Here is a 288,358-nt window from a genome sequence, read left to right as displayed (position 1 = left end):
TATTCACTGTAAGCACCTGAATCAGAAAAAGTAATAAAACTGAAATATTCAACAATAAGGGGTCAACCATACTTATCATATTATCTAGCTGTGGTATAAAGTACAAGTATGCAGCTAGGAAACACATAAACATGGGAAAATGACCAATGTGAAGCCAATAAATAGATGACAGCATGTACATGACTCAATTTTATAAAATGTATATGTATTATAAATATTTCTATCTGTCCCATGGTCACTGGAAGACTCTTTTTTTCCCATTACTAATCTGTCTCTAAGATCTTAAGCCCAGAAATGTTCTGGTACTTGACTTTTTCTTCTTTTTGTTTTTTTGCAGTTCAGGGGATTGAATCCAGAGGCAGTCTACCACTGCATCCCAGTCTTTTTTTAGATGGGGTCTAAGTTGGTAAGGTTTGTCTCTAATTTGCGATCCTCCTGCTTCAGCCTCCCAAATTGCTTGGATTACAGGCATGTACTACCACACCCAGCAAGACTAGGTTTTAAAAATAATCTATACCCATTGCTTCTAAAACAAAATTGTAGTATACAAAGTGCTTTCAACATAGGTATTAACTCATTTGATTCTCAAAACTTAAAAATTTTAATGAATTCTCTTTTGAGGTGAGAAAAAGATCAGAGGTTAATTTTTCCAAGGTTTCATTAATTGGTGACTCTAGGAGCCAAAGCTCAGTTAAGATGCTTTGCTATCTACCAGGGTATCCCTATTTTACTACTTAGCAACTATGCTCCCAAAGAGCCCAAAGCCTTTGTATGTAGTAAGAACCCAATAAATAAATTGAATTTCAGTGTTGCTAAACTAAAAATTCTAACCCAAGAAAACAATCCTAAACCACTGAGCATACTAAGTTTTTAGTAATATCAAATAAGCTGACAAGAAAAACAAAAGTTAACTGATGAGTTCTGGTGATATTTTATTTGGAAAATGATAAGCATCACTGATTTTTAAGATTTTTTTCTTTTAAATGGTACACTAATTAGACAAAAGGTAGTCCTAGATAAAAGTATTTACATACTCAATACAAAATAAATACACAACAACTGAAAAACAAATCTTTATCCATTGATTCATTTTGCATTCCCACTGTTCACCTTCTGGTTCATTTTTCTTTGCCTTTTGTAAATCCTTTTTTTTCTTGCTTTCAAATCGACTTTTGGCTCTGGTTTTACCCACTGTATTTCTATTGGTTTTTTCTCAGCTGGTGTAACAAAAACATCTTCAGTGGGATCATGTGGAAGAATAGTCTTTGGCTCTTTCTTTCGCAGTTTCTGCACATCTTTCACTTGCTGTTTCTCTTTGTATTTTGCAGCTGTGATAGATCTTATGATACGCCGATGCTAGAAACAACAAAGATTAGGTGGTTTTGTAATAAACATTTTATATAAGGCAGACATTCACTTAGGAACTCTGTTCCTTCACCAGTGTCATGAGAAAAGGTAGTAATTCACAGGTATATACATAACAAAAACCAAAACTGGTTTCACAGTTTTAATAATTACTTTAAGAAATTATTTTGGTCACAGAGTTCTGGTACACTGAAGACCACTAAACAACAACAAAAAAGCTTACCATGTTTGGTGACTGGTAGTGAGGATTTTCATATAAAGTTGGTCCTCCAAAACTTCCTTGAAAAATCTTTATAAGATTCAAGACAAAACGAGGTCCTATTTCTACAAGAGCAGCATCTTCTTCTATGATCTTTAACAGAAGGGAAAGATTCGTTTTGGTTTGGATATACAACTCAAAACTGGATATACCCTCATTACAAATGTGCTAAACAACTGATATTCAGTAAAATTAAGGTAGAGACATGGAGAAAACTCGGCAAGTGCCAAATCATCAATATTTTCTGAATCTATTACTAGTTACAGGAGGTTGTTCTGGAAAAATACATATGTTTTCTCAATATGATCTTTAAAAATTGACTAATCTGCTGGAAGCAGTGACATGCCTATAATCTCATCGGCCCAGGAGGCTGAGGCAGAAGGATCACAAGTTCAAAGCCAGCCCAATGCAACTTACCAAGACCCTGTCTCAAAAACAAAACAATGATAAAAAAAAAAAAAAACAACACCTGGGGATAGGGCTCAGTGGTTAAGCACCTCTGGGTTTAAACATAATACCAAAAAAAGAAAAAAAAAAAAAATTGACTAATCTGAATTTGTTTCACATCTTGCTTCTCACAAACATTAACACTGTATGTTGGTTCAGGTATGTCTGCCCTCAGAGGTTAAGAATGGAATATACTTAATTCATATTGCAAGGAGTCTTATATAAAACACACAGGTAAGAGTCCATATGCTGTTTCAAATTTTGTACTTGCTGCTGTCATTCACTTCTCCATCTTTCTGCAGACTTATTCTACCAAATTTCTGCTTCAAGATTTCAAGAATCACCTCTTCTGAATGAGTCACAGTGTGACTCATCTAATAGTTCTCATTGAATGCTTTCTACAGAAGTCATGTTTGTCTGTCTTATCTCCTCCTTGCCCCTGGATAGATAGTAACCTTTGGAAGAAAAACATATTTTCTTGTATTCTTTACATAAATTCTTTAGCAAAAATTTGGAACCCTAATTACACCAGAGATTTTCCTTTTTTTTAATGCAGTACTGGGTATTGAACTCAGGTGCACTCGGCCACTGAGCCACCTCCCCAGCCTTATTTTGTATTTTATTTAGAGACAGGGTCTCACTGAGTTGCTTAGCGCCTCACTTTTTTGCTGAGGCTGACTTTGAACTTGTGATCCTCCTGTCTCGGCCTCCCAAGCCACTGGGATTATAGGTGTGTGCCACTGCACCCAGCAAGATTTTCCTTTTTATAAAAATGAAACATACCATGGCTTGTGAACAAACCTGCACTCCATATTAACTCATGACCATGAAAAGACGAAGACAGAGATCACTTAAAATATGAGTAATAGACAATTATTTATTTGCAGTAAACCTCTGAGAAGGAAATAAGACTATTTAAAACAAAAGGATTTACAGGTTGCATTTTCTATGTCTACAAATAATCCCACATACCTTACTTAAATCTATAATTTAAAAGCAAAGTAAAGCTAACCTGAAAGTTCCGAAACCATATTCTGTTATCCAAAATGGTGAAAGTAAACACATGGTCCACAAATGGTTGGCTTTTGGGATGATATCTGGGTGTACTAAAAATCTAGTTAAAAAAAAACCACATTAATTACTTATCACAAGGCGTTTATGAATTTTTTTTGAGGGAGAATTTTTTAATATTTATTCTTTAGTTTTCAGTGAACACAACATCTTTATTTGTATGTGGTGCCGAGGATCGAACCCAGCGCCGCTCGCATGTCAAGCGAGCGCACTACCGCTTGAGCCACATCCCCAGCCCTTTATAAATGTTTTTGATAAGTAAGTTAATAAAAAGTCTAAAGGAAGACCTTAACTCAGAAGGCTGAGAATCAAAAGTTCATCACCAACCTGGGCAACTTATAAAAAGACTAGGCATCTTGGTAGTAGAGCTGCCCTGGATTCAATCCCTAGTATCAGACACTCATACAAAAAAGTCCCAAGGAAGACAGTCACTTCTTACTAAAAATGCTTTCTAGGAAAGATATTTACCTGAATTAAGAGTTCTTTTAACAATGAATAGTGTGACAATTCATCGAAAGCCTACAAAAATGAAAAGAACATATTATTTGACAGTAGTAGAATGCATAACTTAAAATTGTTCTTTATATTAACTAAACCTAATTATATACACAACTATATCTACTAAAAAACAGCTATGCAAATAAGAAAATCAGACACTGTATGAGAAACTTACAGGGTCAAAAGACAAAAGGGGCCGAGAACCTTTCAAACAATTTCCTGTCAGCTTTAATTCAGCCAGGGTATGAACTTGAAAAATTAAAACAAAAACAAAAATAGTTGTAACTTTGACTCAATTATTCCAAATGATTATTAATTTTTTCTTTAAAAAATAAAACTGAGTTAACTTACTGTTTTGAACAAGGAATTTGGCAGATGGCCCATGAGGTGAATTTGAAAGCCTGGAATATATGAGGAAAACTTTTAGAATTTAGAATATAGTATATGCTTACCACCTATTCATGAAGATACCATAATATGCTTATTGAAATATTAAATTTTCTTTAAAGGCTTCAAATTTTGTGAAATTAAATGAGTTTGCTTCATTCTCCCCTCTTTTACATAAAAAACTGAAAGGATTCTATTACATACGAGGTACAAAGAGAAGCCCATTTAAGTTCAATGCAAATCTTAATAATCCTCTTACCACATATAGAGATCCTGTTTTTTCTTAGCTTCAAAATAGATGCATTTATTGCAGTTTTTCATTTCACAGACCTAAATGAAGCAAAGTACAGAAAAATGTATATGATACAAGTGAGAATGTAATTAGTGCAATTCAAACAAATTTCTCCAAAAACATTTAAGCAAATTAATAGGCCCTAAGGTCTACACCTAGGTGAATTTATTCTTTCCAGAAATATTTAAAGTTCCTCTTGGGTAGGATATTTCAAGAGTTTTCTGAGCAACTCTTTGGTAGACGTATCTATCCTACTCTGTTTGGCCTAGCATTTTAAAGCAACTGGTCTCACTTTTGATTATTGGTACTTCTTCCAACCATAGTCCTATTTCCAAATACAAAGACTGAAAATAAATGCCCTAAAGATAAGGCACACCACAATTAAACGCATCAATCTTATGAATATACCATCCTTACAGAATCAATGCTTTTATAGTGGTTATTTTATCCTCAACTTCTTAGGTTTTTTATTTTAAATTCATAAAATTCAAGTTTTTCCTCCTCATTTATACTTATCACATTTCTTGATGATCTTGTTCTATAAAATCATTATAGGATTGGTGAAAAGCAAAACCATGTAAAACCTACTCCAAGTTGAACTGTACTTCAACATCTTGAAGGTTTACAAAGTAACCCTTAAGGAAATACACAAAACACAAGAGCAAACTCTTGTATTATGTTGATACACATAAACTCAAGCTATCCCATATGATATTCATAAATTACTTGAGACTTTAAACCTAGCAACTTTAAAAAAATATTAGGCCCAATGCTTTTGTATCATAAAATTACTGGTCTCCAAATAAATAACATTAAGTTTGTGCCACTTCTAGGCCTCTGGACTTGTTTTTTTTTTTTCCTACATAGCATGTTCTTCCACAAATATTTCTACTTAAGACTCTACCAAATATTAAGTTGAACAGCATTCCTTCAGAAAGGCCTTTCCAGTTTAGCTAAGTTGCCAAAAACCCATATGTTGCTTTACTTCTATCTCCTTGAAAATTATAAATTTTCTCTTCCCTCTTTGAAATTATAAATTTTGTTTATGGCCCACCTTGTTAGAATGTAAGCTCCACAACAGCAGGGGTAGTATTTTGGTAAACAATGATTCCGTAGTACACAGAATAATATTAGAGCAGAGATTTAAAAATTTGTGCTAAATGAGTAAATAAAAGAAGCTTTCTAGTAAAAGAACTATCTTAAAACAATTATTTTGAAAACTATTCTTTCAAATACAGGTTTAATATCTTCAATAATATTTTAACCTACTACTAGTTTATACTATTTAAGAACAAATCTCACATATATCACTTTTTTGGCACGATTATTTTTATAATGTGGATTTTCTATAAATATTCAGTGACTTTTATTTTATACAGATTGGTTGATAATTTTTATGAATATCTACTATGAATTTTGTACAATACAGACATTATGAAAGAAAGCAAATGAGGTATCTTTGTCTTCAGGAAATTTCAATATGCTTGTTGAGACACAATAAACACAGAATTCAGAAATAATATATACCGAAGCACTAAAATGTGAGGTATAGGAAGTACTATAAAAACATAACAGGTTACTGAAGTGTAAAAATTTGAATATTCTCATAAAACAAGTTTAAAGTCATCAAATAATTGACTTATATTTTAATAAGGCATCGTTAAACTTTCTAAAATATTTTGCTATAGTTTCTAAACTTACCTCGTTAATCACAAATAACTTATCTTTACGATCCATTTTAGTATCTATAAAAAGAAAAAAAAAATAAGTAAATGAAAGATTTCAAAGCTATTTCAATAAATTCACATATTACCTAGGAAACAATTTCTGGTGTTTTTGTACTGTTTGGTAAAGAGATTTTCACAATTAATTTTCAAAATAATCAGACCCGAGAATAAACAACCTTTGATTGATTCCTTTTAAGTGTGAAGAAAACAAGTAATTAAAAACTAGACCTCAAGAATCATTAACAGTGTTTTAAGCAGTTTCTCAGGCTCTAGGTACAGTCATCCTCTGTATCCAAGTAGGACTGGTCTATATCCAAGGACGATTGATTACAGGACCCAGTGCACATACTAAAATCTATAGATGCTCAAGTTCCTTATATAAAACCATGTAGCCAACTGTATAAAACCTAGGCACATCCTCTTGTATACCTGAAATCATCTCCAGATTACCTATAATACCTAATGCAATGTAAAAGCTATATTAATAGTTGTCATCCTATATTGTTTAGGAAATAGTGACATAAAAAAAGTCTGAGTATATTCAGTAGTTTTTTCCCTGAATATTTTCATTCTGTAGTTAGTTGAATCTACAAATGGAGAAGCCAGGGGTCCAGATGGTTATATTCTATGAACCCTTTTCAAAAATGGGAAAATTCCCAAACTGAAGATTATATCCAAGGAGCCATTCAAGAAAACATTCACTTAAGAGAGCAAAAATATTAACCAATGACAATATCTTTTAATATCAAGTCACAGTTGTCAAAGAAAACTTTTAAAAAATGATTTTGGATTATCATAGAAAAATTATACAAATTAAAATTTCTCTTATTAGTTTCAGAGATATGAAGACATTAAAGCCTACCCCAGTTTAAGTAGCACTGGTATAAAGGACCAAGCTATTAGCTAGAATTAAAACCAAAAGCATCTCCCAACACAGACACAAAGCATTGTAATGAAGACATTCCTAGACTGTTTTGAAAAATGTTTCAATGTTAGGGTACCTATGTAAGAAAGTGAACATCTATTGATTTCTATAAAGATTCTTATGAAATATTCATTTAATAAATTGTGTTACTTGAGGATACACTTTTGAGGTACTCTCATTCTCTGTTTAACCAGATGAACAAATGAAGAGAAAATACATAAATAACTGTAAATATATAAATATGCAAGTTTATAAATACAGTTTCTTAAAATACTTGCTATAAAGGCACCTGCTTTAGAATGAGGCATCAACATTCTCAAGTCCTGCATTAAATGTCTTGTTCTGAAATTTATTCCTCTAGAAGAAAAAATGAGAATCCGTTCCTTATTCTTCCATTTGCCCTAAAGAAAAACAAAATGTTAAAAGATCTTAAATCTTGTACTGAACCTATATATATTTTTTTGGGGAGGGGGGGGGGTACCAGAGATTGTGCCTAAGGTTGCTTAATCACTGAACCACATTTCCAGCTCTTTTCCGTTTTATTTATTTTTGTTTGTTTGTTTTATGTTTAAATTTGAGTTAGGGTCTCACTAAATCCTTAGAACCTCACTAAGTTTCTGAGGCTGATCTCTAACCTGTGATCTTCCTGCCTCAGCCTGTGGAATCTTGCCGGGATTACAGGCACAGAGCCACTGCCCCCAGCATCTTGTTTTTTAAAGATAGTTTTAAAAGCTTCCAGTGCTGGGTATGATGGTGCATGCCTGTAGCTTCAGCTACTGAGGAGGCCAGGGCAGAAGATCACTTGAGTCCAACAGTTAGTGATCAGCCTGGGCAACAAAGTGAAACTCCGTTTCAAAAACAAAAAACAAATTAAAAATAGTAAGCCAAACATTCGCAACTCTTTTTTTCAATCTCTTAATAACATTTACTGAGCACATCTGCTACCCAGAAATGCCCTCCTTCTTTCTTTACTTTTCTGTTCTTCATTTTCATTCTTTTCAATTCCTCCTCCCAAAATTCTAAAGTTTTTGTTTTTCTCAGTCTCCTTTTTTGTTAAATTGTTTTTCTCTCCATTGGAGAACTTATTCTTATATTCTCTACAGAAAGGAACTCTCTTTTGCCCTAATAACCCAAGTATTTGACTAAAGCCTGAAACTCAACTCGCAATACTATAATATTATCTTATCCCTTAAATCTAGTAAACTTGGTTGCCATTTCTTTTTTTGATGTTATCATCATTTCAGTCCCCCAGACTCTGAACCTTCCATTTGCACTTATTTTCTTATATTATCAGCATTGCTGAATGCTGTTAATTTCTCTTTGCAACAGATCTTAATTCTTTTCTCATTTACAGTGTCCTTACTTAGATCCTTTTAACCTTGTATGAAGGGCAAATCTCCTAAATGGCTAACCTTCCCAGAAACAAGTTCCTCCAATAGATATGGCAGACTAGCCAGTTCAAAACACTGTTGGAATCACAATCTCATCTCCCAGAGTTTTCCAAATTGAAAATGACATAGCTTTAAAGTTGTATTTTAAAATAAACTTTCACTTTTTACAACCAGTATCAATCCTACACTTCAATCTGGTTCTGCTTTTAGATTTTCAGTATTTCCCACTTCAACACCTTTGGCTAGTTCTTTTTTCTTTCCCTTGGACTGTTCCCTTTCATTTTGAACATCAAAATCCTACACTTTAAGATGGGCACAGTTGTGCAAGTCAGTAATCTCAGCAGCTTGGGAGGCTGAGGCAGGAGGAGTTCAAAGCCAGCCTCAGCAAAAGCAAGGTGCTAAGCAACTCATAGTGAGACCCTGTCTTAGGGCTGGGGATGTGGCTCAGTGGTCAAGTGCCGCTGAGTTCAATCCCTGGTATCCCCCCAAAATCAAAGAAACAAAACAAAAAACGTTACCCTTTAAGATCCAATTCAACATTAAGTCTCATAATTTCTATCTTATTATCCTAGGATAAAAATAAGCTCTAGCTCCAGTGTTTCACACAATGCATAACTCAAGGCCATAGATTCTTTCATATTTCTTTCCAGCTCCTTAAAGGAAGAGTGAGAGCACTAACATTTACTGAAAATCTACCAGATTTTTCTCTGGCTTATTTTTCCCAAAAAGTCTTTTCATCCTCTGAAACGGGCAGATAACAGCACAGGATGTCACTGTCTACTAATAGGGAGGGGTTATTAATTCACACTCCTCTTTCATTCCTTACAGTCACTCTTTTCCCAGAGCTTGCCATCATACCACACAGGGTCAGGGCTTGAGTACTCTGCTAGGTGCAGAAAACACTGAAACTAATAAAGACAATCCTTGTCTCCACAATATTCCACCTGGCTCAAGGAGCTTTCAGTTGAATGAAAGTTAACTCCAACTAGAACTTGTGCTCATTTTCCTTTAAATAAAATCTATCAATTTCTATGAATTCTTAATTTCCTTTTAAATTCCAAAATTTCAGGAAAAGGTCACGTTCTAGTCATCTTTGCAATATCAAATGCCAGGGGAAGCCTACCTCGTACACTACAAGGCACATTAAAAGTTTGTGAAAGGCCAGCGGGTGGCGCCTGTCTGTAATCTCAGCGGCTCCGGAGGCTGAGTTGAAACCCAGCCTAGGTAACTCCGCGAGACCAAAAACGGGCGGTGATGGCTGGGGACATACTGATCAATGGCTCAGCACCCCTGGGTTCCATCCCTGGTACCAAAATAAAAAGTTTGTTGAACACAGACAAAACTCATGCTATCTATCCTAATTTTCATTCCTGAATTAAACACCTGTTCAAATAAGTCCGAGTCAATCCCCAGAAAAACATCCCAGTTTAGATAACACGCTTCAGGATCCCTGAATAACACTGGCTGACTATTGCGGATATGAAAATACCAACCACAGGAAAATATATTCCCTATAGCAAGAAATAAATAAGGAAAAGCATTTTGCTAGAAAAAGCCTGAGTAACTGGAAAACAGAATGCTAAAACTGAGCACCCCGTTGAGTTGGGTAAGAAATCTACAGACTGCCGCCTCCGGGAAGACGGCCACGTGCGCCAGGATTAGAAGTAAACAATGCCCAGTTCAGCCCAGCGGACCATTGAGACCGCTCCGGGGTAAAACTCGGGATACTCCGGAAACAGCAGAACTGTAGTTAGCCCCAAAGAAGGCGCATGGAGCCGCCCTCGCAGGTGTAACCCCGGAGCAGCTCTTCTACCTTGCAAACGGGACCTGGGATACGGTCTTTCTCTTCTTCCTCCACCTCTTCTGCCTTGACGGGCGACTTAGATAAAGGTTTGGCATCTTTTTCGTTTCTTTTTGGCTTCTTCGCCTGAACCGCCAAATCCCCACGCCGTTTCCTCTTGGTTGCCACCATCTTGCCTCACCGCCGTAGCTCTACTTCCGGGCCGGCCGCTCGCTCCTTTTTCCGGTCTCTATGTTACCATGCGCTGGGCTCTGCAGTCCTATTCCACTCTATGGTGCCTCTTTCCGGTCTCGGCTTTCTAGGCCTCCTTCAGCTCTGTGGTGACGGTGGCCGGGGTGTCAAGCGGATCTGAAGAGTGGCGGGATTCCATTTTCTTCCTTCGTGGTTTCCTGGCTGGGAAGAGCTCTCAGGCGCCTGACCTACAGCAAAGGTAGGATTTCGGTGCCGTGGGCTTTCTCCACTAGTGAGGGGCGGGTGTTCTGTGGGTTGGTGAATGGGGTGACGGGTTTTTGGAGAGTCTTCGGAGGCTGACGCTCGGCGGCTGGCTCTAAACAAGCTCTGTGGGTATATCCGGGTTTGACTGTGGAACCGACCCCAAATGCAGTTACTGTATCCGTTGTTTATTTCATGGTTTGCAACTTTTCAAATATCTCTGGCCCCATACCGAAGACGAGGAGACCGTAGCTCTGAGAGATTAGTAATTCCCCCCGCCCCGCCACCCAGGTAAGGGACGGTTTAGTGGCGGAGGCGGGGCTCAGCCTGATCCGTCGAGTTGAGCTCCGGGGGCCCTTCCAGCCCGCACCAGCGTGGCTAGGGATCGCCGGGCCTTGCCTGCGCTGACGCGGCTTACTGTTGACTCTCTCAGGTGTTTCCTGATCCTCGGGTGCAGTGTCGGCCCCAGCATCAAGAGCTTACCCTCGGGGCCGAATGAGCAGTGGACCATGCCCCTCCTAACCCAACAGATCCAAGATGAGAATGAGAACAGCTTAGTGGCCAGCCTTGACAACGTCAGGAATCTCTCTACTATCTTGAAAGCTATTCATTTCAAAGACTTTGCCACATGTTTCGCTACTAAAAATGGAATCAAGGTTACAGTGGAAAATGCAAAGTGTGTGCAAGCAAATGCTTTTATTCAGGTATGGGAAAAAGGCACCTGTGAAGCCTGTGACATACTCTTCACCCAGTTTAATGAATTCAGAAAGTCTCACTAGACAAAATTCAAGTAGAGAACAAAATGTCATTATTTTATTTTATTTTTTTAAATCTTCTGGTAACAAATTCTTTTCCTATCTTGTCTTTCAGAGATAATGGTTAATAGTGACTGGTTTATTAATCTAAACTATAGGACACTCTCTTCTAAGTATTTAACTCCTTTAATCCTCACAATACACCTATATAAGGTAGGCTTTGTTATTATTCCCATTTTAAATACATGGAAACTGAGGCACAATAAAAGCAGTTTACCAGAGTCTTATAGCTGGTAAGTAGCTGATTTGGGATGAAAATGTTTTTTGTTCTTTACTATTACATTATTATTACCTCCCTATTATTAAAAGATGTTTTTTACTTTTATTGGTGATAACACAATCTGTCCTTAAAAAGTAATAATTATATGGATCAGATTCAGTTCAGCATGTTTCTGAACACTGAAGTGCACAGTATGGCCTCAGAGATGGAGAAATAAATAAGATATGGTTCCCCCAAAAGATACTGAAAACTAATGCATATGTTATAAAATTATCTATTTTCCAAGTGATCTTACCCATGCTGATAAACAGGAAAAGAAGACAAAGGAACAGGAGATAGGTTTTGATCCAGGAATGGAAATGAAGGACCCATCACAAGGCTTTGCCATGGGATCTGTATCACTGTTACACCTTTGATATTAAGCTATCCAGTAGTGGTCTAATAGGTATAACTGAGAAAACTAAGATGTTCTCCTTAGTAATCAGAAATCCTCATGGCATTAGCACAATATTGTAATTTTTAAAACATTTAAAGTGAAAACTAGAATCTACCTCATATTTCATTCTTTAATATAACTCCATTTTCATGTTTATTCTTTGTAGGCTGAAATATTTCAAGAGTTTGTGGTTCAGGAAGAGTCTATTACTTTTCGAATTAATTTAACAGTCCTTTTGGACTGCTTATCTATTTTTGGATCAAGTCCTATGCCAGGTGAACCATTTCATTTGTCCTTATAAAAACGTAAAATATTATACAGAATGATCAGAAAAATATAAGTTCTTTAGAATATACATAATCATTGTTTTTTTAGAAAATTAGTTGGCAATACATTTTTCAATGGTCACAATCATCCATTAAGACTTATTCCAATATTAAGTGACTTTTCATTCAGTAAGGAGAAAAAGCTAAACTGTCTTATCATATTTCTCCTTTAATGGTTTTGAATACCAAAATTCATACCATCATTAGTCACGCTCTTTTCTCCCAATTTCCTCTTAAAATTTGAAGAAATGTAAAGACTATCTCCCAGTAGTAGTTGGAAGAATTCTTAAGAGTGAATACACTGACATTATAAGTACAGACATTAAAGTAATGCACTGTTGCTGAAATTGAACCTTCAAGAAATAGCATAGCCTATACTGCAACACAAATTGTGTTACTTGTCAAGTTAGTCCATGGATAGATTCTCTGTCCTGAAATGGGTGTGTGTGTTTGTGCATATGATCAGTGAGCTATTTCTGAGGTATTTTGGGCAAGCTAATTCAGAAAGTTAATTTTGCTCTGGTTCCCAATCTTGCAATTTTTCAGATTATAATTTCTTTTAAGGAGATACGCATATGATAGAAATTTGGCAGAATAAATCAGAAAATATTCTTAAGGAATTTAGTCTGTCATTTGGAGGAGAAGCTGAACACAGAGCCATAAAGACAAACCAAGTATGATTTCTTTCTGTTGCAGGGACTTTAACTGCACTTCGAATGTGTTACCAAGGCTATGGTCACCCTTTGATGTTATTTCTGGAAGAGGGAGGAGTGGTAACGGTCTGCAAAATCAATACTCAGGAGCCCGAGGAGACTCTTGATTTTGATTTCTGTAGCACCAATGTTATTAATAAAATTATTCTGCAGTCAGAAGGGCTCCGTGAAGCATTTTCTGAATTGGATATGACAAGTGAGGTCCTCCAAATCACCATGTCTCCTGATAAGCCATATTTCAGGTACTTGAGAGAAGTTATGGTTCATGTGGTCTGTATTTCCTTTCTCCATTTACACATTGCTGAGGTTGCAGAATTTTTATTACCCAAGTTCCTAGAACTTCCAGAACTTTAGGGAACTATTGTTCTTCCCTCATAATTTTAGACCTTTAGAAACTTAAGACCTAAGAAGTTAGGATTTCATATTTGGTTGTGTTGGTTTATAGATGAAAAGCTGACTCTCTTAATCCATAATCTAGTGGCCTTTTCATTAGGTTACTATTTACTGTTGTAGATTAGACCACAACATGAGGGAAACTGGGTCTAAATATTTGGAAAATGTATTTGTATTATATGGTATTTTTTCTCTTTTTAGTGCAGGATGCAAAAGAAAATAGATATTTCTGATATATGGTTTATTTACTCAGTATCTGTTGAGTACTTAACATATACATATCTCTTTTAAGATTATGGGAGTAACGGCTTAAAATTAAGGTAAAGAGAAAATATGTCAAACAACAGAGAAAGAACAAAACTGCAGACCACTGAGTACCAAAATAATATTAAAAAATGCTTGAGTAAATAGCACATGAATATACCACTCAGAGAGCAATGGCCAAGGTAATTTCCAGCAGGAATACAATGTTAAAATGATAAAGCTGCCCCAAAATATTTATTCTCTTTTAAAACATTTCAGAATATTGAAGAGTAAAAGAACTAAATCCAAATGGAATAAAAGGTATACGCTCTTTTTGTGTCAAGTTTCAAAGAATCACAGGTCCTTTTAGTGGCATTAGGCAGATAAAAATTTGGCTTAAGCTATGTTAAAATGGTAACCAAAATGTTAATCATTGAAAGCCAGTTAACCAGTATGACAGAGGCTCCCCTTCTAAATAGCCTCTGTCTGCATGGGTAACTAGATGAATCATGGCATCTTTCATTGCCAGCGTGGGAAACAGTTTGTTAGTGGGGAGGTGGGTGTTAAAATTTTTGTTCTGGATATGTTAGAATTTGAGGTGCCTGTGACACTGCTGTACCAGCAGTACAGCACTCAGGAAATCAGTCTACACTGCAATTTAGATTTGAAAATCGTCGTCATTGCTGGAATGATGCCTAAGCACAAGACATTCAGAGAAAGGTTTTGTTAGAAAAAGATAGAAAAGATGGATCCTGGGAAAAGCAATATCGACAAGATGTGGAGTGGAGATGGAGCTTGGGGAAAACTTACATCGAGGTCTGATCACTGTGCTCATGTTGTACTTATCAATGTGCTGACCCATAGGAAATGCTGAACAAGTTTTACAAATTAAATCAACATATAAACATTTTAAATTGCCTAAATATAGCTGCAATGTTACCAAGGAAGGAAAGCCATAAAACTCTCAACAGCAGTCCAAGATGCAGAAAAACATTGTGACAATAAAGATTGGGAAATGGTACCCAAACATTGCAATTGATTTAGATCAAGGTCTTCCATCATACTCCATTTCTCATTTCTGTTATGTATTTCTAGGTTTACGGATAAGGAAAAGTCAGTGTCAGAGTAGGATGTATAGACTGATGTGACTGTCTTCAAATTAGTTATTAGTTGCAATTACCTGTACTCCCACAGCATCCTGTGGGAACCTTTATTATGATGCTTCTTAAAGTATGATATAAATATTTGTTATATATGTCTCTTTCACCGTAAGTATGAGCTGCTAGAGGAAATGATTTCTTTATTTGGATCTGAATGTTGCTTATTGTTGGACCAGTGAGTAAATGCTCATTTTCTACTATAGGTTATCTACTTTTGGAAATGCAGGAAGCTCCCACCTTGATTATCCCAAAGATTCTGATTTGATGGAAGCATTTCATTGTAATCAGACCCAGGTTAACAGGTCAGTTCCTAATATAGAGGTTGTTATTAGTGATAAAGATGAAATACTTGTTTATTTATTTATTTGTAGGGGGGGTGGGGGTTTGAACCAGAGGCACTTTACCACTGAGGTATACTCCCAGCCCTTTTAATTTTTTTAGTTTGAGATAGGGTCTTGCTAAGTTGTTGAAGGGCTCATTTGGTTACTGAGGCGGACCTTGAACTTGCAATCCTCCTGCCTGAGCCTTTCAAATTGCTGGTTTTATAAGCTTGTGCCACTGTGCCCAGCTTAAATACCAAATTTATATCAACAAAAAATACCTGACTTAGACACTGTTAATAAAATTGCATAGTATTTAAAAAAAACGAGTGAGAGGGGGTTGAATTTACTTGGAGGTTTGGAAGATGTCGCGACCCCTTGCCCGCAAGGAAGACGCAACTCAAGAATCTTCTTTCAGCAGTTTATTCAGGTCCTTGATATTTCTTCTTCTCTCTCCCGGATGCCCCTCCCAGCCTTAATAAAGCATCTCAAGCCCCAATGCAAAGCTGCCACGTGGAGCTTTCTCATAGGGTGATAAGGGATTACGTGCCAACTCTCCAAAAAAGGAGTTGTTTATCACAGGCCACAGTGGAAGCCGGCGCCATCTTCTAATGGCGGCCACGGTCTATAGGAACGGCTCACCACAGGAAGAATAAGTGTGGGTGAATAAAAATAACAAAATATTAGCAAACTGGATAAGTATTTGATTGAGGGGGTGGGTACCAGGGATTGAAGTCGGGGGCACTTGACCACTAAGCCACATCTCCAGCTCTATTTTATTTAGAGACAAGGTCTCACTGAGTGGCTTAATGCCTCATTTTTTTTTTTTTTTTTTCCTGAGGCTGGCTTTGAACTCACCATCCTCTTGCCTCAGCCTCCTGAGCTTTTGGGATTACATATCTGTGCCATCATGCCTAACTAATGTTTAATTTTATTTTATATTTGTTACTTAGTAGTAGTTCTTGTTTAAATTTGTTCATTACTTAGAGTTAATGAAAACTATGTTAAGTGTATCCAAATAATAGCTTTTTATTTACTCTTTACAGATACAAGATTTCTTTACTGAAACCCTCTACCAAGGCATTAGTTTTATCTTGTAAGGTATCTATTCGGACAGATAACCGGGGATTCCTCTCATTACAGTACATGATTAGAAATGAAGATGGACAAATATGTTTTGTAGAATATTACTGTTGCCCTGATGAAGAAGTTCCTGAATCTTGAATATAAAAATTCAGTAGGTTTATGTGTATATTTAAGAAAGATTATGTTCTCATTTTGAGTACAATACTCATGATTTCTTGTTGGATTTTCTATAGGTCTCTGTAGGCTAACAATTGTTATGTATTTCATAAATAAATGTTTTCATGTAGACATAGACTATCCAGCTTTTTGGACTATCCTGTGGTTCTATCTTTTGAACTCATGGGAATAATTGTGAGTCAAGGTGAATAAGTTATGATCTGTTCTGTTTAAGTAGAATGCTTAATAGACTTAAGGTTTTATTTTAATGAAGTTACATTAACAAGGTTCCCCCAGGAAATCCTGATGAGTGCCAAAATTTGAAAACCACTGTTTTGAAGGATTCTTAAAAAAAAAAAAAAGGTGATACTTAAAAAAAAGTATTTATTTTTTAATTATAAGTGGACACAATAGCTTTATTTTATTTTAATGTGGGGCTGAGGAACCCAGTGCCTCACATGGGCTAGGCAAGCACTCTACCACTGAGCCACAACCCTAGCCCCCTAGAGGTGATACTTTTATATGTGATTTCTTCACAAAATTCTGAGGTTGAAGCACTGTCAAACCAGTATGAATAGTTCTTCAAATGGTTTCAAGTATGTCTCTTGAAGAGCAGGGTATAAAACAGTCTTCAGAATTATAGATTTTCTTCTCAGAACTGTTTGGAGCAGGAAGTACTATTATAAGTGTTTAATAGGAACCTTCCACTTGCCTGTAATAGCTTCTTGACCAAACCAAAATATATAAAACCAATTATTAAGTTATTTTGTACTTTCCTGGGTAGTTTTTAACTGAAATATTTTATATGATTTTGTATTTAAAATAAAATATAATGCTAAAATTATCTGTTCTTTAAGAGATAAAATACATGACTAAAATAAAGTGTCTGTTTTTGTTAATAAACCAGGTAACAACATTTTAATGTCTCTCAGTCATGGACTAGCACCACTGAACCTTTGGATGTAAGAGTTCTTCATGGGGAGGGGAACTGTCCTCCCACTGCAGGATTCATTTAGCCTCCCTGGCATTTACGCATTAATGCCAGTCATCATGACTACCTCCTCCCTCAAGTAAAAGTGCTCCAAACTTTTGAAAGCAGATAATGATAGTAACCCATAAGGGCATCTGTGGAATGCTCTACCTTAAAACAGACCCCAGAGTATTAGAAGAAGTCCAAGAGTATTGCAACAGGCTCCTTCAGAACCGCTGCAGACACCTCTTCCTAGTCACATACACAGTTCTTGATGTAACCCAGGGTCAGTACTTGACTTACCTAACTGGCAAGTCTCCCAGGCAATCTTGGAATGCTCTGCTGCTACACAAGAAGTTAAAATTTTGTAAAGTGTAGTTAGTATGTGTTCAAGAAGGAAATGAATGACTCTACTAAATGTTAGAATATTTTTTGTTTGTTTAAACACCAAGAACAGAAAATCTAAAACATAATTATGAAATTAATTAGTTAACATTTCAGGGTCTGTAATTTTCCCTTATATTTAAAATAAGGTTGTATTATAGCAGTTTTAGAATTTGTCTAAGAGGTTTTCAGTTTTTACTAGACCCACCCTTAAAAACAAATTAAAATTAGGGTAGTTATTTGGGGGTTGGTTCACTGATTTGTTCTATACTTGAACAGTGACTAGGATAATAATAAGCATTCAATAAATGTTTGATGAAAGAAACTCCACTTTCAGATTATCTTTAGCATTTTACTGATTACTGTTTAATTCTGCTTACTTAACTCTAAATTTATTTCAATCTAACATTTATGAAAACACTGCCCATATGTATAAATGGATTTAATAAGGAAGGATGGATAATTTTTATACATTGAAAGCTATCATTTTTATCTATGTGTTTTTAGCTATTTTAGAATCATTTCAGTTATTTAGAATTAAATCATCAACATCAAGGTGCCAATTTAATAAAAAATTGTCTTTCTATGTGTGTTTTATTTGACCTAGGGATTTCCGTATTTCACTCCATAATGGTTGCCACTGCATTAACACATATTCATGAGTATTCTTCTGTGCATTCTAAACTTGTACCAGACAGTTTAGTAATAAATGAATAAGTAATACAGGCACAATTTTTTAAAACTTCACATAATGGTCACACTCCACCTTTTTGCAAAAAAAAAAAAAAAAAAAAATCTGCCACAATTATTTGGTGAAATAAAGTTTTCACTTTGTTTTAGCTCTAGTATAAGATTTCTAGGGAGAGGGTTTCCTCAGGCAGAGCTAGTGACGCTGGTGACTACAAATTTATGTGTAGCATATGGAAGAATATAATCTTATTTTTAATAATTTTATTTTTGCTTTTTTGAAGTTTATCTCATTTTTAGTAAAATTGTACTTAGCATGAATGGGTAAGCAATCTTTTAAAAATTTTATTCACTATTTGATGTGCTTCCACCTAGAATTGATGAAATGCCTCAAAATAATAAAATCTGTTAAATTTTATTTTTCTCATAAAAATCAGACGACAATCATTTTTATTGTAAGCCATAGAATTTCTGTGGTGCTAAAAGAAGTTCTAATAAAAAATAGTTACAGTTGCTGAAAGCGTAGCATGTGGAATTTTCAACAGCTTCCCTTCTTCCCCTTCCCTGTCTCTCATCACTGGAAATAAAATTTATTGGATCCTGAGGAACTGGAGAAGTGTGGTGTTTTTTTTTTTTTTTTCTTTTTTCTTTTCCTTGATTATATTTGTAATTTGCTTTGGTTCAGAATACAGAAATACCTGTAGCAGTTGCCTATGGCATTTCTGATTAGGACTCCAGCTGTTCCTCCCTGGATGGAGTGGGAAATCCTTTAGAGCTGCATGACTGCCAGGGGGGTGCTTGTAACCTGACATACAAAAACAACACTGCCTATTGTGTTATAAGTGCTTCTGGTATTCATATCTCAGTCATGGCCTAAGTTTTTGATAATCAGAGTAAAGCAGGTTTTCTTTTTGAAATGAATAGTTTGTTGATCAATATATACTAGTAGTGGCTCTCAATTTGTAAAGCTGGGAATATTCAGGATATGTGAACTGTTTCATCTATTTGATCTGGGCTTGAATTTCTTTTTTCCTTCTAATTTGGTACAGAGGCTTAGGAAAATATTTGATCTTCCTCTCAAAAATGTCAAGGTACATTAGCTCAGGTAATTAGAATAAATGTAAAATTTTCGGGTTGTTTATCCAGATTGCTCATTTTCACTAAATTTAGAAAGTAGCTTGGTTCTTATCTATAGTTTCCCTGTGAGAATTCAATTTTATATGAGATTGTATTGTGTTCAACATTTCTAGTGTATTTTCTTAAGACTTCGAAATTTCACAAAACCGTAAAATTTTTAAATTCTTCAGTGGAGCCCAGAGGATTTAGTGAAAATGCTCTGGATGATACTGTAATGGTGGATACAAGTCCATATATATAAATTCATAGAATGTACAACAAGAGTGAACCGAAATGAAAACCATGAACTTAATGGTTATATTTAGTGACTTTAACAAATGTACCACTCTGGTTGGGGGAATGTTGATACTGAAGAAGCCAATGCATGTGTGGGGACAGGAGGCATACGGGAAATCTCTACTTCATGCTCTATTTTGCCATTCACCTAAAATTGCTTTTTAAAAATAAAGTCTTTCGGAGCTGGGGTTATGGCTCAAGTGGTAGAGTGCTCGCTTAGCACCTGTGAGGCACTGGGTTCAATCCTCAGCACCACATAAAAAATAAAATAAAGATATTGTATCCACCTAAAACTAAAAAATAAAAAATAAAGTCTTTGGAAAAATATTGGGGAGAGCAAACATAGGTACCAACTTACTTTCTCAAGGTTATAAAATTTTACCATTCACCATCAAACACTTTATCATAAAACATTAAAATTAAAATCTCAAAATAGCAACTTTACATTAACTATGAAGAAAAAAGAAATAATAAATAATTTAAAACCTCAAATGTAAGAATAGATGCACCATGAAATTTTATTTTATAGTGTTACCCTTTTTTGTTATTTTATTGAAGTCGGTTTGTCAGTTTGGAGATCTTTAGGCTTTCGGGTCTCACAAAATAGTAAAAACTTTTAAATTTGGTACCACCAAATGGAGTCTGACTGGTTGCATCTTTCTAGTTCTTTGTTTTTATCTCACTGAAAATCCACTTTCAGCTTGGTGTGTGAATGGAAGTGATTCTTACAAAGCTACTTGAGTCAATTCAGAATATTAACAATATAAGTCCTATTTCCGGGTAGGCCTAAAATTAGCATTGACAGGCCAAGCTACCAGTTTATAAGTGCTGCAGAGAAGGATAATGGAATACAGGTGCCTTTAGCCAGGATTGCTACTGGGAACCTTGATCCCAAGTGCCAAATCTAAAGCATTCTGGGAGTTAGCCAGCATCTGCTATCAGAAAGCCTACCAGTCCATACACAAGACCTTAATTTGTAGATAAGTGCTTCTGCCACAGCAGAAACACTACTCACTACTATAGCTGGACAAATAATTTCTTGAACGAAGAACCAAAATATACTTCTATAAGTACTCAGTGATGTAGTTGTTGCTAGTGAGACTCTGATCACTAAGACATGGTCTTTGAGCTCCTAATATTAGTTCAGGTAAATGGATGAGATGGGGAAAATTTAAAAATCTTATAATGCATGCTCAAGTAAGATTTCTCCTTGAATTTCTTCTTGAATATGAAAGGAACAAAGTAAGGAGCAATTGATTGCCAGTTTCTTTTCCCAAATATACACTTGTTCAGGGGCTAAGGACTTTTTTCCCAACAATCTCAGCATTCCTTTTCTAAAACAAAATTTTCTAATCCATTACTGTGGAGGCAGCACAGTGGAATAGAAAGAATGATCATCTGCAGTTCAGGAAGTCTACCTTATAATTACCACCAGGCTGGCCTTTCAAGTCCCTTAATTTCTCTTGTTTCTAGTTGTTTCATAAGATAAGATCCAGGCAAATGTCTCAGAAGGATCAAACATCCTTGCAAAGCAGTTTTAGCAACCTCAAAAAGGTGAGTAAAAACACTTCCAAATAATATCTTAAGATGTTCACCAATAAACTGCTTAGGTATTGCAGAATTTTTTTAAAAGATCAGAACTGAAAGGAATGAAATCAAAGTTAAAAAAGGCAAATGGAAGGTAATGACATCTCTGTGGCATAAGAAACTATAGCTTAAAGTATGTGCCTAAAAGACTTCCCTCCTATAGGTCAGGATCCTGGTTTCCATGACTCTTAGATATTTTACCTGTAATGTGCTACTAAGTGGACCTTTTCACCCCAGTGTCATTAGTAAAAACTTCTGCTTTTGCTCTATCTCTGCTATCTATGCCAGTAAAAATATTTTGTGTTCCAAAATTTTTATTATCAACAAGGTTGCTTTTTATTGTTGACTCTTGTATAGAGGTTTTCTCTTTACTGATAACAGAAGACCTAAAAGAAAGGAGAAAACCATTTGTGCTTTTTTTTTTTTTTTTTTTGGTTCTTCCATTCTTCCATAACTACCCGTGCCTCTCCCTGCACCAAATCATTGCCTTATCTGAGCAAGAAGTTCTGTGCTCAGCTTGAGGCAACGGTCACCATCATTTCCCCACATTACCATACTTCTAAAAGTGCTGACTCTCGTAATGGGTCTCCAGAGTGGGACCAGAGTCATGAGTTTTCTCCTAAAAGAAGAGTGAGCTCTTCCCTTGATTTAATTAGCAAATAATGGATATCTGAGTTATCTGTATTACTTTTAACCACAGCTGAAAAACCTATCTAACTTAGGGTCTTATATAACTCATGATTTTCAAGTGATCTTCGTGAGCACAGAAAATTAAAGCCTAGAAACTCTATGCATGCTGAAAAGCGGATTTGGCTTCCCTTTTCCAGTCATGATGACTTCCATTCTCTGATTTCCTAATACTGGAGGAGTCAAACTGGAGTTTGAAGGAACATGGTCCAAAAAAAAAAAAAAAAAAAAAAAAAATCCAGAAACAGTTTCTATTAAGTGATCTTCAGTCACCTTCTATATAGTCTCAAGCCTATAAAAATTGTGGATTTCATAACTCTCAGATAGAAATAAACTGCTTGCCCTATAAAAATAAGACATAGAAAATTTTACAAGTATCTTGAGGTCTTTTAATATGCAATCCCACTAAAGCTGGTTCATTCTCTTCTACTGGGACTGCATAAAATACAGAAGCTCTCTGGACACCCTCACTTTCTCCTCAATAAACCCAAAGAGAATGTGATTCTAAGTTAGCAGAGGAAATAGACACAAATTAAGTCAGTTGCCCAGGAATCTCATAAATTCAGAGGTGGGCCAAGATCTGAGAGGGCTGGAATTCTACTAGGGATGATAGCAATCAACCTCCCATCGACTACTCCTACCACAAGGTGGCAGAATTCCCCTTCCCCAAAATCTTCAGTTCACTAAAAGGACAACTAATCTCCATAGTGTGGAATAGCTTCTTTGGGCTTCAGTGACTGTGCCAGACTGTCTTGTCTATGGTATTCTATGTTTCCAGGGGCTGATAAGCTCTAGGTCACATCTGATATGTCAAGCAAGAAAATGTTCTCCACATCAGCTTAGAGGTAGCTTTTCAATTTATGGTGCTCATCCACATATAACAGATGAAGAAACCAAGATTACACATAGCCAGGAAGTAGTAGTTCTGGGGTTTGAATCCAGGTTTCTCTGTCTCCAGAATTACATCTCTTAATCACCAAAGAATCATAAAGAAAAATAATTTCATAGGGATGTGTTGAAGACATGTTACTATGATCAGATAAAATAGTTTGTTAGTGGGATAGTCATTATTCATAAGATTTTATTATGACTTGAAGTAGGACCCAAATTCTTTACTAACCTATAAAAGTAACCTTGAATCCTTAGTTCAGGCATGTCCTACACCCTTTACTCTAAACAAAACCAAGTTCTCTACTTTGGTTCTAAAGACAATATAAGGTCTTTAGACCAAAATTTAAATCACTGACCATTTTCAAAAAGAATTCAGGTATATAAAAATACAATGTTTTCTAAAACAAAAAAAAAATGATCATTCAAAACATGCCTAGAGAGAAGCTGAATTTAAAGTCTGAGGAGTCCTTCAGGAAAGTTACCCATGTCACTTTGTTCAACCCAGTTTTCTCCTTAAACTGATTTATGTTCATATTTATGTTATGAACCTTCTATCAGTCCATTTCTGTGGATACAGCAGAGTAGTTCTTGCCTGTACAGTTTCCCTGCTCTGCTGAAAATGAGGTGCCCTGAGCTGGCTCCTAGTGGCTTAGCAGCCCCTGGCCCCTATTAGGGAGACCCTAAGACATGGAACTAAAGGCTCTTGAGTTTTTGTTCCTACATATGTGCTGGTGTCTCACCTAGTCCTAGAACTCTGTTCTGGAAAAGTTGTTATTCTTGAGCACTTGGATGCTGAAGCAGATTGTGTTCCTCAAACATTCACACCGAAGTTTAGTCAACTATTTTTTCTTTTAATTAGGTTGATGCCATGATAGAATATTTACTAAGAAGTGGTAGGAAAAAAATATAAACACAGCAGCCTGGAAACCATCCAGCCTGTGGAGAATAAATTTTACCACCAAGGACTTGCCCAAGACTGGATGGCTGATATAAAATTTACTGAAAATAACCTATTTTGTTTTTCCTTGATGCATCTCTCTCTGGAGATAATTACTCTAAATCCCTATTTCCACCATATGTTCCTTTGGCTTTCCTCTCCTAGCCCTTCAGCCAAGAAGAGACCGTACAACATTCTCACCTGACCAAGAAGACAGTAGATCATAGTAGACTAATGGCCATGAGCACCTTCCTTTTTTTCCTTTATTGTGAAAAGGATGGTTTTCCTGATCCTTCTGTTGGCTTCTATAGCTTAAGACCCATCAGAAATTCCATCAAAGTAACTTTTATTAAAGGTATACAAATAGAAAAAGAAGTCAAATTATCTGTTTGCTGATGACATGATCCTCTGTCTAGACCCCAAAAAACTCTACCAGAAGACTTCCAGAGCTGATAAACAAATTTAGCAGAATACAAAATCAACATTCATAAATCAGAAGCTTTCCTATACTCCAATGTTGAATATGCTAAGAAACAAATCAGGAAAACTCCCATTCACAATAACCTAAAATAAATACATGGGAATAAATCTAACTAAAAAGGTAAAAACTTTTACAATGAAAACTACAGAACACTGAAGAAAGAAATGGAAGAAGAAAGAGATTAGAAGATAAAAGACCTCCCATGTTCTTGGATAGGAAGAATTGATATTGTTAAAATGACCATATTACCAAAAACACTATACAGATTCAATGTATCAAAATGCCAAAGACATTCTTCACAGAACTAGAAAAACAGTCCTTGAATACATATGGAAGTGTAAAAGACACAGAATAGCCAAACAATCCTGAGCAAGAAGAGTGATGCTAGAGGCATCATGGTAACTGTTCTCAGCTTGTATGACAGAGGTATAATATAAAAACAGCAAGGTACGGGCATTAAAATAGACATGAAGACCAATGGAATAAAGTAGAAGACAGAGACAAATACAAACATTTACAGCCATCTGATACTTGACAACAATGCCAAAAATATATCTTGGGGAAAAGAGTTTTTAAACATATGGTGCTGAGAAAACTGAATATGCATATGTAGAAGAATGAAACTTGATTCCTATCTCTCACCTTGCACAAAAGTCAAATCAAAGTGAATCAAAGACTTAGGAATTAGACTGGAAAATTTGTAACTGCTGCAAGAAAACGTAAGGTCATCATAGTGGTGCAGGCATCAACTTCCTTAAAAAGACTACCGAAACTCAGGAAATAAAACCAAGAATCAATAAATGGGATGGTATCAAATTAAAAAGCTTCTGCACAGTAAAAAAAAAGTGATATAAGAGTGTGAACAGAGCCGATTGAGTGGGAGAAGATCTTTGTCAGCTACTCTTCTGACAGAAGATTAATATCCAGAATATAAAAAGAACTCAAAAAGTGTAACAACAACAATAACAACAACAACAAAAAACAAATAACTCAATAAATAAGTGGACAAAAGGACTAAACAGACGTTTCTCATACAATGGCCAAGAAACATATGAAAAAAATGTACAACATCCCTAATAATTAGAGAAATGCAAACCAAAACTACATTAACATTCCATCTCACTCCAGCTGGAACGGCAATCATAAAAAATACAAGTATAATAAATACTTGTATTTATTATTTTCTCTCCACATCTGCAATCATCAGCATCATCTCTAATTAGCACATATGTGTGCCAGGAATATTTTGAATATTTGGTGGGGATTTGGGAAAAAAAGGTACACTCATACATTGTTGGTAGAACTACAAATTATTACAGCCACTTTGGAAAGCAGTATAGAGATTCCTCAAATCTAACCAGCATTGGCACCACCACATTATCCCAAAGAACTAAATCCCAAAGAACTAAAATCAGCAGAATAGAGTCATCTCAATGTTTATAGCAGCACAATTCAAAATACCAAATTATGGAATCAGCCTAGATTCCCATCAGTAGATGAATGGATTAAAAAATTTGGTGTAAATACACAATGGAATTTTATTCATCCATAAAGAAAAATGAAATTATGGCATTTGCTGGTAAATGGATGGAAGAGGAGAACATCACACTAAATGTAATAAGCCAGACTCAGAAAATCAAGGGTTGAATGTTTTCTCTCATATGCTGAAGCTAGAACAAAGAAAGAAAAAATAAAGTGTGGGGAGGAGTCAGGTCTTATAAAGACAGAGGGAAGTTCAGTGGAGTAGAAGAAGGGGATTAAAGGGGAGGGAGGAGGGACAGGAAAGTGGAGGAAATAAGGAATGGATTTGACAAAATTATAGTATGTATGTGTATAAATACACCACAGGGAATTTCACATTTATGTATCTACAAAGCACCAATTAAATAAGTAAATAGAAGGAGGACCAATAGAAAGAGGAAGGGAAATTAGGGGAAAGAAGGAGAGGGAAAGAGGAGGCACTGGGGACTAAAATGGAGCAAATTAAATTCCATGCATGTATGATTGTGCCAAAATGTACCCAACTATTGCATATAACTGTAAGGCACTAAAAAAATTATTAAGAAAAAAGGCAAAATAAAAACACAACCTTTTCATTATGCAGCTGCCCCAATGATACTAAGTAGGAACAAAAATGAAGTAGATGCTCCAAGCTTTCATGCTTACAATAAGTCTGGGTTAAAAAAAATAGATTTGTAAAATAGCTAATATTTATTGAGCACTTTCTGTATACCAGTAAGTGCTTTAAGTAATTTACTCCACATTATGTTTTCATATTATAGATGCTATTTGAATCCTCATTAGAGAAAATTGAGACAGGAAAATGTTCTCAAAAGCACATAAAAAGTGGTGAAGCCTGGATTCAAACATAAATATAACTCTAAATTTAGTCTATGACCTTAATTTCTGTATTCTTCTAATAATTAGACTGTCCTGTCATGGATTATGAAGCATTTAATCAGGTACTAGACAAACATAAATCTCAAACATCCATTACCAATACAGTGCACACTAATGTCAGTGATGATTTCTATTTGCCAATACAATAGCTTCTTATTTGTCATTTTTCTCTCCACATCTGCAATCATCAGCATCATCTCCAATTAGCACATACTGTGTGCCAGGAATATTTTGACCAGTTTTACTTATATTAACTCAGTTACAACAATCTTATGAAGTAGGTATTACTATTCCCATTTTATGGATGAAGAAACTGAGAGGTAAAGTGATTTGTCCAAGGTCACACAGCTAATAAATAACAGAGCTGTGGTTATAACCCAGTCCATTAGTCCCTAATCCATTCTTTTACCACTACATTGCACTATATTTGACACATATACTGCATTCTTTAAAAATTTATCCCTTTTATTATCACAAGTACAACACATATTTGTTATAAAAACTAAAGAGAAATATATAACATAGAAGTTGAAAGTTCTTTATATTCAAAATATACTGGAGATAAAACTTTACTAAATACATATTTATATATGTTTATGAGTTCTTCTATATATTACTCACTAATGCTTTCCCTGTTTTCATACCTATTAATATATCTGGAATATTTTTCCATGACTCTTCAAAGCTCTACTTTATGCTTTGAAAGATCATGTTTCCTCTGATGGACATTTGAAATTTTTTCCATCCTTTTTCTATTATAAACAAATATACAAGGAAGACAGGCATACACATACAAAAACACACATGCATGCACACACATACATATATGCAAGTATTTCAACAAAGCAGATTCTGAGCAGTATTTCAGAGTCACAGGACATGTGCATTTAAACATTCTATTCATTTTCCTGAATGTCCATCAAAAAGGTATCAATAACCTTGACAGAGAGGGCTGATCTCATACTTTGGACAAGTGCGTTTGTGACACCTATATATTTCAGTATCACAAATATAAATAGATCAAAATGGTATTTCATGTTTTACATTTGTTAATTCTGTATGAGATTAAAAATCTTTTCTTGTGCTTACTGGACAGTTCCTCTTCTTTGAATTTCCTTAATTTCTTTTGTGCTAATTACATTAGTTACTCCTTCCTTAAAACTTTTTTAAAATTTCCTTTCTATTCTTTCCTAACTCTATTTCATTTATCTATTTTAATGTTTTTATTAGTGCATGATAGTCATATGTGACATTAGGGTTCATTTTGACATAATCATACATGCATGGAATTGAATTTGCTACATTTCAGTCCCCAGTACTACCTCTTTAACCCCCCTCATCCTTCCTCCTGTTCCCCTTACTCTCTTCCACTGGTCTTCCTTTTATTTATTTAGTGTTTTGTTAATTGGTACTTTATAAATATTCGTAAAAGTGGAATTCACTGTGATATATTCATATACTTACATTTCTGAGAATCTTTACTTTCCCCTTTTTTAAACTCCAGCAAAATTAAAGCTTTTGCCCTTCAAAAGGCATGACTTTTCCCCTTTTATTAATTAATTTATTTTTCCTTCTATATTCTAAGGTCTCTTTCTGAGTTTCTATTTCAGTTCTTCTTTCCATGTGACTAACAGACAATATAACTATAATTATTACAAAATCAACATTTCTCAGAAGTTATGTTCCTGAGCATACATTAAGCACTTACAGTAGAGAACTTTTGTTTATATTTTTATAGATGAAGAAATAAGACTTAGGAAGTCTCACTATTAATGATAAAGCTCAATTTGAGTCCAATGCTTTGTTAAGAAATCATTACATTACATTCTCTTTAAAATAAGTTCTTCAGAGTTTTCCCTAAGCCTTCTTGGTTCCCAGACACATACTCCATGGATTATCTTATCTATCCCACTGTCATCAGAACCTATCTCCTTGAGCTCCTGGTATATACAGGAGCTGTTGAAAACAGGGATGAAAACAGCTGTTGGTATATAGCCAACAGCTTATTAGACATTGGCAAGTGGATGTAGTGTGAGCACATCAAACACACAGATCCAACGTGGAAATTGTTCTCTTCCTTGAGAGCTTGTTTGGAGGTACTAGCAGGGGAGCCCAGCTACTTGTATACCCTTGACCGAAGAAAGGTCGTCCTCTTCGATGGAGTGCACAACTTCAGGAGGAACGCACATGGAGCAGTGAGGGAGGAAGGGGATCCCCAGCTAGCCAGCCAGGTCAGCCAAATCAACCCTGGCAATCAATGAGGTGACAGATGTCACAGTCAGACTGCCCTCACATCTGAAATCATTCCCTTCTTAAGTCCTCCTAGACATCCTCCAGGATGATCTTCTCTTGCCAATGCCATATCATTTAATAGTGTTGCCATTCACCCAGTTGCCAAACTAGAAACTTCAAAGCCACCTTCGATTCCTGCTTCCATTACACTTCACCCCTTATCGGTTCTAGGGTCTATCGACTTAGTCTCTAAATTGTTTCTCAATACATCCTCTACACATTCCTTTACTATGGTGTTAGATAATTAAGGGTCTCAATATCTCTTTCTTGAACTATTGAATCTGCCTTCTAATGGGTCTCCCTACTTCTCCCTAGGTGCCATTTATCCTTCCCATTAACAATTGATAACGCCACATTCTGTTCAAATGCTTTGAAACATACCTTCTAGGTAGAATAAATTCTAAATAAATTCTAAACTCCTTAACACAGCATACAGAAGTTCCATAATTGGCCCCAGTCTTGCTTTCCAAGTTCATCTGCAAATGTTCTGAGTCATGTGCTTAAAACTATAATCACACAAGGCTACTTTCATGTCTCAGAAATATCAAGTAGCTCTATGCCACCATGTTTTGTTTTGGTTTTTGTCATGCTACTTGGAATGTTCACCTACAGCTTCTTTTCCACCTGTTATACTATAGCCTGCATTTCTTTGAAGTCCTGCACTCTGCCTGCAACCAATATACAGTTTATATCTATATGTCTAACTTTGCAATTTATTCCTTGGCTTTTAAACAATTTTTTTCAGTTGTTCATAGACCTTTATTTTATTTATTTATATGTGGTGCTGAGGATTGAACCCAGTGCCTCACACATGCCAGGCAAGCACCTTACTACTTGTGTCCCAGCCCCAATTCCTTGGCTTTTTTGTTTAAATTTTTATTAAAGACTTAGTACCCAGTAAATTGTAATCTGGTCAGGTGTGTCTATTTTCTCAGAAAGAACTATGTCTTAAACATATTAGCATTTCTAGTTCTTAGAAGAAGCTCAATACATTAATGATTAAAACTGAAGTCCATTTAGGGAAAATTTAGAATAAATGACCTTAGAGTTTACTTCCAAATCTGAGATTTTCTATGCCTTTTCTACACATGAAAATCATTTTTGAGGCCCTTGAAACTGTCTTCTAACCTTGGAATTAACCCCCATTTCATGAAGCCAGTTTCTGCTTTAAATTCTTTGTAGAGCTTCAAAAGCCAAAAATTGGGGCTCCTGGCAATGAAAGTCCAGTGAGTGTTATAACTGAGTTTCTGGAGAAGGTGGGGTAAACAGCACACGAGAGAGCATTGGAAAACTAGCCGCGTTCCAAGACATCTGGGATTGATTATTCCAGTGAGATGCTGAAGCAAAGAGAACAATCTAGTACTGCCTTTTGACATCTGGGCTTTGGCAACTGCTCCTATGGCTTTGCTCAACAGTTCTTGAAGAATGAGATATAGGCTTGTTTCAGGGAAAGAAGAACGCTTATTGACTCTACTTCTGCTACAGAAAAGTCCTTCAAAAGATTCTCTTTTTTCCCCTTATCTGGGCTTTCTTAATAAGTCAAGGTGTCATTATCATTTAACAGAGATAAGAATTAGTCTCCAGCCACCTCATATACTACCCGGGGTCTGAATTAGCGTCTACCAATGTCTCCCCATTTCTTCTCCTATGACTCTTGTCAAATCATTTGACAAGGATGGGAAGGAAAAGTAACCTCAGGCTATTGGAAAAACAGATTCACTCCAGCTATCCTGCAGTTCGTCTTTTTAAACACAAGCTAAGTAGAACTTTTGCTCTATTTTTGAGGAAACATCATGCATTTCTTCTCTGAAATTACCGTTTTGTTCTCTCAGTTTCATTATCATTGCCTTCAAAGCACAAAATATACTTTAGACATACTCAGAGACACAAATTCTCAAACACATAACATATGGTCAGGGCTAACAGTTATCCCTGATTCTAATATTTTGACCTATTGCCGTGAAAGCAAAAGGCAGTGTTCTATGAGGAAGGGGCAGGAAGAGTGTTTGCTAAAATTTATTGAGCACATACTCTAGTGGCACTTTAATGTGCATGCCAAAGACATGATTTTATGTAAAACTCACAAAAACCACATATGGCTTGCTGATATCTGCATTTTAGTGATGAAGAAACAAGGCTCAAGGAGGTGAAGTGATTTGCCCAAGGTCACATAGTTCCTATGTGGCAGAGGCAGGTCAAGATCACAGGTCTGGCATACCCAAGATGTACAGGCAGGGCCAGGTCATCACTACTAATGGGGTGCAGAGCCCAGTCAGGCCCAGGAAAGCCCTGTCAACCCAGCGCAGAGTCCAGGCAGGCCCAGGACAACCCCACCAACACCCTCGGAGCCCGCACTGGGTCTCAGCTGCATCTTTGAACATATCGCCCAACACTACTGCCCACCCCCAACCCCCAACTTGACACTCCATCACTGAAAGCAGCTGCCTCCATCTTGGAACACTGTCATCACCATCTTTAGTTGTGGCAACTCCCAGCTTGGAACACCAGCTGGGCAGGTATTCCATAGTCCCCAGTTCCCACTGTACCCAGCAGCTGCTAACCTGGCACAGTGACTGCCCAATATAAAACAGCTCTCCAAGACAGGTGTGCAGCCCAAAGAACGCAAACCATAAGGCGTCCCAAGAGAAAGGTCCCCGATTAGGAAGTAGAAAGGGAGAGGGTGAGTGAGATACAGTTTAGGGACTAAATTAGAGACCAGGAACTGTGAGGTCTATAGACGATATAAGGAGATAAGACCAGGCATCCACATCACATGAGCAGGCCCCAAAGGAGATCCTTGGGGTGTAGTCTTTTATCAGGGACCAGTTGGTGCCATACCCCACTTCCAGGTGCTCTGCACCAAGACCAACCCTCCCACCCTGATAACCTTCAACATCCTGAGGGCGGAGATACCATCTAACAACAGACCACCCCACCTACTGGATGAGAAGGGAAGCAGGAAAGATACTGATCTCCAACCAAAGCAATCCTTGTTTCTTCCTTCAAGACTTTTTTCATCCCTCTCTATTCTTCCACTATCACATCCCGAACATTTGTGAAACAAAGTACTTTGCATGAATTAGGGTACTGAGGACTTGGATGCCCGAACAGTATATTACAGTTGTGTCGTGTATTCTTTCATTTCCTATTTTTACACTTTTTATTTTTCTTAATATTTCTGTGTGTTTGTTTTATATACTCTTGTCTTCCCACTTACTTGTCTCCCCAAAATGATTTCCTCTCACTTCTCCTGTTACCATCTTCTTTAGATTCCCTTTTCATACTTCCTAAGATCTAATAACTCTATATCCTCACCTCCTACCCCCTTCAATATCTCATCTTACACCTCACCCCCAGTTCTTTGTCCACCATCAAACTGTAAACCCTTCTTCAAACCTACTATTTATATTGTAGAAATTAATTAAACTCACCATTTCTGTATATTGTGACAAAATTGTAAATGCCGTATTAGCAACCATTTGGTTTACGGTTGTACACTGCTTGTATTGGGATCTGCTAACATTGCTGTTCCCCTCAAAGGAGAGGTATTAGAACCCTGGAGGGGCACTATAAGCCTAAAGAGTAAAAAATTATAATGCTGTAGCTCCTCAGTGCTAGAAGGAAAGCACATGAAGAATATGAAAAAAATACAAGGGAAAAAAGTGCCCCAAACAAATCAAGGTATTACATTATTAGGATTCATGGCTAGCACAACAGAAAAAATGACAGAGAAGGATTTCAGGATGTACATAATTAAAATGTTCTGTGAATTAAAGGATGATATAAGAGAACAAATACAGGCAACAAAAGATCATTTCGATAAAAAGCTACATAAGCAAATACAGGAAGCAAAAGATTACTTCAATAAGGAGATGGAGGTTTAGGAAAGAAATCCTTGAAATGAAAGAAACAATAAACCAAATTAAAAGCTCAATAGAAAGCATCAACAACAGATTAGACCATTTGGAAGTCAGGACCTCACACAATGAAGACAAAATATTTAATCTCAAAAACAATATATATCACACAGTGAAGATGGTAAGAAACCATGAGAAAAATATTCAAGAAATATGGGATAATATAAAAAGACCAAATTTAAGAGTTATTGGGATAGAGGAAGGCATAGAGTTTCAAACAAAAGAAATGAGCAATCTATTCAATGAAATAATATCAAAAATTTCCAATCATGAAGAATAAATTGGAAAACCAAATACAAGAGGATTACAGGATGCCAAATGTACAAAATCACAACAGCTCCACACCAAGGCACATTATAATCAAAATGTCCAACCTACAGAATAAGGAGAGAATCTTAAAAGTCACAAGAGAAAGGAATCAGATTACATATAGGGGGAAAACAATTAGGATATCTGCTGATTTTTCAAGTCAGACCCTGAAAGCTAGAAGATCCTGGAACAACATATATCAAGCTCTGAAAGAAAATGGATGACAATCAAGAATCTTATATCCAGCAAAATTAAACTTTAGATTTGATGATGAAATAAAAACCTTCCATGATAAACAAAAGTTAAAAGAATTTACAGCTAGAAAGTCAGCACTACAGAACATCCTCAGCAAAAATATTCGACAAGGAGAAAATGAAAAACAATAATGAAAATCAGCAGAGGGAGGTATTATACTAAAGGAAAAACTAATCAAAGGAGAAACTAAGTCATTTAAATCCCCAAAATAAATAGGAATGGCTGGAAATACAAATCATGTCTCAATAATTGTCACAAGCCAGCCATGGGTTTTGTGTGTGAGCTATGCACATTTGAGCGTATGAGGGAACTGGACTGACGTTGCTGCCTGATTGGGCTGTGTGACGTATGTGTGCCTTTTTGCTGACTCTGCCTATGATCCCATACAGTACCTAAGATGGGTGTGGCTTTCCAAGTTGTCAGTTAATCTGCTAACCACAAGACATCACCAAGCAACCCCCTGAAACCCAATCCTTTGCCTTATTTGGGTGGAATTTTCTTGAATGTCTTTCCCTGCAATAAATAGAAGGTTTCAGGTGTGCCTTCTCTCTTGTTCCTTCCAGCACTGGAGCTGACTCTTGGGGTCATGAGCTGAGCTGTCCTGCCTTACAAACTTATGTTTATGTGCTGTGTGTTTTCTTCACCATTTTATTAGTTATTGATACAGCCAGGCCCTTTGAACCCAGCTCATGTTGCCAGCCTGGCCAGATAGTGATAAATAATAATCCTGAATGTTAATGGCCTAAACTCACCAATCAAAAGACATAGACTGGCAGACTGGATTTAAAAAAAAAAAAAAAAGACCCAACAATATGCTGCCTCCAAGAGACTCATCTCATAGGAAAAGACATCTACAGACTGAAGGTGAAGGGTTGGGTAAAATCATACCACTCACATGAACTGTGGAAGCAAGCAGGGGTTTCTATCCTCATATCAAATAAAGTAGACTTCAAGCCAAAGTAAATCAAAAGGGATAAAGAAGGAGATTTCATACTGCTCAAGGGAACCCCACATCAATAAGACATAAATATATATGCCCCAAATAATCATCAAACAAACTCTTGTCAAGTTCAAGAGTCAAATAGTTCACAACACAATAATTCTAAGTGACTTAACACACCTCTTTCACCACTGGATAGAACTTCCAAACAAAAGTTGAACAAGAAACTACAGAACTCAATAAAAATCAATAACTTAGACCTAACCTACATATATAGAATATTTCATCCATCAGTGAGTAAATACACTTTCTTCTGAACAGCACATGGATCCTTCTCTAAAATAGACCATTTATTATGCCACAAAGAAACTCTTAGCAAATACAAAAAATTAGAGATTACCCTGCATTCTATCAGATCATAATGGAATGAAATTAGAAATCAATGATAAAATAAAATCTACTCCAACACCTAGAGACTAAACAATACACTATTGAGAATAATGGGTTGCAAAAGACATTGAAGAAGAGATTGAAAAATTCTTAGAGGTAATTGAGAACACCGATACAATATATCAAAATCTCTGGGACACTATGAAGGCAGTACTAAGAGGACAGTTCATTGCATGAAGTTCATTCCTTAAAAGAAGAAAAAGTCAATAAATAAATGATTTAGCATTACATCTCAAAGCCCTAGAAAAAGAAGAACAAATCAACACCAAAAGCAGTAGAAAACAGGAAATAATTAAAATCAGAGCTGTAATCAATGAAATTGAAACAAAAAAAAAATTGAAAAAAATTGACAAAACAATAAGTTGATTCTTTGAAAAAATAAATAAAATTGATAAACCTTTAGCCATGCTAATGAAGAGAAGGAGAGAGAAAACTCAAATTACTAACTTCCATGATAAAAAAGGAAATATCATAACAGACACTACAGAAATATACAATATAATTAGAAATTATTTTGAAAACTTGTACTCCAGTGAAACAGAAAATACCAAAGACATCAACAAATTTCTAGCCACATGATTTCTGAACCAGGACAATACACATGGTTTAAACATATAAATTTCAAACAATGAAATAGAAGATGCCATCTGAAGCCTACCAACCAAGAAAAGCCCAGGACTGGATGGATACACAGTCAAGTTCTACAAGACCTTTAAAGAAGAATTAATACCAATACTCCTCAAATTATTTCATGAAATAAAAAAAAAGAAACACTTCCAAACTCATTCTATGAGGCCAATATCACCCTGATTCCAAAACCAGGCAAAGACACATCAAAGAAAAAAAAATTCAGACCAGTATCTCTAATGAACATAGATGCGAAAATTCTCAATAAAATTCTGGCAAATTGAATATAAAAACATATCCAAAAGATAGTGCACCACGATCAAGTGGCATTCATCCCAGGGCATGCAAGTTTGGTTCAACATATGGAAATCAATAAATGTAATTCATCACATCAATAGACTTAAAGATAAGAATCATATGATCATCTCAATAGACACAGAAAATGTGTTTGACAAAATATAGCACCCCTTCATGTTCAAAACACTAGAAAAACTAGGGATAACAGGTACTTAACTCAACATTGTAAAAGCTATCTATGCTAAGCCTCAGGCCAATATCATTCTAAATGGAAAAAAAATGAAAGTATTCCCTCTAAAAATGGAAACAAGACAGGTTGCCCTCTTTCACCACTTCTATTTAACATAGTTCTTGAAACACTAGCCAAAGCAATTAGACAGACAAAAGAAATTAAAGGGATATAGACAGGAAAAAAAGAACTCAAATTATTACTATTTGCCAACTATATGATTCTACACATAGAAAAAACAAAAAATTCCACCAGAAAACTTCTAGAACTAGTGAATGAATTCGGCAAGGTAGCAGGATACAAAATCAGCACCTATAAATCAAAAACATTTCTGTACATCAGTGAAAAATCCTATGAAAAGGAAACAGGAAAACTACCCCATTTACAATAGCCTCAAAAAATGGGAGAAATCAATTTAATAAAAGAAGTGAAAGACCTGTGCAGTGAAAACTATAGGACTCTAAAGAAAGAAAGAAGACCTTAGAAGATGGAAAGATCTTCCTTGTTCTTGGATAGGCAAAATTAGTATTATCAAAATGACCATACTATCAAAAGCACTATACAGATTTAATGCAATTCCAATCAAAATACCAATGACATTCCTCATAGAAATAGAAAAGGCAGTCACAAAATTCATCTGGAAAAATAAGAGGCCTAGAATAGCTAAAGTAATTCTTAGCAAGAAGAGTGAAGCAGGTAGCATCACTATACCAGACCTTAAACTATGCTACAGAGCTATAGTAACAAAAATGGTATGATATTGGCACCAAAATAGACTGGTAGACCAATAGTACAGAACAGAGGAAACAGAGCAAATCCATCAGCCGGGGGGGTGAGTGGCGACTAATCCCCATAGAAGTGCAATGGTATTAGACTGGAAGGATCCTGAAGGATGTGAAGGAACTATACAGCCATATGTATTGGATCATCTTCCCGTAAATTTATGGGGACGAGATGTCCTAGATCAATTAGGTTTGACATTAACAAATAACATCAACCAAAATGCACCCACTATTATGACTAGACAAGGTTTTAGGAAAGGAAAAAGATTAGAAAAACAAGAACAAGGTATAGCAGCACCAATACAAATAGATCAAGGAACAGACAGACATGGGTTGGATTTTCAGAAAGGGCCACTGAGACAATAAAAATTACTTGGAAATCAGAAAGACCAGTATGGGTTCCTCAGTGGCCCCTGACTAAAGAAAAGATACAAGCAGCCCATGACCTGGTCAAACAACAATTAGCAGAAGGACATATACAACCTTCTGTATCTCCCCATAATACTCCCATTTTTATCATCAAAAAGAAATCTGGTAAATGGAGATTATTGCAAGATTTAAGAGCCATTAATAATGAGATGGTTATTATGGGACCTGCTCAATCAGGGATTCCTCAATTGTCTGCTTTGCCAAAAACCTGGTATGTTTTACTTATAGATATTAAAGATTGTTTTTTTTCAATTCCAATTCATCCTGAGGATAGTCCACGTTTTGCATTTACTATCCCTGCACTGAATCATGAAGGTCCTGATCAGAGATATGAATGGAAAGTACTCCCTCAAGGGATGGCTAACAGCCCAACTATGTGTCAAATTTATGTTAACAAAGTAATCCAGCCACTTAGAAATCAAAATCCTGAACTACAAATATTTCACTATATGGATGATGTATTATTAGCACACAAAGATAAAAACACATTGCTAGAATGTTATGCCACACTTACAAACTTATTAAAAAATTATAATATAGAGATAGCAATAGATAAAGTACAATTAAATTTTCCAATTAATTATTTAGGAGTTCTATTATCCTCAACCATGGTCTGTCTACCAAAAATTCAAATACGAGTAGATCAACTCAAATCACTTAATGACTTTCAAAAGTTATTAGGAGACATAAATTGGATAAGGCCTTATTTAGGTATACCAACAGGAGAGTTGGGACCTTTATTTGATATCCTAAAAGGTCCATCAGATCCAAATTCACCCCGAATGTTAACGCCTGAAGCAAGAAAGGCATTAAAAATCATTGAAACATATATGGAAAATATGCATTTGGATAGAATTGATATAAGTTTGCCTTTATTATTTATTGTACTACCAACAAAAAATATTCCTACAGGAGTATTTTGGCAAGAAGGTCCATTATTATGGATACATTTATCTTATTCTCCTAACACTATTCTTACTAGGTATCCTGAGGCTGTAGGACAATTAATACTCAAAGGAATAAAAGCAGCAAACGGAGTGTTTGGAATTTCTCCCAATAAAATTATTACTCCATATACTATGAATCAAATTGATGAGTTAGCTAATGAGTTAAATACTTGGGCAATAATCATGTGCAAATCTAATGTTTCATTTGATAACCACTTACCATCTAATCCTTTATTGTCTTTTTGGTCATTGCATCCTGTAATTTTTTGCAAAAATGACAAGAAAAACACCTATCATGAATGCTCCAAATATATTCACTGATGGGTCAAATAATGGTACAGCAGCAATAGTTACACCTGATCAAACTTTTACATTTTTAGTACCCAAACAATCAGCTCAAAAGGTAGAGCTTAATGCAGTTTTACAAGCTTTTGTGATGTTTAAAGATTCTGTATTTAATTTATTTTCTGATAGTCAGTATGTAGTTAATGCTATAGTATCTCTTGAAGATGCTGGTAGGATTTCCCCTTCTTCTACTGTTTTCTCTTTGCTTTCCACTATACAAAGTCTAATCTGGGACAGAAAAGATCCATTCTTTATAGGACATATCAGGGCACATACAGGATTGCCTGGAGCCCTTAGTTTGGGCAATGATTTAGCAGATAAAACTACACATGACATACATATTTTCTCTACACTAGAAGAAGCTATAAATTTTCATAAAAAGTTCCATGTCAATGCTAATACTTTACAAAAGCATTTTAAAATAACTAAGGAACAAGCTAGACAAATAATAAAACAATGTCAAAATTGTGTGACCTTTTTACCACAAGTTAATCTTGGAGTCAATCCTAGAGGATTGATACCTAACCATATTTGGCAGATGGACGTCACACACTTGCCAGAATTTGGAAAATTAAAATATTTGCATGTTACAGTTGATACTTCTTCTGGATTTTTGATGGGCTCCCTTCATGCCGGAGAAAAAACTAAAGATGTTATAGCTCATTGCTTACAAAATTTTGCCACTGTGGGTGTTCCAAAACAGTTAAAAACAGATAATGCCCCTGGTTATACTTCTACCTCTTTTAAACAATTTTGCTCAACATTTGGCATTACTCATATAACAGGAATCCCATACAATCTACAGGGACAAGGCATAGTTGAAAGAGCTCATCAAACTATTAAAATGTACTTATTAAAGCAAAAAGACGGAATTGGGAAGGGGTATATATTCCCCAAAGATAAACTTAAAATAACCCTTTTTACTCTAAACTTTTTAAATTTGGATTCATCAGGACTTAGTGCTGCGGAAAGGCATATGTGTCCAAAAAATGTGCATAAGCCCAAGGTACTTTGGAAGGATATTCTAACAGGAATTGTCTGGAGTCGGGGGTCTGTTTGTGTGTTTCCACAGGGAGAACAGCAGCCGATTTGGATTCCAGAAAGATTAACTAAAGCGATTTCTACAGACCAAAAAGAAGATGATTTGGCTCAAATCCATAACAACTGATATCCAAAACTCCAGTTTGGCTATTCTTACATCTGCAACAGAACCAGGATGCTTTTTTCAATATCTATTTTATTATTGCCCTTTGCCATATCATGAAGTTCTATTTTGTTTTTTGAGCTCATACAGACCTAGGTTAATGTTTTGCTGATCAGTTCTATTTTTTGACTATAGAGTTTTTAAACATTGCAATGGAGATTTCACCTGTAAAAGGTTATAAGGCCTTTACTATAATGTTATGTGTTGTATGTATTATATTATGTGTGCACACTTGTGTTTTGTGTTATATGTTTGAATGTACGTATGTCCATATATCATATATGATGAGCGCTCATGTTAAAATGGATCCAAATATTTTTTTTTCACGTGATTTATATGGTTTAATTTAAATTGGGTAAACAACTGTTGAGGATTGTTTTAATATGTAAACAAAAAAGAAGGTTAACAGATCTGTTTGTTTACTTTCACCTTTCCTTTTCATTATATTTAATAATTCTCTTAAAGATAATGTAAATTGTTAAGAAAATTGTTTTCTTTTAGTGCCTTCTGTAATGTTACATAATTTTTTCTTTAGCCATTATTGCCAGAATTCCTATCTTCATCCCAGTGCCGGTGAAGACAATGTAAATTGTTAAGAAAATTGTTTTCTTTTAGTGCCTTCTGGAATGTTACATAATTTTTTCTTTAGCCATTATTGCCAGAATTCCTATCTTCATTCCAGTGCTGGTGAAGTCAAAGATAAAACCAATCTACAGCTTCTACAATAGCCATCACTGAACTGCTTGCAGAACTTGCCTGGACACATTGTGAACTCACCTGTATGCATTGTGAACTACCTGTTGGTGCAGTGACTTGTGGTAGTGTTGGGGTATTTTTGCTGATGATATCATTGGTGGTACAATTTTTCCAAAAGGAGCCGTCAATTGGCTTGGTGTATCTTCCTCCCTTCTGCTTGTCATGATCGTCCAGCTAAAATTTGGGGGCCAACAGAGGTGAGGCAAAGAACCTCACCCCCAAGCTGGTACAAAGACTTCTCCACAGGTGTGGCTGTATACTGGACCGGTAGTCAGTGACGGGTAAGATCCAATTGCAATGGTACCAACCTAAGGACCATATGTACTATTGGACAACCTAAGGCAGGCACGGTCCCTAAGCCACATGCTTGTTGTTTAAACAGAGAGGGGGAGATGTTGAGAGCCACAGCCGAAGGGGCCCCAACAAACTTCCAGCTGCCAGCAAACTTCCAGCTGCCGGCTGATGATTGGCTCACAGCGGCCCCAGCAACATCTAGCTGATTGGCTCCTCTGCGGTGATGCTCATTGGGCTGTTTCCCTTTCAGACCACGGAGCTGCTCATTGGGGGACTTTTTTGGCTCCGCCCATGTGACCCAGCCAATCGGCCTCAAGAGCAGGAGGATTGGGGGAGGTGGAGAGAAGCTTGTGGGGGAGAGAGAGGCTTGTGGAAAGCTGGTGGTGGCAGTTGAGGCTCTGAGGGTTTTTCCTGAGAGGCTGTTTTGTTTGGAGTGTGTGGTTCTAAAAATAAAGTTAGTTTCTTTTGACAAGTGGCTCCTGATTGTGCCCAGCCAGACTGCAGCACAAATCCATATAAATACAGTTATCTTATAATTAGACAAAGGCACCAAAAACATATATTGGAGAAAAGATAGCCTCTTCAACAAATGGTGCTGGGAAAACTGGAAATCCAAATGCAAAAAAAAACTCTCTCCCCATGTGTAAAACTCAATTCAAAGTGGATCAAAGACCTATGAATTAAACCAGAGACCTTGCAACTAATAGAAGAAAAAGTAGGCCCAAATCTCCATCATGTCAGATTAGGCCCTGACTTCTTAATAAGATTCCTATAAAATATGAATTAAAATCAAGAGTCAATAAATGGGTTAGATTCAAACTCAAAAACTTCTTCCCAGCAAAAGAAGCAATCTGTTCTTGCGACTAAAAGGCTCAGGGTTTACTCCAATTGAATTGGGCTTGGGCTGCAGGAAATAACCACACAAGAGACACAAATACCTTTTTCTTTGGGGTTGCTGTGACAGCTCCTCTGACCTTAAGGGTCCGCAAGAAGAGAGAGGGTGAGAGCACAAGCTGACCCCTTTTATTGAGGAGAAGCTATTCAAATGAGGCAAGGGGTCAGGTTTCAGGGGGCTGAGTCTATCTTCTTGATGTCCACTGTCAGCAGGTTGACTGACACCTGGGTAGGCCAAACCCAAGGGCACAGTAAGAGAAGGGGACACACACAAGGCACTTCCACGAAAGATTCTATCCTAAATAGGGCAAGGGATTATATTACAAAGCAACAGGTGAGCATAGCTTTACCCACGGGGCTGTAGCAAGACACACCCATGCACGAGACACCCCTCGAACCCAAGAAGGGTGGGGAAAGATCTGCCACATTTCTGTGACTGAGTACCTCAGCACCCAGCTGGGGAGTGTGACTCAGTCACATACAAGGTTGGTCTCCCACAAGTGAGGTGAATAGAGAGGCTACAGAATGGGAGCAAATTTTTACCACATGCACATCAGATAGAGCACTAATCTCTAGGATATATAAAGAACTCAAAAATCTTAACATCAAAAAACAAATAATATACAATCAATAAATGGGCCAAGGAACTGAACAGACACTTCTCAGAAGATGATATACAATCAATCAACAAACACATGAAAAAATGTTCAACATCTCTAGCAATTAGAGAAATGCAAATCAAAACTACTATTAAGATTTCACCTCACTCCAGTCAGAATGGAAGCTATTAAGAATACAAACAACAATAAGTGTTGGCGAGGATGTGGGGAAAAGGGCACACTCTTACATTGCTGGTAGGACTGCGAATTGGTGCAAACAATCTGGAAAGAAGTATGGAGATTCCTTGGAAAACTGGGAATGGAACCAACATTTGACCCAACTATCTCACTCCTTGGTTTATACCCAAAGGACTTAAAAACAGCATAGTACAGGCACACAGCCAGATCAATGTTTATTGCAGCACAATTCACAATAACTAAATTGTGGATCCAACCTAGATTCCCTTCAGTAGATGAATGGATAAAGAAAATGTGTTATATATACACAATAGAATATTACTCAGCATTAAAAGAGAATAAAATCATGGCATTTGCAGTTAAATGGATGGAGTTGAAGAATATAATGCTAAGTGAAGTAAAACAATTCCAAAAAACTAAATGTGGAATGTTTTCTCTGATATACAGATGCTGATTCATAATGGAGATGGGGGGGGGCATGGAAGGAACAAACTTTAGATAGGGCAAAGGGGAGGGAGGAGAGGGAAGGAGACACAGGGGTAGAAAGACGATGGAATGAGATGGACATCATTACCCTAAGTTAATGTATGAAAACACGAATGGTATGACTCTACTTTGTATTCAACCAGAGACATGAAAAATTGTGCTCTATTTGTGTAATATGAATTGAATCACATTCTGCTATCATATATAACTAATTAGAATAAATAAAATTTTTAAATTTAAAATAAATAAATAAATAGATATTCATATGCCAATCTTTATTTTATTTTATTTTTTTATTGGTTGTTCAAAACATTACAAAGCTCTTGACATATCATATTTCATACATTTGATTCAAGTGGGTTATGAACTCCCATTTTTACCCCATATACAGATTGCAGAATAACATCAGTTACACATCCACGTTTTTACATATTGCCATACTAGTGACTGTTGTATTCTGCTATCTTTCCTATCCTCTACTATCCCCCCTCCCCTTCCCTTCCATCTTCTATCTCTACCCCATCTACTGTAATTCATTTCTCTCCCTTGATTTTTTTTCCTTTCCCCTCATATCCTCTTATATGTAATTTTGTATAACAATGAGGGTCACCTTCCATTCTCATGCAATTTCCTCATATGCCAATCTTTTGGGGAAAAAATAAAATAATAAAAAAAAGATCACAGGTCTGACTCTAGTTATTTATATTTCTTACCAATACTCTTAATATAAAATAATAATAGGGTGATTCTCAGAAGCCTCTTATTTAAACATTCTGACCTATTTATTATCTCTAGCACCTCAGAAAGACAATTACTGTTATTATTGTTATTTCATTATTATGATGTCAACATTCATTGAGCATTTAAAACCTGCCAGGCCCTGATCTAAGCACTGTAATATATGATCTCATTATTTCTGAAAACCCACTTGCTGAGGAAGGTACTATTATTTTACCAATGCATAACTAGAAGCTGAAGGAGATTAAGTAACTTCTCTGAGGTCAGAGGACTGAGAGTTAGAGCCTGAGTTTTGAATCCAGGAAGTCTACCTTCAGAGTGCAAGCTACATCACCTGCAGAGAATGTATCCTAGAGTAAGAGATCTGTATTAAAATTCCAGTTCTGCCTCTTCCTGGGCAAATTAACTCAAGTAAGTCAGTTCTCATTTCTTCATATGTAAAATGGGTTCTGGAGTCTTACTTGATGAACAGGTAATGTGCATATGTGTACCCATCATCAAAATCTGAATACATATTATATAGTAAAATAAGGGCAGTTTTGAAATCTAATCAACTTGGATTCAAATCTTACCACACTTTGTCTACGGCCATACCACCCTGAACGCGCCCGATCTCGTCAAATCTTACCACACTTACCAAAATGGAGATTTCTGACAAGATATACAAATATTCTGAGCCTCTGTTTCATCATGGGAGACAAAAAATACCTAACAAGCAGTGTGGTTTATCAATCAGAAATAACACATATTAATATAGTACAATGTCAGGGAAATGAAGGACTTTGATATGATAATTGTTCATATTTTATGGTTACTTATTAAGCAAATATGCTTTCAATTCACTGACAGGCAAGGAACAAAGTTCTCTGTGTTGCCGTTTGGCTGTACCTCTCTATACTCCTAACTTTGGCATCACAGAGGGAAGCTGGAGAACCTCATCTTCTGGTTAAGGATTTTTTTAAAAGGAGCTAGCCTTCTGTGGGTCCTGCCTTACATGTGGCTCTGACTGAGGTTGGTGCAGAGAGGATGGGCTGAAAGTATTCTTCCTTCTCATTTTGTCTCCCTGGTGAGCCCACTGAGAAGAGATGGATTGTGAGTCCCATGTGGTAAATGCAATCAGGGTCCTAACTCTCACCCAATAAGGATGACCCTCTTTGTTTGAGGCTCTCAGAAAAAAGCACATCGTCTAAAGGGTAGCACTTCCTTGAATGTCCAAGACAGAGGCTTTAGGCAAATTCCTTTACAGAACATCAGGCTCCCTTCTATCAAATGAGAGCTTTCAAATTGGGTATTTGTAAGGCTTGCTTAAATAAAATACTTTATGAATAGGATCTATCTCCACTAGAGAGATAGGCAGTTAGTAAATATTCAACTAATTTTAATTCTCCTCTTTCTCAGAGAACATTTCAGTGTCAACATCATGTAGAGGTAAATAATATCAGTAATATACCACGGCTAAAGAATGAGGCAAGTCTGCATATATTCTCTTCAGCTTATATCTAAACATTCAAGAACAGAATACAAACAAGTTCTCTCATCACTAACGTTGAAAATAAGTAAATTCCCAATGAATGTACCATACATTTAGGAACATGGACTTTGTACCTTCATCAAGAAAAATAACTGACACATATGGGAAGCAATTTGTTATGTCAAATCCCAGAAGCTTAGCTTGGATCTAACTCTAGATAAAATGTTGCTATTATAGTGGTAGAAAGTAAAAGCAATTATGTTTTTATGTCACATAAAATAAAGCTCCTAAAAATGAATAAATAAAGCTCCTTCTTTTGACAAAAAAAAGAAAAATAATTGAATTTGTATAAATCCATATCATATCTATCACACTGCATTAACTTGCAGAATTTAGCTATAATGTTTGGCATTGAAAAAGATATTATAAAGAACATTATTACTGTAGCAGAAACCTATAAACTGTGTGTGTTTACTTTTAGTACTAGGGATCAAACCCAGGGGCACTTTACCATAGAGCTAAATCCCCAGCCCTTTTTATATTTTTGTCTCAAGACAGGGTTCTTGCTAAGTTTCTGAGGCTGGCCTCAAACTTGTGATCCGCCTGCCTCAGCCTCCTATGTCACTGGGATTACAGGTGGGTACCACTGTGCCTAGCTACAATACTGTGTTCTAAGAGAATACAAGAAATAAGTTGGTTACCCTCAGCACAGGATTTAGCTAAATCTATAGCAGAGGCATAATTTTGTCTTACTAGTAACAATGACAGAAGTAAATCATCACCATCTGGTTGTATGGTTTCAATATTAGGTGTTTCCCAAAAGCTCATGTGTGAGATAATGCAAGAAAACTTAGAGGTGAAACGATTCAGTTATCAAAACCTTAACCTAATCAGTGCATTAATCCTGCGATAACTGTAGTGAGTGGTAACTGTAGGCAGGTAGAGTGTAACTGGAGAAGCTGGGTCATCGGGGTGTACCTGTAGATACATATGTTGTCTGTGGTGAGGAGAGTCTCTCTTGACTTGTTGGTGGCCATGTCCTGATCTGCCTTCCTCCACCACACTCTTGTGTCATGATGTTTTGCCTCACCTCCAGCCCCAAGGTATGGAACTGGTGATCTAGGGACTGAGACCTCAGAAATTATAAGCCCCCAATAAACTTTTCCACCTTAAAATTGTTCTTGTCAGGTCTTTTAGACACAGCAGAGAAGAAGCTGACTTTAAACACTGGTTTAATCAGTGAGAGGCCTTTGCTAGATGTATATTCACACTGATGATCTGGTTGATGCCCAGGAACAGAACTTACCTCTGCAGTTTGGTAAGGAGGCCTTTTGTCTCTTTGCTTTTACTATGCTCACTTCCATATACAAGAATTTGAATCATCAGACACTGTATGTGAAGTGAGAAACATAATAGGTTAAAGAGAATCCTATAGCAAGTACCTTAAATGCAAATTAACTCAGAAAAGGACCAGTGGAACTGGAATATCATAACTTTAAATTTGGAATGCCTATATTACATGTCATTGGTTCCCTACCAATTAGGAAAAGAACTGTCACTGAAGCCTCTTTAGTTACCTTCTATAACACTCATGCTGCATGCATACTCCAGTTTGCTTCACCTTCCTCTACCAAACATGGCTGCTGATAACTAAAGTAACAGCCCCAAACTGATAGCATCCCTGCTTAAAACATGACTACAGTAGTGGATTCCATTAGTATTTTCCACATAGCTATAACTAATGGATAGAAATTAAATAAAATGAGATTTAGGCATATATCCCAAAGCTGCCTTGTTTTCTCATGCTGCATAATTTTACTTTAGGTAGGTTTCCATTTTGAATTTTATTGCTGAACTTTGTTTCTAGCCAACATGGAATGGTAGGGACCAGATTTTCTCTATACCTGAATCAACAAAAAAATGAAAAAAGTAGACAAAAGTGCATTAATTTTTAAAACTTTTTAATTTTTAAGATACCATACATCAGACAATAAAAGACCATGATCCCTAAGAAAAGGATAACAAGTGAGGTTAACCCTATGATTATCCCAGATTATTGTTTTGACTGTTTCTGGGCATTATAAAGGAAAGGGGACCAAAGCTCACCAGACTCTCCAAGAGAGCTGAAAGCCCCAGAAGATGTTTAGCAGACACTTCATGAAAAAGAACCATGGATATTTACGGTGGTTCTCTTCAAGTAAGGTACCTTTTTCCTGTTATTTGTGATTTTTTTTTTTGTTTACATTAAGCTAACCTAAAATGAGACAAAAATTTGTCCAAACTTGATGTTTATCAATGCAATATGTGGATTGCCTGTCACTCAACCCTCTGCTCACTTGAGTGTTAGTTGATCTTTATAGACTTCTTCTCTGACTTTGAGCGAAACTAGGTGTTAGGTAGAGGCATTCCTATCTATCTTACTAAGTCTCTAGCCTTTGTTCTGTCAGCATTTTAATGGTTTGTACACCCTGGAAGGGAAGTAAAGGGAAGAGATATACATACATATATACAAACATCACTCTTCAATTCTGCTGATAAGCCCAGGATAAAATGTAACAAACCAGCCAGAATTCACCTTCGTTGGCTCACCTTCCTTAGCAGCTGAATTGCCTTTCTGAGCTCTCCTTTGGCAAAGCAGATCCTGCCCAAGTTATAAAAAGTTTCAGCCACCTTTTTGCTACAGTCACCATAGCTGATGATCTGGGACTTCAGTGAAGCCTTTAGCAGTTTGTAAGCCTCCTAGGGGATGAATTAAAAAAAAAATCAACCTGGCAGTTCTGAAAGAGCCTGCGGTTTCTATGGCACGAGCTCTGTGAAGGAGGCATTCTATCCTACAATGACTTGGCCCCACCAGGACAGTTAGTTATGATGTGTCACCTAAACAATTTGTTTCTCCTGAGTTAAAGTTCCAAGCTTATAACTAAAAGTAGTTAATTCACATGTACAATATTATTTAATTTTCATGACTATCCAATGTGACAGAAACTATTGTTATACTCATTTTACAGATGAAGGAATGAGGATTTATAAAAGCTAAGGATCTTGCCAAAGATCACATAACCTATAGCTGACCATCTCAGGATTCAAACACCACACAGTCTGAATTCTGAATTCCATAGCCCTCATTCTTTCTTTTAAAAAATTTCAGACTTTTTTGTTAGCTGAAAAGTAATAGGATGGATACTCATAAAATGTTCACCTAGATTCACAAATGATTACCATTTCTCCACATTTGCTTTAGTGTGCTCTTTTTCTCCCAAGTGCGTGCGTGCACACACACACACAAGGGTGAATATATATATACCCATAAGTTGTAGTCATCAAGATACTTTCCCCATAAATACTTAAGCAATGTCTTCTTAGAACATTTTCCTCTTTAACTACAATAACATTATCAATCAATAAATTTTAATTGGTACAATACCATTAGCTTCATATATATTCCAGTGCAAATTTTCTAATTGTCCCAATAAAATCTACTAAGAATATTATATTGCATTTAGTTTTCATAATTCCATAGTCTTTTGCAATTTTTATATTTCATAATATTAATATATCTTAAAAAGTTCAGACCAGCTGTCTTTCAGTCTAGTACTCACTCTCCCACTGGAGAAGGCTGTGACATTTTTAAAAAACTTATTTGTTCTTTTGGCATTAAAAGAAAATAAAATTATGGCATTTGCAGGTAAATGGATGGAGCTGGAGAATATCATGCTAAGCAAAGTACGCCAATCCGCAAAACCCAAAGGCCAAATGTTCTCTCTGATAAGTGGATGCTGATCCATAATTGGGGGCAGGGGCATGGGAAAATGGAGAAACTTTGATTGGGCAAAGGGGAGGGAGGGGAAGGGAGGGGCCATGGGGGTAGGGAATATAGTGGAATGAGATGGACATCATTGCCTTAGGTACGCATATGAATGCACATATGATGCAATGCCACATTGTATAACCAGAGAAATGAAAAGTTGTGCTGCAATTGTGTACAATGAATCAAAATGCATTCTGCTGTCATATATACCTAATTAGAATAAATAAATTTTAAAATATATAAAAAATAAATAAAAATATAAAAAATTATTTGTTCTTTCAAGATGTACACAATATACATTTTGACATATTGTACAGAAATAGAATAATTTGTTCCATTTAGGATCCCATTGTTGTGGTTGTATATGGAATTACATTGGTCATGTATTCATATGTAAGGATAGAAAAGATACCTTAAATTCATTTTACTGGCTTTCTTATTCCCATCCCACCTCCCTTCTCTTCATTCCCCTTTGTCTAGTCCAATGAACTTCTAATCTTCCCTCCCTTGTTGTGAATTAGCATCCATATATCAGAGAGAATATTCTGCCTTTGTTTTGGGGGGACTGGCTTATTTCACATAACATGATATTCTCCAGTTCCATCCATTTACCAGCAAATGCCATATTTTCATTGTTCTTTATGACTGAGTAATATTCTATTGTGTATATATAGCACATTTGCTTTATGCATTCATCTGTGGTAAGATACCTTGGTTGGTTCCATAGCTTGGCTATTGTGAACTGAGCTGCTATAAACATTGAAGTAGCTGTATCTCTGTAGTGTACTGATTTTAAGTCCTTCATGTTTATGCCAAGGAGTGGAATAACTGGGCCAAATGGTGGTTCCATTCCAAGTTTTCTAAAGAATCTCCATACTGCTTTCCAAAGTGGTTGCACCAATTTGCAGCCCCACCAGCAATGTAAAAGTGAACCTTTTTCCCACAACCTTACCAACATTTATTGTTGCTTGTATTCTTGATAATTGCCATTCTCAATAGGGTAAGATGGAATCTCAGTGTAGTTTTGATTTGCATTTCTCTAATTGCTAGAGAATGTTGAAAAATTTTTCATATATATATTTTTTTGCCCATTTGTATTTCTTCTTCTGTGAAGTGCCTATTCAGTTCCTTAGCCTGCTTATTTACTGGAGTATTTGTTTTTTTGCTTGTTTGTTTGTTTTTGTTTTGGTGTTAAGTTTTTTGAGTTATTTATATAACCTGGAGATTAATACACTATCTGAGGTGCTGGTAGTAAAGATTTTCTCCCATTCTGTAGGCAATCTGTTCATATTCTTGATTGTTTCCTTTGCTGTGAAGAAGCTTTTTAGTTTGATACCATCCCATTTTCTGATTCATGATTTTATTTCTTGTATTTTAGAAGTCTTTTTGAGGAATTCTGGCCTATATTTTTTTCTACTAGGCATAGGGTCTCTGGTCTAATGCCTGTGTTCTTGATCCATTTTGAGTTGATTTTTTTGCAGGGTGAGAGAAGGGTTTAACTTTCATTCTACTACATATGGATTTCCAGTTTTCCTAGCACCATTTGTTGAAGAGGTTACCTTTTCTCCAACGTATGTTTATGGCACCTTTGTCTAGGATGAGATAACTGTATTTAGTGGGGTTGTCTCTGTGACTTCTATTCTGTTTCATTGGTCTTAATGACTGTTTCTGTGCCAATACCAGGCCATTTTGGTTTCTATAGCTCTGTAGTACAATTTAAGGTCAAGTATCGTGATGCCTCCTGCTTCACATTTCTCGATAAGGATTGCTTTAGCTACTCTGGGCCTCTTACTTTTCCAAATGAATTTCATGACTGATTTTTCTATTTATATGAAGAACATCATTGGAATATTAATAAGAATTGCATTAAATCTGTATAGTGCTTTTGGCAGTAAGGCCATTTTGAAATTATTAATTCTGCCTATCCAAGATTTGAGATCTTTCCATCTTCTAAGGTTTTCTTCAATTTCTTTCTTTAGTGTTCTGTAGTTTTCATTGTAGAGGAGTTTCACGTCTTTTTTTAGATTGATTCCCAATTTTTTTTTTGAGGCTATTGTGAAGGGGAAGTTTTCCTGATTTTTAGCTGATTTATCATTGGTGTATAGGAACACAACTGACATATGAGTGTTAATTTTATATACTGCTACTTTTTGCTGATTTTATTTATGAGTTCTAGAAGATTCCTAGTGAAGTTTTTGGGTCTTCTAAATATACAATTATGTCATCAGCAAATAGGGATAATTTGCACTCTTCTTTTCCTATTCATATCCCTTTCTTTCTTTTGTCTAATAGCTAGTATCGTCCTGATACCCAAACCAGACAAAGGCAAATCAAAGAAGAAAACTTCAGATCTATGCCCCTGATGAACATAGATGCACAAATTCTTAATAAAATCCTGGCAAACAGCATAAAAAAACATATTAAAAAGATAGTGTACCATGATCAAGTGAGGTTCATCTCAGGGATGCAAGGCTGATTCAACATATGGAAATCAATAAATTTAATTCATCTCATCAATATACTTAAAGACAAGAATCACAAGATTATCTCAATAGATGCCAAAAAAGCATTTGATAAAATTCAACATTCATTATGTTCAAAACACTAGAAAAACTATGGATAGTAGGAACATGCCTCAACATTATAATAGCTATATATGTTAAATCCAAGGCCAACATCATTGCAGTGGAGAAAAATTGAAAACATTCCCTCTAAAAACAGTAACACGACAGGGATGACCTCTTTCTCCATTCCTATTCAACATACTCCTTCAAATGCTAGCCAAAGCAATTAGTGCTCACTCTTTACTACTTACAATATAGCAAAAAAAATCAGTATATATTGAAAAATATTTATCATATTGCTTTATGTATTTGCCTTCCAATGTGTTTTCTTTAGAGAGGATAATGAGGTTTAGTTATCATTGTACCTTCAAGATAACTGAATCCCATATAATTGAAATAATTGAACTACCTATTATTTCTATTTTGACATGTATAAATAGAACATTTCTTCAGAACTAAGTTGAAAGTGTAACCATTATCTTTTATATGCCATATTAAACAACTGATTTTAAAAAGCTTCAATTGCTGCTTTCCAGGATATTCTGTCAATAATCTAAGAATCGTGGGGCTGGGTTTGTAGCTCAGTGGTAGAACACTTGCCTAGCATGTGTGAGGCACTGGATTTGATCCTTAGCACCTCATAAAAATACATAAAATAAAGATATTGTGCCCATCTACAACTAAAAAATATATATTAAAAAAATCTAGGAATCTCAGAGCTCTATAATATCTTTGCATTTTTAAAGTAGGAAAACATGCATTATAATCTCATTATTTTTTAAGTATACAAGTATTTCACCTTCTTGGTTAAGTTTATTAAATTCTAAGTATTTCATTCTTTTGGATGCTATGGTAAATGAGATAGTTTTCTTACTTCCTTTTCAGATTGTTCATTATTAGTGTACAAAGATACAACTGATTTCTATATGTTTGTCTCAGGCAATTTTATTGAACTTATCAGTTTTGGTTTTTTTTTTTACACATTATCTTTATTTTTATTTATTTATTTTTATATTGTGCTAAGGATCAAACTCAGGGCCTCACGTGTGCAAGGCAAGTGCTTTACCACTGAGCTAAAACCCCAGCCCTGAACTTATCAGTTCTATCATGTGTGTGTGTGTGGGGGGGTATAATCTTTAAGGTTTTTTTATATAACACATATAATTCTGTAAACAAAATTTCTATTTTTTCCTTTTCAATTTGAATGCTTTTTGTTTCTTTTTTCTTGCCTAATGATTTGGCTAGTACTTTTAGTACAACATTGAAAAGAAGTGAAGAAAGATGGTATCCTTATTTTGTTCCAAATTTTAGAGAAAAAGTTTTTAAATTTTTACTACTGAATATGATATTAACTGTAGGCTTTTCATATATGATCTTTATTGAGGATAATTTCCATTTATTCATAGGTTGTTGGCTGATTTTTTAATTATTTTATTTATTATTGAATTTTGTCAAGTTTATTTCTATATTTTTGTGATGATCATATAATTTTTATTCTTTAAGTTGGTATATTACACTGACTGATTTCTGCATGTTAATGTTTATTTATTTATTTTTAAAGAGAGAGAGAGGAGAGAGAGAGAGAGAGAGAGAGAGAGAGAGAGAGAATTTTTTTAATATTTGCTTTTCAGTTTTTGGTGGACACAACATCTTTGTTTGTATGTGGTGCTGAGGATCGAACCCGGGCCACATGCATGCCAGGCGAGCGCGCTACCACTTGAGCCACATCCCCAGCCCACATGTTAATATTTATAATATCATCTGTTTTGCATGTAAGTGGCCAAAGAAAAAAAACTATACGTTCTCTTTTGTTGTTTTGCTTTGTTGTAGTAGTAAGGATTGAACTTAGGGCATTATGAAAGTGAGGCAAGCGCACTACTACCAAGATATACCCTTGGTCCTTTTTACTTTATTTTGAGACAGGGTCTCTCTCTAAGTTGCTTGAACTGGCCTTGAATCCATGATCCTTCTGTCTCAGCTTCCCAAGTCACTGGGATTACAGGCATGTGCCACTATGCCCAGTCAGGAAAACTCAATGTTTTTTAAAAGCCCAGAAAACATATAGTAAGTACCTCTTCTTTCTTTTATCTTTGCCTTTGTCATTTGATGATCTGCTGGAAGATGGTGGTTCTAGCCAAATGGACACTTTTTTTTTAAATCAGTGACAAATTAAAATTTTATTTACCAAGTAAAAATTATATTCCAGAGGAATACAACTCCCAAACTATCTGACATTCTGTTTTGTTCCTTGAGAATAGGTTAGAGACTCATATCAGGCTTGGAGGTGAGAAAATAGCTACTTTTAAAAATAAAAAATGTGGAAAAATGGAGAAGATGGCAGCTGCGCACGGGGGTTGCTGAAGTGCTGAGCGTGGTGCTCAGAACAGCGGCTTTAATCGAGATTTCGCGCAACTTGTAAGAGCTCCTTTCACCGTTAATCTATAGCGGACCACTTTGCCAAGCAGCCAGAAGAACAAAGAGATCGAAAAAGAGACGCTTGGCTCCCGGATGCTTTGCCGCTCAGAGCCGCAGGCGCTTTGCTCCCATCTGCTTCCTCTTTCGCTTCGCTCCGGGCAGAGAAGCTGAATGTGTAATCAGCAGTGGATTGTAAGTACCCGAGGCAAAGAAAGCTCAGTGCGCCCCACCTTCCTTTTTTTTTTTTTTTTTTTAATATTTTTTATACAGGGAGAGTTTGTGGATTGGGATTGTTGGCTGGGCTGCGGTTTCTGTGCCGAAAATCCACTCCGCGGGAGCCGCCATTTGCTCTCTGCTTGCTGTCTTGATGGCTCTGTCTACATTGTCCAGCAGCCGCATCTAGAGGTTGGAGCTGGGCTGCGTGCCGAGCCCTGTCCTCCGAAGGCTGGACCGCGGCCTTGAGCGCCTGGGTCGCCTGTTCACCGCTGCACCTTCGGGCAGAGCCTGCTCTGGGGTCGTTCTGCATCCCCCTGTGAGGCGACCCGTGCTCCAGAGGAGGGGGTCTGAGAGCCGCGGCGGCAGCCGCTTGGGCCCCGGGGGCCGGGCACCGGGCGGCGGTGCAGCTAAGGTCTCCGACGAGCGCGGCGCCCCTGAGCGTGGCCCCGGGGAAGAGGCGACGGCTGCAGGGTTTAATTTCTAGAAATCTGGACTGGAAACAGAAGCAGCAGTTTGTATAATCCCAAGAACTTGCTTATGCCAGGAAGCTGTAAGGGTAACATGAATATCATTGAGGAGATCTAACATGGCAGCGGGCGGGGAGAGATCAAGTCTCTGACCTCTTCAACTGCGCGGGCATAGGGAGCTGTAAATTGTATAAATGCTGTTTGCTCAGGATCAATAGGCAATGCTGAGCTGACGTGGATCTGGGGCGTACAGTCTGGGCCCCTTAGAACACACACACCGAGCCCGGATCGGCTGCATTCAAGCTCCAGTTCGCCTGCTTCTCGTGACTCAGCACTAACCATCCCGCTGAAATAACTGGTCGGCCCTTATGAACTTTCAGAGGTAAAAACCAACCGAGCCTTCATAGGCAGTAGCCACAGGATTGAATCGGGGATTGGGAGAGACAGTCAGGACCCACCCGTTGCATTGGTCACCCGGCAAAGGGAATGAACGGTCACCATTTGCATGGGATACCACCTTGGCAGAGAACTGACGTCACGGGCGGAGGATATAACTGCATTGAAACCAGGGCGACAGGGCTCCCAGGAGCAGCAGACCTGGCATGTGGCCAGTATTGAGGTGAGCGTCACAGGTGAGCGCGGCCTGGCTTGAGGAAACACAAGAGAAGGCCCTAGGCACTCAGGATTGGAGACCCGCCCAGTCTGTGAGGAAGAGCTGCTGCACAGTGAATGGTTCCCACCTATTGAGAGGAGAAGCTTGGCCCAGTGGGCACAGCTCCACCTACTGGAAGAGAAATTAATCGAACTCTAGGACTGCATTTATTATTATTATCATTTTTTTTCTTTTTCTTTTTTTTTTCTTTAATTTTCAATTTTTTTTGTTGTTCTTTAACTTTTTTTAATGTTTTTAATTTTTTTATTTTATTATTTTTAATTTTAATTTTCATTATTTTTATTATCATTATTATTTTTGTAAAAATTTTTTTTTCTTTTCTTTCTTTCTTTATTTTCTAACTTTTTTGTGTGTGTCTTGTTTTTATTTTTTTGTCTTTTCATTTCTTTTCAATTTTCTTATTCCCCCTTCCTTGAATTCTACCTGCCTACTCTCATTCTCTTTAGTGACTTCTTCCCTTCCCTTCTAATATCTTTCCTCCCAAGCATCAAATAAATTTATAAGAGTAAACAGTAACTCAGCAGTTAAGCAGAACAAGAAGCAACATGAGCAGCATAAAAAAGCAAGGAAGAAAAGGAGTACAAACAATGAAGGACAGCCTAAATATTCAGGAGGACCTAGAGTCAGCAGAAAAATGGTCATATAAAGAACTCAAGGAATACCTTAGATAGATGGAATGGAACCTTAAAGAGGATATGAGACAGCAAATCCAAACAGTGAAAGAACACTTTGAAAATGAATTACATAAACAGATAAAAGAAGAAGTTAAGCATCTTTATCAGGAGATAGAGATTATTAAAAAAATCAAACAATAATTCTAGAAATGAAGGAAACGATAAACCAAATTAAAAACTCAATTGAGAGTATCACTAACAGAGTGGAGCAAGTAGAAGCCAGAACGTCAGATAATGAAGACAAAATATATCATCTTGAAAAGAGCCTAGCCAACTCAGAAAGGCTGGTTAAAAATCACGAGAGAAACATCCAAGAGATATGGGATAACATAAAAAAAACAAACCTACGAGTCATTGGGATAGAAGAAGGTACAGAGATTCAAACCAAGGGAATGAGTAGCCTGCTGAATGAAATAATTACAGAAAACTTTCCAGAAATAAAAAAGGAAACGGATATACAAATTGTAGACGCATACAGGACACCGAGCACACAAAATCACAGTAGACCAACGGCAAGACACATTGTTATGAAGATATCCAATATACAGAACAAAGAGAAAATATTAAAAGCTACAAGAGAAAGGAGGCAGATTACATTCAGGGGTAAACCAATAAGGTTAACAACGGATTTTTCATCACAGACACTGAAAGCGAGAAGATCCTGGAACAACGTATTTCAAACACTGAAAGACAATGGATGCCAACCAAGAATTCTGTATCCAGCAAAATTAAGCTTCAGGTACGACAACGAAATAAAAATCTTTCATGATAAACAAAAGCTAAAAGAATTTGCAGCCAGAAAACCAGCATTGCCAAGCATCTTGAGCAAAACACTACACGAGGAAGAAATGAAAAACAATAACCAAAACCATCAGTGGGAAGTGCCTCTATAAAAACAGAGGGCAGGGGGAAAGCTAACCATGGAGAAACAAACTAAATTAAATAAAAAAAAAAAGAAGATAAATAATCAAACATGGCTGGAAGTACAAACCATATATCAATAGTAACTCTAAACGTTAATGGCTTAAACTCTCCAATAAAGCGACATAGGCTGGTAACATGGATTAAAAAAACAAATCCAACAATATGCTGCCTCCAGGAGACACATCTGATTGCAAAAGACATACACAGGCTGAAGGTGAAAGGTTGGGAAAAAATATACCACACACACGGTCCTCGTAAGCAAGCAGGGGTGGCCATCCTCATATCGAATAAAATCGACTTCAAGACTAAGTTAATCAAAAGGGATAAGGAAGGACATTATATACTGTTAAAAGGAACCATTCACCAACAAGACATAACAATTATCAATATTTATGCACCAAATAATGGTGCTGCGACGTTCATAAAACAAATTCTCCTCAAGTTCAAGAATCAAATAGACCACAACACAATAATTATGGGTGACTTCAACACACCTCTCTCACCATTGGACAGATCCTCCAAACAAAAGTTGAATAAAGAAACTATAGAACTCAATATCACAATCAACAACCTAGACTTAACTGACATATATAGAATATATCAACCATCATCAAGTGGATATACTTTTTTCTCAGCAGCACATGGATCCTTCTCAAAAATAGACCATATATTATGCCATAGGGCAACCCTCAGTAAATATACAGGGGTGGAGATAATCCCATGCATTTTATCTGATCATAATGGAATGAAACTGGAAATCAATGATAAAAGAAGGAAGGAAAAATCCTACATCACATGGAAAATGAACAATATGTTACTGAATGATCAATGGGTTACAGAAGACATAAAGGAGGAAATAAAAAAATTCTTAGAGATAAATGAAAATACAGACACAACATATCGGAATCTATGGGACACAATGAAAGCAGTTTTAAGAGGGAAATTCATAGCCTGGAGGTCATTCCTCAAAAAAAGGAAAAACCAACAAATAAATGAGCTCACACTTCATCTCAAAGCCCTAGAAAAGGAAGAGCAAAACAACAGCAAATGTAGCAGAAGGCAAGAAATAATTAAAATCAGAGCGGAAATCAACGAAATTGAAACAAAAGAAACTATTGAAAAAATTAACAAAACTAAAAGTTGGTTCTTTGAAAAAATAAATAAGATCGACAGACTATCTATGCTAACGAAGAGAAGAAGAGAGAGAACTCAAATTACTAACATACGGGATGAAAAAGGCAATATCACAACAGACGCTACAGAAATACAGAAGACAATTAGAAATTATTTTGAAAACCTATATTCCAATAAAATAGAAGATAGTGAAGACATCGATAAATTCCTTAAGTCATATGATTTGCCCAGACTGAGTCAGAAGGATACTCACAACTTAAACAGACCAATATCAATAGATGAAATAGAAGAAGCAATCAAAAGACTTCCAACCAAGAAAAGCCCAGGACCGGATGGGTATACAGTGGAGTTTTACAAAACCTTTAAGGAAGAATTAATACCAATACTTTTCAAGCTATTTCAGGAAATAGAAAAAGAGGGAGCTCTGCCAAATTCATTCTATGAGGCCAACATCACCCTGATTCCGAAACCAGACAAAGACACCTCAGAGAAAGAAAACTACAGACCAATATCTCTGATGAATCTAGATGCAAAAATCCTCAATAAAATTCTGGCGAATCGGATACAAAGGCACATCAAAAAAATTGTGCACCATGATCAAGTAGGATTCATCCCTGGGATGCAAGGATGGTTCAATATACGGAAATCAATAAATGTTATTCACCACATCAATAGACTTAAAGATAAGAACCATATGATCATCTCAATAGACGCAGAAAAAGCATTCGACAAAGTACAGCATCCCTTTATGTTCAAAACATTAGAAAAACTAGGGATAACAGGAACTTACCTCGACATTGTAAAAGCTATCTATGCTAAGCCTCAGGCTAGCATCATTCTGAATGGAGAAAAATTGAAGGCATTCCCCCTAAAATCTGGAACAAGACAGGGATGCCCTCTATCACCACTTCTATTCAATATAGTTCTCGAAACACTGGCCAGAGCAATTAGACAGATGAAAGAAATTAAAGGCATAAAAATAGGAAAGGAAGAACTTAAATTATCACTATTTGCGGATGACATGATTCTATACCTAGAAGACCCAAAAGGGTCTACAAAAAAACTACTAGAACGAATAAATGAATTCAGCAAAGTGGCAGGATATAAAATCAACATGCATAAATCAAAGGCATTTCTGTATATCAGCGACAAAACTTCTGAAACGGAAATGAGGAAAAACACTCCATTCACAATATCCTCAAAAAAAATAAAATACTTGGGAATCAACCTAACAAAAGAGGTGAAGGATTTATACAATGAAAACTACAAAACCCTAAAAAGAGAAGTAGAAGAAGATATTAGAAGATGGAAAAATATACCCTGTTCATGGATAGGCAGAACTAACATCATCAAAATGGCGATATTACCAAAAGTTCTCTATAGGTTTAATGTAATGCCAATCAAAATCCCAATGGCATTTCTTGTAGAAATAGATAAAGCAATCATGAAATTCATATGGAAAAATAAAAGACCCAGAATAGCAAAAGCAGTTCTAAGCAGGAAGTGTGAATCAGGTGGTATAGCAATACCAGATTTAAAACTATATTACAGAGCAATAGTAACAAAAACAGCATGGTACTGGTACCAAAACAGGCGGGTGGACCAATGGTACAGAATAGAGGACACAGAGACTAATCCACAAAGCTACAACTATCTTATATTTGATAAAGGAGCTAAAAGCATGCAATGGAGGAAGGATAGCATCTTCAACAAATGGTGTTGGGAAAACCGGAAATCCATATGCAACAAAATGAAACTGAATCCCCTCCTCTCACCATGCACAAAAGTTAACTCAAAGTGGATCAAGGAGCTAGATATCAAATTAGAGACTCTGTGTCTGATAGAAGAAAAAGTTGGCTCTGATCTACATATTGTGGGGTCGGGCTCCAAATTCCTTAATAGGACACCCATAGCACAAAGGTTAATAACAAGAATCAACAAATGGGACTTACTTAAACTGAAAAGTTTTTTCTCAGCAAGAGAAACAATAAGAGAGGTAAATAGGGAGCCTACATCATGGGAACAAATTTTTACTCCTCACACTTCAGATAGAGCCCTAATATCCAGAGTATACAAAGAACTCAAAAAATTAAACAATAAGAAAACAAATAACCCAATCAACAAATGGGCCAAAGACCTGAACAGGCACTTCTTAGAGGAGGACATACAATCAATCAACAAGTACATGAAAAAATGCTCACCATCTCTAGCTGTCAGAGAAATGCAAATCAAAACCACCCTAAGATACCATCTCACTCCAGTAAGATTGGCAGCCATTATGAAGTCAAACAACAAGTGCTGGCGAGGATGTGGGGAAAAGAGTACTCTTGTACATTGCTGGTGGGACTGCAAACTGGTGCGGCCAATTTGGAAAGCAGTATGGAGATTCCTGGGAAAGCTGGGAATGGAACCACCATTTGACCCAGCTATTGCCCTTCTCGGACTATTCCCTGAAGACCTTAAAAGAGCGTACTACAGGGATACTGCTACATCAATGTTCATAGCAGCACAATTCACAATTGCTAGACTGTGGAACCAACCCAGATGCCCTTCAATAGATGAATGGATACAAAAAATGTGGCATTTATACACAATGGAGTATTATACAGCACTAAAAAATGACAAAATCATGGAATTTGCAGGGAAATGGATGGCACTAGAGCAGATTATGCTTAGTGAAGCTAGCCAATCCCTAAAAAACAAATAGCAAATGTCTTCTTTGATATAATGAGAGCAACTAAGAACAAAGCAGGGAGGAAGAGCAGGAAGAGAAGATTAACGTTAAACAGATACATGAGGTGGGAGGGAAAGGGAGAGAAAAGGGAAATTGCATGGTAATGGAGGGAGACCCGCATGGTTATACAAAATTACATATAAGAGGTTGTGAGGGGAATGGGAAAATAAACAAGGAGAGAAATGAATTATAGTAGATGGGGTAGAGATAGAAGATGGGAGGGGAGGGGAGGGGAGATAGTAGAGGATAGGAAAGGTTGCAGAATACAACAGTCACTAATAGGGCATTAGGTAAAAATGTGGATGTGTAACCGATGTGATTCTGCAATCTGTATTTGGGGTAAAATTGGGAGTTCAAAACCCACTTGAATCAAATGTATGAAATATGATATGTCAAGAGCTTTGTAATGTTTTGAACAACCAATAAAAAAAAATAAAATAAATTATGTGCTATAAATATTGACAATTTAATTCCATTATTATTGAGCACCTTCCATGTTCCAACTACATTTCAGCCAATAGATACACTGTATTGACTAAAAGACAAAATTTCCTGTCCTCTTGAAATTTGCTTTCCAGTGGTTAAGATGATTGTTTATAATCCTAAACATGGTTTATATTCAGAGCCACCTTTTATGTCTTTGTTTAGGAGCTTGGAATACTAGGAAGCACTTGTTTAGAAGCAGAAGGCCATCAGGAACTGATTTGTGTTTTATCATAAACAAGTCAAGACGTTCATCTCACGAGAACATAATAAAGATAGACTCTAAAATTCTGACAAGGTATTTTTACATATTTGAAAGTAAAAGTAAACATGAGATCAATCTGTGGCATTGATCATGTGGTAATCGTCTGAATCAACAGAAAATATCATGAGTGCAAAAAAAATATCACAAATTACTGTAGGATTTTTGCTTGAACAAGCAGCAGTTAAAATTAAAAAATAATAATTAAATGTCATCATTTATTTAAAAATATTACAATGTGATATAAAGAAGTTTTCTTCCTTCCTAGAAATAAATTCTTACTTTTCATAAACTTATAACCCTACTTTTAAGTGTGACCATATCAAATCTGTCCATGTTTTTCACTTACCCAAGGAAGTATAAATTTGGTTTGGTCAGATCAAAGTTATGTGGGATCTCATTACAGACAAAGGTATTCACTAAATTTTTGAACACAAAAAGCTCAGGTCTTAAGTTTTTGAACAATAGTTTAGGCTCGTGAGATTTCTAAATAAAAAGTCAGCAGTCCAAAGCATTTTCTATAACATTTTAAAATGTGAAGACAAAATTGTGGCTAATAAGAGCTGAAGGTCAGTTTGAGAGGTAAATACCACAATGAAAAAATACTGGCAGTCAGATCCAAATGTAGAAGTCAATTATGACTTAAAATATTAAACTTATAAAGTTAGAGCTTATATGTATATTCTGTACTTGAAGGGCAGTATGTGTCAAGATATGAGAAAAATATTCTACTAATATCCCAAGCAGCACCAACCAGTCCTATTTTATTCCTAGTTTTAACTGAGACTTTTCTGAGCTCCAGTTTGAAATGAGATGAAAAAAGATGTCCAGATATAATAAATAAACTAGCAATTATGTTTATGAGCTGATTATGTTTACCTGTTTATCTCCATTTTCAACAAGCCATTTGCAAAATTCATCAATGGCAGTCAATGTTTCATAATCCTCTAAGCCCAGTGTTGCTTGATATGCACTGATACTTTTTATAAAATATGCCTCAACAGCATCTGGAAAAAATAAAGACAAGTGCTAGCCTTCACAAGTTTCTAATATCAGCTTTGGTTCAATCAACACTTTGACACTTAAAGTTCAGGCTTACTTTCATATTACATCTCATAAGTACCCTTAAAAAAGACCCTGATGCTATCAGATGCTTTCCATGATATAATACATGTATTTAATGTAGAAAAAGAAAGTTCTATCTGAATATTCTTATTATCCTAAAAGCTAAAATAATTACCACATGAAACTCCCAAGTGTACTGCAAGACAATATTTTTAACTAAAACTCTTGATACAGAGATCACTGTTTATTGAGGTTCCTATTTTGTGAGGGATGGAACCTCAATAAACTAACCAGGGTCCCAAAAGAACTAATTTCTTCCAAGTACAATGTCCACCATGACCTAATAATATTGCAGTAGGTCCCATTATTGATTTTACATCTTTTTTCAATTAATTCAATGCTGTAAGTTATATTCTAAGCACACTTTTACTGCATTCCACAAATTTTGATGTTGTTCTCATTTAAAAAATATTAACTCTAAATATTTTAATTTTCTCTTGAGAGTTCTTCTTTAACCTATGCATTATTTAAAAATGTGTTATTTAATCTCCAAATCTCTGGGGTATTTTTTCAGTACCCTTCTGTTATTTATTTAGTTTAATTCCATTGTGGTCTGAGAGTACAGATTGTATGATTTCTATTCATTTAAATTTGTTATGACCCAGAACATGGTCTATGTTGGTGAATGTTCCATAGCAGCTTGAAAAAGATGTGGTTCTGTTGTTGACTGGATGCAGTCAATAGATATCAATTACATAAGTTGACTGATGATGTCATTGAGTTTAAAGCTCACCTTTATTGACTTTTGTCAGTTGGAGCTTTCCATTTCTACACTTGATCTTAGCCAAAAGGCCAGGAAGCAGTGCACCTGTCCATTTCTGATAGAAGGGTATGGAAGTCTCTATCATAGTGAAAGCGTCTATTTCTCCTTGTTAGTTTTATCAATTTTGCATCATGTATTTTGACATTCTGTTGTTAGCTGCATACATGTTAAAGATTGCCTTCTTGGAGAACTGACCCCTTCATTGTTATATAATGCCCCTCTTAATCCCTAATAGCTTTTCTTGTTCTAAGTCGACTCTTTCCAATACTAATATAGCCACTTTTCCCTTATTTTGATTAATGTTAGCAAGGGATATATCTCTTTTTTTTCCTACAATATATTTGCCCAGTTTTGGTAGATGGTAATGCTAGCCTCATAAATTAGTTCAAAAGTATTGCCTACTCTTGTATTTTCTGGAGGATATTAAATAGAACTATTATTATTCCTTCTTTAAATGTTAGGTAGAATTCCACAGTAAAATCATCTGTACCTGGAGATGTCTTTTCATGGGAGATTAACAACAAATTCAGTTTTAAAAATAAATAAAGATCTATTCAGGTTATGGCTTTGATGTTTTTGATTTTAAGTACAACACTTTTATGACAGACACAGTTTTAGATCTTTTTATAATTAAGTCAGTCAACTTCTTCTCATGTTATATCTTTATTTATGCTTAGAAAGTTCTTCTTTCCTCCAATTTTAAATTTTAGTACTTTCTATGTCAAGAATGTATTTTCCTCTGGCTAATATATATTTTTAGTTTTCATGTGTAAAATCTCAATCTATCCAGAATTTAACTTAATTAACGAATAATAATGATTTGAAGATATATATTTTAACATTAAAAATTAGTATGTAAGAAAAAGATAAGGTGCTCTTAGAATCTACCAACTCTACAAACATAAATTTGGGGGGATTTTCCCCCTCACAGAAAAAAGGCTAAAATTCCACATGTTTATAAATATGTTAAATTTCTTAACACTACAAAAACTACTTTTAAAAATTTTTACTATACATGGAATACATAAACTGTGCTTATACACAAAGAAATATTAAAATGAGAAAATGATGAGCTGGAAAACACAGAATTAGAAAGTCTTCAGTGAACATTTATGCTTAAGCAAACAACTTAATTAAAATGTCAAAACTTCTGCAAACTAAAAAAAAGTGTTTATTTAATGACATGGGGAATAAAACATTTTATAATCCTCTCTTCCTCTTCCCCACCCAACTGAAAAATAACGTACACCAAAATGAATTACTGTTATAAGCAGAAAAAAGTAAACATTTGAAAAATGTTCAAATTGCATTGTTCACAAATCCTAAATTCCTCCTGACTGGGCATCAACTCAATCAGTGTTCATTTCTGGTCAGGCTAGCTATGAAAAATATACTGTCTTCCCTTCACTGGTTCATTTCTTCTTCTTCTTTTAAATACAAATACTCTTCACAACTCTTTTTTTTTTTAAATATTTTGATTTAGATGTTGATAGACCTTTATTTTTTTATTTATTTATTGATATGCGGTGCTGAGAATCTAGCCCAGTGCCTCACACATGCTAGGCAAGTAGTCTACACTGAGCCACAGGCCCAGCCCCTCACTGGCTCATTTCTGTCTCTCCCAAAGTCACCCACTTTCAAAAAGATGATCTTGCCAGGCAAAAAAACTCTGTCTGAAAGATCAATCAATCATTGGCTTTCCTCCAGTAACTCACTCTAGGAAATAGGTCAAGAAAATTCTAACTGCTACATTGTCTTATAAGCCAGAGGAAAAAAACCCAGGAAGTTGAGAGTGGAGGAAGAGGGGAGGACCAGCCAGTGTTTTCTTTTATCATTAGTTTTCCTTATTAATCAATACATCACAAGTCACTTTCATAGTATGGATGATTTCTACATCTTATAAAGGTACCTTATACTGAGATTCTAAAAGAATAAGGGAAATACAAAAATAGATGATTTTATTGGTTTTGATGTTCCAAGTAATATGGGAGGATGTTATCAGGTCTAAATTCATGTGTAATTGATCTTGTACAAAATCATGACCTGCCTAATCCTTCCATCACAAGCATCAGTAAGTAATAATAATATTTATTATAGATAGATTGTTCACTAATATCTTCCCATATTCACTGGGAAATGATGAAAACTGCAAGGCCACGTCTTCTACCTACCCCTGTGCTGGGGCTTTCCAGACATGGCATAAGCTTTGGCTAGTAATGCACTTGCCTCTGCAGTTTGAGGGCTGACTTCAGTGAATGAAGAAACAGAGATAGAATAGGCCTGGAAAAAAAATCATGACAAAGTAAGTACCCACATGACAGTTTTACTGTAGATTTTCTGGTAGCTTTGATAGAATTGCTAGTTGATTGAAAGCCATGGTATAGCTAATCATGGAGTTAGATGAAAGATGCCCCAGCTGTACCACAGCTTTGAGTCTTCCTCAAGTAATTTCACCTTCTTATGCAGAAGGAACATATGGTTCCTACTGATTAGGGCTTGGGAAAGATGAAATGAGTTGGTGTATGCAAAACTCTGGGCACAGTTCCCAGCACATGGTAAATTCTCAATCAATATTAGCTAGTGTTAATTTTACTAGGTTTCACAGCAAAAATAAAATTATAACTTTAACCTCCACAAGAGTTCAGTATCAAAGTCAATTGTAAAGCATGGATCCTACAGCCACACTGCCTAAGTTCCCATCCTGTCTTAGATTAATCTCCATAGAAGATAGATCACTTAGCTTCTTCAAACATAATACAGATGACAGAAACAGAACTGTCATAACCAATTGTTGTAAATATTAATGAGCTGATAGATGTACAGTGTTTAGAACATCACTTGGCATTCAGTAAGAACTAAAGAAGTCTAAGATTTCATTATTTATTATTATTTTTTGTGCTAAAATGAAAAGAGCATCAGAAAGAAGAAAGAAGAGTAAAAACATCTAGTCCATACCAACCAGCAAGAAAAGAACACCTGTACTGAATATGTCATGGGCTGAACACTGAGAGGTGTTTGAAGGAGTTGGACTATCAGACAATGCTGTAAAGCCAAGATACAGAGCAGAGTTGTTTTTTTTTTCTCATTTTTAAGTTTAAAATGACTTTTTTATTTATATCAGTAGTCAGATGGAAGTGATTTTGTTTCACTTAACCAAAGGCACTTAAGTATCGATCTGAGCAGTATTGATTAAGTATTGATTCATATAGGTCAGAAAATAAAAATCTTGTCCCCTGTCACATTCAATAAATTAAAAAATGTTTACTCTTATTGTGTTCCATTTGTGTATGATAAATTGAATGCATTCTGTTGTCATGTACCACTAAGTAGAACAAATTAAAAAAATAAACCCCCCAAAATTTTAAAAAATGTTTACTCTTTCTATTCTGAAACCATGAGGGCTCTTACACTGGAGAAAACTTAAAAATTTATAGCAAATTGTATATAATCTTAGGATGTATTCCAAATTTTTTTAAAAATTATTTATTTGCTCTACTTTGCATACAAGCAGAGAAATGAAAAATTGTGCTCCATTTGTGTGCTATGAACTAAAATGCATTCTGCTGTCATGTATAACAATTAGAACAGAATTGTTTTTAGTGTCCAGGGTGAAATTTTCTGGGTTCAAATCCCCACTTTTCCACCTGCTATACAACTTCAGCTAATTAGCTCTAACTGTTTGTGCTTTACTTTTCTCATCATTAACACGAGATCAAAATAATAATGATACCTCCTCCTTCATAGGGTTCTTGCTTGGCTTAAGTGAATTAAAACATACTCAAGTATACATAATAAAAGCATTCCATGAGTTTTAACCCTTATTTTTTACTTATAAAAAATATAAATAAAATTTTATTTTTAAAATGGGAAACACTGATATTTACAATTTTATCCATTTTGATCTGGCCTTGGCTTTAAGAACTCTTGAACTCAAAACCCAGAGCAGCTTCCTCTAAGAGTGGATTCCCTGCCTTTAGAGATGTATTTCCTAACATTTCTCCATCGTGGGATGCTTATTCTCTTGGATTGTCAAATTATATGCAATGCCTTTTCATTAGCTATCTGTTTTCACATATACTCTAAGATTGCACTACAAACTTTTCTACAATGCAGGAAATCCAGCCTTTTGTTTTGTTTGTGGCTACTGGAGATACTTGAAGCCACAAGCAGCATTCACATTCACAAGAAAAGATACATTCAACTAGCAGTTTGAAGTACACAATATGTCAAAGTACCCTAAACTGTTTTCATATGATAGACTCAACATTCCTTTCCTGTGTTCTGTTTTGTTTTGGTTTCCCTTTGGCATTTGTCAAATTAGTTACCTCCAAGTCAAACAACCTTTTATCAGTTTAACCTTAGACTTAGAAATACAACCAGTTAGTTTAGCTTAAAGGATAAATGACAACATTATAACATGATTTTTTCATTTAAAAGGCCTTTTGTGTTTGCTGAAGACCTAAGTTCAGTTGCCCCTATGTTTTTTCCCCTAAGAGTAAACTCACACTTGGCCTTCCTCTTCCCAGTACCCAAAGAGATGAGAAAAAAGCCTTGGAAGGCGAGAACTGTCTCTTGACAAGGTTGCACAGCTGATATACTCACCTGAGTCAGTATTCTTTGCTCAAGTCACCTAAGGTTGACAATGGGTGTTGTGTGGATCTGGCAGGAAGTCAGGGTTAACATGGAACCAATCCCACCCCCTTGTTCTAAGAAACCCACAAGAAGCCCACACTTCCCTGACCCTTGGGCCAAACAAGACCAGGAAGTTTGGGTCCCAACCAACTCACTAACCTGCTTCAAGTACTGGATGGCCTGCTCATGGTTCCTCCTCAGCTGCTCAATCTGGGCAATTTCCTCATAGAGACTAATCAGATCTGATGTGTCATTACCCTCGGTAGCAATGACATCACCAATTACCTTTTCAAAGTATGCCAGAGCTAGGTTCAACCTATGGATGGCCAATGAGGCTCTACAAGAAAAGGAATAAAAGTAGAAAGTCACTTACTTTGCAGACACAAGGAATTAATCCTAGGAACTAACAAATTTGACCTTTATATGTCAATCATTAGGGTACCTGGCTCTGGAGCCAGCTTTACTGTAAGTAAACTCCTATTATCCTGCATTTTACTCATCAGATTCTACTGCCTACATTCATTTAACCCATTAATATGTTGTGCCATCAACTAATTTTTATAAAAAATGGGAAAATGGCATCCAACAATTCACAAGATGGGATAATTTACTCAGAAACATACTCTCAAAAATCCAAATAAAAGTTTATCACCTCTAGTTCTCTCCCTTTCAGGTCAAAGAAAGTTTCTGCTTTGTTTTGAATTAATTTGTTCATCCTCAGTTAAAGATGAGAAAACATTGCAACAATCCCTTTAAGGAGGTGGCTAAATAACTTATGGCACCTTGTATACTAAAGTACTTTACCGAGTCCTGGTTTTTATAGATTAACAATGTGGAGAAATATTCAAAATGTGCTTAATTTTAAAAGCAAGATATAAAACTATGCATCAAATATGATTCTGAGATAGATCAGCAGACATCCAGCCAAAGTGTTCACAGTAGTTGTATCTGGGTGGAGGTACAACTGACTGTTATTTTCTTCTTCATATTCATTTGTATTTTCAAATTTCCTACAACAAAATTGGAAATATAACTTTTTTTAAAAAAATAAGGATCAGGCTCTCATCAAGGTTTATCTTTCTAGAAACAACAAGGCACAGTGAGAAAAACATGGGTAGTTCAGAACTGGTTTTTAATGGCTAATAGCTTTATCAAATGTCAGAAGCCTATGTTTTCTTCCAAATTAAGCACATAATTAAACACATTTAAATTACAAGGTTGTTGCAAAGATTAAATACTATATGTAAAAATCACCTAAAATATAGCAGATACACATACAGTCATTATTACTTTCCCCTTATCCCTTGATGCATATTGAGGTGACTTTTAAAAATTATTTTACCTAAGGCATTCTAGCAATAGTTCCTCTTTTTTTTTTTTTAAGCTGGAAGGTTTATCCTTCCCCTGAAGATTAGGATTAATAATCAAAAGAGCACTGGTAATATTATCCAATAATTCTCTGTAAAAATATTTTTTTTCCTTTAGTTGTATATGGATACAATGCCTTTATTTTTATGAGGTGCTGAGGAACAAACCCAGCGCCCCATAATGCTAGGCAAGTGCTCTATCACTGAGCTACAACCGCAACCCCATAAAAATAATTTTTTAATCAATCAGACCACTATTTCCCTTGACCATAAAAGCAGAATTATAGAATGACAATGGCTTTCATCAAGGGATTTCAGGGTGATATTAGCAAGTTGTCTGTCCCGAATATCCTCTTCAGTTTCCTTACCCTTAAATGGAAAAATGGACTTGCCCTCACTAGATATTTGATTGATATCTAACAAAGTGTGATATCTAATATCAACTAAGTGTGGTACAAAAGGTGAGCTATGGATTCAGATGCTTTAGTTACAAACATGGCGCTGATCTATTAGTGACAGAACTACTCTTTTTCTGAGTTAATCTTTCTGTGCCTTAAACATGTAAAATCAAAATAGTAAAAATATCTACCCTCATATGTGGTGGTGAGGACTGGATGAAATAAATTATACGTACTCAGAACAGTGTCAAGTACATAGTTGGACTGCAAACATTCTAACACGTAGAATAGTGCATGCACAAAATAGCTACTCAGTAAATATTGTGGACTGAATGAGTAAAATAAGCACTAGAATTCATTCTGAAAAAGGAACAAGGCTTTCTTTCGTATAAGGCAGAAAAACATTAGCCACTGCCCCATGTTATAGCAGTAGACATTACCATACTCTAACTTATGGACTTAAGTCAATAGTTTGATTTAGCTCTGGACATTCTAACATCTCCCCACTATTTCCCATTTGACTTTTAGATCCACAGTTGTTTAGAGGAGGCAGAGGTGATGAATGCATTTTATTTACTTACCATTTGGCCCGTTGGCCTACTGTGCCAAGTGCTAACAGTTTTGGAAATAGACTGCTTTCAAGGATTGAAGATATTTGAAAAATCTAGGGAACAGTATAAACTTTTCTTTTCTCTCTCTCTCTCTCTCTCTCTCTCTCATAATATGATGGGCCTACTCTCATTTCTAAATATTCTGATTCTCAAAGGATTCCTATTCTCAACTGCAAAAAAAAAAAAAAAACCAGTTAAGTCTTATTCTAGCTTGAACAAATTCCATTAACTTTGTTTCCACACGGAACAATACTTTCCTTAAAAAAATGCATGTGCTGTGCATAGCTTTCATGGCATCCAATTAATTCTCTCCATTAAATGTTCCTTCCCTGTTAAGATATTAAAAGTCAAAAGTAGGAGGCAATTCAGGGAAAAACATAATCAACCCTAGAATAAGTATGAGAGGCAGTACACAGAAGGGCTAAGAGTCAATGAGTTCATATCACAGATCCAGCACTTACAAGATAGGTCACCTGGACAATGTGTTTAACTTCAGTCTTGGTCTCCATGCCCTCTCTCTAATGAGAGCATAGTTATGCCAACTACATCAATGATGATTGTGAGGATTAAGTAGTGTGGCAGTGCACATTAAAGCTTGGAGCAGAGTATACATTTGATAAATAGAAGCCTCTTTTATTATCATGAGTTTCTGTTTTTTTTTTAACTATGAATATTTTTCTCCCCTTCAATAGAGCACAAAACAATGTGCTACTCCAGGCCTTATTCATAAGCTTCAGCTTCTCTACACCCAGATCTTACCTGCCCAAAGCAATTGTTAGATCTTTCTCTGAGACGTATAATCCACATCCACAAATGCCTCTCTTAGTTAATCCTTTTAGTTCCTTCATTAGTCTGTCTGCCTTCTGCAGGTTGAAATAGGCCTCTCTGCCAGTGAAACAGTCAAGGCAAATTCCAGGCACACAAACTAACTGTCACTGCATAGGGACAGCAGTTGATAAGCAAACAAAAGGGCCCCTTGGGAAAATGAAGCAGTATTTGAAAATGGGTACTTAAATATGTGTGTATTCTCTGTCAAAAAGGAAGAATTCTCTGGAAAAAGCGGGGCCTTCAGTTTCCTGTGCAGATTGCCTAAATTCAGGTCTGCAGTGGATGGTAAGGGTTTGCAGGTGTGGATGGAAACAGTAAATTACACTAAATTTCCTTTAGCAGCATCTATTGCGTGACAACAGTTATTCATTTTTCCCAAGTTGTTTCATAGGAATGGTAAGAGAGGAACTAATTATGCTGAGAGGGACTTTCTGGGTCACTTAGAAAATCCAGGAAAGGCAGGTTTTTGGCCAGAGGCAAATAGCGGGGGGAATCCCCTCAATTCCCAAATACCCTTCTATTTCCCATATTTTCAGTAGCCCCCTGCTAAGAGCATAATAGACTAAGGACACAAATCAGATTTCACAAGTTGAGCTCCAGAATCAAAAAGTGGAGAATGGAATGTGTAGAGAGAACATCATGATTATTCATGAACGTAAGAGACCCTTAGCGTCTTTCTAGTGGAGACAGTAACTATAAAAATCACTTGCTTCTTGGGAGAGGTGCTATTATAGTTTGGTTCTTAAATGTCCCCCAAGGTCCATGTGCTAAAGGCTTAGTTCTTAGCATGGTGCTACTGGGAGGTGGCAGAAGCTCTAAGAGGCAGGACCTAATGTGAGGTCACTGGAAGTGCACCCTTTAAAAAGATGGTGGACTCCAGCCCCTTCTTCTCTCATTTGAGGTTCTGCCCCTACCATGATGTGCTGTGTTGCCACAGGCCCAAAAGCAAAGAGGCCAATAGACTGTGAACTAAAACCTCCAAAACCTTCAAATTCTCCAAAATAAATTTCTCCATAAGCTGATGTATCTCAAGTATTTGTCAGAATGACAGAAAGCTAACATGGCCACATATCACAGTCACCCTCTGGGGACATGGAGAATGACCTCTTTCATCTAGTTTTCTTGGCTTCCAGTTTCACAGACAATATTTTCAACAACATTCCAAAAAATCTAAAATAATAAAAAATCCATAAATAGTGGGTTTGAGCTGCACATTTCAGTCATGTGGGGGACTTCTAAACATCTCAATGAATAAATACTTCTCAAACTTACTAAATCAAAAACTCTGGGTTGGCATCCATAGAGCAGTAATTCCTAAGATTTCCCAGGGAATTACAATGTGTAGTCTAGTTTGCCAAACTGAGACTTAAATTACTGCCCATTCTCTCCATTTTTACACTGCCACCACCACTGCTCACATCTGCATTGCTAATACTTATTTTCTTGTATGCTCAATGAAGAACACCTCAAACATGGAGAACTTTCAACTGCTGAGTGATATGTCATTAGTGAGATCGTTCCGATGGCTCAACTCACGGCTTGCAAGACTAAACATGGGAGGAAAATGCCTACCTTCTAGATGGAGACAGGCTTGGAGGGCTTGGAGGCTGGGATGCAGCTACAGGGACTTAATGTCACCTCCCACCCTCCCATGATGACCCTCCTGGAGTATATACCCTGTGGTCCTGATCCCCAGACCCTTCTGAAAATGAAAGGATATTGGTTCTGTAGGAGCCAGATCACACCCAGAGTGTAGTTGAGCATGATCAGAGCTTCCAGGATTTCCTTTTTCTCCTTGTCTGAGGACGCATTTCCCTTCCAGGTCAACAGTATGTTCTTGGCAGATTCAGCATGTTTCTTGGCCTGAGCTGGGAGGCCTGGAAAAAAGAGAGCAGGTGGCAGGAAAAAAGATGTTAAAAAGCCACGTTCCAATCAAAGACATTCCTGGAGAGGAGAAGGTGGGCAGTATAACTGTCATATAGTCATTAGTTCCTAAACCTGGCTGTGAATCAGGATTATCTAGAATGCTGGAAATTATCTAGAAATCTATAAAGAATATAGATTTTTGGGCTCCACCCAAGACTTCCTGAGTTGGAATCCCTAGAAGAATGGAGTCCAGAAACTTCTATTTTTAACTTCTCAAGTGGTCCTTACACAGCCCTCCTGGCATTAGTCTGTGGACTTCAGTTTGGAAATCACTAATAGAGACAGAAGTGGAAGCTGAGAACCCCCTCCCCAGTTCTGTTGCTAGTACCATGTGATTCTTTCCAACCACAAAGCTTATCCCCACTCCAAATGTCAAATGACAACAATAATTAAAGAAGCTGCCCCTTACCAGACACATGGAGATAGTCCAGGAACAAACTATGTTATGCCATAGAGTGCTGTGCTTTGAGCTTTCTGGAAAAGGCATTCTATAAATATAAAGCTTATGAATCCAATTATTTCCATCTGGACATTTTTTTAAATCCTAGATGAAGCTAGTAATACTAATTTGTCACACACACACACACACACACACATAAAAGGAATCCAGTTTCTAAAGCAGTGAGGCCCTCACTAAGAAGACAAAGGGAATATACCAAACCCCAGCTAGACAGACTGGTAGGGATTTCCCCTTGTTCAAAGGCTAGTGTTCCCAAGTGCTTTCCAGAGCTGTCTGTCAAGTTAACAGAGGTAGACTTGGAAACATTCAATGCACATCCTCATCTTCTAGCCTAACTTGTGTTTTTCCCTTTCCCTGACGGGAAGAGGGAAGCCCTGACAAAGAAAGGCCAGAAGAGGACATACCATCCTAGCTCTCTTTCACTCTATTAAAAAACAGTGCTGGAGTTCGCTTTCATATCTCTCTCTCTCTCTCTCTCTCTCTCTCTCTCTCTCTCTCTCTCTCTCTCTTTCTCTCTCTCTCGGCTCCTAGGGGCTGCTAAACATTCATCCCTGCCAAGTATGCCCACTGTGCCCCTCACTTCACACCTCTGGCCCAGGTCCTACACAGCTCGCCCTGCCTTTGGCCCTTGGTGTCTGATTTCACAGCATGGATTCAAGTCAAAGGCAATAGGGATAAATTGAAAGGATGTGACCTTGATGCCTGCAGCCCTATATGTTCTAACGAGGAGGACCTCATTAATGAGTTGCCACAATGCAAGGAAATGATGCCTCCTCTGTGAAAGTTCTAAATGTAATCCTGAACCAATCATTCTCTGTTGAACGCTCAGGGGTATCGTTTCTATAGGTCTTAACTGAGGAGAGAAATGGACTCTGTGGTTAAAGAGAAAGCTGTTAGCAAGTGCCAGTGGTCCTCAAATTGTCTATGCAGATTCCTGGGCCACACTTCAGTGGTTACAGTTGATAAGCAACTGGGGAGAAAGCTATGAATTCACATTTACAAGAAGCAATAAGGTCTCAGGTGATAACCAAGAATTTACATAGGTCACATCTTAGGTGACATTAATGCAGGCTGTCTGAGGTTCACACCTGGATGGACACTAATTTAGTAAAATCTTTATATAAGAAGCGGGACTTGTTTTTGAAGGGTAGACAGGATTTTGATGGATGGAGAAGAAGAAGAGTTTCCACTTGGACTAAACAGACTAAAGCCATAAAAGCAGAATAAGCAAATGTATGTGTGTGTGTGCGCACACACACACACACACACACACACACACATGCACGTATATGTGTTTGAGGCTAAGGGGTTATAAGAGTGTTAGGGAAGGTAGTAAGAAGACCACCCTGACTGAAGGATAACTTTTAATTTAAAGATATACAAAGTAAGCACTGGATATGTAAAATGAAGTCTTAGGTGCTACTGTATTTATGCTACTATAACAGATTACCCAGACTGGGTAACTGATAAAGAATAGAAACTTGTTTCTTAAAGTTCTAATGTTGGAAAGACCCAGATTCAAGGTAGTGGCCTCTAGTTATTTGGGTTCTCTTGCCATGTCCTCACATGGGGAAAGAGAGAGAAAGGGGCTCAGTTCTACGTGAAGCCACTCTTACAGGGGACTTAATCCCATTCGTGAGGGAGGTGCGCTCATGACCTAATCACTTCTTCATGGTCTACTTCTTAACACTGTCACATTGTACACATGAATTTTAGAGGGGACACATCTAAACCACAGCAGATGTCAAGATGAAGAGGTTGGGTTGATTCTTTAGTCATTATAGGTCTCCAGAAAGAAAGCAGAAACTAGTAGACTACAGAAAACTCTGCCTGGGACCTGAGAAGCTGGAATTTCTACTTTATAAACCAAGACAATAAAGTGAGAAACTGAGAGTCTTTTGATCAAACAGGCTAGTTTCCACAACCAAGTGGGCCCTTGGGAGTATGTTATATTAAGAATTGCAGCAACCAATTTCAGATGCTTCCCTGGGTTCTCAGGAGGAGTCAGGTGAACACCACACACATCAGCACAGCAGCACCCCTCTGGGCTCCTGAATGGGAAGCAAAACAATTGGCACTAAAGAGAGTGGCTTCAAGGCAGTCCTTGGAGGTTTGCAAGCCTGCCTCCTCCCTGCCAAAGTGCCCAGGGCTGGTTGTGAAATCTCAGGAGGTAACTTTCCTCTAAGCTTTGCAGCTGATTAACAATCCAGGGGGATTCCCTGACTCCATGCTACCCTGCCCCACACTGGGGTCCTTCTGATGAAAAGCTGAGGTAGTGACCAATACAGCTTAAGCGAACTAAACTGTATCTTGATTTAAAACTACTTACTATACTTTAAAGCAGGCCCTGAAGGGGAACATCACTCCTTTCACCCTCTGACGATCTACTCTGGTCCCCAGGTAGGAAGCATGGATTCCTATGGGTACATAAGGTGTGTGTATAGGGGATGGAAATAAAAATTTCTCTACTATCTTTTTTATCTTATTCTTTTTTTCTATTTTTACAAATGTTTATAATATTACATGGCATATCAATCAATACTGTTGTACATAATATATAATAAATATACACATACAGAGTATGTTTGCTCAAATCTTTCAAGTGATGGGAACTAACTCACAAAAGATTGGAGACCACTGTTCTAGACATGTTTTCCACCCTTTTTAAGTATAAAAGAGTCCTATTTATGTTTAAAAGAAGTTCACATGTCTTCTCCACTTTGTGATAATAATTATTTTTATGGCACATACTACTTAAGAAAATTCATGACAAAAAGTACTATGAATTCATTATCAGCAACATTTTGAAATGAATTCACATTTTATTAACTGCAAAAACACCCTCTTTTATGCAAAATATCACTGTCTAAATGTTTATTTATAGGAATTATTATTGCACCTAATTAGGGAGCACACTACAGGTTTGTGTTTTCCCCATCTCCAAGCCATACATCTTCAATCCTGGTATCTGCCCTTAGATCAGTCATTCTCCTTTACTGGCCCTCTCAGACCAGAGATACCATCCTTTCCTCCTGGCACTGATAGTAACCAGAGAGGTTAAATTCAGAGTGGCAGCAAGGTCTGCTTCCATAGCCTGAGATTCGGCAATTACCAAAAAATGTTGATGAACTAGCAAAATGGGTCCAAAGATTGTCCACTGAACATATCAATCATTTTACTCTGGTCTGGGTTAGAGTTCTATCACTAATGTTAACTACAAGACTCAGGCCAGAGAGAATTTGCTCAGAACTACCCAGTCTTTGGAAGTTGCTACTGTTATCAGAAAACAGTCAGTTTTGATCATTGTCTATATTTAAAAAGTTTCTGTGGCACAGTGATTAAGAGACCAGGTATCAAGTCAAACTTCCCAGATATAAATCCTGGCTTACCCACTTAGTAGTATTCATTTGGTCTTGAACAAGTTACTTATCTGCCTGTACCTCAATTTACCCACCTATAAAATGGCAATGAAAATAATGTCTATCTTGGAGAGTTGTTGCAAGGATTAATTTAATTCAAAAAAAGAGATTAAGTAGTGCCTGAATTAAATAAGGTTCAAGAAACACTAGTTATTATTATTGCCAGGGTCCATTTCTCTTATGGAGTGACTATTATGTTTGTCCTTACTTTAGACATTTTTCATAGTACTGCTTATAGAATCTCTGAGAAAAGGCAGCATTCTCACAATACTTCAGGTAGGTAATAAACTCCTTGAGGACTAGATTTTGTGGATTTTTTTTTACTGTTGGAAATTTTTAATCAAATGAATTTCTAAAGGCAGATACTCAAAGTCCATGTTCTTTCACTCCATTAAAAATTATTGGTGCATTCTGATTATACATATTATTGGGATTCATTGTGACACATTTGTACATGCACATAACAATTTGATCTATTTATTCCCCAATATCTCCCTTTCTCCTTCTTTTCCCTCCATTTGATCCTCTTCCTCTGCCTTACCATTTTTCCTTCTATTTTCACTAGATATCTTTTCTTTTCCATTTTTTCCCTCTCTAGTTTGACATATGATAGAAAGTGCATGACCCTTCCTTGACTTTCTGAGTCTGGCTTATTTTGCTTAACATGATTTTGTGAATTTTAGAATTCTCTATTCTTTCTGTACCCGATTTTTAGACAGAGTTCATAACTTGTACTTCTTTTCCTGGATTTCGTAAAAAAGTTCTGAATGCCTAGAAAGTTCCCAGTAATAACAGGCTAACTGATTAATTTATTGCTTCATTAATAATAAGCAAAACAGCAGGAAAACTACTTGTCCACATTAATGTATTCTCCTTCCTGAACATCTGAAAACAGTTCACCACCAGAGGCCAAACTGCCCTGGTGTTCTCTGCCTGCCCTTTCCTCAGAGTTCCCCAGGGCAGCAACAAGATTTTCACTGCTAGCACCCCTAAGTCTGTCTCACCACAACAGCCATTTGACATGCTCTGCTTTACAAGGACTTCATGTTCTCTTTGGAACCCCATCCTAGCAGTTATACCATTTTTAAAAACCCTCAAACTCTTTAATCTAACTGGCTTCTTCCTCTCTATCTAAAATCTTTTTGCATCTTCTCCTTTTGTAAATAACCTTCCCTTGTCTTTTCCGCCCTCTCTTTTCTGCCCTTTTACTTTTCCCTTCTTTCTTTCAATATATATTATGTAGAATATTAGTCTAGTCACCAGCCCCTGTTCCTTGGATTCTTCTGGGAACTGGCTTCTGCTCCAATCATTGTGGGAAGCCTGTTCTCCTGAGGTCCCCTTTAAGACCTCCTCAAAAATAAATCTAATTATGGATTCTCAGTCCCAGACCTTGCTGCAGCATCAGATACCCTTATTTGTTGGAGGTGGAGGTACTGCATCCACTTGGTCCTTTATAAACCTTCTCTAATTGAGCCTTTGCTGACTCTTTTGGTAATGGTCTTTGGGTTCATTGTTCCATTCAGGGCCCATTTTCCAAGTCTTTGTTTCTTCTGCTTCTCTCTTTGCCTCTCAGAGTTTATTCAAGTCCATTAACTTCACACTTGTCCTCCATGCTTATCATTCCCATTCCCCTTTCCAGCTGTGTTCTCCAGCAGTCCTCCACACTTAGGATTTTCTTTCTCTCCTCTCAAGTTTTGGTCCCAAATGTCGAACAATTAGTTAAACTATATCAGTGAGTTTCCCTATTGCAATTCAAAATTAATACATCAAAAACTAAACACGATTTCCTCTTTGAGTCTACTTCATTTTAGGACCTATCTCTGAAAATGGCACCCTCAGGGGCCTAAGCCTTCAACTTCACTTTAGAGTATCACTTCTATACAACTTCAAATTGAAAACCATTTCCTACCAATTATTTCTTCACTGTCTTCCTTATAATGATCTTTTTGAATAAGTAATTTCTCTGATTGAAAAGTTAAAATTACATGAAAAGGTAAACATTGAGAGGTATCCCTTCCAACCCTGTTTCTTTTCACCATAATCACCCTCTAAGTAACTTTTTTATTTCATTCCTGTATATCCTTCACTGCATCTTCTTCATGTAAATTTAATCCACATTCTCATTTCTCTCTGCCTCTTTCTTATAAAAAGAATCATGTTGTAACACTGCTGCAATGTTCATTTCCTTTCCCTTAAACATGCATCCAGGAGATCTCTCTCTAGAAGTGTACAGAGGTTCCTCGTGCTCTTTTTAAAAACTGTTGTTGTGTATATACTGCTTCTCCATTGATGGACACCTGGTTTTTTTGCAATCTTTTACTACCATAAAAATGCTGCAAAGAATAATCTCGTCCATATATTACATGTGTATATTTAGGAAAGATGCCCAGAAGTAGGATTTCTGGTTTAAAAAAATAAATGTATCCTTCCTTCATTGGCTCCTTACTTTGTCACCAGTTCCCTGTCATTAGCCTAGTTTTAGACTTAGATGACTGAGATAGCTTTCACTCTAGCTCTAATTACTAGACTAAATATTAAAGTACACTTTGATATTTTCACCATTCTGATGGAAAATCTCTAATAATCCTCCCTCCATACCAAATAAATTACAAATTCCTTTACCCATATTTACAATTTCACTGTGGTCTACCCCGTGCACCCTCCCTTCCAGGTTCATCTTCCCAGCCCAATTCTTATCCAGCATGCTGCTTCCTGCTGTCTGAAGAGACACTGCATGTTCCTTCTACGTGCCTTTGCTCACGTCCTTCTCTTTGACTAGAAATATCCCACCTTTCTTCTGCCACCCAAACACAATTTACTTTTTACAGTCCTGCTTGAATGCTGCCTCCTTTCTGAATCTACTAATTAATTACCATCTTAGCCAGGAATAACTTCACCCAATTTTTCAAAGCCCTTTATTTAAACCAATTACATGACATTTATCTTAAAATGTCTTCTATCACAGGTCTATAGTAGTTCATTTCCACAATTGGTTGTAAATTCTTTGAGGGTTTGTACACATTATATTTCCCCAAGTACTCTTTATAATACTTCACATACATGCTTCTCACTACATCTTCATGGAAAACTGTTTATCAAGAGAAATCAGCCTTTGGGCTTGACTCCCTATTCCAATGTTGGAAAAGGCTGAGAGGGAAATGAGGAGCCCAGATCTGATGGCTGTAAAATATGAGCATGTGCAGTGAGGCATGAACGCAGATGCACACGTCCCGCCCACACAGGAAGCTAGCTCATACATTCTGTCCATTTTAAAGTAGTTACAGGATTAATGACAACAAAACTAAGTGGAACTCAGCAAGAATTTTATCCCTCTAAAAGGTTTGCAGTTTTTCAAATCCTTATTTGTTTTATTCCATGCACTAGACCCTGGGGGGAAAAAAAGGAGAGAAGAAACTGGGTAAGGACTACAACTGCGATAGAAGCCACTGAGCTAGCCTCAAGGAAAGGTCACAATCATCATCTATTCTAGAAGCACTCTAGGCTGGGTATTAGAAACGCTGGGATCAAGTCTAGGCATGGGGATACTATGTGAGTACTTCATTTAACCAGAAAGCTGTTTGTCCATCTAGAAAAATGAAAAACCTTCCTCTCTCCAACCTTTTATCCCAAATGGAGTTCTCCATTCATGTAGCAGAGAGAAAAGGATGTCCTCACCATCTTCTGTGATATGACCTGCTTACTTATTTTGACTTAATTTAACTAAAAAAAACTCAAAGTCAGTTTGTGGTTGATCATAGAAAGGGTAGATTTCAGAAGATGCAAGATAAGCTCCTTCCATAGGCCTACGATAGTAATCTACCCACACCAAAAGCAGTAGCATCTGGCCTTATTCCAGTTCAGATAAGTCTTCCTCCCAAACACTTTCCTCTCTAGTTTAAGTTGTACCGACCTCAAGTCTAAATCAGAGCAAAAGCCTTTTTGAATTTGGGTTCTCCAGGGCCCAAGGAGTGTTCCATGCCAAACCAAGTTTCAATGACCTACCAATTGTCAACCCCGTGGTTCTCTCCGGCCTTTACCCTATCTGACCTCTCTCTACTACCTACAGCTGCTGAAACCAACTGTACTTCCTTTTGAAATCCTCTCTTCCCTCGGCTTCCATGATTCTTGTATTTCCTTTGTTCCTCTTTTGTTATCCATTCCTTCTTGTCCTCAGGTCTTATGCCCTTTGCCCTCTTCCCCTCTCATTCTGTACACATTTTCTGATCAAAATCATTCACTCCTATGGTCTCAACTTGCTACCCAATTCTTCCCAAACTAACATTTTCTCTGAGCTCCACATCCACTTTTCAGCAGTCTACTGAATACAAGCCTGTCTGAAACCATACCCAGCAGCTTCTTTCCCCTTCCTCTATCAACCTGCTCTTCATTTTTAATTTTTTATATTTATTTATTTAGATGCTGGGAATTAAACCCAGGGCCTTGTGCACGTTAAGCATGTATCCTACCACGGAGCTATATACTGTCCGTTTCTAGTCTAGTCTTTAATTGAAATAGTCATACTATTTCAATTCTTCCATGTCCTTCCCACTCCATAATGAATTGATCATTAAATGTCACCAATTCTACATTTTAAGTTATCTCATTTGCATTCTAACTGCCGTGGTCAATGCCCTCATTTTCATCCATACAGGATAATAGACTGACTGATCTTCACCTCCACTTTCTCCACCAGTCTAACCTAGACTTTCTCACTTAACAACACAAACTTGATTATATTACATCATCAATGCTCTCATAAAACCTCCTCAAACACCTTGATATCTGGGCCCAAATTACCTTTTCAGTTTCACTTCCAGTCAAAACCTGTCTGTCCTAAGATATCTTCTGTTCTAAACTGAATCCTTGAGTCTACACAGAACCTACAGTCTGTGTAAGGACTTTCCCTCTCTGTTCCCACTCCTCAGATCCACACATACAGGGCCAACTTTGGATATTATACCATTCTCCTCAAAAATCTACTTGGACCTACACTCATCCTTCAGAGACAGAACAAATACTACCTTCTCTCTGAAACCTTCCCTGACCTTCCTCAGGGGCAGCACCACTGATTAACATCCCCTGGAACTTTGTTTCCACCACTATTGTGAGGTCCTATTATAAGACCCTGTAAGCTCTCAAGGCAGAGGGACTACTCGTATTCATTTATGTATCCCCAGCACTGAGCACAGTCCTACCAGGCTTGTAAAAGGAGTTCTAAAAGTGTTAAAGTGGTACTCTTGCCATTAAGACAGTGCTTTTTAAAATATATATATATATATATATATATATATATATATATTTAGTGGTAGATGGATATCTTTATTTTATTTATTTATCTTCTTATGTGGTGCTGAGGGTTGAATGCAGGGCCTCACTTGTGCTAGGCAAGTGCTCTATCACTGAGCCATAATCCCAACCCAAGGCAGCACATTTTTGAGGAAATCAGTTTGAATGGAATACAGAGATCCAATAGGGGAATATTTCTTTTTGTTGAGGGCCTTTCTTGTATCCCTCGAATCTCACAGATAGGTGGCTACCTGCTCTTCCAGTAAGTGAGGAATCCCTCCTTCTCTTGGCACAAAATAGATGTTCTAACATGGCCTGTAACTCTCAGCACCACCATTCCCAAGCACGTGAGAACTTATCACATTAATCTAAAGTTAAATTAAAAACAAATGAATGTAAAAGGGCCTAAGGATCCCTAAGAAGGAAAATGTGTTGAGATTAATACCTGAGAAGTGAATTCAATTTTAACTTTATCCAACATTCTGAATTTTGACATCTAAGATCATTACAGCCCACGTATATTGGTTCTCCTTCCTTTTAAATCCTCAAATTTCTTAAGTCCTTAAATTACTTGGGCTATACCCCACTTCAGACTGATGACACTAGAAAAAGCCACAGGCAAGCAATTTATATCTATCAAGCAATAACATGCTGATACATATTATGTACAAGGACATATTCTAGATTGAGAACTGGTCCCTGCTCTCAAGAGGCTTCTATTTCAGAGGCAGAGGCATTTAAACAAAGGGCATATGAATAAAGTATAGTGAATTCCATAGTAAAAGTAAAAACAGTCCATGTAGGGAGACATGGTTGGTCAAGGGCCAAGGATCAAGTGGCCATGACCCTTGTTCTAAAAATGGGTTCTTGCCTCAGTCTGTCAACAAATATATAAGGAGTCTCAACTCTAAAGTACTTTTCTTCATGGAGCTTTCACTTGGGTTCCAGTTTTAGTAAATAAATTCCATCTTCTACTCCCAAACCACAGTATCTTCCAGAAACATAACTTCTATAGGATGAGGCCCTGACTTTCTCTAAGCCAGATCTTCTAAAACTTGAATTCAGTTTTTAGAATTCAAATTCGATTACTGGGTCTGCTTCCCTGGTGCTGGGAGTACACATATCTTCCTATATTTTCCCTATTGATCTGTGGCTGGAAACCCTGCTTCAGTGTCTTGTTTATAAACCAGGGATAATAACAGTAGCTCCATCCAAGATATATTTTAAAAACTTAATAAAACTACCTTTGAACATGTCAAATACTCAATAACTATCATTTTCTTTGTTATATTTATTACTAAGACTTGCTGTCTGCCTTATCCATGGACTCTCAATTCTCTTGATGAGAGACCCTGTCTCAAAATAAAAATAAAAAGGGCTGGGGGTGCAACTAAGTGGTGGAGTGCCCCTGCGATAAATCCCTAATACTACACACACACACACACACACACACACACACACACACACACAATCTCCTAAGTGTCTCTGAGAATTAGAAACAACCAAAAAACCATTATATTGCCAAAATAAGAGGAAGGTACCCTCTCAGTCATCTCCACCCCCAAGGAGTTGTGTATAGGTTCATTTTGGCTTCATAAGCTGTCCCACCCAGATCCAGCTGGAGAACCAAGTACCTCTTAGTACCAGGTAGCCATAAGCCAGGTTGGTCAAAGCCTGTGCACATTTCCAGTGTTCTTCTCCAAAAGCAATTCGAGAAAGGATGACACACCGAATCAGCTCCTTGTTTGCTTGGATAGTCTGTAAAGAGCAAAAAAGTCATTGTGCTTTTGGGAAAGGAGGAAAATCTCTGTCACGTCACTAGAAGATAGGACTAAATTTGCATTCTATCATTTGCTTCTTCTCACATCCAACCCATTAAGTCCAGGCAGCTCCACCTTACTGCTATATCCTAAAACCAAGCTCTTCTCATTTCTGCCTTGCATACCTAGTCTCAGCCACACTCATTTTTCACCTGGCTGGCTAATAAGAGCCCCTTCTAACTGCTGTCCCTCTTGTCTTCCACAGTCCATTTTATACATAATAGTCACAGTGACTTCTTTTAACTTCTTATCATGAAAAACTTCAATGGCAATATGGAGAATGAATCACCCAGAATCATCCGTTATTTACTCATGGTCAATCCTATTTCATATCTATATTCTATATATATTGCCTTCTATTGTGTTTAAGCAAATTAAAGGCATTTTTACATTTCATCAAAAATATCTCATAAGCAAGTGTGGGCTCTAATCTGTGCACGTCTATAATCTCGATGACTTGACAGCTGAGATGGGAGGATTGCAAGTTTCAGCAAATTACCAAGATCCTGCCTCAAAATAAAAATAAAACGGGCTGGGGTGCAACTAAGTGGGAATTCTCCTGCATTAAATCCCTAATACTACACACACACACACACACACACACACACACACACACACACAATCTCCTAAGTGTCTCAGAATTAGAAACAACCAAAAAACCATTACATTGTCAAAATACTAGCAATAATTCTTTAATATCACTTGAAATAGGTAAAAAGACAGGGAGTGGTGGAGTAAAAGGCTACTTTAGAAATCTAATATTTTTAGCAAAATTTTGTAGATGGACACAATACCTTTATTTTTATTTATTTATTTTATGTGGTGCTGAGGATCGAACCCAGGGCCTTGCGTGTGCAAGGCAAGCACTCTACCACTGAGGTACAACCCCAGCCCATTTTTAGCAATTTTTTTTTTAGAGAGAGAAGTGGGGGAGAGAGAGAGAGAATTTTTTAATATTTATTTTTTAGTTTTTGGTGGACACAACATCTTTATTTTATTTTTATGTGGTGCTGACAATCGAACCAACCCAGTGCCCCGCGCATGCCAGGCGAGCGCACTACTGCTTGAGCCATATCCCCAGCCCTTTAGCAAATTTTTAATGATCACACATGCTGAAGTCAGTCTCTTAAATTTTTTTTTAGTTTGTTCCTTTTAGCTATACATGACCGTAGAATGTATTTTGACATATCATACATATCTGGAGTATAACTTTGCATTTTTATGGTTGTACATGATGTGGAGTTACATTGGTCATGTATTCATATATGAATACAGGATAGTTATGTCCAACATTATACTGTCTTTTTCATTCACATCCCCTTTCCCTTCCCTACATTCCCTTTTGTCTAATCCAGTGAATTGTTATTCTTCCTTCCCCCACTGCTTATTGTGTGTCAGCATCCACATATCAGAGAGAACATCCAACCTTTGGTTTTTGGGGGATTGGTTTATTTCACTTAGCATGATATTCTCCAGTTCCATCCATTTACTGGCAAATGCCATATTATTATTCTTTATGGCTGAGTAACATTCCATTGTGTATATGTACATTTTCTTTATCCATTTATCTGTTGAAGGGCACCTAGGTTTGTTCCATAGCCTAACTATTGTGAATTGAGCAGCTATAAACATTGAAATGGCTGCATCATTGTAATATGCTAATTTTCACTTCTTTTGGATTTAGGCCAAGGAGTGGGATAACTGGGTCAAATGATGGTTCCATTCCAAATTTTCTGAAAAATCTCCATACTGCTTTCCAGAGAGGTTGCTCCAATTTGCAGCCCCACCACCAATGTATGAGTGTATCTTTTCCCCCACATCCTCCCCAATATTTATTATTACTCGTATTCTTGATAATTGCCTTTCTAATTGGAATGGGATTAAATTTTAGTGTAGTTTTAATTTGCATTTCTCTAATTGCTGGTGATTTTGAACATATTTTCATATATTTGTTGACCGATCATATTTCTTCTTCTGTGAAGTGCCTGTTCAGTTCCTTTGCCCATTTATTGACTGGGTTATTTGTTTGTTTGTTTTTTTGGTGTTAAGTTTTTTGAGTTCTCTATATATCCTAGAGATTAATGCTCTATTTGAGGTGCAAATTGGAAAGCTTTTCTCCCATTTTATAGGCTCTCTGTTCACATTCTTGATTTTTTCCTTTGCTGTAAAGAAGCTTTTTAGTTTGATATCATGCCATTTATTGATTCTTGATTATATCTGTTGTGCTTTAGGAGTCTTGTTGAGGATTCAATTCCTAAGCTGACATGATAGAGAGTTGAGTCTACTTTTACTTTTAGTAGGCACAGGGTCTCTGGTTTAATGTCTATGTCCTTGATCCATTTTTATTGAGTTTTGTGCAGGACGAGAGATACATATGGATTACTAGTTTTTCCAGCACCATTTGTTGAAGAGGCTATCTTTTCTCCCATGTATGTTTACAATGCCCTTGTCTAGGATGTATGTTTGTCTCTGTGTCTTCTATTCTGTTCCACTGGTCTTCGTGTCTGGTTCTGTGCCAATACCAGGCCGTGTGACTCTCCTGTACAAAACCCTCCATAGCTTCTCACTCTTTTATTTTAATGGAACCCAAAGTTCCTACTATGGCCTCCAAGACTCTATTTAATATGACCCAACCCTAATCACCTCATTCATTTTCTACCTCTTTCTTCTTCTCCTCTTATTCGCCTATGATAACTACTCTGACATGAATGTGTCAACCTAATTTCAATGTAGAATTTTTGCATCTACTATAATCCCTTCTTGGAGCACTCTTTTATATAGTTCAGTCTCCTGTTTTTTCATTTTGTTCATCTAATGAGGTCTTTCTTGGCCACCTTTCTAAATTACCTTTCTCTGCATCACTCATTGTTCCATTACTGATTTTTTTTTCTTCATAGCACTCACTCCTAGTTCATATTATATTAGCTGTGATCTTTATTTGTCTATTATCTGTCTTCCTTGAACAAATAAGCTTATTCCTCATGTTCAACTCCTTTATGCCCAAGGCACAGAGGAGATTCACATTCAATATTTGCTGAATGAATCACTGTAAGGATGGGGTGGAGGAAAGAGCCCCTCTGCCACTGTGGAGCTGATGGGCAGAGCTCCAGAAACCACAGAACTATACCTTCAAGTCATGTGTTTCAGTGACTTTACAAACATGATCATCTATTGGCTGCACAATTCAACAGACTCAGGCATTTATTTCTTGGTGAAATGAAAATAGCACTATGAGGAATAAAAAGTTTTAGCCTTGGTTCTAATATTTACTAATTATGTTGTTTTGAGATAGATCATCCTGATCATAGTTTTCTTTTCTGAGATTTGGAAACCAATACTATCTACCTTAGAGAGTTACTATAAGAAAAAAGTCAGCATCTATGTGAGCTAAATTTGTTAAGCACTATCTAAATGAAAATATTAAGTTACATTTTGAGGAAAAGGCATAATGCCATGAAAAAATCACAGAAATGGGAGCCCAAAGCTTTGAGTTATACCTGACTCTGGACAGTCTGTATTCATCCCCAAACTCCTGTGCTCAAGGAAAAATGATCCCACCAATATGGGCTTAGAGTTCACCCCAGTGTTGCTGCTGCTGGTGGTGGTACTCCCTTGCCCTTCTGGTTGGTCTGTGAGTTCTGAGTTGGGTTACATTTAACTCCTAAGATCTAAATCTTTGTTACTTTCTTACTCAAACTGGCTAAGGAGTTGTCAAGCCTCCAAAGCTCACACTTGGAAATCATGACAGACAAAATGGTCTCCTAGTTTGGATGTGTGACATACTAATAGGTCCAGCCATGATAGTCTTTTGCAAGGTTTCTAGATAATTTATAGAAGTAAGCTTATAGGTGTCCATCTTGAAGAGGTATCAGTTCCTATGATATGCCTCTGAGGTACCTCTCAGCCCTTATCTGCAAGAGAACACATTAACTCTGAAACCATTATTTCCTCTTGACCTGGAACAGACAAGAAGTCAGTATATGAACTCTGTTGATAAATCAGGCCTAGAAGCAAGCTGATGTCTGTGTTCTCATAATAAAAGTCAATATGTTACTGTCTCAAGATCCTGGGTTTTGAACACTCTTGCTTACACACTGGCTCAAAGATCTTAGATCCCAAGGTGTTGACTCACTCTTAGAAACGCATACCTAAACTCTTTGATCTCTGACGCTACTCCCTCCTGCTTCTGGTCTTTTGGGTGTTTTATGATTCCACTGTAACCACAAGCACCCTACCCATATCCTTTACAGGCCTCAACCTAGACTTCTGCTTGGCTACCCTTGTTCTTAGCCTCCTGCCTTTATATCTTGGCCCTCTAGTAATTTCCCAAGTGGTATCATCCTGAAACCTTCCAGGAGAAATCTTAAAAATTAATTAATCAAACTTAATCCTATGGCAACTGGAAAAGGCAAATTAATTCTTAGTTTAAAGCTAGGAGCACAAATGCTCCAGGGAGGAATAGATGGTGAACCCTGTGGGGAATTGGAAGGTGGGTTGGCTACTCAACTGTTCCCTGATTTTCTTCCCATTTACAAAGAAATGTAGCATTTCATTTTATTTTGTGTGCTTCATTCTGCCTGCAGTGAATGCAGAGATTCTCTAACCATGGGCATATTATTTTAATTCACTTTTTTTATAACTTTATTCTATTTATTTATATGTGTTACTGAGGATTGAACCCAGGGCCTTACACATAAACGGCGAGTACTCTACCGCTGAGCAACAACCCAAGCCCAATGGGCATATTTTTATGTGGAAACAGAAACTTAATTTTTATCTTACCAGTTTTTCCTTAATCAGCTGAGTTATTTTCTTCTGGGACTGAACTAGTTTTTCTTTGGGAAGAGACATATAGTCTGTGCTTATCTCCTCCTCCTGGACTGCAGGATCTTCTTCACTCTCTTCAGACCCATAAGTGGGGTACAACTCATCTGTCTGCTGTTGTGCTGGGATGGGGGTTTGCTGTGACCTGTGGGTATGAGAGGGACATGAAGTCAGACTTCACAAACAAGAAAAAATTGAAGGCTATAGTACTCCCAACTGGAGGATAGTGACATGTTTTCTATATTAAACTTGAAGGAATAAAGACAGGTCACTCTCAAAGCCCAGCATCCAGCATAACAATGTGCTGATTAAATTACTCACTTTTGGCAAATTAGTCACCTGCATTAGAGTAACAGCTCTGCCATTTATTTACATGTCCCTGAACAAGCTAGCACTTAATCTTCTTCTTTGTAACATGAAGTTAACATGAATACCCACCTGATAAAGTTAATTAAATGAGGTAATATTCATATTGATTTATCATGATGATTGGCATTTAGTAAGTGCTCCTTTAACATAAACTAATACTAATATAATTAGCTCCATGATTTATTTCCTTTGTCTACAAAATGAGCAGATTGAATTGGAAAATCTCAAACATCCTGAAATTTGGATCCAAACCACAACAGAAAATAAATATAGTGAAACGAGGGATAGGGAATTAACATTTTGAGGCTACATTTCATACATCCATGTCCATCTTTTATCTATGTTAAAAGCTTCAATGCAGAGTGGCTAACTAAGTAAAGAGGATGAGTCCTACTAGGGCGAAAAGGAGGAACCCTACACTGGGACATGTGCATAGTCAAGAGAGAATTGGCCTCCTCAGTTGTGTTAGAACTAAACATGGTGAGAAAGAGCTAACTGAAAATTTCCCTCTCTCTCTTTCTTACACACTTGAAAACACACACACACACACACACACACACACACATTCACATACAATGTAGATATCTGACTTCAATGTGAAGGTATCACTTTAATTGTGAAGAGGTAACTGGATTTGTAAAGAAAGTCACAAGAAATAATCCTATACAATGAAAGAGAAACAGAATTCTAAGATCTTAAGAGTAACAACAAGTTTCTCACAGAAATAACCTTTGTATTCACAGTAGCTTTTAAAAAAAGCCAACCACTGCCAAGTTTTAAAATTGAACTTTATCTTTCTTTTCCACGGATAAAGTAACATATGCTTATTTTTTTAAAGGAAAGTATGAAAGGAAAATAAATGTCAAGTGAATCTTTTACATCAAGTTTGAGAAATGATACACTAACATCCAGAATCCTATTCCAAATGACCTATCCATGCAGGTGTGCCAAGGTGTGTGGGCAGGGAGTAACATTTCTTCAGGCCAGGCCCAGGCAGGATTCCTTTCTTCCCATAGATAAGTGTGCTTTCAGTGGACATATCAATTCAATGGAAAAGCCAGGGAAAATTGGCAATGTGATGTAATCAGAGGTGTTTTCCTCCTTAAAAAAGGGCTTGGGATAAGGCTCAGTGGTTAAGCACCCCTGAGTTCAATTCCCCGGTACCAAAAAAATTAAAAACAAAACAAACAAACAAACAAACAAAAACTCTCCTCCTTTCTGATTGATGAATTTCATATCATCCTTCAAGACATAACCCAGATGTGACCTCTGCCATAAGTCTTTCCCTGGAGTAGTGATAAAGAGGCACTCCAAAAGGCTTGCAAAAATTTCTCTAAGCCCCTATAATATAACAATTATAATACAATTCATACTATAGTTTGGTTTTTTGTTTGTTTCTTTATGTTGTTGTTGAGTCTTCTTTGCCTTCTAGCAGGTAAACTCCACCAGAGGATGGGCTGAGTCTCATTTGTTTCAAAACAGTGCTAAGTGGCTCACAGTAAATTCAAATAATAACTTGTTACATATTGTGATTGGATACAGAATGTCCCCAAAAGATCATGTGTTGGCACCATGGACCTAATATGGCAAGGTTCAGAGGTGGGGCTTTCAGGCGATGATTAGGGATCTGATTTCATCGGTGGAATAATCCACTTAGTGGATTCATCCATTGATAGCTGAAGGGATTACTGGGATCTGGGACATAGATGGAAGAAGTACTCACTAGAGGTGTGCCCTGGAAGGGTTTATCTCAGCTGCCAGGAGCTCAACAGCTTTGCTCTACTGCATCCTTCCACCATGATGTTTCTGTGATTGTGCCAGTCGGCCACGTGCTGAGAGCTCTAAACTGTGAACCAAAATAAATCTTTCCTCCCCTAAGTTGTTCTTGACAGTTATTTTGGTCATAGCAATGAAATGCTGATTAATATACAGAATGAGTAAACAAATGAAAAAAGAACTTTATAATGTTTTTATAATGTTTGAAAAATGCTGAGAAGAGAGGAAATCTGTATCAAGATTAAAACTTAAGAAAATTAACCAAAAACATTACTCCCTCTATAGAAAATTTTGCTTGAGCTGCATTTTTTCATAGGACTGGAGCAGAAGATAAATCTATTAGAGTAACCAAATCTATATGGGCAGTTTGCCAGGAGGAGTATAACCAGAAGAATTGGAAGTTTTACTCCATGTATATATAATATGTCAAAACACGGTCTACTGTCAAGTATAACTAAAAAGAACAAATAAAAAAAAGAAAGAAAAAAAAAAAGGCAGGTTTAATGAAGGATTTGCCTTGCTAGGTTTATAAATTATTCCATATATGTTGCTATGGCAAATATGAATTCTGACAAGTAATATTGTATTCATTATGAATTATCTGATTATTTCTAAGATATTCTATTGTAAATACTACATTTTAAAAATTGCAATTGTTGTAGTTCTATAACATTTAAGTTCAAGGTATTTTATGAGATTGTATACAATATGCTATCCAGTAAGGTAACCAGTAGTTAATGTGGCTATTTGGAACATGAAATGTAACTAGTCAGAACTGAGATGTGCTATTAAGTGTAAAGTACACACTAAATTTGAATTATCATGAATAAATGTAAAATATTCCACTAATAATTTTATATAATATTTTTAGTGAGATATGTAAAATATATTATTTTTAAGTTTAAATTTACCTGTTTCATTTTACTTTTTACTATGGCTACCAGAAAAAATTAAATTATGCATTGGGCTCTTATTTATAACTCCCATTATATTTCTATTCAATAGCACTGATACAGAACAATGGTTTGTATGAAAGATGATTTTATACCCAGAGAACATTTGGCCATAACTGAAGACACTTTCAGTTGTCCCAACTGGGACAATGATGCTACTGACATCTTGTTATGGCTGTTATGGCTTGGATATAAGCCCCCCCCACCCCCAGCTCCTATGTTAATGTAGGAATATCAGAAGTAAAATAATTAAGATTATGAAAGCTGTAAACAATCCATCCTAGTTTGAATGGGCTAACTGGATGGTAACGGTAGGCAAGTGGGATATAGCTGGAACATACCCTGAAAAGGTTCATCTTCTGTGTGGCCCCTCCCCCTTTCTCCCTTTGCTTCTCTCATTACTGTGTCCTGGGCTTCTCTCCTCTACCATGCTTTTCCACCATGATGTTCTGCCTTATCTTGGGCCTAGAGCAATGGAGTTGGTCAATCATGGACTGAACCTCTGAAACAGTGAGCCCAAATAAACTTTCCCTACTGTAGGTATGTGTGTATGTATGTATGTGTGTGTGTATATATATATATATATGTGTGTGTGTGTTAGACGGACATACATTTATTTTATTTATGTATTTTGTGCTGAGGACTGAACCCAGTGCCTCACATGCACTAGGCAAGCACTCTACTGCCCCACTAAATTGTTCTTGTCAGATATTTTGGTTACAGCAATGAAAAGCTGACTAACACACATCAATTTGGGTACATAATAGAGATGCTGCTAAATATCCCTCAAGGCATAGGCTATCCCTCCAAATCAAAGTTATCTGACTCAAAATGGCACCAAGGTTGGAATAATCTGGAATAAAGAAATGGATAAAGAACAGAGTTTGGAATGAGACTGCATAGTTTGAAAACCATTAACCCTCAACTAGCTGTGTGACCTGGGCAAACTGCCTAACCTCTCTTTGATTTATATTCTTCAAAGGTGGTATCTCATTCACAGAGTTGTTAGGAAATAGGCATACAATATATGCTCAAAAATGAATTATGGTTTTAAAATTTTAATTTGTTATCTCTTCATTTCATGAAGCAATTTTCTCACAATTTTATTATATTTTTCTCCATGACTTTACCAGTCTTATTATAAATAACCTATCTTTGTTTTTACTGGGTGCAGTGGCACACGCCTATGATCCCAGCGGCTTGGGAGGCTGAAGCAGGAGGATCGAGAGTTCAAAGCCAGTCTCAGCAATGGCAAGGTGCTTAGCAACTCAGTGAGACCCTGTCTCTAAATAAAATACAAAATAGGGCTTGGGATATGGCTCAGTGGTCGAGCATCCCTGAGTTCAATCCCTGGAACCAAAAATAAATAAATAAATGAATAAATAACCTATTTTTGTTTTTAAAAACTTAAAATTTTTGTAAATTAGGGAAATAAATAATTATCTTCTATATTGCAAAGAAGATCCAAATGGACACTACACCATAATTACTATTAAAACACATCACAGCAGAACTTTCTCTTCTGTCTAATGTGCATGCATAGTTTCACCCAGGCTTGCCTTAAGGGGGACAGGGGTCCCTGTGTTTCTGGCCAGTGAGGGAGCATGATGTCGGGGTTCTGTGGTACTTACCGATGGAAGCAGGAGTCCCAGTCAATGTCATTGTTAACAGTTGGGATATAGATGGGGCTGGCTTGCATCTTCTTCCTACCAAGAGTCACACATGAGATCAGCTTTGGGAGAAAAGGCTTAGGAATTTGTTCTATTTTCTCCCTGTTGGCTACTACTAACATTAAGTTTAAAGTGCCAAATATAAATCCACAAATAGACTATATACAAACTCATGTATGGAGATGACTCCAGAAAGCAGAACATAAAGACATTTGCAAAAAAAAAAAAAAAAATCTGACTTAAATTTCTTTTTCCTAATTTCTACTCTAGAGTACTCTCTAAAATGATTTTTTTTATCGTTATTGTTCCTGTTGTTATTGTTGTTTTTACTCTTAAAAGCCACACCTTTACATCTCCTCGGTCATCCAAACTATGGTCACCTACTTAGCTATTCTTTGGCAGGCTTGATGGAAAGAGTAACCAAACAAAGCAACTAGTTCTCAGCACTAAATGAAGTACAACCAATGGATTGGTTAATTCTCCTCCTTTGGGGGGGGGGGTGTCATTTCACTATTTAATAGGAGATTCTAGTTAAGGAACTAAAACCCATATGTCTACTTTGGTGGCTGCTGTTAGGTGATGAGGAAAATGTGTTGAAACACATGGTGGAAAATGTGATTTATAAATATTTGTGAAATTCACTTCTCAAGGCTGTCATGTAAGTGGAATCCAAATCCAATGCACAATTATGGAACATTAATATCTACCAAGTCCCTCCTCATTTCATCCTAGAATGTCACTCGTTCCCATCGGATCCACAAGTAGCTGTCTCTGACCCAGGTTCCAGTATACCCAATATCCAAATTTCAGATGGAATATTCACTAATTTCTCCCTCTAATCCGTATTTTCAAAACTCCTACATTCTGTTCCCATAAGATCTAGGGCACCACATTTAGGCCCCGCTCTTAAGGACAGGGCGCTTTCTCCTTTTCCGCATCGTTCCTCGGTAACTTGGTGAGCCCAGTGGTCACAGAGCCGGGTCTGGAGCTCCCTCCTAGCACCGCGGAGGCTCCAGCGGACAGGACTGGTCCGAGGCGGCGTTCTGCGGCGTACCTGGCCCCGGGCTGAGAAGCCACACCCCGGCTCTAGCCCTCCAGGCTCCCTCGCCCGCGCTGTTCGGCTACAGAGGGCGGCGTCAGCGTCGAGGCTTCGGCCAACCGGGTCCTGGGAGCCACAACTGTGCCCGGCGTTAACTAGAGGGTCAACAAGGTCGCCTTCGGCCTGGGCCGCCTGGATTCCTGCCCTGGAAAGACAATGGGGGTTGCCATGGGAACGGAACGTCTCTCTCTCTCTCTCTCTCTCTCTCTCTCTCTCTCTCTCTCTCTCTCTCTCTCCCCCCCCCCTCCACCCCGCCGCCGTGAGCGCGGCGCCGTACCTACGGCAACGCGGGGCACTTCCTGTTCCGGGGAATCCAGAGGCGGAGATCCCGCTGGCATCGGGCACCGCGAGTTGCGCGCCTTCTGTCAACGCGACTTCAAGCTAGTCCTTGAACTTGCCGCCTCGGCTGCTCCAATCGTGGTTTCCCCCCACAGATGAGGAGCGGGGAAAGGAACACCGGTCTCCTAGACGCTAGTTGTTTAAAGCTGCGGTGTCTGTGCGGGTCGTTCAGCGACACACCTCGGTCAGCCGGCTCTGCGCTCTGCTCAGCGCACCCTGTACCCCGGCAGTCCCCCGGTGTTCTGGGTCCCCACACCCCTGAGGACAGACTCAATCAGATATAACTGTTGATGGCGCTGGCAGCCGGGCTCCTTTAGGAAACCCAGTGTCGGAAGTAAGTAACCTAAGAAATGAGCGGCTGGATCTACTAATTGTTAGCAGTTGGCATATTTTCAAGAGAGGAGGTGTCGCGATGGGCAAAAAGTGCGACTTATGCAGTGGAGGGGGAGAAATAAAAGAATGTCCTTGTGCTTCTGCCGTTTTCAATGCTTTATTCACTCAAATCATTCAATACAATGCCATCTACAGGTTCTTATCAAGAAAATAACAATTCTTAATCCTAGGCATTGCATCAGACATAATCAATTCACAGCAAACAATTCTAGATTAATTCTAAGCACTGCAAACACACTTAATCATGACAGGCTCATAGTAGACATTCCCTCTGCATGCTAAGCTGAAGTGTCAGATCAAAAGTCTCAGGCCTTAGGCTCTAAGTCCAGCAGATGCACATTCACTCAGACAGTGGGGATCATACAGGAACCAAGGCAGGCTTCTCCTGGGGTTGAGCTGTTGGCTGGCTGAGGAGGCTGTCCCGGGAGAAGTCCTTTTCTCACTAGAGTCAAGAGGCTGCTGTAGAGTTTGAGAGCGGTGAGAACAGCACAGAGGATCAGGTAGATGAGAAGAATTGGGATGTCAGTCCAAGTCCTCATCAGGCTCTCAGGCTTGTGTGCATCAGTGTCAGCTGGTTGAATGTCTGTTCATTTGCTCCATCATTTATACTAAATTTGGGGGTTTCTGATCACCCTTTCAATCCCTATCAGCTGCCACCGGATTTCTCAGTGATGTCATTTGTCCTGAGGTTAAAGCATCTGGTCTGGTCCGCACCACTGATTTTCTTGCTTTTCCAGGACAACATGTCAGAGACTTCACTCTGAGTTTGTCAGGGTAGGGAGAAGTGACTTGATTGTGTAGGAGGGCCATACTGGAGGGCTCCATAGGTGTACCAGGTGAGACTGTAGGTTTCAAACTGGAGTTTTAAAATGGAGTTGCTTAGGCTAAGACCTGAGGCCATCCTGACAGGAGAGCACATTTGGCAAACACCACATCACACCTGGTCAGTGGTCTGAAACACACAGTAGTAATGCACACAGGTGCGGAGGGAATTGTGGTCAATACCCAAGTAACCAGCACCAGTTCTGGCACAATTGGGATTAAGGGTGTTATCAATGGACTGGGTCCGTGATGCTGGAATGGATATCCCCTCAATTTTTTTTCTTTTTCAAAAAAGAGAAGGCAGGCTAGGTAGAGAGAGATATTTACTGAGATCTTGAAAGATGGAATTTACATTTGTGTTTGTTTTTTATAGCTTTAGGATGGAAGTTAACTTGCCATTGATCCAAGATTGCCAAGATAGCCTGTAGGTGGGTAGTGTTGTTTAAATGAGTGCTTAAAATCTCTTAAGTAAAACCTGGCTCATCTGTTAATTCAAGGATATCCTTTAGCTCCTGAACCAAAATTTTGGAAAAGAACCCACTCTTTTGACTCTCGGGCATGGAACAATTAATCAATGAACTTGATTTCAAGATGCCAATGTTCTTGCTTTAACTCTGTGTAGCCAAGAGCAAGTCAATCCATGGATACCAATTTTCTTTCCTTATACAGTGAAAGTGTACCGCTTACTGTCTATCGCCCTTTTCAGCTTCAGGATTCTGTAAGGATTTTTGCGACTCTAGGAGCAGTATTTAATATGTGTAGAGATTCAAAAGGAAGAAACTATTTCCTGTTCTCTAATACTTGTTTCTCTAACCCCTTGTTAAGTTGGGCATCATCAAAGTGAAGTTTTATTATTCTTTCTGGGAAGTGACCATCAGAATGTTTCTAAGTGTATTAAAGGTAAGTTCTCTTTTCTAAACACTTGCTTTCACTGATTATTGTAAAGTTTATTATGGTATCAGAACAGTCACTGATATCCCATTCCTAAAACCTATGCTCCTCCATTTAATTAACTCTGACCAGAATCATGTTGCTTTTGTCTGTAAAATTATAAACTCAGAGAAACTTAAAGACTCAAGAGAGTTCCAAACCTCTGTAATACATTTTCTTCTCTTGCCATCTTAATCCTATCCTGTTAGGGTCTGTAAACAAGTCAAGATGGCGCCTGGCATTTTGCCAGAGGGAGTGGTTTGTGAAGTAACGCCAGCAAGCCATTAAGTGTGGAGATTCCTTATTGGTTGACTGCTGTATCTAGTTTATGTTAATTAAGATAAGCTGTGTGGAATGTATATATACCCCTCCTGTCCTACAATAAACGGCTCCCACTCCTGCTGTATCGATGTACACAAGTTGCTTGTCACCCCCCGGTTATTTTGCTGCAGCCGGACTGCGGCACTATCCCCCAATGTAAAACTTTGTTGTAGTATATGCACTCTGGGATTGCTCACTCACTCCAGAATGGAATTCCAGTAAGCTGGGTGGACATTGTTTGTTTTGTTTTTTACCCTAGGTTCACTCACATTCCCTTCCTTGATCCCAAGGTAGAAGAGGTAATCATTGCTGTTGCAGAAATCTCAGAGGAATCATGTGTAAAGGCTATATCTAGAATTGTTCAGCTCCAAATCTAAATGTGATTATCTCTAAACAGTTTTGACCCTAGGAGCTATGAAATTTAAGAACAAGGAAATCCAAATAAAAGTTGTCTTGGAACACATTTTTTGATCTCTCAAGGCAGGGTTACTTCTGAGCTTCCTCCTATCCTGCCCACAGCCTTACCATGACATTCAATACATAATGTTGGCACTTCTGTTTACTTACACATTTCTCACCCTCCATGCATCCTTTCATCCACCTAGACAAAAAGACCTATCTACTACTTCCTATCTGTCAGATACTGTTCTAAGCATTATGGAAGCAAAGATGAACAAACAAGCAAAGATTTTGCTCCTCTGGAATTTATATTCTACTAGATGATGAAAAAATGGGGATACTAATGAACAATATGGTGTCTTTGCAAGTTAGAAAAAGGCACATGCCTTAGGTAGTACACAGCAACACTGTGTGAATTAAAAAAAAGCTTCCTCCTCCAGCCAGACTTAGGTCCCTGCTAAGGAGTACAGTTCTTAGAACAGGGGAGACTGGATTTCAGGACATATTTTCTCCAACATTCAGTGAACCACCTTATATGCAAGCGAAAATTATATAGAGAACAATAAAACCAGGCAAGGGATCTAGAAAGTGATGTGGTCATGTGGGCATGGGAATGCTTTTATATACTGTAGTTCAGAGTTTATCACTGACAAGATAGCACTGAGCTATCTTGGACAAGAGGAGCAAAATCATACAAACATATAGAACATTGTAGGATGTTGATAGCAAGTGCAAAGGCCCTGAGATAGGAGCATGTTTAATGGAGGCAAGGAATAGTAAAAGGGCAATAAAATTGAGGATACAAGAGGGGGCTAGGGTTGTGGCTCAGTGGAAGAGAGCTTGCCTAGCATGTGTGAGGCACTGGGTTCAATCCTTAGCACCACATACAAATAAATAAAATAAAGGTCCATCAAAAACTAAAAAATATTTTTAAAAAATGAGGATACAAGAGAGTTGACAGTATACAGGGCATCAAATCATACCAGGCCTTGTAGCAATCCGGCCACCCACTCAGAATACTTAATAGTAGGTACCAGGTAACAGGCCATTTGAGTAGCTGTGAGCTCCATATAAGCAGGAGCTGTTATCACCATTGAGTCTGTAGCATTCAGCACAGTGTCTGGATATAATCATTGGTCAATGACATTTAATAAATGAAATCATCTTTAGGGACTATTAGTGGAGACTCTTGCCTCTCAGTGTTATCAGTTCCTCCATTGTTGCCCATTTGTAACAAGTCACCACAAACTTACTTGCTTAATAAAACATCAAATTATTTAATTCTGGAAGTCAGTGATCTGAAATGGGTGTCACTGGGATAAAGTCAAGATGTTGGCAAGAGTGATTCCTTCTGAGTGAAGTTTCATTTAATTATTTGTCTAGCTCCTAGAGCCTACTTATATTCCTTTATTTAGGATCCCTTCCTCCATCTTCTGAAACCAGCAGCAGAGCATCTCCAAATCTCTCCTTAACTCTTTCATCCTTTTACTTTAAAGGACCCTCTTGTTGTATTAGGTCCACATGGATAATCTTATTTTAAGGAAAACTGATATTAATTCTCCCTTGCCATCTAAGTTAATATATCCATAGATTCCAAGAATTACCAAGTTGGACTGGTATTTAATCTGACCTTAACTCTTTCATCCTTTTACTTTAAAGGACCCTCTTGTTATATTAGGTCCACATGGATAATCTTATTTTAAGGCAAACTGATATTAATTCTCCCTTGCCATCTAAGTTAATATATCCATAGATTCCAAGAATTACCAAGTTGGACTGGTATTTAATCTGACTTAAAGGCAGGGTTTTAAAAATATTTTAGTTGTAGATAGACACAATATTTTTATTTATTTATTTATTTATTTCTATGTGGTGTTGAGGATTGAACCCAGTGCCTCATCTATGCTAAGCAAATGCTTTACCACTAAGCTACAACCCCAACCCAGGTTTTGAAGACCTCTTAAGATAATACATAGGGAGCCCCTCACTGCCCATCTCCTCTGGCCCTTAAAGCTTATAACTTTTGATTATGTCCTGCTTCTTTTTCTCTCCTCCACAACCTTTTTATAACTGGTACATCTACTCAGTTCTTAGGTGTGCCTTTTCTTTTCTTCCCATTGTCGGGCCTGGTTTATAATAAGTGTGTAGAAGTATCTCTTTCCTGTCTTCTTACCACCATCTCTTAGAACTCAGTGCAGGGAAGACTTCCCAACTTCTGGAACTCACATTGATTGGTCCCTCAGCCAACTTCTGTGGCCAATTCACAGTATCCACCATACCTGAGCTCTTGTTCTTTTGATTATTTTTCCAATATACTCCACACTTCCATAATGCTTACAAGTCCTCTGCCCTGAGCTGGTGAACAGAAATTACTACTCTGGGAATGTCCTGCTTCCAACAGTCCAATCTGATGCTTTTCCGAGAACACTGTACCTTGCAATCTGCATGTAAGCTTTGTTTAGAGCATCACCCCCATTTTTGATGGATAGTATTTCTGCTGCCATCAGCACACAACAGTCCAGATTTATGTCACATTGCAAAAATGTTGTGCTTCAACATGTTCTGGGAACATTTTCCCCACACAGCATATCGTGCTTATCTTAGGATGGGTGGGTTTAATTATTAAGGCTTTGGAGTCTGTCTTGAGAGATTTTATGTGAGGAGAACAACTTAATATCTCTTGTTGAACCAATAGGAAGGAAAAGGCCATTCTTTCTCAATCTGGCATGCACAATATTCTGCATTTTGAAAATTGCTTATATGATGATGGAAGCTAATGTGAAAATAGGCAATTTGAAAGTTATCCACAGAATCCTCACATGTGTGTAAAGACATGCATAGGATCCTCATTGATTGCATCATTTTGTAGCTTTGAGATACTGGAAGCATATTAAACACCCTTCAGTAGGGAACTGGTTAAATATAGTTAGCACTAAGAAATATTACTTGGCAGTTAAAAAGGCATGAGGTGTGTGCCGACAAAACCATCTCCAAGGTGTTTAAAGAAAGTAAGATACTCACCTATAAAATGTCTCAGCTCACCCAAGAAACTTCATAACTACTGCTTCTAGGGGAGGTGAACTAAAGGTTAGGAGCAAGAGATTTATTTTTGGTTTATTTCATTTGTTCAACAAGTAGAGCCTGAAAAATCATCACTGAGGGATGCATTTCTTTTTAGCTTTTGAGGCATTTCTTTCCATCTAACACTCATTTGAATATATCTAGCTTTCCTGCCTAGCAGAGTGTCCCCATGATATCACCCTGTGGATTGTTAGGTTGGCCCCAGCTGAAGTAAGTTCTCTCAAGGTGCATACACTTGATAATTTAAAGTGGCAAAACCTTGTATCATTTGCATTTTTTTTTTTTGATGGAAGGTGGAGGGAGGCATTAAAGGCTCACTTAGCAAACCATGAGAATCACACACATACTTTGAACAAGTTTTACTATGCAGTACAAAGCAGTAATAAGCTTAAGTAGAGGTGGAGGATTCATGTTGTCAATGGCCTTAATACTAATTGATTGACAAATGGCCTTAATACTAATTGATTTATGGGTATCAATATATATTAATATATCATGCTACTTTGCTGAATTCATTTGAGGTCTAGAAGCTTTCTGTTTTATTTTTTTTGTGTGTGTGTCTTCTATATATAGAATCATGTCAGCAAATAGGAATAGTTAGAGCTCTTCTTTTCCTATTTGTGTCCCTTTAATTTCTTTCTTTTGCCTGATTGCTTTGGCTAGGGTTTCAAGGACAAGGTTGAATAGAAGTGGTGAAAGAAGGCATCTCTGTCTTGTTCCTATATTTGGAGGGAATGCTTTCAGTTTTTCTCCATTTAGAATGGTGCTGACCTTGGATTTAGCATATATAGTTTTTACAGTGTTGAGGTATATTCCTACTATCCCTAGTTTTTCCAGTATTTGGAGCATGAAAGGATACTCAAAATCAAGAATCAATAAATAGGATGATATCAAACTAAAAAGCTTCTTAACAGCAAAGGAAACAATCAGTAATATGAACAAAGAGACTACAGAATGTGAGAATATCTTTGCCACCTGCACACGAGAGCATTAATCTTCATGATATCAAAACCTTTTTCTGTATCTATTGAGATAGTCATGTGATTCTTGTCTTTTATCCTGTTGATGTGATGAATTATGTTTATTGATTTTGTTTGTTGAACCAACCTTGCATCCCTGGGAGGAACCCCACTTGATTATGGTACACTATCTTTTTACTATGTTTTTGTATGCAGTTTGCCAGTATTTTATTAAGAATTTTTGCATCTATGTTCATGAGGGATATTGGTCTGAAGGTTTCTTTCCTTGATGTGTCTTTTTCTGGTTTTGGCATCAGGATGATACTAACTTCATAGAATGAGTTTGGAAGAGTTCCCCCCTTTTCTATTTCATAGAATAATTTGAGGAGTAGTGAGTGGTGTAAGTTCTTCTTTGAAGGTCTGGTAAAACTCAGCTGAGAATCTTTCTGGGCTTTTTTTGATGTTAGGCTTTTGATGGCATCTTCAATTTCATTGCTTGGAAGTATGTTTAAGTTTTTATGTCTTCCTGCATTCCTATACACCAGTGGTAAATCAGCTGAAAGAGAATTAGGAAAACTATTCCATTCACAGTAGTTTCCCAAAAAACAACAACAATAAACAAAAACAAACAAAACACTTGGGAATCAATTTAGCAAAAGAAGTGAAAGACCTCTACAATGAAAACTACAGATCACTAAAGAAAGGAATTGAAGAAGACCTTAGAAGATGGAAAGATCTTCCATGTTCTTGGTTAGGCAGAAAATTAATATAATCAAAATGGCCATATGGATGATGTTCTTCATAGAAATAGAAAAAGTAGTCATGAAATTTATTTAGAAAAATAAGACGCCTAGAATAGCCAAAGCAAGCCTCAGTGAGAAAAGTGAAGTAGGAGACATCACAATACCTGAACTTAAATTATACTACAGGGCCATAGTATCAAAACCAGGATGGTATTGGCACAAAAACAGACATAAATGGAACAGAAAAGAAGACACAGAGACTAACCTACATACATACAGTTATCTCATCCTAAACACAGGTACCGTCAATATACATTGGAGAAAAGGTAGCTTCTTCAACAAATGGCCTGAGAAACCTAGAAATCCATTTGTAGAGGAATGAAATTTAATCCCTTTTTTCTCACCTTGCACAAAAATCAACTCAAAATGGATTAAGGACCTATGCATCAGACTGGATACCCTGTGCCTATTTAAAGAAAATATAGGCCCAACTCTATAAGTTGGCTTAGGAACCGAATTCCTAAATAAGACTCCTAAAGTGCAAGAAATAAAATTATGAATCAATAAGTAGGATGGTATCACACTAAAAAGCTTCTGCACAGCAAAGGAAACAATCAGGAACATGAACAGAGAGACTACAGAATGGGAGAATATATTTGCCACCTGCAAATGAGAGCATTAATTTTCAGGATACAAGAACTCAAAAACTTAAAAAAAATCAAATAACCCAGTCAATAAATGGGCTCAGGAACTGAGCAGGCACTTCACATAATAAGCAATACGAATGGCCAATGGATATATGAAAAAATGTTCAACATTTCCAGCAATTAGGGACATGCAAATTAAAACTACACTGAGATTCCACTTCACTCTACTCAGAATGACAATTACCAAGAACACAAGTAATAATAAATATTGGCAAAGATATAGGGGGAAAGGTTTATTCATTCATTGCTGGTGGGACTGCAAATTGGTGTGATCACATGAAAAGAGTATAGGAAATTTGGAATGGAATTATTTGACTCATTTATCCCACTCCTTGGTATATACCCAAAGAACTTAAAATCAGCATACTACAGTGGTGCAGCCACATCAATGTTTATAGCAGCTCAGTTCACAATACCTAAGCTATGAAAACAGCTGGGATGCCCTTCAACAGATGAATGGATTAAGAAACTGTGGTATATATACACAATGGAATATTACTCAACCATAAAGAATGAAATTATGGTATTTGCCAGTAAATGGATGGAACTGGAGACTATCATGCTAGGTGAAATAAGCCAATCCCCCCAAACCAAATGCTGAATATTCTCTCTGATATATGGATGCTGACACAAAATAAGGGTGAGGGAGGGAAGAATAAAAGTTCATTGGATTAGACAAAGGGGAATAAAGGGAAAGGAAGGGGGATGAGAATAGTATAGACAGTAGAATAAATTGGACAGAGCATTCCTATGTTCGTATATGAATACACGACCAGGGTTACTTTGCATCATGTACAACCAGAAGAATAGGATCCTAATTAGAACAAAGTATACTCCATGCATGTATAATACGTCAAAATATACTCTACTGTCATATATATCTAAAAATAATAAAAAATTCAAAAAAGCCCCACCAAAAAAAAAGAGAATACTTATTATTCAAATAGCTGCACCTATTTCACTGTCGTTGGTATTTGTGATTTTAACCTGCAAGAATAAATTCTACAAGAGTTGTTTCAAGAATGAGTTATCCTTGTTAGGGTAGGAGAATGTATTTGAATTTTTTAAAGCATTATTACCTTTAAAGAAGAACATGGGTGTAGGGTGATGGAATCTAGTGGAGGCTTCCATGATAAAAAGGCAACAGAGCAAACAAGAGGCAATTCTGAATTAAAGGACTAGGAGGATATAATTGCCCCAAAGTTTCTGATAATTGGGGCAGGCTCAGGATGAAAACAAGAGCTGGGAGACAGAATGAGTTGAGGCTGTGTGGACAGCTCCCACCATCTGAGCATCGTGCAAAATAGAAAAACCTCACTGAAATGCTGTTGAACTGATCAGAAGATATAGGTATGTTTATGAAGACACCAAAACAACAGAGTTGCAAAATGAAACAAGTTTATTTTCTGCAGTAATTTCTGCAAATTACAAAGACAAAATGCTAAACTACAGCATATAACTTTTCATATTTAACCAGAGTACTTGTAATAAATATGCATCCTGAAACAAGATAAAAGGCTACACTTTGTCAGGCATCCTACAAAATGTCTCAAGTTTTATACTCTGCAGCATTTCTGTGCGGGGGACATGTCAGGGGCTGTTTTGTATTTTCTTAAGTGCTGTGACAAAAAGTCCTTTCACATTTCTTTGGAGCATTTTTGAAATTGCTTAACTATAATTAAACAACTTAAGAATGAAGTAACACCACCAAGCTTTAAAGCCATTTTTGTTTTGCTGTTGTTGGTCCTTATTCAATACAGATTAACATATCATCCAGTTCAGCCGAACACCCCCTGAGCCCAGGCAGCCCTGTGATACGTGGGCCCTGTCAAAACAGGCCTCCACTTTTAGTTATAGACTAAAAGTTCTGTGTTCTGTTTTTCTCCCTTAAGATCAATGCCATAAGAGAAGCTGCAAGCAAGTAAGAAACATTTTTATCCTGAAAGTGAAGTGAACAGAAATATTTTCCCCCAAGACTTTTGCTATGCACCATGTTTCCATATCAGGATTTTTAGTTTCAAAGCTGGAAAACTGATTGGTACTAACAGTCCTTCCAGAGACAGTTTATGGGTACTTGCAGAGTTGGGACATTCACAAATATTCAACGGGTAAAAAGAGGATTTACTATTTTCAGAAATGCACTGCAGCTCTGAGGAAATGTGGCAGAAAGTCCTAGGGGTATTGGTGGTAGTTGGGAATACAGACTATCTTTGCTATAGCTGAAAACTTTGAGGAAAAGTTATATTTTTAAAAAGTCTTAAGCATGGTTACCTAAAAAATAGTTTGTTAATATAATCTAATGTAATTTCACTTATTTAGGGGCTTAGATATGAAAACATCTTAAAGAGCCAATAAAAATATTATAGAGAAAAAAAACCCCACTTTTTTAAAAAATTGAGGTTAAGTACTATGAGGCATTTCTTTTGGCTGTAAACACACAGTTTACTGTCCCTTGTTGAAACATAAATGTTTGGATTTCCTGAGCTTCACAGGTAACAGCAGGAGGCAAGTTTGCATAGAAAATTTGCAATATGTCAATGATTTGCTTATAAAAACTTTTAAGGACAGTTTGCTTTTGCTTTTAAACTTCATATTTTAGTTAATAGTGCTCATCAAACTGAAATTGATAAGCAGAGTGAGGAGATATATAAGGCAGCTTGAGGGGAGAGAAGGTGGAATTAGAGATTTTAAATCCACAGGATATTATGAAAAAGGGTGTTAAGCATGCACTTTGTTAACTAGTGCCATAAGAATTTGGTTAGAAATTAAATCATGTTTTGAAATTGGAAACCAAAGCCTAAAAGAGCTCTCCTCTGCTGATTGGCACAGCCCAAAGAGAAACTGAAGAAACATTCACTGCGTGGAGTCTTCAATGGATCACTCAGTAGTGATGAAGCCACTCAGCTGGTTAAGGGGTCTACCCACCAACATCAGGACCAGACCTCTGGGTGTAGCTGATCTCAGCTCTGGAATCTGAAGGGATGATGGACTTTCACCTCTGTGGTCTGAAGTCTCTAAGCAGTTCTGAGGAGGAGACACATTTCCTGGGGACTTGTCCTCAGAATCCTTTGGAAAGGGAAGAAGCTATGCTAGGTCACAGTGCATACCACGAATGAGAACGATGGCAGTGGTTGCCAACAACTGGGGGCAGTGTTCTCTCAAGGAATCCACTTTACTTCTTTTGGGACTGGTTTTTACACATGGTAAGGATTTGCTTCAGTACTTTCTGGACATCTTCATCCATCTGGCCCTAGAAATTCACACAAAAGACATTCATTAGAACCTCTATTAAGTCATGGCACTTCCTCTCCTAGGAATGAGGGCTGGCTGGCTGAAGGCCTTGGCTTATTCCCTTCAACTCTCAGAGGAATGTCAGCCCTATCTTTCCCACATTTCTGTGAGGACTGAGTCAAAGAGGATGGCTTTTATCCATCAGGAGGAGGATGATGCTGGGTCTGCCAAAGCCCTCAGCAAAGGGTGTCTAGGGTCTCAGTTGCAAATGAACATCAACAAAGGCAGGGGTAAGGCAGTGCCTAGGACTCTGGGAATATCTGCATGCCTGGAAAACAAATTCTGGTCTTCTTGATGGGGGACAGCAGCCACAAATTCATTCATCTCATTATGATGAGGCTGCTACAAATAAAGAGGTTCAAGACTCTTGACCCAAAATCTGAAACAAAGAAAAAGGCATCTTAAAGCCTGCTAATGAAAAATATTCTCCTCTAATTCTTATTTCTTCTATTTGTTTGAATGATGGGAGTGTTGGCAACATCTGCTGCTATTTTTCTTTAGGATGTCCAGATACTTCACTAGGCGTTACCATACCTGCACAGCATACAGAAGATGCATTCTATAAACTGATATGACCTCCTGGTGTTGTTTCTTGCAATCCTAAAGAGAAAATTTAACATTATTAGGAGATCTTTAAAGAACAACAACAACAAGGAAAACATGGGAAAACAGCCATTAGCTACTGTGCAACTGATTCCCTCCACTAGCATAAGAAGCTTATTTGCTGTGAGTTCACTATATACTTATTATTATAATATTCTTAGAAACAAACCTGCCTATTTCATTTTGGCATGCCAAATTTAGAAGAAATTTTATGTAAAAAGTTATTTTAATCCTAAGTTTTAAAAAACATATGTGTACACATGCATGTATATATATATATATATATATAATTTGCTCATAGTAAATAGTGTAAGGAAGTTGATTAAATGCAAAAAATGATTTCCTCAGTTGGCGAATTATTGGCAATTTTTATTTATCAGCTGTCAGTGTACTGTGGAGGCAATCTCAAATGGTTGCTCACTACAGCTGTTGATGGATTTATTTCTCCTTGTTGAATTTTAACTCTGGTTTCTCTCAGTGACATGTATCCAGGATCCTAACTCTTCCCTGAAGTATTCTCATTCTAAGAGGTCCTTTCTACTACTTCATCATGAAAATTGAGACCATTTAATATAGATTACTTCAGAAGCTTACAAATGTGCAGAAATACCTCTTCTCACCTCCTTCCTATCAGTGTTAGAATATGAGCTATTTTTTTAAATTAAAGGACAATCTTTGAAACCTCAGTTCTTTGAAGTTCATGCCATAAGAAGGTACATTTGATACAAATTGAGAATCTCTTATCCTTGGGATAGAAGCAGATGTGTTTTGGATTTAAGATTTTTTTTTTTTTTTCAGATTTGGAGTATTTGCATAAACATTCCTGGATGAGCATCCCCTCACCTGAAAATCTGAAATCACAAATGCTACAAAATTGGTGCTCAAAATTTGTGATTTTGGGACATTTTACATTTCAGATTTTTGGATTAGGGACACTAAGCCTGTACCTCTCTATGTTGTTTCCTTCTTACCTCTCAGCTCTCTCCATACAATTATTTAGCTTCTGATCACTGTCTTCCTTTCCATCTCCCCTTCTGTTATCATTTTGTTGACTTCAACATCTAAGTGAATGACCCATCTAAAATCTGTGTCTTTCAGTTTCTATGACTTGCTCTTCTTTCTTTTAGCTACTTGCTCTCAAGGTCATATTTCTGCCTCTATCATAACCACCTCTGAAATCTCAAATGAAAGCATCCCACTCTGTGACCACAATCTATTTTTCTAGCAAACTTACTTGCCTCTGACCCCTTCTATGACTCTTTGATCCCATCAGATACCTATCTGCTTAATTCATTTTTCTACTGTCAGCCTATTGCCAAGGGCCACCTAAGTGATGCATCTCAGTCGTTGCTGAATAAGTATGAGTTCTTACACAACCCTTCAAGATCCATGCAAGCATTACCACCTGTAGGAAGCTTTTCATGACTCACCCAGGTTGGGTAGATATGTTTCCTCCACAAGCACAGTATGCTAGGCATTTTATTATAACTGGATGCTTGCTTACCATACCAATTTATATTGAGAACAGATTCTGAGAGAGCAGGGGCTGTGTTTTATTCATTTTTATATCATTGACATATGCACTACTGATACATGAGAGCTCAATATTACACTAAATACTTGTATGGATTACTATATAAGTCAGCAGTTTATCTACAAATCTAGAATAATTGTTTTGTCAGGAAAGTAACCTGCACAACCCAGTAAGGAGCATCTCCTACTGATTCCACCATTGCTAGAACTGTTAATAAAGAGCTAGATTTGTACTTTGTGGCCAGCAAGAGTAAGGACTGTAGAAAACGTGTCCCCCCCCCCCCCCGCCTCCACTGTTAAATTTATGAAGAAATCAAATCCATTTTCTGCTTGTGAAAGGAAGCTAGAGAGAATCCATGGAAAACTAACCTTGACTTCTTATAGAAAATGTAACGTACCTTGTCAACTAAAACCTTAACAGATATTGTGATAGGTTAAATAATGGTCCTCAAAAAATTTCCACATCATAATCCCCAGAACCTGTAAATGTTGCCTATTATAGATGGTACTAAGAATTTAGAGATGGAGAGAGAGATATTCACGGATGACATGAGTGGGCTTTAAATGTAAAAAATAAGGGTCCTTACATTAGGGAGGCAAGGAAGTCAAAAGAAGGAGATAGGGGGATAAAAGCAGCTCAAGTGACTTGCTCTGAAGATCAGCAAGGGGTCAGGAACCTAGGAGAGCAGTTGGCATTAAGAAGCCGGAAAGTCAAAGAGATGGAGCCTGTTTGACCTATAGCCTCAAGAAGGAATCAGCCCTGTCAACAAGTTCACTTTAGTCCAGTGAAACATATTTTGGACTTCTGGTCTCCAGACTCATAAGATATTAACTTCATGTTGTATAAAGCCAAGTTTGTGGTGATTTGTTACAGTGGCCATAGGAAACCCATACATATATTGAAAGGACTTTCCTAGGTGAAATAGAGGGGCCAAGAAGCAGTTTTTGTGTATGTGTAGATACACAACTACCAGAGATTCTGGCCCCTAATGAGAAAAGGCTCTTGCCACTGCCATCGATGGAGAACAACCATTGCAGAAAGAAGAAAAGTGGTGGAAAGTTAGTGAATGAGTGAATAAGCAGCAACTTCCCACTGATTTCTCCCTTCCCAACAATGCATTTGATCCATCTCATTATGGACCATGATTGGGACTTTCACCTGTGCTTCTCTCTTTTGCCCTCATCAAAGAAGTCTTCAGTTCATTGCTCACTGAAGTACAACATTCCTTTAGGCTGGGAGTCTGTGTTTGTGGCTCCTGGCCCTGATGGCTAAATTGGTATGTCATCTGCCCTGCCCTCACCCCAAAACAGGCAGTGGAAGAAAGCCCACTCACAGCCAGCTGGTTCTGGAGCTGTTTGATCTGCTGTTGCAGCGCTTCCAGCTGCTGACTCTGTCTTTTGGATGAGCTTGTTGAGTAGGAGAGCTGGGAGAGGCTGTTGAGGGCCTCCTTCAATTTGGTGACTTCCTTTGACATCTCATTTATCTAGTGAAAAAGGAAAACTGTTTCAATAGGCATCTAATGTATCTTTAGAAGCAAAATTCCAGATATTTCTTGGCTTCTAATAGAGTCATATCTTTTGGTCTCTGGAACTTGAGATTCTGGAACAATTTCTTTTTAATTTTTTACAGGAAACCCACAAACTGAAACAGATAATATAATCAGGCAGATCAACAAAGCTCTCTATATCTATTCTGTTCAGATGTAATCCCCTGAATTACGTACTGTTTTGGTGCAGGGGCCTAACAAGAGCTGTGATACTAATTTCCTCATTTTACCCTTAAAAAAAGTGTGGTTAAAAAATAGCAGGACTGGGATTAGAAACATTTTTTATTTGAAGACAACTACATTTTGTCCAATGTTGCTAACATGGACAATCAGGAATTAGTCCTAGAGCCCTTATATCTCTGGACATCTTGGTTTGAAGTAAACTCAGCCTCCCACTTCACCCCACCACTCCCTATTTCCCCATTCCATAGGTCTTTGAAGTGCTTTTTGAAGTATTCATTACAAAAAGATAAATGGTGCTTATAAATAAATTCAGAGTCTCCACCATGTGGGACTGGGGATGGGGAGCAGATGCAGGTACAAAATCATCATGAACTTATGAACCTACTCTTTGCTCCCCTCCTTTCTCTGCACCATATCCAGTGCAATCTCGAAATTGCCTACTCCCACCATGTTCCTCTTCTCTTCCTATACACCTTTGAAAATGGGGGCCAGAGAGAGTAGTGATATTTATGCTGACTCAGGGATGAGGAGTCATGGAGCTTTGAGGAGTAGGATTAAGTCTAGGAGTATTTGGATTTCCATATGATGGAGAAATCTACCCTGGATTTAAAGAGAAGTATTAAGAGATAATACACTTTCAGATACTTCTGATCCCCCAAACAGGCAGAGCTTCCATAAAATCATTTTTAAAGGACAAGTATGTACCACATATGTGAAAATATATATATAAAGGGAAGTGGCAGAAGATTGGTATTTTTTAAAAATCAAGATCTAGCATATGTTTTGTTTTTTTTTTTTTGGGCCAGGCAGCGTGGGGGTGGGGGGTTGCTGAGGATTGACCCCAGGCCCTTGCACTTGTTAAGCAAGCACTGTACCGCTTAGCTCCATCCCCAGCTCTTTTTAAAATTTTAAAATAGAGTCTAGGTTGACCAGGCCTTTAACTTGGGCTCCTCCTTCCTCAGCCTCTTGAGTAGCTGGGATAACAGGTGTATACTAACACATCTGGCTCCTCCAACATACTGTTCTTAGTGTGACTTTAAGGGACAGATGTAATCATGTACAGAGTCTCTAAGCATTCTCAATAGATGAGTGTCAACAAATCCTATAAATGTTTCATATAGTAAAACTTCAGGGTCTTAGGACCTATTAGCAGAAACCCAATGGCAACAGAATTTCACCAACCTTTTTATCTTTATCCTCCTCCAGTCTTGAAGAACTCTCAGAATATCTTTTCATTTCGGCAAGTTCCTCCTGAGCTTGCTGGAATTTTTGCAGAAGTTCATTTACTTCTTGGTCTTTGGATTTCAAAAGAGTCTGAATGTTTTCCTTTTCCCTTTTCATTTGTGAGACCTCACTTCGAACCTGGGCAACCTCTGAATGGACCTTCTCTTTCTCCTTTACTGAATCCTTTAATTTTGATGCCAATGCACTCACTTCACTCTCCAAGGATGACTGGAGCTTTTCATAGGAAGACCTGGGTACCATTGTGTCAGTCATAGCAGCTTTCTCCTCTAGGAGCTGCTTCTCCAATTTTGCCACTTCCACTTCTTTGCTCGCCAGGTGCTCTTTAAGACTGCTTATCTTCTCTTCCATCTCTTTCGCAGTTGTCCTCAGTGAGGTTATCACTTGCAAATGTTCTGTGATGGACACAGAGTTCTCTTTCTGTGCATCCACCAATTGCTTGAGCTGGGTCAACTCATTTAATACTTTTGAATACTGGGACTTCATTTCAGACAGTGCCTCTTCCGCTTTGGCCTTGGACACATTTGTCACCTGCATCAGTTTCTCATGCTCTGCTTTGTGGATGTATTCAGTTGCTACATCTTCTAGAGACTTCCTCTTCCTATAATCCTCCAGCTCAGCCTGGGCTTCTTTGTACAGCTGCGACAGCTCACTTACCTGTTTATTGAGTTCATCTATCATCCTGTTCATGGCCTCTTTCATGTCCCCAGCTTCATCACTGGCTTCCTGTGTCATCTGACTTTTTAGTGTGTCTTTTAATTTCATGATTTCTTCTTGGGCCTCCTGGTATTTCTCAAACAAAAATGCTTTCTCCTTATTCATATTCTCAATAACAGAGCAGTATGAACTTTTCATTTCCTCATACTCTTCCACAGGTGCCTTAATCACTACACCTTTTTCCTTCTCCACAAGTTTTTCCTCTAACTCTCTCACTTTCTCTTTATTTCTTTCACTTTCTTCTAACGCGTTCTGCAGATCCTGCTTTAGCATATCTATGTCCCTGTCTGTGACCTTCAGCTCATGGAGATGTGAATAGCTATCTACACCCTCATGAGACAAGAGACCCAGTTTCATCTGCTTCTGAACACTCAGGACTTCTTTCATTGCCTCCTCATACTTGCTCTGAGTTTCTTTAAGTTTCTGACTGAGGTCTGAGCCATTCTCTGAAATCTCTGTGTCGTTCAAGCATACCAGTTCTGTCCTTCGGGACTGGAGTTCAGCCTGTAGCTGCCTCCTCTCTGCTTCCGACCTCTCCAATCTCTTCTGCAAGTCTTGCGAAATCTCTTGTAGTTGCTGAATTCTAACATCACTGTCAAGAGTGGGTTTCCCCAAAGAATGCATTGAGACAGATGGAGATGATTTGGAGTCTGGGGAAGAGGCCTCACTAGGTTTGCCCAGGGGTGGGGCCACATCAGTCTGGGTAGAATGGAAAGAATCAAAGCTTAGGTCTCCTTCTGCCTCCTTTGGTGATTTGGCCTGGGAAATAAAGCAGGGATTAAACGGCACTAAATTAAATGAACAAGCACCAGAGTGAGAAGAACAAGTCTAAAATTTAGGTACAGGAGAGCTGGGTGATCGTTTTCCATGTGTACTACTTTACCATAATAAATATATTGTTTGGGACATAAGAGTCAGATTTACAACACAAAGCTTATTCTGTGCTCTATTAGAACAGATTATTTGTGTCATTTAAAAAAATACCGGAATTGTTTTGCCTATTAAAAACCTCCCACTCAAATTTTTATTTCTTATATCATTCTAGTTGCCCAGAGAGGCAATAGGCATAGTACAGCTATTTCCTATCAAGTTCTTGAGAGTACTGTATGATCAACTTTACAAAATGAAAGGAAAATATTATATACAAATATATATACTTATGCACATGTATATATAAAATGTTTAAATTTTAAAATATAGACATTTAAATGTATAAAAATAGAAAATTATAAAATTTTATGCACAATTTTTCATAGCATTCTATGTAATGAATCTATAAACAAATTTTATTTGTGTAAAATTTTTTATATATTCTATTTATATTTAAATGTTAATAATTTATATGTAATTATATAACTATATATGTAATTATATAAAATTTACCAATTTACAGAAATAGAATTAATGAAGAATACTGTTATCTACCCAAGAAACTTATGTACACCCCCAAAATATAGCCATTTGACTCCACAGAATTATCTGTGGTAGTAATCTATTTAGCTACCTGTAATTTATCTTGTAACTCCTTGTTGTGTAAAGTAAGGGAGGCAACTTTTGCTTGCAACAGCACAAGAAGATCTTGTTGGTCAGCTTCAGAACTTATATCCAATAAGCTATCGGCACCTTGGAAAGGAGAAAGGCAATTTAAAATGTTTTTAAAAATTAAACTGCTGTTTCTCTAACTTCTAACAAACTCACTTTCTGGCTTAACCAGTTCTTCTTCAAAGTCCTAACTATAACCATTCCTCATCCCCCGTTGGGTAGATGAATAGAAATTACTGGCATTTCCTGACTATAGTATTTGTAGCACAGGTGTATCAAGCTAATTATAAAACTGATGGATTTGGGCATTATTCATTCACTTGATTAATCTTGGTTTCTGGTTTCTCTCTGTACCTCATTAAGTCTCAGTTATGTGAATCCTTCTAGAAAGATCTCTGGAACCTGATTTATTTCTTATTCCTACCAGAGCATTACTTAAGTTCAGACTTCTATCACCTTTCTCGGAAACTTTGCACATGGCTTACTCAGATGCCCCATATATTCTCCCCAGTAAAAATGTAGGGACATAAATGCTACTTAAAGTGTTCACTGAGATAAGACATGGAACTTGATCCAGAATAAAACAACAATGTCAGATTAGTCTTCCCAAAACATACGTCAGGCCATTCCTTTGGTTCAAATGCTTTGTTTCCCTCCAAAAATAATCTCCAAACTCCTTTATATGGGTTAAGGCCTCTTTATCTGGCCCCAGTCTTATTTTTCTGGTTTATGACTCACTACATCTTTCCTAAATTTCCATTTCCTCAGACTCTTTGTTTATCCACAGGACTGTCCTTGCATCTCTTTACCTAGATACCTTTTTTTTTGTACCAGGGATTGAACTCAGAGACACCCAACTACTAAGCCACATCCTCAGCCCTATATTGTATTTTATTTAGAGAAAATGTCTCTCTGAGTTGCTTAGTGCCTGGCCATTGCTGATTTTGAACTCACAATCCTCCTACCTCAGCCTTCTGAGCCACTGGGATTTCAGGTGTGCGTCACTGAACCCAGCTAGATAACTCTTGAGCATCCTTTACAACCCCATCAAAGTTTACCTCCTCCTTAAAAGCGTTCACTGACCACCTGGCATGAAATGATTTTCTCCAAATCACACTATAATCACAGTTAGTAAACCACACTTTTTAGCATCATACTGATTATCATGCCTGAATAGTATTTGAAACAATGCTACTCAAAGTGTTCACTAGGATAAGACATGGAACTAGCTTCAGAACGAAATGAAATGCAGAAAGACTTCCTATGAAAAAACGTCAGTTGCACAAGATGATATAGCCGGATGACTTTCTGGTGAAAACTCTTTTATTATTGCCGACTGGCAATAGTTTATAGATGACTCTTTGAAAAGTACAAATCTAAATTTTTTACTATTATGCTTTTAATTTATTCACAGCCATTCAATGCAGAGATGAAAACTTTAATCTTAATTTGGATGGACGAAAAAATGATGTTTTTTTCATAGAAAAATTTACATCTGATATAAGGCATTGTTCTGATGTATGGTAAGTCCTCTGAGTTTTGTGAGTCCTCCTAAGATAAAGTCTGGTGTGATAAACTTGGGAATTGAAGCATGACCTCAATTCTAATCAACAGAAGTTACTTCTCAGATACAATGGATGGTTTTAAAAGTAAACCATGTAAAACCTGTTCAAAGTATTAACATTGATCTCTGCCAGGAATTTGAAAGTTTAATATTTCTCAATTTGGCAAATCAAAGGTCCAGACTCATATAAAATGCACAATACTCTAAGAAACTGAGTGCTGGAGCTAAAGGGAAACCTTGAAATCATCTACTCTATTATAAATTAATTCTGAAGAAATCATACTACATTCTTATAGATTCAGTTAAACTTTAGGAATCTCCATCTTCTTTAGAAGGGACTCTTAAAAGATACAACAAATTAAACCTATCTTTGTTAAGACAGTTTGACTGTGTGGTTTACTTGTAAATCTAAGTGGTAAAGTTACATTGTGACAGTCATGGAGGTGCATGGTTTTCTCCCTTCATGATATAATTTGCTGCTCAGCTGCAATGAGTGCTCTATGCTATTACCTAACAGCCTACAGCCTGTTTTTAAATGCATAGGATAAAATATACCGTAATCTATAAGATTATCTTGTAACACACCAAATAATAATATCCAAAAGCAGGTCTAATAACTGCCATGATTTCTAGTGGTGATATTATAAATGAATTTCCAATATATCTGCAATAACAGTAAGGTGACAGGAAATTGGCAGGGAATTCTCTTGTGATAAAGTCACTGGTCTGCTAATACCCCTGTGTTTATTTCCTATATTCATAATTGAATGAAATGCTAACATTTAATTATGGACAAGTGAAAACAGAAATGGACTTTTTTACATACCAAAGTTAGATATTTTTTAAAATCCAGGTTCAGGCCCCTGAAGCCCAGAGCTGCATTATTGGCAGCTCTATGACCACAGGCTGTTCCTGGCTTTGTCTTTGCTCTGTTCAAAGAGACATGGAGTAAAGACAGTTTGTTCAAAGAAACAAAAACAGATGCTGCTTTATCTTACCTGTAGTACTGTCACTTAGTCTATCTTTGTTTTCTCGTATAGAACTAATCTCAGCCTGCAGAAAAAAAAAATGATGTAAAAATAATACTCCTAAATATAACATTGCACAAAAGAATCAGGTAGATTTTCCTCCTTAAGCTTACAGAGAGCAGAGTCTGTTATCCTACAAGAAAAATAAAAAATCTGAAGGAAAGAAGATATTTTACAAGTGAAAACATGGCAATTATCTACTAAGGTATAACTTTTTAAATATTAGAAATTTCAGAGTGCATATTTTCAAAAGACTTTTCAGAAATATAATTTAGGGAGCACAACACAAATATATTTAAAATTATAATAATTTCATGCCATAGTTTACATATTGGGCTATGTCCTAAATAAATAAGATGGAAAAGACTACTTTCTTAATGATGTCAAATAGAAGTTATATTTATCTGGGTTATACATTAAAGTATATTAAAAGTAGATGTTTTTAGCTTAATCATTTTTTAAATTATCTGTATTAATCTAATTAATCTTTCTAAAAGAGATGCTAATAAATAAGACCTAAAAGGAATAAGAAGATAATTTTATAAGGGAAAAAATGCATATACTCTTGGATTGTCAACTGATCCCTTAAAGATTTCCTCTAACCCTCTGTCCCTGAATATCTGTTAATATATTACAAAAATTCTTGGAACTTCAAAGACAAACTCTCATTTCAAGGCTTTTGTTTCAAAACATTATATTAACTTGCCAAAAATTTATTATGTTTCATCTAGATGAACCCTAGACAATGATAAGAGATTACTTTTCAGCAAAGGAACTTTTGCAAAAGCCAAAATGCTAAAAATTAAGTTGCTTATTTTTGGCAAATGTTTCTCTTTATAAAAAGCTGTCCTTTCCCTTTTCCAGAAAATGTACATATTTTAATTATATAAGGTATAATATACTATTCAAATTTTCTAATCTGAAGGGGTTTTGACAGATGTATAACCATGGAACTAACACTATAATCAAGATCTAGAATATTTCCTTTTCCCTGAGAGTTTACTCATGCATTTATCACAGCTAATCCTACCCACTCCATTCTTAGGCAACCTGTCCATTTTGCATTTTCTAAAACTGCTATAAATGGAATGTAATGGAAAAAGTGGGGATATTTTTGTGGCTCACTACTTTCATTCAGCATGATGATTTTCAGATTTGTCTATGATGTTGCTTGCACTGCAGCACATTCCTATTTTTGCTGAGTAACATTATTTTATATGAATATATCTCATTATCTGTATTATTCACTTGTTGATACACATTCAGGTCATTTCCAATTTAGGAACACTGTGAATAAAGCTACTCTAAACATCTATATATAATGTTTTATATAGATATGCTTTTAGTTCTCCTGGGTTAAACACCCATAAGTGGATGACTGTATCATCTTGTAGGTATTTGTGTAACTTTTAAGGAAACTATTAGTTTTCTGAAGTAGTTTGTACCATGTAATTTCCTCCAACAGAATATTAGCAGTCTAATTCTTCCACATCCTTCCACATCTAATTTTTCCACTAACATACTTTATCTAAGGATCCAATACAGGATATTGCATTGTACATAGAGAATTTTTAAAAAATGTAACGTTTGCCACTTCATAAATAATGTTTATTAAGTAATAAAAGGAGTGACTACAAGTCAGAAGCCAGTAACTTTCACACCTTTTAAAAAATTAATTTAATTTTTAATGAATAAAGGAAAAAATATGTATTTACCATGTACATCATTATGTCTTGAAATATGTATATAATATAGCTAAATTGTACTAATCAACATATGCATTACCTCACATATCATTTTTTTTGTGATTAGAATACTTAAATCTACTCTCTTAGCAATTATCCAAAATACAGCACATTGTTATTAACTATGGCCACCATATTGTACAATAGATCTCTTGAATTTCTTCTCCTGTTGAACTGAGATGTACACTTTGACCAACATATCCCCAATCTCTCCACTCCCTGGTCCCCCATTGTATTCTTTTATGAGTTCTATTTTTTTGGATTCCATAAGTAACCTTTGTCCATTTTTTCCTATTGAAGAAAATTATTGATTAGGAATTGCAATTAATTCTCCCTATTCTTGTTTTACAGTGTCTAAGCCAGGAAAAATAATCAAGGGGTCCTTCATGATGAAAAGATTGTGAGCGAATGACTGAGAAGTATATTCTACTTTATTTATATTTGTCCAGTGTTATATAACTTAAAGCAAGTCTATGATGTATCATAAAATACAAGAACAAAATTGAATCTAGAAAGGAAATACCTTGAAGGGTGCTTCTGCAAAAAATACTGATTCCTTTCCCGAAAGTGGTGTTGAAGTTATTGATCTTGGGGAAGACACGTCACTCAACTAAAAGAAGAAAATGAAAACCACCAGTAAAGAATGTGTCCTCAAAGTGTTTTCTTTTCTAGTGCTGTTGAAGCAACATCCAGGCAACTAAACTCAGTAAGTACCCTTAGCTTCAGTTAACACAGGCAATTCAGCTATATCAAATAATTTTTGAGTTTTGCAGAGTATAACTTTGCTCCTATGTTAACTAGAATCAGTTTTTTAAATCTATAAAACTTCTATTATAGGCTGAGAATAGTATTAATGAATAGTATTTCATGTTAAAATATATTTATAATTATTTATCAGTGAGATATTTCTATTATTTGAATAGATTATTCTTTTCATGACATGATTTTAAACAATAAACCCCAACCTGTTTTGTTTGCCATTTCACAGATTTCTGTGCTTCCTTCTCTATGAAGTAGTTTTTATAAGTTTAGAAATAAAACTATTTTTAGTATTAATCAACTGTAAATGTAATTAGAAAAACACATTTTAGCAATGTTTTAAGAAACCAACTTAAGTTCACTTTAATCTAACTGCCTCACTAACTACTCATTATCTTACCCTTAACTCTTACTAGAATTGTTAATATGAGGAACTAAAAATAGGCTGACTTATTATTATCTTAAAAAAATTTCTATCATAATATTATTTTTAAATTTTTTTTTTTTTGTGCCAGGGATTGAACCCAGAAGCATTTAATCACTGAACCACATCCCCAGCCTTTTTCACTTTTTATTTTGAGATAAGGTCTTGCTAAGTTGCTTAGGGTTGCTTAGGGTCTTGCTAAGTTGCTGAGGCTGGCTTTCAATTCACCATCCTCCTGCCTTAGGTTCCTAAACCACTGGGATTACATGCATGTGCCACTGTGCCTGGCCTGTCATAAGATTTTGAGAAATTTCTTGAGGCTTTTAAAAAAGATACTATTTAATCCTCCAGTTTTGAAACAGATAAAAGTCAACACTGTTTCCATACTAATTATCAAAATACTTCTTATCACAATTTGTAATCTACAAAATTTAAGAAAATTTTAAATGTGCGCTAAGGGTCAGGTCTAAAACATTACTTTGTGACCTAAACGCAAAATGATGAAACTATTGTTGTTTTTCTGCTTATTGATTGCTGGTTTGCTTTGGTTTTTACCTGAGTAGGACTGATAGGAGGTGGTGGAGCTTTGCGTTTTTTTGGAGTTCCACTTCTTTCTGAGCTTATTTTAGAGACTTGATCATGCTGAAAGTTATCACAGTCCAAAGAATGGAGGTGGGTTAGTTAGGTTAGTAAAGTTTGAGCAAGTAGCTTCATCAAACAAATGAGAAAAACCTCTATAGTCCATGCATTTCTTAATCCATCAAGACCTGGAATCTGTTATCAACATAAAAATACAGTAATATGCATGCTCTACATTTTCTTCTAGCAGTCCATGCTTTCATAGCAAGAAGATTAAAAACATAGACAAAACCAGATTAAGTTGGTGTGGAAAACTGGGAAAGTAGAGGACGAGAGTTGTCTACCATAATCAGAACCCAGATTACATTCACATGTACTTTCCATCTTAATGCAAAACACCAGGATTTCCCACATCTCTGCATGACTTCCACCACCCACCTTTTGTTTTAAAGAAAGTAAACATGAGGGAAAGGGGGAACCTCATCTCTAAAAGTTATTGGTAAGGAATACATTTAGCACATAATATATTCAGTATTACTTGTTGTCTATAATTTTTTTAAGAACCTTGATGTATACATAAATAGAACAACCAAACTTAAATTAATAGTGACAACATGCTTTTTAGAAAAACTCCAAAATAACAGGGCAAACGTCTAAATTTCTACTCCAAGTAATACTAAGTGTAATTTTAGGGTGAAAAACAATTAAAATAAAAGGAAAAGCTAAATGTCTTATTTTCATTAAGTATTTAAGATTTTCCTATGTATGTAGTTCATATGATAATACAAGCATTTAACTCTAGGTGAAATTTTAGGGGGGAAAAGAAATAAAAGGAAAAGTTCAATCTCTTATTTTCATTAAATAGCTAGCATTTTTGTGACTATAGGTCTGTAGTCCATGTGATATTACAAGTAGCTAAAATATTGTTATTCAGTCTCAGTGTTTAAACCACATCAAACATTTTCACACCAGTGGGAAGCATTAGTACATTTCAGAAAAAGATGAATATATAGGTAGCAAGTTTAAAGTTATATGCTTTTGAAATAAGGTAAATCATTAAGAAAACATTTACCACCTCATAATAACGAATCATTTATTCCAAAGACATTGCACTCCTTAAGTATCTTCCACATAGTCATCATCACTTTTCTATTTTCTTTTTGATACTGGGGATTAATCCCAGGGGTGCTTTACCACTGAGCTACATCCCCAGACTGTTTTTAAATTTATTTTTACCTTTTTAAATTTTAGGGTGGAGTTACTGGGGATTGAACTCAGGGACACCCACCCACTGAGCCACATCCCCAACCCTATTTTGTATTTTATTTAGAGACAGGCTCTCACTGAGTTGCTTAGCACCTCGCTTTTGCTGAGGCTGGCTTTGAACTTGCAATCCTTCCTTAGCCTCCCAAACTGCTGGGATTACAGGCATGCACCACTACACCTGGCTTTATTTTGAGACAGGGTCTTCCTAAATTGTTTAGGGTCTCACTAATTTGTTGAGGCTGGCCTCAAACTTTTGATCCTCCTACCTTAGCCTCCTGAGTTCTGGGATACACCGGTAGGTATATGCCACCACACCAGGTAGTCATCATCACTTTTCTAGTAAACTATAAAGTTTATTATAAACATTTTCAAATACTCATAAACAAAGATAAAAAACATCCCTACCCCCAAAAGATAAATACCTGCTTTGGTTTTGTTGGGGTCTTTAAGTCTAAAGAAGAAAAAGTGAAAGAAAATTACCATAAGAACCATAATGACTCATATTTCATATTTGCTTTGGGTGGAAACACACACACATACACACACACACACATCATACACAACATTTAACACTTCATTTTTCTTCAAGCCTATGTTTAAAAGAATAATAAAATATATATTGCACAAATTCCTTTATCCTTTGGGGGAAATGGAGTACATGAATTTAAAACAACATTGACTATTTTCTTTCACATACCAGCATCCTGAGAGATTTTCGATAATAGAAGGCTTTGAATTCCTGCATTTTCTGAGAGTTTGGAATAATGTAAGGCATTGTGTCCAAGAGAATCTACAAGGTTTAGGTCTGCACTCTTTTTAATTAAGGCTTCCACGATGGTAGAGCTGCCAATTTCACAAGCCAGCATGAGAGCAGTTCTAAAGAAAAGGGAGACACAAAATTAGCGCTAAATAAATGTAAAACTCTTTCCTCGGAAATTCTTTGTCCTGAAAACAGGGAAAAGAACCTTTACTTAATCATCTGGGAAATTCAAAATGAAATGCTATCAAGATGAAATTAGGTGGTATATTTATTTTTAAACTGCAAATTAAATTTAAATGTTAAACCATAGTTAGTCAAATAACATAGAAACAATCTACTGTTTGATATAAAACGATAGTATTTAATGATTGCCACAAACCTTACCCTTGTACCTCAAATATTTTACAGAACCTGTACAATGTGAAGACTTCTCAAAAGTAACCAATATGTTTACTTATTTTTCATGAAAAGACACAGAAATAGCTTAATCGACTTTGATATTTAATGGTTTCATCAGTCAGCAATGATGCTCAGAGTCTGGGAAACATTATTTTTAAGTGGAAAGAGATTCTTGATTACCAAAAAGGTAGAAAATTTAAAAAGAAACAAGTTAAAACACATTATAACAAACCATTCAAAATACAGCTATGATATTGTGAAAGACTCAGAATGTCAGCATCACTTAAGTCACATGATTTTTGCCTGTTTATACATACCTTCCGTTTTTGTCCCTGGAATTGACATCTGCTCCGTGATCCAGGAGAAAGCGACAGACCTCACTGTGGCCACTTTGTACTGCAAGAAGCAGCGGGATATTCCCATCCTAGGAGACAAACTCTGATTTAGATTTTAACTTTAACACCAAATGCCAGAATCACAGAGACCCTTGTTCTTTCCCCAGGTACCCCCATGACTTGTACTGCTGGTGTAATATTTGATCCATCATGATATTTTAGGCCCCTTTATGGCCACCATTACATCATGGCCAACTCTTGTAGAATTTCTGTGTTACCATTTCCCTAGAAGCCTTACCTTTTGGGCTGCTTGCCTGTTCCCTCAGCTGTCACTGAGTCTGAGTGATCACAGGAAAAAGTATTAAACTCAAGATGTGTTCAGGCTTAAGGCAAGAGTATCATGTACTGAAGAATGATTCTGGAGAAATGAAGGACTTGTCTCCACATGGCTCAAAAGGACTTACTGCTCTAGGCAGCTTCTTCCCAGTGAACTACCTACTCGCTGTCATTCTACTCCTCTCAGAAGGCGTACCTTTCATAATTTTAATAAGTGCCAAAACAACAAATTAACACAAGACAAGATAAAAGATGGATAAAAAAGAATTACTTAACTTGTCATGACAATTAGCAATCCTTTTGGAAAAAGAAAATTAGATCCCCAACTTGTATATAAACTATATCAAATGGATTGAGAATGAAAACATTGCAATATAAAACAAATGAGAAAAATACAAGAACATATAGGTAAGTATTTCTGTAATCCAGATTGAGGAGAGCCTCATAAAAATGACACAAACGGGAAAGAAAATGTATTATCCTGTCTTTTGTGGGGAGAACATACCCCACAGGCAAGTCACCAGTAATTTTTAAGTTAAAAACATTCACATAGAAAAAGAAAAAAAGATTAACCACAATATTCCTAACCTATGTTAAAAATGGGGATTTAAAAAGGTACAATTGCTATTTAACAATTAAATCCTTTTTTTTCCCCCTTCTACTTCTATCTTGGGATTGACCTCACTAGTGTTCTATCACTGAGCTGAACTATCTTTCAGCCCTTTTTATTTTATTTTTATTTTGAGACAGGGTCTCTCTAAGAGGTAAGGCCTTAAACTTGTGATTCTCCTGCCTTAGACTCTCAAACAGGGAAGATTACAGGGCTATGCCACCACACCTGGCAGAATTAAGTCTTATAGTACAATTTCAGACAGATTTTCAAGTGTTGTGGTTTAGTTATGAGGTGTCCCCCAAAGGCTCATGTGTGTGCAACAATGCAGGAAAGTGTAGAGGTGAAATGATGGATTATGAGAGCCTTAAACTGATCAGTGCATTAATCCCTCAATAGGGATTAATTGGGTGGTAATGGTATGCAGGTAAGGTCTGGCTAGAGGAGGTGGGTCACTAGGGGCGTGCCTTTGGGGTTTATATTTTGTCCTTATTAAGCAGCATTCTCTACCTACTTTCTCATTATCATGTCCTGAGCTGCCTTCCTCTGCCACATCTTTCTGCCATGATATTCTGCCCCACCTCAAAGCCATCTGTGGACAAAGATCTCTGAAACTATGAGCCCCAAATTAGATTTTCCTCCCCGAAGTGTTCTTATCAGGTCTTTTGAGCGTAGCAGGAAAACAGCTGATAAAAATACTAGGCATTGTCTCTATAAAGTTATAGTACTTTCTGGTCATGAAGTAATAGTGTTTTAGATTTTGGATGTTTTTGGATTTTGGAGTATTTGCCTATAAATAATGAGATACCTTGTGGATGAAATCCAAGTTTAAACACAAAGTTCACTTATGTTTCATGAAGACCTTGTAAACATAGTCTGGAAGTAATTTATCCAACATTATTAATAATTATGTGCATGAAACAAAGTTTCATGGTGTGGAACAGGCTTCTTGTGGCATCAAGTTGGTGCTCAAAAAGTTTCAGAAATTGCAGTGTTTAGGATTTTGGATTTTTGGATTAGGGATGTTCAACCCTTACTAATAAGACTCAGAATATGGATTTATTTACAGTCTATTGAGTCACTTTACATCATACATGTCAATCAAGCTATAACATGAAATTTAACTCTGTAATCGTACATGAAGGCATGTAAATTTATTCTCTAAATAACCCTGTGAGGTTACAATAGGATAGAAATATTTCTGTCTTCAAAGTTGGAAAATTCTAACCAAAAGGCTTCCAAGGTAATACATGGGGGACAGAAAGAAAATATCAGAATTTCCATTTGGACTTATTTCTTACTTTTACAAATCAACAAAGTAAGTTTTATTCATATTCAGGTTGATGGCAGAATACATGTATATATTTAGAAACAAATATACACAGGAAAGAAGTGCATGCTGCAAAATGAATTAATAATTTATGGACCAATGGAGGTATAATACAGAAAACCATTTTGCAGAAGAAGACCTGGGTTGAAAAGCAATAGAAATTTTAAGATACTTGGGTCTCTAAAGTCTCAGTGACTCTCAGAATGCTCTAGAAACCACTGTCCATTTTCACCTCTAGTGGCCACCGGGTACTCACCAAGTCTTTGAGGTTTACAGGGCTCTTGTGTTCGCTGAGGACCTGAACAGCTAGTAGGCAGCCCTGCGCCGCTGAGGGAGGGAAAACACAAACATCATCCACTCACAAAGCTACTCACATAACCAAGGGCATCAACGCCTCTAAGAAGTTTGTGTTTGATTTGGAATCAAACATTCACTCAAGCTGCACTCAACAGAAATGGTATTAGGAAGGTAAGTAAGAGGTATTTGAAAATTACTGCTTCATTTCAGAGTTACCTGGACGTACAGCCAGTCACTTTCAACTACCTTTCGGCAAACATTTGTTTTATCTTTTCATAAGACTTAGCTTTTCCACAATTATCAATAAAAGAATTTTTACACCTAACTGCCTGAGAGCTCAGTGTCAACGTTTGTCACTCTCAGCTGCATGACAGATGCTAAAACAAAATGTTGACAAATAGAATTGATTGATGTCCATCATGATCACCAAATCAAAAAATCTATATCACAGAAAACCTGAATCCACTAGTACTTCTGATTATCTCTTTAAAAAGAGATTTAAATCATATAGATAAATCAATTGCATGTACATACACATTAATTAAATAATTGGTGCTGAGGATTGAACCCAGAACCTTGTGCACACGTTGTACTACTGAGCTACATCCTCAATCCTAGTTAAAATAAGTTAACCATGACAACCTTTTCTGGTTGTGTGGCAGGCAACTGATGAATTTTAGGTGTGTTCCTTGTAAAGCTCAACATGTTTTTCAAACTGAGTAAAATGAGAAAGTCTAGGAGTGATGACAGAAAACAATCCTGGGAATAGTACTGTAAGGTTAATGGCCTGAATAAAGACAATGGAAAATTAGTGTTTCTTATGACAGAAGAGGACAAATAAGAGAAGGAAAGTTACCTGCATAATGTAAAGCTGTTTTCCCAGAGCTGTCAATACCTTCGGCTGGGCATTTAGACTATAAGACAAAAATAGTAAATATGTATATTAGAATATCCTGCAAGAATTTTATTCAGTTCATTCTTTTCCTGTAAGGTCTGATGTCTTATTAGGAAGGGAACAAGCTCCAGTTGCTGTATTCCTACAGCCTTTTTTTTTTTTTGGGGGGGGGGGGGCGCTGGAGACTAACCAAATAATCATGACCTAGGCAGCCAATTGATCCTTTGCTGCTTTGCCTGCCCTTTCCTCCTCTGACTTCATCACTCTGTCACCACTGGACAGCCCCGGCCAGCTAACAAACATGCTCTAGCATCTTTCACCTTGATCCTATCTTTCTCTCCATTGCCTAACCTAATTCTCTTTCCCCCTTCATAAAACCAGCTCTCTTAAGAATTGCCAACATGCAGTCGATGCTTCTTGCTTTCCATTCACTCCTGACTCCACTGCAGTTGAGTGTCAGCCATGGAGTTGGGTGTCTCCATGGAGATGGACCTAGCGGAGGTCACCAGCCTCCTTTCAGTTTCCAACCCCAATAGCCTTCTTGTCCTCCTCTTACTAGCCTCTCAGTGGCATTCCATTCCCTCTTCATCAAATAGTCCTCCTCTCAGCAATGCAAGTCCCTGCCTGGAAAACTTCTGTTTGCTCTGACCACTCCTCCTCCTCCAGCCAGACATAAAACCTGGGGCCTCTTCACTGTTCTTTCTCTAAACACTCTTCCTTAGTGATCTCATCCACACCTGCAGCTTGAAATTCTGTCAAGAAGTTGAGGCTAGGAACTCCCAATGTCCATCTTACCAATAATAACAACATAAGTATTGTGTAAGTAAGAGCTATCATGCACCCAACTGTGTTCAAAGAAATGCTTTACGGTTCCTAACAACCCTGGATAGATGCTACTATTACCATTTTCAGGCAAAGGAATTAGGGCATAAAGAAGTTAATTTATCAGGCCACAGTGAACAGCAGGGCCAGGATTTCAACCTGGCAGAATGTGCAATCTTACTCAGATGTCACCTGTGAGCACCAGGTTTGATAACCCACTGCGTCTACTTCACTGATGTCTTACAAGCACTTCAAAGGCAAAACTTCCCCTCTTCCAAGCCCAACCTGTTCCTCCCCATCGTTTACCACACCTGAACCACACCATCCTCCATCTAGTCAACAAGTCAGAAACCATGGATGGAGTCATCTCTAATTTCCTCTATTCCTCCTCCCACATCTAATGAGTCATTAGGTTCTGTCAATCCTTTCTAGAAACCATACCTCTGATCTACCTCTTCTCTTTCTTGTTTCCACTACCCTTGTCTAAGCCAGCACCTTCTTATCTGGACAGCTAAGATAGCTTCCTTGTGGGTCTCCTTAGTTCTGTTTTTTTCTCCTCTGAATAACTTCTTGACACAATAGGAATAATATTTTAGAACTATGAATGTCACTGTCTACTTATAAACCTTTAACAGTTCCACACTGTATTTAGGATTAATTGCAGTCTGCCTATCACAAACACACAAGGCCCTGCCTTCTGTGACACATTTACTGGTCACCTGCCTTGCCCCTGGCTCATGCACTGGCTTTCTTTCCTCCCTGATGAGTATTTTTCCTGCCTTGGGGCCTTTGCACTTGCTATTTTAGGAATGCATTCCCCTTGACACTTTGCATATTAGGGATCTCAGCTTAAATATCATCTCCTCCATGAGGCTGCCCTGAACTGCTACTTCTCAGTACCCTGTTGGCTTCCTCTTTAGTGCTTTGCAATTTGTAATGTGTGTTTGTGCCTGTGTTTGCAGGACAGTGAGCTCCACCAAGATAGTGACTCCTCTGTGAGTTTACGTTCAATGCGTATATTTACTGCCCAGCGACCATTTGGTATATGAAAGGGTAGGAGGACTAGCCAGCACTCAGGGGGAGGGGGAGAGTTCACTTGAATCTGTAGAATCTCTAAAGCTTTGTTTGTGCTCCGTGCCTTGAGAAGACAGAATGTTTAACTGGTGTTTACTGGAGAGGGGAAATATCTCTAGCTCACAGACAATTACAGCAAAGGCCTAGAGAGCTCAGAAAGGTTGCTAAATGCAGAGGGTGGAAGGAGTCACTAAATGCAGAGGGTGGAGCAGGAGACCAGGAGGTCACATCACAGAGAGCCTGGATGTCCAAGAGGTGAAGAACTGACTAGACGGGTCCAGGGTTCAAGGAAAGTGACCTAATAGGAAGGCTGATGTTTGCATAACTACCCAGGAAGAACACTGGTGAGACAATTTGCAAGTTGGAAGAGGGAAGATCAAACTACCTTAGATTGAAATGCCTGCCCTTTAGTGGTAAGAAGAATGGAGATCAAGTTACTACTTACCAAGCTCTGGCCTAATTTTAGAACAGCACAAGGAACTGCTTAAAGGCTTCAAAGATTCCAGAGAAAAACCAACCCATTTGCACAACCAGATATAAAATTACATTAGAGGCTAGAATATCTGGTCCTTGCCCACAAGGACTTCCAGCTTGTCAGGTTAAATCTTCCTTAAAATCAGAGTCAGATGCAAGGTCTGGATAGCCAAGCTAGGAGGGGAATGGAGATTTAAAACACACAGAAACACACAGACAGACAGACACACACACACACACACACACACACACACACACACACACACGGGAAGGTATACATGCAGAGCACCCAGGCAAAAGAGTGATCTTCATCTATTCAGATTGTGTGGCCCGGAGGAGGCAGGTAAGAAAAGCTCACTGTTCAGTGTCTTCAAGGGGAAGCCCTATAATATAGCACCACAGACATTGCTCTATTTTTCTTGAGTTTTGCTTCAATGACCTGTTAAGATTAAACATTCCTGGAATTGGCAGTAGCAAGCAGCATGTAATGCAAGACAGGAAGCTACGTGATCAACCGAGCAGACAAGTCAAAGGATGTGACCACAGCTCTGCATTAGAGATTCAGTCAAATTAAAGCAAGATGCTGGGTCCCAAACAGTGCTTGTGGGGGCTGAGACAACAGCTTGTCAGAACAGACAGTACTCCAAACATGTATTTTATTGCTTTCTGCTGTTCCTGAAAACAGCCAGCTTGCATTTTGACTAGCAACAGCTGGACAAAACTGTATGGACTGCTATCAGGGGTTCATTGAATATACATTTTTATAGATTTATGGATGTCATCACCTTAAGGCATCATTATAAACTTCCTGGCAAGGTTATCAAACCATGGAGTTGGCTTATAATTCTAAAGAAGAGTAAAAACCAAACACTGAAACAGGAATCAAGAACTAAAAGCTCATCAAGTTATATACAAGGAAATAATGGTTGAAATTTTGCTTCTCAAGAAGAGCTGCACTTGACTAATGACGTATAGAGGAGAATACCAGGACACCAGAGATCCAGTATGGCGGGGATTTCCAGCAGTTTGTAAAAACTGACTACATAGAGGTCACAAATCCTGCAGAAAAGTGAAAAAAAAGAATTGACTGAAGTGTGGGGAGGAGGCTATTCCTAGGAAGACACTCCAAATTTTGGTTAGGATCCTCTTCACTGCCAGGGGAGTTGCTATGGAAACAATCTTCTCCCTGACTGTCCTGTCAATAAGGAGGTTATGTAGGAAACCCGGGTTCTGAGACAGTATTAAAAGTGTGTGTGTGTGTGTGTGTGTGTGTGTGTGTGTGTAGAGGTATTTCTTTTTTCATGGATAAGGTCACCTTTTAGAAATGACACATAATTTCAAGTTGCCTTTTACCTGAAGGAGCTTCTTGACGCACTCGTGGTGTCCGTTCTTGGCTGCCAGGTGTAAAGCACTGTGTCCTAAAGGGATTGAAAAGCAAAAGTTGGGGGAAAAAGGCCACACTTTTCACATCTCTTTCACGTCTCTGTACTGAAGACAACTATGAGGAAATATATTGTTCTCTAACAAAGACAGAATTGTTCCTCTGGAGATTAAAGCCTCACATTCTTTAATGCCACAAATGTGGGGAGAAAACAGAGCATCCGCCCACTGGATAACATTCACAGGCTCCAAGTGCTGTTCTCTTAGGGTGCAATTAAGCCCCAGGCCAGAAGCTTGTGGTAGACTCATGACATGAGGCTTGGAAGTTCTGCTTTCAGCTGTCAATGTGTGTGCCAAATGTCCCGTGTCCACAACCGTCACACCAGGCAAGGACCACCCCAGGCCTAGAAACCCCAAAACATGCACCCCACTGGGCAGCAGAGAACATACCAGAGGCCCACAAACTTAATCTCTACTCAACTCCTCATTTCCCTCTTCTTCAAACATACTCTGGTCCTGACCGGCCATTCCCAGGAGCTTTCAGATTTTTAAAGTTCTTGAGTGGAGGAAGGGGAAGAGTTAGAAAACAACAGACCACTAAAGCAGCATTTCTTTAAGTTCCCTTCGTGACTCCAACATGAGGCATCAGTGTTTTGATGGTCAGATAACTTCAAGGATGGTTCCAATACTCTAACCAACTCCCCCCACTGCCAAGTGGGCTTGTAGGACTCTATGGGAGAGGGGCTTAGGGGTAGCCTAAGGGTCAGAAGAGCCCCACTAGGGACTTTGCAGTTCCTCTAGGTTTAGCCTGGGTTCTCTTCCTTAGAAGAGCCAGAGAGCTCGCTTTCAATCACCTCCATGGGAGGCCATATTCCTCCACTGGAGGAAATTCCACTTCCTCTCTGATGCTTTTTATCCTCACTCCCTGCTTTATTTCTTTATTCTTCATAGTACCTTGCACCTTCTATCACTCCTTTCAAACCTCTCTTAGACACACATTTATATAGTTACACACAGTTACACATTTACATAGTTAACTGCCCCTCCTCCAACTAGAATATAAACTTGGTCACAACAGGAACTTTCTGTGTCATAACCTGCTATATCTCTATTGCCTACAATATCGCTGTGCACAGTAGGCTATCAATATATTTTCTTGTTAATTTGATTTAGAGGCTAAGCTAATTTCAAATGTCTACAATGAGGGGCCGGTCAACCCAATATACCTAGGAAACTCATAGCTTACATTTCCCAAATCATTTGACCAAGATATTCCCACTATAACACCTGTAGAAAACTCACACTTAGGCTTAAAGCAGAATTTCTCAGCCTCAGTCCCATTTGTATTTAAGCTAGATAGTCGCTGTGGATAGCTGTCTTGTATGTTATAGGAAGTTAAGTCACAACTCTGGCCTCTTTCTACCAGATGTCTAGTTGTGACAACTGAAAATGTCTCCAGACATCGCCAAATAACCCTTAGTGGCAAAATCATCCCCAGCTGAGAACCAATTGTTTAGAGAGACAATTTCTTTTTTATGGTGATGCAGTTCCAAAATACTGTTCCCCTTTTGGAATGATGTGCATTCTGTAAAACCAATCAGAATTTACTAATTAGAGGATCACATGGCTAGAAAACACCATATTTAAGATCAGAGGGTCATAGGATCATGGTGAGCTGCACAAAAGTCTGTAACTTCAAAAGAACAGATCCCTTCTATTCCTCAGTAGAGGTGCTAAGAGCTCTTAATGGTATGCATGAGGGGTGTTATTAGTTGGGGTAGAATACCACAAGGCAGAAGCCCCTCTCCAGAAGGATGGGGATGAAGGAGGCTAAGAAATAAGAGGAAAGAGGTCCTTGAAAGTAGGAAGATGAAGATATTCTCTTCTTCGCCCTCATTTATTGCACAAGACACCCCTCCCCAAGATGAATAAAGCATAATAGCACGACTTTAGTTACATTATGCATTAAATAGGCTTTAGTGGGCCAGCTTGGACTCCCCAGCCATCATTTATACATTGTTTCTAAGGACAAGCACATTCTGAATTTTAAACAAATGCCTTACAAATGAACTTTTGGAACACGTCCTGATTGTAAGTTGGAGACTTGTTTATGTAGTACATTTAAGCTTTTGTCCATGCCATGAAAAAAAGCTGTTCTACACAAACAGCACCCACTTCAAAAAGGCATACGTTCTCCAAAGACAATGTGGTAGGGACATTTAAACAATACATCATAGCAGAAAAATTAGACTTTCATTTAACTTCCAGTGTTCTGATCATACCTAGATGTGAACACTGTGTTTCTAGAGAAGCAAAAATTCTTATATTCCTGGCTAAGTGATATGCTTTTCTAACTAGCAGCATTAAAGCATTTTTCAAGAGCTGGGGATATAGCTCAGTGGTATAGTGCTTGCCTACCATGCTTAAGGCCCTGAGTTAAATCCCAAGCACCATTAAAAAAAAAAAAAAAAAAAAAAAGAAAGAAAGAAAAAGAAATAGTCCAAAATCTAAATGAAAAATCATTCTCTGGACACTGAAGTGAAATGTTTTTCATTGCTAACATTAAAAACAAAATTCCTTTCCAATGCAAAATTTCCAGGACAGAATATATTATATTCTATTAGTTATAGAACCTCATTGTAAGGGGACAATGCATAAGAATGGCTCCCAGAGAGCTGTGGACCTATATAGAATGCCAGGAAGCAACTTCCCTACAGACAGATAACAAAGGCAACCCTAATTCAGGTGTATAGCAGCAGAACTTTGCCTACAAGCAAAAAGACTAATGCTATAAAAATCAAGACTACTGGAGTATGACAGGATGCCAAAGAGTCCCATTATTGAAAGAGGCTTTAAGCAGGAAGGCTCAGCTACCCCTGCTATGGAACACCTTCCTCTAACCTATTTCAAACAGTGAACATTTATTCAATGCTGGAAAAAAACAAGGAAGAGATAATTAATGTACCGGAAGAATAACTGAGGGGACTAAGACCACACTTCTCAAGAGCATGTATATATTTTAAGACTGAGGAAGTCATGTGATATTTAGATATGGCTAACTAATACCAAAAAGTCAAAGTTTGAGATAGTACAGTTTCTGCACATAATACAAAAATATTTAGACATAATAACAACAAAATGATACTCAACTATAAAGATAAGATTTAAAATAATTTGTTAAAAACCATAGTTTCAGAATACAGAATAAATTTAAATAATAAAATTATAAGAGTATTTAGTTCTTTTGTGTGTGTGTGTGTGTGTGTGTGTGTGTGTGTGGTGCTGGGGATTGAACTCAGGGCCTTGTGTATGCTAGGCAAGCACTCTACCTCTGAATCACATCCACAGCCCTAGTTCTTATTAACAACTTTAAATACATTTAATGACATTACTCTTAGAAATCCTTATCTGTAAATCAAATTTTTATCACGGAAGCACAAGTCCATGCACATTGTTATATTCTCAGGAGAGAAGATCAGATTATAAAAGATTTATTTATAATATTTATTCTTACTATTAAAGTTAAAAAATTATTCCTTAGTCTCCCCTTATATTTAAAGCACAATATAAATTTGCAGTGCTTTACATAGAATCAAAAGATATTTTTGCCTGTGTGTATCATGTGGAATATTTTCAAGGCCAGGTTATGCTCAGCCTTATGCACAGGTGATCCTTGTGACCTCCCTGTATACATGAATAAATAGCAAGTCAAGTACCCTGAATCATACCAACCTTTTTGGTGTTCCTTTATTTCAAATTAACATATGAACTTTGGTATAACATGCAGCTACACTTCAGAGTGCCTCATGATCTAAAGTCCCTGAGGTTTTTTAAAAAATTTATTCTAATTTGTTATATATGACAGAAGAATGCAATTCAATTCTTATTACACATAAACAGCACATTTTTTGATGTCTCTGGTCTAAATTCCCTGACTTTTAAGATGAAATTATCTTTTGTGTCTTCACACAGTGCCAAAATTGAGTGGCAATATATAGAGGGCATAATGGAACAGAAGGCAACCCAGAAATCATAAAAGTTAAACCAGCAACTGGAGATGCAAAGACTAAGGACCCTTACTTACATTTTCAAACCTCAGCTTCTAAATCCCCTAGATCTTCATCAGGAAAGTCAAGTGGGCAAAGGAATCAGGGATAATTTAAGATATGTGAGTGATAGAAACTGCAAATCATTTAATCTGCTTTTATTTCCTTCTGTAGCACACCTTTGAGTTTTAACTAGAAAAATTGCTCCCCAGAATTTCCCTGCTTCTCATATAGCCAGATGTGGCCAAGTCCATGTTGTGTCCAGTGAGCTTTGAGGAGAAATAGGTGTGTGCGTTTAAGGACTGTGCCTGCCTTAACCCAGACGCTACTGGGGTACAGACTCCCAGGGAACCATCTTGGTCATTGGGATCACAGAAAGACCCTGGTTGGTGGAGCAGAAAGGAATCTGGATCCTCATGGTGTGGAGCAGAGCTGCCTCACCAATCTGGGACTTTCTATTGACAGACATAAAATTCTGATGTTCAAGCAACTCTTATTTTGGATTCTGTCACATGTCAAATGCATATGCTTATTAATGGAGTCTCAAAGCTTTAGAGAAGTATTGATAATAAACAGAAGATTCTTTGGTCTTCTTCAATCTTCTGGCAATTACATCTATTTAATTCTATTTCTTACCCCAGGATGTTAAGTGCAGGCATCCAAAAAACAAAACAAAACAAAACAAAACAAAAAAATTTGGCATCAGTTTTGCTTTTTGTCCAGAACTATTCTCTTAAAAAAAAAAAAAAAAAGATAAAATTCCCAATTTTATATCAGTGAAGAACAAGAATGGGTGCAAGAAAATAACACGGGACCAGTTCATGGATGGTCCATGACCTAACCTCTCTACCTGATTAATATGTACTGTTGGGCAAACAAGCAATTAAGAAACAGGGACAACCCTCCAAAAACAAAACACAAAGACAGTCTTCTGTAAGTCTTTGGGCTTTTCCTTCTTGGTTTTTAAAATGAAATTTAAAATGAAAACACTTGGAGTGGTGAATGTCAAATCTTTTCTTTCTCTTCCCTCCCCGCCCCCAAGATCTGAACCTTTTCAATAGCTGAAAGAGTAAAACATTATCTGTGATCTGGTTGAAGGAGCAATAATCATGAAAATTTAGCAGCCAAATGCACTTGTATGTGCCCAGCACCTCTAAGATGCCCATACTGACCATCTCACTGAAGTCTCCAAAGGTACCTAATATGCTTATTGATGCTGTCCTATAACTATCCACAAGTTTATCTTATGATAGTGTTCTGCTCATAATTTGACTGCAAACCACCCATTAAAACTTCTCAAATTTCCAAGCATTTCATGTAGAAAGATAACTAAAATAAATAAATAAATAAATAGATAAAGACACTAGAAGTTCTTTGTTCCTAATTCTTTACACCTGGTCAGTAGTTTTAAACATAGAAAAATTGTACCAATTTGACCATCCTTAGACTTTGTGGACAAAAAAGACAAAAGGGGTCAGTAAAATATATTTTCAAAGGTTACCCAGGCCCTCCCCCCCAAAACCCTATAGGACAGTGTGATTAATGTAACAGGTTTTTGTACCAGCTCTAACAAGGTTTTGAGATTGAAGATGCCTGCATCTCAGTAATAATGTGGCAATATATAAGGCTGTTTTACCGAAAAGACCTTCCCTGTCAGTGCTGAGCCAATTAATTTATCCTCTAACTGTAAAGAATATTTTGGACTACTGATGACCACTAAGGCACAGTGTGACTTATGTCCTCATTCTTCCCTTATATTCAGATATGCATCTTTAGAGAGAAAGAGTTAGGGATCAGCCATGACAGTCAAGACAAGAGCAAAGACAATAAAAGATGGGCTTTTATTGCCAGCATAGGCAATAAAAGCCCATCATAATTTACCTTGTTTGCTATGGTGGAAAAAGTTGGAACAGGGTTGCCCTGGTTACTGCAACAGCTACCCACTCCCACACACTCTTAACCATAGAGTGCTTTCCTTCTTTTGTTCTGGTGGTCTCTCTGCACTTTCCAGAAATCATCAGAAGTAGCTGGTGCCTCATTCAATCCAAAGTAAAACCATGAAGTCTGTTGGCCTCATGGCAAAGAGTATCAGATGACAGGTAAGAGATTGGAAGCTCTGAGACTTTCCCATCCCATGGAACATATGGACAATGTCCCAGGGCCACAGAGTTCTAGGATTGATCAATTTCTTTCTTTTTTCCTTTTATTTTTGAGCAGGGGTGGGGGTGGGGGTGAGTGGGTACCAGGGATTGAATTTAGAGGCATTCAACCACTGAGCCACATACTCAGCCCTATTTTGCATTTTATTTTAAAAATAGGGTTTCACTGAGTTACTTAGTTGCTGAGCCTTGCCAAGTTGCCGAGGCTGCCTTTGAACTCTTGATCTTCCTGCCTCAGCCTCCCAAGCCACTGGGATTATAGGTATGTGCCGCTACACCCAGCAGATTGACCAATTTCAGTTTCCACCGACCAGCATTGAGAAGCATCCGGGATGGATCTGAGCACCATCTATAGTGTTCCTTCTCTGGGGATCCTGCCATTCATTCTGCAAGGAAGTTGACACTGAGCTGAGGAATCCAGGACTTGCTGCTTATACTGAACCAGATCCTAGAAACCAAGTTAGGGTTCTGATGGCAAATTCACCTGCATAGTGTAATGTGGCCACAAATAAATAAGCTCCATAAAAGCTTTTAATGGGGGTAAAATGTACCAATACAATACTAAATTAAAAAACAGAAATAGAAATTTACTATATAATATACTCTCAGCTATGTAAAAATGTGCTAGGCAGAATCTATAAGGAAATTTCAAAGAAACAAACGAAAAACACAGTAACATTTTTCTTTCTGATAGGAGTAGAAGCACTAGTTACCTTTTTTACAGTTTTCTGTACTCCCCAAGTTTTCTACAATGAACATCTACTAAAGGAACTTATTTTTCCCTATAATAAAAAGAAGTGAGGGAAGATGTTTAGTCCTGATAGAGAATTCCTTTCTAATCTGTTTCCTAACAATAATACAATAAAACAGAACTATTTGACACATGCCAGTGTATTTACTATAAGCTAGTTCTTTTAGATTATGAATTTTTGAAAGAGGAAACCTCCTCTACTTAAAGAAGTCAAATACCTCATTAGAGGTAAGGGTTGTTAGCCAGACTTATTGTGCTGTGTTTATGTGGTATAACTTTAAAAGTAAGACAAACAGAATGGATCTTGAAATTAAAGATGACTTTCATTAGTGTAGTGTAAATTAGTGTTCCCCTCAAGGCAGTCACTTAGAAAAACTATTAATCTGCTACTAGTTTTACTATTTCTCAAAATACTTTTTTGGAATGATCTGTAGAACTGCTCAGGAAAATCTTGTTACTTCAGTCTCTCCCTGTTTTTGACCAAAAATGGTTTTACCAGTTTGATGTGTCATTCACCTTACATGACTTCAAGAGTTCTTGGCCTGTCCTAAAAAAAACTATTCTCATAGATTAAAGATCACCAACCACTGAGATTATTTTCTTTTAAATGCCACAGACTTTGAAAACATTTCTGAAACATACATTTCCTAGGTATGTTATGAGTAATAACAGCATTCTTGCAATACGTGACTGATTTCCCAAGATGATTAATTACTCTGAAGAGACTAATTTTGGGGAAGGATGTAAAGGATCCATTATAGGTTAATGAAAAGCCTAGATAAAGACTGGAATTAGCTTGATTTTGTTTTCCAGTAAAAAATAACAAAAAGGTATTAGAAACCAAAGATTTCCCAGTGTAATCGGTGAAAAATCATTAGTTGCTTTGGTCTTTTCTTAGGACCATCACTGGCGGAATCCCAGGCTGGAAACTTCAGGGGCTCTTTCCCAGAGAACAAAGCTTATAAAAAACTAGACTACACTACCTCTTCTTTCCATATGTCCTGTTCATCATTTGTCAACACTAGTTTCACATTAGAATCACCTGGGGAGCTTTAAAAAAAAAATCCAGTTGGCTGGAAAACTCTAGACAAGAGAATCTGAATCTTAGAGAGCATCGGTATATATGTATACGGTTATGTGTATACTGTGTGCTCTTTCCTTTTCTTCCTTCCAAGTCCCAGATAATTTGGATGTGTTGAAGTAAGTAAGGGGTGAAGATCTTCATTTTCATATTATTATGTAATTCATAAAAACAAAAACTAGGGAATATTGCTTGCCCCATATGTTCAGTGTTAGGAAATAATGTAAAAAAAAAAAAAAAAGAGAGAAAGAGATAGGAAGCACACAGTTCTCTAGTTGACTAAGCTCACAGCAGATGAAAACACAAGAGGCACAGACAGATGATGAAACCATACCATAGCCTAGCCATCAAAGGTGATTCTGCTTTCTTCTTTTGGCTATCTGCAGACTCTAAATTTTGCACAATGAAAATAAAACTTTTGTAATACCTATGCTCACGCTGACAAATTATGGACTTAAGAGAGTAAAACCCCACATACCGGTAGTGTCTTGGGCAGTCACGTCCACACCATGGGCAACCATGACCCTGAGGCACTCCACGTGTCCTTTTGTAGCTGCAAGATGAAAACTGGAGAGAGAGGAAAACACATCTGCTTAGGATTGCCACACCTTACATTCATCTCTAACAAAGATTTTTGCCTGCTCATGTGTATTTTTTTCCCACTTGAGCTCCACAACTACCTGCTGAGTGAGTATTATTATTAGCCTCATTTCACTGATTTGTATTTTTAATTTTTTAAATGTTGCCTAGGTTGGTCTCAAACTCCTGGGCTCAAGTGATCCTCCTGCTCAGCCTTCTGAGCAGCTGGAACAATAGGTGAGCACCACCAACTTAAAACCTTGTTTTAAAGATGAGGACACAGAGCCTCACTATGGTCTGAAAATTTGTTCATTGATCCCTTTTCTTTCTTTTCTTTTTTGTTTTTGTTTTTATTTTTGGTGCTAGGGTTGAACCCAGGCTCTCATGCATGCTAAGCACATACTCTACCACTGAGCTACATCCCACCTCCTCTCTGACATATTCTATTAATGATGGAGCAGGAGCTTGATCTTACCTCTTTCAACCCAAAGTTCAGGCTTGAAAAAATTTAAGATTTGATCACATATTTATCTCTTTATGAATCAACAGAGAGCTCCAACTAGATTGAGTTTCTAAACAAATATTATCTTTTTTCTTTGTCTAGCATTTACTTTTACCAATGCCATCATTTCTTCTTGTTTTGGGGGGGTGGGGGGTGGAGGGAGCACTGAAGATTGAACCCAGGGGTGCTTAACCACTGAGCTACCTCCCCAGCCCTTTTTAGTTTTTATTTTGAAACAGGGTCTCACTAAGTTGCTTGAGGCCTCACTAAGCTTCTGAGTCTGGCTTTGAACTTGTGATCCTCCTGCCTCAGCCTCCCAAGCCACTGGGATTACAAGTGTGTGCCACAGCGCCTGGCACAATGCCATCATTTCTACATAATGCACACTCTAAAAAGAAACCTGTCTAAGTCACAGAGGTCAAAGTTCTTGGACATCGTTGCTTGGACAATGCCAAAAGCAAGGCTGTGCTTTAGATGAACGATAGTGGCATACAACATCCATTAAGTGCCTACTTTACACTTCTAGATGCTGACTTTTCCTTCCCACAACAGTGGTTTAGGGGAGCCCTGTCACTGTCTACCTCCCATGGCAGGATTCTATACTCAGTTGCAAACAGCACTGCAGAAAGCCCACAAAAGGCTCCAGAACTCAGTGACATGGAGTACAAACCATGCTCTACGACATCTTTAGTTGGACTATTAAAAGAAGGGATCACAGCCAAATGCCACACCAATGATCCCAGGGTGAAGAGCACTTCTGCAGGTAGAAAGAAGCAAAGTGTACCACCTGCAGTCAGGCCCAGAGGCTGAGATGGCCACAGGCTTCAAGAGTCTCCACCATGGAGACCTTCCTGTCTCTCCATCTCTTTCCTGAAGAGAGAGGTTAACAAGCCTCCAGTTCTCCTCCTCCCTTGGTCTGTATCTTTCAAATGAATGCCCAGGCATTATTTTCTGTCAGGGTAGGATCTATCATCAGAGCCCAGGGTCACAAGCAGCTGGCAAATCCAAGAGCTAATATTTGAACCCAAGTGGGTCTGACTCCAGCCCTTTGTCCTTTGTAGGTAAGTTGAGTGAAGGGGACAGATTATCAAGTGAGAACATTTCAAGTCTGGTTGTAAATCAGGCATAACATAATTAACTATGTGCTTTGGGGAAATTGGATCAACCTCTCTGTGCTTAAGTTCTTTCCTCCATTGTAAAGTGGAAGGACTAAGTCAAATGATTTCTAAGGATCTTCTGGCTCTAACATTTTGCTTTTCTGTCTACCTGGTTCTGATCATACCAATTGTTTGTGAAGCAATCGGTACATAATGTCTCTTTACAATCAAAATTCACTTCGGAGTGATTCCACATTAAGTAAAGCGTTGATTACATGGAATGATTTGGAAATGTGGTGACTTGTTTAAATTGAATTCCTGTTTAAACACAGCTTAGCCAAAAGAATACCCCTAAAAGGCAGGACAATAATACCCCTGTTTTTCACCACATTGGGGGAAGGCTTAATTTTGTAAAAAGTTTACCTTTAAGTGATTAATCTTTTATTTTAACTAATCTTTGTAGAAGGTTTCTAAAGATTCACCAGCCTTGTAACAATATACATAACATAATTAATTGCTTTTGAGGAAATAAAGTCACCATCAAAAGACTCAGTTTTCAGTTCCTTGAACTCTGCTTTCAGGGGTGCTAACCCAAAGCTCTTGAACTACTAAGTCCTAAAATTGATTATACTGGTCTTCTTTTCTAGGTCTGTGTATTTGCTTTTAAGCTGTTAACCTTTTATCTCCTTTGACAGGGGAGAACTAAATCAAAAGTATCTCAAAAGCAGGGTAGCCATAGGCTACTTTGAAGATAGACTGGGAAAGTGATTACTCTGTACACAGGTGCATATACCCAATACCTAACTTTTTCCCCCCCCCTTTTGGTACCAGGGATTGAACCTAGGGGTGCTTAACCACTGAGCAATATCCCCAGCCTTTTTGTTTATATTTTATTTAGAGACAGGGTCTCACTGAGTTGTTTAGGGCCTTGCCAAGTTGCTGAGGCTGACTTTGAACTCAAGATCCTCATGCCTCAACTTCCTGAGCTGTTGGGACTACAGGCATGTGCTACCACATCTGGCTCCACCTAACTTTTGATTAAACTATAACCTACATAAATAAAACTGCACATATCATACAGTCTGGTAACTTTACAAGCAGATGCAATCTCACCTTCAAACACATCAAGCAACAGAACATGGTCCAAGACCTTGAAGCTTTCCTTCCAGGCTTGCATCCCTGAAGCTCTGCATGGTCCTTTCTAGTTTCCACCTCCCTCAGAGAGGATATTTATAGTTTTTTCTATTCTGAAGTGTTTTAGATTGCCTCTGAATCATATATTATATTTATGGGTGGTTCAAATTGCAGATATATTTGATAAGAGCACTACTATAGGCCACTACTATAGTTTGGTAAATGTAATCTGTTGAACATAACTTGATATTCATCAAATGACTTGAAATTGCAGGGATTCAAGGTCAGTACTTGGAAGGCCAATAATCATTCCAAGGTGGAGAAAGTGTTATTTCAAATCTCACATAAGAAACTTCTTAGACATTGCTTTTTAAAGGAAACCTCTAAGGTCAATCAAAATTGACCTCTCTGTTGGCTGTAACACATCTTTTGATGGATGCAATTAAATACATTTTTCATTGACTATGCTTTAAAAAATTATGTGTGTGGGGGAGTGGGGGTTGTTTTTTGTTCTGCCTCTCCAATTAAGAGTTTAGAACAGGGAGCGACTTTTTTCTCTCTTCTTGGGATTCTCCAACCATTTTCCTGCAGAATATTGGTATCCTGCTAAGAAAGAGTATTTTCCCAATTTATGATTGTCTCCCATATTTTACCAAATGCTTCAGGACTTACTATCCTTAGCAAAGTACAAATATAAGTAATTATAAACAGCTCAGTATAAGGGCAAATATTTGTGCTTGTAACTTTATACCATACCTATCTAATAATCATCACATTTTTAGATAGCAAAGTCATTCATGTGGGTCAATTAAACATATTATTTCTGGGTATTTCTCAAAAAGGCTCTAATTTCCCTGTCTGTTGTGTTCTGCTGTCACACAAAAATTGCTGTCTACTTTCTAAGACACAGGATCATAGGCATAAGCCTACAATGCAGGAAAGGGGACAGCAGATCATTTTAGTCATCATTTTAGTTTCTGATTCACTTCTTCATTTAGATATGGAGACATTTATCCTTCCTTCTCACTGAGCATGCAATTCTAGCAAATGGGAGCAAACCCACAAAACACAATAAATAGGTCTTCTCGTAGGGGAGAGTCACCAGTGCTATGCCTTCTATTTGACCCTCTGGAGCGGCCCTCTCCCTTTAGCTCTGGGTTCATGGCCCAGGAGACAATCCTCCAGTGCACTGTAACCAATGGGCTACCATGTCCTTTGGCTTCTGGTAGAGTTTGAACAATGGTTAGTGCTTATGGGAGTAAGAATATGAGGAAAGATTCAGAGCATGATCTTTCCCACTGCCCTCCTCCAAGTCACAGATTGGCAGTGGCCATCTTTCCTCTAGGAAAGCCACAGCTATGAAGGCCACAGTTCTGACTTTCCCAAAGCTACAATCATGGCTTTTTCTGGGTTTGGGTATTTGTTCTCTCTCCTCATCCCTCCAGGTCAAGGGCAGAAAAGATTCCCACTATTGCTAGCCTAGAGCTGCATTCCCAACCTTGTTGGTTTCCTTTAACTTTGCGATTATTTGTAAACAGTTCCTTTTTTAAACTCTCATCAGCCACCCTTTGACAATGCTACCTATTTCCTAGCGGATACTGAACATGCCACGCTTGGATATTTTTGTGTGTGGTCATCCACAGGATGAACCCATAAGTTCCAGTGGATATTATTTAATTATATATTTGTAAGGATAAATTCAGGTTTTAAAAAAATTGTATTACCATATATCATTAGATTAAAAAGATATTTGAGTTTGAGCATTGTGGTTTAAATGCTTTAAAGGAAAAATATGCCATATAACTATAATTACACAGAATATGGTGATTTCAAAAAAAATTTTCTGGTAGGGTCTTAATTTTCTAATATGATAGAGAACAGTTTAAAGGGTTCAAGATTGAACTCTTCTAAGATTTAGGGAAAACAAAATTAAACAAAACAAAACCTTAATCAATCAAGAGCTAGTAGACTAGCACACCTTGCAAGAAAAAAAAAAAAAAGCTACTGTAGATTTACTTTTAAAAGGATACATTCACAACAATACATAATGGTACACAAGTGCATACACACACACACACACACACACACACAACAATTACAACAAAAGCAAAATTTAAAGCAAACAAATAAACCAAACCCACACATATCTTTACAGCCCGACCATGTCTGTAATTTGTAAGACTTAATGTGAAGACACTCAGAAAACAAAATTTTAACAGCTCCTAAACACTCCCATATGCTGAAGTTTTGGTTCTTGCTCTTGATGTAAACTCTAGTGGACTTATTTAGTTTTATTAGCATCCATGATACTGTTCATTAAAGTACATGCTGTGGTCTGAAACTAGGAAAGTCTTACAAAGTTCTATGGGCATATCCTATGGAATAAAAAAGATTCTTCAGTGATGAATTACAAGTAAAAGAAAATTCACTAAAACCTTCTATACTATATATATTATATGCATTTATATGCACACATATGTATACATATATGACATATATACTGCTCCATACTATAGTCTATTATTAAAAATCTGCAGATAAGATTTAGGAAAAGAAAAAATAAGATAGCTACTCTGCAGTTATTTTGATATCCATTGAACACTCTGATTAATTCCTTATAATTACCTACCTAAAAGGATAATAATCTAATATTCTGACTAATAGTATGTCATTGCCATTGCTTTTTAGTCATAAAATCACTTTACCATTTAACTTGGAACATGGTGTTTATAAGCTGCAAGAGCTTGCTAAATCAGTTGCCACATAAAAGAAAACCAAAATGGTTGGTATGCTGGTACAGCTTTGGCTAATTTTTATGAAAGATGTACAAATGCAGAAAATTAACACACAGATTTAACACTAGAGTGACTTTGGCACCAAACCCTTAGCAACTATCTCCTTTATATTATGGTAGCACATATGTTCAGTCTAGCTATCTTATACATAAATAATCAATTACCCACAGGAAGAGCCGGGTCATTTTGTTTATTTCCCTGGGAAAGAAAGTTCTAGAAGAGGGGAGCCCTGCCTTCTTTCCCTCATCCCCCAAGCTAAAAGAAGCTGTTTGTCAGGAGTGGGGTAAATACCACCATACAGAAGGGCAAGGTGGGGAAATACATGGTGATAACTTTTGTTTATCTAATTTGGTTATCTAGTCATCTCAAAGTTTTAAAATTTAGGAAGTCAAGTTCTCATTATATCTACCCTCCATGATTTTGCAAAATTAAAGCTTTGAATACGCTTTAACATTATTAAAGCTTAGCAGAGGACAAAAATATGCAGTCAGATGACAAGTATAATAAGGAATATATCAAGAAGCGTGATATTAGGGAGGTAAAACGTGTAATTTTTAAGGGCTCAGACTAAATGAGTTTCAACATTCATTTTGCCACTTGATAGTGTAATCTCAGGTAGGAGTTCTCTATATCCCAGCTTCCACATTTGTAAAATGGGCTGTGGAGAATAAATGAATTGTATGTAAAAGTACTTAGCAAAACATGAAGCAACTAGCAAATACTCCAAAAAAAAAAAAAAATAGGCCACCAATTATCGTAGCCTCACTCACATACAAAGTAGAGTCTGTGACATGTTGCTTAATGAAAGGAATTGTTTCAACATTCAGAAAAGTCAGGCTAGCAGAAGTTAAGTCAAAAGCATCATACCCTAAAAACCAAAGGGCCAGAGAGGAGAGGGATAAAAGCTATGTGGTTTTCCAGTGAGTGGAAACTTGGGAACAAAGTTGTAGACAGTCACAGACTACAAAAGCCACCTAAGACCAGCCTTGTCTAAAGCTCACACTTGAGCTGCTTACATTCTGGCACCTTCCACGGAAGTGATAATCCTCAGTGCAGGGTTTGGCAGCAGTAAGCCATTAACATTTAGCCTCTGAATGTGAACCAGAGGCAGAGCCAACATTTAGTAAGATATTCCAGTAGAAAGTTGGGCATCACTGGGTAGAAAAACACAACTTGTCAGTGACACAACCTGGATTTATTGGTGACAACTTATAGATTTCCTTTCTTATACAGTAACTGACAAATGTAGACATCCTCAGTGGAGGCAGGCTGGGAGGCTGGCAGGCTCAGGCCAGCCTCTATCTGGTGGCAGGCAGGGGGACTGTGGGTTACTGAAGGCTTATGGAGCAGATGGTGTCCCAGGTCAGCACCAAATTAAGAGCATGATCGATGCCCTCTAATGGCCTGTGTCCTGGATAACTGGTTGAAAGAATAAACCTCTACATAAAGACAGTTAGTAGATTGGAATGAGATAAATGGGGTTGGGTTGGGGGTGATGTAGAAGGTTGATTAACCACCCCTAGCCACACACACACCCTTAGACAGTATTCTTGACAATGTTAATTGGATATTGGAGCTAATTCAAGTATGGGATAGTTTTGATATTTCTACAGATAGCTGTCTATTTTTATATACTGTGACTACTATAGCTAAATACATTCATTTACACATTCACTAGGATACTAGGGTATTGATGTGTCAAATTAAGCACTGAGAAATAACAATGAATAAAACAAAGTTCCTTTGTTCCCGGAGCATGGCTTTTAGAAGGAACACTAAAGATAAACCAGTGGTCTCAACACATGCACACACACACATATACGCCAGGATATTTGGCAATATCTGGGGACATGTTTTTTTCTTTATTGCCAGGGGGCACCAGAGACCAGAAATACTGCTGCGCATCCTACAAAAAAGATAAGACTGTTCCCCATAACAAAGGATTATCCATCCAGTCCAAACTATCCTAGTGCCCAGGTTGTGAAACGCTGTGATAAACCATTAAAAGGCATGTACAACACTGAAAAATAATTCCATTAAAAAAAATAGAGAGTAAAGAATAAAAGCAACATATTTTTATCTTTTTATTGAGATATAATCCAACTACCATGACGTTCACTCCCATTTCTTAGTCCCCTTTGTCCCTGGAAATCATTAGCCTACTTTCTCTCTCCACTAATTAGCTTTTTCTGGATATTTTCTAAAGAGGATCCTACAGTACATGGTCCCCTGTATCTGGCTCCTTTGCTTTGGCATGTTTTCTGGTTCTCTCATGCTGTACTCTCAGTACTGCACTTCTTCCTTAATGAGTTCTATTTTAGGAGTATTCTACATTGTTCATCCATTTGTTACAAGATGTGCATCTGGATTTTTTTTTCTACTTGGGGTTATTGTTACTGTTAAAACATTTGTATATAGTGTTCGTGTGGACATGTATTTTCATTTCTAGTAGGTATAAGCCAAGGAGTGGAATTACTGAGTCATATGCTAAACATATTTAATTTTCTAGGAACTGCTAAACTCTTTTCTAAAGCTACTGCAACATTTTATATCTCTATCAACAATGTAGGAGGGGATCCAATTTCTCCACATCCTAGCCAAGACTTTTTATGTCTAGTAAATTTTAATTTAAGAAATGAGAATTTTAATTACAATCTAAAAAGTCTAGAGGCAAAACATTTAAGTCTTCTTAACAAGCTCTTTGAAGTAGTCAACTCAACTAATTATCAGCTGAAATTTCCTGTAAAAAAGGAATATAAAAGAGTGAATGCAAAACAAATTAGGAACATCCTTTGGCTTTGTCTCTACATAAGCTTTTACTTCTAATTAAAAAGTGTGACCTTTCTGTTTAAAGATAAGAAATGTCATTCAAAAGTCCACATAACAATATATTTTATGAGAGACTTTGTTACCTGTTTATTTCTTTGCTTAGAGGGGTCAAGAATTCAGCAGAGGCAGAAAAACTATAAAAACTTTTTATCCACTCCTCTAACCCTAGGCCTAGTGACAAGGACACAGTTCACTAGTCAGGGATATCCATGGTGGACTCCATATTCTGATGCAGCTAAAGTGACAGCACTTCGCAACCTTAGTCTTAGCTACTCAGAGAGTGGTACCTGGACCTGGAGTTGGGGGCTGGGGATGTGGCTCAGTGGTTAGGTGCCCATGGGTTCAATCCTAGGTACCCCTCAAAAAAGACATGTGAGCTTTTGGGGCCCTACCCCACATATAATAAATGACAAATGCTGCTGGCACAAGGTCCCCAGTTGACCTGGTGTGTACCCTCAAGCATGAGAAGTACTGCTCTAAATGGAAGACAAGTTAAAAGCCTCACACCATCATTTTTTGCCAAGGCACCCATTGTTTCACGGTCTTTTGAAAACATAATCCCCTTAGCCTTAAAAACAATTGCATAGATATGTTCCACACACACAAAAAAAGGAATCCCCATTGGGTCATGTTTCATTATAATTCAGGATGTGTAGTTTTGCTTATAAGACTCAGCCAGGGCCCTTCAACAGAGTTGTAACTAAAAGACACAAATAAGCAGCCCAAAGATTTATATAAAATTACTTTGATCTTTTGATGCTTATTGATATTTGGAATGTTGATGCTATTGTCACTTGGAAAGATCCCAAGTTTTCAGTGCTTGAAAGTTTGTTGCACTCTGACATTCTCCCTCTCTATCACTCCTGACCTCCCTCCACACACACCCCAAGAGAAAGTCAACTCAAAGAGCAGCTGCAGGGCAGGCTGAGTACAGGCTGGAGGAAGTGACAGAGGAGCAGGAGGAGGCAGTGAGAAGCTGGAGGGCTCTTTGGGAGGACCAGGAAGCACAGCTATTGGCTGCTTTGTTGCTTCTTGATGGTGGCTGTGATGACTCTGGTTCCCTCCTTCTAAACCATGTTTAAGGTTTAGATGACAGCAACATCATCAACCACAGAATCTAGTCTATTGAAACACTGCTGTACTAAGAGTGTCTTATCCTCATTGCAGGCTTTTAGGGGGTCAGAATAAACTATTATGGTTCTCTCTTTACAGAAGAGGAAACAGGCACAGAGTTTACCAACTTGCCAAAAAGTCCCAGAATGAACAGATACAGGAGTTTGTACTCTAATATACTTGTGAGCGACATAGTTCTGAATGTCTTAAATATAGTCTGAAAAACTCTTCAAAAAAATGGCACCCGAGTCCTAACTCGGGCATTATAGATTATAGCCCAGAACGGGCCCTTCACTGATAAGTAGCATTGCTTGTCAATCACTCTGCAAATTGAAATGCTATGGGTTATTAACTCACTATTTGTGTGGCTCTTCAACAAACAAAGTTGAAACTAAAAACTATGAGTATTTGGCAAAAAACAAACATGGGCTTCTCACTGGGACATGTTAGTTTTGCCAGGGATTAAAAAAAAAAAAAAGACAGGAATGTAATCCCAGCACTGAAGCAAACTAAGCCAGCAATGGAGGTTTCATTTCCTAAAAAAAAACCATTCAGCAAAGTTGTGCAAACCTTCCCGAAATAAATACCTTGGGACAAGGCTGGGATATTTCCCAAGGCTCTTCACCAGAAGGGTACTTGAGCTGCTGCTATCCAAAAGACCATGAGTTATGGTCTGGAAAGTTCTTTCAATTTTCCAGAGTAATAATAAACATAATTCTGCTGGTTTCTGATTGCCAGCTGAAACATATATTGGAAGGAAAAACATATTCTCAAGGCTACTTTTAGAAGACTTGATTTTCCAGACATAATCATTCCCAGAAATTTTCACTAAAACCCAACACTTTCTTGCCACTTTCACCACCCAGACTCCAGGTGCACAGAAGGCTGGACCACGATACAGTCTTCAAAATCTTCCCCACCACCTCTGCAATCAATTTCCAGTCCTAAAATCAAGCAAACAACCTACATTTAAAGAGCTGATCATGCACCAAACCCTACCAGAGATAGCCACATGTCAAAATTCCAGAGTGTTAGAATTTTCCAGAAGGATAACTTGTCTAGCATCTTTATTTCATAGACACAGAGACTCAACCCCAACATTTCAGTGAAATTAGGAAATATATAAAAGATCAGGACTTAAACTTCCTGACCTAACTCAGAGAGCAATTTCTCTTACTATACTCATATCTTTCTTCTTTCCTTTAAAAAAAAAATTCCAAAAAGGGAGTCACCATACTCAGTAAAAGATTCAGAAGTAGTTGTTTCTTAAAAGCCCCAACATTTCAGTTCTGCAACAGGTGCCTCACATTTTGACCACCTAAAGTTGCTTCTATTTTTAAAATTAATAATTAATTAATTAATTAATTATTATTTTTTTACACAAACAGAGCACAACTTTTCATTTCTCTGGTTGTACATGATGTAGAGTCACACCATTCATGCAATCTATTTTTATTGTACTCCTTTCTTAAGATGTTTTTCTGTATATTCTCCTACTTAGGAGGCAGAGTCAGGAAGTATTTATGATTGGGATTTAATCTAAAGTCCTTGCCATACTCTTCAAGGCTCTGCAGGAGGTGTCCTGGCTGCCCCTCCACCTCACCTTCCAGCGGTCTCCCTGTGCACAGGACTCCAGCCCACTGGCTCCTTGTGGTTTCTTGAGCCCATCAGGCACCCTCTCACCTCAGGGCCTTTGTTCTGCTGTTCTCTCCACCAGGAAAGTCACTCCTCCAGAAAACTGTCTAGCACTGTCCCCATTCCATTCAGGAATCTGCTCAAAGAGCCCTTCCTTCCAGAAGCTTAATCAAAGTGGCCCCTGCACTCTTTATTTTCTTCAGCGTACCTGTCTTTACAAGGAATGCTTGTTTATTGTCCGTCAGCCCCATTAGATGTGTGTTCCATTGTGCTGATATTTGGTCTTGCTGCTTTCAACATTCCTATGGCACAGAGTGACTTTTAGCTTTGTGGGGCTGGGGCATTGTTTGTTTGATTTTAGATAATGCAAATCTTTAGCATTGAATTTGCTTTTTTTATTCTAAAATTTTTGAGTTTTCTCAGGTTAAGGTACAGCCATAAACTGTCATAACTGTGAATTTTTCTTAGGTGGTCATGCAGGTGCTTGGGAGAGAAATTGTGTCCTTTCGCCAAGTTCACCATCACAGTGTATGGTGGGTTCCCCAAGCATGGCCCAGGACTAGCAGTGTCAGCATCACCTGGAATACGTTAGAAACACAAACTCTCAGGTTCCTGCTCAGATTCCAGGGGTGGAATCCAGCAAGACCCCTCAGCTGATTCTGAGGCACATTCAGTTTAACTTAGGATCATTGGCAAAGCAGGAAGACATGAACTACAACTCCAGTACTTTCTGGTTTTGCTGTCAATGCTACCATCCTCAAACCATTTCATACCAAAAGCTGTGTGTACTATGGATCACTAGAGAGGAGATATTGAAGAGTGAAAAGCTGAAAAGAGAAAATTTTACAAGAATACAATCTTCCAGTAAAGTCATTCAAATTCAGTTCACTCAACTAGTCTATATGTTAAAAAAAAAAAAAAAAAAAAAAAAAAAAAAGTCCTTTTTAGCTCTAAAACCTTATGGTTCTAGCCCAACCCTCCAATTGTTTGTTGGAAGGTTGGGCACATCTTTGTTTCACATCTGAATTCTAGGTCACTGAGCTCAATGAGGATGGGCTCACATGGAATATTTCAGTTGGGGTGACCCTAAAAATAGGATTAAAAGGTCTGGAGTCCCATTTCAGATTATAATCTGAGGGTAAAGAAGGCAGTACTGTCTAATAGCTTCTAATTATAAAAGCCCAGTAAAAGTAAATTCCTCTTTGCTGGTGGGTATTAACCCCACTGACCCATGAAGAAATCCCTCCAGCCAAAAGTCCCAATGCAGACCAGATTTCAGCAATTTCCAAGGCAACTGTAATAGCAAATCTGATCACTGCTTCTAGTAGAAACCATGTAGCAGACAGGTTGAGAAAGGGAAACATTTGTTGCGTTTCCCTGCTAAGTGGGTCTAGTAAATGAGACTGATGTAAAAAAAAATGGCCATAAAAATAACATTACTGTCCTTTTAGTGCCCACAATGTGGTAATTAATAGCATCAGCAATAATACTTCTAGGGACAGGGTTTCCAGAGGACAGGACAATGGAGACACTCAGATGAAAGACCACGTACTCAAGAGCTAAGAGGTCCCACAACATTTAATTTAAGCCATAGCTCTTTTTCTTCAGGACTGTCTGATTTCAAATGTGCCCTGGGAATAGTACTTGGACCTTATAAAATTTCCATTAGGACAAATTATTTGCATATTATTGACACTGATATACCTCCAGACTCCAGCCTTGTCAGTTAAAACAAGTGATTTGTATTAATTTCCAAACCTTTCCAAGTCACACATTCCTTTTCATAAATTTATCCCAGGGTGACTAAGAATATCCCATGAGAAATACCTGAGAGAAACTGAGAAGGTCTTCTAAAAGGGATGAACAAATAAACTATTTGCTGAATGGATGACACAGGCGAAAGCCCCTGGCCCAATATAATAACAATTCCTTTCTTACTAATTAGGAAAGGGTAGGCTCTAACCCTGGTAGCTTGATAACAGAGATAAGCACTTAGGTAACCAAGACTCGCAGATCCTGAGTGATTTGAGAGTGGCAGTTGCCTTCCACTTTGGAAATTAGCAAAGAAATTCATGAAAGAGGTGGTAAAACCGATCACTGGATAATACACAGAATTCCATGGGATGGGCATTTAGGAAGGCAGGAGCAGAGGTGAGAAAGCAGGAGGGTTTGGAAAGACAGGCGTGTGCTAGTGATCCTATATCCTGAACCCGTGAACTGCCTGGCTGCCGATTAGCGTGAGAACCTCCTGCTCCAGCATGCCCTCTCGCGTGGTGACTGAGGGCAGGTCACTGCCTGTGTGCTCCAAGATTCACCCTCCCCTCCCCTGCTCTGCTCTGTATCACAGTGAACCATATTTCCCAGGCTCCCCTGACCTCTGCATTGGGGGCAGGTCGGGCTGGTGCCTTCCACCACAAGATGACCCAGGCAAGGGGCAAAGCCAGAGGGTTTTGGCCCTGGGCAATAATTACCCATTTGAGTATTTAAAATCCTTCATATTCAATATACTTAATTCAACTTTGAAAACATTGAAACATTTTTAAATGAAAAATCCTGGGATCCTACCAATATTTTTGTCAGTATAGTTTCTAATTTGCAAATCTATTTTTCACCTCACTTCAGTTATATACCTTCCTTCCACTGCACGATTATGCAACAAAATGTTTTGCTTTAACATACAACACTGTTACCTTTGTAAACTTCAGGAATTATGTTATTTTAACATATTTAAGACAAAAGTAGCTATCATTTAAATTTTATTTTATGCACAAGCATTACATATATACTTGTATGTGTGTGTAGGAAAAAACTAACCTGGGCTCTGCAAGCTGTCTTCAGCCTGCTTGTGACCTATCATGGTACCACCTGTTAAGAAGACTAGGAAATGTGACTCCCTTGTGTAGTGACTTCTCATATTGGACTGATCATTCAAATCATTTTCAAAAAACCCTCTGCCCTGACTACACTTCATACCAAGTAAACCCACAGTCTCTGAGGGTGGAACCTAGCCTTTTCCAAAGCTGCCCAAGTGATTCTAATGAAAGTCAAGTTGAGAATAAATGATCTAGTGCAAGTAGGGGCCTTTAACTTGGCTATCATAAGCTGTTAAATAAGGGAATAATGGCACTGGTATCATTTGATTTTCAACGTGCTTGACCTGCTTTTTCAACACCGTCCTCTTGCCTTTTATACACCCAAATCCTACCCATCCATTCATTCTTCAAGTTACCTCACTTTACATCTCAGACAGGCAGCATTTCTTAACTACCCAGTATCACATTAGCACTCCTGTTCTGACCCCCATGGTCAGTATTTTACAGATTAGCAATATTACTATAATTATTCACCAGTATTTTCACTGGTCTTACCTTCCTAACTAGACATTATGTCTCTTGCAGGCAAAGACCATATCTGCTCTTAAAAAAAAAAAAAAAAATCTGTTCACAACAGTTTGGAACAGTTTAGACTAAAAGAGTACCTACCAACTAGTAGATTCATGAAACACAAACACTTGAATATACTTGCAAGGTACAAAGAGAGGTTATTATTGCAGTCAAAAATCTACATGGACCAAATCAGAGTGGATATAGCATATCATTATGTCAAATGTCAAAAGGTCTTAGGAATACATAGGGTAATTTTTCAGGGAAGGATAGAGGCTGCAATTATATATATAGCAGGTAATGGTTTCAGGTAAATTAATTTGTCATGAATTTGAGAGAAGAACTGGAGGAAGCTGATCAGGTGGTATGACTTGATGTCTAAGCCTGAATTGCTGGTATAATATTTCTAATACATGCCTATTCTGAAAAAACAAGAAAACAGAAAGTACAACAAGACACTAGCTAGAAAAGCCCATTATTGTACTGTTTTTCAAGGCCTACTTCCCCCACATTATGTTTAAGTTCCAAAGAGTAATCTAACAATAATTTCACAGATTCTTGCTCTCAAAGCCAAAATGATCAGGTTTCTGCAACGTGGGCTACATGAAAGCACATGCACGTGTGTGTGTGCATGTGTGTATACACCTATATTTTTTTTAAAGTCTATACACACATGTCCTGGTAGGTATTTGTTCAAATACAACAGTCCCAGTAGTGACTTTATTTAGTCTGGTTGTTCCTAAGACAAACACACATAACTTTAATTAAAGGCACATCCAAATGTAGGGGAAACCATCTTGAAACAATTAGGTTCTTCTCCGGTAAGAGGTTTCAGGGCACTGACATCCTTCCACTTCCTCACGTCTCCCCCGTGGAAAGAGAACAGATGGGGCAGAGGCAAGCCAAGCCTGACTCCATAAACACAGCCTGCAGCTATAACTCTGCCCTGCTCCATTTTCTTCTCTTCCAACCAAGACACCCACCCTTCTTTTACTCTTTCCTAAATGAATTCCAGTCATTTGATTGCTTTTACTTTTTTTTTTAACCCCTCTTTGATCAGTCCTAGAGGGAAAAAAAATTCTGACTTAATTTCTTATCTTTCTCAGAAAGGAAATATTTCAGGAAGAAACTGAAAAGTCTAAGGAATTACCAAATCACCCATCTGGTTTCTGACCTTGGCTTATGGAATCTTCTGGAGAATGTCTGAGAGATGGCTGCCTTTGCCAGCACATTCTCGGGACTTTCTGGGTCCTCTGGTTTTCTAGGAAGTACAGGCTAAGTACTTCTGTATTTAAGCTGCCCTGGAAACTGGGGGTACAGGTTGTGATAGTCACTGGAATAGTCCTTTCTCCTCTCAATCCCAAGTTAACTCACTTCTGGGTGATTTACCCATGAGCAACTCTCAGCAGAAAGAGCATTTTTCTCCACACTGAAAAGTCACTTCAGTAAATGGCAATTCAATGGCCCCTTCGACAAGGATGGAATACTGAGAAAGACCAGCATTCCAAAAAATGGTCTGACCCTTGTCCTCACAGAGTTTACCCTGTTGTGTAAGAGTCAGAAAACAAAGGCTTTTCATAGGTGGAACATTCCTATTGTTCCTGTTCTTTGAATACAATGGAATACACTGGACATTGAATACAACTGGGCAAATATGAGGCCATTTTTACCTGAAAGGAAGACAGAAGCAGGCAGCCCCACCTCCAGAAGAAGGCCCACTGGGAGATAACATTTAGATAAGGGTGGAGCCTCAGGGACAACCTTGAAAGCCAAATCAGGACTTGGGGCTGACATGAAATTGTAGATTTTTATACCAAATTACAAAATGCACTGTCACAAAAGCTCTGGAGAAAATAGGCCTCCAGCCTAATTTTGATGTGGTGCTGTATAAAAGGAAGGGTAAACTCTTAAGGAGCAGGCAGAAAATGAGGCCAAGTGCTGTCCAGGACCTAATTTTCAAGAGTGATGGGGCCTTATCTTTAGAAGCAAAACATCTCTTAGGTGTCCATCAACACATGCCACCCCGGCAGCTCCAAGGGCTGGTCTAGTCAAGAGCTCCAGCAGAGGAGAGCACTGGTTCTGACATGAACTCAGAGCCACTCTTAGAATGTTACCATTTCACATTCTACCAAACCAAAGGCACCCGGAAAGAAGAGGAACTACAGAAAAAATCTCCACAGCTTAGGGAAGATCTTCAAGTGGGCACTCAGTCCAGGATGCACAGATGAGACTAAACTTTAGTACAGAAGTTCAGGCTTCCAAAGGTGATCAGGCTGAGGCAAGGCAACCAACTGTCCACTTCATAACACAGCCCCAGAATTGGTATTATTATGCGATGACAAAGGGTTAAGGAAGAAGGTTTCCTACCTTATTGTCAATACTCAGACCCTTAGGCCTGAACGAAACTATGAAACTAAGATAGAATTCTGTGGTGCCTTTAAAAATTAAATTCTTACAGTTACCAGTTAATAACTTTAATCCTCAAAAGGAATATCCCAAGCAGAAAAATGAAGTGTTGACAGATGATTGCTTATGGAAAATCCTACACTGGAGAAATAATTACCTCCTCTCTTCCTTTTTCATTCATTCTTCTAACTTTCCACATTATGTATCATGGAAAGAAAAATGAAAAATAGCTGACTTGTGAGTGCACAGTCAGAGGTGTGAGAACTATGTCTAGAGTTAGTTCAGGGAGATCTGTGATGTCTATATAACTGCACTTCCACTACTCAAGGAGAACAGAATGAATACATATTACAAAGTGGATGGGCCCAGAAAACATGCTAAGTTAAGGAAGCCAGACACAAAAGACCAATATTCTATGGTTCCATTTATATGAACTGTGCAGAATAGGCAAATCCAGGTATGGCTGACTCACGGTTGCCAGGGGAATGGGGAAGGAAATTGATAGTGAGGATGGTTGTTCCACACTGTGAACTGTGTATTTTAAAATCACAAAAATGGTAAACTTTATGTTATGTATATTTTACCACAATAAAAGAGAGTAGAAAATGATTGTCTAGTCATGTATTTCGTACACAAGAAATACGAACCAAAAGAACAAATTTGTTAAGGTGTTCATAATTGTGGCTAAGCCGCTAATCCAGATTTTCTATCTTCTTTTCAGTGAGTACCATCTTAGATAAAATGATCACAAACATTTATCTCCCCTTTCCCTGCTGTGACATGTATAAAATATTGTCTACAAAGCTAGGCTGGGGGAGTAGATATCAAGAAGGCTATAAAGAGGTATACAAAGTAGTTGAAAAGCCAAGTGCCTACCACCAAAAATCTCAGGAGAAAAAAATATTGATTCCTGGGCTTCTCCCCAGACCAAGCAATTAGGAACATCTTGCTGATTGATGTATCACATGGCATCAGTATTTTTTTTAAAAGCATCTGGGTAATACTAATACAAAAGCTCCCAGGATGGAGAACCACTAATCTTGGATGAGAAGGGAAGGGAGCTGACTTTGTCAAGTGCCTATCATTAGCTAGGAACTGTGATGGCTCTCTCCATACAGGTTCTATAGCTGTGGGTGCCCCATATACTTTTGTACCTTTTCTGGCAAGGAGCACTTACAGCCCCTAGGAGCAGCACTCAACCTTTGGGGAACAAGAAATTAAGAGATACACCCCACTTTCCCTACCCTTCAGGTGGAATAACTTTAAATCATCTAATCTTAGGCAAAACATTTTTATGTAAAAGGCCAGATGGTAAATAGTTTGGGCTTGTGTGCCACATGGTCTGTGCTGCAACTACTCAGTTCTGCCTTTGTAGTGCAGAAGCAGCCATGGACAATGATTAAATAAACGTGTGTGGCTGTGTTCCAATAAAACTTTATTTATAAAAGTAGATAGTAAGTCATGTTTGCTAACTCCTGCTCTAAGTCTAAACAAATTACCAAAAACCCTCATCAGGAAAGCATCCCAATTCCCTGCAACAAATCCTACACAGAGCTCCTTTGTGTCCCATGCTTCCTGGAATCTCTGGAGTCAAAAACTACTGGCACCCCAGTCCTTGTCTCATAGCCTGCTTTTGAGGGCAACCCACTCTGGTATCTTGTATTGCACTCATAATTACTCTAGCAATTAAATAATATCATGTCCATCTTACAGTGAGCAAGCTGATGTTCAAGGATTACATAACTCTTAAGTGATAGGCTCCATAGGACAAGCCTGTATAGCTCCAAAGTCACTGACCTTTCTACAATACCACGGGGGTAAGGATGGATAAAAGTACCTAAATAGGTGCCTACATGCACAAGTGCACACACACAGTCTTGTACTCAATTATGTAACTTTTATAGAAGGCAAGAGTACCATGTGTAGCAAGGCATGAAGCAAAATCATACTACAGTATTCATGTAGTTATCTATGTTATGGAAGGGGGTGATTCCATAAATTATAAATAGTAAGGTTTGAGGGTTACAGAAAAGAAATTATTTTTCTCTTTTCTGCTGTTTCTTATCTTAAAATTTATTTCCCAACCACTAACTGGTAGCAATCTTGGTGCTATTTGTTCTCTGGTGAAATCTCTGGTTACATGTTTGGATAACAAACAGCCACTCAGGGGAAAGCTCAAAGTGTCATCTGGAATTAGAAGGGACAGAAACCAGATTAAAATATCCTCATACACGTTTTCACATGGGAGTGGGAGGGCAAACAGCAATAACTTCATAAAGGCCCCATAAGGCACTTGTGAAACTCCCTCATGGACACTCGGGATTCCAGGGAATATTCTGAAACCCAGAATGGGCAGACACAGGAACCAGTGTTTTTGGCTTACGCGGTCTTGCCCTCGCTGTCATGCTTGGTGGCGCTGGCCCCCTTCTTGCCCAGCAGAGAGGCCACCTTCTCCGAGTCTCCATTCTCCACAGCCTGCAGCAGGCGGTCATCATTCTTGTTCCACTCGTTGGTCTGTGGAGCAGAGGGAAGAGTCAGCGCTGATGTACAACATGAGCCACGGCCATGCTGAAGCACAGGACCTTGGTCCTCCTAGCTCAAATCAAAACCTACCCCCAAATGGGCAACTTTATAAATACCTTCCCCTTCACCATGGGGACACTCAAGTAGGCCTGTGTCTCCAAAGACAATATATCACAGTTCAGTGATATATTGGCCATCAGCAAACTGTGATAGTTACTCCTTTTAACAATCTTGAGAAGATGAAGCAACTTAGGAAGACCTAGGTCAGTTTATACATTAGCTAATTTCTAGCTAAACTTGACAGCCAGCACCTGAGTGAGAATGTTGGCCTTTGACCTAGTCCACAACTCACTCAAGTGCACTGTGTTACAGAATCCAACTGGCCAATAGCTCAAGGTTACCCTAGGCTTTAAGTACACATAATTCTTTATCTGCATTTATGGCTACTCTTTCTCGCCTATTTACTGGGCTTTGATTTTTGAGTCATGATGATTTTAAGTAGTTGTCCAGGCTACTAACTAAACAAAGTATCAGCAGAGACAAAACAACTTCCTGAGTAAGCTATTAAAAATCTAACAGCAAGGGCTGGGGTTATGGCTTGCTGGTAGAGAAGCTTGTCTGGCATGTTGGAGGCACTGGGTTCAATCCTCAGCACCACATCAAAATAAATAGATAAAATAAAGGTATTGTGTCCATCTACAACTAAAAAAAATGAAAAAAATAAAATCTAACAGCAATACCTCCACCAACAACTTCTAAACCCAGTAATTCTGCCAGCTACAGTGAAAATTTCATGTGCATGGAAAAACAAAACAAAACAAAAAAAAAAAACAGGCTTTACTCTTAGGAGTGGGATAGATGATCTCTGTTTCAAATGTGTGAGAAGGTAGCAGTGAGCCACAGAAGGTTGTGAAGCAGAGGATGAGAGAATAGAATCAAGGATTGAGGGCCTGGAAGGTGTGTAAACATAAAGGATTTGAGGGAAGAGAGAAAGGAGAAAAAACACTGGGCACATCCACGTCTCCAAGGCACCCCTGCAGCAGGCAATGAGGTAATCCTACTTTCTGGCTTCTTCAGCTGTGGACATCATTACCCTGGGACTGACAATGTCCTCCCTCCCCAAAGCTCCCAACCCTTCCTTCTCTTCTCTGTGCCTTCCCCCACCTTGGAACTGGCATTGAACCCAGGGGCACTCTATCCCTGGGCTATATCCCAGCCTTTTGTTTGTTTGTTTGTTTGTTTATTGAGATAGGATCTTTTAACTTGTGCAGGCTGGCCTCAAATTTGCAATCCTCATGCCTCAGCCTCCAGAGTCACTAGGATTACAGACATATACTAGCATGCTCAGTCCTAAAATTTTCTACAGATAGATCTTTAGGGCTCTGTGTTTCCTTTTGACCTTTGAAGATTAAGAAACCACAAGCATTTCCTATTAAAGGCCTTACTGTGGACCACGACAAGAGAGCAGACAGAGGTAATATTGGAGATTGGCAAGCTATAAAGAGGGAATTTTACAGGATTACAGTCTTCCACAGCCCCAGGAGTGTGTTCCCAATCTCTGGGCTGATGGAACCGGGAGACCCATTAGGACTCACCCTGTCAGAGATTAAAGGTGGGCCCAGCAGATATGCCCAGGAATTGCAAATCTGTGGGCCTCAGGACTGGGTCACTCCCATTTTTCAGGGTTTCTTTCTCCCCCCATGTTCATCACTGAGTGCAGGAACACAGTAAGAATGAGTGAGTCTGAAGGAAAATCAGCAGTTTGTCCTCTAAGATTCAAGAATCTGAAGTCCCAAACTCTAGACTGACATGCTATGTGCCCTTAGTTACCCATAACCTCTCTGTGTCTCACTTTCCCAAGTCTTTGGGTTGAATGACCACTGTGATTCTTCAAAAGTTCAAAATCTTTACTCGGCAAATTTCCCCCAATCATACTTTGCTAGGGATTATTCTAGAATAGTACCATCTATGATAATGGAACCGTTTTATGTTCCTACTGTCCAATACTGTAGCCACAAGGCCAATGATTCTCATCCAGAGTGATTTTTGCCCTCCTCCCTCCAAGAACATTTGCCAAGCTTTAGGAACATTTTTGATTGTCCCTATCAGGGAGGACCACTGGCACCTAAAAGGTGAAGACCAGGGTGCTGCTAATCTTGCAACATATAAGACAGTGCCCCCTTGTCTTTCAGCAAAGCAAAATCTAATCCCAGAGTCACACATGGCTCCTGAGTACTGAAAATTTTCCTAGTGCACACATCTTTAACTTTGAGACTTCATGTGCCAGGAGCGAGTGGCTACCATAGAGATTACATGGCTCCTTTCATCAAGCTTGTCAAAGTAAGAATGTGTCAGGACCAATGTCATCTACCCTCCTTCCACAACAATCAATCTGCTCACAAACAAGACAGTAGGTTGCGTCTTCAATTACAAATGAGGCCTTCCAGAGAAGACACAAGCAGCACACTGCCCCAGCCTAAGAATTTGTTAGTAGAGTAGGAAGGTTTACTAACGACTGCACAAAACAACTGTAGCAAAAAGTCTCTTTCTTACTAGAGAAAGACTGTAGTCAATTTACCCCCAGAGTGTATTTTACAAGCAAAAAACCAAAAAAGTTTATGAAGTACATTTAATGAATAATCTCCACCTGTTATCCTAAAAGGGAAAATTATTGTCTTTTAAAATCCTTCCTCAACTCTAACTGACCAAATTAAAACCGGATTGGGAAGATCAAAAGGATATTAAATCTTAGACCGCAGGACTGAAATTACTTAAGCAAAGGAAGGGCCATATGAAAGAATTTTCCTTTTCAGTTCTGCTAAGGCACTCCAATTTTAAGTAGAGGAAAATCTGATCATAGGGCTTCCCTAAAATCACTTCCACATGGATCTGCAGAGAGTTCAACCTTTCTAGGACACACCATGAAAGGTTCCCCCACCCCTACTCTTTGGAGGGCAAGGTCAACTACACATTCCTTTAGGTCTAAAAAGCCTCGTATCTAAAGTCTGTTCTGCAAGCAGACAGGACACTAATTTTCTCTTGGAGAAAAGGCAAAGAAAGCATGGCTTCCCACAAGGAAATACTGAAAAAATAATCCAGAACACCTTTCAATCTGCAGGTTGCTGACAGGGCTCAGGGTTAGCAGCAATAGGGAAAATGGCAGGTGCTCATGTATTCTGAAGGTCTTAGAGTTTGAACAGAGAAAGGAACCATCTGAAAGAATGAGGAAAGGCAGAAGCAAGCCCTGGAGGGGTGGGAGAGGGCAGACCATCAGTTGGGAAAGGCAGAAAGAAGGTAAAAGTTTTAGTCTCAAAAGTATGCTCAAGGTGGAGGGCAAGAGGGTCCTAATTAGACCTCTGCTCCACAAATCTGGATTCTGAACAGGGAGGCTTCCAAGGTGAAAGGCCATCACCCAGAGTGATGGGTGATGGCCTTTCACCTCCACTGCCTGGATCCAGTGCTGTAAGGTTCTCAGTCCTGGGCCAGGGCACTGTCTATCTGCAATTAGCTCTGAGACACATAATTGGCCATAACCATGCTGCCCAGCTTTCTAGGTACCACCACTTTCCCCTCCTAAACTTACCCATGGAAATACTGCCTACTTCCTTTCCTCTGTAACTGTTCCATATACCACATTCTGCATGGCCACTTACAATGCAAGGCAAAACATTTAAGAAGCACTTGGAATGTCATTGCTTTTGGGTACCCAGAAGTGAATGCCTGTTCCCTACCACATTCCTCTACTGAAAGTGCTAAATCAAAATCAAACTTTGAAGAGAAATCTCAAAAAAATCATTGTCAATCCACGTCCAAAGGTAGGGTTGGCTGGATAAAGAGATGAAGTTTGGAATTTTGCCATAACATTCCACAGTAATTCATTCATACTGCAGAATTGAGGAGGGCTTCTAAGGAGCACTATGTCACCAGTCACTACTTCCCTTGAAAATCCTCCCCTCTAATTAGCACTTCTTCCATAAGACTGGCCCCACACTGGGCTCCTGGTCCCCTTAGAGTTTTCAACATATTAATTAGTTAATGTAACATATTTAAAAAATGAAAGAGGGCTGAGGTTGTGGCTCAGTGGTAAAGCGCTTGCCTGGCACATGTGAGGCACTGGGTTCGATCCTCAGCACACACACAAAAATAAGTAAGTAAATAAATAAAGGTATTGTGTCCATCTACAACTGAAAATATTTTTTAAAAACGAAAGAGTAGTAGAGGATAGGAAAGGCAGCAGAACACAACAGACACTAGTATGGCAATATGTAAATCAATGGATGTGTAACTGATGTGATTCTGCAATCTGTATATGGGGTAAAAATGGGAGCTCATAACCCACTTGAATCAAAGTGTGAAATATGATATATCAAGAACTATGTAATGTTTTGAACAGCCAACAATAAAAAATTAAAAAAAAAATGAAAGAGGAAAAAAATAAAACATAATCACATTTAATAAGGTTAAATGCTTTATAAAACTCGTGTCTATTATATGTATGTGTATACTGGGCTATGATATGAAATGTTTCTTACTGGAGAATCACAGTAAAAAACACTGGAAGACACTGCTTTGGAATGTTCTGCCGTCCAGCCACCTATGTAAAGGCTAACTTCTAAGACTTGCTCAAGCCTTGCAGGCTCTCAGGCCTTTTATTGTGACCTTTCTCTGCTTCTCTACTCTGTTATGTCCCCAAGGGCCACCTACTCAGCTCCACTGAAGCCTGTAGTCTAGACTTGATGTAATACTGCATTGTGGCTTTTGTTTGACAGCTCATGTTTGTTCATTTTGTCTCATGTCTTCAGCTCCCTGAAGACACTGACAGCAGCCTTTATTTCTTACCCCCTTGATGTCTAAAAAATGCTCAGTATTTGATGCTGATTTTAGCAGGAGTTTCTTCCTCTTAGTTAACCTAAGTCTCTCTTGACTTTGCAAATGTTTGTGCTTTCCGTTTATAAAACTTTCATTCTTTTGCACACAATTATTAAATCATGTTTCAGATTTTAAAAATTTTACAGGCTAAATAATCCAGTTCCCTTAACTTTTCTACAAAAGGCCAACTTTCCAAAATTTTAATCATATGTATATTTTCTCTACATCTCTTCATGACTAAGGAGCAAAGCCTCATAAAGCCTCATAAATTCAATCAGAATGAAGCCAGTCTCCCAGTCATGAAAACCACTTGGGTGCTTGTTAAGTCTGCAGAATCCCAGGCTCCATTTTGGAGATGATCCAGTGAACTGGGGTGGAGCCCTGAAATCATGAGGTTCAGTAAGTGCTCTCAATGTTTCTTACTGTCAGTTTGGGGACAACTGGAACTATGCTAAGGTTAACCAGAGAATTTACTTGAATGAATTTTCTTCCTCCACAAGGTCTGATTAGGAAGGGGAGAAGAGAAAAAGAAGAATTCTCCACTTTCTCCTTGCAGAACCAGGTATGTTGTCTCCCACAAAGTTTGGGAAACATTAGGCTTTCCCTACAAGTTGCATGTGAAACTTGTGTTAGACCTGTTTAAGAATACTAGCAAGAACATTGCTCCTAAGAGGCAAAACTTACAAATGACACAAATATCCAATAAGAGAAGATGGATAAGTAGATTGTAAGAGTCAAACAATGGGTAATGACCTGAACAAACTACTACAACTAGCTAAAATGACATGAATGGATATTAAAAACAATATTGTTGAAAGCAGACCCACACACAGAACCCCACAGTAGTATGATTGCATGCATATAAAGATGAAGGCAGGAAAAGTGGAATCACATTTTTTAGGAATAGACACAGACAGTAACATTATAAAGAAAAGCAAGGACAAGGTTGCCCTATATATCGGGCTGGAGGTTAGGGTTGAGGGTGGGATGCTTGGTCAGGAAGGGACACCTGGAAACACTCCTGGGCACTGCTCTGTTTCCCAAACTGGCTTGTAGCTCCACAGATGCTCCTTCCTTCCTTCCTTCCTACCAGGGATTGAATCTGGGGTGCTTAACCACTGAGTCACAGTGGCTGGGGAGCCCTTTTTCATATTTCCTTTAGCGACAAGGTCTCTCTGATTTGCTTAGGGCCTTGCTAAATTGCTGAGACTGGCTTTGAACTCATGATACTCCTGCCTCGGCTTCCCAGCCACTTGGATCACAGGTGTGAGCCATCATGCCCAACCATACCCTCATTTTAAAACTACTTGTTAAACTGTGCATTCTTGTTGTGTGTGGGGGTTTCTCTATAGTAATTATTAAATCATATGCCGTCCTCTTTCTCTTCCTCTGATGGTTTACATTCCCACTTACCATTTCTTCATCTCTATTATAAAGTCAATCTGGTACCAAAATCTGGTCTTTAATCTTTTAGAGGCCCCATGAACTCACCAGGAGAGTCTGATAAAGCTACGAACTTTTGGCAGAAGCACTTGCAAAAACGTAGCTCAATCAACCAAAGAGCCCCAGGTATAGAAAAGAAGGGACAGATTTCAGAGTCAAGGGTTTTTAAGTTTCTGAAATTCTAATCCCTGCCTCCCATCAAGCTGATCTTGAGCAGGCCATCTGCATCCCTGCTTTTACCTATAAAATGCAGGAAATCCTCCTACTTGCAAATTATCCTAAAAATTAGAATAAATATACATAATTGGCCTGGAGCATATTAGATGTCCCAAATTATGATTATTAATAAACTATATAAATCTAGACTGTTTTTTCTTGACTAATGCTCTATGAATCTTTCAATATTTACAACTTAGGACTGACAATCCCTTAACCCATGTAGAGGCAGGTGATACCTTAAGGTAAATTTTCTACTATTTTCCTTAGAAATCACATTTTAAAGGGCTCTAGGGAAACCTTCATGGATACAAAACTATTTTATTGAATATGGCTCAGTTTTTCAGGAGACTGTTTAAACAGACACAATTTCAACAGAGCACACGAGGCCACATTTACAAGTTCAGGAAGCCATATGTTACGCTCCAGAGACATGTGTAATGTGTCAGCTATGAAGGGCTGCATGTGGGAAAGGCAGACCTTACCCTCAGTGTGGGCTCCAAACATTCCTGCTAATATATCACAAATGAGAGTTTCAATGGCTGGCCGGTAAGTTTCCTATTCATCAAATCATTTCCAAATGACACCCACTTGCTTAAGAGTTTTCCCTTGAAGCTTAGTCTTTTGAAAACCTTGCCTCTCTCCATCCAGGGGAGCAAACACCATGCCACTGTGCGAGGAATGCGGGGGCTTTGGCAATAGGCAACTTCTGCCCTTGGCCAGACACGGCATCATCTTCTTTTATTTTGATTTGAATCCTGGAGAACTAAAAAAAAACCTGTGGAAACTCAGTGGTCACTGACATAGGACTAGCGTGCAGGCTTGAGTTTGGAAATTTATCAGCCCAATCAGAATAATCCAATAGCACACAGTGAGCCAGGAATAGAACAAGTTTCTTTAACTTTTTTTTTTTTTTAGGAAAGATGCTAAAGCCCAAACCATCACAAATTGGAATAGCTCTTGCTGTGTGGATCTGCTGGAGCAGCTACTGGAAGAAGTCTGTTTGAAAGATTATTTTGGAAAAATTGCACTTTTCCCTCTAGTTGATGGGGAGCAGGCTGTTTTGCCAATATAATCAGCAAGGCTAAGATGAAAGAGAAAGTAAACAGTGTTTGCACTGGGAGAATATCAGATTGTCTTCCTGCCACCCCCCACCGCCAAACTGCACACATTTCAAAGTTTTAATACAGAGGACAAGAAATTGGGAAGCTTCAGTTCATATAGCAGGTTCCCCTGACTAAACCAGCCAGTACTTATTATTATATATCTACTAGATGCAGAGTAATATACAAGATTCCATTCATTCCTTCAACAAATATTTACTTAGTGTCTTTCACCTGACTGGCAGTCATTACCATATTGTCTATATAGTTGTGGAGATAAAACACAGCACTATCAGAAACATACCAAAATTAGAAAACAGAATGTCAGAGGTAAAGTCACCTAAGTGAGTGAAACAGAGAACCAACACCAAGGAAGGGAGAGAATTCAGCTGGGCAGGCAAGTTTCCTGACTGGTCCCTGACCTAGACCTTGCAGTGAGTAATATTTAGGTTAATAAAGAGAAAATGACTAAAAAAAATGTAAGATGCATTTAGTAGAGAGTACAAATAGCAAATTGATCTGCATGAAGCCTCACAAGGTTGTCTTTAGTATTCATTGAAAACCTAGAAAATTACCAAGACATCATTTGCATATTCTCCTGCTTTTTAAAAGCCCAGCAGTTTTATAAAGAGCTTTCCATATAATACTTGTTCCTTTAGACCAACAGCTGATGAGTTCATCTAAAATGAGTTTTCCAGAGGGAAACGTTTATTTCAGATTATTCACACATGCAGGTGATACTCTCTGCTCTTCACCCTGAAATCCATCACCCTCCCTTTCATGAGCTGTCGGTGGTTCCTAAGGTCTTGACCACATAAATGCTGAATGCTGTGTCATGGACAGAATATCACCATGAACACCTCTATCCAGGATCAGGCAGGTCCCTTTGACCCACCCACTTCACCAGCTGTTCTAATCATCCCCACCCGCCCCCTGCCCTTTGTACTTCTGTCCCTCCCTGGTCACCAGGACAGGGCTGGCACTCCCGTGCTTCTCTTGCATAGCACTTGGCATAGCTGTAATTAGATACTATTTCTAAAGTATCCTTAAGGACTGTGACTCCCAGTGGATGGCAGTTCCAGGGCATGGCCAATGGCCACCATCTGTCTACTTCACCACCAAAACCCAGCTCCCACTCTCTCCTACCAGATGGTAGGGACTCAGCCCAAAGCTCTGCATTGAAGAGCTTTGTTGTTTTTCTTCCATTAAGGGAGCCACTACTGATTAACCCCTTCTCCACTGGCTCCTTTGTCTCAGGCTGTAAATGTAAATATACTTCAATTCCACGTAATCTTACCAAATTCCTTTCTCTGGTTATGTTGATCAGCATTAAAACATTGCATTAAAAGCCATGTCACATGAAGTAAAAGTCTCATGAAGACAGGTGAATCTAGCAATAAGTAAAGTCACTTTTACCTTTCAAAGAAAAAAAAATATTCCAAATAATTGGTTTCAACCACTCTTCTATTTACATTCAAGTGAGAGAGAGAGAGAGAGTGAGAGAGAGAGAGAAATAGATAGATATCTTAGGTACCACATGAAGTCCTAGGCATAAAAAATGGATATGAAATAATCTCATCTCTCAAGTAGTTATAGACTTTGAGGACATAAACACACCTAATAACTACTACATGGTCTTTCATCACAAATACTGTGAACCAAGCCCTATGAACCCCCAGAGACTAATACCATCTAAACTCACTAAAAGTTATCAGTGCTTGAATTTAATCTTAAAAAAAATGACACTACAAGGTAAGTACTTTTATTAGCCTACTTTACAGATGAGGAAACCGAGGCACACAGAGACTAAGGGACTTGTAATGAGTCACTTCATTTTCTCAAGAGCAGAAAAGCTGGGCTGGGGCTGGGGCTCAGCAGTAGTATATTTACCTGGCATGTGTGAGGCACTGGGTTCGATTCTCAGCACCACATATAAATAAATAAAGTAAACAAACAAACAAATAAATAAATCAAAGGTCTATCAACAACTAAAAAATATCTTCAAAAAAAGAGCAGAAAGCTACGGCAGTTCAATGGAAAGGAAAATTCAGAAAGGAATTAGTCAGGATGAGGAACACTTAAGTATGTTTATAGACTGAGGCAAGCAAAGGAATCAGTGAAGAGAGACATGAAAAATACAAGAGGTGTGTGTGCAGCGCTGATAAGAGGGCAAGGCGAGGTGCACTTGATGCAGCATGGGCAGGTGGCTAGCTGACCTTTGTAAATTAGGGTCAGGTTCTGCCTCTGAGGTAGTAGGCTGGAGGGGCCGACGTGCAGTGGTAGAGAAGAAGTCACAGTGTGTCTTTTGTGGCTTTTAGGTTTTCTCAGGGAAACAGGAGGCAAAGCAAGCAGGGTCAGTGGTGGCTAAGAAGCTTGAAGCATGGTGATATCCCCAAGAACTCCCAGGGGGAAACAGGAAAGGAAACCCCTTGAAATGAAGAAAAGGGGTTTCAGACAGCTCTGAAGGTTGAGCTGGGAGTAGAAAGTACAACTCCATAAGGAATCCTTTGGTGGTATCCAGTGGGGTTTCACTGGAAGGTTGAGTAGGTAGGACAGGAGTGAGGGCTGGTTGACGATTCCCAACTGGACGCTGAGATGAGGGATTTAAGCAGAGATTCCAGGATCCAGAGCAGGTGAGAGGGCAGCTTGAAATGACTGTGGGATCTGATTCTCACTTTTGCTGGGCATTGTTATCGATATTTCTTCCTCTTTGCCAAACTCTTGGGGTACACTGACATGCACAGATGCTTAACAGAACTATGGAAGGAGATCTGACTCTCATCATTTGTCTCTCTAGCTCATTTCTACTCTTTTAACGGATCTTTGTAGCTCTGCTGCCACATTTCCCTCTTCTTATGCCAACATCTCTGGTAGTTAAATATTCTTGTCTACTGCTCTGGCTTACTTTCAATACAAAACTGTCCATGGCTGTCCATGACTAACCAGAGATCCCATTTCCATTTTGTGGTATCACATGATGATGACATTCAAAAGCTTTTGAATTTGAGAGCATTTCAGATTTTTGGATTAGGGATGTTGAACCTGTATATGGTTTTCCCATTTCATGTCTCTTATAGAGAGATGTAAAACTCAGGGCTAAGAGCTTGGATGCTGGGTTTCTGGGTTCAAATCCTGCCTCTGACACTTATTAGATGTGTGACCCTGAAGAAGTTATTTAATTTTGTGTGTCTCAGATTCTTCAAATGTAAAACAGGAGATAATGTATTTGACTTCCTGAACATATTATACTCTATGGGAAAACTTTCATATTCTTCCATAATACCCCTCTAGTAGATCTATCTGGAATTTTTTCTTTTTTTCCTTTAATGAATCACTGCATTCAAATAGAACTTTCTCTGTCTTTGAGGGAACATTCCAGTGCTAAGCTATGCTCACCATTATTATTCTAAATTCCCATATGTGCTACAACTTGGATTAGAAGCTTCAGAAAATAGAAGATGACTTAAATAATCAAAATACTACACATATATAAGCACAACGTTTAATGTTATCAGAGGTCAGTTTTAAGTAGTCTGGATATTTTTATGTGTTTGAGACAAGAGACGCCACTGATTTATTTATAACAGAACTCTTATAGTTCTCAAGAAAGGGCTTACTGGTTATAGCCTTTCTATACTCCAATAATAGCAAACCCAGAATAAACTCCAATATCCATCCACAGGAGGAAAAAAATCTAATTCCAAGAAATTATTTATGCCTGACATCTGAAGGCAGAGGTCAGCAGTTTTTAAGAGCACACGACAAGGGGCCATGACACTCAATATCGGTTTGATCTGTCTGAGGTTTCAGATGAGCCTGTGTACAGACAGGCTTCCCCGCCATCATCTCCCCAGGTCCCAGAGGACAGAGGGCCTCCCAGGAAAGCTCAAGAAGGCTTAACTCTGGAACTGCATGATTCTAATTGAGAGCAGCAAAGAAGTCAAAAACAAGGACACTGGCAAACATGGAGAACTTTGGAAAACTCTTTGAGCTACACATATGCAAAGCCTCATTCATTACCTTTAGAGTCCACAAGGAATTCTCCAAATATGTCTTGTCTTAGCGTTTTATGAATCAGCTAGGTGCTGGGTGACAAGTAAACACACACAAAAATCACCAAAAGGCGGGGGTGGGGTGGGGTGGGAGGGGAGGGGATTGAATCAAGCAATATTGGAACTCGAGAGTGTTGTCCTGTGCTATGGATTTTGACCCTAATCTGTCAAGAATCTGCTGTCTGACCATGCATTGAAAATGAACGAGTCCATTTATGGTTGAAAAAATGAAATGATATTTAAAAATATAGCTGCTCTTGAAATTCTTAAACTTTATTTTCCAGGGTATGCCACACACAACTTATTTCTTACAGATAATTTCTATTGAAAGCCACTTGGTGTTCAGCTACTGGTGACCACAGATTGTGAGCTCCTGGGCAAGGACTATGACTTTTTCCTCTGCGTTCTGGGCATCTAGCACAAGGGCTGGTACATGGCCAGGGGCAGACAAATGTTTATTCAATGAATGAGTAAAAAGCAAGTAGAACAGTGGGTTTTTAAAGCAGAGTTGCTACTAAAAATACTGAGGAAGAAGCCAACCTTCACAATCTCCCTAAGATATTTATTTTATCCTCTTCTCCATTGCAATTTTTGTTATTATCTTCATTTTCTTCTTGACATCTCCTTGCCACTGGGAAGCAACTGGCTCCCGTCTGTCTATTCTCTCAGATTCAAATTCTTGACACTAGCAGAAGACCACAGATCTCCAGCATCATTCCTGCCTTTTTGAAGTGCTGTATAAAATAGTCCTTAAAAGTATGGACCAGACACCAGATTGCCTGAGTTTGCAGCCTAGATCCCACCCTGTGACCTTAGGCAAGTTACTTTATTCCTGTGTGCCTCAGTTGTGGGCTGAGAGACCATAATGGTAACATCTATCACAGGGCTGTTGTGGGAATCAAATGAATCAGATATTTTTAAAATAGTGTCTGGCGCATAGTAAGCATTCAGCAAGTGTTAGCTAACATGGTTATTATTCACACTCCCAAGGGAAATTCCATTCTGTAATTTTGAATAATTTTTTTTTCCCTCTAGGATTAGCGGATGTTCACATTCACAATAAACCTCCCATGGCCAGACCCAGATTTGCTGACCAGCTAGAGCACAAATGAGATACACTGCAGACAATGCAAGTCCAGAGGCTTCTGCTGCAGCTGCGCCTACTCACAGAATAATTGATTTCTAAGCTCCTAAAGTGATATGAGCTTTGGGGAAATTTATCGATATCTTAAATGATATGTCAAAGTTCCATTAAAATGAACTGTAGAATGTAACATTAAGGTACAACTTGTCGTTCCACTGGAAAACATGAAAGGACCACATGCTCAAGCTAGAAATTTCAAGATACTTCTTGTAGTTTTAGGTCAGATGGGACAAATTTGAAGAAAGGCCAATTAGACCAATGATGTCAACAAGCTGCCTTTTTGCCTGCCAGGAAAATGCTTGGAAGAGATCCCAACAAAACCCCATTCATGGGGCCTAATTCAGAGGGATAAAAGGTGACATGAGGGTGATTTGGGCCTGCCTACTTGCCACTTGGGGTCACCATGAAGTATACCGATGCCAACAGCACATCAGGCAAACATGAGAGGACAAAAGTACAGCCATGTGTGGCCAGTGCCTAAGGAAGGCAATCGTGCCCAGCCATGTCACCATGTCTGGGCACAGACAACAGCCCCTTCTGCAATTGACTCTTACCCATGTGCTCCTCAGGCAGCTGGACTTCGGAAATGGCAAAGCTCAGTATGATGGTTCTAGTTTTCCTGTCCGGTTTCCCTTCCCTTCCCTTTTTCCTTTCATTCTGACTGTGATATTGAATAAGAATCTTATAACATCCAATAGACACCATCTCATTCCTCAAGGTTGGATGAGCACAGCCTTCCTCTATAATTAGTCACAGAAAGAGCACAGTTTCTAGGAAAAGCTTCTGCCTAAGAACTCCAGAAGGCAAGTTCTTTGAGGAATCAGGGCCCACTTCTTCCTACAACATAGAATCATACTCTTTAAGAAACTGGAGAAGCTTTCTAATATAAGCTTTCAACCAAATGAAAAATGTGTCTATGAAACTGCTCTGAAGAACAATCTGGAATCAGAGAAGAGCGTGTAGAAAGGCCAAATTTAAAATGTTTTAGAAGAGTTAAGAACAGATTGGGGAAATCTAGAAAATGTGGTGTTCAAGCAATAGACAAGCTTAAAAGAAAAGAAAAAAAAAGGAGGTTAAAAAAAAGAGAGAATAAGAAAGATATGAAAGGAGGAGCTGAGAACTATATGATGTAGGAATCTTGGCAAAATTAAGAAATAAAAAACATGATAAGGGAAAACTACCCTGAGCTAAAGAAAAGCTTGTCTATAAAAAGAACAATCCAAATAATAACTAAAATTTATTGGGAGTAGGGAGAGGCAGACAAAGGCCTGTAATTCAAGATACATTTTGGTAAAATTGTTTTTGTTTTGTTTTGTTTTAAAGGATGAAAGAAAAGTTCTATCCATTCCCAGGTGGAAAGTAAGTTATTTTCATAGGCTTTCCAAATTAGGCAGGCTCAGACTTTCCCAAAACACTATATACCAGAAGACAGTGGACCATCATCAATGCAACTTAGAGAGGAACCAAACATTACCCAGGCAATTCTCTCCTTAAAAAAGGAAGGGGGAAAAAAAAGTTCTTTAAGTATAAGGACAACTGAAACATACCCTAGGGTAGGCAAGAACTGAGCATGCTTGTACCTAAACACTCCTTTATAAGTTTTCAGTTTTCAAAGACTTGGCTCAACTGATCAAAAAGTAAAACAAAATAACATTCCAAGAATCAGGATATTTTTATTGCCATCAATGCCAAGAGGGAAAAGAAGTAAAATGACTGTGGCTACAAAATCACAAAAATGTAAAATAAACTTGGAACTTAAAAACAAAGATGGGACATTGAGAGCTATCATGCTACACTAAAGATCTAGACTTGAAGTTTCAAACTGAAAGGTGCCTCATTTTCCTCCAATACACTTTCCTTGCTAAAGAATATTCTGCTAAAAAGTGGTGAGCTACTTAGGTACTAATTCAGACAACCTCATAAGTCCCCACAGGAATTTTAAAACCAAACTGCTGCCCAGATTTAACGCTCATGCTAGTTTCCTTAACTTGTCAAAACTCCTTCAAGCCCAGATAAATGCTGTCACTTTTACCCCCAGGATATCACCACTTTATTAGAATTAGTTGTGCACTTACTTTACCTCTGAATTATTTCATTTGGTGTCCTGACTATACCAATTACTTTACTTAGCACATAATGTGGGTTTTACATACTTCAGACAATAAAGTAAAATTCAGCTAACATTGAAATGATCAATCTGAAAAAGTTTTCATGCACCACTGAAGAGTTTTTGGACCTTTTCTGTTACCTCAATCTGTTGAGACTCATTTTTTACAGACATTTAATAAAATGCTCCAATGTAAGCTAAATTTTAATTTACTAAAATGGTTTTTCAGAGTATATGTCCATAACCATGAAATTTTAAGCCAACTTGGAAGAAAAAAAAACTTGCATTTTTTTTTTCATATATCACTATGCAGAGGGCAGCTGTTTCCCTAAGTCCCAAGAAATGGTTAAAAAACACCATAGAGACCTACTGTGAGGAGTCAGACACTGCATTAAAAATACTCAGTAAGGTGCCTTGCACATAGTAAGTGTAGAGACTGTGTTTGCTATTACCAAGACCACTTTCATCATGTACCTTGCAGGAGGTTAGGGCCTGGGGGTGTCTGAGATAATTAGATACAGAGTCAGGTTCCTAACCCACAGAGCTTCTATAGGCTGATATTGGACTTCATAGGCAAAAAGATGAAGACCTCTCATTCCACCATTTCCCTGCATGCTAAAACTCCATTCTGATTTATTTAGCTCTAGGCACTTAAATAAACCCTGTAGAATGAATTTTCCTGAAACACTTCAATTATTTCCAATAAATTATAAAATTGGACAGAAGATGAATGAACCTTCTTATAAGTTAGAAGGTTCTCATTTTCTAGTGTTCAAAATGAAGGGTACAACATAATTTTTTAAAGTTACTTGCAAGATTTATACTGTAATAAAGGCGTTTTTCCAAGTTACTGCGTGCATTTATAAGTGTCAGATAATGTTTAGGACATTCAGTTGTTGAAATATAAGCCAGAATGTGGAATGAAGTAATAGTTATTAGGCCAACTAAGGGGCGGGGGGGATTGACTAAAAGCTTTTATGCTCAGAGACTTGAACATTCAGAGATTATGAGAAATATAATTAAGAACAAAGAACACATAAAACACTAGCTAACTGATACAAGCTTACATGCTAGCTTTTCATTAAGGATAATAGTATAATTTCTTTCGAAAATACCTTTATGTATGTAAACAAGATTCACTGTAGAAAATCAGAGAAAATTTAAAAATCAAATAGAATTGCTTTCAGTCTTTTCACTCAAGAATAATAACTCTGACCTATTTCCTTAAGTATGTGACCCATGAGGATAAGAAATTAACTACAAGAGCCAGGTTTGGTGGCACATGCCTATAATCCCAGCAGCTCGGAAGGCTGAGGCAGGAGGATCCAAGTTCAAAGCCAGCCTCATCAACTTAGCAAGGCCCTAAAATAAAACATAGAAAGGGCTGGGGATATAGCTGAGTGATTAAGCGCTCCTGGGTTCAATCCCTGGCACATCACCATCCCTCCACCCAAAAAAAGAAAGAAATTAACCAGAATAAGCTTTTTATTCACTGCACATGCTTAGCATTTTTACATGTACAAGCTAGGGATGCACATCATTTTTTTTTTCCCCATACAGACAACTTAAATAAAACACTGTGTTAAATATGGTTTAGAAAAGAGAAACTCTGTATATGTTTTGTATCCCATATTTTTTTTCTATGCCTACAGCAATTATTTTGCTCTATAACCGCTATTCTCACCAGATAACATAAGTTGAACTTTTCCCATATCAATGGAGTTACATCAAGGTTTTTACAGCAAAATGATGATGAGTACCTAGGTTGCTACGGTTTTTCATGATTACAAACAGCTCTGCCTTGACCATCTTTGCACATTCATGTGTGTGTACCGTAATGTGTAGAATGGCTTCAAGAATAACTGAGACAAGTTGTTTAAATTAGACAAAGGGGAATGAAGAGAAGGAAGGGGGATGGAAATAGAAAAGAATGAATTGGACACAACTTTCCTATGCTCACATATGAATGAATACATGACCAGTGTAACTCCGCATCATGTTCAACCACAAGAATGGGAAGTTATACTCCATGTATATATAATATGTGAAAATATATTCTACTGTCATGTAGAATTAAGAAAAAAGAAAAACTGAGATAATGTACAAATGCTGCCGGAACAATCTTCCCAGCCTGCAGCTAATACCGCAATTCACACATTTTCAAAAGTTTTAACCCTTTGCTTCATTAATGACATCACCCAACATAAAGTGCTTTTTTTCCTACTAAATAAATGCCTTTGGCTCCTAAGTGTTTATAATAAACAGTCTGTCTCCTACTGCCAGGGGTTGGGGGCTCAACTCCAACTGAAAAAGGGACAGAAGTAGAGAAAGGGCAGAATGCCCCATCTCTTCTCTCACTTCAGATGCTTTGATTCAGGGTCAAGCCACACTAGGGGGAGAGAGAAAAGATTTAAATTAAGTTGGATTCATTTGTGAAAGTTTTTGAACTGGATTCATCTGTGAAAGTTTATAAAAGTTGTATGTTGTAAAGGGCCAGGAGAGTCAAGTCAGCATGAGTGAAGGTTGCAACTGAAGATAAATACAGGTCCTTTCACATTTATGCCCCATGGACTTGAGAGAGTTCAATAAATCAACTCCATCCTGAATACGGTTAAATGCATGTGCTCAGTGGGCACCTTAGATCCTGGCTTGACTCATGCATTCATTTAGCAGATATTTATTAAGCATTTTCTTTGCATGGACAAGCTGTGAAAAAGACAAAGCCCAATGCTCTGGGAAGTTAAATTCCAGGTGTGTATGTGTGATTCTGGGGAACTTCCTTACCTGTCCTGTGTTTCAGACTCTCATAGAGTCTTGTTCTGATATTCCTCCTCTAATTAATTTGTAAAGATCATGGAAAGGAAATAAAATGATCTGACTTTTTCTCTTTTTTTAGCAACATACACTTCAGACAACCAACAGTTGAACATCTTGTGTTTCAGGAACACAAAGCCCAAGACACATGGAGGCTTCTAAATACAGAGGAGTTACTCCAGGTTCTCAGAATAGAGTGAGGGTGAGTGGCTGGCAGGAAAAGCCAGGAATAGTTTGCCTTGCTACCATAAATTGAGGGGGATGATCCTCTAGCTGCACCCCAAAAGATCTATATTAATGATCTTAAAATATCAAGTAGGTGAAGTATTTTGTACAACTATTGGTAAGAGCTAGTACTTTTATAAGGTAAGAGGGATTCCAAAGAATTGTCTTAGTAAAATTAACAATGATCATTAAACAAGGCCAGCACCACCGCTCTCTCTCTCTGTGTGTGTGTGTGTGTGTGTGTGTGTGTAACACATACACTATCGAGTGCATTTGCTGTGTTTTTCTTGGTCCATGTCAATAGCAGAACTCCTCCTGGGCACTGGTTCATGGACTACAGCTCAGAACCACAAGAGCCAGTACTTGGCTGAAAGACCACCTTTCCTGGCAGCAGGGAAGCCCCTGTGAGCTGAACTGTCAGGCCACTGGGAAGCAGTCCCTGGAAGACTGAGTATGCCCATGCTAATGGACAATGGGCTGACCTTCTCCTGTTCTCCTTACTAACTCATCTCCAGGGTCATGTCTACTCCCAGAGCCTGTGATTATCTCTGGACCTTGAGAGGCCAAGGCAGTTACATTACTAATCCTCACACCCTCTCCAGATTCCTAGGATGGCTGTTCTGCAAAGGGTCCTTCAGTACAACAGGCCATCCTGGCCACATCTGGACTCCTTGAAGGTCACGCCATGCCCCATTTAGGCTAATCCTCAATTGCCCTGCTTTGAATCAGTGTCAACTTTACCTAGCCAGTGCCATTGCCGTGTTTAAACTGCCCTCTATCAAAACAGGAGTTCAGATGACAGTGTTTACGAAGTTTGCTTACTAGAGTATAAGAAGCCTAATTATTCATTTCCTTAAGTTATTTTTTTTTTCCAAATTAGTTATGAACTGGAGCTTCCATTTTGGGCTGGGGTGTGTGGGGATAGAGACTGCAAAAGAGAAACAGGAAGTGAGTGCCAAGAAAATGGAAAAACAGCATGTAAGAAAGACAACTTTGCCAACAGCCTCTGTGTATCCAGGTTGGAAAATGCAAAATCTTCCAGGTGGAAAACGCCAAGGGCATTTTCTTTTATATATTCTAAAATAAATCATTACATGCATAAGTATACAAATAAACAAAGGTCTTAAAGAAAAGCTTATCTAAAGTATGTAAATGCAAAATAATTTACCATTCACTTAAAACCCACTAAGATATACTTTGTTAGATAAAATTAGTATCTTTGATTTAGGTGAAGATAAATAATGTAGTTTAGGTGAAGATAAATAATGTAGGTGAGGGTATTTTCTCAATTCACAGTATTAAACATTTTTCTTTGTTTAAGGTTCTAGAAACTAAAATAATCCCATAACAAAAAAACAAAAACAAAAGACAGTGAAGAATATTTAAATCCACAATTTGAGACTATACTAAAAACAAATTTAACATTTTATTTCCTTTCACTCAATTTTCCTATATCTCTTTTTACCATAACTGAATTTTGTCCCATTTTCTTTCACTCTAATATATTAGAAGCACTCTTATGGGACAATAAATTGTTATTTTACAGAATATATGGCTTAATTAAAAACTTAATTTGACATTTCTTTATTGTTTAACATTTAGGTTATTTTTAGGAAAATAATATAAGGGATGTGGTTAGAAATCCATAATAATATATAGAACCTGGAGATACAGATGCATACACACACACACACACACACACACGCAAAATGAAGATAGAGGTAAATATATAGATCTAGACATACACATCATATACACACAATTTTTTTTAAACAGTGCCAGGAGAGAACTCAGGTCTCACATATGCTAGGCAAGAGTGCTCTACCACTGAGCTACATCCACCCTGCCCCATCTATGCATACTGTTTATTTGTTTAAAAAAAACTTCTTAGGTAAAACTGCTATTCATAAAGGACCCTAGCAAAGTATGAGTACAGTGTATAGCATCACTGTAGAAAATGTTTACTATTACTTGACAATGGGAAAAACCTTGTATTCTTTATTACAGAAATATTTAAACGTATCTAAGAGTAGAATTTATTATCCCACTTCCATGACTCTCATGACTTCCGTGCCAATCTCCCTTCAGCTGGGCCCCCATTTAAACACACTCCCACCAGCATCAATAAATATTTTGGTATGTGTCTCTAAATATTCTTTTTCAAACATGAGCACAAAAACACATCTAAAATAAATTAGACTAATGCCTAATACATTAAATATTCCACTGCATCTAAATTTTTCCAATGACCTCATGAATTTTTCTTAGTTTGGTAGAATCAGGATACAAGTTGAGATCATACATTGTAAATGGCTCCCTCTCATCAGTCTCTTAATTTAGAGGTTTCTCCTTCCTTCCCCTTTGCCTCCCACTGGCTCTTTGAATTTACTTCATGGAAGCAATATGGTCAATTACTCTAGACTTTTTCATATTCTTGACTCTCACTGACTGTGTCTCACATGGCATTTAACATAACTCTCTATCTCTTGTACTTCCTGGAATTGATCAAATTTGAGTTTAATTTTTTTGACAAGAATAAAGACTTCATAGGGGGAAAAATGGCTTCTTTGTACCTTCCCACTGGAGGTACAAATGTCTGGATATTGCCTGTTCTTTTACCTTCTCTCTCTCTCTCTCTCTCTCTCTCTCTCTCTCTCTCTTCACGGGGGTCTCTAAAGATTTTTTAGCTTTTCATCATTAAAAAAATTTCAAACATTGCAAACTAATTCAAGCCAAGGGAGAGAAAAAAAATAGAAGAAATCCCTCTATATCCATCACTGGGCCTCAACACCCATCAACTCACTCACTACCCTACCCCTTATTTTCCTTTATGGATGCTCTCACGCATCCCCCCTTCATTATCCCTTTCCCCTTTTCTCAGCTTAGATGATTTTGAAGCAAATTCCACATATCACCTAATTTCATCTCTCAACATCTCAGTGCATATCTCTAAAAGACAGGGATTTTTAAAAAATGTGATACCTGAAAAAATTAAGAATAATTCCTTAGTCTCAGCAGATGCTAAACAGTATCTCATATTTTCAATTGTATAAGATAATTTTTACATTTTATTTTGACCTGCAACATTTGGTTATTAGTGAGAATATTCCACCATTATCAGTTACTGGCTGTGAACTACTTTCTGATAGCCCTTTGCTTATTTTATTTTTGAGTAGATGGGCTTACAACAATACACAGCAGTAGCCAGTTTGGGTACAGATATTTCCTCATTCTAGTATCTCCCTACTGATGTAGGGAGGGGAATCTACCTTCATGACTCCTCACTACCCAGAAAGCTGATGCTTTCAAATGCAAGTGTACTTTGTGACTCCCATTGCTTCTAAACTCAGAATGACTTCCTTCCTTCAAAGATATAATGCATATTTAATTCTACTTTTTTTTCTAGTTTCTGTAAGTAATCCACATTGTTAATTATACTCAGGTCTTACAAACTCAGACAGCTACTTGGCTTGTATAAGCCCCAAAATTTATTTCCATGACCTCCAACTCACAGCCACTGACAGAAAACAGAGTGTTTCATAATAGTGGCATATTTCTAAATAATGTGAATCCCTATGCAGACTACCCATAAATATATTTCCATATGTTCCTAAAGAAAAAATTCAAACTCTTTTAGAGAAGGGGGAATCTCTGTCATCTCCTTTCAAAGCTGTCTAAATGATCAGGACATCAATTAGTTCTATGCAAGAATAAAAAGTAGGGATTAATTTAAATCATAATGAAGTTGGTGCTTTTTTTTTTTTTTTTCAAAATGGCTTCTTCTTTAACAGTTACCAACACAATTTAAATAGACCCAGGCCCTTTTAAAGGAGCACATTTATTAGGCACAAGCTTGGTAACCTAGGAGACCCCACCTCTTCCTTCTGCAAGAGTCTGTCACCTCAGAAAAGCAACTTCAATTTAATAGATGGCCAGTTTTCTAAGCCTCAATCAAATGGATAGTAGAAGTAATGAAGAAAAGTAAAACTCAAATATTACCACAACTATAGGCTGAAGGTTTTTTTTTTTCTTTTAGAAGTGGGAATTCCCACGGTAGCCAAATAGGACTGGGATGCGAAGTCCCAAGAAAAATTAAGCTAAGGTTAAGACACCAAGGTTAAAAAAAGAATATAGCATATGCAAGGCCTCAGGCTCAATCCCCAGCATGCACACACATGTATGGATGCACACACATGTATGTATGCACGCGTACTAACACACACAAACACAAACGCAAAAGCATAGACTAAGCAATTTATGAAATCGTGGTTAAAGAGTGTTGAATTTCCAAGGCATATGTAAAAATCAGTCAGCAGTCTACACCACACTCAATGCTTATATTGTCAACAAAACTTAAGAGGTAATGACAATATTACATTTTAATATGTGGTCAACTTACATATTGAAACAAAAGATGAGTTTGAAAAATCAAGCAAGGTTATACATGTAAACACATCATTATTTAAATCAATGTTTAAAATGTAGCTTTTATTAAGTCAATTTTTGAAATTCTACTGTTCTTATAAAGTAAGCCTAGACTACCACTTTTCTATTGTGACCATGTAAATATTATGTATCATTGTGGCTAGGTTATGCTGGCCAGTTGTTTGATCAAACACTAGTACAGGTGTTGCTGTGAAGCATTTTCTTTTAGATGTGATTAACATTTAAGTCATTAGACTTCAAGTAAAGAAGACCACCTCTGTAAGATGGGTAATTGTCAAATCAATTGAAGACCATAAGAGAAAAGACTGAGATCCCCCTAAAAAGGAATTCTGTCTCCAGCTGCCTGCAGGTTCCAGCCTACTGAACTGCCGAACAGAATTCAGATTTGCCAGCCTCACAATCACATTAACCAATTCCTTAGATTCAATCTCTTGCCCACCCTCCCATCCCATATCTATACATCTCCCATTGGTTCTATTTCTCTGGAGAACTCCAATATATACTGTCACTCTACAACTGATTCTTCTTTTGGGGGGTGGGTACTGGGGAGTGAACTCAGGGGCACTCAACCACTGAGCCACATCCCCAGCCCTATTTTGTATTTATTATTTAGAGACAGGGTCTCACTGAATTGCTTAGTGCCTCACTTTTGCTGAAGCTGGCTTTGAACTCCCAATCTTCCTGTCTCAGACTCCTGAGCCCCTGGGATTATAGGCATGCACCACCAAGTCCAGCTACAACTGATTCTTAAAAGTGAAATAATTTGTATTTATCTGCTTGTTACCATATTATACAACAATACTGGGGATCTTGTCTTTAGACAAGGTGTCAGTTTGCTAGAGCTGCCATAACAAAATCCCAGATTGGGTGGCATAAACAAGAGAAATTTATTCACAGTTCTGAAGGCTGGAAGTCCAAAATCAAGGTATCAGCAAGGTGATTTCTCCTGAAACCTCTCTTTGGCTTGCAGACCCTCCACTGTGATTTATCTTTTGTGCATGCACACCCCAGTATCTCTTCCTGTGTCCAGATTTCCTCCTCTTATAAGGCTGAGACAGGAGGATCATGAGTTCAAAGCCAGCCTCAACAAAATCGAGGCACTAAGCATTAGTTTGAATAAGGGCCCATCTTAAGGGCCTCATTCTAATTTAATCACCTCTTTAAAGGTCTTGTCTCCAAATATAATTATACTCTGAGATACCCAGGACTGGAACTTCAACATATAAACTTTGGTGGGGGACACAAAACTCAGCCCATAACAGTTGATGTATTTGGAAAGGTCTGATTTAACATAGGCAACATGGCCTATCTAGGGCTCGCTTTGCTGGGGAGGTACCTAATGGAAAGTTCTTCTGTAGAGCAGTTATAAGTGTCCAATTAAGAAGAACACACAGGCTGAGGATGTGGCTCAGTGGTAGAGCATTTGCCTAGCATGCACAAGGAACAAAGCCCTATTCCCATTACTGCAGGGAAAAAAAGAAGGAGGAGGAGGAGGAGGAGGAGTTGAACAACACACAAATGAAGACACTCAGTGCAGAAAAAAAAAAAAAGACATGATTTTAAATAAGAAGCCCAGAGGCACAAAGGCAGACACTCTGAATTTCCAACATTGATTTGTCACATGGACATTTTAAATATTGCTCAGTATAGGAATCAGCAGGAACTTAACGTATTTAAGCCTGGTTAATGATTCTCTCCAAAGGCTACATGGTAATAATAAAAGTCAGCTGCCAAATCCCTCTGCAGCCCTGGGCTAGGCAAGATGGGAAATCCCTGTAGATGCATAATGATCAGTGGGCATCAGTGAGAGACTGAAGACTTTACACAAGACAGAGGGAGGAGGGAAAGGTAATGGGAAGAAAATAGAGAAGAGTTAAGAGAACGAAAGGAGGAGCAGGGAAGGAAAGCAAGAAACAGGTAAGGGGAAACAAAGAAACAAACAGGTAAGGGGAAACAAACTGTCCCTCCTCCAGTGGATGGCACGCCATCACAAGTTCCTCCTCTAACTGGTAACAAAAGATGCCAGAACCTTACAAGTAAAAAGCGCATGTACATTTCCAAAGGCTTTTCACCCTCATTATCCCTCATGTACCCCAAATGGCCTGGTGAGCCCTGATGAAAGTGCAATTATTTTTATTTGACAGATAGAAGAATCTGAGACAGAGCCATTAAAATGACTTTGAGAGTCTGGAAACAATTGAACATTTTACAGACTAACTCTACTCCATATTAATGATAAACCACCATGATATTTTTTTCACCCCACCATCCATCCCTTACATTTCTGGCTCAAGCTATGTGATACATATGTATTTTAAAACCTCTCTGTGTCTATTCTTTTTCTGTAAAATGTCTTTTTGGCTTCATACCCCTAAGATTTTATAGTTTGTTTGGCTGTAAGATTTGTAACTTTCAAACAAGCTTAGAGAGAAAAGTGATAAACAAATGATTATTTACTGGGGGAAAAAAGTATCCATGATAAGACTGTAAGGAAGAACTCTTCTTCCTGACTAGAAGCCAACTCGTGTTCTTCCAAAGTAACTTTCCAGAGTCCTTTGCCTTTACATTCACAGGAGAGATGGAGCAAACACTACAAACTTTTCTACAATTATTTAAATGAGCTTTTAAAAGTCTCAGGGAAAAATATATAATTAATGAACTTTTTGTAATGGGGGCAGGTGGAGAATAGGTAAAGTGTCCTGAAATAAAATCAGGTTAGGCCTCTGGGAGAAGGAAAGTCAGTCCTTAGCTTCCCTGGCGTGCCTCACACCACGGTCACTGCCACCAACACACACAGCCCAGAGAGTTGGGTTACCAAGGTGCTGCTGACCTCGAGACATTCCAGACTGGCTTTCAGATGAAAACCAAGCTCCCGTTCAAGACTATAAGGTGATACCTGTTCTGCGACAGACTTCAAAGTGCTGTATTCCAGGCCTTCTGATAAGGTCTTGGCATTTAGGCACGTAGGCCACAAAAGGTGATGAGGTTTCCGACTGGCTTTCTGTGGAGATGCTTGGTTTTGGAACCTAGCTAACATGCACTTGCAGAGCTACCAGGGTTACATAAAGGGGTACAGAGTTCTGGCCAGAAGGCTCAGCGACGGTTGTAGATGATAACCAGCCTCAACCACCAGACATTAAGTGAATGAGCCACCAGGTGACTCCAGGTCCAGCCTTTAATACAAGTCTCCTCAGCTGAGGTCCCATATCACAGAAAAGAAACAAACTGTCTCTGCTATACTTTGTCCAGAGAAATTATGAACATAATTTTTTAAACTTCTTTTATTTGTTCTCCTTAGTTATACATAACAATAGAATGCATTTTGACACATCGTACATAAATGGAGTATAACCTATCATTTCTTCTGGTTATACATGATGTAGAATCCCACCTGTTGAACATAATGTTTTATGCCCCTAAGTATGCTTGTAAGAATTTGTTAAATAGCCCTAGTAACTAAAATCTACATTATAACTTAGTTTCCAAGAGGCAAGAAGAATTGATTTTTTTTTTTTTTGTACTAGAGATCAAACACAGGGCTTCCTCATACATGCTAAGCAAGTGCTCTACCACTGGGTAGAGCAGCAGTCCTGATTAATTTTGATTGTGTGTGTGGTTTTTTTTTTTTTTTTTTTGGTTTGGGGTCTATCTTAGAGGAGATAAAGAATCAGCACAAAGTAGAAACACCAACATTTAAGAGCCACCTTCCTGGTGCCCACCACCACATGGAGTACAACAGAACTTCAATTCCTCCAAAGCCATGGTAAGGCTGACTGTGGTCTCATTTTAAAGATGAGGCACACAGAGGTGTAGCCACTTGTCCAAGATCCTGCAGGAAATGGTAGAGTCAAAATGTGATAGCATATCTGCCTGACAGCCAAAGCTAACAATCTTATTATTGTTGTTGTCTTCTTCTTTCTCCCAGTGGATCCCAAATTTGTGGCTTTGACCTTGGACTGGAAAGACAAGGACAGAGAAGGGACAAATTTTGGGGGGATGAGAGAAGTCTAAGAATCCATATGAGCAACAGTCACTGTGTACCATGTACCCATTTTTCAAAGGTAGTAAATTCTTGGATAAATATAATTCAAATTCACTTAAGACATTATTGATCTTACTTATTATGTGTCTTCTCAACCAACAGAAGATAATACAACAACTAGTAAGTTAAAGGTCCATGAATGTGGTATAAATATACATATGTTAGAACATGCTCAAAGTGTTGGGACCACTAACCAACTGTACACTTAGTTGTAGGGTGTGTACTTAACACTCAAGCCTGGTGAGCTAGACTGTGTTCCCAGAGGAACTTGCAACATTCCATCTAGAGCATTCTGTCTTAAGCCGGGCTTTGGGAGCAGGGTCACCCCAGCCACATCCATTCATTTGCTAGTTGTGCTTCCACTGAGCACTGACCAGTACTCCACTTTTAGCTTAAGTGACCAACTGTCCTTCCTGGGCCTTTCCACTTTCCATACCCATGACTGTGACAGTGAGGCAGGCAGAGAAATGGGATCTACTCCGTCCTCTCCTTGCCCTGCATTTTTCCTTCAGGGTGTCTTACTGAGCAACTCTGCTTCTGTCCCCAAAGAAGCTTAGGTTGGGGCTGAAAGGAGATGGTGGTGATAGGTTTGGGAACAACTTCATTACCCGTCAGGAATGTGGAGAGAGTTCACCACCCTCCCTGAGAAAGGGGAGCCAGTTCAGATTTGTGCTAATGAGGAAAGAATGCCAGTACTTAAAGCTCCTTAGAAACGCCTTCTTCCCACAAAAGACTGACAGCTTCAGCAGAGGCCTGGCCCTCTACATGCACAGAGCTGAGCAAAATGCACAGAGCCACTCCAGCCCACCACAAAGGGCCTGGGTAGGATGGATGGATGGCAGTCACTCCTGCTCTTCCCATGGCTATTTCTTCAGCCTCAAGAATCAGAATTCTCCCCCTTATGTCCAGTCCTTCAGGACTACAAGTCCTACCCTAGCCCCCCCACTCCTTAGCACTTATATGACTGCATTCCAAAAGGATTTTTCTCTTCCTAAGATGTCTACTTGTACACTGCTCAGCTCCGATTAAACAGGAAAGAGTAAAACAAGAAATGGGCTTTTCAAAATCTTGATTCTTATTATCATTAACCTTAGGCATGTGAACAATTCAAAGACATTCTTTGTGGTGACTCTTTAAAATAAACATGGTCTTAAAACAAACCATAGTTAAGCACTGTTTAATTCATAAATGAAGGAAATCTTATGTTTTTTATTAAATGTACAACTAGAATCCACTACATACGCCCACATTCACATAAGTATAAAATGAATAAATGTTGAAATGCTGAATGTATAAAAATGAGGGCACAACTTGAGGACTCACACACTGTCCCAGCAGGCAGAAACAGTGTCCGCAGAGAGAAAAGATTTTATCCATTAAAAAAAAAAAAAAAAACACTACTGGAGGAGGGAGAAGCTGCAGCTCGCAGGAGTCCACCGCTCTCTTCCCTAGGATGGGACAATCACCCAAGCATTATGGAAAGTCAGAAAGGAGAGAACAATCTCCATTGAGAGAGACCTGGCCTAAGCAGACACACTCTCTCTTTCCTCTCAAAGAAGGTCCTAGAAAGCAGGAGAAGAACAAGGAAATGTAGAAGTGGGAGAGGAGGTATTTTAAGAAATTAACCCCAAATGCATAATGAGCCAGCCACATGGAAAGGCTGCTAAGCACCCTGACATTCCCAGGTGTTCTTTCTGGAGGGAGGTAGAATGGCAGATGCAGGAGGTACAAAGGAATGGCCCTGAAGAACTGGTCACAGCCAGGTAGCCTCAGATGACCTTATCCAAATTTTCTGCGTTTCTCAAAAAATATGAGCATGTAAATCCACATATTCTCCCCCTTCAAAAGCCTATTCCTTTCCTGTAATACAGAATATTTTCATATTTGCCTTGCCTTTTGCCCCCAGACAACTCCAGATGGGTGCTATCAGGCATTTCCAAGGTCAGAGTTCTTCAGACTTCAAATTCCTAGAGGACAGGAAATACGTTGTTTTTCTTGCATTGTACTATTACTACCCAAGTACACATACACATACATAAATTCCTGCCAGGAATTTTTTTCCCCCTAAGTCTCATTTCCTTTCAAGTGTCTGGTCTTGGAAGAATTCTGGGAAGAAGGTTGATAACATCCTTAATTTATAAGCAGGATAATTGAGATTCATTCATCCATTTTTCATTCCTCCAGCAAAGACTGATTGAGTACCTTTTTTGTGCCAGGCTGGCGACTCCACAGTGATTACCTGGAGCCTGTTTTTCACAAAGTACAGCCCTAAAAAGAGGACAGGCTCTAAACAAATAAGTACATCACAAACAGGTAACAGGTCAAGGTGAGAAATGTTTACAAAGTTAAAATGAGAAGCCAGGAAGCCAGAAGAGTGGTTTTATATTAGGATGTCATGGAAGGCCTCTTTAGGTGACATCTCAGCAGAGACCTGCAGAGGTTTTCTGGGGCAGGGAACAGCAGGTGAGCGGTTGAGGTTGAGGTGGACTGGGTGGGTTAAAGGAACTGCAAAGGAGCCCTGAGCACAGCAAACAAGGGGAAGGAGGTGGGGAAGGGCTCAGCCTGTGGGGCTTGTGAACCTGGTGAGGAATGTGCTTTACTGAGAGGGAAGGCAAGCCACCAAAGTGCTATGAGCATAAGAATAACACTGTGGCTGCAGGGTAGAAGTGACTAGGGCAGGGGCCAGAAGCAAGGAGGCCAGTGAAGAAGTTCCAGTCCTGGGGAGACATGGCTGTTGCTGGACCAGGGTGCTTGCAATAGGTACAGGGTGAGGTCATCAGATTGTGGACATATTTTGAACATAAAACTATCACATTTTGCTAATGTGAAAAGAGATTAGGGCTTTTGAATTAAATAGGCCTGGAGTCAAATCCCAGCTCTGCCACCTACAAGCTGTGGGACCTCAGGAAAATAAATGTTTTAATTTCACTAATTCTCAGTTTCTTCCTTTGTAAAATGAGGATAACACTGCAAAGTACAATTATTATATAGATGGGCTAAGGCTGTAGCTCAGTGGCAGAGCATTTGTCTAGCATGAGTGAGGCACTGGGTTCGATCCTTAGGACCACATAAAAATAAAAAATAAGGGCTGAGGTTATAGTTCAGTGGTAGAACACTTGCCTAGCATGTATGACACACTGGGTTTGATCATATCAATAAATAAAATAAAGGTCCATCAGGGACTAGAAAAAATATTTTTAAAATAAATAAAATAAAGTCATGCTATCCATCTACAACTACAAAAAAATTTTTTTTGAAGAATTATTAAATACAAGCGTCCATTATAATACCCTGGTGTTACTTTCTGTTTGTTTGAATTCTCTTTCATATTTGGCTAATGTAAATAACCCCAAGTCCCAACAAAACACTGTTCTGTTAGGAAGAATTTGTATTTGCTCCTAAAGTTTCTCTATCTAATATACCATTTCTTTGCTGCTGCAATTGACTTTTATTATTTTTGTCCCTGACAGCAGAGCTGTTATTTTCAAGGCTGGGCTACTAAAGTTCTAATCTTAATATAATCAACAAACCAACATGCAAGTCCCTTATCAGAGAGATGGGCAGAAACAGTAATGAAAATAGAATCCTGGGGCTAAGAATTTCTGACAATGCAAGGAAGGTATTTGGAAATAGTATAGTTCATATGAAACACTCCTGGTTTTAGATTCTACAAAATAGAGTTAATTATTATTTTATGGTTATTGGAATATTTTAAAGTTGGGATTTCTTGCCTCCTTTCCTGTCCAATAATTACAGTTAGGCCAATATTTCTTGCTTATGTCAACATATGATCAAGCTCTTATGATCTTGACTCTACCAAGCAGTGAAACCACTCAGCCCTGAAAATCAAATAAAAAATCAGTCTTCTAGTTTCTTGGCTGTCATGCCAATAGGAAGTACATACCCTTGATTTTTTGGATCCTTCCACTTCCCCACTCCAAACAACTCAATGCCACATTTACTGTGTCCCTCTCTAAAAATAGGAAATTAGTTTGTAAATCTCATTTGTGTTTAATGTAAACTTTGAAAGCTATTCTAAGAACAACCAGTTGAAGAACTAAAATCATTAAATGAAATCTAAAAGAGACACTTTAAAAAAATGAGAGAGCTGGTGCAGGAGTGCACACCTGTAATCCCAGGTACTCGGGAGGCTGAGGTAGAAGAATTGCAAATTTGAGATCAGACTCAGCAATTTAGGGAACCCTCTCTCAAACTAAAAAGATAAATAAATAAAATGACTGGGGATGGACCTCAGTGGTAGAATGTCCTTGGTTCAATCTCAGCACCACACAAAAATAAAGAGAGAGAGGGAAAGAATGAAAAAAAGAAAGGAAGGAAGGAAGGAAGAAAGAAATCTGGTCTGGTACTAGAGTCTTTATAAATTGAAACTTAGACATCTACTTGAAGAATCTAAACCCAGTTTTAGTAGAATTACATAACTGATAACATAAAAAGAAAATAAAATTTAAATAGAGAAATAAGGATCAGGATGATAAGACTGTCTCATAAAATGATACCCAGAGCAGATTAAACCATCCAAGAATTTCCTATTAAGCAGATCCTCAATGGAAGGAGAAAAGTTTGAAAGTCTTCCTTTCATTTTTTTTTTAACTCCAGTATTACAAAGTACTATTTTGCAGTGACTTTGCATATGTGCTGGACTGAAAATTTGTGTCTCACCACCCCCTCCCCCAAAGAATAATTCATTGTTGAAATTCTAATCAGGTGCAATAGCATTAAGAGCTGGGGACTTGGGAGACGATTAGGTCATGAGGGAGGAACCCTCATGTATGGATTAGTGCCCTTATTAAAGGGACCCTAAAGAGCTCTTTTGCTTTCTATTGTGTAAGCAAACAACAATAAGTCAGCAATGTGCAACCAGGAAGTGGGTTGTCTCAGTTCCTTTTTTGGACCTCAGTGGTAGCACAAATGGCTGCATTTTGGGGTGGCCTTCTTGCTGGCTAAGTCCCAAAGCAGCACAGGACATCACATGGCAAGAGTCAGGAAAGGACAGAGAGATCTAGCCAAGCTGGTTACTCCAGACATACTCTAGAGATAAGCCATTAGCCTGTTATACATTAATCAAATGAATTGACTAATCCATTCATGACAGCAGAGCCTTAATTGCCTCTTAAGGGTCCCTCCTGGACCTGCCTCTTAATATCTCATAATAGAGATCAAATTTCAATGTAAGTTTCGAGGGAACAAACCATGTTCATACCATAGCAAGGCCCCTTGGCCATGCCGGCACCCTGACCTCTGCCTTCTAGCCACCTACTTGTGAGCATACATGTATATTCCTTAAAGTGCACCCAGGTCTTCAGGGCTTTGTTATTGCAGCCTGATTTGATTAAGACAATATGTTTACTTGTTATTTTCAAATATAGTGCATTTGAATAAGACTGAGTATTATTAAGTAAAGACACTAATAGCAGCAATAGCAGAACTCATTAGCCTCATCTCCTTCAACTCTCATCATGATTAAGAAGCAGGCACAAAGTTCACTGCAGAGTTTGTAGCAAAATCCCAGGTGTCTACCTCTAAAACCTGTAAGTTGCTACAATTGCTACAATTCACTGCCTCTTTTTATAACTCATGAGCCATAGCCAAACCCCTGTTGCCACCTCTTACTTGAATCAATCAAGTTTTCCTTCTCAAGAAATCTGATCATCACTTGTGTCCATCTCCCAGAAAGAAACTATCAGTCACCTTTTAACTCTTTCCCAACAGGGCATTGAAGAGTTTCAATTCTACCTTTGACTTCTTGAAGCTCCCTCCTTTCATCCATGTTTGGCCTCCTTCTCCATGGAAGCGTCCTCCCTTTTCACCTAAATCATCACCTACTAGCCATTCTCCAAACTGCCAAACTTAATATGCCCAAGTCCCCCTACAAGCCCTTTCACCTTCAATTGCCTAAAGTCCAGTACCCAGGCAGGTTTCTTACTCAAAAGTCATTAGTGACTCCCTAGTACTTAAAAAACTAAGCACAACTATTTCATAAAAGGGGGCATGGGCCAAGATGTCTCCAGAACAGTTTTTTTCCCTACCCTATTCTCAAAAAGCTACCACACGGCAGATAGAGTCTATCATATGGGCAAAACTCTGGATTTTCTTTTCTTCATGTTAGAATTTAATACTGATAGAGATACTAAGAAGTGGGACCTTTAAGAGGTGATTAGGGCCTTGTCATCATGAATGTATTAAATTAATTCACGTAAGTAACAGATTAATGGGTAATTTCTAGAGTGTGTCTATTCTAAAAGCCAGTTTGGATAGATCTCTCTTGCCACATGCATCCTTTGGGGATACTGGAGTTGACTCCATCGAGAATGACCTCAATCTCATCTCTCTTGAAATTCTGCCTGTCTTGCAAGATCCTCTCTTACACCTGAAGCCTTCAGCAAAGGTGCTTAGAAAGAGCTTATTACATTTCACTTAAAATCTTCAGGGGATTAGCAAGGATGGTGGAATGTGATGGACATCATTATCCAAAGTACATGTATGAAGACACAAATTGGGTGTCAACATACTTTATATACAGAGATATGAAAATTTGTGGTATAGATGTGTAATAAGAATTGTAATGCAAAAAAAAAAAAACAGAGTTCATGTATGAAGACATGAATTGGTGTGAACATACTTTATATACAAAGATGAAAATTGTGCTCTATATGTGTAATAAGAATTGTAACACATTCTGCTGTTGTGTGTTTAAAAAATAAAATCAATTAAAAATAAAAAAAAGAAAACTAAAAAATATTACAGAAAAAGAAATTAAAGATCTAAAAAACAAAAAAAAATCCACCTTGCAGAGAGTACATTTCCCTCTGAACCTTTAAAGCATGCATTTTATATCAATCATGCAGTACTTAGATCCTGTCCAGAATATTATTCTTCTACCTGGAAATGTACTGTCCATCCCCCACTTCCCCAATGAAAAATTCAGGTTTTCAGAAGTCAAAGACCATGTCTTCCATTTTATGTGTGGCTCTAAGACCTGGCATCAAGTAAGTTGCAAACACATTCTGATACATTTACATGATCCAGGTCTCAGGATGTACATCCAAAGGTTTTACATTTTAAAATATTACCATGTGGCATATCCCTCCTCTCCACAACCTTCCCCCTTTCTAGGCAGTCACAATGTACATTAATATATTAGAAGACCCAAGAAGTTCTGTGATAGGTATCTATTCATTTTGTTGAGCATATTTACCAAACTTACTTGACACAAAGAAACCCTGATAATATTCAGCAATGCTACCTGGGATAACCGTCCCAGAATACCTGAAACAATGTCCTACATATAACCAAGTGCTTAGTAAATAACATGTAAGGCATTTTACAGCTCACAAAACTCACCTGACACCATGACAATGTAACTGCTTCAACAGATTTGTATAGTAGGGAACTATGAAGAAAGGATATCCTGTCTTGCTTTCCTCTAATTCTGTGCTACCTCTTACTTACCAGCCTGCCTTCCCTCCCTCCCTCTCCACATTCTTCATGCATCAAATGAAAACTTTTCTTTAGTTGCTGTGAAATTCTAAGGATACAATGTGACTGACCTGTTCCTCCCATCAAGAGACTTTTTTCAGCTATCTTGGACATCAGAGGGTCCTTAGATACACATCCAAATTGCCCGTTTACTCTTGGGGAAGGGAATAAACGGTTAAGTTCAGGAAATTCACCTTGAAGACAGAAATTAGTTGACCTAAGTACTGCTGTTTTTAGCTTAAAGGAAATTTGTGAATTTCCAAATTTAGGAATGTATCGATAAGGATTAAGTACAACTACATATAAAATGGCTTAAATAAGATAGAAGTCTATACATATAAATAGAGAATTAGAAAAGTTAGTCCAAAGCTACTATGAAAACCCCAAAGACATTTGCCATCAGGGTTCATTCTATCTGTTCCACCAACCTAATACAAGGCTTCCAAATTCAAGATAACTTCAGGGTCCAAATTGGCAGCTGGGGTGCTAATCATCAAGTCATCATCTGAAGCAGAATAAAAAGAAGATGGAATAAGCAAAATAAAAAGGCCTAACTTTCAGCAGAGTAAGGCCTGCCTTTGAGGCCTACCCTTTGTCTTAGTTTCAGACTGCTATGACAGAATGCTACAATAGAATGGCTTAAACAACAACATTCATTTCTCAAGGTTTTGAAGGCTGAAAAGTCTGAGATGGAGGCATCATCAGATTTAGTCTCTAATGAAAGCCTGCTTCCTGGTTTCACAGATGGCTATCTTCTCACAGTGTCCTCACATTGCAGAAAGGATGGGGCAGCTCTCTGGTTCCTTTTATAAGGTCACTTATCCCATGCATAAGGGTTCCATCCTCATGACCTAATCACCTACCAAGGCCCTATCTCCAAATACCATCACTTGGGGATTAGGTTTCAACATACGACTTTTGGAGGGATGCAAACAATGTACACAGCACACCTCCATCACCTCTTATTGACCAGGACCTGGTCACACAGTCAACAATAGCTCAAAGAAGCCTGGGATGAGCTCTTTTAGCTGAGTACATTGCATCTCAAGTAAAAAGTGGTGTCACTGAGGAGTCTATAATCTATCTCTGCTACTAGAAAGAAAGCAGATGCTAGAATCATATCATCTGAGACTGTAGCTTAGTGATAGAGCATTTGTCTAGCATGTCCACCCAGGACATGTGCGTGTGGGTACCCATGCAAAAGAATGCTATCTCAGAGTGCTGATCCAAAGTCATTTAGTCTACTTTTCCTCAAGTTTAATGGTAAGAATCACCTGCATGGGGCCATAAAAGAGCAAGAGCAGAGATCCTCAATGAATGTGGATTCCCAGGGTCTGCCCAGACCTTGGAATTCCTATTTTAATTTTTGTTGTTGTTGTAGATGAACACACAGTATCTTTATTTATTAATTTTTTTTTTTTGTATGTGTGATGCTGAGGATTGAACCCAGTGCCTCACACAGGTGAGGTAGGCATTTTATCACTGAACTACAGCCCCAGTCCAGGATTCCTATTCTTAACAAGCATCTTAGGTGATTCTTATTCAGCAAATTTAGGAAACACTGAAATGTAAACTTAATCTTGCACCGACTTGACAGTCCTCTCAACAAACTGCTGAGCATTGGGGCCAGGAGGCAGTCCAGTCTACCTTTAAACAGCAAGAGGCACAAAAGTTCTTCTCTCATCCTTTTTATTGACTTCCCACAGGATAGGCAAGATCTGACACAGTCTACCCCACAGGAAGAGACAAGTGAGCCTTGCTATAAAGGGATTACAAAAGTAATTATGAATAAGGAAACCAAGCCCTTGAAGCAGCAAGCTCTCTCTGTCACATGAACAAATGCCTGGAATTTAGACCAAAGCATCCCCTTTCTTTATGTCAAGCTTTAGGGTGACTTTTCTCTCTGGATTTCAATCTTACTTTATGGACTGGATGTGAACTTTGAGCAAGTGCCAGAGCTCTGTGTGTGTCACACCTCTCGGGCTGAACACCATGCCCAGCATTAGGGGGAGCTCCCCACTAATGAAATTGGTTGACAACCCAATTTACCTCGTGGGTGGATGGGTTTCTCTTTGAGGCTCAGAGCTACAGATTAAAGGTTATAATATACTTTGTGACACTGAAAAGTCAACTGTTACTAATTTGTACTCAGTGTTTTCCTATCCACTGCACTACTTATTTCCTCCCAACAAATGTAGCTAGGACCATGTTAGTTACTTGTGCAGGGTCATCCTTACAGAATCAGGGGGCACCCAAGGACAGACTTGCAATGAATGAATTCTAGGGCTGAAAGAAGATTTTGGTCACATTAGTTATCTATCAGAGGTGAATACCAAGAAAATGTGTCAGGAAAACGTGAGGGAGGAGAGGGAGAAAGCTTCAATTATACCAGAAACAGCTTAACTCTGGTGTGACCTTTCTACAGAGACAATGGTTACTATTTACATTTTGTTTGAAGTTTCTTTCACAGCAGGGAACTAGATTCCTAGAATATAATGAATAAAGGGAATGAAATATATCAAAGAGAGATTCTTTTGCATGTATTCATGGTATATCCCCCATAAACAATATGTTGAATGTGACCTTTTTGGAAATAGGGTCTTTGCGGAGATAATCAAGTTTAAATGAGGTATTCAGGGAACCTCAATATGACTAATGTTCTAACAATAAAAGGAAATTTGGACAAAGACAGATGCAGAGGGAAGATGAGCATGGGAATATAGAAGATTGGAATGATGTACCTATAAGATTGCCAGAAAACTACCAAAAACTAGGAGGAAATAAGAAAGGATCCACTCTATACTAATGTTTAAGAGGGAGAATGGCTCAGCTTACCCTGGATTTCAGACTTCTAACCTCTAGAATGTGATGCAATGCATTTCAGTTATTCTGAGTCACCTAGTTTGTGGAACTTTGTTATGGCAGCCCTAGCAAATAAATTTAATTGGTTAGTGAGAAAAGTAGAGGATGTATTTCTTCACCAATGTCAAATGTGATGTCCCTGGACTAAGACTATTTGCATGCACCAAGTATGAATGTACAGCAAAAGAACTACAAAAAACAAACAAACAAACAACCTTAAAATCAGGTCTGAAGTCACATTTACTTACTCTACAATGTTTGAAAACAAGGTTTTCCCTCTTGTCATTGATGGAGATAGAGACAGAAAATTCACTGTGATGCCTCTGAGATCAAGAAGATTTATAGTTCTGCATCCTTCCTATCTGATTGCTTCTCATTCTAGATCTGTGGTTCTAAATGCTCTCTGCTCAGGATACTGTCCTGAGGAGACCTAAAAAGACCCAGTGTAGATTCTTCTCCTGAAGTTTTTTTTATTCACTTGTATGGGAAGAAAGTGAGGAACAGAAATAACTTTTTAAAGGTCCCCAGGTGACATTATTATGCAGAGAAGGCTAAAAAATCTTAAAAAACAAATGCCTGAGATTATATGGCTCAAGTTTTTTCAAACATCAACAGAGTGCCCCCCCCCCAAAAAAAAAAAAAAAAAAAAAAAAAAACACCTCTATTATGGTTTAGAACTGGAATGTCCCTCAATGGATCACATGTTGGAGGCTTGATCCCCAGTGGAACAGTGTTCACAGGTATGGCTTGGGGGGAAGTGATTGGGTCATGAGGGCTCTGACCTCATCAGTGGACATATAAATAATCTGATAGCATTATTAGAGAATGGTGGAAACTGTAGGAAGCAAGTAGGAACTAGTTGAATGAAGGAGCCGGTCATTGAGGGTGTGCCTCTGGGGACTATGTCCTGTTCTAGGTCCCTTTCTCTAACCCCACCACCAGTTGTGCTTCTGGCTGCCAAGAGGGGAGCAGTCTTCCTTCACCCTGCCCTTCTGCTGTGATGTTCCCACCTTGCAGCCAACCAATCAAGGACTGAAATCTCTGAAACTATAAATCCTTGCTCCTTTAGGTTGTTTGCATTAGGTATTTTGGTCACAGTAACAAAAGGCTAACGAATCCACCCAAACTCAGAAATACTAGGAAAACCAAGACTGTGTAAAATTGAGAGTAGGCAGCCATGGACTTTGAAAGATGGATCTAGAAACTGGATTTCTGAATGAATAAATGTTCTATCATTGTTGGATTAGCAATATTTTGACTAAATGGCTCCAGATAGATGCTGTTAGGCATCTAATTTTATCTGTAGCATATTAAGTCTTTTACGTTCAATGTCCCACCCAGTAGTTCTAATAGAAAATAAAATTTATCAAAATTTAAAAAAGAATACTGACATTTGTCATAACTTGGCAAAATATCCAATAATCTATTCCAAAGATATCTACAACCTATGAAATATTCTCTACATAAATTTAAGGTAAAAACCTTCTTCCCCCCCATCCACCATTCTGTTTTAGTGGAAAGGGTAGGTTAATGATGTAGCAACTGCTTAACAGCTCTTAACCATCTCTGCAAACTGCTTAAAAACACAGATGTTTCTTCACACTGCACAGTTCCATTACTTCAAATGTGGTTCCAGAGAGTATATTACACTATATCTTCACTTATAGGTGCAGAAAATTCAGAGATTCTCAGCTTTTACACTAATTTCTTGATAGGGCAACTTTTCCTTACTCCAGTTTAGAAACAAAACAAACTCATAAATTCAACAGATACATAAAGATACAAAACCCCTTTTCTTCCTTCTCTCCTCCTCCTCTTTCTCTCTTTTGTCTTCCCCATGCATATACAATCTTTCTTCTTTTGACTTTTTTATTTTAAGTTTTTATTTCCCATTAGAGGGGGCTGGGGCATGACCTAGTGGTAGAGACTTGTCTAGCACATGAGAAGCCCTGGGTTAGACCCCCAGCACTGTAAGCAAAACAACAAAAAACCTTGGAAAAAAGGTCAGAGACTTGGGGATTTCCTGTCTACAGCTCTGCTCTGTGCTTAAGGATATGTGCAAATACAAAACAAAACAAAACAAAACAAAAAAAAACCCTTCCTATTTCAAAGGAAAATTATGACCATCATCACTACAGTAAGATCAGATGCTTTCCTCCCTACTTGTTCTTAATTGGAAGTTATTATTTTAAAAAGTCACAAATTAGAAGAAGAAGATACATTTGACTAGGTACTAGGAGAGACTTAAACACACTTCAATTAAGAGCTGTATTTTTTTTCCCCAGATGCCTGTGAAACTTTGCACAACTCCAGGAAAAACAGCATACTGCTTTCATACTCTATTACACAAGCAGTTATGAGTGGAAGCAAAGATGGATGAAAGCTGAGGGGTTAGAAAGAGATGTGAACAGGAAACACACAATTTTAAAGTTTAATGAGACTTTGGAGAACATCTGATTTTGTCCATGTGTAAACTCAAGGAGGCAAACTGATTTGTAGGAGTCATATACAAGTAATTAGCTAAGGTCAATAGATGGAACTCACTATTTAGTCGAAACACCAAGTACCAAGTCCTGATGGAATCCAGAAGTTAACAAGAAAATGTTGAGCCAACTTCTCTGGCTTTCTGACCCCACGTTTTACATATTTATCATCTCTATGCTTGAGATGGGGCCAGGCACAGTGGCACATGCATGTAACCCCAGTAACTTGGGAGGCTCAGAAAGAAGGATCAGAAGTTCAAATCCAGCCTCAGCAACTTAGTGAGATTCTGTCTCAGTATAAAATAAAAACTAAAAAACAATGTAGTTTAGTATAAAGCACCCCTGAGTTTAATGCTCACCAAAAAAAAAAAAAAAAAAAAAAAAAAGAGCTTGGCTGAGTTCCTAACTCTTGTTAAGAAAGATGAAAAACTTTTCTGGAGTGGAACAAGGATATTTCTCAGAAATGCAATCCACAGTACAAAGTTCAATGTCAAAGAAACATGTGGCATATGTAGAAGGGTCACATGCATTATTTCTGATCACATTAGATGGATTAGAAAATCTGGTATTTCAAAAAGGGGGAAAAAACACTACTAGAATAATAAGAACCAGTAAAAAAAAGAATAAACTATACAGATCAGGAAAAGAATATATATATATATATATATATCTACATATACATGTATGTGTAATACATAAACATACATGTGTATATAAACACATTGGTACATATGTTTATATGTGTACATATGTTTATATATGACATATACACAAATAAATGTGTATATAACTATATATGTACATGTATAAACATAGGCACACATAATTGTTTACATATATGAACATATTTGTACATGTATGAATATATGTAATCATGTGTGTATATATAAACATGTATGTGTATATAAAAACATGAATAAACAAATATATGTGGGTATATGTGTGCATATATATTCCATGACAATGTATAATCAATAATACAGTAGGCCCAATACCAATACAATAAGACCCCAAATGAAAATATCCTTCCACAAATTCAGAACTCCATGGCTTGGGTATCATCTTTAAAATATCAATGTAGAAGTAGAACATACCTGTGATCCCTATAATCCCAGCTACTTGGAAGGCTGGGGCAGGAAGATTGCAAGATTGTGATCAGCCTGGGAAATTTAGTGAGATCTTTCTCAAAATAAAATAAAAATGGCTGGGGTTGTAGCTCCATGATAAACCACTTGTGCCTAGCATGAGCAAGACCCTGGGTTCAATCCCCAGTATCGCAGACATACAGAGTCAAATTAAGTGTCTAAATATCAGCTTCAAATCCATTGCTCAGCCTGAAGGCCTGAGGGCCCTTAGGCCCTTACATACATTGTGTAAGAGCCCTCCAAATAGGAGAAATCAACATATAAAATCAGAAAACAATCTTTAAATGATATATTTATCTTTAACTCATAAAGAATCTTCATTATGCTCAGTTTAACAAAGAAATTTTAGTAACAGAAAGATATTCACATTCCAGGGTTCCTATAAAGCCAGGGCTGTTAAAGTAGGTGGTTTAAAACTTTCAGGAAAACTGATTATGGGAAGGCCAAATCCCTTTTAAAAAGTATATTAGGAGGCATTATAAAAATAAGGAATAGGTTAAAAATCTGAGTTCCCAGAATGACAACACCCTTATATGGATAGAGAAAAGCACTGAAGCAGTACAATTGTATTCCTATGCTAGAGTACCTAACAGAAATAAATAAATAAATAGAAAAAAAAAAAAAGAAAGAGAAAAAGAAAAAAACAAAACAAAAAGAAAACAAAATCCATAAGGGCCAAAATCATAATATTTTTTAAAAAAATGCATTTGCTGAGATGTTCCATATTGAAATGAGTGGTTTTAAGCCAGTGGTTCCAGAGGCCAGAGGGCAAATGGTAGGCAATCACTTATTCAAATTCAGGGACTGATTGCATAAGCCAAAAGAAAAAAGAAAAGTGGATAAGTCAGTTCCTCAAAGGCAAATGCAAGTGGTTGGTGGCTGGGAGAAGCTTCAATCCACATTCCTGATGGTGCCCAAGTAAGGAGGTCACTATGTGAACTACATCATTTCATTTTCAGTCTTGTGCAAGTGAGTTTTGCTTTTTCAGTTTTTTCTTTTGTTTTCTTTTTAGGATCTAACACAGCACTGCCCAAGAGAAATATAATGTACGTCAAAGTTTATGTCTTCTGATAACCAATTTAAAAAGTACAAAGAGAATGGTGAAATTAATTTTAATAATATTTTATATAACTCAATATATACAGCCCAAACACTATAGTTTCAGCAAGAAATCGACATGAAACTTTTAGTGGGATATTTGACATTCTTATTTTCACAATAAATTTTTACCATATACTTTTAGTTCATCTCAATTCTGACATTACATATTTATTGGAAATACATGACATCTATTTAGACTTCATGAAATTTACAATTGAAAAAATAAATTCACAAACCCAACTTATCCCAAAGCTAGTTAAACATTTTCCAATATCTAGACTGAGTATCATTTTAAATTGAAATTTATTACAGTGAATAAAAGTAAAAATTCAGTTCTTAGGTAGTAGTTCTAGCCATATTGCCAGTTTTCAGCTGACATCTGTGGCTAATGATTGCAGGAATACACGGCAGAGAACCAACATATCCTTTGTCCCAAGAATAACTTCTCATTCTGACTCCCCATGGGATGCAAAAGTCAGGCAATAAAACTGAAGTCATCCCACAGAGAGATAAGTGTAATAACTTCTTCATTATCTAAATCCTTTATGGAATTTGGCTTATGGAATATGAAAATAGAAGAAATGTTTTAAAAAAAACACACAAATAGATTTAGGAGCTGGGATGTAGCTCAGTGGTAGAACACTTGCCCCCCATGCACAAGGCCCTGGGTTCAGTCCCCAGTACCACAAAATAAAACAAACAAGCAAAAATAAAACAAAAACTGGGATTTGAAAGGGGTCTTTAACTGGGAATTAGAAAGTACTTGGGAAAGGAAAAGGAAGAACATATTTTGCATTTCTGTCTTAGTTAATCCCTAGGAGGGAGATACTTTTCTAAAATCTCCATTTTCCTATAAGAAAACAAAGATCCAGAGAAGTTAGGTACAGTTAGTGGAGTGTACAGAATTTGAGCCTTAAAAATCACCTAAACTCTTAGGTGACATTTATGGATCTGAGCACAAAACAATTCTCAGACATTCAGGTAAGTAATTATTATTTATTCCCTGGTGGAACTTAGGGAAAAGAGCCAGGACAAAGTACACACCGATAAAAGTGTTCATCTATACAGCTATCCATTTAAACCTCTCATTGAAAGTGCCATAATCTCTATTCTTCATGAACCCTGGTGACTCAACATTCTTCTCATTGGACAGGGAATCTCTCAGGGTGGAGCCGACTAAGCAGTCACTTTAAAAGCTTCCTTGATGGGTATTGTAATAAATCCTGAGGGTCGGCGACTATTGAGCCAAATCAGACCTCAAACTCCACTTAGCATCAGAATCCTCAGGTGGAGGTTGGTTGAAACACAGATCAGTGGGGGCTGGGACTGTAGCTCAGTGGTAAAGTGCTTGCCTTGAATGTGTGAGGCACTGGGTTTGATCCTCAGCACCACATAAAAATAAACAAAGATACTGTATGTTCATCTACAACTAAATAAATATTAAAAAAAAAAAAAGAAGCACAGATCAGTGAGCCCTACTTCCAGAATTTCTGATTAGATGATCTGAGTGGAGTCTAAGAATGTACATTTCTAACAAGTTCCCCAGGGCTGCTGTTGCTGATGGTCTAGGTATCTACTTGGAGAACTAGAAGAAAGATGGATACACTTAATTGATGTAAAAGAACCACCATAAATTCTTAAAGAACTTTTTCATTAGTGCAATTTACCAGGCTTACATGTGCCGCCAGCCTAAAAGTGCTCAGAAGGTAATTGCTTGAATCTGAAGAAGTGTGCTAAACACCTAAGGTGGTAGCCTTCTCTTCCTTAAGCTTAAAAGCTTAGAAATGCAGATCCAGGCTCAGAGGGCTGATTTCCAGGAAGCCTTGAAGGTAATAAGTCTTAAATTTCAGAGTCCCTTCCAAGGCTTAGCAATATTCGCTTATATAGTGTGTGTGGAGGGGGTGTTTGTGTATAGCCATAAAAAAACTGGCAAGAGGTTTTTTCTTTTTCTTTTTTTTTCCTAAAGGACAGCTGAGAATGTAGCTCAGTGGTAGAGTACTTGTCTAGCATACATGAGGCCCTGGGTTCTGTTCCTGCTACTTCAAATAAAAATAAATAAATACATTTTTTTAAAAAAAAATGATTCCCATATATTTTTATATAAAACTTAGGCTTCACAAAAGTTGGATTTGTGCCAAGCATGGTAGTACATGCCTGTAATCTCAGTAGCTCAGGAGGTTGAAGCAGGAGGATCACAATTTCAAAGCTAGTCTCAGCAACTTAGCAAGGCTCTGAGCAACTTAGTGAGAACCTGTCTCAAAATTGCAAAATAAAAAATAAAAAGGGTTGAGGATGTGGCTCAGTGATTAAGCACAATCGGTTTCAACCCCTGGTACAAAAAAAAAAAAAAAAAAAAATGGATTTTCCCTTTGAGACCTTTTAACCCTGTTCATATATTCCAGAATTTTTTCTAGGAAGAGAAAACTATTGCAGCTTTTAAACTCTCACAAATATGTTTAGAACTTGTTTTGACCTCTTAATAACAATGTATGAGGCAGTTTTCTTTAATATATTTCTGCAATATTTTAAATGATTGAATAATTTATGTACCCCAAATATATTCAACCTTTTTTTCCACTTTAAATACACAAGTGGTTTCTATTTTATATGTATTTAAAAGCTACCACCCTGGTGAACATACAAATATTTATGCCCATCCTTATTTCTTTACTCTTCCTCTAAAAAGAAGAGTTGATATATACTACATGCCTTTGTTTTAATTTGCTGAGTTATAATGTAGTATATAATTTGTAATTTAAATTCTTCTCCACTTACTTCATATGCATGTTCACAGCTGCTCAATGATTTTTAATCTCAATGATTTTAATGACCATGTAACATTCTTTTCTATGTATGAAACATTTGCTTACTATTCTAATATCTGGTTGCTCCCAATTTTTCATGAATATAAATAGCATAAGACAATAAACTCTTCCCCTCTCGTACATTACTTCCTTAACAGAGCTTTCCCCAAGTATGTCAAGAATTGTTTAATAGTGACCACCCCAACAGTGCCATTGATGAAACACAGGTTTATGGAGGAAAAAGGAAATGTTAGTGTGAAGAGGGTTGAAGTATCAAAGCCTCAAAGATACAGTAATCTGAGACTTAGCTGACCATTCTGGAGAATTTCTTCCCCAACTAGAATCTGCCCAGAATCTCTTTTTACAAACTATGGCTAAATAACTCACAAATGTCTAAAAACTTTAATGATAATATTATATTATTCTTTAAATGAGGTTCAAAGCAGCTGCCTCATCAAAACCCAGACCCTTAAGCACCATTTTGTTCCTGGAAACCAATGGCATTGTTTTTAATAACAGTCAAGCTCTCTTGGTATCAAGGAGACGCAAATGCCAGATAGTACACCAGATCTACATTTAGGTAATTTTCTGCCCAGAGAACACAGACTAGTTAATGTGTTTATACAAAGTCTAAGTTTATAGCTTGATTCTCCAACCACTTGAGCTAATGAACTGCACATACAAATAATGTCAGTTTGGGTGTAAAAAAAAGTACAACCAGCCCTTTGTGTCCATGTACATCACATCTATGGATTCAATCAATCACATATTGAAAATATTTGAAAAAAAAAAAAAACATGTCTGTACAGAATACATGCAGCCACTTTTTCTTGCTATTATTTCCTAAACAACACAGTACAACAACTACTTAGCATTGACATAATATTAGGTACTATAACCTAGAGGTGATTTAAAATATGAAACAGAATTATACACACACACACACAAAAAAAAAAAAAAAAAAAAACAGGATTACGCATGCTATATGCAAATACTCTGAGGGACTTGAGCATTCACAGATCTTGATACTAGAACAAATCCCCCATGAATACTAAGGGATGACTGTACATAGTTGGACTGTAAATAACGAGCCCTTCAATGACACCTGGTAATGTCACAGTACAATTGAACATGGCCAAGAGGATCTTCAGACCTTCCTAGTGGCAACACCAAAAAAATATCAATGACCTGTTCTTTCAGTCCACAATATTGGTGGACTAGTAAGCCCTGAGCAGAGAAGAGCTACAGGGATAAGGTGGTGATGAAGAGGCAGTATTTTCATTTTATAATCATTCATTCATGCAATATAGTGACTAGTGCCAAGAACGGGACTAGATGCTTCAGGCAGAACAGAAACATTAATCCCATACTGACTACCATGCCCAAGATGCCTGTTGCCACCTCAATCCACTTCAGTTCACCATGGGGGAAGGGCTGGTGTAGCTTTCCAAATACACTCAAAGAGGCAGGAATCTATAGTAACAGACTCCCTTGACTGCTGGACTTGTAAGTCCAAGGCTTACGAAACAATCCACCTTCCAGCTATCCTCCAGGCAGACAATTCCCTAAGACCTGGATCCATTGCCACAAACCACCACCCAGGGAAAACTGTACCCCTTGAAATTTTAACAACCTACATTTAAAAAACTACATTCCTAAGTCTCAGGTTCCAGATGGCATTGTTAGTCTGCCTCTCTTTGTCCCACCTCTCCCTAAAACAGGTCTAACCACTTTGACTTCTGTATACTCCACCCCACTCTTATCTCTGGCACCAAAAGCTTTCAGACTGATAATTCTGGGCCTGGCTAGCAGGCTTCACTGAAACATGTTTTGGTCAAAGTTTACCCATGATTGGCATCTTTTAGTTGCCACTGGCAAGTGGAATAAGGGATCTGAAATTCAGTTCCAGGCCTTTACTTGGTTGGTTGGCATCATCTTGTCCTGAGCCCTCCAATGTCAAAAGCCTGTGTTTGGGGTACTTGGAACCTGAGTCCCCAAGGACCTGAGTCCTAATTCCTGCTTGACCTCAGTGATGTGCATGAGTGTTAAAGGCTGAATTGTGTACTCGCGCCACTCCCCCACCCCCGCAAAAAAAAAAAAAAAATATATATATATATATATATATATATATATACTTGTTGAAGTCCTTTCCCCGAGTACCTCAAAATGCAACCTTAGTTAGGAAGAGAGTCAGTGCAGATGTAATTAGTTAACAATAAATCAGTATGACTGATGTCCCTTATAAAAAAGGAAATCGCCATGTGAAGATGCAGGCAGGGAGAGGGCTAAGACTCCTATAAGCAAGGAATCTCAAAGGCTACAGGGAAACTATCTGAAGCTAGAGGAGAGAGATGGAACAGATTCTCCCTGGAGGCTCACAGGGAGAACCAACTGGCAGACACCAGTGTCTTCAAAGCCCTCTCCCCCAGCACTATGAGATAACGAATTTCTGTGGTTGAAGCTGCTCAGTTGTGGTACTTTGTTACAGTAGCACTAGCAAAGTAGCATAACGAATTACTATGTTGTAGTTTTCTCATCTGGAAAATGGGGCTAAAGAATAGTTCTTCTCTAATAAGGAGGAGTAACCAAATTAATTAATAATTGATGTTACAAGGATAATACCTGGCAGGAAAATGCATTTTAGTGTCAAGTAACTATTCCCTAAACATTCTGTTAATCAAATACATTTTCACCATTTTTGGTTTCCTAATCAAGTTGCTGAGTCAGATGCAAGTCAAAAATAAGCCCACGCCAGATCTCTCAGGAGATGAGGGGCGCTTACCCTTGGCTGGCACAGCCATTGCAGGGTGTGGCTACACAATTTAGAGACCTTCCTTTGTGTATCAACAGGAATCTAGGCTCCCTCCCTGCTCTTCAACCCCACACCCACTCAAATCCCATCCCTTCCTTCCCTGGAGCAACCACCGCCCTAGCCTTGGACCTAGGCCTGGCCCCTTTCTCGGGTTACAGTCTCTCAAAACCCCCAATAATTATACTGCCCAAATACAATCATCTCAAAACTTCATTCTTCAGTTTTACTCACCCTACCCCACCCTGGGCTTTTAACACTCTGCAGAGAAGTCCATCCCTCCTTGGAACTTTACTTCCTATTACTTGTCCATACACCTTCCTCTTTGCTGTTCCCCTCCTCAAGACTGGTTTCCTCTAGTAATTGCCACCTACTCAGCAGAGAGCACCCAACCCCAAGCTCCCCTCTTCCATGAGTTTTCCCTAAACTACTCTGTTGTTGACTATCCACACACCAGGGCTGATTTGAATGGTGCGAGCCTTATACTGCTACGACTGTTTAATGAACATTGGTCACATTATCTCAACTGGACAGTAAACTCTTTGAGACCATTCATTCATCACACAAAACAGAGGACTGACCAGCACTAGGCACTGCAACAGGCCTTGGCTACTGTGATGTACTGAGGACTGCCTGTGGGCCAGATTTTATACTCATCCTCATGATGCTTTAAGGGAGCTACTGAATTACAGATGAGAAAAACTGAACATCAGGAGGATTATGTATTACCTGACATCACATGATATAGAGGGTAAAACTAGAACAAGATAGAAAACAGGGCTGAGATGTCATACAAAGGGTGAGCTGCAAACAGTATGAATAATCAGATCCCAAAGAATGAAGGCACCATCAATGTGGAAGTATGGCAATAAGTTCAGATAAAATACAAGCACTTAAATGTGTATTTCTCATATTTTCTCACATACATATACGTAGTTACTCAATGCTTATTCCCAACTTATATCAAAATTAAATAAGCATCCTACTAAGTTTGTAGATGACACAACATGATTATAATGAGAACTAGAATTTAAAATGACGAAAAAACTATAGAAATAGGTTTAGCTAACAAAATCGAGTTTAACAAACGTAAAGTAAAATTTAAGAGGGATAAAAACAGCGTCTTGCATTTGGGTTCAAATGTCTAAAACATTGCACACATAAATGTAGAGAAACATAGGGCTATACCTGGGGGAAAAAAATTAGCAGTTAATTCCATAAGAGGAAGAGGACAACATGACTATCTGTATTAATAAAGGTACAGATCTGGGAAGTAGTCACTCCACTATTTTTAATATTATTTTGGAAAAATTCTAAAGTTCTGCTTTTAGTTAAAACTCGGAGTTCCACAATTCAAGAGTCAAACCATCTACATGTTCAGATGAAATCAATGTAATTATGGACCTTTAGATCTCACATTTTCATAAATCACATAGTGACTGAGAGCAAGGACTCAGTGCAGCCTAAAGCTACCTCCGTAAAGTAGAGCTGCTCGCTGACATCAATGGAGGTGTAAGATCAGATGCTGATAGTTCCTATCTGTGAAAGCAACCTCAAAATTACAACTGTAAAGTGGTAACTTGAAAGAGACCCTTGTTAAACCCTTATCAGATCAGGTCACCCAGTATATTACTAGACTTAAAAAGGAAAAGCCTGACTGATTGCCTAATGTCACCAGCTGATAACACCCAGGAGCAGTTTCCATTCCTAACATGGAAAAAGCATTTAACCTCACCTAAAACAGCATGCTGCAATAGGTTTCCGCCAATACAACAATGGGTATTGAACAAGTAGCAACCAATAGTCACTTCTGGGTGAAAGTAGGAAGTCATGCTTTTGGTGCACCTTTAATACTCAAGTCTCAAATGATTCTCTGTGGCTATTTCCTGTGACCGAGTCAGTTTTCTCCAGCATCCATTCTCTGTTGCCCTTGGAGGTTTGGTTGGTCTCAAGGATGCCAGCTAGAGAATATGTTCCCCCACCTCCCTTGCAACTAGGCAGAAGCATGTGACTAAGCTCCAATCAGTTCTATGTGGGTGATAATCTATGCCCCTTGGGTGTACATCCTTTGAAAAGGAAAATGCTTGTGTTTTACTCTTTCTCTTTGAATCTTGACCATGCAACATGAGCAGCCTAGCCCAACAGAATTATCATGCAAGACTTACATCATTTCAGCTTTTGTAACAACATTTTAAAAAATTAATAAAAGAAGTAAAATGAATTTTACTAGGTTTATTAATCTGGTGTGTCCAGGATTAGCATTTTAATGTATGATTATTGTAAATTTGCAGATCACATTATAAGCTATTTTATATTCTTTTGTTGAGGGTATGAAGTGTTTGAAATCTGGTGCGTATTTTATGCTTATAGCACATCTCAATCTGTACTAGCCACATTTCAGATGCTCAAGACCCACATGTGGCAAGTACCTTCTACATGGCACAGTGTAGCCCTAGAGGGAGCAGAAGGACATCAACCGTAGGACTTGGATCCCTCGAGAAATCTATGGAATAAAACTACCTTGCTGGCCCTTACATTGCTTAAAACTCTTCATTCAGAAGAAAGCAACTTCTATCTTGTTTACATCACTGTATTTCTGGGTATTTTGTTATAAATGCTTATCTTGTTACTAATCAATGCAGCCTTTGGGATCTCATAGAAAGACCTGGTAGTTTCTCAGGTATGAAAAAAAATCTTCAAAAAATGGAGAGCTACATGGCCAGGCGTGGTGGTGCACACCTGCAATCCCACCAGCTCGGGAGGCTGAGGCAAGAGGATCACAAGTTCAAAGCCAGACTCAGCAACTTAGCAAGACAAAATAAAAACTAAAAGGGGACAGAGGGCTGGGGATGAGGCTCAGTGGTTAAGTGCCTTTGAGATTCAATCTCTGGTACAAAAAAAAAAAAACAGATTCATGAGTTTGCACTGATTCTCATAAAAACAAAAAAACAAAACAAAACAGAAAAACCTCTGAAAACATAGACCAAGTCTGATAATTGCCCAAAAAACACCCTCAGCATTAGGAAATACACTTCAAAATAAACACAGCCAAGGAGAGCATGTAGTTCCTTAGACTTTTTCTTGTTCTTCTCTCATAGTATAAACCTCTATATCTCTCAGCAAACCAGCCTACTGGGCAGTCTAGGAAAAAGCAGAGAGCTAGAGCCCATCAGACCATTCAGCCTCTGAAGAAAATGAAAAACAAAAACCTTTTCAGGAAGTATTTCCCCCAAAAGTGAAAGTGTTTCCATTTAGGCAATGGAAACTAATAATTAAATAATCAAGTTGATCAGAGCATACTTTCTTTTACTAAGGGGAGGCAGAGGGCTAGCATCATAGCTCAGTGGTAAAGCACTTGCCTAGCAATGTATGAAAGCCCTGGATTGGGTCCCCAGCACCAATAAAATAAAATAAAAGGAGGTAGGGACTTAAGAAAAAGCAAATCCAAGGCTACTCATTAACATCATTTTTTTTAGACATACTGGGCTCTTAGACCTTTAAGTGAAAATAACCACTGTTACACAGCAAAGATTTCTAGATAGAAACTCAATCAAAAATCTCCACAAAACGATTCAGAGGCAATTCCTATTTTACTCACAAGGAGAAGTTACATAAAGAATTTTTCAAATAAAATACATGTAGGTCAACAATAACCTTCATTCAAAATGACTAGGCATTTTTAATTCATAATATAGAGTTAAGAGATAATGACACAGATGACTCATTGTGTACACTATCAGATTTCTCTAAGTTTAGGGGCCAGGATCTGGGGTTTCATAATGGTCTGTAGCCGAAACAGTATCATGCTTAACCAAGAAGTATGGTGGGGTAACTGGATTGAATCTGTAACCCACATAGCCAGACACTGGACTCCTAGACACAGAGGTGTCACCGGCTCCAGTAGAAGTAACACCTGCTCTTTTTCCCTTCAGAACTGAAGACTGAAATGCATGTGGCTCTTAGAAAACAAACAACCCCACATTGTTCCATGTCCTCCCCTGCCACTCGTGAGCTTTGCTGCCACAGACAGGCCTGGGCGATACAAAAATCATAATATATATCCTACTTAATTTTAGGGAAATAGAGCAGAATTTACTCTCTGAGGTTTGACATTTCAGAATTTACGAATGCCCATTCCCTGTGTGAGCAGGTGTCTACAGCAATTAACAATGCAAGCTCTTGTGTCAAGAAATATCAAGGTCCCAATGTCTCTGCCATTTATGAAACATGTGACGTTAGCCAACTAAGTCATCTTCCTTTGAACTTTTCTTCCCCTGGAAAAAACTATCACAATAGTGGTCTTTACTGGATAGTGTTTGGTGCACAGCATATGATAAAAAGCATGAGAAGGGCTTGGCACAGTGCCTGCCACTTAGCATTCCATATATATAAGAACTCGTCTCTTTATTACTATCGTAGGAGGTCAGCCATCGATACGTGTTCACTCTTGTTATCAATGTTATGTATTTGGTAGAGGCACCCACTGAAAAAGTGTGATGCTTCCACCTCACTCTCTCAGACACTGAAAATAGTCCCCACAATGAAGGAGCTAAGGTCTATGAGTGGGTGCTCAGCGGAGCTCAGCATGGGGAGGATGGGCCTTTGGAGAAACTGCTCTAGGATGGAAAAGGCACGGAAGTGGATGTAGAAGACAGGTTGATGTCTCCTACCCTCAATTCATCTGCTCAAGTCCTAACACAGCTCACTCAGTATGTGACCTTATTTTGCTTAAAAGTTTTTTGTTTTTTTTGTTTTTTCTTTTTTTTACAGCAAACCCTACATTTTCAAGTTAAAAGGAGGTCACTGGAGTGGGCACTAATCCAAGATGACTGCTGTCCTCATAAAAAGGGGGAACTTGGACTCAGACATGCACACAGGGAGAATGTCATGTGAAAATAAAGACTGGGGTCTCCCAGTCAAAGATCACCAGCAAACCACAGGATGCAGAAGAAGGTCAGGGAGAGATTCTCCCCGACAGTCTCACAAGGAACCCTCCCTGCCAATACCCAGATCACAGCTCCAGCCTCAGAAATGAGATTACAATAAATCTCTGTTGCTTAGGCCACCCAGTTTGTGATACCGTGTTGTGGCAGCGCCAGCCAGCTAATACAAGGTGAAATCAGTCAGCACTCAGATCCCCCATTTAAAAAGGGCTGACAGGACCTGGAAAATATGCTGCATGACCTGAACCTGACTGAATCTCTCTCCAGAACTTTACTGGAGTCTCCTGCCTCCATCCAATGGGTCATCATTGATAGATTTTAATATTACGTCTAACACAATGCATTTGGCTAAGGTTCCTCTGTCTACAGAGAGACTTGGATTTGAAATACTCCTGTATTTTTTGTGTGGGAGAGAGGGAGGCTCAGGCATGTGTAAAAACATATTATAAATGACTAAAAAAACTCCCTTGGAAAAATACCTTGGCAGAGATGTGGGTTGTCAACCTTCATGAGAGCTGTTATCTCAACAGGCAACAAATTCAAACCCTTGACTGAGCAGGATGTGTCTGGTTCCTCAAGATTCATAGGGTGTGTGCATTCCCTTGGCCAAAGCTGCAATAGTTAGCAGCTGCTACGTAAAGGTACACCATCAATTTAATCCTTTGTGGAGCCAGTCGTGTTGAACTGGCTGCTTTTTTTTTTAATGGGATGTCTGCTGCTTCCCTATTATAATGGAAAACATAATTGGGAACAAATCTTTCAAAAAATTAAACACACACCCACAATGTAAACTGTGAAGCACTCCATCACATTGGAGTGGCATTTCCCAAGATTTGTCACAAAGATCTTTCAATTCCATTTCCTATCCTTCAACCTCCACCCATTTCACTCAAGGCACTAAAAATTGGCATTTGCAAAGAAATTCCAGAAGCCTGAGCATTTAATAGCAGAGGGAAATCCCAACCTTTTTGGCCTCACTTCTCACGATGACAGTTCATTTTTCCATGTGAAACCACATTCTAGTTGCTGCAAATATTTAAAGAGGTAAAGAAGCCACTTTCAAACTAAAAGATAAAAGATATAAAATAATGGCAGTCATAAAAGATATGAATAATGATGACTAGAACTCCATGTTTGCTTTATAAGCATAAAAGTCAGTCTATTCAGTTTTAAAACCAGACAGAAAACTTTACAGTTTTCTTATTGAAATACTCAGAGCCATGCTACAGAACTCTCTTGGCCTCCTGAAGGCTTGCTATTTTGCAACGCCAAGAACAACTTCTGACACTGGGTCTACTCACTGTGCTAAGCCTTTCCCCCTCTTCTGACCATCCTTCTCCATCCTATCCATCCATGAGGCCTGGGTAAAGCCCCACCTCCATAAATTTAGGTTTGCAGCCTTGGCAAACCTAAATTCCCCCCAAGTCTCCATACACAGATTCACTCCCCTGAAAATCAAAAGCATTTATCATCTGGCTTCACAATCTAACTAGTTGTCCCATCTTGAAGGTCCCTTTAGTATTTATCTTTTATTGGTATTTTGGCTTAGTTATTTCCTGCATGTGTTTTTCCTTCTCCTAAGTTTATTAGCTCCTTTAGAGAGTCTTTAGACAAGAGCTATACCTTGAACTTCCCTCTTTGTATGAAACCCAAGTGTGAGGATTCTTAAAACACAGTGATAAATGCAAACTTTAAAATGTCATCCACCACAGAAACTCCTAAAGTCTTTTAGATTCTGTGACTTATCTGTGGGGTCCCCAATATATTTAGGAATCAAAACAAACAGACGATGACTTGTCTAATCACAGCCTGTAGAATCAGGCTCAGTCCCCTATTAACTCACATAAACCTTCCCTGGATGTGAGCCAAAGTGTTCCAGAAAGACATTCTGATTAAATCTACCTGGACAATTATCCTAAAGTAGCAGTGACCTGAAGGACATCCACAGAGTGCTCCTTTGGGCCATTCTTGTCCATTTTTTTTTTTCACTCCAGGATTTTGTTCTCAATGGCCACAAACTGATCTGGCTGCAGACCTCCCAGATACAGACTGGCTGAAACATGATCATGGCAGTGGGTCACCTGTCATCTCTTTATGTAAGCGTGAACCTGATCTGCTATCCTCATCTGCCCACCCCCAGTAATACAAAGAACTTTTTCTTTCCCTTTCTTTCTCACACAAAGACAAACAGGAAAGTTGGGTGGCTCATGATTTTGGAGACTTAAGAGACCACTCCACTTGCTTCGTGTAAAGAAGATTATAGAGTTTGGCTCATTTATCTAAATGTAATCATTTGTAAACTTGTTTTTCTTGCAACAAGTAATACACATCTATATGTGTGTGTACATAAACCAAAAACCTCAGCCTGAAAAGAAAGCAAAGTGAGCTTCCCTCACTCATTCTCTCCTCACCCTCAGTTTCCCTCCTTAGAGAAAGTAATTCTTACCAGATTATTCTGCCCTCTGGATCCTATGAACCTTTTAATCTTGTTTGCGTTTTCATCAAGAGAAAAGAATAAGTATTTTCCAGGCACCTCCTGAGCACCAGGCCCTGAGATGTGTGCTCCACATCCATTAGTGCATTTAACATTCACCATAATTAAGAATTATTAATAATAATTAATGGTTCACCTTGAGAGGCTGATGCTGGGATTTCCTCCAATTTCAGGTGAGCAACCCAAGGTTAGAAGAATATGAGACTCTGCCAAGGCTGCAAACTTAAATTCAAATTCTAAGTCACTTTGTCTAGCTGCTACCTAGATAGTTCTGTTTCATAAAACAGAATCTCCATCCCTAACTTCTTTTCCCAGGAAACATGGGCCAAGGGATCCAAAGACCTTGGCACAAAAACTGGTTCTACAACTTAGAGCTCTAAGAACTGGGACAGATGACTGCACCTCCCCAGGCCTCAGTGTCTCCATCTGCAAAATGAGCTTAATAATAAAACCTACCACACAAAACTTACGGCAAGAATAAGTTTATTTCATGTAAAGAACCTGGACTGGCACCTGATATTATAGTAACTACTCTATCATGGCTAGCTGTTTATCGTTGTTATTATCATATGGCTGGTTAACAAATGGAGATTTGGAATGGTTTCCTTTCCTTGTTAATTTTTATTTTTATTTAGTCCATTTAGCTATGTAGTGACATAGCTTGGAGAAACAATTTGGGATGTATTTGGGAAGCCATGTGGATTTGTCTGGCTCCATTAGACCAATTTCCTTTGCTCTCCTCTCCCAGGGTTGCTCTTCGAACATTTCCTCTCTTAGCATTCACTGCCAAAATCATGGCCTTCTCTGCTGCCAAATCCCAGAAGCTTTCACTAGTGTTATTGCTATGATTTTTTTTTTTTTAAATCATGGAACTATTTCAGTTTTTATTTAAAAACTAGATTCCAGCAACACCCTCCCTAATGCCACAAGCTTGAAAATTTTTAAACTGAAAGTTTATGTGCCTATCATTTCCCCCTACCCATGTTCATATATCATGGAACTGTAATCCAACAAAACTTTGCTAAAATAATCTCCACTTATATAAATGGAAGCTACCCAAATTGTTTTTGCAACGGAAAAAGACACTTACTAACCTGATCATACAATGGACAAACTCATACCTGCTGAATTGGGCAATGTTGTCCACTTAATCGCTTTTCCCTTCTTAATTGAAAGCCAAAGTAGATAAGAAGGCTTGGTATCCTATGGCCAGCAGATTATCAAGTCAAAGGAGGTTTCAGATCATCAGATCTAAGGAAGTCAGACTACTGAGGCTCTCCCTGTGGTTAATGGCTAGCTACACAGCTTTGGCCAAGTCATTTCCCATTTCCTAAGTTTTAGTTAATTTATCTTAAGAATGAGAAGATGAGATCAACTTTTTCCTAAGAGTTGATCTAGCTCCTTTTTTAAGTGAGACAATATTTTGCCATCACCCCCTAAGCATCCTATCTGGTCTGGGCCATATCAGAGTAGAGCAGTAAGTTCCATATCACTAACACAGCCTTGGCAGATAAGCTTTAGCCAAAAGTACGTATGCATGTGACATGCTAGTTGTAAAAAACACAGCCTCTACTTATTGCAAAAATGCAGTTGTGCCAAGCTTTCAAAATAGAATTCATGGCAAAGCAATAAAATCCAGGTTCACTTTAATTACCCAATTTTAAATAATATCTGGGCATGCATATTTCAAGGGTGATATATCTGGGCTTCCCTCTAATACCCTTCCATGAATTCCTCCCATTCAACAATCCTGCTGGAAGCATCTGGAATGCAGTTAGCATAAGTCAGAAATCCCAGTGGGGTTTATAAGGCAACCTTTTGTTGAAATGTCACTGTGTATAAACCTTCTGTTGTATTATTTTTCTCCAATGGGAGACTTTGTTTCATAATTCTGACATCACAACTGGTTCCTCCAATCTAAAGTATTTTATGATGAATAACAAATGAGTAAGAAGCCCAGGAATTCAGGGGGAGTGAAGGTAAGGGCAGCAATGCATTTTGTTGTTTTAAGACAAAAGCCTTGACAAAGTTAAACAACTTAAGGTCAAAGATGATACATGCTAATATGTAATTCCTTAACCACCTCCAGAAGAGTTGCTTTTAAAAATGATATTGTGAATCAGGAATTAGGCAACTTTAGAAATGCTAAGAGTTTTTCCTGGTTCTTTAAGATGTTTAGTTCAACTGTTCCTTTCTCTATAAGACCTAGGCCAACTTTTTAAAGTTAATTTTGAAAGCAATACACACAAAGAACAAGGAATGTTAAGCATGCCATTCATAGAAGCCACCCTGAGCTGGGGCCCAAAGTGCTTCTGGTGTCTGTAGTTTATTAACCCAGCACCTTATCAGGGCAGGAGTGGGGGCTGTCTCTGCAACCCCACGGAACAGAGCCAGAGCAGCCAGAACATGAGTCACAGCTTACTTACATCACTCTTCCTGAACTTCGCTTTCAAACTCTTCATGTTTAGTCCATTCAGCTTTCCAAAGTCCTGGGAGATTTTTCAACACCTAAGCAGAGAATGAATGAATGAATGAACAAATGAATGAATGAAGATTTCCAAATATACTACACATTTTCTATTCTGATTGGATTACAACATTGGGCCAAGGGTAGGAAACAGGGTCAGAACTCTGACCATGTCAGAAGATGGTTGGAGTCAACACTGGGAGCAGTAAAGAACACAGGTTATTTCCACAACCTAGACACTTCTGACATTTTTAAAATGACCCAAACTTTAATTTTTTTCTTATTTTAACTGACAAAAACTGTACATACATGAGATATAGGATATGACACTGTGAAATATGTATATACTATGGAACAGGTAAATTCAGCTAATTAACCTCACATGTATATTATTAACTGGAGTGAAAACACTTGAAAGCTACTTTCTTAGCAAATTGCAACAATGTACACAATACAATGTTACTAACAACAGTCACTATGTTATACAATAATCTCAAACTTATTCCTCTTGACAAACTGAAATGATGTACCCTTTGATTAACATATCCCAATTCCCCTCACCATCCCCTGGTGACCACCATTCCATTTTCTGTTTCTATGAATTATACATTTTTATATTTCACCTGTTAGTTCCCACACATTAAAATGGAACAAGTTTAAGTTCCTGCTTAACTATCACTGTAAAAATTGCTCTATGGGTACTGCTATGGTTTGGATGTGGTTTGTCCACTGGGGTTTCAGTATTGGAAGCTTGATCCTCAGCGTGGTGATTTGGGAGGTGAGGGAATGAGGTAAGGCCTACTGGGAGATCCTTAGGACACATCTTCAGAAGGGAATGTAGTTCTCCTGGAGTGACTTTTTAAAAACCCTGATCCTGATCCTTGCATCTCTGGCTTCCCATCTGGCAAGGGGACCTCTTACTTCCACACACACTCCCACCATAGTTCTGCCATCCACCAGAGCTGAGCTGATGCCAATGCCAAACCCTTGAACCTCCCAAACTGTGAGCTAATAAACCTCTTTGCTTTACAAAGTTACCTAACTGCAGATATTTCATCATAGTAACAAAAAAATGGACTACTACATATATATTCCTTACAAGTAATTCCTCCACACAACCTTCATTTTGCAAGGATACCATCTACTTCCCTTTGAAGAGCGACAATAGCAAAAAATGATAAGGAAAACAGTTCACATTCCAGATGCCATTCACTCCCTATTTATTTTTCCAGAGCTTGCCCCTCCTTCCCCCACCCCCAAGCCCTCTTAAATGCACAGAGCAGTTAGCAAAAAATGCCAGGAAAAACAAAACCTCCCTCATCGAATAACTCATTCCTCAGGGGACCACTCTAAACAGTGCAAGACTCGCCAGGTCCTTATGGGGCCCAGCAATTTTGAGTTGGTGCTGGAAGAGTCTTAAGCAATTTCTTCATTTAGGGGAAGTCTGTGGTCTTCTGGAAACTAAATGTTCTCTTTTTCAAGTAAGTATATATGTGATTTTTTTTTTTTTTTTCAGTGAAGAAGGTTCCTAGTTTTCATTGGATTCTGCAAGGTCCTTGTCACCCTTCAAAAGTGAAGACCACTCATCTAGCCCAAGATCTTCATTTTCCAGTAGAAAAGCCTCAGAGAAGTCAGGACGCTTGTCTGCAGTCAATCACTGAGCCTGTTTATGATGGAATTCAGGATCAAATCCCAAAGTATGACTGCATGCTTTTCTACTGCTCTATTTAGCTTATGACCAAAACCAAAAGCCAGATCCTAAAAGATGGGTGTATTAGTCAGCTTTGGGTTGCTGTGACCAAAATACCTGGCAAGAACAATGCAGATGAAGAAAGGTTTATTGGGGGCTCATGGTTTCAGAAGTCTCAGTCCATAGATGACTGGCTCCAATGCTCTGGGCCCAAGGTGAGACAGAATATCATGGCATAAGAGAGCTGCTAAGGAAAGCTGCTCACCTCATGGCAGCCAGGAAGCAGAGAGACGGGGAGTCACAGAGAAGATAAACCCTTCCAGGGCCCACCTCCAGTGGCCCACCTCCTCCAACCACACCCCAGTGGCCTAGGATTAGCACACAGTTCATCAAACTAAAATGGACTACTTATGTTACAGCTTTCAAGATCCAATCATTTCATCGCTGAATATTCCTGCATTGGGGGAGGTTTTAGGGGACACCTCATATCCGAACCATGACAATGGTAAAATATGATACATAATTTATCTCCTTTATTAAATCTAGAAATGTGTAAAACATGGAGTCTTTGCATATAGATTTAAAAATAATCAAAGTGCATTTAGGTCAAAATGGCAAGACAATCCATGTGAGAGTTCCTATCACATAGTAAGTACTTAACAAATGACTCCTTCAAGTTGTACCTGACCAAAAGTGAAAACAAGTAAAATTTAAACAGTGGTATTCCAGTTGCAAACTAAAGAATGGTAGACAAATGTTTAAAAAAATCTAGTCATTATTATTTTTTGTAAAGCCTTTCAAGGTCATTTCATGTTTCTCTACATTCTTATCATTCTGGACAAAACTGATTTGAAAAGATAGAAAACAGAAAATGCAAGCAACTGAATAGCTGTACTCATCCTTGCCTGTGTCCTTGTTGTTACCTCCCAGAAGTCGCCCAGCAACTCTCTGGCTTCTAATGTATTCACTTTCATTATTGCCGCTGCCATTAAGCAGAGCTCTTGGATGAATGGCATGAAAACCCAGTTATCATAAAGCACTTTGATGGCATTCATCTGGAGGCCACAGTTACTGAGACCTCTCCATGGTCCCTTTCAATCTTCCCAGCCTGGAAGAAGTGACAGAATACATGTTGCCTTGGAAACTGTACACACTGTAATTACACGTTTAATTTCCAACCATTTACACTCAGAGAATTCTGGGCTGGTACCTGCAAAGCAAGGGCAAACTCCAAGGCAAACTTAAAGTCAGCCCCTAGTTCATCTGCACCAGAAGGACCTGGGAACAATTTGCTAACGCAAAACCCTAATCCCTATCCTATAGAAACTGAATCTCAAGAGGCAAGGCCCAGGAATTTCCCTGGATGAATCTTTGTGTACTGAAGTTAGAAAACCTAAAATAGACGTTGATAAAACAGGGAACACACCAGTCAAAGTGGACCTGGTTTGTGTACCAAAGTCAAGCTGGTTTTCTTAGGTCAAAACAAATCACCTTTTGGTGAGTAACAACAGAAAAAATGATAATCAGATATTCCCAAACTATCACTGGCCCATGGTTTCTATACCAACTGTTTTAAGAAAATGGAAATTGTCCAGCCACCTTCTGGAAATAACCAAGGAAAGAGACCAAATCAGTGTAGTGGGAAGAGGAGAAAGGAGAAGCCATGCTGGGATAACCCACAAAACTATGTTGCCCACCAAGGCAGAACTATCTAAAACATTCCTTCATTAAGAGAGCATGAGGTCTTGGGCAATAGTGGGTAAGATTTTTGTTTGAGGTCATGGGGTTTCATGGGTGTTTTGTTAGGGTTTTTTTAAAATGTGTTTGTCTTTGGTTTTCTTCTTCTTCTTTTTAAGCCTGGCAGTGAGAAGTATGCAAACTCTTATTTGAAGAGGATTAAATAAACAAAGTAGCAAATTCCAAAGGATCCCAGGGGAATGCATTAACTATTAAATGAATGTCTTCCTGGAGCCCAGAGCCTGGGTGTGCTATTGCTGGGTGGTCAGTGGGTGCAACTCCACCATGATAGAGATGGGTGTCTGAGGGAAAGAAGTTCTGAAAGCCTAAAGAGTAGTAACTCTAAAAACAAGAACTGTTGTTGGTGGTAATTGGATTTATTAATATATCACTGCTTTCCTGGGATTCCTACCAGGTTCTAACTCCGGGAAGCCATGGCAGTAGGAAGAAACTGAACAGCTAGCATCTCCTCTTACTAAATATGACCCAGGAGTAAATGAGAGCCTTGCCTTCCTTGGATCAGTTGCAATTTTACAGCCCCAAGTCTCAATGCCAAACTCCCAAAGCCCAGACAGGACTACAGCCTACTTTAAGTAAAGTGTCATCTAAACAGCACAATGAGGCTACATTAATGGCAGTCCTTAGACAAACCACTTATTAAGGATGCCTATTTCAAAAGGATTGCAGTGAAACTGAATTAGCTGCACAGCAGCCTCATTTGGGTAAGTAAAGAAAGAGGATCACACATCCATAGAAAAAGTTATCTGAATTAACTTCTTCCATTTCAAGCAGAATAAGACATACCTAACCACTGAGCAAAAGTATTAGTTTAGTAAGTGCTCAGTTCAAAACAATTCACCAAAACATGTCATCCTTCATGGGTCACCAATCATTAGCACAGAAATTATGGAGATCAATGAGGAGGAAACAAAGATGTGCAGCCCCACTGCATTCTCATTTGGAAGACTGGATGCAACACACGGGGTTTTCTTATTAATTTATTGTCCCCTTTAAAAAAAATGTAACTCTCAAGCAAAGCTTAATACCTGATGGCTTTATCTGATATAATTGTAGATAGAATAAAAAAAATCTTTGACAATAACCAAGAAAGCTTTATCAAGAAAGTTAGGCTTAAGCATTAAAAAAAAATAGCAGAATGGATGGATATAGGATGATGAAATATTTTTAAAAATTTGTGGTAATGGTTGCACAACATGGGACTACACTAAAAACCATCAGTTGTCCTCTTCCAGGAGATGGATGTATGTGAATAATAGATCCACAAAGCTGTTACTTTCAAATGGGGTAACTACCCCATTACCTTTTCCAATTGACAGAATTAGGAATATTCTAAGTTAGAAACCTCTAGATTTATTATAAAAGAACTTCAAAGGAACAAAGCTTAATGTGCAATGCTTATAAAATGCTAAAAGATGGCCAGGCATGATGGTGTGTGTCTACAATCCCAGAGTGCCCAGCATGCTGAGGCAGGAGGATCACAAATTCAAAGCCAGTCTCAGCAACTCACTCTAAGCAAATTAGCAGAAACCCCGCCAAAATTAAAATAAATAAATAAATACATAAATACATAAATACATAAATAAAGCTGAGGATATGGCTCAGCTGTTAAGTGACCTTGAGTTCCATTCCTGTTACAAAAAAAGGGGGGGGATGTGGCTGCTCCCAGATTTTCTTTAGCTATTTCTCTACCACAAGCCAGCACTGATTTGAAGTAGTTTCAAACTACTCCTACTCCCCACCCCACTCCATCCCACATATGGCCAAAGGACTACTTTCTTCTCACTCAGGTATCTGCAACCAGAAGTGAAACTCAGCAGTTCATCATTTTCTAATTCCTTGGGTAATTTAGAAATTCAACTCGATAGGGAGCCACTGCTCCAGATTCAGTGATGCCATGCCTATAAGTTACACTTGTAGTCAAAAATAATCCACAAGAATTAAACAAGTAGATCAGATCAGTATCTCTGGGCTGCAGGAGCAGCTTGGTGGTAAAGTGCATGCTTAACATGTGTGAGGTCCTGAGATTGATGCCCAACACCCCCCCCCCCAAAGATTGATATTTCTAAGCACTGGCTATATTTGGATCTTTCAAATTACTATGGAATAGGGGAAACGGTGGCAGGAGTTCAAAAACAAACTAGTTGGATACCCACGGCCACTAAGAAATATTAGGGAGATGGTGGCTGTACACACATTCTTCCCAAATCACAGAATACAGGAGCATCTGAGAAACCATACCACAGGATTCAAAGGCAGTGGTTTTAAATAATTATGGCAGAATTAGAGGAGCAAAGTAAATAACAAGGTCCTCTAGCTAATCCTTCCATCATGGGGCAGTGAAATACTTCTACCAAACCCTCAGCAACACCAGAACACTAACACATACCCCAGACGGGATCCAGGAATTTTTCTACCAAGTTAAAAAGTGCTCCAGTCTGAAAATCCACACCACTGACAACAGCACAGAACAAATATAAGAAGCTAAATGCTTCTCTGCTTGTTAGGAATCCACCTCTTCTCCTTCTAGTGCTTATTTTCTTAGACAATAATCTCTGTGCCACAAAGATGGAATTTTAACCAAAAACTGTAGAAACATCCAATTCTCTCAATCTGGCCAAACAAAAATAATCTGTAAAAGCCCTCTCCAGATCAACCATTCCAATAAAGGTGTCCCTAGAGACACAGCACCCAATGCCATCCAAACTCCTGGGGGTTGGAAGCTGCTTTAAGTCTCTGCTTCTCAGATGGGGTGGTGTTTAAGAGCTGTGTCATTCCTTCCAGACTAAAGAATATAAAGTGGGAAGCACAGCCCACTGGATATTGCTCCCCCTTGTCTAATGTACTCTGTCTCCAGCATACTGTTCTTAATCTATAAGACTGAAGTTTAAACATATATGCACATTAGGTAATGGGAAGCAGGAGTAGGCTTTGCTGGAAGACACAACTGACCGAGGGATGCATAGAAAGGGGTTTAAAATTTTTTTAAAAATCTCATAATTGGGTGTTAAATACTTCAGGAATTTAAAAAGTGAAAATCCTTGAGGGTGGGGAAAATCAGATAAGCCTTTATAATTGGGGCAGAGGTCAAACTGGCCTTCAGTGAAACACAGGATTTGGGCAGGCTGGGATGGGGGAGGGCATTTTGTCTCTCTCCCAGGACATGGGTACTCCCTTCTTAGATCTTCCAGGCACAGGTCAGATACCTGGGCAATCTCTCCAAGCTTCTCTCCTAGGCTGAGTTGATGCCGTGGGAAACTGAAAAACTCTCTCCAAAGAAAGATTCTCCCCCAATCTGCTTCCTTTAGATGCTAGATATGAGTAAACGGTTCAAGGTTTTGAGCAAACTTGAAAATTTACACCTGCAACTGATTATGTAATTTGGAACAGAGATTTGCAGGCCAGAATTTTCATTTTGCATATATATATATATATATATATATATATATATATATATATATATATATCTCCTAGCCACCGGCATATAATCAATAAATGTTTCATGAGTGAACATATAGGACAGAGATACCAATTAGGAACCTGTGTAACCTTTAGCCTCACCCTTGACCTCAGCAGGGCTCAGCTCGATCCTGTACACTGAGGAGGTGTGTGCTCTGACATGGGTTTGCTCTACTGGGATTTGAATAGAGGCAGCAAAATGATTAAGTTTCACCATGTACAAATCAAAACCCCAAGTTATAAAAATTCCATCTCATTTGGCCTATGAAGGCTTAACAAATTGACCCTCCTGGTCTTGCCTGCCAGCCCCACTCCCGTCACTTATATTCTCCTCCTGCAACATCTTTCCCAACCTTAACCAAGGAGCAGAACACTTTGAATAATGGAATGCAGGACTCAGTGGGAGCAAGAATCATAAAACAGAACCCCAGGGCAAGCTCTTAGGATAGATTTTATCAGCCTGATTCTGGAGAGAACTGTGGTGAAAGCCAACAACTGCCCCCAAGACAACATGCCTGTTATTTCACAGAGAGTTAACCTGACTAGTTAGAGAGCTCCTCACTGAGGACAAATCCATTCTAGACAGGGGGCCCGGGTTTCACCTACAACCTTGGCAAAGGTTTCTTCAGAGTCAACACTTAGTGACCCTTTCCTATGGCTGAATAAATGAATACATACTAAATGAATGAAAGACACTAAGAATCAGACTGGAAGAACAAGGATACAATAGTCATTTCAAAGAGGCCAGTTCAAGATGCAAATTTTCAAAGGATTTAATGGAAAACTGGTAGCAGGGCTTTTACATGCCTTACCCACATGCAGGGTCTAAAAGCACCAAAGTGTGGAGACTGGTGGATCTTTCCCTGGAGAGAATATGCAATGATTTCTACCATTCCTACTCAGCCTCATGAGAGGGGTTTACAGGAGTGCTTGGAAAGATTGGATGGGTGTCTGATCCATGCTCAGAAAATCTAAAAGGCAAGAGAGAAACTGACCTATGCTTCAAGGATGAAAATAAAGGAGAGGTTGCTACTGTACTTTGATCAGCCTGAATGTTGGAGACTATCTAGCCATAAATGTGTGCTTCCTATGGGCCACAAGTGGACAACTCACAACAGAGGGCTGTAAGGTGTCACAGATTCTCTGAAACCCAGTGGATTAGGAGGAGGGCAGAGCAAAGCTGATTGCCTGATGGAGAAGCAACACACCAAAAGCAGCACATCACTTTCCCTGGTAACTGTAGAAGATGTCTCCATTGATGGCCCAGAAGCAGCAAGGAGAGAAGAGCAATTGTCAAAGGCCCCCTCTTCTGGTCTGCTTGGGCTGCCACAGCAATGCACAGTAATTGGTAGCCTGAATAACAGAAATGTATTTCTCTGAGTTCTGTAGGCTGGGAGTCCAAGGTCAAGGTGTAGGTGGGTTGGGTCCATTCTGAGGCCTCTCCCCTGGGCTTTCAGATGGCTATCTTCTCTCTTTATTTTCACCAGGCCTTCCTCTGCCTCTGTCTATGTCCTCACGTCTTCTTATGAAGATGACAGTCGCATTGTGTGAGGGCTGACCCATAGAACCTTATTTTACCTCACTATTCTATAAAGGCATTTCTAGTTATAGCCATATTCTGAGATACTGGGGGCACACAGTTTAGCCCATAACACCTCCAGAAAGATTTCAAGAGCAAGATTTAGCTCCAAACACATGTTACACACTATCTAGCACTATCTAGCTACAGTACTAGTCAACTAAGAACTTTCTAATCCCTCTTACTTTTCATCCTACCCTCACACCCAATTATACCAGAAAATGATTCCTAGAGGGTCACAAAGCTTGACAAGCAAATGGCAGGGCTTCTGAATGTCTTACCCACATGCGGGGTAGCAGGGTGAAGTGCAGAAAGTGAGAAAAGGGGAAGTCATTTAACTTTAAATATCTTTGTGGTTTTTTGTTTGTTTGGTTGGTTTTTGGTACCGTGGGTTGAACCCAGGGGCACTATTCCAAGTCCTTTTTATATTTTATTTAAAGATAGGGTCTCATTAAGTTGCTTAGGGCCTCGCTAAATTGCTAAGGTTGGCTTTACCCTTGTGATCCTCCTGCCTCAGCCTCCAAGCCACTGGGATTATAGGCATGTGCCAGTGTGCCTGGTCATTATTTGCAATTGGACATTCTGGACTAAAGATATATAGTTTAGTGGTAGAGTACCTGATTAGTATGTTCAAGGCCCTGGGTTCAATCCCTAGCATTGGAAGAATGAACAAAAAAAAAAAGAAAGAGAAAGATTGGTAGATAGATAGTTGGGGCTGGGACTGTAGCTCAGTGGGTAGAAGACTTGATCAGTATATGCAAGACCCTGGGGTTGATTTCCAGAACAGTAAAAAGGAGGAAGGGGAGAAACTGGACATCTAACCTAAGAATTGAGAGTATCTAACAATTGAAATTCACTGTGAAACTTTTATTTTTAATTAAGAATGATCAGAAAAGTCACAGATTTCATCCAGAGGCAAGAAGTATACTAACTGCACATTCAGACATTGGGACACAAAATAAAGCAGCTTTTGTGATGACATCTTGTCAATCTTATATATTCACCATATCAAACACAAATGAATGAGTGAATTAAAAAAAGCAAACGTCACTGAGTATTAATTAAGGGCTGGGTGTTTTCATATGTGCTTTTGTATGAATTAACTAAGGTGCAGATTTCTTAAAAGATTACCCAAATAATAAAGAAGTTAAGAAATATTTGAGTTAATGAATATGCTGATTACTTTGATTTGTTTACACATTGTACACACATATCAAAATATCACAGTGTACCATAGAAATATGTACAATTAGTGTGTCAATTAAAAATTTTAATTAAAAAATTTTAAAGGTATTAGGGAAAAAATGACATCAATAGTTTCGTTTTGTCAATGGATCCTTTCTAAGATCCATTAATATCTCACAATTTTTCAAAGAAAACAAACGAGCACATTCTTTTTAAACCATAAATGTCATTCAGCTATTGCATCACAATAATCAAACAGTAAAACTCTTCTGAAAACATTAATCTCCCTGTATTCACAACCTGCCTTTATCCAGGGGATGACATTTCTCTTGAGAACAAAATATATCATTCTTCTTTGAGAATAAAGCCTGCCATCAACTAAGACTGATCTTGGTCCCTGAATTAGCCGGGGCCAGAGGCACTGATACAAAATTGGACAGGGCTCTGGCAACATTACTATCTGGTCTGTCAAATCTGCTCCTCACGGGCTCCAATGAGCCTAGCAAAGAGAAGTCCTAAGGTTACCTCCTGCCCTAAATTCATCTAATTGAAAAACTATTGACTTAATCAAAACCACAACTTATAGAATACAAAAATTATTCTAGGACTAAGAAACTCTCAGTGATTAACCCATACACTGCGGTTATCATATAGATGATCTCTAAAATGTCCTGTCTGGTCAATATTCATCTTCTAATGTTCCATATCACTTTCTAAAGACACCATTGTGCTCACCTCTCAAGAGAAAAACTGCCTTGCCCATAGCTAGGGATCAACCTCAAACAGCCAGGTATAGGAAGTCGTCTGTACCTAGGTGTGGGTAAACCGCTTGGGGGCTATTGTCCCAAGACCTGGCCTTGAATTTTACCCATCTTGAAATCAAAAAGAACCTATCAAGTATAGGTCCAATCCTTAAGCATTAATGGTGAAAATGCAAAAAAATATAGCCATTGTGGAAAGTCTGTCAGTTTCTCAAAAAGTTAAATCAAAATTTACCATACGCATTCCTATGTATCTAGCCAGGAGAAATGAAAACACACATCCTCGGAAGGCTTGTACATGGGTGTTTATAGAAACAGTATTCAAATTGTGAAAGAGTGAAACAACTGAAACATATCCTAGGTAAACAAACTGTGGCATTTCCACATAATGGAATACTTTCCAGCAATAAAAAGGAATGAAATACCAATCCATGGTGAGCATGGATAAAGCTCAAAAGCATTATGTTAAGTACAGTCAGACTAAAGACCACATATTACATGATTCCATTTCCACCACATGTCTAGAAAAGGCAAATTTATAGAGACAAAAGGGATTAGTGGTTGTCTAGGGCTGGGGATAGATGGTAACAGGAAGTGGCATGAGGAATCTCTCTAGGATGAGGGAAATGTTTTAAAACTAGATTGTGGGGATGGCTGCACAACTCTGTCAATTTATTAGAAATCATGAAATGATACACTAAAATTGGTGTTTAAATTGTAGCAGGATGAAGTGAGGGTGTTTCTTAAAAGATGAAATGCAAGCCGGTGAGGTGGTACACGCCTGTAATTCTAGCTACTTGAGAGGCTGAGGCAGGAGGATCACAAGTTGGAGGCATAGTATGTATTTAATGCAAAAAGTAAAAAGGAGGTCCATGTGCAAAGTGTTTGGTTATGAAAACTATCTTTAGAGTGAGAAAATAGGCTCTACTCATGGTTATATTTAACCCCTGATTTTACTCCAGGAAGATTTTATTGCCAAAAGTTGACTTTCTGAATATTTCATTGGCTCTTTGACTCAGTTTCAAAATAGGGACAACTTGGACTCTTCATATTCTGGAATGTGGAAAATGTCATTTACAATGATCACAGTTGTTCCATGTCAGGTACTAAATCTTTTTACCCAGTTATCCAGTGTCTTGAATACTCTTCAGAATAAGGGACATATAAATAAGTTGACAGCTTCTGTGAGTATGGATGTCTCCAGGATAGGAGAGAGGGAGCAGATGGAGAACCCTAAATGATTTCTACTGTTCCAACTGTCACATCTGGACATATTTTGAGCCCTGGGGGTTCAAACAAGGATGTTTCTCATCTGAAGCCCAACAAGGAGGGGGTGTGTGCTCCCTTACAGGCAGGCCTCTTCCTTCCCTTTAGCATACACTGCCCCTGTATGCTGTAGTCATGGGTCTGTGACATTGGTTTGCTTGGCAGAGCCCAGCCTTCTTTCTCTTCTCTCCCCACCCACCCAGGTCATTCTGGCAGTGGCTGCTCCATAGAAATGGGAAAGTATCATCAGGACTTTTCAGAGAGACTTGGGATTCTTGGCATTGGGGTCAGGGGAGTGGAAACTTTCCTCTTTAATGAAGAAGCTGAAAAATGTGAACCTGGCAGCTTCCAGGACCCAGTTCTAGGCTGTGCAGAAAGCTGGCTTAAGACAGGAAGGGAAGAGCAGGGGAGGGGGCTGCTTCCAGTGATCCTGGAGGCCCTGCTAGTTCTGTCACTGGCAATGTAAGAATGCTGACGGATGCTTTGGTGCCTTCTCACCCACTCAGTCATGCTTAGTCTATCATCTCAGACAGTGAAAAAGAACTTCCAGTTGTAGTGGGTGTGCAGTCTGTTCAGCCCATCTCTGAAGTCAGTAGCTAAATTTACTTCATGAACCTACAGAAGTGAAATATATACTCTCTGGAAACTAAACGAAATTAACACAATGAGCTGTCCTGCAATGTCCCCTCGGAACCTGTGTTAGGGAGGGCATTCACTTGTTTAGTCACTAGCTGCTCCCTAACCTGATTTGATCTGCTCTGTGTCCTTGCACCTGAATTCCACCTTCAAAGTGTTCTGTTCATTCTCCACTATGACTGAGGTACAGTCTCCACAGAAGACTTTGCCAGCAGCCCAAGCATGGGTCTTCTGGCCTATTCCATTCTGAGAGTAAGTTCTTTCTGGCTCTTCTACAGAGACCAGACCAACAGTGAAAATAATCACAGTCAATTGGAAATGAATAGGTTAGACTATTTTAAAAATTTTTACAAAATAAAAAGTCACTGTCACAGCTGGGTCCAATTGGAACTAGTGGTTGGGGTTTGGAGATGAGGTAGACCTCAGCCCCTCTGCTTCCAAGGGACTTGGCTCTATAGAGATGAGGGGGTATGAAGAAAAAAATAAGGAAGCTGTTTCTGTTTCTGAAGCCAAACAGAAGAAACCTTTAGGATAGGAAGGAACAAGGAGAGAGAAACACTGAGTTGGCTTCCCTGGGAGTCTGGAGGGGCCGGGGGGATGTAGTGTTCAAGGTCCAACGATATTCCTCTGAGCAGTTATCCTTGAATAGTGTAAAGATATGATATGCAAATATAGTCAGTCACCCTAATTCATTCTGAACAAGAAACCTAGAAGAGAAGCCTAACACAGTGTCTCAAACACCAAGGGGCTAGGCCAGCCTGGATTTGCCACATGACTACCCTGGCAGTGCAAATGGAAAAGCCTTTCAGATCTTTTTCCATTAGAAACCACCAGGTATTTATTCCATGCCTGTGACATGGGGGGCCTCAAATACCTGCCTGGTGAAGATACACTTCTCTTCACTGCATTTGAAACACTAGACCTTCTCTCATTCCATTTCCAACCATGTTCTGTGTTTAGGCATAAAAATCAAACAGCAATCTCTATTTGGGGTAAAAATGGGAGTTCATAACCCACTTGAATCTAATGTATGAAATATGATTTAAAAAAAGGATGAATAATGCTTCCATCAGTGTAACAAAGATTTAATATGCTCCAATTCCCCACACATCTGCAAGCCTACATACCTTGTACTTGATGCTACCAGGTTTTACATAGAAAGACCTCATGGATATTCAAAAACTTGCAATTTAAGAGTAAAGATAAGAATCCTATACTACTTTACTCATGTCATATGCATTGAATATGAACATGAGCCAAGCACCTACACAACTGATATAGAAAAGTGGATTGCATACAATCTTTTGCCTACAAAATCAGTCTTGCTACGAAAAAAAGTCCATGTGGCTTACTGGCACAAAGGCAGAGATTCAGATTTCTACACCAAAAGCTCAAATGCCTATTATACCATGTACTATCAGTTTTTGATGAAGTTATTGTGTTTCTGTACAAAAAAAAGGATTGAAGCCAAGAGCAAAACACCAGTTCATCAGATAAAGGCATAGAGAAACTTAACTGAACACCCATTTGTGGAGGGCATTCTAGATACCAGATAGTTCTGTAGTTACAGGAATTAAATGAAGTCATATTACTTAGTTACACCAGTGCTGTCCAATACTACAGCCATTAGCCATTTGTGGCCACTGAGCATTTGGAATCTTTTTTTTGCTGGCACTGGGGATGGAACCCATGGTCTCATACATGCCAGCCAAGCATTCTACCACTAAGCTACACCTCTAGCTAGCTACTGAGCATTAAAGTGTGACCAGCACAAAATGAAAATACACAATGGATTTCAAAGATTTACTAGGAAAAAAGAATTCCAGCTATGTCTCTAATAAGTATTGATTATGTGTTGGAAATGATGACATTTTGGCTGATATATAAAATGAAGTAATGAATTAAGTTCATCTTTTTTTTCTTACTGTGGCTACCAAAATATTTTAAATTGCCTATGTAGCCTCTATTAGTGATTTGCATCTCTAATAGTGATAATTTAGATTTTCCCTACAAAGATAGCAGCAGTATCTTATTAACAAGGCAGGATAAAAATTAAGCAGAAAATATTTATGCTACCAGCTTCAATTCCTTTACTACCATAAGATCATAAAACTCAGGTTCAGTAAATATTGCAAGTTAGTGATGAAACAGTGATTGAAAGTTATAGTTTAAAAGGTTCACAGTCTCATACAGAAGAAAAAATAACCAAAAATTTTATTGCACTCAGGATAGAGACCCAATCTACATGAACTCAACTGTTACCCAATCATATGCTATTCAGAAAACAGGTTTATACTTTTCTCGATAACTGTTGAACAGTTTTCCAAAGGAGGCAAAAGGGTATTTAACTTCACACTAAGTACTACCATCTTCAATTTAGCTGAGATTTTACTGTTGTGTTTAGATTATGATTGAAGCAAGACAAGTTCTATGTGGAACCTGTTAATGCAATTTGGAACAAGACTGGTCATTACCAAAGGAACTGCATCTTTACAATGTCCACATTACAAAGTGACATGATAATAGAAGGACTAACAAGAAGACTAAAACAGAGAAATACAGTTGCTAACTACAATGTGTTAACAATAACACATGAGGCCACCTCCTTCTTTTAAATTTTTTTTTTTTTTAGAGAGAGAGAGAATTTTTTAATATTTATTTATTTTTCTTTTTAGTTTTCGGTGGACACAACATCTTTGTTTGTATGTGGTGCTGAGGATCGAACCCAGGCCACACACATGCCAGGCGAGCACGCTATCGCTTGAGCCACATCCCCAGCCCGAGGCCACCTCCTTTTATTGATACATATTATAATCATTTTGGCCAACAAATCTACAATTCTTTAAAAGCAGGTTGGAAGAGAAATAGATAGCATTATCAGTGACAATAAAAGCCACAAATAGGTGTCATTTATTTAGAATGCTTTGAAATTTATTTTATTTTATCTTGCATAATTTTATTTTTTAATTTCATTAGAAACAAGTAATATCTCCTCTAATATAATCACTTTGGAAATACTGCCATTATTATTATTATTATTATTATTACTATTCCCAGGTTCCATATTAACAAATTACAGCATAGAAAGTTTCTTGCTTACAAATGGAAGGCAGCTAGATTTAACCGAGGCTCAATTTTTGAGCCCAAAATAACACTGGGGTATGTATTAGACAACTAATAATAAAGAAAAGTTTGATCAACAGATCACCATTTTAGTATTAATAAACAAAGGAAAAACTCAGTTGCCTTTAAAGTTGGAAGCATCCTCAGAATTGCTTCTAGCACATAGTCTGAAAGGACCAATTTGCAAAAGGTATTCCCCCTGCCAGCTGTTGGCCCTCACTACCATCCCCTGCCTCATCTGGGGGAGCATAGCTTCTTTACTTCTTTGTTCTTCTCATATGTGGAGCATATGCTTAACAAATAATTTTATTAAACTTAACCAGTCAAATTCTTTTCCATAGTTTTCCTAATGACACCAAGATCGTATCAGAGAAAATATAAAGATAACTAATTATAGACAAATGAAGTGACTACTTTTATACTCAACTGAGCTCACAAGGCACAGGTTGGGGTGGGGGTTTTCATGTTTTAGCAACAATTTGGAAAAAGCAGAATGTCTGATACTTACTTCCCTATATTAGGACATTTTTGTTCCTTAAGAAATTATGCAAACATCTCTCTCTCTCTCTCTTTGAGCTATTAAAAAAATGAAACACTGCAATTATTCAGGATAATGAAAAGCACCAATATTAAAGTAAAGTCCTTTAAAAGCCACCCAAGAAGACAGGAATGGGGCAGGGGAGTAAAGGTGATACTTGCTCTGGAAGCCACACAAAAGCACCCACAGCCGGCAGGCGGCCACCTAGGCCTGAAGCAGATAGCAACAGGGTAGGGTGAGCTGCTCTTTCTGATTCTCTTGCCAGGGTGCATATAAACACCCACTTTCACTGCCATGGGAATCAAACACCCTTTGTTCCAGGGGGTATGCACTTAAAGTAATCAGGAGTGCTTTTAAAGGAGAGAAGGAAAGCAAGCTTCTTGCCAAACAAGGCACAAATGGTAGCAGAGCCACCAGTCCATCAGCAAAAAGATGGGCTTGGGATGGACATCTCTGGAGGAAGCACTGCACTCCGCCTGCCTCTCTGGCTTTTAGAGACTAGAAGAAAATCAGTAGAAAAAGTAAATAAAAGCACTCCCAACATTGTAATAACGTTGTACAGTAGAGAAAGAATCTAATTACCTAGGAATTCATCAAGAGTGCCAAGTGGACATACACATATAGATAAATGTAGAAAAAGCGTTTTTTTTTCATGGTGCTGGGAATTGAACCCAGGGCCTTGTGCATGGGAGGCAGGAACTCTACCAACTGAGCTATACCCCCAGTTCATATAGATAAATGTCACCGTGAAGTTTCCCTTAAGAATGAGAGAAGGGGGAAGGGAGGAAGGGGAGAAGGAAGGCAGGCAGGCAGGCAGTCTGGCTCCAAGAAATCTGGATGGTAGGCAAATGGATATCGGTTATCCTTTCTAGGCCTGTATGTTCAATATTCTTTTTTCCAATTAGAAAGAACTCACAGAAAAGAAATATGACTTTTCTTCCTCAAGAAAAAAACTGTTATCAGCCCCAAATAAAAGCTAAGGATTTTTTACTTTAAACGAAGACCCAGTTTTTACTTTAAACGAAGAGCATCGGAAACAACTTCTACCCATGATGCATGCGGACTCAGTCTAGAAAGAGTTGCTTGGAGAGAGCAGGGGTCCTCCTCACACAGTTCATGAAGGATTCTGGCATCTGTTTGTGACTGGATCCTATCTCATCTTTTCCTTGAGGCTGTCTTTCATGGGGAAGAAAGAAAATGCAGCCCATGATACTTTTGGCTCATACATGGCCGCATCCTCCAAGTGGCTGGGAGGAGGTGGCTTCTCTCAGCACCACAAGTCAGTACTCCTCATTTCTGAAAAATGCTCAATCACTAACATGTTGACTTTCACGGGAGATGTTCAAATTACTTGAACGTTCTTGTCAAATTAAGCGGCTCCACGCAGAATCTGCTAACTCACTGACAAAGCTTGACAATAGATTTGTCTATGAGGTTGTCACTCAGCAGATGCTGGGGGTGGGGGGTTCCACAAATTCCCTCACCTTCATGCTGCTGCTGTATGCCATTGGCCTCATCTGAGGCTCCCAATTTCCACCCTATTCTTCAAAGTGAACTGTCCAAGTCTAAACAAGTCTTCTTCATCTGTAACAATTACAATTAGCTATGTTAGGATTCCCAAGGTCACAGGGACACATAAAAGTTGAGGAGCCCAGTGCTGTAAGCAGCCAGAACCCAGGTCATGTCTAGCCCTGCCTCTTTTCATCTCTTTTCAAGGGGTCATTTTTCACTTCTCTGGGCATCCTCTGTTGTTTATATCCTCACCACCCCATTCCAACCACCCATACAGTCTACCTTGTACTGTTAGCAGATTGTGGACATGTTTTACCCTGTTTAAAAATCTAAGCCCACGAGGGCAGGTTTGCCGTTCATCCAGGGATCTCCAAACATTCGATTAGCCCATCAACACGTACCACTCGTGGGAAATCTAACAGAGAGTAAGACTAGCCCTGACTAGCAAAGTGCCTGCCACAGAGAAGGTGTTCAAGTGAATTAAACCGACTTGTTGAAAGAGCTTCCGTTGGGCAACCTCTGTTGTATGCCAGGCAGCATCTTTTGGGGTGTCATTATTTTTTTTTTACTTCAATGGGTTAAGGTTGTCACCTGAACATGAACAGAAGTTCTGGAAGTGTGTGACATCAGCAGTGCCTTCTTCCAGCATCTGCTACTTCACAGAAGGATGTTTTGCTCTGCAAGAACAGATACCCTACTGAGGTTCAGCTCTCCAACTAGGAAATGTGGCCTATCTTTTCCTGGGCTCCACTGGCCCTCATCAGTTGGGAGACCAAGATGAGAAAGGAGAAATAGGGAGTGAGTTGGGATATTTCCTCACTGGGCTGAGCACTGAAAGGCCTAACCTGTGAGCCAAGGAGAGCTGTCAGGTACAGCCTAGGGTGTTTCCATTCCTTCCTACAATAACGCCAGGAAGCTGCTGCTGCTATTTGGGGACAGGCCCAACTCCAGACCAAGAGATGTATTAGCCTTGGGCAAGAAGCTCAAGGCCCATCCTTAGAATTCTCCACATCTCTGTGAAACAGTCATACCACAGAGCCACTTTTTATTACTTCTAATAGTATTTTATTGCATCCAGTAGAAATAGCTACTAAAAATGCTCAACATTATAGACTGGTTGGTATAGCAACCAGTGACTTGTTTTCCAATTGAGGGACTAAAACTGAAAATTACTGCCTTTTACTCATATATGACAGGTCATCCAGCTGTCCTGGGAGACAGTAGCACATGACAGAAAACAGATCCCTCTTAATTGTAATTCTTTACCCTTCAGAGGTGGCTACTAAAGGAAACAGGAGAAACACACAAAGTTTTCAGGTACATTCAATAGATCTCAGGTTCTTTATCTAAATATTCCAAAAAGGGCCAGAAAATGGCCTTAAGGCAGAGAGTTCCAAGAACTTTTTGAAACTGATAAAAATTATGAACATATGGCATCATCTTAAATAAGCAAATTTCTCCCAGGGAAAAACAGCCCAGAACCTGCATCTGAATTGCAAAAACTGTCCACCTATGACTTAAAAATATTTCAGATTCATTGCTACATGATTGTGCTTGATTTGCAAAATATATTCCCCTTGAAGAGAAATACTTTACTTGTCTCCCCTACCCCCATGAAAAATAAAGAGTTATTGGGCCACATATCCCCGCCAGTGAGCTCTGCCACGGCTTTCTGACTGAGGGTCTACCACTTTAGCCAGCAAAGCAACTGGTCAGGGACAGTGAAAGTGAAAAGAGGTAGAAGCAAGCTGTTGCTGCTTTTAATTTTAGAGTTATTCAGCTCTTTACAAAGAAAGAAAAAGCATTCTAGATATTCTAGAACATTCTAGAAATCATGAAAAAAAAAACACAAAGACTTCTTTTATCAATTACAATACCCAATGGGGATAAGAAAATTAGGCTGAGGTTTAAAAAGCCAATAAACAATATATTATTGCAATATAATACATGACTGTGAGGGAAAATGATATAGTACATAATGAATAGCTTATTTTGGGTTACTTGGTAATAAACATTAGTGTTCACAAAGTATAAATTAAGAAAAATATATGAAAAGAAAAGGAGTCCATGCATTTCTTCTTCTGAACAGTGAGTTTCTTGGACTACAACCAACTTTTCTTACATTTGGGTTCTACTTATTTAGAATCAAGGAAGAGTCCTTTATAATTTCCAGTGAATGTCATTTCTAGTGAATATCCAGAAAGGACTAGATAAGATCACAGATAAGATTAGAGAAGTAGATGAGGTGATATTTAAAAACAAACAACAATAAACAGCTAGTGAAACAGACAAAACAATGTACAAACTTCCCCCAACTAGTGAACATAGAGGGGAGGTGTTTCTTTCACATCTTCTGAGCTTCAACTTGCATTTTGCTGCTGGCTCTCCGTACTCCTCTACCTTTTGATTGTCATTTATATCCTCAAGACTAGATGACTCTATGTCTGATAGCCACCATCTGGGGGTTAGTGACCTCTGGAACACGTACGTATATCTACTTCAGTAAGTTAATAACTATGTGACAGATACTGTACTGGACACATAGAATATAAAGTTAAAGAATAAAGTACACTTCCTTCAATTAAGTAGAAGAATGCTCTGTTTGTAAATACATGGCTAAGTCTGCAAAATTACTTTTTTAAAATGCTGACTGAATTTACTGGCATCCATCAGTGAGTATGATGTTCAAGACTAGATCAGATTTTGTTCATTGTAGATGGCTGGACTTGGGAAACAGGAGATACCTATACTTTCCAATGCAAGGGTAAGAGAAGGAATCCTTTTGATTATGCTGCACTTTACTAATAAATCATATAATTCTATACATATAGTTTTCAGCTTTAGAATCAAGGAAGCCTATCTTGATCCATAATATTCTGATTTCTTTCATTGTCATTTTACTTCAGAGGATAAAATAGATGTACTCTAGTGAATTTTAATGAAGAGACACTCTTCTTATTTAAAACATATTTTTGAAAAATAATATAGATAACCAATGTAATCTAAGTTCTTTGAATTTAAAATTGATCATTTTCACGTTTTCATTCAACAGGTAGCCAAGAGACCCTAAATTACCCTAGATATTTGTTGTGGAATTAAATAATAAATACAGCTGGGTCTAGACCTTATTATTCAGTAGGTATATCTGTATAGCTAACCGGAAGAAACATCAGTAGGTATACCAATGTAGCTAACCAGAAGAAAATCTAGTCTCATTTCCTTATCACCCACTTAAAACATACCCAAGAGGCTTTGATATATTTAGCTTTGTTTTGTCAAGTCTTATACTCATCATGCAAAGTAAAGAAAATTCAGTTGGCTTTTACAAAACAATGCACAACACTGTGACAGTGAATGCTTTCTGTGCCATAAATTAAGGAATTTACAATGTGACAGTTCTTAAGAATATTTCTAGGTACTTACAACACATGGGTTGTTCCTAGATCTTCTAATTAAGGTCATTATCCTGTCTTTACTCCCAAGATACCATTAGAAATGAAGACACAGGGCTGGGGTTGTGGTTCAGTGGTAGAGCGCTCGCTTAGCATGCATGAGGCACTGGGTTCGATCCTCAGCACCACATAAAAATAAAATAAAGGTTATTGTGTCCACTTGCAACTAAAAAAACAAATATTTTAAAAGATTAATGAAGACACAAAGTCAGGGTAATGATGAATATACCCTATGATGATTCAGAGAAATATTCATTCATAGAAATCCAGTGGCTGCTATTGTTGGAGATGGTTGCTGGCCTGTTTGGACAGATGTTTTCTGTGGAACAGGGGGGTCAGCATCCCACCATTATGCACCCTCCATATAAACTACACTGGAAAACTAGGTTATCGGGGAAAAGGAAGGTAAGCATGCTACCAAGCACCATGTTATCATGTCTTTCTTTGAATTCAGGTTTAGAGAAAATGTTGGATTAAAAAAAAAAAAAATCCATGGGATTTATCCATGGATTTAAACAGAGTAGTTTCTTAAAAACATGGTTTTTACCCTGTTAGAACCTATAAATATGACATTTGGGAATCTCAGTTACAGCCATGAAACAACCAATATAATTAGGTAATTCTGATATATACTAAAAGAGAAATTTCAAGTTGAAAATCACAACAAAAAGTATTATATTCCTTTGTTCATCAAATAATTGAGTACCTACTATGTGCTGACACTGTTCTAGCCACTAGGGATATATCAGTGAATGAGAGAGATAAAGTCCCTGCTATCATGGACTTTTATAATATGGAAAAGACCAGCAATGCTAACATAAATTATTTGGCAATGTGGGTAAGTATCATAGAGGAAAACCCAGAAGGAAGAGGTATCAAAAAAATCCAGCAGGAAAAGAGATGTCTGATTGAACACCTCAGGGGAGGAGGGCACAGACATGTAGGTACTAGAGGAAGAGCTCTCTAGGCAGAGGGAACAGCAAATGTAAAGGCTCAGAAGATGGAATATGCCTGGCTGTTTGAAGAAATAATAATGTGTGCCTTAAACTCCTTCCAGTTTAAGGGGTTACCATTGGGGCAAAATATATCCCTAACACAGCCACATTTTCATAAACTCTTAGGGCAGGAATGTGCCTTTGGAACTGCTTCCTGAACCCCTTAGTCTCACCAAGGAAGAAATGAGGAAGAGGAGATTGAGTGAGTAATCCAAGAAGACACAACCAACAACTAGCTGAGAAAGGCTTTAGTACAAAGGATGCCAAACTCAGCACAATGGTTTTTGTCTTATGTTTCAACTTTTTAATGAAGAGGCACTCTTCTTATTTAAAACATATTTTTGAAAAATAAAATAATATAGCTAACCAATGTAAGCTAAGTTCTTTGAGTTTAAAATTGATCAATTTCACTTTTTCATTCAACAGATAGCCAAGAAACCGTAAATAACCTAAATATTTGTTGGGGTATTAAATAATAAATGCAGCTGGGCCTAGATCTTATTACTCAGCAACTAACTATATAGGCATGTAACAGAGAAAATCTGTGCACAAAGGGACCTGTTTCAGGATGTGTATTGTACCACTGTTTGTTATTGTAACAGATTTCCCCTCAGCAGAAAAAGGTGCTTGTAACAGTGAAAAATTAGAAACTCCTAATTTTCTCTTGGCAAGGGAATGAGTAGACTATAATTTATTTGTACACTAGAATTCTCTATAGCAGCTGACACGAATAAAGATCTACATGTACCTCAAAAAAAACATAATGAGGAGTTTAAAAATGCAATGCTGTATGTATATGGAATCATGCCATTTATGTAAAATGCTAAACACAAACATATTCTGGGGGATATATAATACACAGAAGTATCAAGCGTGCTTGAGAACTGTATGTAGTAACTCTGCATTAGTGGTTCCTTGGAACTGGAGGAAGAGGAGGAGGGATGGGTTAAAAAAAACAAAAACTGAGTTGCAGTTTATTTTATTGAGGGAGGGGGCATTTTAAGCAACTCTTAAACCTAGGCAGTAAAACATGAATGTCTTGCTGTATTCTCTTTTGATGTATGTTTGAAATATTTCAGATTTCTTTTTATTTCAGAAGAAAGGAAAAAACAAAAGTTATCCACCACACTCCAAGGGAATTGCCCTTAACCTCCAAATCTCAGTTTCTTCACTTTTAAAGCTTGGGGGCTGCTGGGTGTGGTGGTGCATGCCTCTAATCCCAGAGGCTCCTGAGGCTGAGGCAGGAGGATCAAAAGTTCAAAGCCAGCTTCAGCAAATTACCAAGACCCTAAGCAACTTAGCAAGACCCTGTCTCAAAATAAAATATAAAAAAGGGCTAAAGACATTGCTCAGTAGTTAAGTGCCCCTGGGTTCTATCCCCTGTGCAAACAAACAAACATGGGGGCTGGTGTGCAGGAAGTTTGGGGTATAGTTCAGAGTATGTGCTCAGCATGCCTCAGGAACTGGGTTGATACCTAGCAACAAAAAATAGCAAAGAGGAATGGTAGGTGTACCTACCTCTAAGATGCATTGAGAAACAGCAGTCTGGAAACAGAATTTCATTGTCATAGTACCAGTGGGCGGGGATATATCATATATATCATATTATATTCATTCTTCCATTGAATTTCCAGAGGCTCTGCATCCATTCTTCTTACTCAATTTCATAGATAAGAGTAAAAAAAAATTTCAACTGGGGTTTAACCACCATCAGTACTCTCAAAAAGTCATAAAAGGGATATGTGTTGAAGCTCTGTGGCAGAGTGCTAGAATGTCCAAGGCCCTGGATTTGATCCCCAGCTTGGGGTAGGAAGGGTTATAAAACAAATTTAAGGAATGTACTTAAAATGGAAAATGCTACAATAAATTCATTAATGAAGCATTTCAGTGAATACAGATTAAAGTCGTGTGGCAGCCCAGGCTCTCTTACGTCTCTTAAGCAAACACTGGTTAAAACATTAACAACTGGATACATTTCTTCCGATAAAACCAATTGTCTTATAATACCAAGGCAGAAAACATCTTACCTGTTAGTTATCATTTTTAAAATATTATCGAATTATATTCATCAGTAATAAAACTCACAGCCACGCGAGTGAACAGGGCTGAGCACGTCGCAGTTAGAGCTATCAAAATCCAGCCTCCCTGTGATTCAGTCTTTTCTCCAACTCAGTCAAACCAGGGAGGTGTGAGCCTTCGCGCCAAAGAGCTTCTGCTAAATCCTACTGAAAGACAAAACCAGCTCCTCTCTTGGCCTGGTCTTTTAGGCCTTAAGGTCACATTCCCCAGAGAGCAAGCTATTTTTTCCCTCCCCATCCCAGGCAGTTCGGTACTCTACTCTCTGGGAAGGGAATCCCAGGCGAATCACCTGTGAGTCTACTGCGAAGGGAAGCCGCAGATCCGAGCTGAGCGGCCTGGAATCCGCAGATTTGCCCCAATCAGCACTGCAAACAAAGTTGCGCCGAGCTGAGCTCCTTGGAAAAGAAAGGGAAGCCTGAACACACAGCCCCTGCCCAGGCCTTCTCGGCGCACTGGGCTCCATTTATCTTAATCTCCCGTCTGTTGCCTCTTCAGGTTTTGAGGCCCCCTTTCTCCAGAAGGGGATATGAAGCCCAAAGGGGGTTAAGAAATGAACGCTGCAAACTGCAAAATCTAAACCGTGGACACAAACTGTCCAAGCCCGCAGCGAAAGGAAGATGAGTCAAAGATGCCGCCCTCCCGGGTCGGGGTCGCGGGAGATGGCGGGAGCCCCTCTGGCGGCTCCACATCCTCCTTTTTCCCAAAGTCCCAGCTACCGCGAGTCTGCCTCACTCCAGCATCCCTCCTCCAGCCTCCTCGGGTCCGCGGCGAGTATAGGGACAAGGGGGCGGTGGGCAGGGGACTGTGGCGGGCTCGAAGTGGTCTCTTCTGCGCCCTTCGGCCAGCTGAGCGGCTCTCGGGAGCCAGAAAAAGAACAATAGCGGTCCCTGGGTCTTGCGGAGCCGCGGAGTCCCCAGCTAACACCTCCTTCCCCAGCTCCTCCAAGTTCAGCGGGGAGGCGGGTCGAGTCCCAAAGCAGGGACCCGGGGGGAGCGGGACGCCGGGAAGGGCGACGCAGGTGGGCAGGGTGCTGACCCGGGGCGCACCCGGGTCTGGTCATTCATTCCCACCGGCGCTCCCTCCGCAGAACCCCGAGCTCGGCCCTGCCCCAGCCCGCCGGCGAGTCGCGGGGCGGGGCGGCAGGAGGAGGACCCCCTTTTCCTAACTTGGCCGGTCCTCCCTCTCTCTCTCCCCAGATCCCCGCCACCCTCCTCTTCCCCGTGTCCCATCTGTCCTCCGCGGACAGTCGGCGGCGGGCGGCGGATCGGGCGCTGCTGGCGGGACCCTGGCTGCCGCCCGCTAAGCCGCTCAGCCCGGGGCCGTCCGCCGCGCCGCGCCGCCTCCCTGGCCCGAGCTGCAGACACAAAGGAGGGGACCCCGTGGGCCGGGACCCCGCGCCGGGAGCCTCGCAACTCTCGGCGACGCGCACTCACCCCATCGAGGCGGCCGCTCCCGGGCCCTGCTGGCTGCGCCACCCCTCCCGCGGCTTCCCCAGGAAAACGCGGCCGCCGGGCTCGCTTCCTGTCGGCTTCCTGCGCCTCCGTCCCTCCTCCTTCCCGCTGCGGGGGTCAGTGGGCGCCGCGGCTCCCTGGCTGGGCCGGCGGGGCGGGGGCAGCCGCAGCACCACCACGTGGCCGCCGGGCGCCGGCCCCCGCCGACCTGGATCCAGGGGGAGCGGGAAGGGAGGTGCTAGCCATTCCCCTCCCCTTCAGCCCAGCGCGGCCCCAAATTCCGTGAGTCAGGTGACCCGGCCCGGCGCTCGGGTCGGGACCTACGGGGGTGCCCCCGCCGGCGAGTCTCCGGCTGCGTCCCCGACCCCGCGCCCGCGCGCCCTGGGCGTCCCTGGCCTGCCTTTAGTCTGTGCGGATCGTGGGACCCTTCTCCGCGGATCCGTGTCATCATCTTAACCTGAAGTTCGTAGAGCCACCCCGGCTCCGACCCCTGGATCGGATGAGATCCCAAATAGTGCTCATTTCTGATCCACTTCTAAAGTCTTTTTTGATCGTGGAGGATGTTGAAAGTAACTGATCCAAGCCCCCTTCTAACCAGAACCGGGTCGGTTATATTTCCGAAAATCATTGAACAGAAAGCAAACTAAAATGTGTTCATTTTCTCGGGACTGAAGCAATTGGTTGGAGTCTGTCTCTGACACTCATCAGGTGGCAAGACAGAACTAACTACCAGCGTTAAGTAGTTCTTTGCTTAGGAGTTAAAAGGGAGACATCTACAGCCTGAACTGACTGGCCGCATGACCAGTGGGAACCGGCTAAGGGCTCAAGGCCCTAGACCCCTACAGCCTCTCTCCTTCAGCTCACTAGGACCTGGACTTTGAACCTTGATGGAGTCCTCCAATAATTCCAAGGATTTCAAAGCTCCCCACCTACTCATCTAATTTGGCCCGGTTTTTCCATGCATTCTAGCCATGCTAAACAGCTAGGACTTACAAAGTTTTATTCACCAAAGCTCCACACTTCTGGTTAGTGCTGCATCCTTTACACAAGGAGAAAGCTTTCTAGAATAAATAAATGGTATGGTACTTCCTGGGATCTACTGTAAATCATCTGCTTAAGAGGAAAAACAGCCATTCCAACAAAAGTGAAATTCACCCTGACAGTTCAGTTTATAATGTCTTTGGCCATGTCTTAACTACTATAGATCAGACTTTTATCTGCTCCTTCCCCTAGTCCCATCCCCCCAAGGGAACTGCCTGTCTTAGCTTTCATAGGTGAACTTGCCAAATAGGAAACAAAAGCTGCCTAACTAGCAGAGTGGTCTTCACTTCCTAATGTCATGAATCAAAGATCCTCAGGGAAGCGGTTAACCCCCAGTTTAAAGCAAGATTCATGCTCCTTTTCTTGTCTTTTATCCCTTTCTCTAATAAAATCTCACTCTAAAAGAAATGTGAACTAGCAAGTCATTTTTTTCTGTTGTTAAATGCTGACAATTTCGACAGTATAATGCTTCCTCACAGTTCATGTTAATGAGGTACTGTACCCTACAGTACTGAGCACTGCGATATATGAGTTTTCTCCTTTGCTTTTAGCATGTCAGTCTTGTTTAGGCAGAAGCAGATGGGAAGATAGGACTTGGTACAGAGTAATCAAAGCTGCTTTGGAAATTTAACATGTAGGAACAGTTGACAAGTTGAAGGAGTTAAAATATTAAACAAAATTAAACATAATTGCCTAAGGCAGGTTGATCAGCCTTTGATTTACAGAAACCCTGACCCTTATCTATTTAATCTGTCCCAACCACCTCCAGAGAGTCTGTGTCAGCTCCCTGGCTCCCATGGGAGGCTTCTGTGCTGTGCCCTTTAGTTGATAACCCCACCCTCCCACATCAGCAAGTCTAACCTGGGTGAGGGACTCTTGTGGAGGGAAGGACTCTTGCTTGTTGGTTGTGCCAAGCTCCTCTTGAAGATTACCCTTTTGGAAACTCTAAACAAACCTCCTACTCTCCAGTCTGTACCTTCAGACAGCTGAAATTCTGCCTCCTGCAAGGGATTATTGGTTAAGTGTAGGATTAAACATAGTTTTCTCATTGTTTTGTTTTGTTTTATTGTCCAGACCTTTTAGAAATACTAATTGGGTTCTGGATACATTGACTATGACCTCAGATGGAGACCAGGTCCAGAGAAAAGATTTGAATGAAGGCAGCAAGAATAAAATGACCATGTATAAGCAGTGGTAAAAACCTTTCAGGGGAACAGCATGTTACATTCCTTTATCCAAAGTCCCTAACTGTGGTGCAATGTGTATTACAATGAATACTAAGACTTATTCCCCATGATGGTGCAATTAAGATGTGACAGATCTTTTAAGAGGTAGGTCTTAGTGAGATGTCTGTCTTTAGGTCCTAGGGTGCATGCCTTTGAAGGGCATAATGGGACCCAGGTCTCTTTCTCTTTCTCTTTGCTTCCTGGCCATGAGGTGAGCAGTTTTGCTCTGCCACTTGCTCCTGCCATGATGTGCTGCCTCACAAACAGGCCCAGAAGCAACAGGTCTAATCGATAATGAACTGGAACTTCTAAAAATGTTAGCTAAAATAAATCTTTTCTCTTTACAAATTATCTCAGGTATTTGGTAATAGTAAAAGGAAACTAATAGTCAGGATTTCACTACACTTCTGGGTTGAGTTAGAAGCATCAAGATTTAGATAATGGTGAGCTATTGGATGCAGTCCAGAAAATGGAACAAAAACACAAATAACAGAATTAGAAGGTTGGAGGAAGATAACCTACACACACACACACACACACACACACACTCACAAGCACACCAAAACACATATAGAAAAAAAAAAAAAAACTTAAAAAAATTTTTTTCCAGGGGATGTTTCAATAAGTAAAAACTAGCTCAGGAAAAATTGATAAAATAACTTCAGTATTGCTTTTCATAGTTTAGCTATACCATAGCAATAAAGCAGCCAGTAAACACTAATTAGCCCATGGGTTTTTTATTTGTCAGAAAGCCAGCAGAGATTTCTCCAAGGGTAGGTTACTATCCTTCCTATTGCAGTGAAGCTGTATACCTGCTCAGGAGATGAGGCTAAGATGTTTGACAATACATTCCAAAGCCCTGTCTCAGTGTTTTGCTTACAGAGTGTGACAGAGAAGCTAAGCACCTCAACCTTGGCATTACAGACCTGATGAGACCTTGAGATTCTCTGGCCTGTCATCACATAAATCCTCAGAGCCATGCTGTCTGGTGTGGTAGTCACAAACTACCTGTGGCCCCTGGGCATTTGAAAAGTTGCCAGTATGAATAGAGATGTGTTATAAATGCAAACTACGCCAGATTTCTAAGAGTTAGTAAGAATTTTTTAAAAGTAATACTTTTATATTATGTATAGAAATAGTAAATTTTTTTTAGTTATAGTTGGACAAAATGCATTTATTTTACTTATTGTTATGTGGTGCTGAATATCAAACCTAGTGCCGCGCACATGCTAGGTGTGCGCTCTACCACTGAGCCACAACCCCAGCCCCAGAAATTGTAATAGTTTTTATATTATTAACACTAATTTTACCTATTTCTTTTTACTTTAAAATGTGCTTACTAGAAAATTAAAAACTTTTCAGTTTACATTATATTTCTATTTGGTAGCACTGATATTGAGGCTAATGTTAGTAACTATCACACATTTAGCATCTACTTTACACCAGGCACTTTTCTAAGTGATACATACATTAGCCATAGTGACCATGTATTTAATTGTCCAATCTGGGACACTTTACAGATTCTAAGCCAAGCCAAATACTAAGACAAAAGGCAAAAACCAGAACTATCCGGAGTCACCCAAATGTTAGGTCACTTAATCTTTACATTAACCTGATGAATATTATTATCCCCTTTGGGCACTATGGAGGGAACTGTGGCACAGAGACAGTAAGTAACTTACCCAAAGACACACAACTACTAAGTATCTGTGTTGGGGTTCAAACTAGGACAGTCTGGTTCCAGAGCCTTTGTTCTTTTTTGTTGTTGTTGTTCTTTTTATTTTTATAATTATTTATTTATTTATTTAGTTAGTTGTAGGTGGACACATTACCCTTACTCTATTTATATGTGGTGCTGAGGTTTGAACCCAGTGCCTCACACAAAGGCTCTGTGGGCTACCTCTCTATTAGGAGGTAAATGCTCCACCACTGAGCTACAAACCCAGCCCACAGAGCCTTTGTTCTTAACTGCTGCTTAGGAGTTAATATAGATTGAGGACTAATAGGGGCAAAGTTTTTCTTGATCCACATAGCAACTTGGATGTTGTATTATTCTAACTTTACTGATGGGTAAACCTAATTTCAAATAGATCCAAAAACTTGCCCAAATCAGAGTATACCAAACACTGGAGGCAAGAATCATAGTTCGGCTCTCAGAGTGGTCCTCACCATACTCTATATTGCCATCTATCAGGCCATCTCTACTTACAAATGGCTCTTATTAATCTCATTACTTTTCCAACTTCTGGCAGGGAAGTAGATACGAGAGGACTAAACCTTGGTACAGTCAACTAAACATGAAAAACTAAAATATTGATGGTCTCTCCCTTCTATGAAGAAACACTTTAAGATAATCCAAATAGTCATCATGTTATTCAGTTCATTGTTCCACTGGGAATGTCAGAAATTTCAGAAAACATTCTCCCAATCAAGCAGTGGAGGAAGGTGTTCTCCGGAGATCATGAACATCAAAAATTCCATTAGTTAGCCTGGCACAGTGGCACACGCCTGTAATCACAGCAGCTTGGGGGGCTGAGACAGAAGGATCACAAGTTCAAAACCAGCCTCAGCAAAAGCAAGGCCCTAAGCAACTCAGTGAGACCCTATCTCTAAGTAAAATACAAAATAGGACTGGGGATGTGGCTCAGTAGTTAAGTGCCCCTGAGTTCAGTCCCATATATTCCCACCACCCCCACCCCTCCCCACCCACCAAAAAAAAAAAAAAATCCATTAGTTGATTATCAGAAGACCAAGAAGGGGCTTTCACTAATCTCCAGAATCAGAAGCAACAATGAGTACAGTAGGTGTGACTTTTCTTGCTTCTCCGGCAGTAGGTTACTATGATCTCAGCAGCCCAGTAGAATCACTTCCTTAAAAAAAAAAAAAAAAATCACTGAGAATTCCAGTCCTATGTCCCAGGATACTACTTACAATGGTGTGTAGTGGGTCCAGGTACCAGTATTTTACACCCTCTCTGTCATCATTACACAGAGTCACTGTGTCACGGTCTGTCCCCATTGTACTTGGAGCGTCTGGTGCTCAGGCTTGCAAGGAGGGTAAAATTAGGTAACCAGAGTAGCATGATTCTTGCAATGGCTTGCAGAAGTTTGTGCTCCAGAAAGATTGCTTGAAAGAATGATTCTGAATTAAGTTGCTATTTTTTGTTGGTCTGGTATGGTTGTTTTCTGTTATGACATTCAACCTGAACTCTGAGAATCTTGTTTTCTGTATTGAGATCAGTTTCTTCTTATGAGGCATTTTAATTCACGTTCCTTCCTTATCCTATTGATACACCCATAGTGAATCTGTGTACTACTTTTTCTGATGAGTTACTTTGAGTCTGTCAATGGCTTCTTGTGTTTTTCAGAGGTTCTGGAGCCAATTGAGTATTATGGTTACTTTCCCATTTTTGTTTGTTGTGACTTTGTCAGCAGAGGACTTGGAACTGATTACTTATTCTTTTCAAAACTGATGTTTCTAGTATGTCGGTGAACACATTTGAGGACATTTTCCATAGCAGATTGTTCCTGCTTAAGATATTTGACTGCACTACTATGGAGATATTTAATAAAATTGCACAAGTGCTTTGCTTTGTCTTATTACAAATTCCTACAACTACCCAAACAGGCACCTCAGGCAGGTTTGTCACATTCAGGATGAGGATTCTTCTGAGTTAAATCTGTCATTCTTCCTTTGCCTTTCAAAAGAGTCCTATAATTTCTTGCTCTAAACTTCCTGAATTTTAGAATATGTAGATTAAGACCATGAAAATGTTACTGACTGAATGTTCTGTGACATTCCAGAAGAGGAGAGAGTGATGGAATTAGAGGAGCCAGTGAGATCTCTGTGAAACATTCCTTTCACAGAGCCAAGCTGGGAGAGGGAAGGTCCACAGAAATCAATGAGGCAGGAAGAGAGGCCATGGAGTCTCTCTTCCACTTCCTCCCATGGATTCCTGGAACTCCCCAGTACAAAAGCCAAGAAGACAAATTGCCTTCACAATAATAGGCCAGAAAAAGGAGGGAGGGAGGTTTCTGGTGTTAACCATATCGAGGTCACTATTGGCCAACCAGAGGGGAGTTTGACCTTTTGAATTATGTAATAGGGAAGGGAAATGTAGTTCGTTGAAAGAACCAGAAAACAAAGCAAATTGGCACTGAATCAGGCTAGGAAACCTCTCACCCCAAGACCCAGGGCTCAGGGGCAAAGAGAGGGAGGTGGAGATCTGAGAGGGTCTCATATTTGCTTTGTGGGCTTCTGGGAGATAGTTTAAAGCCTTTTTATTTAAGCTGTGCATCTTAGGAGGACTCCCAACATAATGTGCTCATATGAACAAGTATAGCTTACAAGAACATTCCAAGTGTTCCTGCTGTCTCTGATTCTCCCTCCCTGACCAACCACACTGCCTTCTGCCCTGAGTTTGGACATTCTTTCTTGAATGTTTATTTCAAAGGGATGGAAGATGACTAGATGTTAGCAGGGCACTTGGGAGGAATTTTAGAACATCATGTGTGAGGCCAGTTCTGTGGAAGGGCAGTAAGAGAAGAGAGGCCATATCCAGGCAGGGTCCTCCCACAGTGGCCTGGAGGGCAGGCTCCTCCACTCTGAAACTGCTGGGCACAACCATAGTTGAACTCTCATTTAATTTCTCTTTGTATTTAAACATGAAGTAAGATAAGAAATGAATTTTTATTTAAAAAGCACACAAAGAAGAAATATTCTGCCATGCAGTAAATTTAAGTAAGAAATGAATTTTTATTTAAAAAGCACACAAAGAAGAAATATTCTGCCATGCAGTAAATTAATGAGACTTAAAAGTCTCATTAAGTGGTTTTCCCATTTAATAGCTATGTGTGTGGGGGGGGGGCAGATTACTTAGTCTCTTTTCACCTTAGTTTCTTCATCTGCAAAATGGGATTACATTAATATGCACCTTGGGGTATTTTGGAAAAGTAATTTATATGAAGCATGTCTTCTTTGCTTGGCACAGAGTAAGAATTAAATAGTACAGTTAATTATAAGTTATAGGGAGAAGCATAACAGGGTCATAAAATCTAGGGGGAGAAATAGTGGAATATAGGAAAATTAATTCAATTACAATTAAAAATGTCATAGGCCATAGTTTATAGGAGAGTATTTTGCCAAGTCTTGACCCGTAGCTTTACTTACTGACTTTATTTATTGACTAATTTGTAAGGTACGGTCCTGCACTCACAAAGAAATGGGAGACATTATTGGCCTCAAGGAGCTCCTGTCCTATTTAGAGAGAGGGCATATAGACAATTATGGAGTGGGAGAGTAACATTCCACCCCAATATATTTTTTTGGAATACTGTGAGTTGGTTATTCAGAGAAACTGCAAACCTTGGCAAATGTAGGAATAATTCTGAAAGAATGACTTTGTTTAAGAAATGCATATCTATAAAGGAAATCTCTCTATTACTGACATAAATAGCCAGCAGACAGAAATGAACTTCTGTATCTGATATCCCTCTTTCTGCCTAAGGAAGTTCTTTTCTCAAGCAGAATAGATGAGGAACTCTGACACCTGGCCCAGACAGGTATTACCACAGGTGCTGTTACCTGGGAGACTTCATCTGCATAAGAAGATAATCCTTGCTCTCTGCTCCTCTTCCCCCAAACTTCCCTTGCATCACTTCTGTTGCTCCAAAAGTCCAAGCCCTTCCCCCTTGGTTCAGCTCTATGTAGGCATCAACTATTCAGCCTTCCTCTTCATCTCGAACTTTGTGTACGGCTTCCATGTTTCTGCATGATAATAAATTAATTATGTCTTCCCTTGTAAATCTGCCTATTGTCTATTGATAGAATAAATTTATTGAGCCTTCAAAAGTGGAAGAGTAACTGTAAAACTTCTCTACAATGGCTAAGGAGTCAACAAAAGAAGGCAGCTAATGATTTCATGTTGTTTCTAGTTCTTTAGCACTATTTTGTGTCTTTGCTAGGCCATATTATCTTGCCAGTCATGCCCTAGAAAATGTGAGGCATAACAAATATACACAAAATCTCCTGTTCTGTATCTCCAGGATTGAGAACTATTATACCATGCAGCTTCCATGCTAGCCATGGGTGATTCAAACATTATTAGCATCCGAACTGGCTGCTTATAATACAATAATAGTGGCTTAAATAAAATTGGGGTTTGTTTCCCTCATATTTTGAAAAGTTACTGTCTTTGGATCAGTGGCTCAGGGATGTCAGATCTGAGGTTTTTGCAATTCTCTAGATGTTTTCCCCCCATGGTTAACAAATGTGCAACAGCATGCCTGTGTTCCAAACAGGAAGACAGGGAAATGTAAACAGCCAGTTAAATGTGCCTTTCTTCAGGAGATTTTTTTCTAAGAGCTCCACCCAATATCTTTGTTTAGTTGGGCAAATTATGTCATATGAACACACATATGAAAGGAAAGGAGGGAAATATACATTTTTATTTGTATGTGTTACATATCATATAAAATCAGATTCTGTTATGAGGAAAATGGATACTAGTTTTTATCTGTTATCATAAAATGAAGGAGTCCAGGTATTGTCAGCCCCAAATCGGGTACTCTGTAGTGTCTGATTATTTTAAAGAAACTTAACAACAAGTACTAGAAGAGGCTTTCCTCTGATAGCCACTTGTCTGCCTGGAGTCTGGACCCCAAGGAAGAAAACAATTACCTCTAATTCCTTCCCCTGAATTTCTATGAACTAAACTCATATCATAGAAAGAAGGACTGAAGTCTGTAAACATACTAGGACAGATTTTTGTCACACACCATTGTCCTTTATTCCGGTCCCACAGGGAATCATTTACTATCCATTGTCTGTTCTGTCAGCCCAGTGGAATTCGTCCTAGGCCACTGCATCTTCTCCAGGCTCACGGAGTTAACCTAAAAAGTATTTGATATTCCTCTCACATAGGCAATTCTCCCCTTTCCCTATAGAAAAAAAGGGGCTTATAAACTAAATGGATGAATGGGTAATCACACTGATGGGACTCCCCCCCATGCTGTGATTTTTCTCCTTTTTCATCTTAATATATTTGTATGTCTTTCCCCATGTTCATTCTTCATTGGTTTACTCCAGTGAACCTAAGTGAGATTCACAGACAGAAATGTGTCAACAGGACTGGTAGCGGATCCTGAAGTGTAGTCTGCCTTGTGGCTCCTACAGATCTTGGGAACCCATTTCTCTGTGAGGAAACTCAAACAAAGGATAAAGCTGGGGATCTCAAATACCCGCACTCTCAAGCAAAAAGTAGAGTTAGGGGAACAAGTCATCTGGCAAAAGGAAGTCAGCAAGGAAATGTGGGTGTCTCAGGTGTTAGTCTAAACAGTGAAAAGTAAAACAAAAAGGAGACTTCCCTGAGATTATATAATCCCAAACCTGACCTTTCATTCTGCATATGTCAGTGGTCTGGGAAACCCCAGGTAGAAACATTATTTTAAAAATATTTCTTGTTCAAACTACTTCAAAGCCCCTGGCATATGAAAGTGGACACCTTAAAATTGGACTTTTCAGGATTCCTACCTTTAAGAAGAGTTGATTATGAAAAATCAGTAAAAAAAAAAATTCAAACATGTGAGAAAATAGGCCACCAAAGTCAGGCTCCATGGAAATAATGGAGGAGAGAATTAAACTCCAAGAACTCGGAGCACACAGAATGTAAAATGTGTATCATTGATATTGGTGAAGTAACAGAAGGAGTGGTCAACTAAACATAAGAAACGAGGACTGGCAGTATCGCTCAGTTGTAGAGCATGTGCTTAGCATACATTAAACCCTGGGTTTAATCCCCAGTCTACTCCACCAAAGACCCTCAAGAATACCTAGGCAGCTGGTAGTGGTGCATACTTGATATCCTAGTAACTAGGAAGGCTGAGAGAGGAGGATCACAAGTTCCAGGCAAGCCTCAGCAACTTAGTGAGGTCCTAAGCAACTGAGCAAGATCTTGTCTCTAATAAAAAAGAAAGAACGAAGGAAAGGAACGGGAAGGAAGGAAGGAAGGAAGGCAGGAAGGAAGGAAGGCAGGAAGGAAGGAAGGAAGGAAGGGCTGGCCAGGGGTGTGGCTCAGTGATTAAGTGCACCTGGGTTCAATCCCCAGTACCTAAATAAATAAATAGGCAATGATGCTAAGAACCAAATAGAAGTGAAAATATAATAATTAGTTTTCAAAATGCAGTGGATGGATTAAATGGTAGATAAATCACAGCAAAAAAAGAGAGAATTCCTGCTATGGCCTGAATGTGTTCCCCAAAATTTATGTGTTAGAAACCTCATCCCCAATGCAACAGTATTGGGAAATGGGACCTAATAATGGAAGTTACTTAAATAACGAGGGCTCCATCCTCATGAATGGATTAATGTTGCCAAAACCAGAGCTTGCAAGAATAGGGTTTCTCTCTTCTGTTCTCCTGCCATGTAATAACACAAAGTTCACCTTTTGGACTTTTCTGTAATCTAAGGACACTTCAAAGAAGGCCCAGTGCCTTGACTGTGTACTTCCCAGCCTCCCAAACTAGAAAATGGGTTTCTGTTCATGATAAATTATCTATCTCAATTATTCTGTTACAGCAACACAAATGGATTAAGACGATTAGTAAATTGGAATAAAGTATTGAAGAATCTTCTCATAGTGCTGTACAGAGAATAGATATAAAGATATGAAAACTAAGAAATTGAAGCTAAAAAGTAATGGAGTCAAAAATAGATGTTCAAAATACATCTCATCAGAATCCCAGAAGGATAGTACAGACAGAAGAAAGTGAAGGCAATGTTCAAACACTAATAAAAAAAATATTGAATCTTCAGATGAGAAACACGATTTCTCAGATTTGTGGAGAAGTGTATAAAGTTACAAGCAAGAGAAATAAAAATAAATGCATTGCTACAAACAACATAATGAAACTTTAGATTATAGACAGAAAGAAGATCATGAAAGATCCAGAGAGAAAGTTGAGATTACCTATAAATAACAATTACATACCTTTCTTCGCAACAGCAATAAGAGGAGCCAGGGGAAAAATTCAAAGTACTAAGAAAATAATCACCCTGGAATTATATACCTTGCTAAACTACCATCCAAGGCAAAAGAAAGACATTTTCAGAGGAACAGACAAAGGTATCTTCATTTTCTGGAAACTCCTTGGCCTCTTCAAAGGATACTTTCTGCCTGTCTCTACCACACAGATCTCTATGATTACAACAATCACAGACGATGCTGAACCAATATTTTATGGCATTGATAGCATCAGTAAAGTTATTTAGACTGTAAGTACCTAGAGGACAAAGTCTGGGTTAGATGATACTCTATCACTCTGTTTGTTTCTTTCTTTCTTTTTTTTTTTGTGTGTGTGTTTTTAGACAATACATCAGAGTCACATGCATATTTAAGTGCATGCACACATGTACACAGACAGTGTTGGCAAGGATCTGTTGGAAGAGATTTTGTAAAGGGTGGGAAGTTCAGGGCAGTCATACCTGATAATTTTTATTTATTTGTGGATGGGGTGAGGAGTTTGAGTGATTAAAAAAAAAAGTTTTTTTGTTTTGTTTTGTTTTGGTAGTTGTAGATGGACAGCATGCCTTTGTTTATTTGTTTATTTTTATGCAGTGCTAAGGATCGAACCCCATGCCTCATGCTAGCTAGGAAAATGCTCTGCCACTGAGCTAAAGCCCCAGCCCAGTTTTAGTGATTTTAATATGTGCTGAGTATTTCACAATGTGGCCTGAATTAAATTTCCCTCACCATAAATTCATATGTGGAAGCTCTAAACTCCATTGAATGTGACTTATTTGAAGATAGGGCTTTTAAAGAGGTAATGATTTTAAATGAGATGGTGAGGAGAGGCCCTAATCCAATCTAGAAAGTGTTTTTATAAGAAGAGGAGATTGGGACACACGAAGTAGCAGGAGTGGCTATGCACAGAGGGATGATCATGTGAAGAGGAAAGAAAGCAACCGTCTGCAAAGAAAAAGAGAGGGTCCTCAGGGGAGACCAGCCCTGCTGGCACCTTGATCTTGGACTTTCAGTTCTTCAGAACCTTAAGAGAATCAATGTCTGTTGTTTAAGCCACCTGGTCTATGGTATTTTGGTATACCTAGTTTGCTTTAGCAAACTAAGACAGCCCATATTTTTCTTTTTGGTACATGCTTTCCCTCTACCAGTGATTCAAATTCTCTGTTCCTTTTGTTTCTTTGTTTTGTTTGTTTGTTTGTTGTTGTCACTGGGTAGGAGGCATTTACTTTTCCAAATCTACATGCATCATGTGGAGAACTAGCATCAAGGAGTCAAATAGTACAGTACTCCCTCCTAACTCCTCTAGGAGGACTGGGTGCCACTTTGCAGCACTAAACGGTCAACACATCAGAGTCACACACAGGCCTAACTAAGGGCAGCCTCTGCACCTGAACGGGACCTTTAAGGACAATCTTTCCCTGTTTTTCCCAGAGAATCTCTCCTTGTTGCTCTTGTGCCCAGGTCTCCCCAGGAGCAGAAGACTGCTTGTCTTAGCTATGCTGTGACCTCTGCTCCTTCTAGCACCCATAGCCCCTGTGTTTACTCTTCTGGCTCCAGGCTCTGAGTTGATTCCTGGGAATGAGATGAATAAGATGTTGAAAGCCCAGGTCATAGAGTTCTCTACCTCAGACATGGAAAGTTTAGGAGACAAATATTTCTTATACTGTGCACCAGAGGCATGTTGAGTTGTGTGAAGGAATGCAGAGCATTCCTATAACAGTTCCACACAGGAAGAACATTTGTGGACTTGAGAATGCTAGACAAATGTAAAGCAATGCAAAATGTTCTCCATTTGCCAAGTATTGTTGTGATATTATTTACCAGGGTATTTTGGTCTCAATAGAGTCTTAAATGTTAAAAGTTAGCAACATGTCTGATGGAATATACAACCTATCTCAAATTCCATTGATTTTTTTCTTAAACAATGGTACTTGGAGCCTTGTTTCTCAAGGTACTTCAGGGGGTGGGATTCAGGAGAAGAGTCCCTCATTCTTGCTTTACTATACAGGGACCCAATTCTATTTGGAAACAGACTCCATGGTCCTGATTTCTAATCCAGTGTTTTCCCTCCTAGCTAAAGTACTTAATTAATTATAAGGTTTTCAAATATATTCAGTGCCCACCTGTGGGGGGATTATCCATCTTCATCCTGTTGAACTGAGATGTGACTGTAAGTCTTGCTTTAGGCAATACAATGTAAATGGGAATGACAATGTGTCACTTCTAGGTAGAAGCCTAGAATCCTGTGGGTGCTTTGCTTTGGTGGGGACCCTTACCCCAATTGGGGTATTGTGACAGTAGTATAAAATGAGGTCTCCATTAGCCTTTGGCTCTTGAATGACTACAACATGAAGCCACTTCTGCCGATTTGTGTGGGCGAAAAAATACATGAGCAAAAAATGAACTTGGCCATGTTAAGACGCTGAAGTTTTAAGATAGTTGTGTTTATAGCACAACAATCTAGCTTCCCTTGACTAGTACAATAGATTGTTCTTAAAATATTAAGTTTTACATAAAATTTAAGTGAAAAGCTTTGTGATTTAAACTTGTATTGGAAAAAATGCATATTAGTGCAGGATGACAAATAATTTTTGAGAACAAGGCACTGAATCCTTTATTGCCAACCGCTCACATAAAAATCTGGGCATCTAACACTTTCAGTCAACTTCCCTGTGGTGAGACTGTGATGGGGACCAACCAAATTTTTCTAAAGGAGTCAAACTGTGATATTTTCAAATTACAGATGATATATGCTCTGTTGCAACTTCTCCTCCTTCTCCTGTTCCTCCTCAGGATTGAACCCAGGACCTTGGCAAGCTAGGCAAGCACTCTACCACCGAGCTACAGCCCAAGCCTGTGATTGTGTTTTTGTTGTTGTTCTTCTTTCCCCTATGACTGTGTTCTTTATAAACTTTATTTATCACAACAGACAACTGGCCCATAAATTTTTTACCCATGACCTGGGACATGAAAAACAACATCTGACCCTTCAGATCTCCAAATCTTTCAACCACTCTTGAGAACATAAATCAGATTGTCAGATAATTTGTTCTTTCAATAATGATCCTTGGATTACCTGCCAGGGTTTCAGGCCTGGTGGAAGAGTTAAAAGCAAAGATGACAAGGTGTCTTAGTTTGTTCCTGCTGCTATAACACAGTATCTTAAAGTGGATAATTTGTAAACAACAGAAATTTATTGCTCGCAGTTCTGGAGGCTGAGAAGATCAAGATCCAGGCACTAGAAGATCTGGGGTCTTGAGAGGCAGCTCTCTCCTTCCAAGACGCCCTTCACATGGCAAATTGGGTGGGAGCACAAAAAGGTAATACTTTGTTCCCTTGAGCCTTTTAATAAGGCCACTAATCTTATTCATGAGGGTGGAGTTCCCGTGACCCAATCACCTCCTAAAGGCCCCAAATTTTCATACTTTTGCATTAGGGATTAAATTTCAATACGAATTTTGGAGGGATACAAACATTCCAACCATAACCCAAGTTCATTGCTTACACAGTACTTAGATAAAGTGCAGGGAGACAAAAACAAAGAAATAGACAAGATCATTTCTGATAATGGTTAAGGGCTGTACATAAAATAAAACATTCAGCATTAGAGCCAGTGTCACAGAAAGGCCCTCTGGAGAAGTAAGAGACTCTCGGGCACGCCTAGATAAGAAGGGCAGAGGGGTTTCTACATTCTCCTTCCTGCTTAGTGGTATCTGAAACTCCTTTCCCACAGTTAGAAGAAACAGGCTCAGAATTGAAAAACAAGGGGGAGGGCACATTTCAGTGTGAATACGCTTTGCTTGTTCTGAAACCTGCCAATCCACTCATCAGTGTGAACCACTGGATATCATTGTTGGGAGAGATGGTTAGAATCTTCGCTCCTCTGGGAAATCCAGTTTCTTTTTTGCATCCTCAACTGAAATGCAACCCACCCCTGTAGCTGCTGGGTGAATGAGATGTGAAGAGAACTTGGGAGAGGACATTTCTCCACTGATAAGGAAGTACCCCTCACGAGAAGCTTGGCAAGAGAGGGGAGACCTCACAATTCTCCATCCATTTAATGTTCTTTTTTTACCATTAGGCAGTTTTGTTTGCATAGCTCTGATAGAAATCTTATTTGTTTCTTTGTTTTTACAAAGGCATCTGTTAATTAAGCTCTGATTGCCCTGATTTTTGTATCCCACGTAGCTAGGCACTTAATAAATGTTCAATAAATGCATGACACTTGATCTCTCTGCTTGGTAATTATGTTCTAGAAATAGAAGTGTATTACTGAGCAGCATTCTTATTTTCCTCTCCCCATGGGCTTTTGTGCTTCACAAACATTTATTGTTAACCAAAGAAAAGGAGAATTGAATACAACTTTTTTGGTTTTTCCTGAGTGTATTTTTAAAGTCTGTTTAAAGGCATGTGAAAAAAATCGGTTGAAAGTTTTGCTTGGAAAATCGGGAGAGAATCTTTTCCACAGGGTCTTACTTCCCACAAGTTTTATCACTCTGAACTATAGGAAGAAACAGCTGCAATTGATATTTTTGTCAACTGCTAAGGAGGGAGCCAGATTTTGGATAGAGAATTCCTGTCTTCTCTCAAGTCCTTGTTCTCTGAGATAAGAAAGCATACCATTTATTTATGGTACAAAAGACTTTTTGAAAATTTTAGCCTTTCCTGAGATATGATGCCTCTGATGTTTTAGGCCAACTATTTCTGGAACCATGGATTGATTGTATCTGCTAAGAACATTGAAGATGCTACTCATTCTTGACTACTAAAAAAAAGAAATTTTTTTTTAAATCATAGTGCCTCTATTTCAATCAAGATCCTTTCCCAACCATCTAACCACCATCACACATATCAGAGGTATATGTTGCTTTGGAAAAAAAGTCATATCAAGCAGGTGATACAAGCTATCACAAGAATGAAGCATGGAGCTAAGCAAGCTCTGGGATTTTGAATACTGGTACCACTGTTTTCCAGCTGTGGAGTGCTGAGCATGATAATTAGTCTGTCTGTGCCTCAGTTTCTCACCTGTACAATGGGGACAAGCAGAGAAACTGCCTCATTAGGGGTTTGCTGAGGACTAAATGAGAAGATGCAAAAAATGTGCTTAGCCCAGTGCCCTATGCATATGGAGCCCTCTGAGTGTTACCAATGATTCCAATCTAGTTAGTGGTCATTAACTGCATCCCTTTCAACGGACTATTTCTAGGAAGAGGGTCATGTTTCCTTTTTTTTTTTCCTTCTAAAACACAAGAAAGTTACTGAGCATGAAACACTGTGGTTGAAGGGCAATTTAGGAGTGAAAAAAATCTCTAGACCTCATCATTCTAAACCTCTAAGTTTTATCCAGAGTTTTTGAAAACCATGGTTAAATCATTTGGTATTTCAGTTGTAGCATTATATGCTATATTTTAAAAAGCAGAGAGGTTACCAAGTTGGGGATTAGGTTACATATTTACATGCAATGTAGAGAAAGAAAACCTTTATTTTTTTTTTTTAGGGGTTTGGTTCTATTTCTGGTTTATAAATCAATTTCCTTTTCCCATTCAAATCCAAACAGTTCACATTCCTGCATAACTTCATGGTTCTGGGTGGCTGTGGAAACAGCCACCTAGGAAGTGGTATTTCCCAGCTAAAGAGCTTCACATTAAGGTTTCTTGGCAAGATGACAGAAGGGTGTTTCAGGTCCTCAAAACCCATAATTTTAGCATGATCGTCAGATAATAAGGATAATAATAGAGTTGTAAAATTTTAGGACTAGAAGAACATTAGATCCCATTTAGGCCAACCCCCTCATTTTACAGATGAGTAAATTCCTTATACTGAAACCATGTTTTACAATCTTGAAAGGGTTTTCACGGAGATTATATTATATGACCCCTCAATAACCCTTTGGGGTGTGAGAGGGTTGGTATTATTTATCAACACTTCTCAGATGAAGAAACTGAGGGTTTGGGAAGGTAAGTGACTTGCCCAACCCATGAAAAGAATCAGTCGTGGCACAGCTACAATTCAAGTTTTGGACTGCCTTGGGTGCAACTTGGACTGCGTGTGTCTACTGGGGGTCCTGTAGACTTCAGGTCTCCCAGCCCTGAGACTATTGGTCTTTGAAACTCTGTCAGGTATGGAATAACATCTGAGCTCTTCAACATGTACAAAAGGCCCTCGTGCCTGGCTTTGGCCCATCTCTTCTGCCTCTTCATCTCCTGTGCCCAGCTTTTACGTTTTGCTCCAGTGACTCTGCCTTTGTATTTGCAGTTTTTCTTTGCTTGCAACATCCTTCCATCTCACTCCTTACCCTAACCTACTCCCTTGAAGAATGAACTTGAGGTGCTCATCATTCTTCTCCTGCTCCTACTAGCTCCCTTTTCTGAGAACCTAATTCTTGATAGTTCTAGTTGTTCTTAATAACTTTACTTGGTTCCAAACCCTAGCAAGGCTTGCATGAGAAATTCCTGTATAATCCATAGGTTCCCCCTTTGGCAGTGGTGATCTGGTAAAACAACTCTTAAGAAGCAAGCAAAGCCCTGATTTGTAGCATTTTCCAATTTTCAAGGTGTAAAAAGACTCCCACTGTGACAAACATCAAGCTATTATGATGTCACATCAGTGTGCATGACATTCACCTTTCCTGGCCTTGTCCGAACTACATCTAGCATACCACTGCCTTGGGCTTAACCTAAAGCCAGTCGGTATAAGTTCCTTGCAACCAAATACCATATTATAGCAAATTAAGACACCATTTATTGACTAGTATATTTACAATCAAAAAGGAAAAAACAAACAAACCACATCACTCCAAATAATACTGTAGGGACCATCCTTGCCAGGCAGGAAGTCTGTGGTTCCAGCCTCGGCTCATTTGACACTTCCTCCTGTCTATTTCTCTGGGTTTGCAACTTACCCTGTGCTTCCTTCTGTTGCTTAGGAAATTCTTTTTATGGTATCTTAGTAACCAAATTTAATACAGCTTCATTTACTGTGGTTATCATCTTTTTCTTCAATCTTGTAAAAAACAAAATAAGACAAAATGATGACAACAACAACCAAAAAAAAAACAAAAACAAAAACAAAAAAACCAACTTATTTTGTGGAAAACATACAGAGCTGTGGCCATGCCTCCAATGAGAAAAACAACATGCTTTCTTAATGTTCAATGCCCTTTCACTCTGTTCCCAGGGTATTCTCCATAGACAATAACTTTTCACTGGTAACACCAAATCATAGGTAATTTTCTTAAAGACATTTTAAATGGCTATTAAACTCCATGTATATATTCAAAATGTGTAGTACTAACATTTTGAATAATTTAAATGAACTGAGGACAGAAAGTCTAAGATTACTTCTGTGCTATTAATGATCATTATGTCAAGGCAGCCAACCTGACCCAGAGCTGTTACAAGTCTCCATCGATTATCAGATGAATCCTAGTTTCAGATGAATCCTAGTTTCAGATGTAACAATGTGAAAAACAAAGTACTTCTCTGAATCAGTGAAACATGGTAGTCTTTGCTACAGAAAACACATGGCTCAGCTAACCACCACATTCCCCAGGAACCCTTTCCTGGCTACCTGCCACCCTCCTCTAAGCTAGACCACTCACCCCTCCTGCATTCCTTTAACCTCAGTGCATGTCCCATTTTCCACACTGTGTATGTGATATCACTTTTCCTGAAGAAAGTGTATTTGACAACTTCCTGTCCTATCATAACATGGCACAGAAAAGGAGTGGTTGTCCCTCTATGTCTCTTATACGTGTCACTCATGAGGGCTCCTCCGTTATGACCTGATCATTTTCCCAAAGCTCTATTTCATAAGATCACCCTGGGGACTACGGTTTCCAATTATGAACTTTTGGGGAAACACAACATTCAGCTCACAGCACCCCTGATGTGGGAAACCCAGTTGTACTAAAATTCTAAAAGATCCTAATGGCTAAGTGCTTGGCTTTTCAGACAGTAGAGTAAGCTAACTCACCGAGGTCTTGATGTGATCTTTAGGCTGCCATGGGAAAATTTTGAGCCAGACTGCCATTCAGAATCTAAAATCATACCACTTGAATGGTTCCCTGTGTTGGTTTTAGATTCTAGTTTGAGGCCATAGTATATAAGTCAATTGTAAGGAAAGCCTGGGTCATCTCAGGGCTCCCCTTTTGGGCTTATTCTTCTGTTTTACAGGATGGGATTGGGCAAGGAATCAGAATCCTGAAACTGTAGGTGGCCTCCCCAACCTGTAACAGAGGCCACAAGAGGAAATCAAGTTTCCGGATCTCCAAAACCCAACTATCAAGTCACTATGATACCCTGAATGTTTATGTTTTCCTTAAGTTAGGAACATATTCAATCTCTTCCAGATTTTAATTCTTATTCTCTTGCATGAAGGCATCATATTTCCCTCCTCTTTTTGTTTTCAACACTTCCAAAAATAAATTATTTCTGGTATTTTCTATCCTTGTAACCCCCCCCCCCATATTGCTTCAGATCCAACCTAAAATAGAAAAGTGGAAGAAGGAAATACCAGTTATTGTTATCAATTTAATAAACAAAAACCAGAAATTAAAAAAAAATGACAATACTTTTTTTTTCTGGTTTTGGTGTCTTGCACACTGGGATATTGGAAGAAATATCAAAGGATTGGAAAGTGGGGCCCAGGCCAACTGCTTGTGTCTGCAATTCAATGTTCAGACAGAGGTAGGTGGGGGTGGCTGCTCCCCTGCTTTACAAAGGCAGAAATGAACCTCACGTAACTCTTCTTGTTCTGGGAGGCTTTTTGGATAAGAAACCTCAAGAATGAAACACTTAATTATAACCAAACATAGAGCAAATGAAGTAACAAGGGCCAAGCTGGGCTGTCTTATATGAATCCTGTCTACAAAAACCAGGCAGCTTCTTCCAAAATTTGTAAGAGATCAATGACAAGCTGGAATTTTTCATTTCTGGGCACAGTGAGAAGTTAAACTTAAATAGCCATCTTCATTTATGTTTTTAAAACAAGTTAAGTTCAGGCTCACCCACCCTCGGAATTTTTGTATTGATAGAATTTCATGACTAGGGAAAAATATTTCAGTCATTTCCTTAACTCTAATAATTTCCATCCATAACCTCAAAAAGGGAAGGTAAAAAATGACTAATGGATATGATGAGGAGGTTGCTCCTGAGTAGTGCCAACAGTGGGGACTTGGGAAGGTGCTCAGCCATTCTTACTCGCTTAGCCTAGTGCATGCTAGGCAAATGCTCTGTCTCTGAGGTGCATTCCAGCCTTTTTTTTTTTGTGGTAGTCAGAATTGAATCCAGAGCCTTAGCTCATGCTAGTCAGAAGTTCTATCAGCCCCATCTCAGTCCTTTTTAAATTTTTATTTTGAGACAGGGTCTTGATAAATTGCCCTGGTTGGCTTCCAATTTGCAACCCTTCTGTCTCAGCCAGTGAGTCATAGGATTGCCAGTATGCGTGACCACCCCAACACTATCATCATTTAAACCAGAACATTTTTTTGTGTGAACACTTATATATGTCAGGATTTTATCCAACCTGCAGATGCATATGAGATTTCTTTTCTTTTTGCATAAGCTATCTGGTTCATATGAGAAGTTAACATGTTTCCAAGGTCCTCTATTTATATTTCTGCTGTTTATTGTCTAGTAGGATCCAGACATGTTATAACAATTATCCATAATCCTTAAAATTCCTGTTCCACAGATGTGGAAACTGAGACCAGGAAGTTCAAATGACTTAACCAAGATAGTTGAACTAGAATATGGCTGATTCAAGTTTTGAATAAATTCCTCTCTTACTAGAAATGTTACCTTCTTTCCTTTACACTATGTCGCCAAGTAAACTTGCCAGTCTACGATGGAATAGGGAAAAGTGTATTTGAAACAGAAATAAAAATCTTATAATTTTATCAAGCAAATCTTGCTACATATCTCTGGGGAGTCTACAAACCAATAAAGTTAATTACAAAAGAAAAATAAATATCATTATTGTCCACTTCATTTTCTTTTTTTCTTTAAGGCAGTGCTTGGGGATGGAACCCTGGACCTCATGCATGGTAGGCAAATGCCTTACTATGAACTGCATCCTCAGCCTGACAGTGTCATCAGTAATGCAGTCATTTCATTTCCAGCACTTCTTTCTATACAGCCTGCCATGGCCCACCCCTTCTCTGCCCACCCTTAACATTGTAGAGAGACCCCTCATGTGGATTCTAATCTACATATTGACCTCAGAACCTCACATTTTGAATCTCTAGTGTGGAGGCCCCACCATGCTCCACTCCCTGACACCATGGGATTCTAGAATTTTCCATACTGGAGACATGCTTAAACCATGGTTGCACTTTATCCATTATTCCCATTAATGACTTCTCTTGGCAATCACTAGCTTGCCTCTTCCAGATATACATTGCCAACATATAGTTTGTGGGAAATTGTCAGGAAAATGTTGGGTATTCCTGCAGTGGGGTCTTTGGGTCACAAGTTGGACATCCAATAGAGAGGACAATAGCATAGATTTGAAGAGACTAATGACTTTACTGCAGAGCAGGTTTCCATGGCTGTGTGGCTTCCCTGAAGGAATTCAACCTTCCACTTCCATTCTTGCGTTGCTATTTCAATCCAGTCTCTACTTCCCCTGTTCTCTGTGCTTATCACCAAAGCTACGGTAATCTTCGAGTACCATGAATCAACTTACTGCTTCAGATCTTCCACTGGTTTGCAATCATTCTCAGAAATCAAACTCAGACTGCTCACCTCAGCCTACAAGGCCTTGGAGGATTTGGTCTCTAACTGGCCCTACGATCACCCCTCCCACCAGCTTCTTCCTGGATCACTGGGCTCCAGCAGCCTTACCTATGCTCTTCCCTGAAGGGCCAATGCCTTTCCCTCCCAGGGCCTTGGCACTTGCTGTTCTCTCTGCTTGGAGTAGCGTTCCCCAAGGCTTTGCCATCTGCACCCTCAGTCCTGCCCCAATGCTGCTGCCCTGGACAGCCTTTCTGGGCCACTTCATCTGATGTGGCAAACCTCTTCTCTGATCATTCTCTACTACATTCCCTTGTAGCATTTTTCTGCCAGTTGCAATTCTCTTTTTTATTGATTTGTTGATTTGTCCCGTCTTATTGTTCTTTCCCTGCAAAAGAATGTAAAGTTTTGAGGATGGGGACATTGTTTTGATGAGTGCCGAATCCCTATCAAGGCATCCAGTAAGTAGTTAATAAATACTTGTTGGACAACTGAATCCCTTAAATCATTTGGCTTTTTGTCTTTCAGACTTAATAAGAACTTCCTTCCTCTCCTTCAGGACCTGACTCTGAATCTATGCCTCTTGGGAAGTTCCCCTATTTATGACCCCATCATATAAAAATCCCCTCTGTAAATTTGTACCAGCTTTCTTGGGGGAGAAAATGTGTTCTAAACAGGATAAAATACACTATGAAAATTTCCAAGTGTCAAATGATAAATGTGAAACAATGGAAAGTTATATTGCTGTGGATGTTTGCCTTTCTGTAGGTCGGACTTGTAACCTCCACAAAGCACTCTTCAGCCAAGTCACCAACAGCATTAGATATTTTGGATCTCTTGTCACTTTTTTTTTGATAACTGACTCCAAATGTGGCTCAAGTTTCATACCCTTTTTCTGGCTTCTCTTTTAGTTCTTAAGACAGGATATTACATAAACCTAGAATTCCAAAATAAGTCCTTCTGATATTTATTACTAAAACCACTAAGTTCTAGAAGTATGGTTTGCCTTAAGAGGAATTTAAAATACTTTTACTCACATAATGCTATTTTTTCTCATTTTTTTTTCAGGCAGGAGTATGATTTTTAATGGAGGATTGACTGGGTCAGTTAATTTCTGTAAAGGTCTTAAGTTTTCATAGTTTAACCCATACCCACAAAGATACACATATCTTTGGTTTAGCCACACTGGCCCAAAGTTCCTTCATATGGTGCTATTTTAGTCATCATATATAGTATCCCTTTCCTTCCTCATCTACTGTATGTACCTTATATTTACAGTTTAAAAACCACACTTAGATTGCTGTTTTCAACCTGTGGAGTTTTTAAAGAAGAAACAACCCTCATTTTTCAGAAAAGGAAACCAGTTCAGAGGGGTTGGGTCCCCAAACTGTATCCTAACTGACCACCCTCAGGTCTTTGGGGGATGAAGGCCTTACCTTATCACTGTCACATGTGGTTTTCCTAATGAATTAGAATAATTCTTTAACCTAGTTATGGACATATCAATACAGTCAACAAGCTGTCAAAGAGTTATTTTATTTAGAACAGTGATTTGTGAGTTGTTGTTGTTGCTTTATTTTTATTTTTTATAAAAAACCTCTTATTTTCTTCTACCCTTAATTCTCTTGATTTGAGGAAAAGTGGCCAGGTAGCTCTGGATTTTCCTTAGATAACTAGTATTTTAATTTGGAATTCACTTTATTTCAGTCAAAAGCTGAGAAACTTTGTGCTTCAGTTCACCTGTCTGGTCTCATCCCTCCCAGTTTTCAAAATGCTAATGATCCACAAAGGCCCTTCCTTTCATACAATCTCTGAGGACCCTAAGAGATTCGGGGATCATTTATGTACAAAGACTGATTGCAATTTGTGACAGGTATTTGTGAAAATCAGATAAAGTACAAGTATTATTTCAAGGTCATATCCAACATGCAGTTCCAATGCAGTTTGAAACACCCAACATTACTTGAAATAATTGAGTTACAACTACAGGCAGGCAGTATTTTCTCTAGTCTATGGTTTATCATAATGATGTTTAGTAGGGATGGATTATTAGTTTCATCCAAATTCTAGAACTGTCACATACCCTTGACTGAACACGGAATGGTTGTTTCTTTTTGAGAAACATTTTGTACTGAGGCACACCATGAACCTAGATACAGGAAAGAAAAGCATTTCCTTCTAAAACAACCAGGATATATATTTAGTGACTGATCATTTCCCTTAGTTGCATATCCTAATAGCCATTACTAGGGTGGTAACTCACTATCACTTATGATGTATGTGTAGAATTTTAAGAAAACAGTTTACAGAGTTGTTTATAGACATTATTTTATTTTTTTTTCTCTCAGCAACCCTGTGAGTATCATTATCTTTGCTTAGAATAGAGGAAACTGAAACAGAACAATTCGGTGGCTTGTCCTAGTAACCAAAAAGATGGAGTCAAGCTTGCAGGCTCTGCAGCTCAGGCTTCCTCCCAAGGCTGCCTTCCAGCAAAAGTTTGTCCACTCACAGTGAGATCCTTTGGGAGGAGTTTATCACTTTCGAGCCCTAATCACCACTAAACTCCTAGCAACAGATTTTAAATTTGTCTTGTTATTGAATTGGCTAAGATGATGCTCCCCCTGGATAACAAGCTGCTAAATAATAGGACTTATGTTTCTTTTCTTTCAAAGGTGTGTGAAACCTGCAGTTGGCTATTCTGGGGAAGAAGAAGGAAACTGATTCTACAGTTGTGAATTTTTCCTTTTCCCTGCCCTGGTTACTTCACAGTCTTGCTCTCTTTTTGTCTTTGGGTAGCAAAAGGATGAATGGACACAGGTACCCTAGGGAACAATGTGGATATTACTACAACACGATAGTACAGAATTTGCTTCTGGGATGTTAGAAAATTAGGTTTATTAGCCTAACACTCATGTTGGCCTTATTCAAACTGCCTCTTGTGAAAATAAAAGGAAAAATTATGATGAAACCAACATTGGAAAAGCTTTTAAGGAGGTCATTAAGAAGCAGGACTTAGAACTGCTGCTGCTGCCTGGGAACATGAACCGAGGTCACCTTCACCCTGAGACTGTGGCATCCAGAACAGATAATTACCTTGTACTCAGAGATTCAAGATGCATATCAAAACATTATAGCACTCTTGTTTTATGGATATTTTTACTAAGGATATGCATTCTTTTCTTTATCATCTGTGAGTCACATAACCCCTGTCACATAATACGTACTCTCAACTCCAGTAGGAGTTTCCCCACCAGAGAATTTTTATTGCCTTATAATAAATCAACACTGTTTGCTTAATATAAGCTTCTACTTTCTGTGTCTTCTTTGGAACACTGATTTAGAGCTGTCTGGTCTGCAATTCTGAGGATCCCAAATTAAGTTCTTTTTACTTTTGAAACTTCTGAGTTTGGATTAATCAACAGTTTCCCTCAAGATCCAGAACAAATTAACTTTGCCAAATTAACACTTTACAGCAGGACAGATTTAGGGGCTATATGGGTGGCTACATGTGTGTGTGTCCTATGCAATCACAAAGGGCACCATCCTTAAAAGAGCCTGTGCTAGGTAATGCTCTGCTCTTATCATCTTGACATTCTCAATTAGAAGGGATATGAATTTCCACTTTGCACTAAACTCTCAAAATAATGCAGCTGGTCTTTTTGGTGCCTTAAGATATTAGCTTCAGAAATAGTGATCTGGCCAGGTCAGAGCTCTGCCAGATGTTGAGTTTCCCCAAAAGATTGGGAACAACCTGACACAAGGCTGACAGATTGAAAAGAACCTGAAGTTCTTGAAGGCTCGTGGTATGAGGGCCAGAGATCCCAGTTCACAGCAAGGACGGGGACACTACCCACTGCCTGGCAGAACGCTTCCATCTTAATTGAAGCCAAGGTGATGGAGACCTGATGCCTTACCCCAAATGTCAGGGTGATGTAATCCTGTAGTCTTTTGTTTGGAATCCTTTTTTCACAAAGCTACTTCACTTAATAGAGTACTGGCACAGGCAGATAGGAAACAGGTTTGATATGCAACAATCAAGTTTTAAGCTTTGGATTATTTTAAAACATTTTATTTTTGAAGGCATTTTTATTTTAAAAAATTTCACCTTTATACTTATTATAAAGTAATATGAATTGAGAGACACAACATTTTATTATTGACAAGCAGAACAAAATTTAAAACCACAGTCCCATTCCCCAGAGACAATCATTATTACCATTTTAATATGCGTGTATACATATATGTACCACAAAGAAAACAAAGTGGGAGTGTGGGACCATTGTACCCTTTTACTACATGGTATCATAGAGTTGCTCTTTTGTTCATTTAGTATTTTGAGAACATGATCCTATGTCATACCACATGATCTTAATCAAATTTAGGGTACTGAATTAATCGGTGTGGTTTGTGATTTCGATTGATTCTCATTTCTTGCTATTTTAAACAATGCTATAATGAATAGGCCTGGATCTAAATTTTTGCCATCATCCATGACAACTGCTTTAGAATAATTTTCCAGAAGTGAGTTTTTGGAGTAAAAGAGATGAACATACTGAGAGATGCTCGTCCAACTGGAACTGCTGTATCAATTTCCATTTCTGTCAGCAGCGCTGAAGAGTCTGGGGAACCCGCTGGGCATGGGGAGTGCATGCCTGTAATCCCAGTGGCTCAGGAGGCTGAGGCAGCATGATCACAAGTTCAAAGACAGCTTCAACAGTTTAGCAAGGCCCTTTCTCAAAATAAAGATCCAAATGAATACAAGTACTGCGGATGTGGCCCAGTGGTAAAGTGCCCCTGGGTTCAGTCCTTAGTACCAAAAGGAGAAGAAGAAAATAAAAAGAGTTTGAGGAGCATTCTTAGAGTCCTATGGAAATTCAGTTTTGTGAGTGGGTGAGAGGTCATGAGTCACACCTAAAAAGGGCTCTTTTCTGACTCTCATGAAATTTCTAGAATTGCAAAGGGTCAGTAGGATGGGGGTGTAAATGGTGCAAGCTTTTATGGTTTGTAGTCTAGGCAACCAGTGTGGGGTGAAAATTATCTAAAGAGATTACTGCCAAGAGATTGCCCAAACATTCTATTTGCCTGTAATTGCACCTTATAGTTATATATAACAGCATGATCACATGGTGCTGAATCAGGATTTATAAAAATTGCACTACAATCATGTCCTGTAATTTGAAAAAGCAAAACAAGACGTTTTTTGCTCCTTATTCAATCAGTAGTAATTATTGGCTCATTTGGGTCCTTTTTCCTCTCCCCCTCCAGCTACACTTAAGATTTTTCTTTTTTGTCACATAGAGAAGCAGAGGTCACAGAAGACTGTGGGCCTTCAAAAGTGAGTTCCTTAGCATTCAGCTTCCTTTACGTATAAAAATTTCAGCTCAAATCGCTTTCATATTTACAAACACCGAGTCTCATAATCCCTGACTGTTGTACCATGGGAATTCTAAGACTGCCCACAATGAAGACTGCCCACTTTTTTCTTAGGAGAATCTGTATGTAATCCTCCTGTATGAAGTAGCCTGTCTTTGGGCTTCTGGGGAAAAAAAAAAAAATCAATAAGAGGGAATCACAAGCATATCTACCAGAAGCACAACTGGAATTCAGAGGTTTAGTCCACCAAAGAAGCTTTTGCGTTTATTTTTTTTTTAATCAGCAAAGATTTTATTATTGGACTGTAAGAGGTGATACATATAGACAGAATCAGAATTCTGTGGTTCTGTGATTATAGATCACACACAGTTTCTTGTAGGTGGATGTGTGACATACAACACCATTTGCAGATAGACCCTCCTGTAGGTTATCGCTGACACTCCAGGAGCACATTCTAATATCAGGAAGAACTATTGCCTGCCAAGAGCCAGGCGGTCATTTGCAGTGAGCACTGGCTTTGGTCTGTGATTTGTTTAGTTTCTTACACAGAAAATGCAACTGATTATATAATTGTTACAGTGGGCAGTCTTAGAATTCCCAGGATACAACGGCTCATTCTTTTAAAGATGCTTGAGATATGAATTAACCATTTATTAGTAATTATAGTATGCTTTTTTTCCTTTTTGTTTCTTCTTTTTTTTTGGGGGGGGGTTCTGGGGATTGAACCTAGGGGTGCTTAACTACTAAGCCACATCCCCAGCCCTATTTATTTATTTATATTTTGAGACAGGGTCTCACTAAGTCAATTGGGTCCTCTCTAAATTGCTGAGGCTGGCTTTGAACTTTCGATCCTCCTGCCTCAGCCTCCAGGGGCTGGGATTACAGGCACAGTCCATCTGGAGGTGTGCATTATTTTCTTGTTTGGGTCCTTCCCTTCTTTTCCATTCTCTTGAACCCTTCTGTTTTCCTTTTCTGGGCCTTCTTGCTTCACTTGAAGAGCTTACTCACGTCGCCTTAGTTTCCAGAGTATTTCCTCGCATATATGTGATTTTTGCTTAAATTTTCTCCCTTTTTTTCCACCCAAGTCATGTTTACTTTCGTTTTCCTCCCAGCGTCTAATTTCTCTTCACGCTTGTCACATTTAATTGATGTTTGTTGCATGAATAAGGTGAAGAAAGTCTCTTCTTCTCACACTTAAAAAGAAAACTGCCCACTATCTGGTTTTAGCTTATCCTAGATTATTGCCTCTCTTGAGCAAGATCTCTGGATTTTTCTTTAAAATACCTCAAAGAATAGTTTCAGGCTTATGTAGAACACAGTGGGGATGTGTAGTTTCAAATTGGGTGTTCTGGTTTTGTTTTTGTTTTGGGACAGGGTATTGAATCAGGGGCACTTGATCACTGAGCCACATCTCCAGTGTATTTTGTATTTTATTTAGAGACAGGGTCTCACTGAATTGTTTAGTGTCCTTGCCATTCTTGAGGCTGGCTTTGAACTCTCGATCCTCCTGCCTCAACCTCCCCACTGGGTCAAATTTGGTGTTCTGAATCCTCACTGTCAATTTATTTGCTTATTTATTTATTTTTTTGGTACTGGGAATGTAACCCAGGGATACTTTACCACTGAGCCACATCCCCAGCCCTTTTAATTTTTTATTTTGAGACAGGGTCTCACTAAGTTGCTGTGGCTGGCCTCAAACTTTCGAGTGGCTGGGATTATAGGTATGTACCACCACACCTGGCCTCAGTGTTATTTTCTATAACACGTTTAAGCATGTTTATCACTAACCTCACTTTCTATCTCAGCTTTTTACACATGCTTTGAACTGGAATTTAGTCTCCTTGTCCAAGTGGAAATTGCCAGCCTTAAACTTGCTAATCAGAACCCAAAGATGTTAAAAGGGAGATATTAAAATCAAATTATCACCCCAAGAGACTCTTTCACTTGTGGAATAAAAAAGATTTTGAAGGGACATTGAAAAAGGCTTCTAGAGGGTTAATATCCAGAATATATAAGGAACTCAAAAAACTTAACACCAAAAAAAAAAAAAAAAAGAAAGAAAGAAAAAAAACCCCAAATAACCCAATTAATAAATGGGCAAGTGAACTAAATAGATATTTCTCAAAAGAATAAATACAAATGACCATCAAATAAATGAAAAAAGTTCAACATTTTAGCAATTAGGGAAACACAAATCGAAAATACACTGAGAATTCATCCCATTCCACTTAGAAAACTAACTATCAAGAATACAAACAATGATAAATGTTGGAGAGGATTTGGAGAAAAATGAACACTTTTACACTGTTAGTGGGATTGTAAATTAGTACAATCACTATGGAAATTAGTATGGAGTTTTCTTAAGAGACTAGGAACGGAACAACCAAATGACCCAGCTATACCACTCTTTGGTATTTATCCTAAAGAATTACAGTCATTCATACCATAGCAATACATACATATCCAATTATATAGCAGCACAATTCACAAAGAGTCAAACTATGGAACCAGTCTAGGTGTTTGTTTATGAAGGAATGAATAAAGAAAATGTGGTATGTATACACAATGGTGTTTTATTCAGCCATAAAGAATGAAATTATGGCATTTGTAGGAAAATAGATGCAACTTGAGAACATACGTTAAACAAAATAAGTCAAACTCAGAAGTGGTCCTTATGTTTTCTGTCATATATGGAAGCTAGAGAAGAAAAAGGAGAAGAAAGCTGTGTGTGTGTGTAGGGATCTTATGAAGATCAGTAGAACAGAGGAAAAGGACCAGGGGAGGGAGGAGAGGAAGGGAAGGGGAAATATTGGGGAATGATATTGGCCAAATTATATTGTTATGTGTGTGCAGGTATGAATATGCAACAATAAATCCCACCATTATGTACAACTCTAATGCACCAATAAATGGAAAAAAAGAAAAGAAAAGAAAAGAAAAAAGCTTATGTCACTCTGGCTATGAGTGTTTATCACTGAACTATTTCATTCTTTTGAGGGATCTCTGGAACATATATATTCATGTGAGGGGGGCATCTTGGACATTTTGCTGGAGTCCATTCTTGAATGCCTGTGTGAGTGGGGAGTACGTTCTAAAATGTGGAGTACTGTAGATTTTCCAGGAAGTCATTTCCTTATTTTCATGAATTGGTTTAGACCCAACTGTAGAATGGAATGCAATTTTTATGCATTTGTTCATAGCTGAGAAATCTAACACAAAATTTTAAGCCACACATCTTACAGTTTGAAGAAATGAAAAATGTCTTAGTATATTTCATTAAATCAGGCTGACAATGTATCTCATTTTGAAATCATCTTTGCCTTCTAAGATGCTCATACGTACGTTAAGAATATTTGGGGAGATACAATGGTGCTTATATAAAGGGCATATTCTTTCATTTTCCCTATACTGTGGCTTGCTTAGTATATTTTTTCTCTACACTTGACATTCTCATGGTGAGATGGACTGAAGCTCTACCACACACAAATGCTCTGTGGTAAAATGTGACTCACCTTTTCACTTCACTGTAAAAGTCGAAAAAGCAGTAACTCAAGCGTGCGGCTGACTCAGTAATTGCCCAGTACAGTCTGCATTGAAGTTATCCTGCAATCTAGAAATTAGAAATGAAATAATGCACGAAGCCATCCTGACCCAGCCATTTTAAACCAATGTAAGAATTTTTTCTGGGGGCATTTTTTTTCCAACTGGTTTTATAATGATCAATCATACAATTGCTCTGATCATTAATGGACCACATTTCTATTCTAACTTCCTGCAAAACTGTAGCACACATTACTGAGAAGCATAGTACATCTCCTGAGTTGAAGTACCACTCAATTTTCAAAGCAAAAACAAGTTGGAGGCCAGCCCCTAATCTTGAGAAGATTATTCATGAAGTCTAATTTTGTCCGTGTATAGTGGAGTAGAAGGCTTACCATGGGAGAGAATTTGTCTAGACATGGTAGTTGGGCTGGAGGAGAAAGGTCTTTATATCTGACATACCATTGAGCCATCTTCTCTCTTCCAACTGCCAATATTGGGCATGAGAAGACTGGAAGAAGCCAGGAAAGGGCACCTGGCTAGGTGGATTGGGCCAAGTAGAGAATGCAATAGATTCAAGTGAGCACTAGTTATAAAAAATGCGATCATGGCTTCATGATGATTTCCAAATCTACACAGCAAAGTGAGCCATCAACATTCTAGTCTATGTATGACCAATGTGATTCTGCAATCTGTACAATCAGAAAAATGAGAAATTATACCCCAATTGATTCAAATGTATGAATTGCCAAGATCATTGTAATGTCATGTGTAGCTAATAAAAAAAAAAAAAAACATTCTAGTCTAACTCAGGGTTTGTCTTATCCCTGAACACTCCGTTGCCTTTATCTAGAACATCCTATTCCCTGTCCACCTGGAATATTTGGATTTGTCTTCTAAAACTCAGTTTAGCTCCTGTGTTCTTTAGCAAGTTTATTTTTTAAAAAAATTTTTAGGAAGCAAGATTTTGCTGAACCCAGAGTTAACTCTCTCTATACTTTCTATACAAGTTGCACGCTCTATTTATTGCTTTCCTTGTTCAAATCAGTGTGGCATATGTATTTATTTGACTTATTTGTGTACTTCCTCTGAATGGCCATGAGCTCCCTTAGGATAAGGCCATGTCTTCATTCATGTGAGTGTTTGCTGTGTCTTGCTTGGAACCCAGCACATAGTAGAAGTTCATTCATTTATGTAGAACAAATGACTGAATGAGAGAAAAGGCACATTTTTACTATTATAAATCTAGGAGGCAGCACATCCATGGATATTGGAGAGCGTATTTCTATATTGTAAGGGAGATTAGATTAAATGTTATCTAAGAAAATACCATGAATAAAGCAGCTGTCCTGGCTTCTCAGGGATCAGAGATTCAGCACAAAGAAGGAAAACTGGAATAATCTGTCCCAACTCCCACTTCAAGTGAGCAGTGCCTTCTGAGACCTCATGGACACGTGAGAACTGGCTTGCCTTTGAATACTCCAAGGCTGGAGGGAGAAGGAACTTAACTGAGGGCTGTTTGTTTTTCATGATTAGGCATGATTTACTCTTTAGAGCCTTCATATGAGTAAACAATTTAATATTTAGTCACTATTATTGTTATTGTCTTTTATTCTTCATGAAAACCCCTAAAGGTAGCTACCAAGTTTTCTATTCTTTTTTTCTCAAGGCCAACCTCCTGGTAGTTTAAACCAATGACTCAGATCCCAGATCCCCTATATCCTGGCCACCTCCCCTCACTTCTCATGTGGCTTCACAGTCACAGGAGCAGTGACCAGTGCTTCTTGTGATTCTGGCTCAATTAATTCTGGAGAAAATTCTTTGTCATTTCTCTCTTCAGTGCTTGTCAGAGACACCCTCAAAGCAGAAGGCTAAAGTTGTGATTGGTTGATATGGAATACACACACACACACACACACACAAAAGTAAAACTCAAATTAGTGAATTTGTCCCCAAGGATAACTGGAGTAGGAAGAGTGATAGTAAATAAGTGACCAGGGACAGAGTAAGCTCATATTTACGAAAAATGGCAATATTAATAAAAATGACAATATTAAATATAAATTATTACAATATTAAATATAAACTATAACAGAAGGAAGCTTTCTTTCTGTGTTATTTATTCATGTTGCTGTTTGCTCCTCAAAAAGCAAAAACAAAATAACCTTTATGACTTTGAAAGGAAAACATTTCTAGCTCAAATCAATATATTGGGTTGTTGAAGAATAAAAAACTTGAGAAAGATTTAAAACCTCAAATACCAAGATGTATACTGATTTTTAGGGAAAAAGTGGTTATACATATTTTATGGGAAAGCTAAAACAAAGTCAGAATATGTGAATATTCTTATTCAAGACAGAGTTGATTGTAGGACAAAAGGCACTTTTAAAGATAGAGCAAAATGTATACGGATAAAAGATCCAACCTGTCAGGGTGATATAGCAATTCTAAATATGAGTCTTGCAACTTCTCTTTAGTCTATGTAAAGTCAAAATTAGGCAATTTAAAGGAGTAGACAAATCCAAGATAAGCACACATCAAGGAAGACTGAGCAGTGACATGGCATCACCCAGGGCCTAAGCATATAACCAAACCTCAGAATTAGCCAACCACCTAGCTGCCTGTTAAGGACAGAGCTGATCTCCTCCACCCGTATTCATGTATTGAAACCAGTACTTTAAAACATGACTGTATTTGGAGATAGAACCTTTTAAAGAGGTCATTAGGTTAAATGAAGTCTTTTGGGTAGGCTCTAATCCAATATGATTCTCCTAAGAAGAAACAGGAATTTAAAACAATCAGCCAGGGGGTGCAGTGCACAGATAAGGCAGTCATCTATAAACCAATGAGGGAGGCCTCAGGAGAGATCAAACCTACCAACGTCTTCCTCTGGGACTTCTACCTCCAGAACTATGAGAAAACAAATTTCTATTTTTTTAAGGCACCAGGTCTGTGATATTTGGTTATGGTAGTCCTAGTAATTGATACATTGCCTTATCTTTGGACTTCTTGATAAATAAGGAATATATATATATATATATATATATATATATATATATATATATATATTTTTTTTTATATAATCTTTTTGTTTGTTTAAGTCACTTAAGTAGGGTTTTGTGTTTCATTCTAACAAAGTTGTTCACAACACACACCAACACAAAATATGTCATAGCAATATCATTCTTCTCTTAGAGAAAGCAAGTCTGAGGATATGATATATGTTTAAAAGATCTAAGATTGAAAGCCAGAAGACCATAGAGGATGATCCTGAGTAATATTGTTATAAGCACCAGGAGTAGCAGAGATGTTGGAGGAGTGGTAGCATTTTAACTTTTCCCAAACACTAGGGTTGACTTTTGGTTTCTATTCTTCCCACCCTCCCATAACTGGACTGAAGGATGAAGCCTTATGAGGATTTGGTTTGTGGTCCAGGGACAGAATGAAGTTGATTGCCCCATGTGTGGGCTTGGACCAAAGACTATGACCTCAGCTACCCAATCAAATTAACTAGCAACAGATGAAAAACACAAATTTTGCCCACCTTTAGGGAATGAGAACTTATCATGCTCTATGTAGTAGTTAGAGTAGGATGGCATGGAACCTATCTAATTTTATGGGTTTCCCCCTATTAATTTAGGTTTTCCAAGTTCTGACTTCAAAGCAGGAAGTTGGGCAGCCACTGGGTAAAGAGTTCAACCACCAACATATATGTAGCACATAAAATCAAACAGCCCAGGATTGGCTCTAAGCTACAAATTAAGAAATGTTCCTCTCATGACTAAGTAACCATGTGTTTTTTCTCGAGAATAGTGGTCAGACTGACTGCAGCCACATCATTTCATGGTTTCAGTGCTTGGATTCAAATAGCTCCTCTTTGGTTTTCCTATCTGCAGGATCTTCCCTTCTAATTCATTCTGCTTTTTGCTGAAGCTTGCTAAGATCCCTTTGCTATCTCCTCCCCTACCTCCAAATCATGCCTTTGGTTTTAAAACTGCTGAAGACACCCTTTAGAGTATCTGCTCAGCCTACAGTCCCACAATCTATCTCTGAGAACCTGAAGAGATATGGAAGTGTGAGTCGTGGAGTAGATTGTTTTATACCACATTAACAGAACAGTAAAACCTATAGTGCAGAGAGGAAAGGATGAGACAAATATGCAGAGAAGTCAAGATGAGAAAGTACATGGCTGGAAATAGAATGGAGGGGTCAAGACCAGGAAAGTCTTCATTCCTGGTTCTGGGCTGGGGGAGATCTAGCTGCCAATTCTGCCCTTCCCTTCCTCCAGATACCTTGGTTTTTCAATTCCCTCACTCCCTTTGACCTACAGTAGTTTGAGTGATTTTCTGATATTTGGATCCAAAATCACCTTGGCTAAGGCAAAGCAAAGGTCAAGCCCTTGGCTTGGCCTTGAAGACCATCGTCACTGTGGCCATCACAGAGTGGTTTTCTTTTTGTCCTTCTGCTATCCTAGATGGAGCTCCATTTATTCCACTCTACTTTCTGTCTTCCTCTCAGACCTTGTGCATTTCTAACTCTTTCCTTGTTTCACATGGTGTTTCTTCTACCCAAAATACTCTTCTGCCTCTTGTGGGACTACTAGGATTTTACATGTTTTCAAGGTCAACTCAAGTTTGCCCTTCTATGTAGTCTTCTACACATTTCCCAGCTACAAAAACTTCATCTTGTTTTAAATTTCTATTGTGTTTATTGTTTCTATTACTGTCTGTTACCATCATAGCAATTGCTATGGTAGTTGGTAAAAAAAAAAAACCTTTATTATAATAAGAGCAATATCTTGATGCTAAAAATTTTAATACCAGAGTTTATAAATATTATGATAGAACAAAGGATGTATACCATGATGTCAGAAAAGAACAAAAGTACCCAAAATATATTGAAATACTAGCATTAATAAAATAATATAAAATCTGTTAGAAAATATGCAGTGTGCTCTATTCAGATGACATTTTTTATTCAGCCTAGTCAACACCTCCACTGGCTATGGTAAAGCACTGTCAGAGAGAAAAGATATATGAATGAAAAAACAAGAAATATAAAAGGGAAGAAGGGTGCGGAGAGGTCGGAGAAGGTGGAGATCATAGAACAGGATTTGATGGTACAGAGAGGATGAGAAAGAGAGGACGCGTGGTGGATCCTTCTCCCTCTTGCCTCTTAGGTAAAATAAGCTTCAATTCTCTGACACTATCTCCTCTCTTGGGGAGGAAAGGGATAGAAGTGTCATAAAAAAAAAAAACACTAAGATGATAAGGATGACGAGGATAACTGCTTCCCACTGGCAGTCTGGACGTGGCTTCCATGGCCTCTGACTCGGGGTGTGGAACTCTGAACTATGACAAGAATGAACAAGTAGTATGTAGTGACGAATCAGTATTTTGAAAAATGAACATTTGGATCCTTATAGACCTGCCTATTCATACCACCACTTAATGAATATCTACTGCTCTCCACCTCTCCACATTATTAGATGGTTCATTAACATATAAAGTAGACTCACCCACCTTCCCTTGTAGATTATGGAAACTCACCCAAGTCTGATAATCCTAGCAATAAACATCACTTGGCCTTTGCTGAATTGATGCTCTGCCTCTTTGACTCATCATTGACCTTTGGTTCACAAGGGCTCTCCACCCTGTCTGTCTCCCTGTCTCTGGGGTTTCCCAAAGCTAGTGCTCCAGGATTTGTATCTGGGCTAGGGTCCTTTTTCTCTCAGTACCTTCTCCCCTAAGCTAATAGCAATAGCATAAGCTTACTCTGGCATTTCCAGAGACAACACTCTGGAGAGTTTGAAGCCCAGAACATTTCTATTGTGTCTGTTTTCTATCCTCAAACATTTTTATTCAGTTGTATGAGAACACCAAAGGCAACCTGAAGGGGAAACTATATTATATACTGATTTCAACCCTGCTTATAAAGCTTGAAAAGATTACTGAATTTCATTTGTTTGTTCTTTCAGCCTGTTATAGTTTTGAAGTATACCCACCCCCCAAAAAAATCCTGTGTTTCTGCAGGAAAATTTAGAGGTGAAATGATTGGACTGTGAGACTGTAATGTACTCAGTCCATCCTGGTTTGAATGGACTGATTGGGTGGTGACTGTAGACAGGTGGGGCATGACTGGAAGAGGTGGGTCACGGGGGGCATGCCCTGGAAGCCTGCATCTTTCCTGTAGCCCCTTCCCCTTTATCTTCCTTGTTGCCATGAGGGGAGCAGCTTCTCTCTGCCATGCCCTTCCTGCATGATGTTCTGCCTTTTTGGCCCAGAGCAATGGAATCCACTGTCTGTGGACTGAGGTCTCTGATATCATGAGCCCAAATAAGCCGTTTCTCTTCTAGATTGTTCTTGTCAGGCATTTTGCAATAGCAACACAAAAACTAACACACAGCCTCAATCCATAGCAAGACCCACCCAACTCTGTACCAAGCATTGAATGGACCTTGAATGGACCAAAGCCTAATCAGAAAACAACCCAGGAGAACTTATGAGTAACATATATGAAAGTTAGCCTTTATATTTTTAGAACTATTATGCAAATAGAAAACTACCTTTTCTATCAACTCCCCACTCCCTGCCCCTCTGCATACCCTAACTCTCCTCCTTCACTCTATCTCAGAGATGGTATTAACTAGTGTCACAAAGGTGGGCATATTAGCTAAGCTTCTGCATATATGTGTTTGTTAATACCCAAGCCAATGAGACATTCTCTGACTTAATGGTTAATTTTTACAAATTAAGTTCATCCCTTATCTAAGAAGCCATGGTTCTAAATCTTGCTCCATTTTCCCCAGTTGTATTCCAGAGAAACTTACAACCCACAAAAGGACGAAATACCTTTCCTGTCTCACCTGAGGAATGAGCATGCACTGCTGGATGCCTTTGCTGCCTGTTGTCCGGAAGGCAGCTTTCCTTTGGAAGTACCTCTCCTTGTGAATAAGCAAGGAGCTTTTCCATTAGCTACCATCAAGATGAGTGGGAAGGAGTCCTACCTTCCCTGGTGACTGGCAGTCTTTTTTTTTTTTTCCTTAAATGACCAAATCTCTGTTCTGTTTTCATTCCTTCATCCTTCCTAAAGGTCAAAGCACCCCCACTGTGTGTAAACTCCTACCCTGAGGTGATCGTGCTGAGTGCTTCTTTGTATTTTCAACTCATGGAAGGGGATCCTGGACAGGTGAAACACCATCTCTCAAGTCATACCAAAATTGGTATGTTGTTCCTAGATTTTGAAATCCAAATTGAAGGTTTTTAGCTATCTATTCATCTAGTTGAGTTTATATGATTCACTGTCTAAATCCAAGTCACAGTTCTGTGATGAAATATGAAACTACTTTTTTCCCAGGACTCAGATACCACAGATCTGACTGAATAGTTCACCACAAGGTCAATTCCAATCTCATCACATGTTGATCAGTTCATCCTGGAGCTGCAAAGCAGGACATTTAGGTTCAAAGAGGTACTAGCACAGTTTCTAACACATACAGGCTCCTTGGCAGAAATCTGTTAATTGAATAATACAGTTTTGACACCAGATGCTGTCTTTTGAGAGTCGCATTCTTCTCAAGGTGGATGGCTATTAATCCATGTTTAATACAAAAAGAAGGGATAAATTTCAGAGTTTCATCTGTGATTTGGAAAATACAGTGAACCCTACCTTCTGGAGGGGCTACATCATTTGTGGAGTTCAGGGTAGAAGAAAAAAACATGCAAGACCCCTTTGTTAAAAAATCATTAAGATTTTCAAGATTGTAACTGTAGAGCATTAAACAGAGCGAGGGCCTCTGCTAAACATAGTCACACACCATGCAGTTTGTTCTAGCCCCCCATTTAATTAACATGTGCAAGTGCCTATCAATTAGTGGGCATTGTACCTGCTATTGTCATATATATTGCCTTCTTTCCTTCTCATGACAATCACAGGAGTATCACTGATTTTTTTTCATCTTACTTATATAATATTTATTTGCTTTCTCTCTTTCAAACTCTGAGCCAACCACTTCCCCAGGCTATCTGGGAGGTATAGGCAAAGGAACACACACAGAGTGGAGGATACACAGGAGGAAGAACTAGGGGAGTCTCCTTCACACAGAAAAGAGTTGGAGACAGGCCACCATCAGACTAAAGAGCCGCAGGGCCTCTGCAAGGCCACGCCCAGAACAGTGTAAGAGAAAAGCTGTTGCTTTGGAAAAGGCTCCTGGAATTAACAGTGACAAAACTCCAAACAAGGTCCCATCTCAGCCCTGGAACCAGTCACCCCAATCATGGTAGCCCAGCTCCAAGAAAAAGTGGCTCTTAAACTGGCCTTGGTTAGACTGCAGTTAGGGACAAGTGAGGTCAGGGGATGTGGGACTGCCACACTGCTGAGACTCTCTCATGTCCCTGTGGTTCATTCCTACTTCAGACAGAGTGGGCTCAACAGCTGAACAGAGCAGCTGAGCAAAGAGGGATGGAGATGAACTTGGAGCCCATGTACTTTTCCAGGGGATGAGGGGCTGTGTCAGGAGAGCTTTCCTCAATGTAGAGAAGACAGAGGGAAATTTCTTAACTTGCTCCAGATCTTCACCGAAGACTTCATATAATGCCAGGTTTTGCTAAACCCAAATGTAGAGCTTTTCCCACAGACAGAAAGTATGTCAGTTGTGAACAATGTATTTTTGCATATGCTAACATATGCTGTCTTGTATAACTTCTCATTGACTTATGTAGATAATAATTAACATGAGTTGAGAACTTACAAGTTTTCTGGAAATGTTCTGTTTGCTTTCCATGTGTTCATTCATCTAGAGCCGAGCAGTGCACTGATGCTGCTGAGGTCTCCATTTGGCAGAAGGCAGAAAGCACAACTCAAAGGATTAACTGAAGTGATTTTAATGAGGAGACTGCTTTCAGAAGTGTGGATAGGATTAAAGGACTCTTCAAGGGATACAGATGTATCTGGAATTAGAAAGAACAGGAAACCGTTAGTATCCCAGGCTCGAAGGGGCAGTCAACAGAACCTGATGACATCTTTAGACATGGCAGAAACTATGTTTTAGGTGCTGTGGCTACAGGGGAAGGAAGACAGTCACTGCCAACATCCTGATGAGAAGACAGTTAGTGGAGGATAAATGTTTCAACCCCTTTTTCTAGGGCTGTGGATCTCCTGCTAAGGTCCTTGTTTCCCAACTCAAGGGAACTGAGGTCAGAAGTCAGAGTCAGCTTCCCCAGACACAAAGAGAGGTAGGGGATGACCAGTAAAGATCAGGAAAAAATTGAAATTATCCCCATTTTACAGATGATAAAATGGAGATCCAGAGGGGCTAGTTAGCTTGTACCAAATCACACAACTAATATGATTCAGACTTGGGAAGTCTCAGTTCAAAATGAGAAAACTTACACTGTGTTCTAAAACATGTCCTCAAATGGGATAGATGCATGACATGTGACAATAAACTATGGGCTATCAAACTTGTTGGTTTAGAATACTACAATTAGAGAAGGCCAGCCTGAGCAAACAAAAGTGATTTTTAATCATTATAAGTGTGTGAGATTGGGTTACCCTCGAGATGTTATTGACCAAATTATATTGTTATATGCTTGTAACAATGAATCCCACCCTTATGTATAATTATAATACAACAATAAAGATATGGAAAAAAAGCATTTTCATTGAATGTTATCAATAAAGAATAATAAAGTGGGCTGGGGTAGTGGCTCAGTGGTAGAGCACTTGCCTAGCATGTGTGAAGCACTGGGTTTGATTCTCAGCAGCACATATAAGCAAATAAATAAAGGTCCATCAATAACTAAAAAAATAATAGTTAGGAAAAATTTAAAAAAGAGAGGACACAGGTGGTTTGGAATTAGCAGCATTAACTTCACAAAAAAAAAAAAAACAGAAAACTTCAGGGTGAAGAGTACTTAAAAAGGTCACTTCTTAAATGGGGTATATATTATTCTCAAATTTGTATTCTTTATACGTTGTTTAAATCCCGTGTTAATTTGACAACTACAACTGAGCCCCTCCTCCATGTGCAGCGTTGTTCGAGGTGCTGGGGACCCAGCTATGAACAGAGCAGACAAAAGGTCCACCCTCAAGGCAGGAGGCAGACAAAGAACAGATAATGAATAAGTATGAAAGTGTGTTATGCAGAAAGACTAAAACAGAATAAGAGGACAGAGTGATGGCAGAGGGAGAAAGACTTTTTTGTAAAGAATTGCCAAGACAGCTGTCTCTAACAAGAGACATTTGAGCAGAGAACTGAAGGAAACCTCTGTTTCGTTGGATGATACAAAAGTGAACTTTGAACACAGAGATACCACATTCTATCATGAAGAAACTGAGGTCCCAGGAACTTAAGTCCTTTATCCAGATCCATGTCATGAATAAAGTCCTTTATCCAGATCCACATCATGAATAATTATCAATAAAGCCTGAATGAAGGGTAACATGTTATCAGACACCCTGTATGTGCTGACCACAGGCTCAAGCTTTGTGCATGGGATGCTATGGTTTTCTGATTCACAGCCAATTTCAAGTTAATGAGTTTTTACTCTGACTTTCTTTAAGCTGCCTTGAGGTATGGGTTCCCTTTATATGATATGTTAAGTTGCCTTAGAAGATAAACAAAACCCTTGCAGTTGTGGCCACAACTATTTGTGACATTACAATTGATTTTTTTTTTTTTTTTTTGTAACTTGAAAATTAGACTCTGGTGGTTCATGTGGACTGGTTAAAAATCATGCTCTCTGTCTCTTATCGCTGATTTGTATCTATCAGAAATTCAAAACGTAGAGTTATTTATTGTCCTAGGGTTGGAGGTTGAGCACAGGAAACAGAATTCAGGCAGGAAGAGAGATGGGACATTAAAGCTGAAGCCAGAAATCAAAGTTGGAGACACAAGAGAGACAGGCATCAGAATGTGACATGTTTCCGGGCATCACACAAAGCATAAGTTCCGAATATAAGAAAAGTGTCAGCAACCAGAGTGAATAGATGGACATCTGGACAGAGAGACGGGAAGATGATTGTGAGAAGGAGCAAGGGGTTAGCCAGGACAGGGATCAGTGGGGAGAGTGACAGCAAGGGGCTGGGGCCTGTGTTGGTTCATTTTATGTGTTAACTTGACTGGGCTAAGGAGTGCCCAGATAGCTTTTAAAACACCATTTCTGGATGTGTCTCTTCAGAAGCTTCCAAAGAGGGTAATTTTGAATTAGTAGATTGAGTAAAAGATTGCCTTCATCAGTGTGGGTGGGCAATCAACTAAATTCCCCAATAGGAAAAGAAAAACAAGGTAGAGGAAAGGCCAATTTATTCTCACTTCTTGAACTAGGGTATCCATTTTTTCCTGCCCTTGGACACTAATGCTCCTGATTCTTGAGTTATAGGACTCTGGGACTTGAATTAGTGGGCCATGTTTTCTCCTCTAGTTCTAAGGCATTTGGCCTTGGAATAGATTGATAATAAAATAAATAAAAGTATCATAGGATTTCCTTGTTGATCTCCAGCCTGTGAATAGAATATTGTGGGAATTCTCAGCCTCCCTACTTGTGTGAGCCAGCTCACATAAGACATTTCTTCTTGTACATCTACACACTTCCTATTGGTTCTGTTTCTCTGGAGAATCTTGACTCATACATTGTCAGAAGTGATTCTTCAAAGACTATGCTCAAAGGCCCAGTTTCCACCTCTTACAGGGTTAACAATTTTATTTTAATTAATTAATTAATTTTGAAATGTATTTCCTCATGAGGCTAGCCTCAAACTCCTGAGCTCAAGTGATCCTCCTGCCTCAGTCTCCTGAGTAGCTGGTATTATAGGCATGTGCCAATGTGCTTGGCTTAACAATTACTTTGTTCTAAATTTTTTAGTTGCAGATAGACATAAAACCTTTATTTTATTTATTTATATGGTGCTGAGAATTAAGCCCAAACCCCAGGCATGCAAGGCAAGCGCTCTACCACTGAGCCACAACCAGCCCTTGACAATTACTTTTAATGAGCATTTATATGAAATAATGTTTTTAATTTAAAATAGTCATCATATGTACATACCATCTTCTTTAATCATCAAGGTAATGAAAACATATATTTTCTCCATAAATTATGGATGGAAGAATTTAGGTCCAGAAATGATGAGAAATGGATGTAATGGATGATGACCTAGACCACATTGTCTTATATGGGGAAGATGGTAAAGAACTAACCACAGTGAGCCTTCAGGCCAGTAGAACTTGAAAACTGCCAAGAGTGGTCTTATTTGGTCCATCAGGTGAAGTCCCACATGAATTCTTATGGTCTGAATATAGACTGTAAAGCAGAGCACTCATCAATGCAAGAAAAAATAATAGCTATCATTTATTGACTGTTTATTATGGCAGGTGCTCTAAAGCCTTGTGAAGGCTTAGCTAAGATGCTACCATGGAGTTGGGACACTAGTCTTCAAGATGAAATATATGCACCAACTCATTATATGATGCTGTGTCTCTAGTAGATAGGATGTAAAATTTGGAAGTGACTTTCTTATCATTATTTCTAGAGACCTATTGGGGAGTCTGGACTTCCTGTTTCTGTAACTTTGCTCTCTTCTAAATTACACATCATGGTTCCTGAAGTAAATTGGGCAGTGGTAAAGAGGAAGAGGTGGAGGGAATCTTATACTAAGGAATATAGTCATAATTTTACAAAGTTGATAGTTATGACTTACCTGGTCATCTTAAGCTCATTGGGTTAGTAGTCCAGCTAGCCAAAGAGCAGGGTTTCTATCCTGGTTATCTTAAGGAGGCACACTTACTTCTGTAAAAGTGGGAGCAAAAAGACATATATGGAATTTGAGGACATCTGGATACCCTCTTCTTGGTGCACCTAAATGGAAAATGGGCAACTGCAGCAACCGCAACCTCATAAGAACTTGGAAAGCAGACGTTTAGACTTCTTTGGGATAAAAATCTAAGCTACTCTATTTGTCATAATCAGCTCTCCATTACTATGACAAAATACCTGAGAAAAACAGAGGAGGAAAGATCTATTTTAGTTCATGATTTCAGAGGTTTTGCTTGGCTCTGTTTTTTCTGGGCCTGAGGTGAGAAGAATATTATGATGAGGAGGGAAGAATGGAGCAAAATTGCTCACCTCATTGTGGCTGGAAAGCAGAGTGAGCAAGATGTTAGGAAGAAGATGCAGTCCCCTAGGGCATGCCTCTAAGGGTCTGTTCCCTTCCACTAGGTTCCAACTGCTACGGTTTCCACACACCGTGCGTGTGTGTGTGTGTGTGTGTGTGTGTATGTGTGTGTTTGTGTTTGTAATTATAAAAAGAGGATTTATTAGACTGTCTCATAGAATCAGAAGCTGTATAGTCCTGTGATGGCCAACTGTAGTCTGGAGAGCTGGTAGAACCAGTAGTTGCTCAGTCCAAGAAGCTGGAGCCTCAGAAGAAGGGCCAATGATGCAGCTTAGTCCAGCACTGAAGTCCTGGAAACTTCCTGGAGAATCACTAGTCAGAGTCCACTTTGGAAATAACTTCACTAATATGCCAGTGTCTTAGTCTGCTCTGTGTTGCTATAACAGCATACCACAGTCATTTATAAAGAAAAGAAATTGGCTTCTTACAGTTCTGAAGGCTGGGAAGTCCCACTTTGAGATGTTGGCATCTGTTGAAGGCCTTCCTGCTGCATTATCCCATGAGGGAGGGCAAAGCAAGCAAGAAAGAACAAAATGTCATGCTGGAAGCCTCAAACCCATTTCTAACTGGCATTAATCCATTCTGGAAGATAGAGCTCTCATAACCTAAAAACCTCCCATTAGGCACCACCTCCCATACTTTTACATTGAGTATTAAGTTTACAACACATGATTTTGCGGGGACACAGTCAGACCATAGCAACCTGATATATTTTTTTCTTTGGTAAATGTGACCAGACACCTTGAAAAATCAAGGTTGCCCTAGTGGATCTGATCATGAAAGGGGCAGACTCTAGCAGATGCTGTTGGGCCTCTCTCAGATCCTCTAGACTCCCACTGGTCTCATGCAGGCACCAGTCCTAACTCTCATCTAGAACTTCTCTGGCCACTGGAGGGTGCTTGGCTTACTGGGGGACAGGACCCAAAATTCTGGGGAGTTCACCTGCTAAGGAGTAGCCCTCCACCAGTGAAGGATGAGAAGTGGTGGTTAAACTCCCAGCTTTTTATTCCTTGGGTGGCATGCTCCTGATGCATGTTCTTGAGGGTTTTCCAAGGGATGCCTGTGGAATAGAACCTGGAGACACTGAGGTGGGCTGTTTCTTAACTCATTCTGTGCTGAATGGCTTCCATTTTCTGCACAAGTCCCTGGTCCCTTGCCGGTGCCTCTTGATGTCACTTCTTCCATAAGCCATTTATACTCAAATCCTTATCTCAGGACCAGCTTCAGGGTGAGTCCAGACTCAGGTAGTGAACAAGCCAGAATATGAATCTAGGTGGCTTGGCTCCACAGTCTAGGCTTCAACCACTACATGTGAACTAAAGAATTATCCCATAAATATAAAGAATGTTATTATTATTTTTTTTACAAGAAAGTACTTCATTTGTTATTGATTTCTGTGGGAGAATTAATAATGGAAACTCATCTGGATGTTGCTTTTCTCTTCTTTTCTAATAACTTTATTTTTTTCACATTTGAGAAAATGCAATTTCATGGTATTTAAAAATGAGCCTGTCACCCTTCAAAAACCATGACAGGCATGTGAAGGAAAATTGTGTATATTTATTAGTTGTTTCGGCCAACCAAGTTGAATGTTGCCCAGATTTAGAGCAAAAGTCTTGCTCCAGTACATCCAAAGCTTCATTAAAATCTTTGTGAGGGCTGGGGTTGTGGCTCGGGGTAAAGTACTTGCTTAGCATGTGTGAGGCACTGGGTTCGATTCTCAGCACCAAATGTAAATAAATAAATAAAATAAAGGTCCATCAACAACTACTAAAAATATATATATAAAAAAGATCTTTGTGAATTATTCTCATCCTTACAGGGAGAAAAGGAGACCATGAAAAAGCAGGAAATGACCAAATGCTCTATCTCTCTGCAACACAGCTGAGGAGTCCTGCATTCCTCTTATTCCACCTCCTTCTGAAGCCTAGTAATCTGATTTGAGTCTGAACTGAGGTGAACAAAGCCACTCTGGACTAGGAAAGGGTTTATACTTTTCTTTAGAGAGGTGGAAATTACCAATTAGTTATTACTTCAAAATGCGGGGACCTGGAGTAATGAGCACTGGCCACACTGATTGTGGGGGTAGCCTGGCCAGATGTGAAAGTACACAGTTGTAATCATAGGTATTTCTCTGGGTCACATCTTGATTCTTTCCATGAGCTGCATTGGCAATAAAATATAGAGCCTAGCTCTGGAACACCCTGCCTGGGTGTCTGGTTTGAATTCCAAGTCCATCACTTAACTTTTCTGGGGTTCAGTGTTATCAACTGTGAAAGAGAAATGATAACTGTATCAGTCAGGATCCCAGCAAGAAACAGATGTGTTCTCAGAGTGAGAAGAGTTTAATAGAGAGACTGTTTATCAACAACTGGCAGAATTAGGAGAAACCAGCATGTCACAGTGAGGCAGCCTGGTCTGATAACATCAGAGAGTTGATACTGTCCCCAGGCCTGTGGGGTGTGACTAGAATGGAGGGTTGCCATGGGTTTGCCTGTAGGAGGAGGCTGTGTGACAGTAGTTGTGGTTTTCTGTGGAGGAACACGCCCCTGCCATCTCTTAGCCCTGATGTTGTTACTCTCATTCTGGGGTGTTGGTGCTTCCTGCTGGTAGGAACTGGATTCTAGATCACTGTTCCATGACAATGTCGACCTCCACAACTAGGCCCTGCATTATCTCTAAGGCCAGCAGCTTCTGAGCTGAGCCTGGATAGAACCTTTGATATGCTCCCCTCTAGACAGGCTCTCCTTCTTACCTTAGAAAGTAAACCTCCTCCAGACAGGTAAACTCCATCCCAGACACAAGTCAACCACATTTGAGCCCAGTGTATAGGAAGTCTGTCTTCTTCTCTTCCTATCAGTTAGGGATCCAGGCTCAGTGTCTCATAGAGGGAGCCTAATTCATTTGCAGAACTGAATCTTGCCCACCTACTTTCCTCCAGAGTTTAGTAACAAGACAAATTGCTGCCATCTCTTAGGCATCTAATTATGGGTAAGAGTAAGAGGTTTTACTTAATTTTTAACATTTAATTTTACAGAAATTCTATCAAGTATTAGTGTCCCCATTCTACAAGTGAGAAGATTGAGACTCAGAGTGACTCACCTACACAGTGAATAGGTGACAGAGTTGAGTTATTCTGACACCAAAGGCCTTTTCACTATACATTGATATCAGTGGATCCAACTGGAACCATGCAGTTTCTTTT

The 288,358-nt window shown here is 38.5% G+C and overlaps 4 protein-coding genes across 7 annotated transcripts in view; 1 reads left to right on the top strand and 3 right to left on the bottom strand.

Moving 5' to 3' along the window:
- Nucleotides 1–19,108, top strand: part of Rad1 (RAD1 checkpoint DNA exonuclease) — a 19,916-nt gene extending 808 nt beyond the window's left edge. Inside the window, exons 1-7 of the mRNA XM_071612653.1 lie at nt 1–406; nt 10,466–10,593; nt 11,029–11,299; nt 12,233–12,341; nt 13,089–13,347; nt 15,105–15,203; nt 16,268–19,108. The exon at nt 1–406 is cut by the window's left edge and continues 808 nt beyond it. Coding sequence (XP_071468754.1) covers nt 392–406; nt 10,466–10,593; nt 11,029–11,299; nt 12,233–12,341; nt 13,089–13,347; nt 15,105–15,203; nt 16,268–16,445 — 1,059 coding nt within the window. The 5' untranslated portion in view covers nt 1–391 and the 3' untranslated portion in view covers nt 16,446–19,108. The remainder of the gene's footprint in view (nt 407–10,465; nt 10,594–11,028; nt 11,300–12,232; nt 12,342–13,088; nt 13,348–15,104; nt 15,204–16,267) is intronic.
- On the bottom strand, nt 908–10,381 carry Brix1 (biogenesis of ribosomes BRX1). Its single transcript, XM_027936247.2, has 10 exons — nt 10,176–10,381; nt 7,261–7,372; nt 6,021–6,064; nt 4,287–4,357; nt 3,992–4,041; nt 3,816–3,889; nt 3,611–3,661; nt 3,084–3,185; nt 1,589–1,717; nt 908–1,356 (listed from the first exon to the last, which is right to left on the bottom strand). The coding sequence occupies exons 1-10, from the start codon at nt 10,332–10,334 to the stop codon at nt 1,087–1,089; spliced, it is 1,062 nt and encodes a 353-aa protein (XP_027792048.2). The 5' UTR covers nt 10,335–10,381; the 3' UTR covers nt 908–1,086.
- A 27,553-nt stretch (nt 19,109–46,661) lies between the features above and the next one.
- Nucleotides 46,662–95,151, bottom strand: Ttc23l (tetratricopeptide repeat domain 23 like). Its single transcript, XM_027936195.2, has 11 exons — nt 94,995–95,151; nt 93,902–93,976; nt 89,131–89,317; nt 84,163–84,286; nt 73,158–73,314; nt 71,369–71,500; nt 68,393–68,570; nt 65,773–65,881; nt 62,593–62,720; nt 47,949–48,098; nt 46,662–46,748 (listed from the first exon to the last, which is right to left on the bottom strand). The coding sequence occupies exons 2-11, from the start codon at nt 93,967–93,969 to the stop codon at nt 46,662–46,664; spliced, it is 1,320 nt and encodes a 439-aa protein (XP_027791996.2). The 5' UTR covers nt 93,970–93,976; nt 94,995–95,151.
- Nucleotides 95,152–105,114: 9,963 nt separating this feature from the next.
- Rai14 (retinoic acid induced 14) lies at nt 105,115–241,239 on the bottom strand. Of its 4 annotated transcripts, none has more exons than XM_071612649.1 (18): nt 241,031–241,239; nt 215,527–215,608; nt 158,362–158,492; nt 138,984–139,072; nt 130,442–130,506; nt 126,680–126,737; nt 125,783–125,853; nt 123,233–123,339; nt 122,454–122,632; nt 122,179–122,207; nt 120,467–120,553; nt 119,252–119,338; nt 116,954–117,008; nt 114,354–114,472; nt 112,073–113,608; nt 110,495–110,644; nt 107,559–107,624; nt 105,115–106,983 (listed from the first exon to the last, which is right to left on the bottom strand). In XM_071612649.1, the coding sequence occupies exons 2-18, from the start codon at nt 215,560–215,562 to the stop codon at nt 106,906–106,908; spliced, it is 2,943 nt and encodes a 980-aa protein (XP_071468750.1). In that variant the 5' UTR covers nt 215,563–215,608; nt 241,031–241,239; the 3' UTR covers nt 105,115–106,905. The 4 variants fall into 4 exon arrangements, with proteins under 4 accessions (XP_071468750.1, XP_071468751.1, XP_071468752.1 ...); XM_071612650.1 differs by lacking the exon at nt 241,031–241,239 and adding an exon at nt 239,887–239,946; XM_071612651.1 differs by lacking the exon at nt 241,031–241,239 and adding an exon at nt 233,044–233,062.
- Between the last annotated feature and the right edge of the window lie 47,119 nt (nt 241,240–288,358).

Source organism: Marmota flaviventris, chromosome 5 (genome assembly GCF_047511675.1).
Source record: "Marmota flaviventris isolate mMarFla1 chromosome 5, mMarFla1.hap1, whole genome shotgun sequence".
NCBI classification, from domain to species: Eukaryota; Metazoa; Chordata; class Mammalia; order Rodentia; family Sciuridae; genus Marmota; species Marmota flaviventris.
This window is presented reverse-complemented; position numbering and strand designations above follow the sequence as displayed.

Coding starts and splice junctions, on each gene's coding strand:
- Rai14 (XM_071612649.1), bottom strand. CDS start 215,562: ATGAAGAGTTTGAAAGCGAAGTTCAGGAAGAGTGAT. Junction 120,554..122,178: donor CCCCAACAAAACCAAAGCAG/GTATTTATCTTT, acceptor GATAACTTTCAG/CATGATCAAGTCTCTAAAAT. Junction 114,473..116,953: donor ACTAAGTGACAGTACTACAG/GTAAGATAAAGC, acceptor CTCCTTTCCAAG/GTGCCGATAGCTTATTGGAT.
- Ttc23l (XM_027936195.2), bottom strand. CDS start 93,969: ATGCAAGCCAGCCCCATCTATATCCCAACTGTTAACAATGACATTGAC. Junction 48,099..62,592: donor TTGAAAATGGAGATAAACAG/GTAAACATAATC, acceptor TTCATCCCCTAG/GAGGCTTACAAACTGCTAAA. Junction 46,749..47,948: donor CAATTCAGCTGCTAAGGAAG/GTGAGCCAACGA, acceptor CTTCACATACAG/TGTCTGATGATTCAAATTCT.
- Brix1 (XM_027936247.2), bottom strand. CDS start 10,334: ATGGTGGCAACCAAGAGGAAACGGCGTGGGGATTTGGCGGTTCAGGCG. Junction 6,065..7,260: donor GATGCCTCATTCTAAAGCAG/GTGCCTTTATAG, acceptor TTCTTTTTATAG/ATACTAAAATGGATCGTAAA. Junction 3,662..3,815: donor CCCTTTTGTCTTTTGACCCT/GTAAGTTTCTCA, acceptor TCATTTTTGTAG/GCTTTCGATGAATTGTCACA.